Source organism: Balaenoptera physalus (genome assembly GCF_965194825.1).
Source record: "Balaenoptera physalus genome assembly, chromosome: 1".
Taxonomy (NCBI): Eukaryota; Metazoa; Chordata; class Mammalia; order Artiodactyla; family Balaenopteridae; genus Balaenoptera; species Balaenoptera physalus.
Window position 1 is genome coordinate 195248777 of NC_138882.1, and position 246234 is coordinate 195495010.

Below are 246234 nucleotides of genomic sequence, written 5' to 3' on the forward strand. Positions count from 1 at the left end.
GCCTGGGTGGATACCTACCGGCCACCTGGCCTGCTTCCAGCCACGTCCTGCTTGGCCCCAGCTTGGCTTTAGCCCGCCCCGTATGGACACAGAGGCTCGGTCAGGGCTCAGCAGATGGTTGTCTGACCTCCCTGCAAGAACGGGTAGGGGTCTGTTGGGGCAGGGGTGGTGGGCACAGGCAGGAAGCTGGGCTACAGACGGGAGTAAGGCCAGTTCAGAGAAGTGATTACACGGGGCCAGAGGCCCCACTGGCCGGACAGTCCCCTGCAGGCCTCAAAGGGGACACTCAGGACCCGGGCTGCCCTCTAGCCTGGGGGGTTGCCAGGCCCCTGAGAACCCTGCGACAGCCAAGGCAGAAACAGCTCAGCACCCAGGGCAACGGGAGTGGGTGGGGCCTGGGGGGGGGTCCCTGCTGCTCCTGCCTCTTGGATGGTGAAGCCAAGGGGTCTCGCGTCAGAGAGGTGGCCCGGCCCCCTCCTGCCCCCCTGGGCCAGACAACAGACAGCTGTGCCCTGACCAGCTGCTGCCCCAAACGTGGCAGTGGAAAGGAGACACAGGCCCTCTGCCAGGGGCTGGCGTCCCTCGAGCAGTCTCAGGCTGACGCCCCGTGACCTGTGGTTGCTGCTGGGACCTCTGGTGGCCAAAGTTCTGGGTCCCAGGAAGACTCAGGTAAAATAACTCCAGGTGCATGGCCCCTGGGGGCGGGGGTGGGAGGGAGGAAGCAGCTTCCTGCCTGTGCCCACCACCCCTGCCCCAACAGACCCCTACTCGTTCTTGCAGGGAGGTCAGACAACCGTCTGCTAAGCCCTGACTGAGCCTGTGTCCATACGAGGAGGGGCTAAAGCCTTTGTGCCCTTGTGAAGAGAGGAGGGGGCTGAAGGGGGAGGGAAAGGGAGGAGGAGGACAACGAGGGGGAGGGGGGGAGCAGGGGGAGGGGGAGCAGGGGGAGGACCCAGCTGAGGCCCAGCAGCACCTCTGATGGGGATGCCTGCCCCGTGAGCCACACCGGGACACCCAGGCCAGCCTGAGGACAGCCCCTGCCCGAGGAGGTCCCCAGGGAGGGGGTCAGAGCTTTCTGTGTCAGGTCCCTCACAGCAGGTGGTCAGAAATGGCTCACACAGAAATGGGGGTGACACGGTGGGGGCCTAGAAGGCCAGGCTCCAGCCAGCAGATCTGCTGTAAGCAGGCAAGAGGCCACTGGAGCGAGGAGCTGGAGCAAGGAGCTGGCCCGAGTGGGACAACAAGCAGCGCTGGCCCACCCTCTCCACCCAGAGAGGGAGGGGAGAGGAGGGAGGGGGAGGGAGGGGGGAGGGAGGGGGAGGGAGAGGAGGGAGGGGGAGGGGAAGGGAAGGGGAGGGGAAGGGAAGGGGAGGGGAGGGGAGAGGAGGGAGGGGGAGGAGGGGAGAGGAGGGAGGGGGAGGAGGGGAGAGGAGGGAGGGGGAGGGGAGGAGAGGAGAGGAGAGGAGAGGGGAGGAGAGGGGAGGGGAGGGAGGGGAGGGGAGAGGGGGAGGGGAGGGAGGGGAGGGAGGGGAGGGGAGAGGGGGAGGGGAGGGGAGAGGGGGAGGGGAGAGGAGGGAGGGGGAGGGAGGGGGAGAGGAGGGAGGGGGAGGGGGAGGGGAGAGGAGGGAGGGGAGGGGGAGGGGAGGGGGGAGGGGAGGGGAGAGGAGGGAAGGGAGAGGGGGAGGGGGAGAGGGAGGGGAGAGGAGGGAGGGGAGGGGAGGGGAGGGGAGGGGGGAGGGGAGGGGAGGGGAGGGGGGAGGAGGGAGAGGGAGGGAGGGGGAGGGAGGGGAGGGAGGGGAGGGGGGAGGAGGGAGAGGGAGGGGAGGGGGGGCAGCCCTCCCAGTGCCGCCCATCCTGGGTTCTCTCCAGGACACATGTGGAGCTGGCTCTCCTTGGGGCCATGGTCTCAGCTACGGTGGCAGGAGCTTCCCCTGCTCTGGGGATGGTGACGGGACCCAGAGGTGAGAAGAGGATGCCCAGCTGCCCCCAACCAAACCGTGCTTGGGGTCTTCCAGCTGCACGTGGTGCCGACAGCTTGGAGAGGCCCGAGTCTCTGTGTCAGTGTCCTGTGGCTACTGCACAAACGACCCACCTGGGGGCTTCAAACAACAGGATCCACTCTCTCACAGTCTGGAGGCCAGGAGTCCACACTCAAGGTGTCGTAGGGCCCCACACCCTCTGGAGGTGCCGGGGTAGACTCCTTCCCGCCTCTTCTGGCCTCCTGGGGTTCCAGGTGCTCCGGGGCTCGTGGCCACATCCCTCCAATCGCTGCCTCTGCCGTCATGTGGCTTGTCCCTGTGTGGCTGTGTCCAAACACCCCACTTCTTGTGAGAACACCAGTCATGCTGGATTCAGGGCCCACCCTGACCCAGTATGGCATCATCTTAACTCGATTCTAGCTGCAAAGACCCTATTTCCAAACAAGGTCACACTCACAGGTTCCCAGGGGACACTGTTCAGCCGCCCAATATCCTCAAAGCTTGGTCTCTGCTGGACTTCCGTTCCCCACAGGAGAGCTGAGATGGCACCCCCTCGCCGGCCCCACTCATCCTCAGGGTCCGGCACCCCCGAGGCTCCAGGGACACCGTGGGGGCAGAGTGCAGGCTTGCCTACCCGGGAAGGCACACAGCACCCTAGCCCTACAAGTCCCACTGTTGGGGGGGGGGGTGGCAGGAAAACCCAGGCAGGCGACAGGGGCAGGGAGAGTCCAGAGGGCTTCTCTGTGGAGGGACCCCAGAGGAGAGCCCAGGGGTTGGCAGGAGTGGAGACATGGGGACAGAGGCAGAGCCGGTGCGGCTGCACGCAGGGCGGCAGCAGAGGAGGGGGTTGGGGGCGGGAACAGTGGGGACCTCAAGGGAGCGACAAGGTTCGCCATGCGTGCTGGGAGAGGGTGGCTGTCCAGGGGAGAGGTGGTGGCCAGGATGGGTGGTCGGCCACAGGCTGCCGTCTCTGCCACGCCGGGTCACCCCGGCTCTGTTCTCGGTGGAAGGGTCCCCGGCTGCCCCGTGGCTTTCAGGCTCTTGAAGTGGAGGCTGGAGGCCGAGCCGGCCCTTGGCTTTGGCCCGCTGACCGTGGCAGGTCCCGGCCATGGACGCCCACCCCTCTGCAGCCGTGACGAGGGGCCCTGAGGAGGCCGAGGGCGCCCTAACTCCCACCCCGGTGAGTGGGCCCTGCGCGCGCTCTGCTGCCCAACGGATCCTGCGATGTTTCCCAGGCAGCTGTTTCAATCCAGCCTGTCTGCCTGGCGCTCTGCGTGCCCACGAATGCACTGCCCGGCTCCAGGCAGGCTTGCCCGCTTGGCACCCACAGGCCAAGCAGGTGTGGCCGCGTCAGAAGGCCGGGCTCCAGGGAGTGGGCGGCCCAGCGCTTGAGGCCATCCTGGCTGGCATGGGCACCGACAGGGCACCCACACGGAGCACGTGCCCCCGGCGCCCTGTTCCACTTGGAAATTGGAGGCTGCGGTGCTCTCTGGGGCTGGTCGTGCCCGCCAGCCTCAGGCCCTGCTCTGCCTGCCTGTGCCGTCTTGGCTGCCCCGATGGCAGAGCTGGCCCCAAAGGAGGGTGTGGGGAAGCCAAGTGGGGCTCGGACCTCGCCAGCCGGCCCTGGGCCGGGGTCCAGCTGACAGGTCTTGCCCGGCCGGCCCACTGTGGAGTAGCGGCATCGGCACCAGTCGGTCAGCGGCAAACTCCGCTCCGTCGGTGGGGGAGGACAGAGCACAGTCACCCTGGCTCTAAGGACACCAGGAGCCCAGAGGTATCGGAAGGTGCTGGGGAGGGCTGGGCCCCCGACCAGCTGGCCGCAGACGTTACCCTGATTCTGGGAGGGGAGGGCGTACCTGGCTCGCCATCGTGGACAAAGCCAGAGAGCGTGGAGGGAGGTGGCCTCACGGCTGGTGGGGCCGCCACCCCTGCCCACTGGCGCCCTTTCTGCTTCGCTGGAGGGCTGCCTCCTCCAGAACGTGAAATATTCTCTGTAAACATAAACTTGGTTTGTAAAAATCTCGTCCGGCAGTGCCAGCCTCAGTCCTGATCAGAAATTATTCTCCAGTCAAGCCCGCGGCCTGTCACTGCAGCAGGTGGCTCAGAAAACGGGAGCCTTTTAATCAAGTTCAACTTTTAAACTTCCTCCAGCCACCCACCCCCACCACCACCACTGAGTCTTGCTGATAACGCCAGGACAGCTGGGACAAGGTGGGTCCCCTTCCACCTCCAGAAGGTCCCCATGCAGGCTGGGCAGGCGGCGGGCAGCTGTCGGGAAAGCGGCGGCCAAGGGGACGGGGCTCCTGCCGGGTGCCGGCACCTGCCGCGTGCTGGCACACGGGTCACCCCGGCTCTGTTCTCGGTGGAAGTATCCCCGGCTGTAGGTCTCAGCGGCAATGGGGGAGTTAATCCCCAGCAGCTGGATGAAACCAGAGAGGAGAAGCCCCCGGGAGACAGCATTGACACGTTGCTCTGGCTCTGCCATCCCCAGAGCACGGACCCCGAGGGCCTCTGTTCTGCCTGGCCTGGGGTCTAGATCCCATGCACCCCCCTGCAGCCCAGGGTAAATGAGGCCCATTGGCGTGGTTAAGGCCAAAGAAGCATGAGTGCCCCCCACCCCCTGTGCTGAAGGCCAGAGCCAGGCTCAGCCAGGTCCTGACAGCCACCGGGGCCTGCACCTCCTCGGGGCACCTGGGTCCACCTGAGACCCTCCCTGCTCCTGCCTCCAGCTGCCTGTCTTGGGTTGGGGAGTGGGCTGTGTGAGGTCTGTATAGGCAGAGGCCAGGACGCTGGAGACCCCAGGGCTCAGTTCCCAGAGCCCTGCTGTGGAGGAGCAGCTGCTCACACAGACGTCCCCACGCGGCTTCCCAGAACGGCCCGAGAGCCGGGCCCGCGCCGGCCGTCGAGGCCTGCTGGGGCCCCGTCTGCCTTAGGGAGCCCTGGCGTTCCTCCTGGAAGTGCCCACAGCTGGCGCTCAGAGGCGCGGTGACACTTCCAGGAGAGGCTCTGGAACAGCGGAGGCGGAAGCCAGAGCCAGTGGCGCCGTGTCTGGGAACCCCCCCCAACCCAGCACGCCCTGCACACCTCAGTCCCATCCTGGGGCCCCCAGGGCACAAACTCTGCACCAGCAGGAGTGGCCGAGGGTGCCTGGGCGTCTGCTGCCACCACGTGGCGGATTGCAAGGTCACTGGACGAGAGTGCCTGGCGCCCGGGGTGTCACAGAAGCCCCCTCAAAGGCCCTCCACCTCCAGGCTCCCGCCCCTGGCCCAGGACTCCAGGCCCTGCACTTGGTCGTCTCACATTTCTTTGTATTTATTTACTTATTTGGCTGCACTGGGTCTTAGTTGCAGCACGCAGGCTCTAGTTCCCTGACCAGGGATCGAACCCAGGCCCCGCCCCTCCCCCTCCCCCTCCCCCCTCCCCCCTGCCCCCCGCATTGGGAGCGCGGAGTCTTAACCACTGGACCACCAGAGAAGTCTCTCTATTTCTTAATTAAGGAAAATAAGCTTCTCCCTTTTGTAAGGAAACGGGGAAGGATCGCCGGAGTCGCCAGAGCTGGACACCCAGGCTCAGGGCTGCCGATGCAGAGGGAGATGGCAGAGCCAGATCAGGCCTGGAGGCGGCGGGTGGGGACGCCAGGACCCCCAGCTGTCTTCCCGCGCAGTTCCTCCTCCTAGAAGCCGCTGCAGACCCCAGGCCTAAGGGGTGAGGGCGGCATCCCTCGGCTCAGCTAGAAAATGACTCCCTCAGGGCAAGGCAGCCTCCCGACTTCAGTGCCGCCTCCGCGGTGGAGTGAGGAACCCTGGCCTCCGTCTCCCCAAAGGTTGGGGTCAGGACATCTCCCTCTGATAGTGCCACAAAGGGGAGGTCACCTCATGGCCTGCGGAGCAGGTCGTGGGGTCCCCAGGATCCGGTCAAGCGCTCACGTGGGGGTGGGAGTTGAGGTCCACAGCTCACGTCTGGCCGCGCGGGGATTGAGGAGGGGGTCCTGGGTTGGGTTCCGTCCCGGCGCGCCGGGAGTGCCCGGGGCGGGGTCTGTGCCGGGGGCGGGGTCTGTGCTGGGGGCGGGGTCCGGCGCGCGGGCCGCTCATTTCCGCCGGACGCGCGGGCTCCGGGCGGATGGAGGCGGCGCGGAGGTCGCGGCTGAGCCTGAGCCGCCGGAGGCCGCACTCGGGGGTCGGGTGAGGCCGGGGGCTGGGGGCAGCGGGGGGAATGGGGAGCCTAGTGTCCCCGGCCGAGCAGTGGCCGGGTGTCACGTCCCCACGTGCTTCCCCGAGCCCGCCTCGGTCCTGCCCCGCCCCCCCAGCTCTTCCCGCTCGACCCCCCCCCCCGCGGAATTCTCACCTCCCCACGCCGAGCTGCACACCTGTCCCCCCACGCTGAGTCCTCCCTCCTGTGCCCTACCACCCGGCTGAGTTCTCACCGCCCCGCCGCCCCAGGTCCCCGAGCAACCCCCCCGGTTCCCCTCCGGACGGCGGCGAGTGTGCGCGGCCGTGGGCTGAGGTGCTGCGCGCCGCGAGTGCGGACCTGAACGTGGACGGCGAGCCGCCGCCGCTGCCCGCGTTCCCCGGCCAGGTGCGTGTGCAGTGGTCCCCGCGTGGCCCCGGGTCTCGGGCTGGAGCGGGGCGGGGCGGGCGCGGTCCGACGACCCCGTTTTGTAGGAGCCCAGGCGCAGCCCTGAGCGGGCGCCCCCGGAAAGCTTCACCGTGGGAACCGAGACCTTCTCCTGGACGCCCTTCCCGCCGGCCCCGCGGCGAGGCGGGGACCCGAGCCACTCCGACCGGGTGCTCCGCGAGGCCCTGGGGTGCACGGGGTCCTCCGCCTGGTCCCCCCAACGACACTCCGCGCCCGAGCCCCGCGGGACCTCCAGTGCCGAGGAGCAGCCGTCCGTGGAGGGGTCGCCGACACTGCAGAGCTGCCCCATGTGCCAGGCCGACTTCGCCCCCAGGTGAGTGGCCCCCCTGGGCCTTCCCTCCCCTCTGCTGCCACCCGGTGGCCCCTTCCTTGTTTGGAAACCACAGTTAGTTTCAGAAAGCTGGGGTAACTGAGCTCGACTTTGGCCTTCTAAAGTGATACTTCATGCAGAAAAAGTTGGCAAAGCCCAGAGACGGTGCTGATCAGCCAGAGGGCACAAGGGTGCAGGTCTGGGGGTCTACTTGCTGGTCCACCGGCCTGGGGCCCTGCTGACAGGCTGCAGTCTCCTGGACGGGGCCCCTGGGACTCTGCAGCACGAGGGCAGGGAGGCTCTGGCTCTAACCGGGTCCACCCTGACATCCGGGAACCGGGTGGCAACTGGCATCCCCGGGTGGACTGCCTCCAGAGCCAGTCCAGGCTGTGGGTCACTGAGCAGTTTTCTGTTACAGCCCCTCGGGCACCTTCCCCCGTGGGTGGATTGCCAGTTTTAAAAACAAGACTTCATTTCTGTGTCCAGAGATGCTTTTTTCTTTTTAAAAGTCCAACGTATATTTTTATACCTTTTTAAAAGTAAGGGTGATGGAATTGGACTTTGCTAAGAAGTCCCAGCTGCCCAGCTTGTGGACCACGTGTCACAAAGCCGAGGACACAGGTGTGGGGGTCATGGGGGTCAGGACGGCGGGAAGGAGCTTGGTCGGATGAAGGGGGTGGATGGCCGGTTTCGGTAGCTGGACGTGCTCTGCGTGTCCTGTGGCCTGGAGAGTGGGTTCAGTTATTTGCCTTGTCTCTGGTTTTCCAGAAGTAAAACCAGCCCTGGGGGGAGTGAAGGGAGTGGCTTGTAGAACTAGCAGCTGGTGACAGACAAAAGTCATCAAACCAGCGATCAAAATGTACGGCACAAAACCGCACAGGTCTGCAGTCAAATATCCAGGCTCCTTCAGTGGCGACACTTCACTGGAGCCAAGCCTTTGGGGGCCTGGACGGCTCGGGGTGGGGGGAGTGAGGGCGAGGAGGTGGCTGTCCCCAGGGGGGCCTGTGGGCGAGGCCCCCCAGCCGGCACAGGTCTGGCATGGCGGGGGGTGCAGCGGTTGTGGCAGCCGCGCTGAGATGCCCGTGCTCCTCGTAGCGCTGGAGAATTTTTCCCAGACCCAGTGTCTCACCAAACATGCCTCTTGCCTGTACTGATGCTTCAGGACAGTTGTGGGCTGCAGACACCAGCTCCCTCACCAGTTTGCTTTTTTTTTTTTTAAACATTTATTTATTTATATTTGGCCGCATCGGGTCTTAGTTGCGGCACATGGGATTTTTCTTTGCAGCGCATGGGCTTAGTTGCCCGGCGGCATGTGGGATCGTAGTTCCCCGACCAGGGCTCGAACCCGTGTCCCTAGCATTGGAAGGAGGATTCTTAACCACTGCGCCACCAGGGAAGTTCCCCCCCCACCCCGCCCCACCAGTCTTGATGAAGCCATGAACGCTTTTTAAAATATGAAGTCCTCTTGACTCCTACCCGTCGAAGGAAACCCAGGGACGGAAGTACCGTCGGAGCCCTGGAGAGAAATTCGTCTTCTTGGCAGCAGATGTGCAGCCCAGCACTTCCGGCCTGGTCTAGGGGTGGCTTTTGTTTTTGGATTACTTGTTTTTCTTCACAGTCTAAAAAAACGACTCCTAGATATGTTAGAAAGAAAGTTCCAGTCTGAGCTCTTTAAGCAGTTAGATTGAGGCTGGGCAGAGTGCTTTGGGTCCAGGTCTCCGCGTGTCTGGAATGCTTCTAGCGCGTTCTTCCCTTTGATTAAGAAGGAGAGAGCGGGCCCTTGCCGGGCCACACCCCGAGCCTGCAGGGTGACAGTGGAAAGCTCCCCCTGCCCCCCTGCCTCTCTGGCAAGGGGACAGGTCAGGCCGTTAGGGGGCAGAAACGGGACTATCCCTAGAAACAAGCCTGCTTTCAGTGATTCTGGGGACTGTTTTTGGGCAGAGCTGGAAGCCCTGCCACGCCTCCGAGCAGAGGGGTGGGCTGCTGGTCCGCAGGAGGTGCGGGCGGCCTGGGCGCATCGGGCAGCAGTGAGACGGTGCTCGTCTTTGTCGGAGCCTCGCGCTTTCCGGGTCACTCAGACCGTTTGTCCTCTGAGCTGCTTCTCTGACCTGAGGGCCGTCGTGTACCGTGTGTGTGTGAAAGCCCCTCCGGGTCCGTGAGCTCGGGGCTGGTTCGGGAGATTGGCTCCCACCCGCCCCCTGACGTGAGGACGGGAAACCAGACAGGCACCGTGTCCGCGTGATGGGACCCAGGCCAGCCCGTGGGGTCTCACGCGCTCCGAGGCCCCTGGAGGGTCAGAGCAGAGTCCCCGCCTGTGCTGGGCCTCCCGTCCACGCACCGGGCACGAGTGGGAGACAGAGGCGGAAGCTCAGTGTGCAAGGTGGACCCGCCACGAGGCTCCTGTTGGGGGGTGTGAGGGAATCCCAGACTGTGCCCCCCCCCACGAGGCACAGTGCCGGGCAGCCCCCGGACGAGGTGACCTGGTCCAGATCTTGGGGTCTTTTGGTGGCCTCGGAGAAGGCACCTGGAGGGGCTGCTTCCCAGGACGGGCCGAGGGGCCTCTAGGCACTCGAGGAGGCACTGACGGGGGGCCTCAAATCCCCAGGAGGGGGCAGAAGGCCACCCGGATGGCAGGGGCTCCCATGAGCAGCAGAGGCCGCCGTGGGCGTGCATCGGGGGAGAGGCCGTGGCCCTCGGGCTCGCCGAGCCACGCGCTGGAAGGAGGTCGTTTTGGGCTCGGCGCCGGGACGTAGTGGTGCAGGGAAGGGCCTGTCCACTCTGGCCAGGTGACCAGCTTGGTCTGCTGAACGCCCGGCTCTGCCGCCCTCTGGGCACCGTGGCTGCGAGCTGACCGTCCACGGGCCACCAGCACGCGGGATAGGGTCACTCCCGGCCTTTCCTCCGTGATGGCATCAGACGAGATCAGGGATGGGAGGCGCCTGCTGTGACCCGCGTCCACTCTCCCCTCCCCCACCCAATACCGAGGGGCTGACCCGTGGGCCTCGGAGCCCCGCTAAGTCCTCTTCCCCAGAGGGGCCGAGTCCCTGAGTGAAGAAGACACATTCTCAGGTCTGAGGCGCACACCCACCTTCGTAGTGACAGCCCTCCTGGGCACCAGCGCTCACGCCTTTTCTGGTTGCCAAGCGGGTGGTTTTCGAAGGAGGGAGGGGACGCATGGGGCATTTGTCGGTGTGGACACACCTGGTGGGTTTGTCTGACTGATGAGACAGAGCCCCCGCCATGGGGGGTGGGGACCCCTGGGGACCCCGCCCTCCACCTGGGGGGGCCCCGTGTCTTGCCCACGCCCTTTACTCGGGGCTTTCCGACACAGGGTGCCCCTCAGTCTCAGACGCAGGTGCCGGGTGAGCCTGGGAACGGGCATCCAACAAGCCTTCTGGGTGCCCTGAGGACCTTGGGCCCAGGAGCAGGATTTGGAAAGGCCCTTTCTGGTCGGGGGGGCCCTCCTTAGTTCTGCCAGCCGAGGGCACCGTCCCCGGTTTCTCTCCAGCTACGCTTTGGTGCACGGTGAGCACCCAGGAAGGGCGTGAAAGCGGGTGCTGCGTGCTCCGGCCGGGGCGCCCTCGCTGCCCGTCACCCTCTCCTGTCCTCGCAGGCTGACCCCGCTGGGCGTTGACAGCCACCTGGCCCGGTGCCTGGCGGAGAGCGCGGACGACGCGGTGTGGTGAGCAGAGCAGCGAGGCCCACGCCTCCCCTCCACCAGCTGGGCCGCCTCCCCTCTGCTCTGCACCCCCAAAGCTGTATATTAAAGCGCGTCAGTGGGAGGTGTTCACGTCCCATCTCTTTGTGTTGAGGCCAGAAGGTTGGGTCCTTTTTCCTTTTTGGCTGATGCCGAGCAGCGTGATGACTGAAGTGGACACGGCCGCTCGGCAGACAGCAGCCCCAGGCAGGTGACAGAGACAGTGCCACCGCTCGGCAGACAGCAGCCCCAGGCAGGTGACAGAGACAGTGCCACCGCTCGGCAGACAGCAGCCCCAGGCAGGTGACAGAGACAGTGCCACCGCTCGGCAGACAGCAGCCCCAGGCAGGTGACAGAGACAGTCACCAGCAGTTTGGCTATTTGTACCCGAGTTGGCACAAGAACGGACCTTTTGCTCACCCCTCGGACTCTGCTCACATTTCACGACCGTGTTTGAACCCCCAGGGGAACCTGCCCCTTCCGCAGCTGCAGGTTACTGCCAGCAGGGAAGACACTGTCGCTGGTGCCTGTCATCACCCGCAGGGGTTCAGAGCAGCTCCCCTGAAGTCGCGAGTTCACGGGGAGGGCCCAGGCCCGCCTGCCGACATCCTGTGTGAGCTGTGTCTTGCTCAGGCTCTCAGTGCCCGTGGGAAGCAGGGCCAGAGAGCGTGTGCAGGTAGTTTTCCTTCCGGTGCTGTTGGCCCACAGGTCCTGGAAGAGCCTCGTCTCCAGCACAGCCACGGCGGCGGCAGCACTGGCGGGGGGTAGGATGCGGAAGTCGAAGGTTAACTCCCAGAAGTTGGTATTTTCCTTTCAAAAATGGTTTCAGACGAGCCATGAAAAGACACAGAGGAAGGCTCAGTGCACATTTCTCAGTGAAAGACGCCAATGTGAAAAGGCTACACGTTGTGTGATTCCAACTCTAGGACATTCTGGGACAGGCAAAAGCCATGGAGACGGTAAAAAGATCGGTGGTCCCCAGGGGTTAGTGGGGAGGGGGCATAAATAGGCAGAGACAGAGGATTGTTAGGGCAGGAAAATACTCTGAACTACAGGGGTGGATATGCAATGCACGCATCAAGCCTGGGTCCAAACCCACAGAATGTACCGCTCCCAGGCGACGCTGCCAGCTGATGCAGCAGAGCAGGTTCTTCCTTTGTAGCAAATGCACCCTCTACAGGGATGCTGGGAGAGGGAGGCGGAGGAGGGGGGCACATGGGAACTCTCTGTACCTTACCCTCACTTTTGCTGCGAACCTAAAACTGCTCTGAAAAATGAAATGTTTTTAAAAGATGGCTTCAGAAGCCTTTGCTCTTGGAGACACCGACTTTTAATGAAAATGACAACAGCACGCATTGTCATTAGCATCTTTAATAATGTGCAAGACACGAGCGGGTGTGGCCTTGGTGGGCACCCCCTCTGCAGAAGGAAAGCCAAGGCCACGTGCTCCGCCATTCACTGTACAAAACCACAGGGACGCGTTTACCTCTTCACAGTTCTGATGGCACCAGTTTCCAAGAACCGTATCAAAAGGACACACCGTATTGTGACTGGAGCCGCGGGAAAATGTTAACGATTTGTTTCCAAACCCCACCTCAGCACATCCTTCACCTTCTTTAATTTATAAAAACAAGTGACTGTGCACAAAACCTCCCCTCACCAGGAGCACAGGTCATGCACAAGTCTGGTACACAAGCAGCCGCACTGGTGACCGGGAAGCTATTAGGCAACGCCGCAACCTCGATGTAAATGCCTTAAGTTTGAACAGATCCGTGGCCCCTGTGCTGTCTGAGCAAAGATGTCACCATACCCGATGCAGCACGCAACCCCTGTTGGGAGGAAGGGGGCTCCTGAGGCTGTCTGTGACCCTGTCCTGGGCACAGCGGGGTCTCCCTCCCCAGGCGACCTCGCAGCCCTCACATGCGGCTCCAGGACGACATCACCGCGGGGCTGCCATGCCCTCAGGCCCAGGCAGCTCTGACTCTGCTCCGTGGTCCCTCATTTCCGTCTCTGGAGGTGGGTCCTTCTGGTCACAACTTGGGGGCTGGTTGGAACAAGTCTCCACATTCCATGGACACTGCTCTGCCACCGGGGCCAAGGGGCCTGGGGAGGCTGGCGTGTCTGCGGAGGGTCATGGTGAGGCAGCGGCTTCTCTGTTATCCTTTTCTTACCATGATCTGCCCAAGGCCGCAGACACATGGAGAGAAGCAAGGCCTAGGGGTATGTGGCGATGTGGGACATCCAGGGACTCCTGTCCCCGAGGGTGGGCAAGGCCCCTGCCCCCCCCCACACACACACTCTGCCTGTCCCTGAGCCACACCTGACATGTCAGGGACTTACAAACCCACATGATTTACCTCTTTCTAGAAAACCTTGGGTTTGGCTTTTCACTTAAGAGGGTGGCCGAGTGACACGTGCCCCCTTTGCAGATTATGGGAAGTAGGGGGTGAGCCGTGCCCAGAGATGCATGTGTGAGGGTATTCTAGATTTACTGTTTCACTTTAAGGCTAGGACCCATCATACACATATGTTTTTAAAATTTCTAATTCTGAGCGTCATTATTCCTGATAAAAATATTTTCCAAAAATCTGATACATAACACGAGACATCATGTAGGCACTGCTTAGTGTTTCCAGAAATATATTTTGTGCGGATTTAGTTTTCAATTTTCTTTTTTTTGTTTTTTGGTCTACGGGTGCTTTGGTGAGCCGTGTTTTAGAACCTCTATGATCCAATTTTCCTGGTCAGTCTAATGCCTGGGTCGGGACCAGCGGTGCCCACCTGGTGAAGGGGGGACCTGGGCGTCAGACCACAGGGGCTACGGACATGCTCGGTATGAAAATACTTGTTAAATATTAACAACAGGAACTTACCAGGATTAGAAAATGTTCCGAATTTGTAAAGATGCTCCATTGCAGTGGATCCCCGCAGGCACCTACGCTCCCGTCCCCGGCCCGCACCTCCTCCGGGTGGGGCCGTGCCTGCGACACCGGGCGGGTGCCACCCGCGAAAAAAAAGCATCAGAGGGAAGCTTCAACATCATCGGGACACTTTATTCCTCAGGACGTTACAGGCTAACTCTCCCGGCGGAGCAGGTCAGTTCTGTTTCTGTGGAAAGTGTGCACCTTCGAAGTCGGGGACACTTTCTCCCTCGGACACGGGCACCGCGGCCTCCGCGGCGCAGGCACAAGAAGCAAGTTCCTCCCGTGCAGGCGGCCGCGGGCCGGATGGAGGGGCTGTTCTGCCCGGGCCCCGGCGCCCAGCCCGGCATGCATGCGCGGTGGTCGGGGACAGGCCCGCACCCTCTGCCCGCGTCCACGACGAGAACGCGGCGCCTCACGCGGACTCCTCGGCGGACAGCAGCAGCGGGTGGGTGTATTCAAACCCTTCAAACTCCGACTGGTCGATCCTCTTGAGGACGTCCCTGCGGGCACCGGACAGGGCAGGCTCGACGGGCCCGCGCGAGACCCCGCCCCCGTCCCGGCCCGCAGCTCGGAACGCCCCGCGGCCCACGCGAGACCCCCCCCCCACCGCACGTCCACGCCCCCGCAGCTCAGGACGCCCCGCCCGTCCGGCAGGTCTTACTCGTCGTCTGGGGTCAGCTGCACCGGCTCGCTGGTGAACTGCGTGTCGAAGTTGTCCAGGCCGTAGTCGTCCGTTATCTGCGGCTGGAAGGGCGGCAGGGCCTGCTTCTTCCCCAGCTGCAAGAAGACACGTGGTCAGACCCACGCGCGCCGGCTCAGTGCCCGCTCGGAGTTTGCACAAACACAAACCACGGAATTGAACAGAAAGAGACCGCCTTTAAATATGCCTCGTGTTTAAAGACCGATTATTTTTCTCTTAAAACAAAGTCCAGCAGGAAAATTTTCCAAAGTCATAAAAACCCTACTTGAGCTGAAAAATGCCAGCAGTGCAGGCCGCACAGGACGTACCTGGGATGCAGCGCAAGGTCCGACCACCCACGCGAGACCCCACGCCATCTGGGGTCTGCGCCCCCCCCCCGGCAGCCCCACCACTTAAACCAAAGGAGGCTGGTTTGGGAAGTTTCTTCCTTTCTTAATCTGGGAACCCAGGTCATAAAGGAGCTGGGACCTGGCAGGGACACCCCTGCCCACACTAGAATCCCTTCTCCCAAAAAAGCCTTAAGTGGCCATTTCTATGTTTTCTTTTTTATATATGTTTTTTTTTGGCTGCATTGGGTCTTCGTTGCCGTGCAAGGGCTTTCTCTAGTTGTGGCGAGTGGGGGCTACGCCTCGTTGGCAGTGTGCAGGCTTCTCATTGCGGTGACTTCTCTTGCTGCGGAGCACAGGCTTCAGTAGTTGTGGCACGTGGGCTCAGTAGTCATGGCTCGCGGACTCTAGAGCGCAGGCTCAGTAGTTGTGGCGCATGGGCTTAGTTGCTCCGCGGCACGTGGGATCTTTCTGGACCAGGGCTGAAACCCGTGTCCCCTGCATTGGCAGGTGGATTCTTAACCACTGCGCCACCAGGGAAGCCCTCTATGTATTTCTAATCCCAAAGGGATGCACAGCAGTAAAACGCTTGTCAGGCGGGAAATGGGGTGTCTCAGGACCCAGACTCTGCTTCCTACTCGACATTTAGGAGGATGAGACATGCTCGTGCCTGGAGAGGGCGAGTCGTGCGCTGGGGCGGAGCAAGTCAGCGCCGCACCGCTCACAGTGAGGACGGAGGACGGCGAGGATGGAGTGGCCCCCACGTTCACTCACTCGGTGACATAACCCACCCTCCCACCCCCCGCCCAGGTGTGTGCTGCGCACTTGTGCTGGGCCAGGCGTGCTCCTAAGAACTCAGATCGAGCCGTAAGTAAGAGATAAGGTCCCTGCCCCGTGGGGTCTGCTCGCGCCCACGCCAGCCACGTGTGAGCCGGCAGCCAGCCCTCCAGCCCGGACCCCTCAGCTCTCGAGGCCCGGAGCAGCTTGATTCAGGAAAAGGATGACCCAAGCCTTTCGGGACTGGCTGCCCCCTTCCCTTGGAGGGTCTGAGTGAGCGCTGAGCCTGGAAACCTCCACCTTAGTGGGGCCTCCACGGGACCCCGTCCAAGATGTGGAACTGTCCCAAGGCCCCATGTGGGGAGAGAGCGACAGCCGAGTCAAAAATAAGCCCCCAGCCCACCTCAGCTCACACCCCCTTTGCACTGTGAGGCCCAGAGCCATGAGGAACTCCAGTTACAACAAGAGAAACAAACTGGGCCTGGAATGTTGAAACACGTTCCGTAAGTTGTGGGGACGTGGGAGGGATGAACACAGGTTCTGCTGGCGAAGTTGGTGCATGAAATGAGGATGTCACAGAAATAGACGAATCCTTCCCAGTAACGCCCAAGTGTCAAGGCTGCGGCCAGCACACCTGCCAGGGCCCCAGCAGCATCCACGGCCAGGCCACTGGGCAGAGGAACGCCTGTCTCTGTCACCCAGGGGATGCAGGAGCAGAGGGAACGGGCCGACCCACAGGCAGAGCGGGGTCACCAGTGTTTGTGTGCGTGCATGTGTCTGCACACCCGTGTACACACTGCAATCACAAGGCCTGAAAGAGGTGAGGGAGGGGTGGAGGTCGGGGAGGGGCACAGCTGTGCAAAGACAGGAGCGGACCTGCTATGTCGGGGCGTCGAGGGCATCACGAAGCCCCAGTGGGGGAGGCCGCTGCTGCTAGGGGCCAGGCGGGAAGCAGGGGACCAGCCCGGATGAGGGTGGCTCAGACCCAGGTGGCCGCAGTGGGGGTGGGAGAAGGTCCAGACCCTGGAGGTTGAGTCCCCGAGGACTGGGTGGGTCAAGGTCCACTGCAGGGGGGAGGGGCCACGGTGCACCGGGATGTCCTATTGGAACTAGCTAGCCGGCCAAGTGGAAACGTCGGGGAGCTGAATCAACTCAGGCGGACGGCAGCGGTCACAGACCAGGCACCCCGCCACGGGACCCCCGGCATGGCATGGCCGCCCAGGCAAGGCTGCTCCCAGGCCCTTCAAGAAGCAGCCCCCCACCCCCCAGGGGCTTGTCAGGCCCCCTCCTTGTTCTTCACGTGAGTTTCCAGATGGCTCCCCGCCCGTTTCCATCCATCCCGCCCCCCTCCAGGGCCGCCCACCACACGGGGCGGGGGGCGGTATCAGATTCCGCGCTGCTTTACCAGGTCCCAGTCTATGCTACGGAAGAAAGCGTGAGACTTGATGTCGGAAAATCCAGTCTGCGGCCGGCAGCCGAGCCTCTCCTTAGGGTCCTGGGGGTCAGAGTTCAAATGAGGACAAGTCAGCACAGAGCCAGGCAGCCCCTGATCTCCCCCGTGCCCAGCAGGGGGCGGGCCTGCCCTCCCCGGGACTTAGAGACCTTTAGCAGACCACGCCCCGCCGGCCCAGCACCCAGGTGAAGGCCAGCCGTTCCCTTCATTAGAAACGCTTCCTCCCAACAGGTTAAGCTCCTCCGGGAAGTTCCTCTTTGGCGTCACTTCCGTCGTTACATTTTGTCAAGTGTGAACAAGCATCCACAGGACGTTCAAGGAAGGATGCAGAGAGTCACACCCACACCCGACACTAAAAATGCCAACCAGCTGGTGGAGCCGTGGCCCCAGTAACTGAGAAAGGGCCGCAGCCATGGCCGGCTCGGCCGCCACGGTGGCCACGAGCGTACCTTGTTTAAAAATCCTTTCAACACGTGGGAGGCCTTGACCGAGAGGAACCGGGGGATCCGGATGGGCTTCTCCAGGATGACTGCAACGGCCGGGACCGGGAGGTGAGAGCCAGTCCCTTCTCCGTGCCCGGCCCCCGCCCGCCACGTCAGCTCTGCCCAGCAGCCAGGGAGCCGGTGGCCTGCAGGGCGCTGGGAACCCTTTCTGAGCAGGAGGCTCGGGGCGCTCGTGGTGCCCTGGGCCCCGTCTTACACCCCAGCAGGGCCTCGAGGCCTCAAAGGGCCCTAGTGCCCATGGTCACGTGTGCTCACGATCACATAGGAACCAACGGCGGCTCAGCTGGCCCTGCGTCCCCACGTCCACGGGTGCCAGGGGGCACCGTGGGGACAGCCTCAGTCCTGAGCCCCAGCATCCCGGCCAGATGGCGAGGAGCCGTGGCTGGAAGGGGGCGGCACTGGGGCTGAGCACAGCCCCTGACCGGGAGTCTGATGTGCACATCTGGCATGGGCGGAAGGGAGTTTGGGCTAAATCAGGACAGACTCTCTTTCCCGTGGGCGTGACAGTGCCGTGTCCCCCCCCGTTCCACGGGGGCTGTGCTCCCTGAGAGCCGGTCGTGGACGGGCGGCCCCACCTAGTCTGTGGCAGCCGCGGGGACCAGCCTGGGGACCTGCACCTCTGAAAGGGGACAACCCACGGGGTGTGGAGGCAGCTGGACGCCCGGGCCGCGCACCTTGGAAAAGGTAGTCCTCGGTGTTCATGTCGGGGTTGTCGGTGATGATGTCGAAGGGGGAGCGGCCAGCCATCATCTCGAACATCAGCACGCCCAGGGCCCACCAGTCCACGCTGAACCCTGCGGGAGCGCGGGGCTGTCACGCCGGGCCTCTGCGGCTGTGCCGTCCCGTCACGGGGCGACAGTCGTGACAGTGGGCGTCTCCTGGCCCACAGCTGAGGATGTGTGTCCCCGGCGTCTCCCAGGCAGCCTGGCGTCCCCTCTGTCCACTGTCCCGGGACGCTCGGCTCCTCCTTACTAGCTGCAACGCTGTCTTCACATCAAGGCCGTCCACGGACGGCCAGCTGCTCCCAGGGTCTGGGGCCGTCCACCTCCATCGCACACGGGATCCCCGTCCCGGGCCAGGCTCTAGACTCCCTGCTCTGGTCCACAGCTGCCGTCTGTCCTTCTCTGGCTACTAAGTGACTTCAATCCTATCAGCCTCCTGGGTGCCCAGGTATCTGAGGGTGTGAGAACCTGCCCACCCTGCCTACCCCCCCCACTTTTAACAGCAAGGAAAATGTGTGGAAATATCTGACGGTATATTTGTGATGTGAAAACAGCAGAACCCCAGGAAGGGGTGGACAAGCTCCAGTGTCCACGGGGGCTATGCGTGGCTCTAGTGGCTCTGGGGAACCCCCTCCGGCGGGCGGCACCCACTGACTCGGGACACCCGCCTCGGCTCTGTCTTTGCTTTGTCTTCTCCTTCCCAAGCCCTTCGGGCTCCTTGACCAGAGGGATCCTGTCCAGTGACCTCACCAGGGGACACTCAGGTGGACACAGAGGACAACAGCTGGGGACTGAGGCCAGGTAGTGACCTGGGGCTGGGACGAGGTAAGGGTGTGCGTTTTAGTGTAGTTTGGTTAGGAAGACCCCTCTCCCCGGCTGCTGGGCCAGGGCCCTGGAGCCCCTGGTTGGGACCCCCGGCAGGGTTGGCCCTAGGCAGGCCCACCTCCCTCTCTGCTCCGTGGCTGAGTCCCCAGGGAGAGGAAATTCCCAGGGCTTCGGTCGTGCTCTCCCGCCTCCTCTGAGCCCAGCGCCCTAGTGCCCCGCCCGCGCTCACCGTACTCCTCTCCCCGCAGGATTTCCGGGGCGATGTAGTTCGGGGTTCCGCAGAAAGTGCTCGTTGTGTCACCGGGGCCCAGGCCTTCCTGTAGGGATAAAGCCAGTTACCAGGAGGGAGGGGCCCGCCAGACACACCCCCGCCAGCGAAAGAACCCACAGAGGACCGGCGATGTGGGGGCGGCCGGAGCCCGGCAGCCAGGACAAGACGGAGCGGACGCTGGGCTGCCCGGGACCCCCCAGAGGCAGGTGGGGGCAGCGGGCCGGGAGCGCACCTTGCACATGCCGTAGTCCGTCAGCTTGATGTGGCCGTCGGCGTCGAGGAGAACGTTGTCCAGCTTCAGGTCCCGATAAATAATCCCTCTCTCGTGTAGGAAGTTGAGCGCGATACAAATCTCAGCAGCGTAGAACCTGGGGAGGGGGTGACACCCGTCATCAGCAGAGAACCCAACCAGGAACCGGGACGGGGGCGCAAGCAGACAGACGTCCCGCATCCTCCGCTGAAGAGCGCGTGGGCCGACAGGACAGGGCAAGGCACGCAGCGTCCTAGTGGTCAGGGAGACGCAAACCAAACCCACCGTGAGACATCACCTCGCGCCCACCAGGACAGCCACTATCCAAACCGCCCAGACAGAAAAGAACAAGCGCTGGTGATGAAGTGGAGAAACTGGAACCCTTGTGCACTGCTGGTGAGAATGTAAAATGGTGCAGCTGCTGTGGAAAACAGTATGGAGGTTCCTCAAAAAAACTAAAAATTAGAATTACCACGTGACCCAGCAATACTACTTCTGCGTATATACCCAAAAGAATTGAAAACAGGGACTCGAATGGGTATTTGTACCCCCATGTTCACAGCAGCACTATTCACCGTAGCTAAAACACAGAAGCAACACAAGTGTCCATTGTCAGATGATGGATAAACAAAATGTGGTCCATTCACACAAGGCAGTAATATTCAGCCTTAAAAAGGGAGGAGATTCTGACACCTGCTCCAGCGTGGGTGGACCTTGAGGCCACTATGCTGAGTGAAATAAGCCAGGCATGAAAGGACACATCCTACATGATCCCGCTTCTACGAGGTCCCAGGAGGAGATTCATAGAGACAGAAAGTAGGAGGGTGGGGCCGGGGCTGGGGAGGGGTGGGGAGTGAGTGTCTCATGGGGCCAGAGTGTCGGTTTGGGAAGATGAGAAAGTTCTGGAGATGACGGTGGTGATGGCTGTACAACACCGTGAATGTGCTTAACGCCCCTGAGCTGTGCACTTACAAATGGCTGAGATAGTCATTTCATGTGTATTTTACCACAATTAGAAAAAGAGGACATGAGCGTGTGGGGCTCGCTGTTCTTGACTGATTACCCGCCTCCCCCCAAAAAGGATCTATGGTGACTCATAATGCCGCGTGGAATTATTTTCCAGTGAGGAAATGAGGAAAAGAGAAAAATATGAAAAACAGGAAAGAGCTACGTATGGGGTGGAAATAAACGCCCCACCCGTCCGTGAGGCCAAGGCTGCGTGGCGGTGATGGGGTCAGTGTCCCTGAGAGTCATTTAAAAAGAAACGGAGATTGTCTTCCTCTTCCAGGCAAGCCCCTGCTGTACATCGTGCAGACGGTGGGGAGCGGCCTTGCCGTCCAGGCGGCTAAGCTGATGGTCGGGACGTTCACCCCGTTTCAGAAACAGGGAAAAGCACCGCGCCATCGCACACGCAGTGCTCCGGGGGGTCGGCCACTCCCAGGACCCTCCCGGCTCTGGCCTGGCCCCTGGCAGGAGGCAGTGACCCCCTGTGCCCCTTCCCCAAATCCACTCCCCCCCCACCCCCCCAGGTTCCCCCCCCCCCGCCCCCAGCTGCACCCACCTGGCGTGCTCCTCGGGCAGCTTTCTCTGCCTCTGCATGTGGAACATGAGGTCACCCCCGTTGACGTACTCGATGACCAGGAACAACCTGCGGGACACATGGCGGGGAGGCCAGGGTCACAAGCACGGCCGGGACCCCCAGGGGTCCCCCTCTCTGGCCGGTCACCCTCCTGAGAGGCCCAGGGAAGGCGGTGACCGGGGCTGCCCGCCCCACTCTGGGGTCAGGGGGAAGCCACTCAGCTCTGACCCCGATGCAATAAAACTCAGGAGAGAAACTCTTGTTCACCACTCGCTGCATCCAACACAGTTATTTGTTCTCCCAGGGGTGCCAGGCCTGCCTTTGGTTAAAAAAGGTAAAAATAAGGCAGGGCTGGTGGCCGGAGGCCCACTGGGGCAGGGAGGGCACTACGTGGCTGGGTGGCCGCAGAAGGCCTCCCCAGGGAGCAGAAGCCCGGAGGGTGGGGGGACGGGGAGGGGCCATGGGGGAGGGCAGAGAGCTGAGGGACCACCCTGTAGGCCACGGGGCCCGGCTCGGCAGGAGAAGCCAGAAGGGCAGGTGCACAAGCCAGGTGATGCGAATGACCCTCTGGCTGCTGTCTGGATGGATGCCAGGGAGGGGGGAAGGGCAGGAGGAGGGGGAGGAGGTGCCCAGGTGAGAGCACAGGTGCGCTGGCCAGGAGAGCCTGAGGCAGAGGCCACAAGATCGCCAGTGGGCTGGGCAGCCAGGAGGGGAAGGAGTGGGTGGGACCCTCTGACCCTCCCGGGTGGGACCCTCCCTGAACAGCAGGTCCCAAGGGGGAGGGTCAGGCTCGCTGACCTGGCCACAGGGAGTCGGCGATGCCAGCTGCCCTCCAGGAGGGGGGCTGGGGGCAGCGGGGTCGGGGCCTCCGGCGGGAGAATCCCTGTGATTGACAGATCCGTCCTCTGGATGCAGGCAGGGCCCTTCAAGTCTCCAAACAATTTACCATTTACCATGTGGTTTCTTTTCTGATAAGATCCTTCTCGCATTTAATAAGGTTCCATTTTCAAAATTAAATTCACACACGATTTTCCAGAAATACCCTGCTGAGGGCAGCTCGTGGATTTTTAGGTCAACGGCTCCTCTGGGCGCTTTTGGAGAGTTGGGAGCACAGAGGGAGGGAAGCAAACCCGCCGGCCCCCCAGCCTGTCTGCATCCCTGATTCAGTGATGACGTCCTTTAACACGGAGCAAGTGAACGAGCTGCAAATCGCCTTCCAAGTCTCTGATTACATATTTAGACTAGAAACAACTCCTAAATACATAAATAGCAGAAATGGAGACAAAAGCCTGACCACTGGGTGGGTAGCCAGAGCCTTCCCTGTCATCCTGGAGAAAACCCAGCTCCTCTGTGGGGGTGGGGCGGCTCCCCTGCCTCCAAAGGATGCTCTCGGAAAGGGTCCAGGAACCCTGGCCCTGACACGGGTCCGCCCGTTTTGCAGGCAGATTGTACTCACGCACATTTTGCCTGTGGCTGCTTTCACACTACAACAGAGGTGAGAGACGGAAAAAGCTTGCCGACCCGCTACAGACAGCAAGGACAAACGACAGCTGTACAGCCCCCGCTGACCGTCGGGCACTATTCCAACACGTGTGCACGTCTAATCCTGGCAGCTACCCCGAGGGAAGTGCTGTGCAGGTCCTCGAGCCCTGCGGAGAGGCCTAAGACCGCACGGTTTTTAAGAAAAGCATTTACTAACAACTCCGTGACATCAAAGCACAGGACGGTATTTGCCCCCAGGACCCGGAATCATGCAGCCCCAGGAGGTGTGTTCACCCCAATGTGGGTGCTTCCCAGGAAACGGATGTGGCCGCCCACACAGGGACAGAAAGCAACGCCATTCCAGAGAAAAGGAAGAAACACGCCAATGCTAGAGACAGACACCGACACGATGGCTCAGGGAGCAGAAGAAATTTAAGGGGACATTTAAGAACCCAGACAAGGAGCAATGGTAGTTTCCTTTCTGTGTCCAGGGGAAAGCCCGTCAAGGGCGTTTCAAGAGAAGCCACATCTCTACGCGTGGACGCGGGGACACGTTCAGCTGGTCTGTGGCTGTCGCCTGGGGCCCCGGGTCTCAGGTAACTTGCTGATCAAGGAATTTATTTAATTTGTGAAACTGATCAGCTACAAGAACAGAGCAGGGAGTTCTTTTTTTTCTTAAAGCAACTGTATATCTAAAGATTTTTTTCATTCTACAAATAAATCTTACTACTACTCCCAACATTTCACTTTTTCTTTTTCCTTTTTAATTTTTACAGGAGTATACTGGATTTACAATGTTGTGTTACTTTCAGGTGTACTACTTTCAACATTTCTTTAGAGCAAAACCCCACCAGAGTCGTCAGGGGCTGATTCGCTCTGATGACAATGCTTTGTGTGACTCAGACGAGCTGGCTGCTGTGACAAAATGCCCCGATGTCCATGGCCAAGCGCAGCTGAAGGCCGTCTCTGGGCTTCACGCCCGGGGCTCTGCCATGTCGGGCCTCCCGCGTCCCTGCACGTGAGCCCCTGGGGCGCAGCCACAGTTGGCACGTGTGTGATGCCAGGATGGGAAAGAAGCCACCCCTGGGGCCGAGACAGCAGCTTACGTTTCCTCGGTACTCAACAAAATGTGCAAAATATAGTAAAACCTCGCAAAACAGGATTCATCAAGAGCTGGAGACAGAAAGGGGAGTAAACACCACAGTCAACTCACAGGCTGGGACCAGGGCAGGAGCAGAGGCCAGAGGCCGGTCCTACGTGCCTGTCCCCCATCACCTGAGGAAAACCTGGGATGTGGGGCCTGTCCGATGGCTGAGGGTGCCGGGGGCAGGGGAAGAGGGGACCGTGGCCCCGTCTGCATGGGAGATGCTCTCCTCAGCTCGGGGATAAGTCAGGCCAGGCCCCTACCTCCCCACAGCCCCCATGGGATAAAACACCAGCCCCGGGATTCCCTGGTGGTGCAGTGGTTAAGAATCCGCCTGCCAATTCAGGGGACATGGGTTCAAGCCCTGGTCCGGTAAGATCCCACATGCCACGTGTGCCACAATTATTGAGCCCACGTGCCACAACTACTGAGCCTGTGTGCCACAACTACTGAAGCCCGTGAACCTAGAGCCCGTGCTCCGCAAAAAGAGAAGCCACTGCAATGAGAAGCCCGTGCACCGCAATGAAGAGTAGCCCCCGCTCTCTGCAACTAGAGAAAGCCCGCGTGCAGCAACGAAGACCCAATGCAGCCAAAAATAAATAAAATAAACAAATTTATATATATATTAAAAAAAACCCACCAGCCCCATACCTCGCTCAGAGGGGACACCGATGGCATGGGACAGTGTGCTGAGATCAAGAGGTAATGCCACATGGATACCAACAGCTGGCTGCATCTGGCCCCCCACCCATGTCTGTCAATAAAGCTTTATTAGAACACTGTCTTTGTCCGAACCGCAGTGAGTAGCTGTCACAGAGACCGTGTGGCCCTCAAAGGTGAAAATACTTACTATCCGGTCTTTTGAAAAAAAGTGTCGACCCCTGGTGTAAAAAATAACAAGAACAGCAGCTTTTACAGCCCTCACAAAACGTCAGGCACTGTTCCAAGCACATCTGTGTATAAAACTTAACCTGAGAACCATGCGGTAGGTTCTAGGAGTTTCCCTATTTTACAGACAGGGACACTGAGGCACTGGGAGGTGAAATAACTTTCCCAGGATCACACAGTTACTGTCTAATAAGATCTGATACCAGGTGATTTGGATGAATCCAGAACCCACGCCTGGAGCCCCACCTCCAGTTACCGACCCCCCATCGCAGGGGTGGCCGCCCCCCAGAGGAGCTCAGGGACAGAAGAAAGGAAAAGAGGAAGCAGACAAGCACCTGGGCTCCCGACAATGAACGACAGACAGGAAAGGAGGCTGAGGGCCAAAGGGAGCATCTCAGGAGAGACCACCCTCATTCCCGAATGAAAACACAAATCAGAAACGCAAGGCGAGCCCCAGGGCAGACATGGTCAGAACCCAAACCCTGACTCGGAAGGATGCTCACAGCGATCACGGTGCGCGTGCAAAGCAGAGCCCACGGCTCTGGGACGGCTGCCAACAGAAAAGGGAAGCTGGCGACTCCAGGCCCAGGCTCCTCCTGGAGCAGGGGGATGCACAGCTTGTCTCCATCTCCCCATGGACGACGAGTGCTGGACGGACACACCACCAAGCACCCGTCTGTGTTCGAGGGCAAGGGGACCTGGCTGAGCCTGGCTCACGCGCCTGTGCTCTCACACGTGCAGGACGCACGGAACGTGAACCCCAGCGCTTCCCAGACTCGGGAGTCATGCCTCATGATGAAATCGAGCAAAGTAGGAGAGACCAAGACAGCGAAGCAGCTACAGAAGGACCAGCAATGAGGATGGCACACCTAAAAAATATAAAAATTACAGCAAACACAATTGGGTGGTGGAGAGAGGGAAGCTGCCCTCTGAAACACCCTAGGCCCCAGCAGATTCAGGGAATCCTGCCAAGAGATCATTTCAATGAGATTTAGAATGTTCCAGAGAGTAAAAAAATAAGGAAAATGCAAAAATCTAATAAAGACTGTGTAAGGGGAACTAACTATAGATGGATCAGACATCAATATCAACATCAATGAAAAACTCCTAAATAAGATCAGAAAACTGAATTCAAAAGCACATTAACAGAATTGTACACTAAGACCAGGCATGCGTTTCCCCAGGAATTCAAGGAGAGTTCAACCCTGGGAAATATGTTATAATGATACAATTCATCATTTTAGGAGGCCCCGAGGAGTAAAAATCATAACAATCACCTCCATAAATGGTGAGAAGACCTTTGGAAAAATTCCATATTCTTCCTTGACAATAAAATAAAAAGAGGTGTAAACTTCCTTCAGACAAACTGTAACTCCATGCCGGTTATTGGCATGTCTGTAACCTCCCCACTGCTGGGTCTGGGAGTCTTTGAGCTGCGTTTCTGAGGCTCTGGGGGAGATGGGGTGATGGGGTCCAGGAGTCCGTAGGGGGTGATCCTGTTAGCAAAAGCCAGACAGGGGCAGCACCTCCTTAGCCTCCAGCCTTGTCAGACGGGGCCCCTGTGGACCCAGAACCCAGGGCGATGGCCGCAGGTGGAGACCCTGGTTCCTGCTGCTCCCTCCCTCCCCCAATGCCCCCGAGCCCCTTGCTGTAGCAAACGCCAACACATTTGACTGGAATGCCAGCGCGGTCTGGTTCTGCGTTCCTGACACCCCACTGGCTCACAGCAGCTGGCACTGGGCTCTCAGTGCCAACACCAGATGCGTTCCCTTGGAGTCAGGAAGGGGACAGGTTTGCCCACCACCACCAGTCCCCAAATGCGGTAGGTACTGGCTGATGTCATTAGAGACAGAAATGAACAGGGGCACGAATTGGGAAGGAGGGGGTAACAGCATCGTCTGCAGATGTTATCACTGCACATCCGAAAATCCAAGAAAACCACCTGAAATTTACTGGAGAAAGAGAATCATGAGGCAAAGGGCCCAAAATCAACGTGCAGAAACCACATTACCTTGCTTGTTGCTTCAATGGAAGAAAAGACCTCACTTATAGTAGAAACAGAAGAGAGAAACACTCAGGACAAAAATTAAGCGAGGAACTGAAAACTCTACATGAAGAAAAATTTTAAGATCTCCTGAAAGAGCAGACGAAAAGGGAAACCACGTGACTGAGTAGGAAGCGCCTGCATCCTAAGGATGCCCTGTCTTCCTTTCCGGAGCTGGACAGGTTGATTCCAAAGTCCACATGGAGAAATAAACAGCAAAAAGGAAAAACAAGCAGCAAAACGTGTCAATGATAAGACCAGGGAGCGTGCACAGAAGTTACTTCCTCCTTTCACTTTCCAGCATTTTAAAATTGCGACAAGTTTTTTTTAAAAAAAAGGAGCTACCCTTTTACATGGTTTCTGATGTCATCTAATAGTCGGCAAAAGCACAACTTCAGGTCTGGTCCTGACAGTTACTTCGACAGAAGGAGCCCCCATGCCCGGCTCTAGCGAGGCCCTGTCCAGGGAAGGCATGCAGCTGCACAGGGCGTCATATCAGTCAGGCAGTGGCTGCATGGGGCACCGGGGTCACCGCATCCTAACGGGATGGTCCAAGGACGCCAGCTCATGGAGAGCATGCCCCCCGCCCGTGCACGTCCGTCCCCAAGCACACGGCAATGACACGTCCCCGCCACCCACTTGCCCTGGTCTGAAAGCAGCCAGTCGCCTCCAGATTAGGAAGAAAGAAGGAACCACGCTCAGTGAAGGCTGTGTGTGGGCACAGCGGCAGGAGGACTCAGGCCCCTGGGCTAGGCGGACAGAGGCCACGCCCCAAGGGTCCCTCACTGTCCGGGGCCGTGGGGTGATCCACAACGGCTGCCACAGTGTTCCCAGAGAGAGTGCGGTCCACCCACACGATGGAAAAATACAGCGAGGTCCTGAAACCTCCGGAGTGTTCCGGTGAGTCTCGACTCACTTCCAACGGGGGGTCCCTTCTCCCCACGTGCGCCCTCGTGCCGGGCAGTCTAGCCCGAGGGGTCCTGCTTGGTAGCCTGAGGGGTCAGGGCTGCATTTGGACCATTTTAGGGGATGCAGGGGATCCAGGTGGAGAACAGAGGCTGACGTGGCTCCGCCCACGCCCACTGTCACTCAGCGCCGCGCTTTCTATTCTGGGTTTAAATTATGACTGGAACAAATTTACTGCCTTTGGAAAGTACAGTGACTCACGTTCCCAAGGAGGGAGCACCTGCCCCTCAAGGTCGCGGATGATTCCTGCTGCGTGCACGGCCCCGTGGGCGCGTCCTCGTGCAGCGGTCACAGGTGTCCCGTGACCATCAGCAGGGCCCCCGGGAACCGGATCTCCCTGACCCTCCATCAGGAGCGGGCGGAGGTCAGACTGGGCCCTGGGTCTGCTCACTGCAGGCCTACCTGCTTCTCACCATGGCGACAACTCACGTGGCCCCGGCTCCCCCTCGGCTCCCGCTTCCCAGCCCCATGTCCGCACCGCCCACTGGACATGTGCTCGCCCCGCGCCCCCAGCTCTCCACGTCGGACCCCGCCTGCCGCCCCAGCAGCGCCCAGCGCTCGTCAGTCCTGCCACGCTCTCCCTGGCATTGGGCGAACTCACCGTCCTCGTCTCCCTCTAGGCCTCCCTCAGGCCTCCTCGCCCAGAAGGTCCTGCGTCCCCGGCTGAGGATCGTGGTGCTTTCGGAAGCCGTCCCATCGGCAAGCCCTTCCTCATCCTTCCCCGGCACAGCCGCCTCCCCTGGGACACACCTGTGCGACCTTCCCTCGTGGGCTCTGCCCCCACCCCACCTTGACGGCGTTCCCAGGGTGCACGTGCATGCTGTGGCCCCCCTGTATGGGGCCCCGGGACCCCATCCAGGCTGAGGTCTCTCCAGAGCTGCAGGTAAGTCCTCAGGTGTGATTTACAAAGCCTAACACACAAGGCGTTTCACATCTCGAAGCCACCAGGAACCAGGAAGAACTGAGTTTAGCGTCTAAGTGGGCACTGCAAACAAGGCACAACCGCTTTGTTCTTCTTTAAAGGGGAAGAAGCATCTGTGTCCGTAGATGAACATAGATAACCAATTGGGCCAACGGTTAAAAGGTTTTATTTTAGAACAGCAGGTTGACTGTAAATATTTTACTGGTGGCTTGCTCATCTGTGATCTGAGATCACGCAGAAGCGAGAAAAAGGTCCCCAAACTACAATCTAAAGTGGGGGGTTGGGGGGAGGGAGAAACAGATTTTCAGCTACCATCTCTCGATCACCCGTTTTCCCCACAATAGCTTAAACTGAAGCAGTTTCCCCTGTTTTGGCCATTTTGTAGTTAATTTTGGCTGTTGTTTAGAAAAGATGGGCTGTGTGGATATGAATGATGGTTTTTCCGTAATACAGATGTTTATTTTATACTAAAACCCCACTGTGGGACTTCCCTGGTGGTGCAGTGGTTAGGAATCCACCTGCCAATGCAGGGGTCATGGGTTCGAGCCCTGGTCCGGGAAGATCCCACATGCCGCAGAGCAACTAAGCCCGTGCGCCACAACTACTGAGCCTGTGCTCTAGAGCCTGCGAGCCACAACTACTGAGCCCATGCGCCACAACTACTGAAGCCCACATGCCTAGAGCCCGTGCTCCATAACAAGAGAAGCCACCGCAATGAGAAGCCCGTGCACAGCAATGAAGAGTAGCCCCCGCTCGCCGCAACTAGAGAAAGCCCGGGCGCAGCAACGAAGACCCAAAGCAGCCAAAAATAAATAAACACATACATAAATAAATACATTTATAAAAAAATTAAAAATAAAAATAAAACCCCACTGTACCATCTGCATACATTTGTACACACGTGGTGCTCTGTACCCTGTGTATACACACGTGGCGACATTAGTGACGACTGTAACGTTCCGGATTCCACGTCCACGAGTGAACACGGAACACGGCACAGCCAGATGGCACTACTGGATTTGGGGAGAAAAAAGAAATGCTTATTTTCTTCCCATCCAGAGACCCCCTTCTGATAACTGCTTGTGAGAAACTGCGTCTTATTTACCAGATTTTTGCTGGTGGCGGCCCGCGGGCACAGCTCCGGAGTGGAGCGGGTGTCCGCTGTGTTTGGTGGCGCTGCAAGGGCTGCGCCGGCTCCTGGCACCACGGCAGGCCCTCGGGGCGGCGGCGCGGCGAGGAGCCCACAGGAAGGGTCGAGGTGGCCCGCACGCCCGTCCCAGCCACGTCCCCGCCGCCACCCTGCCCACCCAGCCTCCCAGTTCCCGGCTCCGGTCCGCCCGGGGGTGCTAGTGGCCACGCTCCTCACTCACCGGCAGCAGTGGGTGCGGTGCTGACAGCCGCCCCACGTGGGGCAGGGCAGCTGCCGGTTCCTGTGTCCTCGGGGGCTCAGACACGAGGTTGCGTCTGTTTGTTCCAAGGCCCAGCGCCCCCAGGAAGAAAGGCCCTTTCAGCCGAAGCTCACATTATTCACAGTTCCCCGGCAGCGGGGCCTTCCTGGCTGTAAACGTTTAACTGACCGACCCACAGCCAGCCCCTGAGGTGGGCATCCCTGCCATTCCCTGTCCCAGGGCTGAGATGGGGCCCAGAGAGGGTGCCCTGTGCAAGGTCGCCCGGACAGTAAGCGGGGGCTGGCACTTGAAGCCCAGCTGTCGGCTCCAAGCCTCTGCTGGTACCGCTGTCAGGAGAACCACAAAAGGCTTTGAAAGACTGAAATGAGGACGGGGTCTCCGGAGGAACCAGGTTCTGCTGGCACCACCCTCCCAGGGCACGGCTTCCGGGGTCTCCCTCCGTCTCTGAGCCACTTTCCAACCAGGTGGGTTCTGTACCAACAATGCCATCCACAGACTCGCAAAGGAAGTCTGCCTGGTGGGGCCCCTCCCGGCCTCCCAGCCGGCTCGGCACCAGGCATCGGCCAGTCCCAGGGTCCCCGTCACCCGACGTGTGCGGGATCTTGAATTCTCCTGTGAGCAGGCTGTAACCTCTGACGAGTCCCTCATTAATCAGTGAGTCACATAAACGCTGACACATGCTCACTTTATATCTGTACCAAGGACATGACGGTACCTTAAAAAAATTATCCTTTAGCACAACTGCCTACGAGGTGCCAGGTATGAACCAACTGCTGGGAGCACAAAAACACCCCCCCCACCGGCCCTGCTCTTAGGGAGTTCACACCATGGGTGGTGGGGGACAGGCATATATCGTAACCCGGCGTCAAAGCAGGCACGTGGAAACAGCCCGGAAAGACACCCTCTCCTGACTAACCAGGTCTCAGGTGCTTCTAGACGTCACTGACGGATTCCATAAAAGGGGGAGGCAAAGGAACGAGACACGGGTGCTGCTGATGCCTGGGATGCCTCCCGGCCGTGAACGTGAAGGCTGGAACACAGCTCCTCACGTCCGTTTGGAAAGGCGCTACGGTGCGCGCCTGCGTCGTGGGGCTCACACAGAAACACCTATGGGATGATTTTTTTTTCCAGTTCTAACCTTAACGCACCTGGGAACACGTGAGCCGGCGGGCAACAGAGCTGGAAGTGAGGCTGAAATATCTGACCCTTGTACATCCACACCCTACAAGTTCATACAGTAAAGTTAACTGAAAAACACAGCAAGCCTCGTTTCACAATACGTTTAGGAAGCGTGGGTTTGGGGGGACACCCTCCCTCGGGCGTGCCCCATAATCCCAAGAGACTGGTCAGAGCCAAAGAGAGGTGAGGAAAGTGCACTGGACACTACTGCTGGGCCCTCCCGGAGCCCCGGGCGGGGGAAGAGGAGGCGAGGAAAGGCGCCTGGCAGACAGGGCGGCAAAGATGGACAGAGGGACCCAGGGGCAGCCTGGTTGCAGGGGCCTCGTCCACACGCCTAGGAGCCTGGACTGTCTCCCAGAAGCAACTGGGAAAGTGTCCGGGGGGCTCTGAAGCAGGTGATGGGTACTTTAGATCTGTGTTCTCGAAACATGGCTCAGTTCCAACGTGGGGGAACTGACAGCCTGGCGCCCCAGGGACCAGACGCCCCGAGGAGGCTGCAGCCGGGGCTCAGGGGGAAAGGGAGGGTCTGAGACCCACTCAGGAGGCAGAATCACTGAGATCTGGGGAGGGGGCAACGCCAGTTCCGGTGGGAACAGGGGACTGAAGATGGGGAGAGGTGGGGGTGGATGCGGGGGGTGTCGGGGGGCGAGTCACTGCTGTGATCACAACAAAGCCCCGAGCAGAGCAGGACCGAGACCGTCGTGCAGAGAGGCTTGTCTGCACGCTGGGCCCTAGCAGAGTCAGGCCCTCGCTCGGCCACTGGCCCCCTGCGCTGACATAAAACTTCCCCAAGCGATAAGTGTGCCTCACCGTGATCACACTGCACAAACAACACGGTTTACACTGAACACCTGCTGCTCGCCGGGAGTCTGGGACTTTGGCACGTGTTAGGTAGAGGTGCCTACGTGACCCGCCCACAATAAACCCCGAGTTTCACAAATCCCTGTGGAGGAATTCAGGGTGTCCTGTGGGACTCCACAGGGAGGGACTCCGGGCGGCTCATGTCTGGTTTCCTCCCGACTTTACCCCGTGCGTCGTTTCCCTTTACATCCTTTCACAGCAGCAAGCCTTAGCCTTGAGTTTGACGATGTGCCGTGTCCTGCAAGTTCTCCTAAGTCACCGAACCTGGGGGTGGGCCCTGAGCACCCCGACCCAGAACATAGTAACTTCTCAAGTAAACAAACTGTGTGAGTTCAAGTCATCTGGCCAAAAAAATTCCAAACTGAGTATATGTTGAATATCCTAGACCAGTAGTTCCAAACCTTTTAAAAGCAGAATTCTAATATGTACAAAGCTTCTAAGTGAGGCTGTTTAGCATTTATTAATTTATTCCACTCATCAGTGAGATCCATAAGCACAAAGACAGGCCTCCCATTCACACTGGCATCCCAATACCTGATCCCATGCTTGTATCAGTGGGATGCGTTCAATAAATAATTTGTAAACAGAATTAAAGAATTTAGCTTCTTCTGTATGAAATTTACTTAATATGACACCAGCCAATGAGAACAACAAAGCTAGTTTGAGGAACCAAAAAGCCCCCATACTTGCAAACAGGAGGACCCTACAGACGCCAGCAGAAACCTCATGACAGCAGCACAGCCTCCGCACGGTTCAGATCAGAAAGCAGCAGAATCCCAGAAGCACCCCCTTTCTCTTACCGACTTGTTGTCTGGAAGCAGGAGTGTAAGCCGACCAGGAAAGGGTTGCTGGATGCCTGCTCAAACACGTGCTTCTCTGTCTGTACCCAGTCAATATCCTGAAATAGAAGCCAGGGAGTGTGAACACTTCACAGGCATCCTGGAGAAGGAGAGGCAAGAGAGGAATGTCAACTCTGCTTGAGGGAAGACAACGCAGAGAGGACAAGAAAACGCCCGCTGAGAAATTCTGCCCACCACCATCACCATCCCCACCACTGTAACCCATTACCATCTGCCACCTTCACCTTCATCATCTCCACCATCACCACCATCTCCACCACCACCACCATCATCACCATCTCCACCATCACCACCACCACCATCATCAACATCACCATCATCATCATCATCACCATCACCACCATCACCATCTCCACCACCATTAGCATCGTTAGCTGTCACCTATCACCATGAACATTTCTCACCGTTTCTACCACCATCACCAAAGCCACCATCACCCGCTGTGCACTGGCCTCTGGGCTACAGGCTCTCCCGCACTGCCCCATGTGCTGCCCGTGGCAGCCTTGGAAAGTCTGTATTATCATCTCCACTTAAGACAGGAGGAAACAGAGAGTGGAGGTTTCTCCAACACCCCACACCCATCTCCCAAGCACCAGCTCCCACGGCAGGGCTATCTCCCTCCCAATCCACACTGGAACTTGCGGAAAACTCGGCTTGAGAGTCTCAGCTGTGGTTCCATGACAACCCCAGAAAGCAGAGTGGGACGAGATTCCCCGAATTCCCCGGGTTAAACCTCTTGTCTCAGGGGTTGGGAAGTGAGTGGGAACGGGATGTGTCCAAAGCAGCCTGCCTTCCCCTGAAGGTTTCTGGAAGAATGAGCCGACTCTCAGTGAGCAGCCCTTTGGTGGCCAAAGACCGTCTGGGTTCCTCATCCTGGGGCTGGGTCCTGACCCCTCTGCCCCTCGCTCCCGGGGATGCCCTGGGTGGCATGGCTCCGTCTGACCAGCCCCACCTCCCCCAGCTCCACTCGCTCGTGCAGTGGCCACCTGGTGTCCCCACTCAGCGTCTCATGCGCAGAGCCGGCCTCAAACAGAGCCCTTGACTGTCCCTGCGTCTGTTCTCCCAGGCACCTGGCCACCCGGGTGCTCAGGAAGGAAACGCCGGTGGGTGCACGATGCCTCCTCCCCCATGCCCCCGGGTCCACCTGCCTCACGCCTGCTGGACTCCCCATGCTATTTTAACAAAGCGCCACAGACCTCGGGACTTAAATCCTCCAAACTGTGTCCTCTCGCTGCTCTGAGGCAGAAGCCTCGGGCTCAGGGTGTGGGCAGGGCTACGTGCCTGCCCAGGGCCCCGCGGAGGGTCCTTCCTGCACCTCCAGGGGACTCTGGCCCTTCTCCGCCTCTGTCTTCACAGTGACTTCTCTGTGTGTGTTTTTCCTCCTCCCTGTCTCAAATCTTTCCCTGCCTTTCTCTAAAAGGACACTCGTCACTGGACTTAGGGCCCCCCAGCTGATCCAGCATGACCGCCGCAGGATCTGTAATTACATCTCCCCAAATAAGGTCCCGTTCCCAGGCTCCTGGGATTGGGACGGGGGCCACGGGACGGCAGGGCCTCTCACAAACGCACAGTTGGCCTGCGCGCCAGATCCTGGGGTCTCGCTCCCCTGAGACCACCTCTGAGTCCGAGCTCCAGTCACGGCCACGTGCGAAGACGCCGAGAGCGACCACAGCAGTAACGCTCTCTGGAGGCCTCTCCTCTCAGCGTTCTAGAAACCAGCCCTCACACACCATCAACCCTCCAGCCGGCCGCAGGCTGGGAAGGGGCTTGGAATCCTCTTGCGGGGCTGCAACCGGCAGTGAAGACGCCAGCCGGACCCCGCACTTCCCGGGGCCTCCGCTTCCTCAGCTGTGAGGCACGGACGCCCCAACTCACTTGTAAGCTCAGCACCCAGGGCTGAGGGGCCAGCTGGGCGGTGTGAGCACTGCACAAACGCGCTTGCTGGGAGGACAGGCGGGGACTCGGTGCAGCCCCGCTCTGCCCTCTGAACTGCGAGCCTGGGCCGGGGAGCCCTCCCGTGGCCCCCGCTCCACGGGCGCCAAGTGGCCTCAGGGGTCAGCGGCGGCTGCACCGTAACAGAGTGACCGCTCCCTGTGAAGTCAGTTCTCTGCTTCTTAGGGACGTCACCCCCGTTCAGGGGTCAAAGATACAGGTCAAAAGTACGTCAAGCCAAGATGCCCATGAAAAGGAGCTCAATACATTGTCACTACGGGAATGCCAATCAAAGCCACTTCATACCCACTAGGACAGCGATGGTCAAAAAACAGAAGATGGCAAGCATCGGCAAGAATGCGCAGAAGTTGGGAACCTCACGCGTTGCTGTTGGGAATGTAAAATGGCACAGCTGCCGTGAAAACAGTTTAGCTGTTCCTCAAAAAGGTAAACATAGAATTACCCTATGACCCAGCAGTTCCCCTCCTGGGTAAACACCCAGGAGGAGTGGAAACAGGGACTCAAGCAAATAACCGCACGGAGCCGTTCACGGCAGCGCGACTCAAGCAGCGGAAACAGAGACAAGCCCAGTGCCCGTCAGCAGGTGAACAGAGAAGCCCGACGGGGTTGATCCGTAAAACGCAACATGGCCGAGGCCTAAAAAGGAAGGAAGGACGCGCAGACACCCGCTACCACGTGGATGGACCTTGAGAACACGACGCTCCGTGAGAGAAGCCGGACACAGAAGGTCCCATAACGCACGGTTCCACTTACACAGAGTGTCCACAACAGGCAAATCCATGGAGACAGTGGGCGGCCGTAGGGGCCGGGGAGGGGGCCCGGGGGACTGCTCACGGGGACGGGGCGGCCTTTGGGGGATGAGCGGGTGTGGAGCGGGGTGGTGGCGAGGGTGGCCCGACACCGTGAATGTGCTAAACGCCACTGAACTGTGCACTTGAAAGCGGTCAAGTGGCAAACTCGGTTACGTGCGCTGACTTCCATCCGAAGGAGCGAGTAGGCGGGCCCTCACCTCGTCGTCGTGGACCAGCTCCTTCTTCACCACCTTCATGGCGTAGACCTGATCGTTCTTCTTCAGCCGTACCAGCAGGACCTTGGCATAGCTCCCGCGCCCGATGACCCTGAGCAGGTCGAAGTCCTGCAGCCCGAGCCCCTGAGATATTTTGATCCCGTCCATCCCATCGATAACCGGCTTGAGGTCCTGAGGGAGGGACGACAAAACGGGAGGAAGCGGGAGGGGGACTCGTGCGCGATGGGGGAAGACGTGGTGTCCGCGGCCCGGAGCCCAGAGCCCCGTCCTGCTCACAAGTCCTGACTCTCCGTCCCAAAGGCCGCCACCCCCGCGCCACCCAGGAGCAAACGCCAAGAGCTTCTGGTGGACGGGGCCGGAAATCCGAGAGCCGTCACCAGCCACCGGTGGGCCCTCGGCAAGCGAGGAGGCATGCTCAGGGCCAGCCCCGCCTGGACAGGCCGAGGAGGTGGCCGCAGGCTCACACGCCCCAGGGCCATCGGTGCAGCGGCCGGAAGGCCACCTGGCCCTCCCTGGGGGGTTGCAAAGCATAACTCGCTAATGTCTGGAAAGACCTGCCAAAGCAAGTACCACTAGAAACAATATACGATGACAGAGAAAGGCAACGTGGTTAAGAGCACAAGCTCCCCTCCTGAGAATTACCTCTGGTGGAGGGAGGGTAACGAAGTGCTCCTGACTCACTCCAGACACAGAGTGACCAGGTAGAAAGATCTAGACGTCCAGGCGGGGACACTGACCCTGGGAAAGGTGCAGCCTCTCAAGGTGCTGCTGTTCCCTGAGGTCCTGTGCACAGAGGTTGAGCCCCAGCTGGAACTGTCCTTGCTCAGAACCACAACTTCCTGAGCCTCATTTATCACCCAGAGTCCAGTTGTGATGCTGTGATTTGTAACACCAAGTTCCTATCTGTTTTAGGGCCCCATTCCGGGCACACAGCTCCTAAAACCTGGGGGGGGTTTCCTAAGTGCTGAGAGCCAGCAAGATGTGTTTTGTTACGTTAACGAGGCAACTACAGGGAAGCCCCTAGGTCACCTAAGGATGCAGCTGGTTGCCAGGGGAACCAACCCTGGGATTAGGGGGTCAGTCCCATCCCCTGACCTCCCAGGAGGGGGGAGGGGCTACAGGTTGACTCCATCGCCAATGGCCAATGACTTAATCATCACGCCTGTGTAATGAAGCCTCCGTAAAACCCCCAAAAGGACAGGTTTGGAGAGCTTCTGGGTTGGTGAATACGTGGAGATTTGGGAGTGGTGCTCGCTCAGAGAGACCATGGAAGCCCTCGCCCCTTCCCCACACTTTACCCTGTGAGCCTCCTACAGCTGGCTGTTCCCGAGTTACAACCCTTTAAAATAACCCAGTGATCTGGTGAGTAAAACGTTTCTCTGAGTCCTGTGGGCCGTTCGCACAAATTAATTGAACTTGACGAGGGGGTCGTGGGACCCTCCAATCTGTAGCCAGTCGCTCAGAAGCACAGGTGACAACCTGGACTTGCAACTGGCATCTAAAGTGGGAGGAGGGGTCCGTCTTGTGGGACTGAACCCCCGACCTGGGGGATCTGTCCCCCAGTTGATGGTGTCAGAGCTGGGTTACACTGTAGAACACTCAGTGTCTGCTGAGAATTGCAGAGCTGCTTGGTAGTGTGGAAAGCACACACGGAAAATAAAGGCAGGCTTTTATGCAAATAAAATTTGACAAAAACTGCAGCTCAGGAGTCAGCCCTGGACCCGCTGTGCGGTCTGGGTGGAGAGGATGTGGGAAGGCCTCACCCGCAGCAGAAGACGGTGCCAGGATTGGGCCCCCATGAACCTTTGGGGCAGCAGCCTCTGGGGCTTCGTAAAGGATGTGCCCCTGGTGAGACCCAGCTGTGAAGGCGGCAGGGCCTGTTCCCGGAGCTGTCATCTCCTCACTGTCATCTCCCCGCTCCTTGCCACCCCGCTTCACTGCCGCCCGACAGGCCGACTCTCCCACCCGGACACCCCATCCCCCCAAACCAGAGGGCCCGTGAGAGCTGCCTGTGGGCGCCAACGTCCCTGCCACACAAGGCACTGAGTCCCAGAGACGGGGACACCTGCCACGGGGGAGGGTGGCGGCCGCGGAAAATGTAAGAACCTGGGTGCTGGGGTGGGCGTGACAGCCAGGTCAGAGTGAGCCCACCTCCCAGGGGCCAGCCTTCCCACTTTCTCTCAAAGCACAAGAGCACAGGGTTTCCTTTGTGGAGGTCATGTGTGCCCCTTGTGGTCCACCGTGATGGCCTGAGCCACCTGTACTGATGTGGAAATGGCCACGCCGGCAGTCAGTGCCATGGAAAGCGTCCGTGTGCCGGGCATGGTGCTAAGTGTTTATACAAATGCTCTCAGTTTACCCTCACGGAAAGGTGCAATCATCATCCACCCTTGACAGAAGAGGATCCTGAGGTCAGAGGGGTCCCCTGACCCAGGCTCAGACCAGGCCTGAAGCTTGGGCTCACAGAGACTCAGCCAATGACCCCTCACGCCCAGCTCTGCATCGGTGAAAGAGTACGTACAATGAGCACCATATCCTCACCTCTGAGATTCAGCAACAGCTCACGTGCTGCCACGTTCACTCGCTCTCTGCCCATTCGGCTGTACAGAGAGCACCTCTGTGCTAAACGTCTGGAAGACCTCACAGACCTCTGCCCTGGAAGCCTCAGTGTGCACGATCCCCGATGTCCGCAAGGCCGTGCTCCCCCCAACCCTCCTCGTTCACATTCGAGTTTCCACGACTGCCCCAGAAATGAGCTAATGCACCTCTCAACAGGACGCTGAAAATACTGATGAGCCGTCTGCTATACTCACCTCAGGTTCATCTTCAATGTTATCATGTTTCCGGGTTGAAGAAATATAAGCAACTAGTGAAGAGAGGAAGAAAAAGGGGTGTTACAGGCGTTGTCAGGGACGTGCCCTGAGACCCCCACGGCCCTTGCCCCTCTGTGGAGACACAGTGGCCCAGGCCAGGCCGCCAGGCCAGCCTGTGCTCAGGGTGAAGGCCTGGAGCAGCCACTTCTGACTCAACTAGAGACTTAAGAAAATGCAGCTTCCTGGGCCCCACCCAGACCTGCTGACTCTGAACTTCTGGGGCTGGGAACCTGCCTTTGTGACAAGCTTCCCTAGTGATTCTTCTGGAAGCGACGGATCATAGGATTTTGGTGTCTAGCCTTCCAGTCTCTGTTCTTACGGTATGCAGACGGAGGGGCTGGGTGGACGGGTACTTGTTAAGGGTCTCCTTTACATGAGGTGCTGTGCTAAGGGTTTTATGCTCCGTGGCCTCCTGTCATCCCAGGGGATGGAGCTCATATTTATCAAACGAGGGCTAGGGCCCTTGCACACCCTTGTAACAGCCCACAGAACTGCAGAAGCTCAGAGCTGGGCCATCAGTCCAACTGGTACTCAAAATCACTCTCTGAATGCTTCTTAGCATTAAAAAAAGTCTCTCCCCAACCAAAAAAAAAAAAGAAAGAAAGAAGAAAGAAAAAAGAAAAAAAATCCACTAAAACTCAAGAACTACACAGCAGCCTGCCGTGCGCACAGCAGGCCTTTCCACAGAGATGGGTATCCATGGTGGCCGCTGCACTACGTGCCTCTTAGAACGTCCGAAGTCGGCACAGAGGGCAACCCCGCCCCGGGCTCCCCAGGCGGCAGCACACAGAGACGTGGGCGCCCAGGGAAGGCCACCCGCCCACCTCTGACCCGGATGAGGGGGGCCCTGAGAGCCCTCCCCGGTCCCGCGGCGAGCACGGGGCATGCTCCCAGGTACTGGCCCCTGGCGAGAGGAGAGGATCTAAAAGGATGCCTGGGGGGAAGGGGAGGTGGGCGGGTGTTCCCGGGGGGCGGGGCGAGCAGCCCCTACTTCCGTCCGTCTCCTCGGAAGGAAGGTCCACGTCGTCACTCTTGTCGTCCACTGCAGGCTCCTGGGAAGGCATGACAGAATCCTGCAGAGAGACGGCAACACAGTGACCCGGCGGGCGCCACGACGGAGCTTCTGGAGACTTGTAAGTCACCTGTTGTGTAACACACACTGTAACACACGTCATGACACGTATCATTCAACTGTTACATCATCGCACTGAACACGGGAAGAGGAGCGCTGAGGTCACCTGTGAGTCCACAGGCCGAGGTGACCGCTCAGCCCCTCGGGCCGCAACCTTCCCGGCAGGTGCTTTAGAAAGCGCGTGTATTTACACGCTGACACTGACTCCTCTCTCCCGCCCCCAGCCCCCATCTCGCGTCGCTTGCAGTCAGGCCCCAGCTCCGGGGTCCACGGCTGACGTCACAATCCAGGAGGCTCCCTACTGGTGGACCCTGCAACCCCCAAGAGTGCCGGGGGCTCCCGGGGCTCAGGAAGAGGGCCCGACCCGGACCGCGGGCCTGGGCCGCCACTCTGCAGCCCACGGGAGCCCCCTCCTCTCTCTCGCGGGTGGCAGGGATGGTGTCAGGGCCCCCCCACCTGGACAGAAGGAGGCCGAGGGTCCCTGGGGCAGTGTGGACACCCCCCCAGGCTGTACCCGGCCCCCACTCACCATATGCCTATTGCAGGTCAGCGGGACAAGGACGTGGCAGCGCTTATGGACCAGCAGTTTGCAGTTGATGCACCTGTAGCCCTGCCTGGCAAGGCCCCATATCCTTTCACTGCACTGGCCGCAGTACGCTCTCTGCGCGGGACGAGAACAGCCGCTGTCAGCCGGGCCCGGTGCGCCCGGGGGCCCCGCCACGCCGCGCGGACATGCTGCACCGTCACGACGCGCAGCTGGGGTGGGAGGTGGCCCTGTCGCCTCGTCACCCCCGGCACCAGGCCCCCGCCCAGGCTCGGCAGCTCCGTCCCAAGGTTGGGGGAACCGAGGCCCCAAGGAGGGCGCTGGGGCTCTGCTCCTTGTGAGGGAAAAGGGGAGGCCCCGGCGGGCAGGGGTGATGAGACCCCTCCACAGGCAGCGCCCCCTCCTGCTTGCAGGGACTGGATTGCAGGGCCTGGAGTGGGAGTCGTAGCTCCTACCAGGCTGCGCTCAGAACAGCCGAGGGGCCCCTTGTGGGTGGAGTGACCCAGGTGAGAAGCGGTGGGAGAGCCGGCTGCCTGACCCTCGTCCAAACACCCACCTACACAACGACCACAGAAGCGACCCTGCCTGGCGTCTGGACGTGTCAGGATTCTGAGCTGCTCTGGGGCTCCATGCAATTATCTTGGTATTTTTCTCAGCGTTTTAAAAGATTTTAAATGGTCAATCTTTATTCTTCTTGGTTCTAAACACTTGAAATTCATGATCATTTCTGGCTTGTTTGGAGAAGTTTTTGTAATTTTGGAATGTCACAAAATGCGTGGAGGTGAGTGTGTCCAGAAGTCTGGTCACCCGCCCACCACTCGGCGTCCAAAGTCATCTTCGCAGTTACGTGGTGTCCGCACGTCAACAGGTTACCCATTTAGTTTTTTTCCAGCCGTAACTCGTTTTCGTGTTTTACCCTCTTTTGCCTTTTTTTTTTAACAAATTTCTTTCTTTTGAGAGAGTCTCAAATTACTCCTGGAGAACAGAAAGGATACACAGTACCAGCCGCGCAATGGAGCTCATTTAGGAAACAAGAGCGAACCCTCACGAGGTGTGGGCCTGAGGTGCAGGACGGGCTGCTGGCGGCCAGCGGGCACCAAGAAGCCAATTTCCCACCAGGAAGGAGCCCCCTCCCCATACACAGAGCGTGTATGTCTCAGTCACGGCCATGTGGTCAGCACCTGGCACAGTGCCCAGCACACAGTGGGTGCCCAATAAAGGTTTGCTGAAGACAAATCCACACGCGTGCGCCCGCGTGCCCCACTGCTTTCAACTTCGGTAAAAGGAGAGAGAAGGATGTACCCAAGTCCCCCACGTTGCCGGAACCATCCCTCCCACAAGGAGGCCAACACGGGCTGTGGGACTCCCTCTGGGAACGGCCTGAGATGCAGTGGACGGCAGCAAGGGCCAGACAGAGGGCTGGACAGAGGGCCACCCCCCCAGACCTCTGACTCGGGCCAATCCAGTTTAACGCCGGCCTTGGCATCTCCGCCCGAGGAGGGTGAGTGCTGGTGAGTAAACTCGGGGTTCAGGGAAGGGGCGTCATCTCTGAGGACCGCTCAGCATTCATGGAACCATTACAAAAATTCACGTCTTTTTATACAATGTGCTAAATGTGTTTAGCTTTCTCCAGAACACCATTTAACAATGCTTGGATCATATTTAGGGGCAAACCCACAGCCACCTGGTATCTTCACGAATTAACGAAGATCCCTTTTCCTACAGAGCCACCCTCACCAGGGCCCAGGCCAGGACAACGGGTGATCAAGGGCAGCGTGAGTGTGCCGGGTTCCAGCACCCGTCAGTCGTGTCAAGGCCACGTGCAGACATCTCCCCAGAAGAGGCAGCCACGAGGCTCTTTTTTTTTTTTTTTTTTTTTAATAATTATTTGTTGTTAATAGGCAAGCCCTGCTTTGGCCTGCTTGTGAGGCTTGGAATTCTTTTTTTTTTTTTTTTTTTAAGAGAGCGTTGCTTGAGGATAAACAGCTAGTTTTTTTTTTTTAATTAATTAATTAATTAATTAATTTATGGCTGTGTTGGGTCTTCGTTTCTGTGCAAGGGCTTTCTCTAGTTGTGGCAAGCGGGGGCCACTCTTCATCGCGGTGCGCGGGCCTCTCACTGTCGCGGCCTCTCTTTTTGCGGAGCACAGGCTCCAGACGCGCAGGCTCAGTAACTGTGGCTCACGGGCCCAGCTGTTCCGCGGCATGTGGGATCTGCCCAGACCAGGGCTCGAACCCGTGTCCCCTGCATTGGCAAGCAGATTCTCAACCACTGCGCCACCAGGGAAGCCCCACAAGGCTCTTTATTTCAAAACTAGATTTGAATTATCAACATTTCAAGAAATGTGCCACTAAATAATAAAACTTAGGGAATTCCCTGGCGGTCCAGTGGTTAGGACTTGGCGCTTTCACTGCCGTGGCCTGGGTTCAATACCTGGTTGGGGAACGAAGATCCCGCAAGCTGTGGCCAAAAAATAATAATAATAAATAAAACTTAAAACCCAAGCTTCGGGCTTCCCTGGTGGCACAGTGGTTGAGAATCTGCCTGTCAATGCAGGGGACACGGGTTCGAGCCCTGGTCTGGGAAGATCCCACATGCCGCGGAACAGCTGGGCCCGTGAGCCACAACTACTGAGCCTGCGCGTCTGGAGCCTGTGCTCCGCAACAAGAGAGGCCACGACAGTGAGAGGCCCGCGCACCGCGATGAAGAGTGGCCCCCGCTTGCCACAACTAGAGAAAGCCCTCGCCCAGAAATGAAGACCCAACACAGCCATAAATAAATAAATAAATACTTTTAAAAAAACCCAAGCTTCATTTCTCAGAAAAATCACATGACTTAATAGATTAATGGGTGCAAATATTTTTAAGTCTCTTACGTGCTGCCAAAGTGGTTCGTTGCTCATGTTTTCAGTCACTGACGTCTGGGGCTGCTTTCACACGGCAACAGTAAAGGCAGAGTCAGGGTCCGGCAGTTGTGACAGAGACCGCATGGGCCACAAAGCCTGAAACACCTACTCTCTGCCCCTGGGAGGGGATGCTTGCTCAGCCCCGTTCCAGCTGCTCAGACCACAGCCCTGGGGCTGAGGACCTCAGCGCTCCCGCTGTGGGCTGGACGCCGCCCCCGCCCCCCCGTGAGTCCCCAGCTGAGCCTTCCTCTCTGCTCGAGAAGCTCAGTTGTGTCCAGTGCAGAGAAAGCTCCAGGCAGGGAGCTTGGGCCAGTGAGGCCGACAGCCCTCGCTTCCATCCTTGGGTCAACAGCAAAGAAGGAGAGCAGTGACCTCCTTTGTGGGCTTGTCCCTGTGAGTCTGGCTGATCCCGCAGAGCCAGGCGTGTAGCTCCCGAGACACGTGGGGTGACCTCGCAGCCCCGCAGTTAACACTGGTGGATGGTGCGGCCTCAGACGTGGAGCCCAAGGACCCTGGTGGGAACTGTGCCTGGTGACAAACGGCGACACGCCCGCCTCCCCATGTGTGAATGGCGGGGCTGGTTAAGAGTTGTCGGGGGTCTCGGGGTCGGCTCCCTCCTTGGTCTCCTGGTGTTTGTGAAAAGCCGCTTGGCGCTTGAGGAGAGCGGGTGGGGACGGGGCTGGAGTGGGTACCCCCCCACCGCCGAGTTCCCCTCCTCCTTGAGGAGGAGAAGCCTTTGCCCACAGACTTTGGGGAGGGGGCGGCAGGAGGAGTGCCAGGCTCTGCCCCCTGCCATCAGAGAAATGGGTTTTCCTCCGAGAACCTGCAGGGAGGGAGAGGCCAGGCCCCTCCGGGCGGCCTTGCCAGGTGGGTGGGCCTGTGAGTCAATCTGTCATGAAGGGAACGAGCAGTTCTCTGATGTCCTGAAGGGTGGCCCATGCCGTCTGCCTGAGACCCCCTCTGGCAGAGCCAAGCCGGTGCCCAGAGGCGCAGGAAGAGAAGCCACCGGCCGCAAGCTGGCTGGCCGTCCGCTTTTTAAATAAACACGGGAGGGTGGGCAGTGGGGGCCTCGCGTCATGGGGGCTGGACGTTTCCATTTCTCCAGGCTTCACCCGGTCCGTCTGGGTGGTTCACCGGAAAGTCTCACGTCCACACCCGTCGGCCAGGCCCATCACTCCTGCACCCCAGGCCCTCTGCCCCCACTCGGCGACGCCCGACCTCCCCACGGCATCCGATGTCCCAAGGACCCCGTGCCCTCCCAACGTCGCCAAGGCTCCCAAAGCCCTTCTCATTCCCAACAGACATGCCGCATCCCTTCTTTACACCCAACATAGCACTCAGGGCTCCCCCGCTGACTCTCCCCCAATCACCCATTACAGTAAACAATAAACCACTGTGTCGTGTGCGCCTCCTGTGTGCCAGGTGCGGGCACAACCTTCAGGGCAGAGTGCTGTGCCCGGCGGGAGGTGGCACACACGGGGCTGTGAGGGGCACGGAGAAGGTGCATCACGTGGGGGGGGGGGCGGGTGGGCAGAGCGCTCAGCGCATGCGGGGGTCCCCAGGTCAGCAGGCGCTTGGCTGCTGTACTGGACTCCCTGGTGTCCCCCCAGACTCAGGTCCACCCAGAACCTTAAGTGGAAGAAGTATCTTTGTAGGTGTAGTTAGTTAAGTTAAAATGAGGTCAGACTGGGTCCTAACACCATGACGGGTGTCCTTGGGGAGCAGAGACAGAGAGCAGGCGGCAGAGGCTGGAGGGCGGTGCTCCCAGCCCAGGAGCTCCGAGGACCGCCAGCAACCCCAGAAGCTACAGGGAGGCAAGCAGGACCCTCCTAGGGCAGCGGGAGGGGGAGCGGCCCCGCCCCACCTTGGTTTGGACTCCAGACTGTGAGAGAACGAACGGCGAAGCACCCAGTTTGTGGTGCTTTGTGCCGGCAGCCCCGGGGCACGTGGTCGCTGGCCGTGGGGGCACCTGCAGATGCCCGCCAGCAACGGGACGGCTACACAGCCACGTGAACCCCGTGGTTTCTACAGGACACAGGGCAGCACGAGGAGAAACACCAGATGCTCAGCTAAAGCGCCTTCGGAGCGGGCCGGGCAGCGGGGCCAGCGGGCCGGGGGCTGGAGGGCCGTCTCGGGCTCTGGGCTTCGCAGGACACCCTTGGGACCAACAGGGACACTATGGGGTAACACACGCATCCTGGTTATGGGACAAATCTGCGTCCCTTCTGAATGCGCGCAGGCAGGTGGGACCATGGAGCCACAGCGCCTGGACAGGGGATCCCGTAGCAGGGACACACAGGCCGAGTTCATCAGAAAAGACCCGAGCTGGCACCTTCCCGGGCTCAGGGAGCCTCGTAAAGGGCTCGTTGTCACCCAGGGACAGCGGCTGTGAAAGTGGCTCACAGGCCTCGCCTGTGCGCAGAGCAGAGCCCGGCACCACCTCTGGGGGGCGGGGGGGCATCTCGGCGGCCTCGACAGCAACTCACCCTGTTAAAGCGCTTGGCTTGGAAGAGGTGGCCGTTGGCGCGGTACAGCTTCCGCCATCTTCTGGCTCCGCGGCGGTAGATGGATTCTGGAAAGAACAGCAGAAAGGGGTAAAGAAACGGCCTAGTGGCCCACGAGCCCAGCTCCGCCACGTGCGGTGCGGTGGGGACAGGCCGCCCGCCGAGCTGACACGCCTGCGTCCCCACAGCCACTCCTCACGCGATCCCGGGGTCGACCACCCCTCGATGCCCCTGGATGTGCCGCGAGAGCTGCCCTCCGCAGAGGGTCAGGCTGTGACGACATCGGGGCCTGTGTGTCCTCCCACGTGTTTCCTTTCCACCCCCTTCCCTCCGGGCATGAAAACCGGGCCCCTCTCCACACAGGGACAGGCTCCAACAGGCCGAGGGCCCCCTGGACGTGCACGCCCGACCGTCCTCAGAGGGACCCTGGCCGCCGGGGAGTCCACGGTCAGCCCGAGACGGGCGTCTGTCCAGCCAGCACGATCCCGTCTCCTCCATCCCGGGCTCCCATTTGAAGAGCAAATCTAGGGACAGAAGTAAAGCCAAACCAACCGGACACTTATGTTGAATTGAAAGTTACCAAAACCGTTGCTTTCACAACCTGCATTCAGTAATTCAAACTCCTGAGGAAGGAGGCCGCTCGTTAAAAACGCGGAGCTAAATGTATAAGCAGAACTGTTGGCTTTATTCTTCCTCAAAAACGTTTCCAACTTTGCTCCTTCAAAACACTTTGAAAGTATGTGAAAACAAAATACTCAGGATACAACGGGAAGCTTTGTGCTTTTACAAAGCTCTGTAGTGAAGGCGACTTTCATGAGAGTCAGGGAAGTGCCAGGAATATACTGACGTGGAAACTCCAACAGAATGTTTTTAAAACAAGCAAATTACCAGCTCTGGCTGGAACCTGCCGAAACCAGGTCACGGTGACTGCAAAACCGGCTTCTCTCCCGTTAAATGGGAGACGAAGTGGGAAACCGAGACGCCGACACCCAGACAGAACAGGGCCGGCCAGAGGTAGCCCTCCTCACCCCCCAGCCCATCCGCCCTGGGCTCCAAGGGGTCCCTGGTGATGCCCCAGGACCCCTGCCCGGATGACAGGGTGCGGCCCTCCTGGCCTGATTTGGGGGAAGCCTGGCCCCCCGGCAGGTTCCCGCTAACGTCCACAGGCCTGACTGCCCCGCGTGTGGCGTACACACCCCCCGGCTGTCCCAGTGGATGGAGGAATAAGGCACCGAGTGACACAGGGACACAGAGGGAGCTGGGCTCTCAGCCGGGGACGCGGTGGCACGAGACTCTGGCTCTTTCCTGTGCTCACACACGTGCCGTGTGAAAGCCTGAAAATGCAGCCCACCGGATACCCTTCAAATCTGAGCAAAGCCCCCTGAAATAAGAGACTCAAAGATGTTCTAGCAGAGGCCAAGGGGTATTAGGGAGCCCCCAGCAGGCCGGAAAGCTCAGCGAGGTGACATACTGACGTCCATAAAGTGGGCTCTGTGAAATGATGCCCTTGTTATCACACTAAAAAATAAGCCAAACGGACAATGTGTTGTTTCAGGATGCGCAGTTATGAGATGAAATCCTTCTAGTAAGTGGAAGACCAGGGGCAGTGGGTCAGCGCTGGGCGGGTCGGCTGCTAAGGGCACGCGTGTCCACTCCATTGTATGTTGTGTAACACACGTGAGTCCCATGCTCTTGAAGTGCCTCGACTGCTGCAGTAAACAATATACAATCAGAATTGTAAAAACACAGAGGGAGGGGCCAGAGGCAGCAACAACGACATGGTTATAAACTAGTTTCAGATTTCAATAGAAACACAAAGCTCTGAGTCTGCACAGAAAGGCCCCGGCCGCTGCACGCGATCCCGCCGCAGGGGCCCACATCCACTCCCCCACTGGCTCGCACCCTGACCAGCGGGGAGCAGCGCCTGTGGACACGCGCTTCACACCCAAGGCAGGACACGGACCAGCAGGGCTGCCTCAGGGAGCCACGGCACTGATGTGACCCTGCTCCCAGGTGACAGAAGCTGCAGATGTGCAAGTTAAGGGAGGGGAACCAGGGAGTAAAGTGGTGAGCAGGCAGGAGGGGGCCACATCCTCCAGGCGCCTCCCGACCACCAGCCCTCCTGGGGAAGGGGTCAGTGTGTGTCCTGCGCACACAGGACCGCCGTGCAATGTCGGACAGAGGTGTGACCGTGCTGTTGTCTTTAACTAGAGACTGAGCACAGTTTCAGGAGGTGCCTCTTGGCAAGGAGGGGAATGTGGTGGTTAATTTCATGTGTCAGCTGCGCTGGGCCACGGTGCCCAGATCTGTGGTCAAACATTATTCTGGATGTTTCTGTGAGAGTGTTTCCGGATGAAATGAACGTTTAAACCAATGGCCTCTGAGTGAAGCAGATTGCCCTCCATAATGAGGATGGGCCTCGTCCGATCAGGCGAAGGCCTGAAGAGACCCCAAGGCTGACATCCCCCAGCGAGAGGAAGTCCTGCAGCAGATGGACTTCGGACCTGAACTTCGGCAGTGGCTCTTCCTGCTTCCAGCCTGCAGCCTCCGTGACCATGTGAACGAATCCCTTACGGTGAATACTCTCTCTACACACACGTCCTGTTTATCCTGCTTCTCTGGAGAACTGACTCACGTGGACTCTCGGGTGGTACTTTCCATTACTCCCCACCCCAGGCAGAGACAGGAAGGTGCTGCCAGAGACCCTGGCAGGGCAGACCCCGGCTCCACACCCTGGCATCACTTCCGGCAGAGGCAGGGGAGCCCCTGTGGTGTCCAGTCCACACCCATGTTGCCACCTGGAAAGCAGTGCCCAGGTGACTTACAAGGAACCACAAGAGACAGCAGGGCATCCTACATTTTAAAAAAAATATACACTTTTTGTTTTGAAGTAATTTCAGATGTACAGAAAGTTGCAAAGACAGTTCAGAGAGCTCCTGTATGACCTGCCTGCAGTTTCCCCTCAGTTAGCATTGCTCCAACACGGTGTGAAAAAGAAAAGGACACGTGTTCTCAGAGAACACGCGTGTGCAGAGTGCTTCCCGGGGCGGGCGCTCTGGGGATGACCCGCCCCACCGCCCGCTGCACCCACCGCGGGCCCTGCGTCTCCACCTTCCCATTCGGCTGATCTCAGTGGTAAAAGGTCCTGAAGCCCAGCTGGGTGGGCCGGCAAGGCCTCCATGGGAAGCGGGCCCTGGTGGGCGGCTCCGGCTGACCCCACAGCTACTCTACCCGGTATCCTGGTGGGTCAGGAGGCTCCATCTCGGTCACCATGTCAAGGCCGACTTCGGAGTCAGAGCTGCTCGAAGTCAGAGCCTGCTGGGCACCTGGAGGTGTCCGGTCGCCTCCATGGTGCCCGTGCTCTGGACACAGAGCGGGAACGACAGTGGGTCCTCGTGGCCCCGTCTGCTCAGCCGCTCCTGCACCTTCTCTCAGCCTGAACGACACCCTCAAAGAAGCTCTCTGCTTGTCTTTGGAATTCTATAATTAGGACGGCTACAGGGAACTTTAATGAGCTCAGTTTCTATGGCAATGGAGCATTTTGAGGGCTCTGACAAGGCGAAGAAAATACACTTTAAAAAGGGAGCTTAGAGCAACAGACCTTGAAACAAACCAGGCAGCCCCCAGATTTGGGGGGAGCATGGGGTGCTCCGAATTTTCAGGGCAGATCATGATGCTATTGGAAGCCTCTCTGACTGTTTGCCGGACACGGACCCACCGCCCAGGTGACCAGCCCAGCACAACCCCCGGACAGCCCTGGAGCACCTCGAAACTGTGGCGGGAGCGCTCCGGCGATGGGGCATGTGGGTCAGCTGAACGCCTTCCTGGTGGTTCCGGGTTGGTGACCAGCCCGAGGCAAGGCCAGGGAGCTGGTGAGGGGCCCTCGTCCCTCGGGCCGGGGGTGGGGTCCTCAGCAGAGCGCGTGCTGCTGCCCCCAGGCCCAGCCCCCTCCGGGCGAGTGGCGTCCCCTGGGGTCCACGTCCAGGAGGGCGGGGCCCGTGTCCAGGGTGCAGCGCACTCGCTCAGGCCGCCCTGCCCTCACCGACCACACATTCCACCAAAAGGCTCCTACTGCAGGCTGCACGTGACCACCTAGAAACAGGAGTCTGGGGTTTACGTGGGACGCTGGCCTGGCCATGGGCCACGTAGCTGGTGCTGCTGAGAAGCCTGGTGGCCGCACAGGCTGGGGGTCCCAAGGGACGGTGGCCAGTGTGGACAAACAGTCCCAGGAAGACCACGGAGCCACACAGCTCGCCTGCATTTCCCAGCGGCTGGTGTCACCTGACCGTGGATCCAGCGGCCCACTGCTACGTACAACAGGTGGTCGCTGTGTCTCAGGAGGGACCGGGTGCTGCCCCCAGAGCCGTGTGACCCAGACCCATGTCCTCCTGCACTCTGCGGGCCACGCTGGGGGCGGGGCAGCGGCGAGCAGGGCGCAGCTGGGCTGGGGGGGTCGCGCCCTCCAGGGCCCTCTCCCTCGAGGCTTCCTGCTCCTCGCTGATCTGTGTCCCAGCAGAAGACGGGACTTAGAACCCGCTGCTCTGAGAGGCGGGTGAAGGGGCCTGAGGCTACAGACGCAGACCTGGGACGGGTCTCAGAGCCACCCTGGCAGGAAGCCAGCCACGCGGGGACGGCGGCAGTTTGGTCCTGTCGGCGGGCCCGGCTCCCACAGAAGCCTGTCTTCCTCACGTGGTCCCGACGTGGCCCCCAAGCCTTGGCATCGCTGGCGCGGTGCTGACCTCATCTGGGTCTAAAGCAATCCAAGAAGGGCAACCCCAGGGATGTCATGGGTCCAGGGCCGTCACGTGATGAAACCATCCAGTCAGGCTGCAGAGAGGGGCTTCCCTCCGAGGCCAGGTCGCCCCTCCCTGGGCAGTGGAGCAGGGACACGGGGCCCGGGCGTGGTTGGCTGCGTGGACGAGGTGGGGCCAGCCCCAGGGTATGGCCACGCTAAGACAGAGTGACCAGGGCCAGGCTCGGCTGGACCCACCCCACACTGCCGCCTCTGGACACGTGCTGCGGGGATGTCCCTTGGGGGGACTGCCCATCAGCTGTGGCCACAGCTGTCTGGAGCACCTGCCAGCACCGTGGGCCGGCAGCACCGGCGGGGCCTCCCGCGGAGAGGAAGCTGGGGACCGGGGCCAGCATGCGGTTCGCTTCCCTGAGTCTCATGCGCGGCAGGGAGAAGAGGCGCGAGGGTCCCCCCAATGCGACGCGCTGTGTGCAAAGCGACGGGGCAGACACCTGTCCTCTGGGGCTCGGCGACGCCTGCAGGAGTCCACCTGCCAGACACCCTCCCTGGTGGCCAAGAGGGACATCTGAGTCGTGCCCGTGAGGACACAGCGGCTGAAGGGCAGGACGCTGGGCTCCGTGGACAGGAGAGCGGCCACGGGAGCCACGGAGCAGCCGCGGGGGGTGGGGAGGGGAAAGGCACCCTGACCCAGCGCTGGAGCCCCGAGTGGCGGATTCACTCTCACAAAGGCTCCGAGGGACGGGGGCAGGCCCGTGCAAGAGATCCAGCAAAGGACCAGGTTCCTGATTTTTGTAAAGAGAAATGCTTAAGTAAAGAAAGGTCTTCTGCTTCCCCGGACAGGAGCTGTGAGGACCGGACGGCGTCCTCTGTGTACAGCAGGGGCCCGGCCGGCACCCAACACCGGGGTTCAGGGCGACCAAGCCATCCAGACCCGAGGGCCCATCCCTGTTGGCTCGGGCTGCTGTCACAGGGCCCCAGACGCCCCATTAAGGAACAGACCTCGACGAGGCACAGGGGGTGCAAGGCCAGGGCCACACCCTAGGGGTTCCCAGCAAGGGCAGGCCAACCCAGAGCTGTCCCTTTGTCACCAAACACCATCAGTCAAGAAACCCAACCCTAAGAGGTGTTTTGAGAGGGACGGGGGTTATTATAACAGTTCAACTTTCTCACAGTTTTTATCACAAAGATACAAATTTGTCATGAAATGAGTTGAGTTTTGATGAAATGTCTGACCAACGTTTTCAGAAAGATTCTCTGGAAAAACGTACACCAACTTGCAAGCGATCTGTTGCAAGTGGGTTCCGCCGAGCCACCTCCCCTCCATGCAGACGTCTTCCTTTATGGACTCACTTCTTATAAACAGCACGAGTCCTGGGGCCGCTCAGAGCCCACCTGTGCCGCAGGGGCCCGCGTTCCCCCCAGGCCCGCTGCACCTGCGGCCCGGAGCCCAGGGCCAGGCCCACGGGAGAAGACCTCGGGCCGGGAACACGGGCACCCCGAGTGTGCCGGGGGAAACGATGGGAGGGGACTGAGGACGCAGCCCCTCCGAAGACAGCCAGTGGCGGCTGGACCACAACAAGGACGGGCCGGCATCACGGCCAGACGTGCAGGTCAGAATGGGAGACAAGGCTGGTTCCCGGGAGGCCAAGCGGAGAGCGAGGTCCGGCGCTCGTGAGATCCAACTGCAGGTGAAAACTGGGGTTCAGGGCAGCCGAGACAAGCCAGCCCCAGGGGCTGCCTGGGTCCTCCCGGGACTCCACGACAGGCCCACAGACGGGCTGCAGCAGAGTCTGGGGGCTGGAGGCCCGGGTTCTGGCGACGGCCTCTCCCAGCTCACTCGGCAGAGGGGCTCCCGGGGTCTCTTCTCCTGTGGCACAAGCACCCCTCCCCAAGACCCCATCTATTACCTCCCAAAGGGCCTCATCGCCACATACACCTGGGGTCGGGGCCTCCACACAGGAATTTGGGGGGCACGTTTGGTCCAAAACAATCTGCTCCTGGTCCCCCCAGATTCATGCCCCTCTCACAGGCAAAACACACCCACTCCATCAACAGCCCCGAAGCCTTCACTCCTGCAGCAACACTGACGTCCAAAGTCTCATTGAAACATCATCTAAACCAGGGGGGTGACACTCAAGGGGCAATTTGTCCTCAAGAAAACCGCCCCCGGCCTGGGCCTGGGAAAGTTGTGTGTTTCCAAAATGCAATGTTGGGGGGCTTCCCTGGCGGTCCAGTGGTTAGGACTCGGCGCTCTCACTGCCGAGGGTGCAGGTTCAATCCCTGGTCGGGGAACTAAGATCCCGCAAGCCACATGGAGCAGCCAAAGACAAAAACAAAAACAAAAACGAAAACAAAATTCAATGTTGGGATAGGCATAGGATGGTCAGTCCCACTCCAAAAGGAGAAACAGAAAAGGAGCGAAAGCAACAGGTCCCCAGCAAGCCCCAAACGTGGCCAGACAAATCTGCCAGATCTTTAAGGCTCAAGAATAACCTCTTTGGTTTCATGTTCTGCCCTCCAGCCTCACTGGAGTGGTGGGGTGACCCCGCTACGAGGCTCTCTCAAAGTCCCAGAGGAAAGGGGAATGTGGAGAAATGAACCAAAAATCCAGGCTGCCCTTCCAGGCATTTGCTGAGTCCTACGCTGCACAAGTCCGGGGCAAAAGGCCAAGAAATCAAGCAGAAAGCAGCTGCTAAAAGGTTAAAAAAAAAAAAAAAAAAGCTCGGTGGAGATTTTTGGCTGACTCACAGTGCTGGGGAGACAAAAGCTGGAGATTGGGGTCCTGGTGACCGCCCCCCCGACTTTTCCAGCTGCAATTACTAAAAGATATTAAAGGAAAATGAGAAACAGACCAGCCTCAATGGAATCAAGGTGACTCACCCACACTCCATCTGCTGGGATAAAGTCAAATCCTTTCACGAGGAAAATAACATCACTCAGAGCTCCTACAGTTTTTCAAACACAGTATCTGATATTCAGTAAAAAGTTACCAGGAAGGCCAAGAAATAGGAGCATTTGACCAGTCAATAAAAATGGACTCCCAGGAGATTCAGATATTCAGCATATATTGAAAAAGACAGGTAAAATGAGAGAATTTCACCTGTGAACTGGATCTATTAAAAAAGGAATCAAATTCTAAAAACCCAAGCATTTTAGAAATTCTCAAAGTGAGAATACAGTAATTGAAGTGAATAATTCAGGAGACAGATTTAAGAGCAGGGTAGACAAAATAAGAGATAGTAACAGAAAAGGTCCAGATTGCAACACAGTGGGCGGAAAACCAGGACGGAAGGAAGTGCAGAAAAGAGCAAGAGGGCATATGGGACATGGTGAAAAGACATGGATGTGGAGCCTGGGGGACGAAGGGACAGGGGACGGGCACCACCTGAAAGGACACGGCTGATATATTACAGCGGAGACAAAAGACACTGTGCCCCAGATCCGAAAAACTCTACAAACCTCAGGATAAATGCGATATTCCCCCTCTTTTTCAAGGCTGCTAAAACAGAAGAACAAAGACCATTTTTAAGGCAGCCAGAGAAGAAAGAGAAGCATCCAAGGGAATAACGGGGGGACAGGCGAGTCTCCAAGAGAAACGGCTGAGGCCAGATGACGCAGCAGACGTGCTGGGAGAGCATCACTGCCCACCTGGGCTCCACACCCAGAGAAAATGGCCTCAGAAACGAAGGCAACAGAAAGATGTGTGCGCAGAAACAAAAACCGATTAGTTGTCAGCAAACCTCTGCTAGAAGAAATACTAAAGGGAGTTTTTCGGGAAGGAAGATGGTCTCGGACGTAAGCACAATGCTGCAGGAAGAAATGTGTGCATCGGAAGGGGAATCTGAATGAACACTATTTAAAACAACACTAACAACGATTGTGGAGTTTAAAATAGAAGTAAAATGTACACACATGACAACAATAGCATAAACATTGATAAGGGGATAAATAAGACTAAAGCGTAGTAAGGGTCTTGCCTTACCCGGAAACAGTAAAAGTAGAAACTTAAGGTGCATTCCAACAATGTTTCTTAAAATCCCTAAGGTAGCCAGAATATTTTTTATTTTATTTATTATTATTTTTAAAAAATAATTTATTTATTATTTATTTTTGGCTGTGTTGGGTCTTCGTTGCTGCGCGGGCTTTCTCTAGTTGCGGGGAGCAGGGGCTACTCTTCATTGCGGTGCGCGGGCTTCTTGCTGCGGTGGCTTCTCTTGTTGCAGAGCACGGGCTCTAGGCACACGGGCTTCAGTAGTTGTGGCACATGGGCTCAGTAGTTGTGGTGCACGGGCTTAGTTGCTCCGCGGCATGTGGGATCTTCCCAGACCAGGGCTCGAACCCGTGTCGCCTGCATTGGCAGGCGGATTCTTAACCACTGCGCCACCAGGGAAGCCCCTATTATTTTTTAAAATATTTATTTATTTATTTTATTTTTGGCTGTGTCGGGTCTTAGTTGCGCACGCAGGATCCTCCACTGCGGCGTGCAGGCTCCTTGCTGCAGCGTGCAGGCTTCTCTCTAGTTGTGGCACGCAGGCTCCAAAGCGTGTGGGCTCTGTAGCTGTGGCACATGGCCGCTCTAGTTGTGGCCTGCATGCTCAGTAGTTGCGGCACATAGGCTTAGTTGCCCCATGGCATGTGGGATCTTAGTTCCCCAACCAGGGCTCGAACCCGTGTCCCCGGCATTGGAAGGCGGAGTCTCAACCACTGGACCACCAGGGAAGTCCCGCTAGAATTTTTTTTTTTTGGTTGCATTGGGTCTTCATTGCTGCACGCAGGCTTTCTCTAGTTTTGGCGAGCAGGGGCTTCCCTTTGTTGTGGTGTGTGGGCTTCTCATTGTCGTGGCTTCTCTTGTTGCAGAGCACGGGCTCTAGGTGCACGGGCTTCAGTAGCTGCAGCACATGGGCTCAGTAGTTGTGGCTCACAGGCTCTTGAGCGCAGGCTCAGTAGTTGTGACACACGGGCTTAGTTACTCTGCAGCATGTGGGATCTTCCCGGACCAGGGCTCGAACCCGTGTCCCCTGTATTGGCAGGCAGATTCTTAACCACTGTGCCACGAGGGAAGTCCCTAGAATATTTTTTTAAATATATTTTTTAAAAGTATTACTTAACAAAGCTAATAAAAGGCGGAGTGGGGTGATAGAAAAGTAACACTTGATTAAACCAAAAGAAGGCAGGAAAGGCCAAAAGAAAGAACACATAGGTCAATTACAAAATAAATAGTAAGATGATTGATTTAAACTGTAACTTATCAGTATGACATTAAATGTAAATGAACTAAATGCTTCAGTAAAAGACATGGATTTCACACTAGGTCAAAAACAACAACTAACTTCTGCTTATAAGAGCTGTTTCCAAAATATGATACAGAAAAGTTGAGAGTATAAAGATGGAAAAAATATACCACATAAACAGTAAGATCCCCCTGTTCCCCCCCAACACACAGAGTCATAGTTATACTAATGTCAGACAAAGGAGACATAAATGCCAATAATATTTTTCATCTAAAAGAGCAACACTTCATGATGATAAAAGTGTCAATTCAAAAGGAAGATATAATGATCCTAAATCTGTATGCACCTAATATAGCACAAAATACATGAAGGAAAACTAAAGGAAGAAGTCAAATTTCCAATAATTTAACACCTATAAATATTAAAGATATTTTAAAGGATAACAAAGATATGTACTATGTCAATAAGTATGATTTAGACTTTAAAATATCCTTAAAAACACAACTTACTAAAGGTGACAAAAGAAGAAATACAAAATCTGAATAGTTAATTTGTATTTTAAAAATTAAACCTAGAATTTAAAATGTTCCCACAAGGAAAACTCCAGGCTCGTGGAGCTTTGCTATAAATTCTTCCAAATAATTAATTTAGAATTAACATCAATTTTAATGTAAATCTTCCCAAGAATTAAAAAAAAGCTCAGGGACTTCCCTGGTGGTTCAGTGGTTAAGAATCTGCCTTCCAATGCAGGGGGCCCAGGTTTGATCGTGGTCGGGGAACTAGATCCACATGCATGGCGCAACTAAGAGTTCGCACGCCGCAACGAAGAGCCCGTGAGCTGCAACTAAGACCTGGCACAGCCAAAATAAATAAAATAGATACATAAATATTTTTTTAAAAAGCTCAATTAATTTTTTAAGGGCAATATACCTCCATGTTTAACTCTGACATTACAAAAAAAGAAAATTATAGGTCAATTTCTCTCATAAACATAGTTGCAAAAATACCAAACAAATATTTGCAAACTGAATCCTGCAAAATATAGAAAGGATAACACATTATAGCCAAACAGGGTGAACTAAGTGAATGCAAGGTTGGTTTAACATTCAAAGCCAAATAATGTAATTCACTTTATTAACAGAATAAAAAAGTATGTCAACAGATGAAAAAAAAATCCATCTGGTAAAACTCTATGTCATTCAGGATAAAAACCCTCAACTAGGAATAAAATAGAACCTCCTTAATTTGATGATGGGAATTTACAAAAGAAAGAAAAGTCATTCAGCAAACAACATCCTTAATGGTAAAATTCTGAAAATTTTCCACTGAAATCTAGAACGAGAGGATGCCGGTTGTCAGCATTTCTGTTCCACAATGTTTTGGACACAGGCTCAATGTTTTGGAAAGATAAACAGTGCCAGTGCCACAAGGCAACAGCTGAAGGTTTGGAAACAGAAATAAAACTCGCCGAAATGGCAGCGTATATAGGAAACCCAAAGGGACCTGCAGATAAAATACTAGAATTTTTAAAAATAAATTGATTGATTGATTGATTGATTGATTGATTGCTGCGTTGGGTTCCTTGAGTCGCCACTGTCACAAAATACACCGTGGAGATAAATTTTAAAAGCTGGTTTTCATATTTAAAATGATTATTTTTTTAATTTACTTCATTTTATTTATTTTTGGCTGTGTTGGGTCTTCATTGCCGTGCACGGGCTTTCTCTAGTTGCGGCGAGCGGGGGCTACTCTTCATTGCAGTGCGCGGGAGCTTCTCATTGTGGTGGCTTCTCTTGTTGCGGAGCACGGGCTCTAGGCACGCAGGCTTCAGTAGTTGTGGCATGCGGGCTCAGTAGTTGTGGCTCGCGGGCTCTAAAGCACAGGCTCAGTAGTTGTGGCGCAAGGGCTTAGTTGCTCCACGGCATGTGGGATCTTCCTGGACCAGGAATCAAACCCGTGTCCCCTGCATTGGCAGGTGGATTCTTAACCACTGTGCCACCAGGGAAGTCCCAAAATACTAGGATTAATATGTGAATTAACAAGGTTGCTGGACAAGAGTTCAATATCAACAATCAACTGCACTTCTCCATACATTTTTATAAGCAAACAAATAGAAAACAAAATTATAAAAGGAACACCACTTAAAGCAGCATTAAAAAGTAAATGGCAGAGACTTCCCTGGTGGTCCAGTGGTTAAGAATCTGCCTTCCAATGCAGGGGACGCAGGGTCGATCCCTGTTTGGGGAACTAAGATCCCACATGCCCCAGGGCAACTAAGACCCGATGTAGCCAAAAATAAAATAAAATAGATAAATAATAATAATTTTAAAAATCACCCAGAAGCAAACAAACACTAATAAATTCTTTAAAAAATAAAAAAGTAAACGGCAGTGAAGTGATCTAACAAAAATTGTGCAGGACTGCTACACAGAAGACTACAAATGTTACTGAAAGAATTTAAAGAAAAGTTAAATCTATTTTCATGGATTGGAAACCTCAATGCTGTAAAGATGTCAATTCTCCCATGTTGATCTATGAACTCAAATGTAATCCAAATAAAAAATCTCACTGGGTTTTGGGAAACTTATAACCAACTGTAAAATTCATATAGAAATGGAAAAAGCAAAAAACAACGAAGATACTCTTGAAGAAAAACAAAATTGCAGGACTTAAAACACAATGATATTAAGAGTTATTATAACGCTAAGTTAGGGGACTTCCCTGGTGGCACAGCGGTTAAGAATCACCTGCTAATGCAGGGAACATGGGTTCAAGCCCTGGTCCGGGAAGATCCCACATGCCACGGAGCAACTGAGCCCGTGCGCCACAACTACCGAGCCTGTGCTCTAGAGCCCGCGAGCCACAACTACTGAGCCCATGTGCTGCAACTACTGACGCCTGCGTGCCTAGAGCCTGTGCTCCGCCACAAGAGAAGCCACTGCATGAGAAGCCCATGCACTGCAATGACGAGTAGCCCCTGCTCGCCGCAACTAGTGAAAGCCTGCACACAGCAATGAAGACCCAACATAGCCAAAAAAAATTAAAATAAGTACACAAATTAATTAAAAAAAAAAAAAAAGCTGAGTTAAAACTGTGTGATACTGGTGTAAAAGGCCAACAGGACAGAACAAGTCAAGAAACAGCCCACCCCCACCCCCGACAATGTATGATAAGGATGTCACTGAATCGTGGTGAGAAAAGGATGGGTTTTGCTATAAGTGGTCCTGGATCAACTGGTTATCACCATGGCAGGGGGCGGGAGGCGGCGGATAACCTCAGCCCCGACCTCACGCCATACACAAAACTCACTCCCAGGTGATGTAGGACTAATGAAAAGTTGCAATTTGGGCAGGAGAGAAAATACTCAGGACCTGGGGTTAAGGGGATATTTCTTTAACAGGATACAAAAAGCACTAATTGTGGAGTGAGCGTCCACTTTTTGGTCATCAAGAGTGGAAAGGCAAGCCGCTGAGTGCGGGCAGATGTTGGCAGTGTCACACCCACAACACACAAAGAGCTCCTGCAAAGCAGGAAAACAGATGCACAGCTGATTAAGTTGTTTTTAAACAACCTGATTTTGAAACTAAGCAAAAGACTTGGACGGGCACCCGACAGCAGCGGGTCCTAAACAGCCCGTTAGTGAGAAGATGCTTACTTAGCCTCAGGGGTAAAGAGGAGATCAGACCAAGGCCACGATGTGGGACCATTCACACGTGCTCTGCTTGCAAAGAGCTTCTGACAAGGCCGTGTGCTGGAGGACGTGTGAGCGGAACCCCTACAGACCGAGAAGAGGGTGGAAACGCAGTTACCACAACTGTGCTCCTGGCACACGCCTCCTAAAACCCTAGGAGTCCTGAGTGTCTTCCGTAAGCTGATGAGATTGGCTTCCGGTTGGGGGCTGTCGCCACGGTCCAAGGCATAATTAGAGGGCTGGAACTTTCGGCCCTACACCCGCCCTCTGGGGAGGGGAGAGGGACGGGAAGTGGGCTGCACCCCCAGCCATTTCCCTCCCCTCTCTCCACACTTCAACACCATCTCCCCCGCCCTCAAAGATTTGAGCCACAGGTCCCCATCTCTTTAGCTCAACACCAGTGACCTTAACCTTCCCTGTCCTCATCAACACCGCAGACCTACATCCCTCAGGATCGCCCACCTGCAGGCCTGCGTCCGTGCCCGCACCCAACCTTCCCTCTGCCTGATGCCAGCCCACCTCCGTGACATTCCTCATCCAACCTAAGAGGCCATCAACTGACAGAAACACCGTGATCTTATGCACCAGAAAGAAAGAAAATGTTGCCGGCTACACGGGGACACCCAGACCTGCCCCATGCACCCCGATTTCAGCCACGTTAGGAAGCGGGAGGCTCGTCCTAGAACTGACGGAACGCGGTGTGTGTGGGGAGGCTCCCGGCCTTCCTGAAAGGAAGCCAGCCTGCCCTCCACCCTGCGCTGATCTCTTCCACTCGGGTGGAAATCTGGGAGCCTCGATGGACAGATGGTTGGACAGGAGGCTGGACACACACACGTGCCAAATTCTTGTAAATCCTGAGTTTGACGATCAGATCATAAGGAACGAGGACTGGGGAAAGGATCTGGACCCCCCGAAGCAGGAGCTCAGAGAGGCTCTGGCAGGGGTGGGACTCGTCCCAGGCAGGGCTGAGGTCCAAGTGGTGAGCTGGCGGGCGCCGGGGGGCAGCGCTCAAGAGTGAGTGTCCCCAAATGCAGGCTGGTGGCCACCCACAGTGGCAGCAGCAAGGGGCGGGGAGGGTGGCTCTCTTGGATAAACCAGCCCTTAGGAGCAGATCGGAAACCAGATGAAAGAGGCTGGGGCGGGGGTGGGGGTGGGGTCCCTCTCCTTACACCTCCCCCCGCAGGGCTCCACGCCCACCAGCCCAGGCCAGGCCCCGTGCAGGGCTTTCCACCAGTGATGATTTGAAGGTGGGCGAGTGACCCAGGGCACGAGGCGGCGGTGTGACCCAGCAGCCGGGGACCCTGACGAGGCGCCTGACGGAGGGTAAGCCCCTCTGAGGAAACAAGCACTGCAGAGAGAGAAGCCGGTCGGGCCGCCCGAGGATGAGCCGGGGTCAGTCCTGGCTGTTGGGTCTCCTGCCTCAGTTTTAGAGAATCTGTTTTCAGTTCTTGGTCACTCACGGAAGCCCTTAGGAAACGCCCCCTCCTGTCCAGCTCTTCCCCCTCCCGGGGCCCCCCCTGGCAGAAACCTGCGCTCCCTCAATGCCCAGCCAGCGACCAAGTCCACCAATTCTGCCTCTAGCTGAGGCTGGACTCTCCCCACGCCTCCTGCCTGCGCCTGGCCACAGCCTCGCTGCCCCGTCCCCAGCCCAGGCCCTGGGAAGCCATCACCTTTCCTGTGTGGCTCTCAACACCGACACGATCAAATCTCAGGGACACACACGACCCGCAGGCCGTGATCTGGGCTCCCCCTGCCTCCTCGGGCGAGTCTGTACGAAGGTCTGTGAACAGGGCTGCCGAGAGGCCGAGCCCAGGTGCGGCTCCGAGGGTGAGCCGCTATCAGCCCCTGCGTCACAGCTGCTGCCAGCACCCTCTCCCTGCCCCACGCCCGGCCCGCTCCACGGGCACCCTGATGAAGCTCAGTTCAGCGGTTGTGATTAGGGTGTTTTAATACCCATTACAACCTCTGATCATCAGAGGAGAAAGGGGCAGCTACCGTGGACTCCACTTCACAGATGAGCAAACTGAGGCCATCCAAGGCCAGGGGTCCCGGAGAGAGCTGGAGGGGGCGCCCAGGCTGCCCCCGCCCCACCCCCAGTGTGCCCGCCAGCGCCTTCCGTCTGGGTCTCGCTCTCACTCCAGGAATCCCTCTGGAGGGGGCCAGGGAGCCCCTGTGGTCGGCTGAGTATCCACCCCCAGAGATGACCTGTGCTAATCCCCGAGCCTGTGCCTGTGTCACCTTACACGGCAACAGGGACTCCGCTGGCGCGATTAAGGTAAGGACCCTGGGAGGAGATGATCCTGGATTATCTGGGGGCCAGTGTCATCACGAGGTCCTCGTGAAGGGGACGCAGGAGGGTCAGAGTCAGAGGGAAGATGTGACGACGGAAGCCCTCAGGTGCGCCTCTCACTCAGCCCGGCCCCCAGCGGCTCGCCTGCCCCAACCGTGTTTGGTCCAACAAGGAACGAGAGGGAGGCCTCTCAGAGAGACAGAGACAGAGAGACACAGACAGAGGGAGACAGAGAGATGACTAAGGCGGGGCCCCCCTTCCCTCATCCTGCTGTTGTCCTGGGACCACGCTGGGGACCAGGCAGGGCCCTCCCCCTGCCCTGGACTCATCCCAGTCCTCGTGGACAGCCCTGCCCACCCTGGAGGAAGGATTCCTGTCCCCACACCACGTCTCAAAGCAGCCGCCAGCTCTTCCTCGCGGCTCTCAGCCACGTGATCACCTCGTCCCAAATCCATCCGGCTCGGACGGCCGTTGAGCGAGACCCGCACACACCAGCACAATCCCCGTCCTATCGACCACAAGCCCCGGGCACGCCCACGGCTCCCCCCCACCGCCCCTCAGCTCCTTCCGGGTCTACATCTGCAAGCAGCCCGCGGGCCGCTTCTCCTGGCCAGGGACAAGCCAGCTCCTGGTCGTCTGCGAGCACAAGGCCAGAGCGCCGCCTCCTTTCTGGGATCGAAGCGCCAGACCACGACACACAACTGCACGTCCTCTGCAGCCACGCGACAGGACGTGGCCTCAGTGCCTGAGAGGCTGGCACCGTGATGCGCCCACCTTCCCATGAGCGCTGTGTCCTCCGTGCCCTCAGCATCCCGGTCGAAATAGCACCATGATGCCCGAATGCCCACCGCGGCCGTGTGGATGAACAGCAGTAAACCCGGGGTCGGCCGAGCAGCTGTCGGCCTCCTTGGCCGATTAAGTACCTGGACGTGTCTGACCACGAGCGGAGACTCAGTGGAGAGTAAACACTTCGGATCCTGAAGGCTGCTCCCCTCACTTGGAAGATGGTGTCCGTGCACCTACCCGCATCCGCCTGCCCACAACCGTGTTAACCTGCCTGTGTCCCCCTGTCCACACTCATCTCTCTGCACTCACCTGCCCACATGCGTCACGTGGGACCCACCCTCCAGTTCCCCCTTTCCTGGTCCTCCCAGGTCCTCCCAATCTTCTCCCAGCGCTGGACCCCTGCCCCCTTTCCCTGACCCCCTGCTGCCATGTCTTTGGCCCTGTGGGCAGCAGCGGGCTGCAAAGGCCTGCTGGCCCTGACCCACCCCACTCAGCATGGAGCGCCTGCCTGGTCCGCTCTGACCCCGCAGCTCCCACCTCACAACGGCTCCAGGACGGGCCCCAGCCTCCCTCTCCTCCCCCCACCTCCAGCCATGCCAGGTCCCTCAGCGTCCGAGCTCCGTCCACACCAGGGCCCAGTCCGGTCCCACCCCCGCGCCCTCCCGCCTGGGCAGAGCCAGCTCCCCTACCCCTTACCTCGGCTGAAACAGCGTCTCCTCGTGGAAGCAGCCCTCCCAGGGCCCGTCCCGCCACGTGCCTGTGCCTTCCCTCCCTCTAGAGCACGAACTCCACGCGGACAGGTGGCGCCATCCCAGTCCCTGAACCAGACACGGTCACCAGGGGCCTTGCACACAGAAGGCCATATTCACATCTCTTCACGGTGGGTCTCACGGAGCAACGGCTAAACGGACAAAGCGGCTGATGTTCAAGTACCCATACTCCCCCCCCCGCCCCATTCTAAGAGGGACTAAGAAGCAAACTGCAGCCCCACCCGATGGGGAAGGCTTCCCAGAGAAAACGACTTATTCGACTTTTTCATGATATTAAAGATTTGTCACGCTGATATGAATCGATTAGATATGGTTAGAAAGAGTGCAGGGGCCACGTGTTCGTAACGGCCTCGCGCATGGGGGGAGGGGCAGAAAAGCGAGGCTGGGGCCGAGGGGGGGGCCTCCCCCAGCGGGTCTGAGAGCATCTCCAAGGCCCCGCAGATACACCTGCTTCTCCTCCACATCTCAGCAGTGTATCCCACTCTCCCTCAAGAGAAGCACTGCCCCTTCCCCAGAGAGAGAGGCCTAATTATGAGAAAAACAGGAAAAGAAAAAGTGAGGGTGGGGTCGTGCCTCGCAGTTGACTGCACGCCTTTGCTTTGGGACCCTTTAGTGAGGCGGTGGGGGGGGGCATCTTTAGACTTCTGCAACGTTGTCATAAAGAAGAGAACAAAATACAAGAAATTTCTAGGAGTCTAGAAACAAACCAACAAAAACAGAACAAAAACTTGTAAGCAGACCTCGAAAAGCCCACACCGGACTCTGAGGAAAAAATATAAATTCAAAAGATTCCTGGGGCAGAGCAAGGGGTGGGGGGGACTGGCTCCAGGACCACCCTCCCACCCCCTCCCCCAGCCCATCGCCCTCCTCAGGGCCCAACCCAGAAGGACACTCCTCCACCCACCAGACAGGAAACACTGCTCTGCTGTGTCTGGTAAAAAAGGAAAAGGGGGAGAGAGGGAAAGAAAATTGGACTGTTTTTCCAAACCCCCATAACAGTCCTCCCTTGTGAAAAGGATCCCACAGACAGCGAAGTGAACCCCAGGCAGGACACTCTTGATACACCATTAGCAAGTGTTGATGCTATGGTGTACCCATTACTTGTCTGTCACATGTGAATTTCTGCTGTGTATCTGTTCTGTATCTATTATGTATCTATTACGCACCTATGATGTATCTGCTCCGTATCTATTATGTGTCTATGGTGTAACCTGTTGTCTCTGCTACACATAATATGGGACATGTCCACCACATATCCACCCCGTGTCCACTCTGTATCAGATGCTGGTCCAGGCCGAGGACACGCTGAATCCTGTCCCCTCACAGGCCTCCTAGAGGCAGGCATTGACCTCTCCGTTTCACCGGCAGGTGTACAAGGCAGCATCCGGACTGCAGGTCGCTTCAGTATTTCCAAAGCTTTTGATCCTAAACCCCCAAGTAACACAGCAACAGACATGAGGGCCACAAAGTGGATAGGAGAACACACGCTCATGGCAGAAGTCCCACGAACCTGGCCGAGGCCTGCATCCCCGTGCACAGCTCTCGTCCCAGCGCCCCGTTCTAGTGGGTGAGGGATAAACAGTCGGGGAGTTGTGACCACGGCTGGGGAAGAACGGCAAAGAGCAGGGAAAGGAGCTTTCAAGCACGGCAGCAGGTGCTGGACCCGCATACCAGCCCTGCAAGGCAGCCACGCCTGCCCCCCATTTTACAAGAAGGGAAACTGAGGATGGGGAGCCTTGTCCTGGGTCCCGCAGCCAGTGGTGACACGGGCCAAGCTCAGCCCAGGGTGCCTGGCTTGTGGTCGTGACAGCTGAGCTGGGATGAATGAATGAATGAAAGAAACACACAAGCTGAAGAGAGAACAAGGAGATCAGCCTCAGACCCCCACTGGAGGTTGTCCCTGGGGTTTCACGACCAGGGCCACCCCGAGAAGTGGGGGAGGGGGATGCCCACCGGCCTCCTGGCAGGTGGAGGACTCAGCTGGTGCAGTTTCTTAGGTCTCTTCAATCACGTTTGAGATTCAAAACTGCTTTGGTAATTAAACACACAAAAGGGCCTGATTCTCCTTGAGATTAAGCTTTTGAAAGGCTTTAAGAATTTACTGGGGGGAAAGCCCACGTTGTCACAACTGAATTCTGATGCGGGATTTACATATGGAGAGGAGGACTCGAAGGTCGAGAAAGAGGGGGGCAGGGCCAGCACCAGAGGAGCCTCCTCGGGGTCCCTCCACAAGGGAGACTCTTTCAATGTCTTTTTACTAGTTACGAAAAGTAACTATCTCCTCATTGTCCCTTTCATCTTAGAAAGTTGGGCACAAGGAAGTCAGGAGCCCTAGGCCTCCAGGGGGTGGGACGGCATCGCAGGAGAGCCCCCCAGGAAAGCACGGAGTGAAGATTACATACCAGTACAGGCACACCTCAGAGATACTGGGGGTTTGGTTCCAGCAAATATAAAGCAAATATCGCAATAAAGCGAGTCACACGAATTTTTTGGTTTCTCAGTGCATATAATGTTTACACTAGACTGTAGTGTATTAAGCGTGCAATAGCCTATGTCTTAAAAAATGTACATACCTTAAGTAAAAACTACTTTATTGCTAAAAAATGCTAACCATCATCTGAGCCTTCAGCAAGTCTTTTTATTTTATTATTTGTTTATTTATTGCTGGTGGAGGGTCTTGCCTTGATGTCGACAGCTGCTGACCGATCAGGGTGGTAGTTGCTGAAGGCTGGGGTGGCTGCAGCAATTTCTTTCTTTCTTTTTTAAAATTTATTTATTTTTGGCTGCGTTGGGTCTTCATTGCTGCGCGCGGGCTTTCTCTGGTTGCGGCAAGCGGGGGCTGCTCTTTGTTGCAGTGAGTGGGCTCTAGGTGTGTGGGCTTCAGTACTTGTGGCTTGTGGGCTCTAGAGTGCAGTCTCAGTAGTTGTGGCACACGGGCTCAGTAGTTGTGGCTCGTGGGCTCTAGAGCACAGTCTCAGTAGTTGTGGCGTACGGGCTCAGCAGTTGTGGCTCATGGGCTCTAGAGCACAGGCTCAGTAGTTGTAGCGCACGGGCTTAGCTGCTCCGCCTCATGTGGAATCTTCCCAGACCAGGGCTCAAACCCATGTCCCCTGCATTGGCAGGCGGATTCTCAACCCCTGTGCCACCAGGGAAGCCCCACAAAATGTGTTTCTTGTTTGTTTTTTTTAATTTTTTTTAAAATTGAAGTTTAGTTGATTTTTGTAAAAATTACTTTTATTGAAGTATAGTTGATCAAAAATGTATTTCTTAAATAGTAACACTTGAAAGTTGAAATTCTTCCTTGATCCACAGGCTGCAGAATGGAAGTTGTGTTAGCAGGCATGGAAACAACATTAATCTCGTTGTACATCTCCATCAGAGCTCTGAGGTGACCAGGTACATTGTCAATGAGCAGTAATATTTTGAAAGGAATTTTTTTTTTTTTTTGAGCAATAGGTCTCAACAGTGGACTTAAAATATTCAGTAAACCATGTTGTAAACAGTCGTGCTGTCATCCAGGCTTTGTGGTTCCATTTACAGAGCACAGGCAGAGTAGACTTAGCCAAATTCTTAAGCACTCTAGGATTTTCAGAGCATTGGCTTCGACTTTAAGTCACCAGCTGCATTAGTCCCTAAGAAGAAAGTCAGCCTGTCCTTTGAAGCCAGGCATTGGCTTCTCCTCTCTAGCTATGAAAGCCCTAGATGGCATTTTCTCCCAATATAAGGCCATTTCATCTATATTGAAAATCTGTTGTGTAGTGTAGCCACCTCAGTGAACTATCTGAGCTAGATCTCTTGAATAACTTGCGCAGCTTCTACATCAGCACTTGTTGCTTCTTCCCCTTGCACTTTTATGTTGTTATGGAGACACAGCTTCTTTCCTTAAACCTCATGAACCAACCTCTGTCAGCTTCAAACTTTTCTCCTGCAGCTTCCTCACCTCTCGCAGCCTTCACAGAATTGAAGAGGGTTAGGACCTTGCTCTGGATTAGACTTTGGCCTAAAAGAATATTGTGGCTGGTTTGATCTTATATCCAGACCACTCAAACATTTTCCATATCAGGAACTTCCCTAGCTGTCCAGTGGTTAAGACTCCGCGCTCCCAATGCAGGGGGCATGGGTTCCATCCCTGGTTGGGGAACTAAGATCCCGCATGCCGCACGGCACAGGCAAAAAAAAAAACCCCAAAACAAAGAAAAAAAAACTTTTTCCATATCAGCAATAAGGCTGTTTTGCTTTCTTATCATTCATGTGTTCACTGGAGCGGCACTTTTAATTTCCTTCAAGAACTTTTCCTTTGCATTCACAACTCGGCTGTTTGGTGCAAGAGGCCTAGCTTTCGGCCTAGCTCAACTTCTGACATGCTTTCCTCATTAGGCTTAATCATTTCTAGCTTTCGATTTAAAGTGAGAGACGTGCAACTCTTCCTTTTACTTGAATATTTAGAGGCCACTGCAGGGTTATTAACTGGCCTAATTTCAATATTGCCAGGGAATACGGGGACCCGAGGAGCGGGAGGGAGAGGGGGAACGGCTGGTTCCGGTTCTTACTGGAGCAGTAAGAACACACACAACATTCATGGATTAAGTTCACCATCTTCTAAGGGTGTGGTTCGTGGTGCCCCCAAAACAATTACACAGATCACTGATCACAGATCACCGTGACTAATGCAGGAATAATGAAGTTTGAAATATTGTGAGAATTGCCAAAACGTGACACAAAGATATCCTCGTCCACGGGAGCTGACCCTCGCGACAGAGACCACACGAGGTTGTCCACGGAGAGGACGGGACACAGCCTTTGGATCCAGGGGCAGAGGCCTGGGAGCAAACCTCAGAGCTCGGAAACCAGGGAGGCAACCAGCAGGAAAGGGCAGCTCAGGGCCACGGGGGTGGGGACAGAGGAGAGGTCCTGGTGGCAGCTGGTGACCTTCGGGCGAACAGGATGACAAAGCTAGATGCCAGCACAAAAGTTGCAGCCTCTGTGGAATCCTGGGTCCTGCAGATGGTCCCCCTGATGGACGTGTTTTTCCAGGTGGCAGATTTTGAAATAATTGTAGCAAAACAGCCTCTACCACTGCAAAATAAAATTAAACCACAGAAAAGACTGCAGCCTGCAGTTGGGCCGAGACCGGCTCCTGCTTTGCCCTTGGGCCATGATCACGGGCTCAGGAAGACCCTGGGGGTACCTACGCACTTCGCGAAGACAAGAAAGAACTCGGGGTCTGAACCAGCTGGTGCAGAGCACGCAGAGCACGCAGCTCGCTGCCACCAGGGTGCGGAATCCGAGGGCTCTCCTCCCACGGCGAGCGTCCTCATCTCACTTTCATTACTTCGAAAATGCAATTCAAGGTCTTTCTGCTCCTTGCAAGTCATCTGATCTAGCTGGATGTGGACAAGTGACGTCCAGCTTAACTGGAACAGCAAACTGGTCACACCCAGGATGCAGTTTTGTTGAACAAACGCCTTACAGGCTCACAAAATGCACAACTAAGGGGTGACCGGAGACTCCTGTGTGGCCCCCACCTTCACCCTCGCCTCTCTGGGCGGTTCCGCCAGCAGGTCCTCCCGGTTCCTCTGACCAGCCATGGTCCCCGCCCACCCACCCCCCCACCAGGAACCCCCGCCCCACGGCCATGTCGGCGGTCCTCTGCGCTTTGCCTCAGGGGTCACACCACGCCCCGCCCCGGCACCTCCTTTGCCCCCCAGGCCTTCCTGAGCCCCCGGCACCAGCCCCACTACCCAGTGTTTCCGTCTTGGTGCCACTTACATTAATTACAACCTGGAACTTTAAATTATCTGGTTTTGCACATCTGCTCATTAACCAGGAGAGACTGGGAGTGTATCCTCCAGGTCACTGGTTTTCCCAGCATCTGCCCGACCTGGCAACCGGGGGCCGCCGCTCAGGTACGTGGAAGGAAGGAAGCCCGTCTGTGTGAGGACCCTGGTGCGTGCGTGCGTGTGTGTGCGTGCGTGTGTGCACGCGCGCGCTGACACTCCGGCTGAGGATTCAGCAGAGACTGAGGTCAGAGTGGACCCCTGGGTGTCTGCGAGAAGCCATGAGTCAGGAGCAAACCTGACGTCCGCAGTGGATGCTGCCCCACGTTCCCTGACTCGCGACTTACAGCCCAGGACCGTTCTGATTCCCGTGGAACCACCACGGCAGCAGCGCACCGAAGCCGCTTCCTCCAGAACTGTCACCTACCACTCAGAAATACATCAACATTAGCACACTGGCTCCAGCACCTACTGAAGACAAGCTTGGTGCCAAGTATGTTTACACACTGTTGCATTTAATCCCCACAAAATCCACGTGATTCAGTTCCTTGTGTCAGCATCTGCCACCTGGAGATGAAACGGAGGCCCAGAGAAGAGGTGACTCGCCCAAGACCAGAGTGGGAAGTAGGGGCTGCTAGATGCCAAGGCCCGCGCTCTGGGCCTCCTGGCGGTTGGGCCTCTGGCGCTGCCCTGACCCTGAGGGACCTATGATCTTGGCGTGAGCGTCCCGGGCGCACGGAAACCCTGCCCCATCAGAGGGATGAAGTCCCAGGCTCGAAGGAACAAAGGGAGCCGCTTCTCCACGGCCACCATCAGGGAGTCAGATGCTGACGGCCGGGGTCCCTGGCCCTGCTCAGTGGTGGCCTGGGGAGACCATGCAAACGGGTGGGGGGCCCGGGGGGATCCGGGCAGAGCTTGTTATAGACAGGAGGGTGAAAGAGCTCAAAACCGAGCTTTCAGAAAAATGACTGGAAAGCAAGAAATTAATTCAAGGCCAAGAACAGCCGAGACGGGAGACAGGGGCCGAAGGTGGGAAAGGAGGCCGCGGCAGGAGCCTCAGAAAAGACCCGATACCCCGCGGTGACTGCTGTCCACGCCGTGGGCCTGCACCTTCACACACAAGGACGAGGCCACGGTCCTGGGACGCGCAGCTCAGATTGGAACCAGGTTTCTTCCGTCTCTTGCCAAAGACGGGGTCCAGAGACAGAGACAGAGACAGAGACAGGTGCTGCCCCTGGGGGTGGGGGAGGTGACGGCAAAGGAGAACCCCAACACCGCGCATCGGAGGGAACATTCTGGAGGACGCGTGGGCTCCCAGGGAACATGGCTGCACCGATGTGACAAGCTGGGAGGTCACCCGAGGGGGTGGGGACAAAGAGGTGTCCAGCAGGAGATGTGGCCCCCAAAGTCAGACTGGGAGAGGGACACGTGGACCTGGACCCAGCACCGAGGCCTCTCTACCTCGTGCCCACAGCCCTGCCTGCAGGTGAGCATGTGTCCACACCTGCGGTTACCTGGCACCCCCCACCCCCGCCAAGGCTGCCGTGCCCAGTGCAGTTCCGAGTGCGGGGAGGTCTCCGGAACAGGGGGCCCCAAGTGCCACAGGTCCCTCTGTCCACGGTGTCCACATCTGTCTATCCACATCCACAGTGTGTCCACACCCACCCACACCTGTCTACACAGCATCCAGGCCCGACCACGCCATGTCCGCACGTGTCCACACCCGCCCGTGCCTGTCCATAACCAGGAGGAGACACTTTTCAAGGGAACAGCTGCTGCCAGCTCAGCCCATGGGCCGTCCGTCTCCTCCCCACCGGCCGGGGGTCCCGGGCCTCGAGCTGCAGCCTCCCTCAGAGCAGGAGACCCGTCGCAGGCGCTGCAACTTCTCTGTGCGTCTGTCTCCGACGATCCGTCGCACGGCATCCCTGTGTATCCTGGGCCGGGTCTGTACGGGAGCAGCAGGGCAGCGCCTGGTTCTCACGCTCGGAAATGAGAGCAGCGGGTGTTTCCCCCACCCACGTGGGAAGCACGTGCATCTGAGGCCCGCTAGGTTTATGATACTGGAGCTGAGTTTCAAAGTCTCGGCTGGGACTGACACTCAGAGCCACCGCCCGACTCCGCCAGCCCGCCCGGCCCCTCCTTCCTGAGCACAGAGGCCTGGACCCCAGGCCCGCGACCCACCCACCCCCACCCCACCCCACCCCCGCCCTCGCCCTCCGCTCACCTTGAAAACCGGGCCTCCAGCTAAACCATCCTTTAGTGCTTAAAAATAATTAAACTTAAAAGCTCCCTTTGTACAAAAACAGATCAGCTAAAACCCGTGAATAATTTATGCTTGTTCTGTTCACTTCCAAGAACATCATCGTGGAGCTCAGGGAAGTTTCCGTCCTAAAGGAGCCCGTGGCCTTCAGGTGCACGGGACCCCAGTGCTTCCTAAGGCCCCAAAGCGGAGAAGGTGGTTTGCACTTACCAGCAGGCGCTCCCAGGGAGGCCGGGAGCAGAGAGAGGTGCCGGCCGCCCCGTGCTCCGCTCCCCCGGGCCGGCCCCGAAGTGGGACCCCGCTGCCTGCCTTCCTTCCTCGCAGCTGAGCAACGCCCCCAGGCTCCCCCATCACCCCACAGACGGCCCAGAGCCCCAGGCTTGCTCCATCCCGTTCTGTTCTCCCAGGAGTCGCCGCATGTAGGAAAACAAGCTGGGGGCGCGGGAGTGCTGAATGACACAGCATCCGGGGAGGTGCAGCCGCCACCGGGCGGACCCCGCGGGAGGACGAGGGTCTGGGGCAGCGGGAAAACGTCTCACTGCAGATGTGCTGCCCCAGACCCACGTCCTCGTGGGGATGGAGTGACTCACAGCCCCTCCAGTGCCTTCTGATTCAAGAGTTCCTCCTCCACACAAAAGTCTTTTTCCTTCTTAATGAATTTGTATACTATAAAAATAAGCTGATGAAAGACTTGGAAAATATCAGAAGACGTAAAAGAAGGAAAGCAACAGTCCACCTTCGCACTGACATCGCAGACGCACATCTGCTCTCCACCCGGAAGCCAACGCCTTGGATCGCCCCTGCTCTGCTCTGGTGACATGGTGACCATCGGGTTAAACTGGAGAAGGCTGAGCTCAATGTGCACGCATGTGGTCTGTCATTACACACTGACCAGGACAACCCAACGCCACACAGGCAAACAACCCAATTCTAAAATGGGCAAAGGACTTGCACAGACGTGTCTCCGAAGAGGATACAGTAGACCGATGGCCGATGAACCCGAGGAAAGATGCTCAACGTCACTGATCACCAGGGAAACACAAGTCAAAACCACAGCGAGACACCACCTCACACCCAATAGGGTGGCTCCTATCAAACAAAACCAGAAAATAGCAAGTGTTGGTGGGGATGTGAAAAAGCTGGAACCCTGTGCGTGCTGGTGGGAATGTAAAATGGTGCAGCTCCTGCGGAAAATGGTCTGGTGGTTCCTCAAAAACTTAAAAACAGAATTACCATACAATCCAGCAATTCCACGTGTGCATATATTCCCAAAAGAATTGAAAACGGGGACTCAAAAAGGTATCTGTACACCCATTTCCAGAGCAGCATTATTCACAGCAGTCAAAAGATGGCCGCAACCCAAGCGTCCATCAGTGGATGATGGCTAAGTGAAATGTGGTCCATCCACAGGATGGACTATTATTCAGCCTTAAAAAGGAGGAAATTCCGACACCTGCTGCAATGTGGATGAGCCTTGAGGGCATGATGCTGAAACAAGCCAGACACGGAAGGACATGTACTGTACGATCTCACTTCTCGAGGACCCAGAGGACTCAGATTCACACGGTGGCTGCCAGAAGGGTGGGGGCCAGGGGCTGGGAGAGGGGCTGAAGAGTGTTTAATGGGGGCAGAGTGTCCGTTTGGGAAGATGAAAAAGTTCTGGAGACAGATGGTGGTGATGGTTACACAACAGTGTGAATGCGCTACTGAACCGTACACTTAGAAATGGTTAAAACGGTAAGTTTCACATTAAGTGTACTTTGCCACAATTTTTAAAAAACAACAAAAAACAGCGGTGGGCTGGATTTGGTGTGTGGCCCATAGTTCTCCGACCCTTTTATTAAAGTGTATCCATGTGATGGTACGTTGGGTGGTCTTTAAAAGCGGTATTTACAAGGTATATTCAATAATCTGCTTAGATCATAACGTCAAGAAAAACGACGTTCTGTAACTCGTACGGAAAGTTAAATTAATATCGTGGAAATATTTGGGCGGGTTCTATCTTGGACATTTAAGCTGCGTGAGGTCCAGAGAGCAAACCACACACTGGGCACAGGAAACGGGGCTGGAAGCTTCTTCATTCCTACATGTGCAAGGGCCTCCTTGGAGAAGCACTGGGTGTTTCTTCAAGACCATGTGAGCTCAGGACTGCCCAGTGACCAGGGCCTCCTGTCCGGGAAGGGGTGGCCGCAGGGGAGGATGTCACAGCCAAGCCGTGTCCTCCGGGTGGTGTGATGGACCCTGTGGGGACACTGCGCTTGGGGCCCTGGTCAGCGGGGTCCTATGGTTGGTCACGAACCGTCCACTATAAATCCTCAGGCGGTCTTCTGGTTCCCAACCAGGAGAGGACGCTAAAAGCAGCTGGCCATGAAGACGGCAGACCTGCCAGGCTGTGAGCCTACGGGGACCCCAGGATTCAACCTCTGCGGGGACTGTTCAGGCCGAATTGTGTCCCCCCAAATCCAAGTGCTAAGTCCTGACCCCCAGCACCTCAGCATGTGCCCTTATTTGGAAATAGGGTCATTGCAGATGTCTGAAGTTAGAATGAGGTCACAGGGTGCCCTCTGACTCAAAACGACTGGTGGTTTTATAAAAAGGGCAAATTCAGACACAGGCGCAGGGGGAGCTCACCGTGTGAGCGTGACGATGTCTCCAAGCCCAGGAGGGGCCGATGGGCCCTCCCTCAGCCTCAGAGGGAGCCAGCCTGCCCACACCGGGCTCTAGACTGAGAGAGAATAAACTCGGGTGGCTTAAGTCGCCCTGCCCCAGCAGCGGGGGAACAGGAAGCACACCCTGACGGGGGAGGGGCTGCAGGACGGGAGGCAACCCCCGGAGCCTGGAGTCTCCACGGCTGACCTCAGCCCCTGGGCATCCGCACACTCACATCCTCATTCCAACACCGCGCAAAACGCAGCCCCTCTGAGCGCGTGTCCTGGTGACCGCTCTGCTCTCCAAGGCCCCTCCCTCCCATCCCTGCTCCTTGGAGACATGCCGCCTGGACCCCCCACACCCTCCCGGTGCCTTTGGGTTGGACGCCTGCCATGAGCAGAATGTCCGTGTCCCCCAAATCCATCTGTAGGGCCCCGACCCCAGTGCAGTGGTATTTGGAGGTGCGGCCTTTGGGAGGCGATTAGGGTGAGATGAGGTCATGAGGGTGGGGCCCATGATGAGATCAGCGCCCTTAAAACTCAAGGAAGATTCACCAGTTAGCCCTCTCGGCCCGTGAGGACACAGCGGGAGCCCGGGAAGCAGGACCTTGCCGGGAACTGACCCAGGTCTCCGACGCCCAGCCTCCGGAAACGTGAGGAATTCCTGTTGCTTGAGCCGCCCAGCCTGGGGTATGTTTGTTACAGCAGCTGAGCTGACGGAGACAGGCCCCAAATCCCTAGACTCGCCCTCAGCCTCCCCGGCCCCTCTCCCCACAGGGCGAAACAGGGTCTCACATAATGAACTCGGCGATGAGGGTCCTCTTCCCACCACCCGCCCCTCGCCCCCTCCCACACACACCCGTGCGTCCCAGGGTCCACACGCAGTTTACATGTAGAAGCCACGTCTCAGAAGGGTCGGGACCAAGTGGCTAAACTCCTCCCCTGGCCGGGGCAGGCGCGGGACGAAAGGGGAGCACTGGCCTCCCCCGGCCAGGCTGCGGCTCGAAGGCCCCTGCAACAGGACAGTCCCTGGGGATCGGTCAGATGATGGACAGCAGCACAGAGGCGCAGACCCGCCCAGCCCCTCACCCACATGAGGACGCCGACGCGTGATGGACTCTCCAACTGTCCGGCTGGAGAGTCAACTCCTCGACACGCAGAAAGTTCAGGAAGGGAATAAAAACTGAAAAGGTAATGTGGGGGGTGGCACCCGGGGACCACCGTCGCTGCGTCCCACCTCCCAAGCCGAGAGGCGGATGCCAGTGCTCAGGTGACAGCGCACCCAAACGCACCGCGACAGGCGCCAGCGGCTCACGAGGTTTTTATTTACTTATGTCTGAAGATTTTTTTTTTGGTGTGGACCATTTTTAAAGTCTATATTGAATCTGTTACCGTATTGCTCCTGTGTGATGTGTTGGTTCTCTGGCCCCGAGGCACGTGGGACCCCAGCTCCCCGACCAGGGATCCAACCCGCACCCCTGCATTGCAAGGCGAAGCCTTAACCACCGGACCGCGAGGGAAGTCGCCGGTTCACCAGACTTTAAATGATAAAAACGTGTTTACAGCCTTTGACGGCGTGATTGCTCATCTGGGATTCTGCACCAAGGAAACCAAGGGTGGACCAGAGGGGCTGGTGCAGCACAGCGGCCAAGAGGAACCCGCCGCCCCCGGGGCCACCGCATGCACAGCCCGAACCCCAGCGCCTGCCCACCCACGGCCAAGTCCCGAACCGTGAGCTGAAGACAGGGAGGAATTTTAACTAACCTGACGCCTCTGTATTTCTTTAATATTAGTAAGCACGCGAGGCTAGAATAGAATCTAAAATGGTACGCTCGCCAGGGAGCGACATAAGGGGCAATTCAAATTTTTCCCCTTCCATTTCATTGCGTGTCTCAAATTTTCTGTACTCAACATGTGCTGCTTTTCAACCAGAAATGCTGTTTCAAATACAAAGTGGACAGTCCTGTCTTTCCGGTGCTGCCTTCCCGTCCACTCACGGTCACCAGCGACCCTCCCGAGACGCCGAGCGGCACACGTGACCCGGCCCCGGGCTGGCTCGAGGCTCCGGCGGCCTGACCCACGTAGCGGGGCTGACAGTCCTCCCGGGCAGCGGGCAGCGCTGTGCAGCCCATCGCTGACCGGTCCCAGGGTCTGGGGACCTCTGGTGTAAGGAGGGGACATCTTCGTGGGAGTCCGTTCAGTGAATGCCCAGGGAGGACACACCTGAGGTGGAAGTAGGCGGACCCCACCCTCACAGAGGCCAAACCCTGGTGGTTGGGTGGGGGGCAGCAGAAAAGCCTGGGTGCTGGGGGAGAGGACAAACCGGGGGGGGTGCCGGTGTGAGTCTTCATGGAGGGTGGAGGGAAGGATGGTGTGCAATGGGATGGGGAGGGAGACGGGGGTGGGAGGGCGGAGGCCTGCAGCCCTCCTGACGTGAGCTGCCTTTGCAGAGGGAGGTGGGGCTCCCGCAGCGAGGGCCCCCTCAGCCCGGCTAGATGGGGTGGGGTGGTGACAGGGGTTACGGCCCAGTGAGACCCCATTTACAGGCCCCTTCCGCCTGCAGGGGCCAGGGTCAGCCAGGTGAGGGAGGCGGAGCCTGGGCCAGGTCGATAAGGAAAGGCTGCGACCTTCCTAAGGCCACACAGGAGGGAAGCAGCAGAACTGGAATTGGAAGCGGGTGGCAGAGTCCCCACTGCGCCCGCCGCAGAGAAAGCCGCTATTCAGCACTGGCTCCGCCCCATCAGAACAAAGGGCGCCTTCAAGCCACGTGTCCAGGCGGCCAGCACGTGCCAGCCACCAAGCAGCCCGCCCCTCACCGCTGTCCCTGCAGCCCCATCTCGAGGCCGGACCACCCGCTGCTGCGGCCGCCCAGACGCTGCCCTCACCGCCTCCCCACCAGTGCCAGCTCCTCGGCGGCCGGACGGGACGGGTGCCCAGCCCGTTAGGTCAGACGCTCTTCCGTGGCAGGTCACTTCCAGCAGCCACGCCCTCCCCACACACAGGAGCAGAAAGATGGTACCCTCGACCCCACAAAATGCCAGCTTCAGAGGAAAAACCACCTCTGAGTTACTCACTCTGCCCACAGTAAATCTGTTTGATGACATAATACACGTATTGCTCGGATATCTTTTCATAGTCCTTTGGTAACGACACCAACGTTTTCTGGATGATGAGACCAAAACAGAACAAAATGAACAAACAACAACTATGCAAAAATAAGGGAATCATTCACATCCTTCCGAGCAAAGGTCTTATCAGTGGCATGTAAGCTGCAAGGACCACCTGGCATTTCAGGCCACTGTCCAAAGGTGCTAACGTCACTGCTCTCTTGGTCGTGGGGCCCTTCCCAGCTGTGGACACGGTTAGCCCACGACAAAGCCTTAACCCTATAAGCCATCATGCTCCAAACCTATCTTTTATTTCCTGTTTCTCACAGAATTCTTCGTTTAAAAGCAGAAGAGAAGATGAGAGAGTTCTCAAGATCCGTTGTAGAACACAAGAATACGGTTAACACTTCTGAACCACACGCTAAAAACGGTTAAGACGCCCCTATTAGGATGACCAAAATCCAGAACACGACATCACCAAACCTGGTGAGAATGTGGAGCAACAGGGACTCTCATTCGTTGCTGGTGGGAGTTCAAAACGGACCAGCCACCCTGGAAGACAGCTTGGTGATTTCTTACAAAATTAAACATAGTCTTACCGGACAATCCAGCAATCATGCTCCTTGGTATTTACCCAAAGGAGCTGAAAACTATGTTCACACAAAAACCTGCACACAGACGTTTATGGCAGCTTTATTCATAACTGTCAAAACCTGAAAGCAACCAAGATGTTCTTCAGCAGGTGATGGATAAATAAACTGTGGTCCTTCCAGACAATGGAATTTTATTCAGCACTAAAAAGAAATGAACTATCAAGTCATGAAAATACATGGAGGAATCTTTTTTTAAAATTAATTATTTACTTTGGCCATGCCACGTGGCATGTGGGATCCTAGTCCCCCAACCAAGGATCGAACCCGTGCCCCCTGCATTGGAAGCATGCTGTCTTAACCACCGGACCAGCAGGGAAGCCCCAAGACATGGAGGAATCTTAAATGCATACTACTCAAGAAGAGAAGCCAATATGAAAGGGCTACATGTTACATGATTCCCACAATAAGATATTCTGGAAAAGGCAAAACTATGGAGACAGTAAAAGGATCAGTGGTTGCCAGAGGTTGGGGGGAGGGAGAGGTGAACGGGGGGAGCACAGAGGATTTTTAGGGTAGTGAAACTACTCTGTATGATACTGTAATGGTGGGTACACGTCATCATACATTTGTCCAGACACACAGGACGCACACCACCACGAGTGACCCCCAGTGTAAATCACGGGCTCCGGGTGACGACGTAGGTTCGTGGGTTGTAACAAGTGTACCCTCTGGTGGGTGCTTGGGGGCGGGGCGGGTATGGCAACTCTCTGTGTCTTCCTCTCAATTTTGCTGTGAACCTACAACTGCTCTAGAACATAAAATCTTAATAAAGAGAATCAGAGAGAGGGTTGAGATGGTAATCTTTATACCATGTGTTATCTGGCCACGGCTAACTGAAGATGTATCAGGGATGTGGGTGGACGCGGGGTGTCTGACGCTCGGGAGTCTGACCGGTCCCAGATGCTCCGCAGGGCGATGACCAGCGCCCCCGTCAGAGCTTTAAAGCATCATCACGGTTGTGGGTACAAACCTGCAGCAGGACTAGGGGCTGCTGGCAGTTCTGGGTGACGCGCTGCGCTTCACGCATTTACAGAAATACTGAGTCAAGTCATACGTTTCAAGCATCTCTAAAAACTACAACATGAATGAAGATTACACAAAATTCATACAACGTGTGTCTACAGCGAGGACCTGGACAGCAAAATGGTAAATGCGTGATTATCATCTAGAAGAATCCGTAAGATGAGTCACTGTACAAGAAAATTCGAACTGTTCTGAAGTCTTACAGATCTTAAATGAAAGAAGCTGAGGTTTTTCCCAAATTTGAAAACAATCCTAAAAATTGACGTGATGTTTCCAATAATAATTTGTGAGGCCAAAAAGAAGATTTTCTAAATGGCCAAAAAGTTAAAATTTTGTCAACTATATGACAGGAAAGACGAAGGTAATTATCTTTGAGGTTTCTCTATAGGAAATATTGCAAAATTGTCATTTGAGAAGGCAATCAAAATGTTTGCAGCTAGAACATATTGGGAGAAACGTATTATAGAACCATGCCAAGCAGATATTTAATGGTGAGTCTAATTAGTGATTTTTCTAGATTTTGGGATGCTGTCAGTATTTTAGAAGTTATCATTTATTTATATTTCTATTCTCATTCTAAATACATATACACGTGTATGTATAAAAGCAGACAAGAGTAAGAAAGTACGAGCAGAGAAGAATACGTGTACTAGGTTACTCTTTATGCAACAAAAAAGGGTAAATAACACACATACACACCTATTTTTACAAAACGAAACACAGGAAGAATAAGCCAAAAAAATTAATGAAATTGGGTGCACATGGGTCGAAGGTACATGAACAGGAATCTTTGCGCACAGTTTTTATTTTTGAATCATGTTCATGTGTTACACAACCCTTCAATAAAATAAACAAATAAGGATGAGGAACACACCCTAAAACTGAGTGCAGACAGAAATAAATAAACCCGACTGACTACTACATCGGCACAGCTGTGGGGACGATGACAACGGAACCTAGGTGAACCCCTGGGAGCCGCGCTCGAACTGAACCAGCGTCAGGGGAGCAGAGGCCAAGGACCAAGGCTGCCAGGGAACCGGGCCGGTGCGTGGGCAGCGAGCCCGAGAGGCATGGAGGCGGGCGGAGCCGCCGCAGCTCCAGCCCCGGTGGGAGCGCGAGGGTCAGAGCGCGAGCTCGGGTCCCACTCCCGGGAGTGAGGGGCGCACGGAGCCCAGCCCTGCTTCTAAAGGCCCTCCCCCACCCCGGGGAGGCCAGGTCCTCAGGACAACAGCAGCTCCGGGCTAGAAGCGGGACCGTGCTTGCTGACCCCAGAGGTGACCGTGCCAGAAAGCGGGGATGCCCTCAAACGCTGGTGGGAACGTGCCCCAAGCCGGCGGGAGCCGCTTCCCCAGGCTCTGCCGGCCAAATGGAGCCTCAAAACGAATGACAGAAATGAATTTTAGGGCTTCCCTGGTGGCGCAGTGGTTGAGAATCTGCCTGCCAATGCAGGGGACACGGGTTCGAGCCCTGGTCTGGGAAGATCCCACGTGCCGCGGAGCAACTGGGCCCGTGAGCCACAACTACTGAGCCTGCGCGTCTGGAGCCTGTGCTCCGCAACAAGAGAGGCCGCGATAGTGAGAGGCCCGCGCACCGCGATGAAGAGTGGCCCCCACTTGCCACAACTAGAAAAAGCCCTCGCACAGAAACGAAGACCCAACACAGCCATAAATAAATAAATAAATAATTTTTTAAAAAAAAGAAATGAATTTTAATAAACTCACTATCTAGAAAACCCCTCAATGTCATACCCCATGTGGGTAGGACGCTGTTTTTAAACAGGAAGGGGAGCAGGACGGCTCCTTCTTACAGCATAAAATGCCAACTGATATCGGTAGAGGGAGTGATGGAAAGAGAAAACAGCCACGGGAGCTCCACGACAGCAACAACCCTCCCACGGACGCTGACACCACGTGGGGGGACACGGGCCACAGGCTCCACCGCGGACCTCCCCTCGTTCCGTGGACCTGAGAGGCGCCCGTGCTGGAAGCAGGACCGCTGGTGGGCGGCACTGGCTCGGAGAGGCAGCTCCGATGACAAAGGATTTGGAAAAAATGTGATCTACGAGAGCACAGTTTGGCGAGAGGCGAGGGTATGTGTGGTCCGGGGGTCCGTTCTGAGACCCAAATGCTTTCAGGCGAGACGTGAAACGCTAACCCGGGAAGGAGGTGCTTAAGACCAGTGTCCATAGTGTGCCAACCCTCACCGCGGCTTCACATTCGGTCCTGTCACCATGGTCGGCGTGCTGCCCCTGCCCGCTGTCCGTGGGGCCGCTCCCGGGAGCCGCTCGCTACTTGGCTCCCCCGCCGACCATCAAAGGCCACGGGTGCCACTCTGAAGGAGGCCGGCCCGGAGCCCGGGGACAGGTGGCACTTTCTGAGCTGCGGTCATCAACCAGCTGGGACCCGGTGTCCGTGTCACCCCGCTGACCTTCTCCGATGACCGCGTGTCTCCCCCAGCTCTGCCTGCGGTCGGGTCACTGGGCGGCTGGGGGTCGGCCGCGGTGGGAGCATTGACACCAGGGAGACTGGCAGAAGGGACACCAGCGTGAACGTGGCCTTTCCCAGCGCTCGGCTGCTGACATCACAAAACAGTCACTGGACGCTCAACCAGCGAACCTCACACTCACGGGTCGGTTAGTTACAGTCTCCACATGAAGCCACCTTCCGCAGCGGCCAAGGTACACACGGCGCCGGCGGACCTGCTCCTGGAGAGGTGCCATCTGCCGGGTCCGTCCTGAACGGCCGCTCGGCAGCCCCAGCACCCCCGCATGGTCACCCGCACGGGGGCCCCTCCCCAAATAGCGCCAGAGCGGGGGGCGCGGCCACCAAGGTTGACTGGAGCCACTTCCAGCTGCTCCGGGTCAGGCCCGACGGGTCAGCAGCCAGAAACACGCCTGGGCTTTCCCAGGGCAGCACTGCCGCGGCGTCCGTCCTGGGGCCTCACCTGGAGCCACAATGGCTGGGGCTGGGCCTGTGTCACCATCACTGCTTTACGGAAGGACAGGACAGAAGAGAACCGACTATGCTCGCCGGGAAGATCCCGCGTCCGACGGCGGGAGCTGAGCCGCCATAAGAGGCCGACCATCGTGCTGCCCTTCGTGCCCTCCTGCCCTCACCGTCTCTCCTGGGTGAAGGGACGGAGGGAAAGCCTGTGTGCCCACCTGTGGGGGTCAGAGATCCCCCTGCCTCACCGCCCACGGGGGCTCCAGGTCCACCTCACACCTCTGAGCCCCCAGCACCACCCTCTTGGGGGGCGGTCTGGCCCTCACGCTCCCCAGACCCACCTGAGGAGCTCCCAGTGGCCGAAGCTGGAACAATGTGGGCAACAAAAGAAGAAAGTCATGTTGGATGAGAATCCCGGGTACAAAACTACCATCTGTGAGTCCAGACGGATATAAAGAAAGAAACGGAAGGGACATCAAACACCCCAGGCGGAGGAGTCCAGATAATCCAGGCGGACGCCCCTCCCCCTCCTGACGGGCTGTGCTGACAGCCTTCCTCAGAGGAGAGGATGCAGAGGGAGAAAGGGGGATTCTGCAGGGGGACACCTGGCAGACACACCTCAGCCAGGTGAGCGAGGCCCTGTCGCCTGGTGATGTGAGAGCAGGTGCCCCGACGTGACGTGACGAGAAGGGCGGCGCCTCCGCGGGTCCTCCCCAAGCCCCTGACCCCAGTCTAAGCGTGAGAAAAACATCAGACAAACCCCAACAGAGGGGCCGTGGACCAACACCTGGCCAGCACTCCTGCACACGGCCAAGGTCACAAAAACAAAGGGCCTCTGAGGGCTGTCGCAGCCAGAGGAGCCCGAGGACACATGACGACTGAATGTCCTGTGGGTCCCGGGTGGGAAGAGGACACGAGGGGAAACTGAGGAAACCCGAGTGAGGTGGGGCTCGAGCTCGTGGACACGTGCCTACGTGGGATCATTAGCTGTGACTGACGTGCACACTGGTGCTACCGGATCCCGTGCCGCCGTCCCAATTCTCCCTAAACCCAAGCCTGTTCTAAAACATAAAGTCTATCAACTCACACGCACAGACCACTGCTGGGAAGCACCCGCGACGTGCCACCCCTGCCACCTCCAGCGGCCCCTCGCCGGGGGCCACCCCACCCCACCCCGTCGTCAGCCCCGCATCCTCCGTCCCACGGTCACTCGGGCCCTCGGACAGGCTGATTCCAGATGCCCACGCTCGCCCACATCCACCCGCGAAGGCCCGTCCCAGTGCTGGTTCTCCTGCATAATTTAGCCTCGGGAAAGAATCACCTACATGGTATCCAGGTAAACACAGCAGCAGGAACACAATCATTTTCCTACGTTCCCTCCCAAGACCACAGTCGAAGGAAGAAAAGCACTGATAAACCCATCACAGCAAAGAGGAGCAGGGGTGGGGGCGTGGGAGGAGGGGCACCACGTGGCACCCTGGGAGACGGGAGGCCGGCCGGGGGTCACAGGAGATGGGGCAGGGCGGAGCCCCCCCCAAGGCCGCAAGTCAGAGGCTCCTGGTCTCTGAGGAGGAGACCCCTGGCCTCACCCTGGCGGCGGGCAGAATGAGGGCCCGGCCTGGGGGGGATGACGGCAGCCTGGTCACCCAGCTTGAGGCCCCCGGCCTCCCGGGGGCAGCCCAGCCAGGACGCCGCACCAGTCATCCCCACGGGCAGGTGACCATGGGTCACGGGGGCCAGGGGAAACCTCCTAGCAAAACAAGCCAAGAAAAAGCACCTGGGTGGACACGCAGTGGGAAGGGCAGAAGAACACGTTTAGAAGGAAGACACCAGCTCCTCCTGCACCTGCCCTGCTCTGCTCGGACCTGGCCGCGGGCGCCAGCGCCTCATTCACGCACCTGATTCTCGAAGTGGCGGGGACTCTCACCCACAGTCACACTCCGTTACGAGGGTCTGAGCGGGGCCTGACCCTTGGCAGAGAAGCTGGCCTCGGGCCCAGCCTGCGGGGGACGGACCCCAGCTCCACCAGGCACAGCTGTGTGCTCTGGGAAAATGACCTGACCTCTCTGCGCCGTGGGTGGCGTTCTCTCCACGGAACACAAACAATAATAGCAGGTACCCACAGGGCAGCGTGAGGATCAAAGGATTCATGCCTGCGAGGCCTTAAAGCCAGAGGCGTGCTCGGTGACTCACGTAGTCACTGTACATGATGGGGCCTCTTGCCACGATTAATAACCTCAAAGAAACACTGCGATCGTCCAGCTCTGAAACAAGAGCAGGACAGTCTATTCTAGAAAGGAACCTTCAGAGGACAAAACAGAGCTCTTGGAAGTTAAAAAACAGGGACAAGACAACACACTCAGTAGATGGTTTGGACAAGAAAAATTAAAGATATCGCCTAGAAAATAAAATAGAAGAAGTGGAAAATAAAAATCAGAGGACCAGTCCAGGAGTCCCAACAAACCATCAGTGGGAAGAGAAGGTATCAGAACCATCAAAAGTGAACCATCAAAGAAATAACTGAACAGAACCTTCCCATCAGGAATGCCTTGAGTTTCCACGTTGAAAGTTCCAGCACAAGAGACAAAAAGGTCCACATCCAGGCACATTATCGTGAAACCTGAGAATATGGAAGACAAAAGTTCCCAGAAACTTTCAGCAGAAAAAAAAAAAAAACCCACAACAATCAAAATGGCCTCTGACTTTGCGATCAGACCAGAAACTAGTGGACCACAGTCGGTTCCTTCAAGGTGCCGAGGGGGGCGATTCTAACAGGCTTCCATACCCAGCTAAACTATCACCCATGTTCCGCTCAAGTAAAAGCACTTCCACTCCAGGTCTCAAAAGACTTACCTCCCACCCCCAACCCTGGGGCCCCTCTTTCAGAACGTCTCTGGAGGACATCTTAACCAGAGATGAAGCCAAGAAAGGGAACGGGGGAGCCAGGGATGGAGGCGGCGGGCAGAGCAGAATGGCAGGAGATCGTGGGATGAAGGCAAAGGGAGGTCCTGGGCATGCTGCTCAGGGCCTGGGGGGCCCCGGGAGGGCTGTCCCTGCGCTGGGAAGATAATGGGCAAATATGAGGCAGGACTTCTAGAAAACTCCAAGGATGAAAATCAAGACAAGTATTAACAGCAAGAAAAACTACAAGTTGTACAAGACAGGAAATCTAATGCTGGTGGCTCATGACCACGAGATATAAACAGTCAATGACAAAACAACCCTACTGGGGGCAGAGGGAGGGAGGGAGGGAGAGCTGAGCTGACGTGTCCAGAGGCAGAGCGGAACAAGTAACGCCCCCAACGGAAAAGTGTGATCCGGAAATCTGGAAATACATGCCAAGGGTGGCGGAGGGGTGGCGACACCTGTTCTCTCTCTTTAAACCACATGGACTATTCAACACCTTAAAATAGAAACACATAAAACTCAAAATTAAATCCAAGGTATGAAAACAATATACAACGCAAACTGTACACATGTGCATCTCCTGACCAGGACGGGATGCCCAGCCCCTCCATGTTTGACACAACCTTGTTCCATCCTCCCAACAAGCCCACATCACAGATAAGGAAACAGACGCAGGGCAGTGGGCCACAGGGCCACTTGACCAGGGCAGCCCTGAGATGCTGACCCAATCTCTCCCTCCCAGGCGCTCTTCGCCGCAGCCACACACTGAGATGCTCCCCACTGCCACAAATCAACTTCTCTTAAACTTCCCACAGAAGAGACAGGCAAAAAAGCAAACTTTGAAAAGACCAGGGAGGGCTTCCCTGGTGGTGCAGTGGTTAAGAATCCGCCTGCCAATGCCGGGCACACGGGTTCGAGCCCTGGTCCGGAAAGACCCCACATGCCGCGGAGCAACTAAGCCCACGCGCCACAACTACTGAGCCTGCGCTCTAGAGCCCGCGAGCTACAGCTACTGAGCCCGCACGCCTAGAGTCCGTGCTCCGCAACAAGAGAAGCCACCGCGATGAGAAGCCCGCGCACCGCAACAAAAAAGACCCAACTCAGCCAAAAATAAATAAATAAATAAACTTATCAAAAAAAAAGACCAGGGACTTCCCTGGTGGCACAGTGGTTAAGAATCCGCCTGCCAATGCAGGGGACACGGGTTCGAGCCCTGGTCCGGGAAGATCCCACATGCTGCAGAGCAACTAATCCCGTGCACCACAACTACTGAGCCTGTGCTCTAGAGCTCACAAGCCACAACTACTGAGCCCACGCGCCACAACTACTGAAGCCCGCGCACCTAGAGGCCGTGTTCTACAACAAGAGAAGCCACTGCAATGAAAAGCCCACGCACCCCCATTAAGAGTAGCCCCCATTCGCCGCAACTAGAGAGAGCCCACGTACAGCAATGAAGACTCGATGCAGCCAAAAATAAATAAATTAATTAATTAATTAATTAACTTAAAAAAAAAAAAAAGACCAGACACATGAAAACTACCGAATTAAACAATCAAATGCAAATTCAGGGTCCCCTCCACCCCACCCCTCCCCAGCGTCGCATGTACGATCTCCTGTTCACCCAATAAATGATCATGGACTGAAATGAAGCTGAAACAGCCTCCACAGCTGTCAGACCACGGTTCGGCACCTTTGAAATAACTACCGAGAAAGGCTCGTTAGTTGTCAACTTGGCATCCTTGCCTCTCCTGATCTGGAACCTCTCTTGGAGGAAACGGGGACCCACCAGCTCATGGTTCGGCTACGTGGGGGGGATCAGAATCTGGCTGGGCCTGGGTGGAGGCCTCAGAGACACGGAGGAAAAGCAGCCAGGCATGAACGAGGTGGCCTACTCTACATTTTAGGATGATCCTAAAAATAAACCGCCACGTCCAGATACACGGCAGGGATTTTGCGGTGCCACCTCCCGAACGGATGATGTCAGCCATGATTTCGTGACCAAAACAACTCAAACATTGGGCAAGTAGCTGGTTCAGACGGCTGATTTTGGACAAAGCTTTTCCTGCCCCTCCCACAAAGCGACGAGCTTTCATGGACAGAGAGCCTGCTTGGTGCCCACCCCCGGGCTGGGAGCCAGGGACCCCACGAGAGCATGAAACGCCCATCCGACCCTCGTGGAGCCGTAGCCCCAAGTGCCACTTGCCCTGCAAGAGTGGAGGGAAAAGACGAGCAAAGGTCCAGCGGCAGCAGGGATCCACCAAGGGGGGGGCCAGACCCGCCGGCCCCCAAACGCGTCTTTCCCAGAGAGCGAGGCAGGGAAACATGGAAAAGAATCGTTCTCTGTTCTTTGATGTAAACAGACACGACACCCGGAAAGAGGGCTGGTCCTCCGCGGGGCTGGGCGTCGCTGGGCCCTGGCTCTGGCGGGCAGCGCTCAGGGCGTCCTCCTCCCCCCACGGCAGCCCCGTGACAGCCCCACGACGGCAGGAAACAACTGCTCCCCAGGCCTTCGGATGCTCAGTGGGGTCTGGAGCCTGAGCCAGGCGCTCGCCGACCGGAGCTCCAAGGAGGATGGGCCTCCCGAGGGTTGGACTGCCATGGGATCTGCTCCGTCCTGGGGGGTAAACACAGCCCCCCCCCCACAACTGCTCAAATGTTAAAGGGAACAAGACGGGAACACGGGGAGCTTCTGAAGCAGGACGTCTCCGCAGGGACCACAGACGACCCTGACAGGGCCCCCAGGTCGGTGCCCAGCGAGGGGGGCGGAGGGTGACATCCGCCCGGAGGGGCTCCCGGCCACTCCGTGTGACCGACTGATGAATAGGCAGCCCTGGCAGTAAAGTCTGGAAGGTTACGGAGCTCACACTCCTTACGTAACTGCCAGCAGCTCTGAACTTTGTGAAGGCGGCCCGTCGTGGCTGACGCAGCAGAGACAGGAGAGTGGTGAAGCCACACGGATACAGGTGGGCCCTGCCACTGCCCCACCTGGCAGCACCAACACAGGATGGCTGTGGCTTCGGGGGCGTTCACTCCTCCCACCGGTCCCCCATTCACGGCTTTGACTAAACCCAGCCGAGACCCCGAGGCCCGGAAGCCACGTCCTGGGTCTTCGGGCAGCGTGTCTGCCCTGAGGGTCCCACCAGCCCTGCACGGGCAGCGTGTGATCGCGTGAAAGGGAAGAGGCCAAGACATCCCGAAGAAACTATGACACAGCTAATTTCTGCTCCTTGGCCGGTACACGTGTGCGCCAACACCCGCTCCGTCTCCCTTTCCCATGCACCCCTCCAATGCACCCTACGTTCTGTGATTCTAGGATCCAGAACAAACGAGTCACCCCCGCGTCCGGGCTGGCTGCAGGGTGGCCGGTATTTCAACAGTCCTGCTCCTGGGGGAGGGGCGGCTCTGCCAGAGCAGCCTCCCCGTCACCCCAGCCCCGGCCACACGGTGGGGAACCCACCCCCAGCAGCCCACCCGCCCTGCTCCCCACCAGCCTGGGTGGGCGGGGGTTGCCTGCTGGTGTTTCTGGTTTTTACAAAAACACCTTTTGCAAAATGGACGTCAGAAAAGCACCCACATCCCCACCTCCCCGCGAGCTACGTGCAGCCCCGGGGCGTCCGAGTCTACCTCCAGCCATGTCAGAACAGGGACCCGGCCGCCGACCTCCCAGGCCCGGGCGGAGAAGCCAGACGCCGACACGACCTGCCTGCCCTCAACGCGGAGCCGGAGCCGGAGCCAGGACCGCCGGGGCTGCGGGAGCACAGCCGCTCTGCGCATGGGGCTCAGGGCTGGGAAACAGGTGCCGGCCGCGGGCAGCCTGGGCAGCCGGGGGCCCCGGGCGGCCCCATCGTGGCGCTGCCCACACGCAGGCGGCAGCAACGCGGAGCGGAGAGCAGGCAACACACATGCACGCTCGCTCCAGACCCTCCGCCGCTCAGCCCCGGCAGCAAAACTCCCAGCGAGAGAGCAGGGCCCCGGGCCAGGCTGCCACATGAAAACGAGGCTGCTCCCAGAGCCAACCAGCCGCGCGGCCGGGCCTCGGTCACATACCGTCCGATTTCAGGGGCAGGTTTCCTCCCCACCCACCCCTCCCCCCGCGTCAGCCGCATCCCTCGCTGGGCACGCTCCCCTGGGGCTTGTTTTTCTAAAACCTGTCACCCCTCGGCGCTGCTCCCCCTGCGCGCTCGGAGCTGCTGCGGCCACGTCCCTGCCCGGGGCCGGTGGCACCGGCGCGCCTGTGTTTGGAGCATCTGTGCGGCAGGGAGGCTGCAGGCCGGGCGCCACACGGCCGAGACGCGGACCATCGCGGCTGCCCCGCCGGGAGATGCGCATCACTTACCGGGCTTTCTTCCCCTGCCTCCTCGGCCGGATCCTTTATGCTCTACGGAGCAGTGGGCATGAAAGGAGGCATCCTCCTTCCCTGAACGCGCCGACGCTGCCCCCTGCTCCCCTTGGACCCGACAACAGGCAAGGGGGGCTCACACACCAGGGCAGATATTTAAAGGAAGGCTGGCCGGCCTGTCCCCCGCCTCTCACATCCCTGCCTCCTCATGTCTCCAGGCCCGGGTGGTACCCGGCTCCCCTGGGAAGCTGGAGCCGGCAGCTGAGGCACCAGCTAAAACACGGCCTGGATGTCGAGGAGCTGACGTCACAGGACCACAAGCATCTCTGCACTGAAATGGACCTGAAGGGAGCCCGGGGCAGCGGCTCGGCCTCCCAGAGCTGCTCAAACGCAGCATCCGTGGGGAACAGAGCCCGGCGGGGCCTGGGGCCGCCACATCAGGCTCACCGGCCGGGATGCGGGGATGCAGCGGCCACCAGAGTGCGGGTGACCTCCGACCTGCATCGCTGAGGCCAAGAATGGGTCCAGCGTAGATGCTCACGGGTCCCAAGCCCTGGGCACCGTGGCCCGGCGGGAGGGGAAGGAGAGAAGGCCTGGCTCTGGTCAATGAGGCAGCGAACCCAGGTCAGGAGGTGTGTCTTGGTGCTGCTGCTACTCTGGGGGGGTTGGGGGGGGCCCGCGGGAAGGGCAAAAATGGGGGAACCGAGCTCCCAAGGAGGCGAGTATCGGGGTGACCAGCCTGGAACCGCACCTGCTCCAGCCTGAGGCGGGAGGTGGCCCCCCCCACGCGGCCTGTGTCATGCCGGCCACGGTCAGAGTGGACCCTGGACCTCCGACACCAGCCCCAGGCCCCACCACACCCGGCATCCAGCCCTGGCCGGCTTCTCCCTCCAATTCCAAAATCACAAGGGGACTCGGCCCACCTCCCTGGAGCCCCCAGTGCTTGTGCTGAGCCTGCGTGGCCAGGCTTCACGCCGGGGGCACGGAAGATGCTGGAAACTTCTCTCCCCCACCCTCAGGCCAGCACGTGTGCTGGGGAGGCAAGCGGCCCCGGCCCCGGCTTCCCTCCTCTGATCGGTTCTAGGCAGGCAGCCGGCTCAGGAGTCTGCGCTTACCCGTGTTCCCGACACAGAGTCCGCGCCGAAGCTCTGGGTCTGGACTCCACCTCCTTCCCTTGCTCCGGCCTGAAGTCACCTCGGAGCTTCTCCGACCCAGCGTCGAGTGGCCGTGCGAGGGTGTTTGAAACTCAGTACAACTCCAGAAGCGCCACTGGCGTAGAAGGTCCCCAGAAACCGTGAAAGTATCCATCGATAACACCTCGTGGTAGCACCGCCCTGCTCCCCCGTTACCGCACTGGGGCTGCTTTCACACCACACAGCAGCTGAGAGCCCAAGACAAAGGCTAAATGGCCCAAAGAGCCCAAAATATTTATCGTTTGGCTTTTACGGGAAAAGTTGGCATAACCCTAAGACTATAAAATCATAAAATCGTGGAACCATCACATCTACAGTGGGCTTCGATGGGAAATGCAAATTTATCCTGAGTCCAAGGGGAAAACCTGCATAAGATGAGCTTGGTGTCACAGCTGCTGCCCTCCAGCCATCTCTCCTCCAGTCATTCCAAACATCCAGCTTTGCAGAACTCTAGAAACCCCAAGCTGAACCGGGAGACTGCTCATTTTACTGGAAGTCCATTTTAGGTGGAAAAGTAGCTGTTCCAGGTTATTGCAAATAATTTGAGACAAAGCTGAACGAAACTGGATTTTTTTTTTCTTTTTTTTTTTTTTTTTGGTCACTCTGCGGGGCTTGCTGGATCCTAGTTCCCCGACCAGGGATCAAATCCGGGCCCCAGCAGAGTCCTAACCACTGGACCGCCACGGAATTTCCTGAAACTGGATTTTTAATAAAACAGTACACACACCTATAAACACCAGGGGATAACAGGCGTCCGTTCTCCTGGAAGGATTCGGTGGTCACCGGGCCACCCACGCCTGCTCGACCACCCGGCCCACCCCCAGCCCCCCACCCACGCTGGGCCTCGTTCTCGTCCTCTCACTCTGAGGACGCTGGGTGGCCCTGAGCACACGACGGGGGCAACTTCCCCGCCCTTGATCCACCAGCGGGGGCAGGGGAGGCGGCGAGCTGGGTACTCAGCCTGTTCCCGGAGCCCTTCTAGCTCTGCTAGTGCCCACACAGCACCCAAGGGGGCGGTCACTCCAGACCCCTTTCACAGCAGGGGAAACCGAGGCACAGGAAGCTGCCCCACCTGCCCGGAGCCGGGGTTTGGACCCGACAGCACGGCGGCACCGCCCTCTGGGCTCTCACAAACACACGCGTGTTCAGGAGCCGCCACCGCCGCACGGAGCGACCCCTGGTTTCCCTGGGTGGGTCGTGGCTGTGGGAGACGTGCCCCAGCCAAGGCCGCTCCAGGACCAGCTCTGCTTCTGGGCGGTCGCCCAGCGTGTGTCCGGGAAGCACGCGAAGCTTCAGAGCCAGAGAACAGGCGGGACAGCAGCTCCGGGCACACTGGGTGGGAGCGTGAACAAGAGGCGGGTGGGCAGGGGGCCCAGCCTGAGCCCCCTCCCCTCCCACAGCCCCTGGCGGGGATGCCCCTTCCTCGGCAACCCACCGTGGCCCCTGCAGCCCGTGGCTGTCCCCACCAGCCCCAACCCGGCCCCACTCCGTGGTCACCACTCCTCTGGGCTTCTGGACTTACGTGCCCAGGTGAGAGCCCAGGTGAGTCTCCCTTCCGCTCACTCTCGCATAGGCTGACTCGCATGTATCCAGGTACTTGCCTTTAACACCTCAGGCTGTGAAAGCTTTCTTGCCCCAGAACAGAAGAGGAAATGGCCTGGGGCCCAGCTTCAGGGAGAGCAGGGCCAGGCAGTCATCCCCACCCCGCTGCCACTGATTGGGAGTAAGAGGGCTTCGAAAGCCCCCAAAGGCCCGGGGCTCCCGACAGGTGAGGAAGCCTGGCCCAGCCCACAGGGGCCGGCAGGGGGCATAGCTGCAGACAAAGCCAGCAGTCAAGCACCCTCCTAGACCTGAGGGGTGAGGCTGGACAGGCTCCTGGCCCAGATACAATCTCCCCGACCCTGGCGGTCCTGCCCTGGGTGCCAGGCTTGGCCCCAGAGCCACACAAGGGCCACCCAGGTGACAAGCAGGGTCCTCTGCGGCACCGCCTGCCCCCCAGAACGTGGGGCGCCTCTCCCTGGGAGCGGGCTGGAGGGGGGTTCCTACACCAGCTGGCCCACCCAACAGTCCAGGGACACCCCTGTCGCTTGAGCGTGTGGACAGGCCAGGACCAACGACACGGAGAACACAGGCTGCCAGCGTCAGGTCCCCAGGACCTCGCAGGACACCGCTGGCTTTTAAGACGGGATCCAACACCAAACCCCCAGATTTGCATTTTCTCCGAGGCCTTTAAGGACTGAGAAGCCCGGCTGAGTCCAGACCCGCCAGCCCTGCCCCGGCCGGATCCTGGTGTTGACGCTGCAGCCCTCCTTCCCACACCCCTTCCCGGGGGTCACCCGAGCGCCCGCAGTGTCCACGGCTAACTCTGTGTGACAGGGCCTCCAACGAGACTCCTCCCCCAGGAAGCCCTCCTGGGGCCAACTCACCACCCACAGGGACACTCCCGAGTGACAGACAGCGCTTCGTTTATTGCGTTTATTCTGCCCTGTAAGTGCCCCCAACTGTCCTTTAAAACACGCTGAACAACCACTCGCTCCATGATGGTCTCAGCGCTTTACAAACAGTGTCTGATTCACAGTCCCATTACCGCGTTTTCCAGGTAAGGAAAGGCAGGAGCTAAACGGGTCTGTCGTCTGCTCCACTGGCAGAGCCGCGGCTGCTGCCTGTACACCTGCCTGATTCCCAGTCAGGCACACACAGTCACTACCCGCACCTTCCCAGGGAGGCCACTCCACCCTCGGCCGCCCTGCTGGGGGCTCGCTCCAGCTGACAATCACCCCCAGCCCCCCAGGCCGGAGTCAGGTCCCTAGGAAGAGCCCCTGCGGAGGAGGGGCCGGCAGGAGTGGCCGACAGGGGTCCGGTCACATTGAGGGGAGTGCGGCCAGATGTTAAGGACAGTGGCCGTCAGAGGGGGCCGACGGGGCAGTGGGCAACAGGACCCCACTGTCCTTGGGAGAAGGGCTGAAGGTCTTGGCCACGCTTAGCCCCTGCTGGGCCTGCTCCCTGCGGGAAGACCCACGGACATGCCACCCAGACCCACGATCTGCGCGCAAGAAGCCGGCCCAGGCGATGCACCTGACCGCCAGCCTGGCCGCAGCACAAACTTCAGCCCACAGGTCCCCGTCCCCCACACTTCTTGCAGTGACCCCGTGTCAGGAGGGGGGCTGGTGTGAATCCACCTCCCACCGCCCGACCCAGGGTCCCACCCCTCAGAGCTCCGCACAGGACCTCGACCCGAACACTGCGAGGGCGCTGGGCTCCCTGCAAACCTGCACAGTGTCTGCCGCAAAGCTCCACGCCAGAGGCCCGCAGGGACCCTGTGCAGAGCTCACCTCCCGGGGGCAGACCACGCCCACAGGGAGCGGGGGGATCGGACCACCCACCGCCCCACGAGGAGACTGGGCAATCGGACCTGGGTGTAGTGGACTGCAGGGGGCTGGGGGCTGGCCCCTGAGACACGTCCACATCCTAGACCCTGGAATCTGCAGATGGGACCTTACCCGGAAAAGGGTCTTCACAGACGTGAGGAAGTAAGGGGCTCGAGATTATCCTGGGTTACCTGGGTGGCCCTAAATACAATGACATGTCCTTGTAAGAAGAGGAGGAAAGACAGGCGGACACAGAGGGGAGGTGCCCATGAAGCCGGAGGGAGGAGTGGGCGGCCAGAAGAGCCAGACCTTTCTCCCCCGTAGCTCCCACTGCAGACTCCGTCTCCTGCTGTTCTGAGCTCGGGGTACCAGGTCACGCAGCCCCAGGCCCTAACACGCCCAGCAGCACCGCACACCCCCAAGTCCCCGCTGCCCTGCGCCAGGCCTCTCCCTCCCGTCGGGCCTCGGGGCTGCGAGGACAAGTGGCCCAGCAGAGCCTAGAGCAGGCCGTCCAGTGGGCACTCAGGGACCCTGCCCGGAAGGGGCCGGCCGCCTGCTGGCCCTGCGCCCGCCCTTCCTGATGGGGGTGGGACGGCAAAGGGGAGGCGAGGAGGGTCCCTGACGGGATCCCCGCACAGCGCCCGGGTGTGACCCTGATGCCCACTGCGGCAATCCCGGCGGGGACCAGCCTGCTGTCTGTCACCGTGACTGTCTGCTCTGGAGGAGCCGCGGCCCAGGCCCGTGTGCGGCGCATTCTCCGCGTCCCCGCCGCCCCCAGGTACGACATCTGCTGCATCTCACAGGCTCCCCGAGTCCCGCTGCCCAAGGGGCAGAGCAGAGACCTGGGTTTGCTGCATCTCGGGCCCGAGAGCTTTGGCCACTCACGTCTGAGGAGAGGCGTCCAGCCAGACACCCAGGCCGACACCACCTGGGACAAAGCCGTACGTTCTAGACGGATCAATGCAGAATGCAAGAAACGAAATATTTCTTCCATTGGGGGAGCCAGAAAGGAAAATGTGAAACAGGTTTGAACGCACAAAAATCAAACATGAACGCTTCCGTGTGAGCAGAGGCAGGACAGTGACAGAGGAGGACCCCCAGCAGGATGGACAAGGCACAGAGGGAGTCCCATGAGGTCACAGAGCCCCTCTGTGCTGCCACCGCCCCGTGCTTGGCCCTGGGCTGCCCAGCGCCCTTGCCCAGAGCCAGCAGGTGGGCCTCCCTCAAGCCCCAGTGCTGCCACATCATTCCTGGACTCCAGTAAGCCACCCAGAGCCACCACCGGCCACCACCTGCAGGTCCCGCCTGCCCCGGGGACGTCACCAGCCAGCTCAGCTCTCCCCACAGCGCCCCGGAAGGCCCTGGAAGGGTGCTTCCGTTTGGTGGGAGGGAGCCTCCCGGGTCTCCCAGCTGCCATCAGGCCCCTGTTACCGACAGCAGGGAGCGCGGCCTCCCAGCTGAGCCAACGGCACATTCACCTCCGTCGCCTGCACCTCGCGGGCAATGCAGGGCAACCAAGCTCTGCTTGCGCAGGACGCGGAACCGGACAGAAGCCAGAACCCTTTAAGGTGGGGCGTCTCCCAGGCCCTGCTGACAGTTTATTCTGATGATGCTTCAACATACACAGACTCGAAAAATTCTTTGTGCTGTGGCCAGAACAAAATGACCAATTCAGTATCTTAAAAACCTATAATCTGTGCATGAATGTCCACAATAGCCAAGATGCAGAAACAACCCGATGTCCAACAACAGGTGAATGGATACATAAGATGTGACAAAACACCCAAGAGGGGGACTTCCCTGGTGGCACAGTGGTTAAGACTCTGCCCTCCCAACCGTCAGGCCACATGGTAAGTCTCAATCGATTTTAAAGGACAGATATCATACAAAATATCTTCTCCGACCACAGCAGGATCAAGTTAGAAATTAACAAGAGGAGGAAAACTGGAAAATTCACAAATGTGTGGAAATTAAACGACACACTCTTAAACAATGGATCAAAGAAGAAATCACACTGTAAATTAGAAAATACTTAAAGACAAATGAAAACAAAAACACAACATACCAAGACCTATGGGATGCAGAGAAAGCGAAGCTAAGGGAGAAATTTACAGCTATAAATGCTTTCCTTAAAAAGTAAGAAAGATTTTGGGGCTCCCCTGGTGGCGCAGTGGTTAAGAATCTGCCTGCCAACGCAGGGGACACGGGTTCTAGCTCTTGTCCGGCAAGATTCCACATGCTGTGGAGCAGCTAAGCCCGTGCGCCACAACTACTGAGCCCACGTGTCTCAACTACTGAAGCCCGCGCACCTAGAGCCCGTGCTCCACAACAAGAGAAGCCACCGCAATGAGAAGCCCGCATACCACAACGAAGAGTAGCCCCCGCTCGCCGCAACTAGAGAAAGCCCGCGCTCAACAACAAAGACCCAACGCAGCCAAAAATAAATATATTAATTAAATAAACTTTTTAAAAAAAGTAAGAAAGATCTCAAATCAACAGCCTAACTATACAACTTAAGAAACTAGAAAAACAAATTAAACCCAAAGCTAGAAGGAAATAATAAAGATTAAAGCAGAGATAAACAAAACAGAGAATAATCAGTGAAACCATTTTTGTTGACAAGATCAACAAAATTGACAAACTTTTAGCTAGATGGACTAAGAAAAAAAAAGAAAGGCTCAAATTACTAAAATCAGAAATGAAAGTAGGAACATTACTACTGATTTCACAGAAGTCAGTAAGAGAGTACTATAAACAACTGTACACCAACAAACTGGATAACCTAGATGAAATGCACAAATTCCTAGAAACACAGAATCTACCAAGACTAAATCACTAAGAAACAGAGAATCTGAATAGACCTATAACTGGTAAGGAGAGTAAATCAGTAATAAAAAAAAAAAAAAAAAAGCTCCCCGACAAAAGAACAGTCCTGGACCTGACAGCTTCACTGGTGAATTCTACCAAATATATAAAGAACTAACACCAATTCTTCTCCAACTTTTCCAAAAAACTGAAGAGGAGGGAACATTTCCTAACTCATTCTAGGAGGTCAACTTACCCTAACACCAAAGCAAGGCAAAGAGACTACAAGAAAAGACGACGAAGGACCAATGTCCCCTAAGAATACTGACACGAAAATCCCCAACAAAACACCAGCAAACCAAATTCAGCAGCACATTAAAAGGGTTATGCACCGTGACCAAGTGGGGTTTATTCTTGGAATAAAAAGATGAACAATCAATGTGATGAACCACATTAACAGAACAAAAGAAAAACATGGGATCATATCAATGGATGCAGAAAAGGCACTTGACAAAGTAGAAAATCCTTTTACCATAAATACATTCAACAAACTAGGAATAGGAGGTACCTGGTATGTTTTTTCCCATACTACCAAGCTATTAACTCAATTCTGACACCATCTCCCTGCAGGTAGCGTCAGATCCCACAGGTTAAGGGCTCAGTCCTGCAAGACTGCCCACCGCCCCACTTCAGATGCCAATTGCCAGTCCAGGTTGACACCTGTGCTTCTGACCCACGGCTATAGGTGGGAGGCTCACCACCCCCTCCTCAATTCGATTAATTTGCTAGAGCAGCTCACAGAACTCACAGAAACATTTAACTTCCCAGATTAATTCAGGAACAGCCAGAAGGAAGATGCACGGGGCGAGACACGGGGAAGAGGCGCAGAGCTTCCACGCTCTCCAGGAGCCACTCCCCCCAAATCTGACCTGAGAGCTCTCTGAACCCCATCCTTTTGGGGTTTTATGGAGGCTTCACTGCGTAGGCACAATTGATTAAATCATTGGCCGTTGGAGATTAGTTCAACCTCCTGCCCCTCACCCATCCCTGGAGGTCAGGGGGTGGGACTGAAAGTTCCAAGCCTCTAATCTCTTAGTCTTTCCAGTGACCAGCCCCATCCTGAGGCTATCAGGGCCCCCACCCTAAATCACCTCCTAATGAATGACAAGACACTCCTATCACTCAGGAAATTCCAAGGGTTTTAGGAGCTCCTTGCTGTAAACTAGGGACAAGGACCACATACATTTCTCATACGCTAGAAGGAAACCAGGAAACCACCTCAATACAAGAAAAACCATACACGAAAAACCCACAGCAAACATCACACTCAATGGTGAAAGACTGAAAGCTTTTCCTTCAAGATCAAGAACAGACAAGGATGCCCACTATCACCATTTCTATTCAACAGAGTACTAGAGGTTCTAACCAGAGCATTTAGGCAAGAAAAAGAAATAAAAAGCATATAAATTGAAAAGGAATAAATAAATTATCTCTGTTCACAGATGACATAGAAAACTGATTCCACAAAAACGCTGTTAGAACAAACAAATTCAGCAAGATAGCAGGGTACCAAGTCAACACATAAAAATCAGTTGTATTTCTATATCCTCACAATGAACAACCCAAAAAGGAAATTAAAAACACAGTTCCATTTACATTAACATCAAGAATAAAATACTTAAGAATATATCTAACAAGGAAGTGATAGACTGTACACTGAAAACTATAAAACAGTGCTGAAAGAAATTAAACAAGACATAAATAAGTAGAATGACATCTCATGTCTAAGGATTAGGAGAGTTAATATTGTTAAGATATCAATACTACCCAAAGTGATCTGAAGAGTCAGTGCAATCACTACCAAAATCCCAATGATGTTTTTTGCAGAAAAACATCCTAAAGTTCTTATGGAATCTCAAGGGACCCAGAATAGCCAAAACAATCTTGAAAAAGAACAAAGCTGGAGGACTCACACTCCCTGATTTCAAAACTTACTGCAAAGCTACAGTAATCAAAACTGTGGTACTGGCATAAAGACAGACATATAGACCAATGGGATAGAATAGAGAGCCCAGAAATAAACCCTCACACATATGGTCAAATGATTTCCAGCAAGGGTGCCAAGACCATTCAATGGGGAAACGACAGTCGTTTCAACAAATGGTGTTGGGAAAACTGGATATTCACATGCAAAAGAACAGAGTTGGACCCTCATCTAACATCATATGCAAAAGTTAACTCAAAATGCAGCAAAGACCCTAAACGTAAGATCTAAAACTACACAACTCTTAGAAGAAAACAAAGGACAAAAGCTTCCCAACATGGGATTTGGCAATGATTTCTTGGATATGACACCAAGGCACAGGCAACAAAAGAATAAATAGACAAATTGCACTTCATGAAAATTTTATAATTTTGTGCACCAAAAGACACCATAAACAAAGTTAAACAAACAAAAAAAACCTCACAGAATGGGGGAAAATGTTTGCAAATCATATATCTGATATGGGGTTAATATCAGAATATGTAGAGAATTCCTAAAACTCAACAGCAACAAAACAAACAACCCAATTCAAAATGGGCAAAGAACTTGAGTAGACATTTCTCCGAAGAAGACATACACGTGGCCAACAAGCACATGAAAAGAGGCTCAACATCACTAATCATTAGGGAAACGAAAATCAAAACCACAGTGAGATGTCACCTCACACCCACCAGGATGGCTACTATCAAAAAACCAGAAAACAACAAGCATTGGTAAAAATATGGGGAAATTAAAACCACTGTGCACTGCTGGTGAGAATGTAAAATGGTGCTGCCGCTGTAGAAAACAGTATGGCAGTTGCTCAAAAAATTAAAAACAGAACTACCATATGACCCAGCAATTCCATTATTGCATGTATACCCAAAAGAATTGAAAGTAGGGTCTCAGAGATATTCCTACACCCATGTTCATAGCTGCATTATTCAGAGTAGCTAAAACACAGAAGTGACCCAAGTGTCCATCGTCAGATGATGGATAAACAAAACGTGGTCCATCCATACAACGGAATATTATTCAAACTTAGAAAGGAAGGAAATTCTGACACCTGCTCCAACGTGGATGGACCCTGAGGACACGATGCCGAGTGAAATAAGCCAGACACAAAAGGACACCTTCTGTGCGATCCCGCTTCTGTGAGGTCCCTGGAGGAGCCACACTCACAGAGACAGAAAGTAGGAGGCTGGGGCCGGGGCTGGGGGAGGGGTGGGGAGTGAGTGTCTCAGGCGGGCAGAGCATCGGTTTGGGAAGATGAGAAAGTTCTGGAGACGGATGGTGATGATGGCTGCACAACAATATGAATTCAGTTTATATCAATGAACTATACACTTAAAAATGGTTACGATGATAAATTTATTTTATGTGTATTTCACCGTGATAAAAAAATTGGGGGGAAAAAAAAAAAAGGATTGAAGTTCTGATACACGTTACAACACGGATGAAGTTCACAAACATCACGCTAAGAAGCCAGTTACAGAAGACCACACATCATATATTCCATTTACATGAAATGTCTACACCGGGTAACTCCGTAGAGATGGCGCAGTTTGGTGGCCATCGGGCGCCGAGCGGAGGACCTGTGACGGCTTGTGGGCACGAGGTTTTCTTCCTGAACGTGTTTCAGAAACGGCAGAGGTGGTGAACCTACTAAATGCCACTGAATTGTTCAGTTTAAAGTGGTTAAAATAGCACATCTTATGTTAGGTGTACTTTACACCACTTTTTAAAAACCCTATAGAACCGATTAAATTCAGGGTGACAACCTGCACAGAAGGTGCTGGAAGGGGCTTTGCTGCCACGAACACAGGCCCGGCTGGACATGCCCAGGCATGACCTCGAGGCTGCATCTCTGCCGCGTGTCCCTGTCTGGCTACCGCCTGTCAGACCCGCCAGCATCTGCATGCGGTCCTGACCTGGGTCAAGGGTGCCATTTGTCCCACCAGCCTGACCCTTCTCACTCGCCCGGCCTTGGCAGTGAACACCAGCGCCCACGCAGGTGCCAGGATCACGCCTGCACCCGGGCCCTCGGGGGACCAGCGCAGGGCCGTCCTAACTGCCCAAGGTCAGCGGCACGATCGAGCCGGACGAGCAGAGCCGGGGAGGGGACGACACCCCCACCCTCCGTCCACCCCACCCTCCACCGGCCGCGGAGAGGCTGCTGGAATGTTCCAACAAAAGCGAGTGGCCCGGAGCTTGGAGCCGCCCCTGGTGAGCATCTCAAGGACCTGCTTGCCAGTGGGGATGGCCCCACATTCTCCGCATTCCCCCGCGGTGATGCAGCCCCTGCCCACGCGTCAGCCCACGTCACCCTCCGGCAGAGACCCCATGACCCCCACGACCCCAGGAGGACACCGCATCGGCTGTGCCGACCCCCATCACCATCCCCTACATGAGGCCCCAGACAGGGCGGCATCCACGCGGGGATGAAGCCAGGAGGGCACTGAGTCGGGGACAGAATGGACAGGCCCGAGGCCCTCGGGGCGGCGCTGCCGGGGCCCTGGCCTGAGCTGATGGCTGGGCAGCCGGAGACCAAGATGCAGAGATGCTTGGGCGACCCCCGCGCCGCGGGCCAGCACGGGCTGCTGGCGACGGCTCTGGGCAGACAGACAGACAGCCTGTCACTGTGGTTGAGAGCCATCAAGGGGGCAAAGAAACGAGCTGGGGGACCCCTCGTCAGAGCACAGTGGAGGGGACCCCCCTTCCAGCAGGAAGGTCTACCTTATTTTATCCTTTTATGCCTGAAAAGACAACGTGAACTATCAAAAGTGTGCCCCTTCCGTGAGACGTGGGTACCCCGGGGTGGGGAGTCACGGGGAGGGGCACCCCGTGGGGGATGAGGACCCCTGGGAGGCCCACCCGCCTCCGAGCCCCCCACCGACGAGCTCCTCTCTGGCCACCTGGGGCTCCTGCGGGTGGGCTTCTGCGCATGGGGTCTGCTCCCAGCTGGCCGCACTCCCCACCCCCTCAGTGTCCTGCCTTGACCCACGTCCTGGCAGGTCCAAGGGCCGCTCGCAGTGAAACCGCACATGCGCACAGGAGCCTGCTGTCCTGGACGGGGTGGGCAGCGGCCAGAAAGTCTTACCCGTGGGACTGAGTCCCCCCCACCCGCCTTCTCAGGGCGGCTTCCAGGTCTCAGAAGCTCCAGGCTCGCCCCCCACCTCTGGCTTTATCTAACCCCGGCGGACATCTGCCTCCCAGCCAGGACGCGCTGGGACTCCTCACTCTCCCCCCAGCCTTCCCACACCTGCCCCTCACATCCGCCCCCCGGGGCAGCACCTCCCGCCGGCCCCTGGGCTGCTGCGGCCTCTTCAGGCTGCCTGCTCCACTCCCGCCAGGACTCCGCGATCGGGATGTCTCCATGGCCTTGCTGACTGCTCCTCCAGGGTCCCCTGTTCTCTTTGGGAGACCCCAGGGCCCGGCCCTCATCACTGGCCACACCCTCCGTGGCCGCAACAGCCTTCTCTATGCTAAGGGTTCCCAGATCTCTCTTCAGCCCCGACTGCTCCCCGAAATGCAAGACTCACGCACCCAAGTGCCCACTGAACAGCTTCACTGGGTCTGACAGACCACAGACAGTCCGGCCTCTGCTCAAATCCGCTCCCACCCCACACAGGACGCTGCTGGCACCCAGAGGCCGGGCCCAAGGACCTGATCCGGAGCCCGCCCTGGGACCCCGCCTGGCAGGAGGCTGAGCCAAGTCCCCCTAACTGGACAAGCGGCCACCGTGGTCCAGAGCCCCTCAGCACCAGGCCAGGGCCCGAGGAGGGTCTGTGATGGGTGTCAAGTTTCTCTATGCCCCACCCAGTGGGGGCCCTGCACTGAAAGACGAGGCAGGCACACTGTTCAGGGTCGGGGGCCTCCGGGGCGTGGTCAGAAGCTCTCCTCTGACCCACAGCTCCTGGGACTCCATCTCCAACCAACAGACCTGCCGTGGAGGAGGAACGGGTGCCTCCCTGGGGGACCCAGGAAGGACTGGGAGGGGCCGATGACCAGGTCTGGGGGTGGCCGCAGCGGGGACAGACACACGGGAGCAGTGTCCAGCCATCCCAGCCAGGGCCCTTCCCGCCGGGGACATCAGGGCTTCTCCTGGGCTTTACCTCATGGCACCCCTGACCGAGCCGGTGCCCTGTCGGATGGTAGATACACCCCTAGCCAAGGGCGAGTGAAAACCCCACACGAGGCCACGCCAGCTGCCCACTCTGCTTTCAGACTCTTCGCGAGGAGCACCTGAGCCTCGGGCCGCCAAGCTCCATCCTCCCCGCCTTGCAGAGCAGACACGTCAACCCATCACCGTGACACACGTCATGCGAGAGGCGGTACTCACTGTCTTCTCCCGGACAGGGCATGCCTGGCTCCTCGGGGATGCTGGGGAAAACTGCACAGAAAGAGAGAGAGAGAGAGAGAGCGCGCGTCAGTGCCCACTGTGGCCTCGTCACCAGTCCTGCTTGGAGTCAGGCTGCCCGCAAAGCCCCCGCTGCGATAAGGGCCTGCTCTTGGGAGATGCTCATTAAGGCAAAACCTTGGAAACCCAGCACATCGATGTGTGCCAAACTCCCTGTGATGAGACACGGAGCTGCACGGAAAAATCCAGGGGAAAAAGCAACCAGAGGGGTCCCGAGAGCAGAGCCGTCCCAGAAGGACTCCTGATGTGTACTAAGTCCATATGGAAATGGGAAAGAACCGAAATTCCCTTGAAAACTGACTTTTGAAAGCACATTTCGTTCCACTTCTTTACACTCAAAATGGAGTTCAAAATTAGGCATGTTAAAATATACCCTGGGTTTCCACAATAAGTTACTAGAAAAAAAAGTTAAACGTATTAAAACCTAGCTAAAATGACCTCTTTCTTAATCTAGAAAATAGAGTGAATTTTTTTTTTTTAATTTATTATTATTATTTTAAATTAATTTATTTAATTATTTTTGGCTGTGCTGGGTCTTCGTTTCTGTGTGAGGGCTTTCTCCAGTTGCGGCAAGCGGGGGCCACTCTTCATCGCAGTGCGCGGGCCTCTCATTATCGCGGCCTCTCTTGTTGCGGAGCACAGGCTCCAGACGCGCAGGCTCAGTAGTTGTGGCTCACGGGCCTAGTTGCTCCGCGGCATGTGGGATCTTCCCAGACCAGGGCTCGAACCCGTGTCCCCTGCATTAGCAGACAGATTCTCAACCACTGCGCCACCAGGGAAGCCCTAGAGTGAATTTTGAAAGTACCAAACCTTTCACTGTCGAGTCAACACAGACGTGCTAATGACCACCATGCAGTGGACGAGCGAGCGAAGGTTTGACATTTAATCCACATTCATACAAAGGGCTACAAAAACTAGGTATTTTAACCAACCACTAGTCCAGCGTCAGAGAGAACGATGGTCCAACAGAAAACCATGGACGGGGTCTTCCCTGGTGGCACAGTGGTTAAGAATCCGCCTGCCAATGCAGGGGACATGGGTTCGAGCCCTAGTCCAGGAAGGTCCCACATGCCACGGAGCAGCTAAGCCCGTGCGCCACAACTACTGAGTCTGCACTCTAGAACCCACAAGCCACAACTACTGAAGCCCACATGCCTAGAGCCCATGCTCCACAGCAAGAGAAGCCACTGCAACGAGAAGTCTGTGCACCGCAATGAAGAGTAGCCCCCGTTCGCCGCAACTAGAGAAAGCCCGCACGCAGCAACAAAGACCCAACGCAGCCAAAAATAAATTAATTAAATTTTTTAAAAAAAGAACACTGTAGATGGTTTCACGCGCTGGTCCTGGCTCTTGGGCTCAGCCGTCCGCGGCCCCCACCAGAGTATAACCTGCACCAGAAGCGGATGCAGATGTGGCAGGGCGGCCACAGCTGCCAGAACTATGCTCTCTCTGCAGACACCCTGCAGAACCCCAAAGTGCTGGGGGGCACAGTCTGAAAACCTGCGATTTAAAGACGATACTGACACGGTAGCAAGGAACACTTCCCGCTACTCAATTTCTACCCCGCGCTGAGCTTAACCAGCGGAGGAAGGCTGTGAGCCTGCAGAAAGCCACGGGGAGGGTCTCGTCCACCCTGAGGCAGGGCTGCGGCACTGTCCCTGCTCCGCCCGCAGGCGCGTGGGCCCCAGGCCCTCGGAGCTCCCGAAAAGGTGGGGGCAGGTGAGCCATGCCGCCCCCAGGAAACGAGGGCAGTGAGGGCTAACCACCTCCAGGACCCGGGCTTCTCCTTACAAGTAAGAGCAATTTTATCTGGATAATAAAATGTAAGAGAAAAAACCCCCATTGCATCCTATTCCACATCCTTACATTCTCGGGCATCCTAAGATCTTAAACCGCGATCCTGCACATGGCTCCTGGTCCGACAAAGCGCCCACGCCCCCCCGCCCCCCCTGCCCCCCCCAACACCTCCCCAGACGGCCCTCTGGCCGGCACTGACCATGAAGGATGAGCCCTTCGTCCTTGCGCTGACAGGACAGGCGGAAGGCCTCCTCCAGCTCCATCTGGGAGGACACAGTGCAGGGGTCACCTGGTGGACAAGAGACATGGATGAGGCCACCGCAGGCCCAAGGCAGAGGGGTTCACGGTGGCGGGAACCCGAGTTTGGGAGGGTAGTCCCACTGCTTGTGACCAGCTGCCCAGAGCAGAGCTGACCGGTCCCAGAGCGGCCAGCCTGACCAGCAGGTCACCCCAGCCAGGGCCCAACATCAGAACCAGTCAAGCCCAGAAGGGCAATGAGTTCACCCGCAGCCCGAGAAGGCCACGCGGGGAGCTAAGGCGCCCTAGGTTTCCCAGCCAGGGTGAGAGTAAGCACACTCTTAGCCAGTCCTAGAGCAGAGGGAAGGGCTCCTTGCCCGCTGCGGCTGGACAGGGGCACAGATCCACAGACAGCCAGCGCCCCATGCGGCCAGGTTCCAGCGGGAAGGGGCGCGGCTAGAGGTCTACCTGCCCCTTGTCCAGGCTGAGAGCTGCCAGGCAGTCTCTCCTGGACGGTCTCCCAAACCCTCCGCTTTCTCCGAAGTGTGTCCGGCAGCAGGAAAGAAGGAAGGAGGGAGGGAGAGAGAGGAGGGAGGGAGAGGGAAGGAGAGATGGACCCTGGGGCCCCGGCCACCCTTACCCTCCCCACTTCCCCGAGAAAATGAAGAGCTCAGCTTCCAAATCACCCACCAGAAATACCCAGGATATGAGGAAGGAAGGTCATGTAAGGAGGGTAAGGAGCCGTGCAAGGTGTGGAGGAGACCCTGCAGCCTCTCCCTGGCGCCCAGACCAGAGCTGGCCTTGCGGGGGTGGCTGGCCCCCCCAGAGGGGCAGCTCACCCCCCACCCCCCACCCACGCACCTGTCGCAGCCTCTTCCCAGGAAACAGCTTCCAACGACCCCAGGGGGAAGCTTGTTAAATTTAACCAGTTTAATTCCAGGGTTGTCCATCTCCCCCCAGAAGGGGCTGCGCACAGACTCAGAGGTGCACAACCCGACCGACCGACACGCGCCCAGGCGCTACCTTCACTGTCCACCCACTTGAGGGTGAGCGGGTGGCCCTGGTGCAGGTGGCACATCTCCCGCACCTCCTCACAGAGCTCGTCAAAGGTGGTGGCGGAGTCCAGGCTGGTGATCAGGATGTCCCTGGGGCAGAAAGGATGCACAGGTCTCACCATGGAGCATATCTAAGCCACATGAAGTACTGATGATTGATTAACCAAGTTACTGGTCAAATAAATGAAGCGATGTTGTCCCCAAAGAGAATATTACAGCCTCTCCCAGAACCACTGCCCGCAGTCTACGAAGTTACCACCATGAGTGCCCTTGTGCAGAAAGATCTATCTGGGTGCCTGGGTGTGCCTCAGTGGGGCGGAAGGACCAGGGTGGGCACGGCAGAAAGCACCGCCCACCCCCCCGTGGAGGCCGGGCAGACCTGCTTGGACACCAGGAGTGAGGCTGTCAGAACGGTCACCCAAGAAGGGTGGGGCGGCTGGACACAGCCCGTTCATCTCAAGCCCATCGGCCTCATTACACCGTCCCCCAACCTCCATGGCGCCAACAGGGCCACGTCATATACCTTCAGAAGACAGGAACTGGGGGGGTGGGGGCAGAAGGCAGTAACTTATTAATCCAAGGCCGCAGCTTCTTGAAACCCTGGAGGGACCATTCGACTGCCTTTGGTGCGGCCACAACACAATTCCAGGTTCGGTTTTTTGGAAAAGCCAGTCCCAGAATGTCACTACCTTTTATCTTTTCATCCAAAATAGGGAAGTGGAAGCTGGATCATTGGCGACAGCTCAGGGATTCACGGTCAGCCTTTTAGGGCTGGCCCTTCGGGGGTGAGGCAAGTCAGCACGAGGGAAACGCTCGACCCCCCCAGGATAGGGAGGGAGGGGTATCCCCCCCATGCACTGTCCCCTCCCATCACCCACCACCCAAAGCAGGGATGGCACTGACTCGGGTATGCTTATTGAGACTCTGAGCAAGAACCACTTTAGAATACGCTCAAGTTTTGGGGAAATTTTGCCAACAACTGACACAAGGGTGTGGAGCGTATGAAGAAAGATCTGAAACATCCCGTACAAGAGAAATGCAGGATCTGCTTGGCGTTAACACTGCTGGCTGCTGAATTCTGTCAAACGCGTGTTTATAAAGAGTCTCTGTCCACCAGGTAACATCCAGGGCCACCAAGACCTGTCTGCTGGGCGCCCACCACAGCTGGGGCCCGGCCCACGGGTCACTCACCCTAGTGGGTGGGCGGATATGGCCCCCAGCCACCCACCCCTTCTCGTTGGAACTGGCCCCATCTGCTCACAGACCCACAGCACCTGCCCCGGGGCCCCGAGCTCACCACAGCCTGCGACGTCTTGGCAAACCAAGGCACAGAGGGCTCACGTGGCTCATCAGTGGGGGCCCCAGAGACCAAGCCCCCATCGCACCCACCCCATCATCCTGGGGTCACCCAGACTTGGTACCCACGCTGCCCACACTCGCCAATGACCCAGCATCCACCAGTCCCCCTGCCGCAGGGAACTCTGGAAGTCAGTCTGCCATCCCTTCACCTTTGACCTCTCCCTGCCCCATGACCCTCCCCTGCAGTTCTGCCCCAGGTGGCAGCTAGTCCCCACCCCCCTGCATTTCAGGGCCTGGAGTTCAGGTGGGCAGCTCCTCAGTGGTTTGGAGGCGCCCCTGGGCCCCAAGCTCATCACCCAGTGACAGCACTGCAGCTCTTCCCTCCAACGCATGACCTTGGCACCAGTAGGGAGGGACTGTCCCAACGCCTGGCCAGACCCCTGACCACCACCCTTAATGTCATCCCAAACCCGAATCAAGCAGCATCTCTGAGCAAACGGGATCCTGAGGCTGCCAGCTCAGGGCGCCAAGACAGAGCCCCAGGCTGGGGCAACAGCCTGCTGGACGGCCCCTCCCGGGACTCCTGGGTCTGCCCAAGCCATGCACCCAGGCCCGGGCTTTGCACACAGCAGGCCCTCAGTAAGAGTTCTGGAAGACAAGCTTGAGCTGCAGAGAAGGAAGATCCAGCCAAGTTGTTCCTGTGATCTCAGAAAAGCGCGCAGAGCAGGGTCTCCAAACCCAGCATGCATCACCTGGAAACCCCCTGAAAACACAGAAGCTGCTGGACCCCCGGACCCACCCTCAGAGTCCGGTGACTGCACACCCTCCAAAAGCCCAGCTGGCGAGGGGGAGACCGTGATCTCAAGCCTCTGGTGGGCCTGGGGCGGGGAGGGGAGGGGATGGGAAAGGGCAACGGGGAGAAGGCATCCCCAGTGGGGGCGGCTGACGACCCCCTATTTTTAAGAATAGTGTCTCCAATGTATCTGACCCTCAGCTCCCGGCCCTGCTGCTTAAAAATAACCTGCAGTGGCAGCACAGGGACAGAATTTCACTTGGACCCACGGGGTTTGGATAAGTGAGCGCGCGGAGCTCAGCGGACACTTTCTGGAGCCAGCATCAGGTCAACACCCGCTGAGGACTGTCTCCCAACTCAGACGCCAGACTCTCTCATCCCAGGAAGAGGCGCCAGTGCGGAGCACTTTCGGGAAAGCATCGGGAGGCGTGAGGAGCTGGGATCGAGGAGGAACGGTCAGCCTGGGGCAGAAATGAGGAGGGTGGGAGGGAGAGAAGAAAGAGTGGGAGAAGGAGGGGAGGAAGCCGCAGCAGGGAGAGGAAGGGAGGAGGGGGAGGGGACGGAGAAGGGGCAGAGGAAAGGGGAGGAGAGAGGGAGGGGAGGAGAGAGGAAGGAGGGGAGGTTGGGAAGGGAAAGTAGAGGGAAGGGTATAGGGTGTGGCCTCATCGGCCGGGAAACCAGACTCAACAGGTCACATTTCCCCCGGTAACCAAAGCGCTCTCCAGGGGCCCAAGCCCGGGGAGGGGACGGACAGGCAGCTCAGCCAGAACTCCCTGGGGCTCCTGAACTCTGCCCACGACAACTGCCTGGTCTGCCTTCCAGCCCTGGCGCAGTGCCTACTTGAACTCGTCCTAGGGGAAGGCTGGGGGTCTGGTTCCCACCTGCCCCCTGGCCTCTCCGGGTGTGGACTTCCTCTCACTAAGGATCAACTCTGATTTTCAGTCACTTGTTGCTCAATTCCATGGTTCCAGGCAGGGAAAAGGACTGTCTCTGATGTATGACAGCCATTCCTTAACCTCAGCGAGCCAAGACCCTCGGACCAGCCGAGGCCCAGGACCTGGCTGACACCTCACCAGCTTCAGTCTGCAGCCCACCCTGCCAGCCAAAAGACAAGACCCCGTCAGCCTCTTCAGGTGGGCTGGCCAGTCATTCCCCCCCCCAGAAATCCTTCTTCTGGGGCACTGCCACCAATTCCCCTCGCTGCCCCCTCCACTGCGTTCCCAAGGGGTCAGCTTGAGGACAGCACAGAGGGCAGGAGAGGCCTGACAGACACCCCAACAAGGTGCGCTCACCAGCTCAAGAGCCCGAAGCCCCTCCTCCGGCGCCACTGCAGCCGAGACCACCAAGTTCATCTGCGGGGCCAAGGTCCGCTCCCCTCCCCACTCCCCGGCAGAGGCGACCCTGGGAGCAGCCAAGTCCAATCTGGGGGCTCCCGGAGACCAACACCAGTGGAAAGAAGCAGCAGCAAAGGCTCCTAGTTCTCCTCCGACCTCAGCCCGCACTGAGCGCGCAGCGCGGTCCCGGTCTCTGGGCGCAGCCCCTCCCCCCCACCAGGGCTGCCCCGACGCGGCCGAGAATCCACCGAGCGCTCTCTGGGCCAGGCCAGGCGCTCCGGTCACTGACCCCTGTGGGCGCCGGCTCGCCCCATTTCACAGGGAGGCAGGTCGAATCCAGGGCGCCGAGCGCGGACGCAGGGCCCCAGCCCTTCCAGGCGCCCTCCATTCGCGCGACCAGCCGGCTCACCGCACCTGCCCTTCACCCGGTCATGAAACGGTTCTGAAACTGAGACCTGGTCGGGTACATTGGAAAAAGTTTAGGAAAACCTCGGTTTTTAAAACCTGCCGGCAGTCTTCACAATTTGACAAAAACTTTTGTCCTTACAGGTTGTGGCCTGAATGTTTCGGCCAACTTTCCAGGGAGAGTGTCAACACAGGGCCCGGGGCTGCGGGGCGTGCCAGACGCCCGCCTCCCCTCCGGACAAGTCCCAGCCCAGGAAAATCTCGTCGGGGCGGGGAGAGACCCGCGTGGCCGCGCGCTCCGAACTGGGCCCGGCGACCCCGAGCTAGGGCGCTGGGGGGCCAGGCCGACCCCACCCTGCCCGCGAGCTTTCCCGCCGATGACGTTCAAGTGCGCCCGGAGCGCCCGCCTCGCCCAGGGCCGCCTCTAGGCGCTGGCGCCTCCGGACCTCCCGGGACGCTCCTGGGCCCGGAGGGGCCTCGCTGTCCCCTCCCTCCCGCGCCACGGCCGGCTGCTCCCAGCCCTCGGCCTCCCGAAGCTGCGACGACACGGTCGCCGACGGCCGGCGCTGTCGGGGGCCGCTCCCCGCGCCCGGCTCTGCCCTCGGCCCCGCCGCCTCGGCGCACACGCCCCCCGCCCCGGCCGGGCCCTGCCGTCGGGCGCTCGCGCTCACCCGCTGTAGTGCGCCTTCAGGCGGACGCGGCCGCCGCTCCCGTCCATCTTGCGGCCGGTCCTGCTGGGCATGGCGCGCTCCGCCGGCCGCCGTCAGCGCCGCGCCCCGGACGCTCGGGCCATGGCGCGGGGCCCCAGCGGCCGGGCCGGGGAGCAGGTGAGGCAGACGGGGGAACGCGGAAGGGAGCGCGCGGCGCAGGGACCGAGGAGCGCCGGTTCGGCTAACTCCGCGGAACTTGGCTGCAGGCGGGGCGGGGCGGGGCGGGGGCGCGGCCGGCGCGCGCGCGCCAGTGGGGGCGCGCACGGAGTCCGGCGTCAGGCCTCGCGGGGGGCGGGGGGTGTCCGAACATGGCCGACCCGAGGCCCAGCCGGCGGCCAATCGGCGGGGCGGGCGGTCCCGGGGCGGAGGCGGTGGCACCTGCGGCCAATGAGGTCGAGGCGGGGCCGCCACCTGGGCCAATCCTCGGGGGACCCCACGGCCGCAGCCCAATGGCGCGGCGCGGGGCGGACTACCTGTCGGGCGGGGCACGGCCCCACCTGGGGCCAATGGGGGCGCGCGCGGCCCGGCTCTGCCCGGCAACCGAAGACCCCTGTCTGCCCCGCGCGCTGATCCCTCGGTGAAGTGGGCTCCCGGGGCCGCGGTTCCCAGGTGGGGCCCGTGCGCTGCGCGCCCCGGGAACTTGTTGGAAATTCAAGCCTTCGGCCCAGCCCAGACTCGCTGAATCGAAACTCCAGCAGTCTGTGCTGACAAGCCCGGGTAAATCGGATGAGCGCAAGTGTGCGAGCCGCTGGGCTAGGGGACAGCGGGGACGGGTCGCCCGTGACGAGTGCGGCCCGCCGCTCAGACCCTGGATTCCGAACCGCGCTCGGACCGCGTGACCCGCGTCCGGCCAGCTTACAACTGCGGAGACAGACTGCGAGGAGCAGAGAACCCAGCGAAGGTCACGGCCGGCAGGTCCGGGCTCAGTGGGTTCTCCCGGCCGCAGCCGCCCTCCTCCTTCTGCGGGTTTGTCTACACTCGCTAGCCTGCTCCCTCTGCTCCAGTTCACTCCTCGGTTCGGGACTAGGAGGCCGCGTTTGTCCAGCTCGCCCGTGACCTTCACTTCTGAATCCACATCCTCTCTGGGTCTTATTAACACCGTGCGTTTGTTCCGGACTGTCGCCTTGGAATAGTATCCACGCCCCCACCCACCAGGTGCCTGCGTCCTGGGCCCGTCCCTTACTGGTTGCATCCACAGGGGCCCAAATCTGCAGTCTGTGGGACCTCAGCTGGGCACCAGGTGCGCACCCCGGGCTCAGAGATCTACAGACCCCTCATCCCTGCCGCCCCTGCCAAAGCCTGTCCTACTCTGGGCCACACCCCTGTTGCCTCCCTCCCCTTCCCCACCCCACCCCAGCCCGTTGGCAACCTCTGACCACCCCCACCCCCACCCCGCCGACTCCAGTCCCGGCTAAGCCTTCACCACTCTTCACCTGGACAATTGTAAGGATTTCTCATTCACTCTCTCATTCCACAGAGCTTCCCGGCGCCTCCTAGTACAGGGTGCTGGGTGTCCCTGGAGAACCATATTCTCCCTAGAGATGGGCACAGAGAAACCTGTTGACAGCCCACCTCTCGCCTACTTAGGGTGCTGTGAACTCTCCGTCCTAATAAAAAACAAAGTCCTCTGCACCCTACAGCCGTCCGGCCACCTGCCCATTTCTCTGCTCTTCTCTACAACAAACTCCTGCCCAGAGCTTTCTGCCGCCCTTATCTCCCCTTTATCTTCCCTGCCACTTTCCCTGAGGCCACTGTCACTACCCTCTCCTGTGTTTTAAGTACAGTGGCCAGTTGTCAGCTTTTTCTGAATTGACCCTTGGCAGCGTCCTCACCCTAGGACGCTGCTGTCTCTTCCTTGTGCCTCTGCCGCTTCCTCGTCAGCCTCTAAATGCGTCCCCACCGCCCCCGCCTCAGTCATGGGTGCTTCTCAAGCCCTTGAGCTGCTCGTGTCCACTTAGGGCTCGAAGTACCATCCCAAGCTCAGATGGCCCCGCTGGGCTGATTCCCCCACCATCGCACCTCTCATCCCGCCAGAGCTCCCTGACATGCCATCCTCCACCTCAGGGCGCCCACCCCTTCTTTCCTCATTCTCACCTCAAAACTCCTGGGCTTTCCTTTGCTTCCTCTCCCTCTTACACCCAGCCCACCACCATCTGCAGATCCTGGCAGCTCCAGATTCCTGCCGTGTCGACCACCTCCACTGCTGCCACCTGGTCCAAGCCTCCAATTTCCCTAAAACCTAAGTCCATCTGTGTCCATCTCTCTGGTGTTCAAGACCTGCAGTGGTCTGCATCGTCCTCAGGGACCCCAGGCCTTTCTGCCCGGTCTCCCGCCAGCCTCACTGTGGCTCTATCCACACCGGCCCCCTGGCTCCCTCCTGGCTCAGGGCCTTCGCCTGTGCTGTGGCACCTTTGCCCAGACCCTCGCTTCCCTTGAGTCTCAACATCCCTGACGCCCGTGTTAGTCTGCTCCCGACCCCACCCCGTGGGCACTCCTCCGCGCGCCGGCATGGGCACCGAGCTCCCTGGCTGTCAGGTGCATGAGAAAGGGGAGGGGTCCGAGGGTTTGTCACGTGAGGGGAGCAGCATGGCGCTCACAGGAGGGAGCAGGAGCCTGCAGCCCAGAGGGGAGCGTGTGGGATGCAGCGCCCTGTGCCAGCCCCTCACCTGGCCCCATGGCCAGCACTGTGGCTGTGTCCCCTGGGCCACCGGGAGCCCAGCCTGGCACACGGCCTTGGGCACATCCTGACGGGCGGAGAAGAGCAAGACATCCCACAGCACCACCCCCGCCCCCCGTCCCCCTACCCATTCTGACTTCCTGCCTCAGAGTGTGGTGAGGGCAGAGGAGGAGGGGCCAGGGGGTCCAGTCCTTGATGCCCTCTTCCCCCTGCTGGTAGCACAGGCTAGCGAGGGTCCCTTCTCTGGGCACCATCTCCTGGACATGCCCCATCCAAGGCCCCACCAGACACAAGAGCCCTTTCTAACCAGGGAAGCCCTGGTCAGGGTAGGAGCTCTGGGCATCCCAGGTGGCCCCGTGGGTACTGGCCTCCGCCTGCAGACCTGAGTGCCACATGGGACCCTCTGTCCTGGAAGCTGGGTCACCCAGTACTGGTGAGGAAGTCCAAGGGGGCACCGGTAGCTGCCTGCTCAGGGTCAGGTGGGTTTGGAGGGTGGGGCCTCTGTTCCCCATGGGGGTTGGGGGAGGAGAAAGGCGTATTCCAGGAGGGGAGGGTGTCCCTGACCATGTCTAGCCCCAGGCCCGGTTGAGGGCACATGGGTTGCCTGTGGTGCCCAGAACACTTCCCTGAGGCCGCTGGAGGGGGGAGGGTGAAGGACCCTCCCCCCACCAACAAGTTCTGCAAAACGACGACCTGCTGCCCAGGCCAGCAGACCCCCTCCAGAGGGCAGGGCCACTGAGCCATCCCTCTCAGGGCCTCGAGGACAGAGGGCTTGGTCCCGACTGAGCGACAGGCAGCTGTGCCTGCCTGGCATCCACTTCTTGCCCTGCATCCGGGCCACGGGCATGGGGTGTTTGGGTAGTTGACGGGGTTGGGACCCCATCAGCCTGGGTCACTGCTGTATCCCCACTGCGTCAGGCATCTGGCACACCTGGAATGAATGAATTAATGAACGAATGGGTGAAGACCCCTCAGAAATGCTGGGACCAGTCGTCCTCCAAGGACCCCGGACCTGTTCTGGGGCCCACCCGTCGGCAGGCTGCAGCATGATGTCACCTGGGGCGGAGCGGCAGTGACCCTTGGACGGAGGCGCAGGTGGGACAGACCCGCAAGGGGCCTGGCAGCTGCGGGCTGGTCCTTTTCACTCTGGGCAGTTTCTGTATTTCCCAGTTTTCCACAAAGATCTCATATACGTTCATGATCACAAACACCTATTATTTCCAAAGTGAAAAGTACAAATGTGTGTTGTTATTAGCTGATTAGAAAAGTGACAATGGCTCACTGTAGAGCTCCGACAGCACGGCAGGTGCAGGGAGAGGAGACCTTCCCCCTGCCCGGCCCCCCCAAACCCAGCCGGGCCTTCTGCCCCTCCTGTCACCTGTCACCTGGGACCCAGGGTGGGGCTGCAACCTGTGCATCCCACCCGCTGTGGGACTGTGGGGAGGAGGTGGGCAGGGCCTGCAGAGGGCAGAGTGGGGCCCCAGCGTGTGGCTAGCCCCCTGATTTTCTTTGTTAAATGTTCTTTATGAGTACTTTCAACAACTTTGAGCTCTTCTAGGTGAAAGGTGAAAGGCAGGTGGAGTTTATGCTCGGTGAGCCTCATCAGACAGAAGCAGAGGTCTCCCGTGGGGGTCGGTGGTCCCTCCTGAGGGGTCCTTCTCAGAACCCTGCCTGGGGACCTTCCTCATCAAAGCTCACAGGCGGCACCTGTGCCGACTCAACACTTGGGGCTGCCCAGGAAGAGGTGACTGCCGGAGCCAGCATCTGCTTGGGCCCGTGGGGTGGGGGTGGGTGTTTGGTCATCCCGCCAGGTGTGACACTGACCCGGGCGGGGCCTGGCGAGGAGCACGCAGGTCACGGGAGGGCCCGGAACGCCCGCGGACAGGCGCCTGGCACGCGCAGCTGTGGGAAGGATGGGCCGCAGATGTTTCCTTTCTTCGTCTCGGATCTCGGGATTTGGAGAAACTGGCTTGATGTCAACATTCGTTTCACCTGCTCCTTCATTTATTCAAGGGAGGTCGACTGCGGGCCGACTGGGCGCTGCACCCTGGCGGGGGACAGGTCACAGACCTGGCAGCTTGGTCGGAGAGAGCGAGGTCTGCCTAGGGCCCCGGAAGGGAGGCTGGCTGTGGGGCCTGAGGGCGGGAGGGGTGGGGCAGGAGCAGAGGGGTCCGGGAGGCCTGAGAAAGGCCCTGGGGGCCCCGGGAGCAGGACGGCCTGCGGCGTGGGGCAGACCCCGGGGGTGGGGGGGGCCTGTGTGTACCCGAAGGGCTTCCTTCAGGAGAGGGTGACGGTTTCTCCCCCGGCACTGCCGGCATTTGGAGCAGGTGCGTCGCGGCGGCGGGGCCGCTGCCTTGCGGGGTGTGGAGCGCATCGGACCCCCCACCCCCACCCCGCAGGCGCCTTCCCGCGGGCGCAGTGCTGCGCGGTCCCGGCAGAGGGCGCGGCGGGGACACGGCCGGAGGCGCGGAGCCGCTCGCGGGGTCCTGGGCGGGGCCGGAGTCCAGCCCGGGAGGGGCCGCTCCAAGGTCACCCCTCCGAGGGCCTCAGCCCTGTCTTCCCCCTGCAGTGGCGCGTTCTCAGCTTAACCGTCAGTTACACTGATGGTCCCTGTTTCAAAGCACGGCGAGGCTTGTCTGCGGGTTAGACCCAGACAGACAGTCTCCGTGTGCGTGTGCCAGAGGAGGTGCTGGGAGAGGCCGCGTCCGCAGAGGCAGGAAACAGGGACGGGGGGTTGCTGTGTCCAGGGCTGGAGAGGGGCTGGCGGGACCCTGACTGCTTGGCTGGGAGAGGCTGGAGGCTGCAGAGCCAGGCACTTCCCACACGTTCATGGCTGAGCCTCACACTGAACGGGTGAGGATCGCGAGGCAAGGCACCCCCAGGGTCAGACCCTGCGCCAGGCATCACCCCCTAGGACGTGCCCCATTCTCTGGAGGAGGACACTGAGGGTGCGGGTGGCCCAGTGCTTCGTCCAGGGTCTCAGGGCTGGGACCAGACCTGCCCAGGCCAATGGGGACAGGCGCACATCTCTCCTTTCAGGCCAGGCATGCCCAGAGAGCAGGGCCTAGGACAAGCAGGTCGGAGCACCGTGGAGGGAGGGGCGCTTCCTGTCCTGTGGCCGCTGGGAAATGGAGTCTGTCCCGCTTTCCTGTCCCCAAGTCCGCCTGGGATAGTGTTTACAACCCAAAGCGAGCCTGCCGTGCCGGCAGCACCCGAAGAATGGTCACCATGGCAATACGGAGCAAGCGCGATTTTAGCCGCACGAGGCATCACAGGGAGACGCGGTGGCAGAGCCGAGAAAGGTCTCCCACTCTCCGCCCGAGCTCCTCGCCCATCCTCGCCTGTCCACACCAGGCCACCTGCGTCAGGACCCACCGGGCTGAGGTGCCACCGCCTCGCTGAGCCCGCCCATCAGAGCGTGAGGCTGCGGCCCCAGGTGGGCGTGGCCTGAAGCCCAGCATTGCTTCTAAACTGCTTGTCCTTAACCCCAGCCTGGGGCGGGGAGGGGCGCGCAGAAGGCCCCCGTCCAGCAGGGGAGGTGCAGCTGGGGCCACCTTGCAGAGACAAGCGCACAAAACACGTCTGCATCATTGGGTCCAATCATTCCACTTCTGGGAATCTGCTTTAAGGAAAGGACTGGAAATGCAAACGTTTGCAAATCAGCTGTCCCCGTGGCAGCTGCAGGCTCAAACGTGGGAGGTGACCTGCCTGGCCACCGGCTCTGCATGACCTTTAGATGGAAAGTTGCACACTCACAGGCACATACACATGCAACACAACACACATGTCCATGCGTGTGCAGACACGTGCACACACCTGGGCTTGTGCTCACCCAGGCCAGGCAGGAGCAGCTCTGCCAGGACCCCGGCCGGGTGGCCCCAGAAACCAGCAGATGGACGAGCAGGGCCCCGTCCAGCGGGAGGCTGTGTCCAGGCGCCTCTACCTGAGGAAAACGTCCCTGCTTCCCCACGCAGGGAGAAGATCACCGGGACCTTGTCACCCAGGGTCAGGAGCCTCCTGTGGACAGGGCCCTGGCTGCCGCCCCCAAGGGACAGCAAGCTGCACCCAGAGGCAGCCCTCAGCCCTCTCTGACCCCCGATGACCCTCGCCGTGGAAAAGCAGGTGGGGTGGACACCTGCTTTCAGGATGGGACTTCATCTCATCTCTGCATCTCCCACCCGGGCGGGTAGGTGGCTGAGGCTCTGCGGCCCTGGGAGATGCAGCACCTTCCAGGGTCCAGCGCAGGCCCCTCCGTGCCCCATCTGCCCCCCTCCGCACGGTGCCTCGGGGGAGTCCCGAGAGCTGTGCCTTCAAGGTCACCCTGAGGGGAAGCCACCCAGCCTGGCCAGACGGTTCCCAGGACTGCTCGAAGGCCGGGCCTGGGGCGTGGGGCCCTTGGTACCTGGGAGGGGGGGCTGCGGGCACCCCAGGCCAGGGACACGAAACCCACAGCTACCCCATCCAGGTGCTCGGGCACCTGGGCCCACCCAGGGAGGGGCCACATTAAGGGAGGCAGCCCAGGTGGATGCCGCATGCACAGAGGGTTCCGTTATAGGAGACGAACTTGAGGTCCAGTCACCAAGTATTTTATACCAGGCAGAAAACCCTGCCCCTTCCCCTGCGGGGACAAGTCCAAGCTGTGTGTGCAACAGACCTCCTTGGAGAGACAGTGCAGGACAAAAGGCAGGTAGCATCTTGCTCATAAGATGTGCAGAGACCCAGAGTCCCGTGGAGAGCAGTCTCCCAGCGGGAAATCGGGACGTCACTTCCTGACTTGGCGGGACCCAGCAGGCCTCCCAAGAGGGGTGTCCTGCCCTCGGTGTCCTGGCTGGCGACCCTTCCAAGCCTCTGCCTTGTTGTCCTTCAGCTCCTTGGCCTCAGTGGAGCCCCAGCCTCTCTCGAGGGTCCCCTCACTCAGACTCAGTGGACCAGGGCAGGCAGCCCAGAGGCTCGGGGGGGTGGGCTGGACCACCCGCCTGGTCTGATCGCACTGTCTGGCCTTGCCATTCCACCTCTAAATTGTGTTGAGTCCGGAATGGGGACAGGGGTGTCCCTTCTCCCGTGTGTCACACGCCACTTGCCGTGCTGGTACACCAGCTCCCCGAAAATCAAAGCCCCGGGTGTAGTGTTTGCCGAGTTCCACGGCATGAATTCACTGAACTTGGAGTCAGGGAGACGTGTACACATCAGCTCCCGTGAGCCTGGGGGAGCCCCCTCCTCCTCCTCCAACCGCTTCTCCTTCCTGCAGCCCCCTGTGCTGGGAGAGGGGGGGCTCTCCCATTTCTCAGGACCGACCCTCCTCTGCAGGGCAGCATGCCCTTCCCCACCCCCGGAGGAATAAGTCAGCATCTCCTAGAAGTGCCCTTGCTGTGCTCAATGGGACCTAAGAGACTGCAGGGAATTTTCAAGACACAGCCCGGATTGCAAGTGTACTGTCTTCGCTGCAAATCCTATTTCAAGTATCTAAACCCAAACACTAACCTTTTGTGTGTCTCCTGTACCAGGCTAATCGCCTCGAAGCCCAGGCAGACGTGTGCCTTGGGCCAACCAGTAACCATAAGTAGCACCTACTGAGTGGGACAAGGTACAGACACCGCTGTAGGTGCCTTTTATTAATTATAGCAGTTAATGCTCACGACAACCATATACCATCGTTTCCCCATTTAACAGGTGACGGTCCCCAGGGCGGGTGGGTCACTTGCCCAAGGTTACATGACAGGCATTCAAGTCCGGAGCCCACACTCTCAGCCGCCGTGTGTACAGGACTTCTCAACCAAGGGGCCATACCTGGGGAGGCAAAACGTGCTCATTTTCCCCAAAACGGTCACCCTGTTACCCTGGGAATCCAGAACCTCCTGGTCGTAGCAGCTCTTGATGCCTGGGCCAGGTCCCCTCAGCTCACCTCCAACCTCAGAGCAGCAGGGGGACAGTCCCCGAGCTCACGACCAGCGTTCCAGCTCCACCGCTGTCCCGCCTGGGACTTTCTCTGACCTGCTCAGCCTGGGGTGGGGCAGCCTGAAAGGGTGGAGGCTTAATGTCCCGGGGGGCAGCCCTCGGCCAGGGGCGGGTGGGTGGGTCCATCCTCAGAGGACCGCGGTGAGGGGCCCCTCAGAGGGGCTCCGGGGATGGAGACCCCACCCTGCAGTGACAGCTCAGTAACCACACTCCACTGGCTTTTCCTCCTCCATCTCCCCACCTTGCTTGCTCCTGCGTCCTGGGGTCACTTCCCAAGGTCACCCCAGGCACTGAAGTCCTTGCACAGATGCTGCTTTTGGGTCTTGGAAGAGTCGTGGGGTTGCCACTCAGTGCTGTCATGACAACAGCCTGGCTTCGCTGGTGGAACATGAGAGGTGAGAAGCGGCCTGCACACCTCCCACTGCTGCGTCTGGAGCCGACTGTGGCCTCAGGGCAGGCGGGGAGAGTTGGAAAGTTCTCCAGGCCACCCTGTCTCCTGCAGCAAGATGGCAGGGGGTGCTGACCATCAGGCCCCAGGTCCAATCCTAGGTGAGGGGACAGACCCCCCGAGGACTGCCCGTGCGCCTTGCCAGGCCTCTCGAGTTGAGATCAGGACCCTGATGGGGAGGGATAGTGCCTGGGGTTCGGGGTCCTTGTGAGTGAGTTCACCCGAGGGTCTCGTACCCCCGAGTCATATCCCGCTTGTTTGTGGGAAAGGGGCTTCCCTTGTCAGGGGTCCCTAAAAATACATCTGAGATGGATGCCTTTGCCAAAGGGTGCTTGTTGTATGAGTTTCCTGTGGATGCTGTAACAAAGACCACAAACCGGAGCGGGGGCTTAAGGCAGCAGACATCTATTCCCAGAGTCCGGAGGCCAGAAGCCCACGGTGAGGGTGTGGGCAGGGCTGGTTCCTTCTCCAGGCAGCAGGGAGGATCCGTGCCAGCCTCTGCCCTAGATTCCGGCGCTTTCCTGGCCATCCTTGGGCTCCTTGGCTTGTGGACGCCTCTCTGCCTCTGTCTCCACAAGGTGTCTCCCTGTCCCACTGTGTCCTCTTTGTAAATAAGGACACTAGGGGTTGGATCTAGGGCCCACCCTGATCCCATAGGACTTCATCTAAACCCGCATCTTAACTGCATCTTCAAGGAGCCTATATCCAATATCACACTCACAGGTACCAGAGAGGAGGACTTAACACATCTCCTGGGGGACACGATCCACCCCACCACTCATGCCTTCCCTCGCTGCATCCAGACCGACAGCCGGGACCGAGTCGCAACAGCCCGAGCGGGCATATATATGGAGAACCTGCGGCTCCCAGCTCACACGTGCTTGGCCGTGTGGGAGCAGCTCTGGAGGGTGTTGGATTGGGGGGAGGGGGTGGACGTAAGGCTGGACAGGGGACAGTTTATTGATGTGGGAGCTCACCTGTGACTAGGGGGGGACCGTCTGAGCGAGGTGGCACCAGCCCTCATACAGCTTGGGTCACTGCGCCAAGAGGTGACCTTAGCGAGCAGAAGTGCTGGCCAGGGACGGTGGGGGGAGGGGGAGGATGGCTCTGATCATGGCCCCAGGCTGGCCACAGCTGTGGCACCGACTGTGGCTCGTTCCACTAGACCTCCTTGTCTTTTGTTGCTGTTGCCGTGACAGCTGCCACCTTGAAGGACCAGTGCTGTCCTGAGCAGGCATGAGTGCCACGGGGGTGACTGCCGGCAGCTGCCCCCAATGTAAGTGGCAGCCTCTCCAGCGCCCTCCAGAGCGTCAGGGGTGCCCTTCAGCCCTGCGGGTGGGAGTTGGTGGTAAAGCCCCAGACCCTCCTTCTTCAAAAGGACAATTTGGGGGACTTCCCTGGTGGTCCAGTGTCTAAGACTCCACACTCTCAATGCAGGGCGCCCGAATTCGATCCCTGGTCGGGGAACTAGATCCCATATGCCGCAACTAAGAGTCCGCACGCAGCAACTAAAGATCCCGCATGCCACAACTAAGAGCCGGCTCAGCCAAATAAATAAATAATTTTTTTTAAAAAAAGGACTATTCGGGACCCACTCCCCAGGGCTCTGCAGGGGTCCCCAGTGGAATGGGACCTGGTGGCCCATTGTAGACTTTCCCTCCCTCCTTGTAGACTTTCCCTCCCTCCTCCATGCTCCCCACACCCTGCTCCTGCGTCTGGGGTGTCACCCTCTGTACTGGCTTAAACAGTGTCCCCCCAAATTCATGTCCACCCAGAACCTCAGAATGTGACCTTATTTGGAAATAGGGTCTTCGCAGCTATAATTAGTTAAGATGAAGTCACACTGGATTACGGAGCCCCAAATCCGATGACAGGCGCCTTTACAAGAAGAGGAGGGACACACAGAGAGAAGCCACGTGATGACAGAGGCAGAGATGGGGTGATGCGTCCATCAAGCCGAGGGGCGCCAGGAATTGCCAGCAGTGCCAGGAACTGGGGAGAGGCCTGGGACAGGCTTGCTGTCGGAGCCTCCAGGAGCCCAGCCTGCCCACACCTGCATCTTGGACTCCTGGCCTCCAGAACTGTAAGAGCATGAGTTTTTCTTTTTTCTTTTTCTTTTTTTTTTTTTGGCCGTGCTGTGTGGCTTGTGGGATCTTAGTTCCCCAACCAGGGATCAAACCCGGGCCACAGCAGTGAAAGTGCAGAGTCCTAACCACTGGGCCGCCAGGGAATTCCCTGAATTTCTGTTGTTTTAAGCCTCCCAGGGTCTGTGGCGCTTTGTTACAGTCACCCCAGGAAACTAATTTCCCCCCAAATAAACTTCCTCCACCAGGTCCTTGTCTCAAGCTCTGCTTTTGAGGGAACCCAAACGATGCCCCCAGGTGTGGGCTGCACACGGTGAGGCTTCTGCCTCGCTGGGAAGGGGGAGGGGAGGGTCAGTGCTGGTCCGGCCCCTGCTGCAGGGGACGGAAGGTAGCTGGGGCCCTGTCCCCTCCAGCCTTGGGGAAGAAGCTGTCCCAGGCTCAGGGAAGCATTTAGGAGTCTACGTGGCAGCACACGCATCCCGGCCTCCACAGGAGACCACAGACAAGGAAGCTGCCAGCCCCCAAAGACCGTCCCTGCTGGAACGAGGCTCATCCAGAGCCCAGGCCACCTCCCCACCCGGCCACCTGGCCCAGGTGCCCAGGCTCAGGAAACGCTGCCACCCCTGCCCAAGCCAGCTCCTCTCAGCTGCAAACCTTGATCCGCCCTGGCCTTCAATCTGCTCGTGTCATCAGCACCGGAATAGAGCTCGCGTTTAAAGAGCATCGGCCCTTCCCGTCCCTCTTCCTGGCCCTGTAAACACGTGGGCAGAAATAGCAGCCTGCAGGCTAGAGGGAGTGACTGCCCGTTGCAGAATCAAGCGAACGCTCCTGCCCGGGCGGGCCTCGCTGCGTGGGTGCCCAAGGCAGTCACAAAGCCCAGCTTTAAATAGCTCCCTGTGGGTACGTGCAGCAGAAGGAGGGCAGCCTGGGAGCCGTGAAGAAGGCGGGGCGAGGCGGGCGCCGGGGTGGGCAGGGTCCTGGCAGCAGAGGAGGGTCGGCTCGCTGGCTTCTGGACCCAGGTGAGCACAGCAGTTCCGGGAACCTTGAACCCACCCGCGCATCCGCCAGAGGCCCCGGCGGAAGGCAGGCCTTAGGGCAGGACCCTGGGTGCCAGGGGCGGGGGTGCTGTGGGCAGTCTCGGGCCCAGCCCGGTAGCTTCAGGACGCCACCGGGGCCTGGACGTCCCATCCCCGGGCCACTCTCCATGTTCCAGGAGGAGGGAGCAGTGACGCTGCTGGAGACACACAGGCCAGAGGGCGCCCATCTGGGAAGGGGAGAAAGAGGCGTCACTGTCCTCGTTGTCAGAGCTGGCCAGGCATGGCCTGGGGCCCTGGCCGACCCAGATCCAGGCTCTGCTGCATCTCGGCCACCCGCTTTCTGCTGCTCCCACGTCAGTCACTCCGGGGCCCGGAGGCCCCGCTCCCTGCTCGGTCCTGCAGCCAAGTCCTTTAGAGCAGCGGCCCAAGGGGCAGCCGGATGCAAGGAGGCGTCCTCAGGAGGTAAGCGGCCTTCAAGCTCGAGGTGTGCGCCCTGGGCGGGATGCAGGCCTCGGACACAGCTGCTCCCGTGGGGGGGCCGCTGGGCCCTGCAGCCCTGGCTGGACCACCTGGCCTCAGGGGTCACTCTGCCAGCTAAGCCCTGCAGTGGGTGAGCGTCCCCAGCGCCTGCTGCCGTGGCCTGGGGACAGGGCGCACCCTGGGCAGGGGGCCCAGCAGGGCACACTCTCTGATTCCCACAAAGTCACCGTCACGCGCCCCTCGAGGTGGTTTGCGGGGGCACCTCAGGGCCAGCAGGGTCGTGGCCTGGCTGCCACCTGATCACAGCAGGGCACTGGGCCTGGCATTCCCGACCCTGCGGCCGACAGCTCGGCTGCACAGTTGCCCCTCTAGTCGCCTCTGTCCCCTCTGACTGTGAGGACCTGCCCTGCTCTGGTGCAGGGGTGACCCGGGCCCCTTGCTGAGAGCTGCGACCCTGTCACCCTGAGTCCGTGGTGGCAGCAGATGTGGGAGGGGGCTGGGGTGTTCATGGGGACTTGGTGGTCTCTGTTCTCCCATCACCACGTACAGAAGGCACTGTGATGGCACCTCCAGCCGTGCACCCAAGGGACTGGGGGGTTGGTGAGTGACTCTTCCAGCCCCCGTGCCTCCCCCCAGCCCCTCTGTCCTCAAGTCTCGGTCCCCAGGTCCCTCTGTCCTGAGCCCGTCGAGCTAGTGGGAGGAGAGCCTTCCAGGCTCCAGCAGAGGAGGTCACAGTGAATTTAAGCAGCGGCCAAAGGCTCCGTTTTATTTCATGCTGGGACCAAAGGCCTTCCCACTTTCTCACCGAGAAGATGAGCACCTCCCACGCCCGGCCTCCTCCCCATCCCTGGTCCAAACCCACAGAGCGAAGTCCCAGAATCAGGATCCTTTTCCGAGTCAGACGCAAAGCTCCCCGGGCCCGGTGCCTGCCTGGCTCCCGGGTCAGGAGGCTGGGCTGCAGGAGAGGAGATGCTGGGCCGTCTTCTGCAGACCAGGGGTCCGGGTGAGGGTGGGGACAGAGCTTGGGGGTGCTGAGCGAGGCTGAAGCCTTCCTCTCCTTTTATGGGGCCCGTGGTCCTCCCCCCTGTGAAACACGCAGAGCCCCTGGGGGTCCTTCCCCCAGGAGGTCCCGGGCATGGGACCTGCGAAGCCAGCCTCACATGGTGTACGCGGCCCAGTAGATTACGTTGACAGCAGCGAAGGCCGCCGGGAACACGGCACGGGCGTAGATGTCAATGGTGTCCGCGTCGATGGGCTTGAAAAGCGCACGGAGGCCCCCCTGGGCCCCCTGCTTCTTCGTCTCCTCTGTCTCCACCTCCACCGACCTGTAGGAACCCATGAGGTTCCTGGGCACGCGGCACTGCCGGCGGGACACGGCCAGCTCCTGGGTGACGCCCGCGGCCGAAAGGGAGAAGAGCACGATGGCATTCTTCACGTCCATCTGCATGGGGGGGGGGGGTGGGCTGAGTGGCTGGAGAGCGAGGGGCAGGACCCCCAGCCCAGGCCAGCGGCTCTATCCTCAGAGCAGGTGGCAGAGGGTCCCAGGTTGAGCACAGGAAAAAGTGCCCCCTGCCCCGCCGGCAATGCTGACCCTTCCTGGTGCTGGGCGGGGGCGCTGTCCTTCGTCCTGACCATGAGAGGCCCCCCGCCCCGCCCCACCCACTCCCAGCCTCACCTCGGCCCTCTGCTCCTTGACCTTGACCTTGGCCTTTTGCTTCTTCCGGTAGTCAGCGTTGAAGTGGGCGAAGGCGTACTCCACCAGGGCGGCAAACACAAAGACGTAGCAGATCCAGAAGTACACGTCCAGCGCCTTGATGGCCGAGGCCCGCGGGAGGGAGGAGCGGGCACTGACCATCAGTGTGGTCATGGTCAGCACGGTGGTGATGCCTGGTGGGAACAGGTGGTGCCATCGCTGGAACCCCACCCCAACCTGGGTGCAGGTCCGGCTCCTCTCACCAGGCCCGGCCTGGCTGGCCACTGCCCCGGGACAGTGGCCCGAGGGACTGCAAGGCAAGGCCTGTGCTCAGGACAAACGGGGTTAGGGCCCTGCTCCCAGGCTCCCTCCTTCCACCAGCTCCCTCGCGGGAGAGGCCAGGGCCCCGTACCTAGAGACACCCTGGCGGGCACTGCTGCCTGGCTAATCCAGAAGGAGACCCAGGACATGGCGACCAGGAGGATGGAGGGCATGTAGGACTGGATGATGTAGACGCCCCGGTTCCTCCGGAGGTGGACGTGCAGGCTGAGCCGGGGGAACTGGCCGGCTGCCGGAGACCCCCGTTAGCACCAGGCCCACCACCCAGGGCAGTGCTCGGGGAGAGGGGCGCTAAGCGGGAACTGGGGCCACTGCCAGCCTCCAAAGAGAGGAAGACCCTTGTCCCCACCTCCCCCCACAGCCTGATGGGTCAGGAGAGGGGCCGGCCCTGCGGCAGGGCCACCAGAGGAGGGAGAGGAGAAAGATGCCGGCCTTGCTGCTGGCCCAGTGGGCCCCTCCCAGAGCGCGGTGCACCCCTCTCCTGCCCTGCTTGTGCACCGCCAAGCTCGAGGAAAGAGCCGGCCGGGGCTCGCTGGCTCCGACGACCGGGCAGCAGGGGCGGGAGGGGCCAGGAGATGACACAGGCTTGGCCCTGGAGCCCCCTGGCACCCCTCAAACCCCGGGAAGCAATGAAGAAGCGAGGAGTAAGGCGGAGGAAACCTGATCCGGGCCCGCACTAGGGCTCGTCCCGAGCGGCTCGGCCAGGCACAGCCTGCGCCGACCAGCGGTTTTCCAGTTGTATCCTCCGGGGGCCCTCAGGGCCGGCTAGTGGCTCTGCGGAAAGCACTAGAAAACCACCAGCGGGGCTCACAAGGAAGAGGCCACGAGAGGCCGCGTTACCCGATTTGAAGTTCATCAGCTCCGTGGTGAAGCGGTAGCTGGTGATGGTGAACTGGGCCAGCTGCAGCCTGTCCAGCCCGTGGATCTGCCCCTGGTTTTCGGACCAGTAGTAGACGATGTCCTCGGACGAGTAGCCGTCTGCAGGAGAGCCCACATGGGCCGCAGAGCCTGGCGCCCCCTCCCCAGCCCCTGACATCCCCCGCAGGACTGCCCTGCCTGTGCTGGGAGCCCGATACACAGAGGCAGGGAGCAAGGAGGCCTGGGACCACGCCTGGCACCTCGGAAAGGTGGGCAAGGCCAGATGAGCTGGCCAAAGGGCAGGTCACCCTTGGCAGGGTGACCCGCAGGGGCCGCCATGCTGGCCCAGTGACACAGGCACATGTCTTGTCTGGGCTCCAGGGCCGGCTGTCCTGGGCAGGGTGCTGACCCGCAGCAGGAGGGCCAGGCTGCTCGGGCCTTCCGGCCCCTTCTCTTCCTTCTGTTTCTGCCCCCCCCCATGCCTCCCTGCCCCCGCGCCAGCCCGCACTCACAGCTCTCCAGGTGCAGCATGCACTCCTGCTCGTCCATGGGGTACTTGGCCAGGTCCATGTCGCAGGCCACCGTGGAGGTGATTCTGCCCAGACAACACACTGGTGGGTCCCCAGGATGAGGCCAGCCCCCGGCAGCCGGTGTCTCTCTGGCCCAACATGGCAGAGACGCCCCTGCACCCAGCCAGTACGGCCCCCTCACGGGGCGGCGGCAGGCTGCCTCTGGTCTTGCCGGCAAGCTGCTGGCATTTGGGTGGAAACTGGAAACTACGGCCACTTTACAGATATCTGTGAGTCTTTCCTCAGGGATCAAGAGCCGGATTTCATTCACTTTCCTCGTCCTTCTGAACAGCTGGCTGGCTAAGCCGGGGGCCAAGAAGGCAGGTCCAGCCTGAGCCCCCTGGTCTGCCCCTGGGGACGGCCTCTAGGCGTCCGCACTGACCATGCAGCCTGGGAAAAGGCTGGTTTTCCAAGAGAATTTAGATTCTTATGTAAATCTCCTGATCTTTAAAATGTCGGCAATGAAGCCCACTTTTAAAAGGCATGTGTCAGAAAACACACATTCAAACAAATACACGTACACGTGTGTTCACAGCGGCACAGCTCACAACAGTCAAATGCGGAACCAGCACAGCTGTCCGTTGACGGAGGAGCAGATACACAAAACTGGTGTATCCATGCAATGGGACGTCACCCAGCCATAAAAAGGCAGGAAATTCTGATAAGTGTCACAACACAGATGAATCTCAAAAACACTACACTAAGTGAAAAAAAGCAGACTCAAAAGGTCACGTAGCGTATGATTAATTTTGTGTGAAATGTGCTGAATAGGCAAATCCATGAAGATAGAAAGCAGATTGGCAGTTTGCAGAGCTGGAGAGGGGAGACGGGGAGTGACTGCTAATGGGCACAGGGTCTCCTTTCGGGCGAAATGTATTGCAAGTGGGTAGAGGTGATGTTTGCACAACATAGGGAGTGTGCTAAGTATCACGGAATTGTTCACTTTTAAATGCTTGATTTGATGTTATGTGAACTTCACCTCAATTTAAAAAGACAAGGGCACGTGTTAGCCAAATAGCGGCCTCTGCTGGCTTCCGGCCAGCAACCTCTGCTTCCTGCGCAGCTGCTGGTTGCCGGGGGATATAAATACTGCCACCCCCCACCCCCCATCCCCCCAGCTCCCAGCAGTGCGCTCCGTGGGGGGTGGGCGGGCAGGCAGCCGGCTGCGCTCACCGGATGCTGTAGAGAATCACCCCGTCGGGCTGCAGCCGGATAAGCTTGTTCTCCACCGTCACGTCGTGGAACCAGGCCGACTTGGCGTTCACGATGAAGGTGTCTGGGAGCCACAGCTTGTCCACGAAGCGGCTGTCCAGGCCCAGAGTCTCGTTGGTGTGGTTGTAGGACAGCCTGCTGTCGCGCCAGCTCTGATGCAGAAACACCGTCATGGTGTACTCCTGTGGGGGGACGCGGAGGCCCAGCCGTCAGCCCCTCCACTCCTGGGGGCACGCGGCCGGGGGCGGGGCGGAGGCCGGTGGGACCTACCATGTTGGCCTCCGAGATGTGGTCGATGCTGGCCACCTCGATGGCGAGTGCCACGTTCACGGGGGGGCCTGCGAGGAAGGAGCCAGGCCCGAGGCAGGTGGGGCTGAGGCCAGGCCCCAGCACCCCCGGCCGCTCAGACAGGCCAGCGAATGCCCCAGAAGGCGGGACAGGGAACAGCCAGGGGCTTTGCAGGGGAGGCCGTCTTGGTGCAGACCAGCCTGAGGCCTGAGCAGATCCACCTTCCTAGCAGTTTCCCTGGGGGCTGGCGCAGGAGCTCGGGCACGCCCCTCAGGGGAGCCGGCCTCTGCACCAGCCCAGAGCCAAGCAGGGCTCACACCCACACTGGACCCAGGGTCTGCCCGAGCCCGACAGCCACTCTCACCTCCGATGCCAGGCCGGAAGTTGCGGGCGTAGCCCTGTATCAAACCGTCCAGGTTGGGGAGCCAGGATATTTCCAGGTTGGAGCCGACATAGTCGCCAATGTCATTCATTGCCCTGGAAACGCAAGGCCCACTGGTCACAGGCAGGGTGCCAGGGACAGAGCCTGTCCCGGGCACCTAGGCCAGGGGTGGATAGGGAGGAGGCCCTGCGGGCTGGACCTGACCAGTCACGCCGGACACACGGAGCCCCCGGGAGGTGCAGAGCCCGGGACTCCTGGACCTCTTCCACTGGCCTCTATGCTCAGCTTACACCCCACCCACTCGGCCCTGAGGGAGGCCACCCAGGTCAGGCAGAGGCCCCCGGCTCCCTCCATAACCACCCAGCATCCCCACCCCTGGGGTCCCCCAACAAGAGCACATGGCCTCCCTTTCAGCTTCTGAGGGCAATGTGTCCTGTAGGAGGTGACTTGGGAGAAAAGACATGTGACCAGGAGGCTGAAGGCTGGGGAGAGGGAGAGAGAGGGTGAGGTCCCAGACCCGCGACCCAGTCCCGGCCGAGGGCCCGTGGGGAGGCCGCAGGCCGGCCTCCTGCTCTCTGTCCCTTCCCAGGCAGTCTCCAGAGCTCCCCAAATTGCCACGTGCCTCCGGGGCTTAGCCTGACCCCAGAGCAGCTGGGGGCCATGCCCCCTGGTTTCAGATTAACCTCACTGACAGCCTGTGCTGGTCGTGTTTGTCCCTGGTGGGGCCGCAGGGGGACCCAAAGACACAGGCGTCTCACGGCCCGCACACGCCGACTGCCGGAAGCCCCCCAGTGGCTCTGCCTGCCCCCCTCCTTCTGCCCACCCTCTGGGAAACAGAGCCCCCAAATTCATGTCCACCCAGAACCCCAGTATGGAACCTTATTGGGAAGCAGGGGCTTTGCAGATGTAATTAGTTAAGATGAAGTCATGCTAGACTAGGGTGGGCCCTAAATCCATGACTGGTGTCCTTAGAAGAAAAGGAAATGGACACACAGGGAGAAGCCACGTGACCACAGAGGCACGGATTGGAGTGATGCGGCCACAAGCCGAGGGACACCAGGGACTCCGGCAGCATCAGGCTGGAGAGAGCCATGGACCCTGCCGACACCTTGGCTTCAGACTTCTGGCCTCCAGAATTACGAGAGAATAAATTCCCCCTGTTTTAAGTCCCCCAGCTTGTGGTCGCTTGTTACAGCAGCCCCGGGAACCTCACACAGCCTTGCTCCTGCAACCCACAGCGGCGGTGGGGGGGGGGGGGACATTTCTCCTAAACCTGACAGCAGGGAACGAGGAGGGACATTCAGGAGGAACCCTCTTGTTTTTCTCTGAATCACTCCTGTCCCCAGTGGGCAGAGAAGGCCTCCAGGTCACCTGGGGCCCGAGCCCATCCAGAGCCCGCAGGGGAGACGATGCGCCAGGGTCTGGATGCAGAGAAGCTGGGACCGTGACGAGACCGCTGACCCCTCTGGGCTCCCGCGGTGCTGCTGCTGGCCGCCCCTCCCCTCCCCTCCGGAAGTGGGACCGGCTACCGCTGAGACTGTCGGCGCAGCCTCTGTGTCCCGCCCCCCCACCAGCCCCCAGTTGGGCCACTGCAGACCACGGCCCCCTCCGCCCGTGGCCCCAGCCCCCTGCCTGCTTCCAGCTGCTATGCTCCCTGACTCCTGCCCTCCAGCCTCTCCCCTCTTAGACGCCTGCTTGACCCTCCAGACCCTCTGCCATCTGTCCCCACCTCTTTCTCCAGCGCTAACTATGACCCCCCCATGTCCCCACGCTGATTCCCCCCACCTCCACTGAACCCCCATCCCTCTCCTGGCCCTGCCCCGGGCCCCTGAAGGAATCTGTCCTGATCACGCATTTGTTCATCCACCCGTCCATCTGGCTAGTGTGACCCTTGGTGCCGCCCTGTTCCAGAGATGTGACTGAGCCGGGCAAGGACAGTCGCGGCCCAGGCCCTTGCAGAGGTCAGCGTCTGCAAGGGGTGGCAAAGCAAGGGGCTTTGAGCATGAAGAGGGTCACAGGAAGGGGAGGTCAGGAGCCCTCTGGCTGGGGAGAAAGAGACAGCCTCCCCGAGAAAGTGACATCACAGCCCAAAGAGAGAGAAAGTGAGTCTGGGGCAAGGCAAGAGGCAGGAGGCGGGCGAGGGCTCCACGCGGTGGGGTCTGGGAGGGGCCTGCAGGGCAGTGGCAGGCATGGGGCAGAGAGTGTGGAGGGGGGGACCGTGGGGCTCATCCAGGGTCAGGGGGAAACCGGCACTCCGAACAAGGAGCTGCTCGATTAATTAGATTAAACCTGGATGCCTGTGAGGGAGGGGCATGGGAAGTGTCCTGAGGGAAGAGGGGGGATAAACTGGGGACCATCGTGGAGGTTGGGGGGATGATGGGCTGGATGGGCCATGGAGACAGAAAGGGGCCTGGTCCAGACCAAGGGAGGGTCAGTGGAGGGAGGGGCCGGGAGCAAGTTCTGCCGCTGAGTTGGTGGGGCTCGCCATCCAGCTGGACTGGCCCCAGACGCTGTCCTCTCAGGCGGGTTCAAGAAGCCCTCGGGGCCACCGGGGCTTGGGAAGCACCAGCAAGGGCACCTGGGCCCCTCGTCTGCTCCACATACTGGCCCATGAGGAAGGTTGAACGTGACCCAGGAGGTCCTCAGCTAGTGAGACCTGCAAAGCCCGCTCTCCCCGCAGGCCCACAGGGTAGCTCCAGGTGAAGGCTGGGTGCAGCGTGTGGACAGGGCAGGTGCTTTGGTAACAAAGTAAAAGAAGGAATTAAATGAAGCCCTGGCCCCAAGTAAAGCACAATTAAAAATGCAAATGGAGTTCACCCTGAAGGTCGGACGCAAAGGGATTGGAATGCGGCTTTATTTTTGGACCGGTCCAGCAGCTGGCCCACTTGGAGCCAGGCCGTCAGGGGACACCACCCTTCCCGGCCTTGGGCTGGTGGCACAGGTGAGCACACCTGTCCTGGGCCAGGGCCTCACACCCGCTTAGGGGCACAGAGGCAAGGCCAAGGGCAGCGCCCACCATGAAGCTCGCCTGAAAGTGTCAGGACACTGCTGGGTTCCCAGATCTGCCGTCTCCAGGGGTGAGAAGGGAACAGGCTCCCGCGGTGCCACATCTCACCTGGGACAAGGTGGCCGTTTCTGCAGCTGTGAAGGGATGCGGGGGCCGGAGTGCCCTGGAGGCGGGGCTACATGGTGCTCTGGGTCCCGGAGGGCCCTACGCTCCTCCACTGGTTCAGGTAGAGTCAGTGGGGCAGGCGGGGTACCTGGTCCATGGGGGGCTCTGCATGGGGTCAGAATGTGGGGACTCTCACCCACGTCCCGGGAGGGAGCGTCTGACTCCTCTGATGGCCCTGGCAGCCGGCGATGGCCTATAGGGTCGGGGTTTCATTAGAGGAACAGAAGCTCAGAGACACGCCAGGCTCAAGCTCGTGGGACAAAGCAGGTGCTGTGAAATCACAGGCAGCTTCCGCCCTCCCGGGGTTGCTCCTGGGTACCGTCAGGCCCCCCACCCTCTCCTGGCCCCCCTGAGAGAAGCCCCACGCCTGTCACTTGCCTGTGCCCCTGGGGATGGAAAGGGAAGGTGGGTGTAGCTGAGCGAGGCAGCAGGCCCACCCCCAGGATCCTCCCACCCCCCCCCGACCCTGCGCACACGAAGCCCACGGATCCCTGACAGCTCTGCTTTTAGAGCAGCCGCCGCAGCGCTGGCACCTCAGTTACCAAGGCGAACACCACGACGATCGCACTCACGGGAGGTGAGGGCGAGGCAAGCGCCGCAAGCACAGCTTCTCCAGGGAGACGGAGGTGCCAGCAGCCCCGGAAGGCCACCCACTCGGGTAGGCAGCCGGCGAGCTTGGGTGGCCGCTGCGTGAGCGGATCTTCAGACTCAGGGAAGCGTGGCCTTGACCCGACCCACAAATGCCGCACGGCTCACTCCCTTCTTATCCCACCAGGAGCCCCGGGATCTGGGCTGAGGGGCGGCAACAAAGAGGCCCTTCCATTAGCCCGATGTCCCCTCACACCGCCGCGGGGGGGGGATGAGGGAAGGGAAGGCACTGTTCCCCTGGTTTCTGAGTGGAGGGATGCAGAGCAGATGGGAAAGGAGGCCCCAAAGGCCCCCAAAGCCCAGAGGCTCTCGTCCCACCCGGGGCCTCAGCCTTCCTACCCCGGCAGACAGGTTCACCCCTCGCCCAACAACCCAGGAGCCAGATGGGGTAGGAGTTCAAAACACTGCAGATTTTAGAAAGGCAATATAATGCACTCATGCACTTGGGGAGGTGTGTGTCTGGAGAATTTTCCAGCAGGAAATGTATAAATATGCCCCATGAGTAGCGTGAATACAGACAAAACAAGCAAGGCAGGCTTTGCCACCAACTGAGTGTTGGTGTCAAACTTGGACTAAGACTTGGGGTTCAGAGCAACGTGGATTTCAGAACTGCGGCTATGCAGCTATGGGCCTGAGCCAGCAGCTGACCCCCGGCCCCCAGCACATCCCTCCACAGCCACACCTCAACGCTTTGCCCTTTCTGGGACCGCGAAGCAGGAAAAGGAGAGAGGAGAACAGCCCATTGGGCTTGATAAAGAACAAGGCCCCGGGACAGGGGCCACATCGGCACTGCCTGTGACTTTGACATGACAGCCACGTCTACAACCAAAGCCAGGCTTTCCTGGCTCTGCCCTCCACCCACCAACAAGTAAGCTCTGACCACACACACACAGAGCCGTGTTACATATTGTCCGAGTGACTACAGCCAAAACACAGGCCAGTGTTCAACGATTTCTGGCTTTTAAAGTCCTCGACATCAGTTGGTTGACCACGAAGTCTGGAATGCTGGGGGGAAGGGGCAGGGAGAGATGATCTTGCTCTGTTTTTTTCTGCAGCCCTGGCACCAAGACGATTTTCAAAAAGGCCCCTCACAACTCCTCTGGCAGGTAGCCAGACTCAGTGCTCAGGATGCTGGGCAACCCGGGGCCACATCAAGTCTGGTCTGCAGAGACACGAAAAGCGAGCTGGGGCCATGCTGGCCCCTGGGAGCCAGAGGGAGGGGCCTCAGCACAGGGACCTTTCTTCTTAGCCGCTGCCTTCTCTGGGGAAGACAGGGCGCCTCATCCCCTCTCCTGACAGTTAAAAAGAAATCCGGAGTCTGTCCCCTGCCAGGGGCACCTGGCTCCCCGACTCGCATACCCTGGCGTCGGATGGCATTAGAAGTGGTCCCAGAAGGGAGGTCCACAACCACACCTGCCATGAGGACGCGCCTTCGTGTCCACCCCAGACCGCTAAGGGCAACGGAAGCTGGCGCCCGAGGCTCTGCTCTTAGAGCAAGGGGAGCAACCTCCCCTCCTGTGTTCCCCAGACCCCTCCTTTCTTCCTGCCTGCAGCTGGGGCCCTGCTGAGAGCTCAGACCGCGCCTGGAAGGGCACCAGCCAGGCAGGGATCGGCCAAGTGCCGGCTGGGGCGAGGAACCCGAGCTCAGCAGGCGAGCCCGGGCACCGGGGGAACTGCGGGCGGCTCCGACGCCCTCGACCGGCCCTGCGGCGCGGGTTCAGCACCGGGACGGCGGACAGCACCGGGGCGGCGGGGCTGCCAGAACCTAGAACATCGCCGCTGCTCGCGCCCAAGGGCATCTCCGCGGCGAGTTTGGAGAGGAGGGCCCGCGGGGGAGACGGGTGGGGGAGTCATGGGGGGGATGGGGGACCGACACGGTGGGAGCCTGTGGGTGCGGGCAGACGCGGGGGCCTGAAGAGCAGGGGTTCGCACGGGGCTCCAGCCCGGCAGCCGGGGCTTGGCCGGCGCGGGACTCCTCACCGAGGGCGGCCCCCGCGCAGCGCGGACCCGGCGCTCGCTCACCTGGTGCCGCGGTGCTGCTGCGCGCAGAGAAGCAGGAGCGGGGGCAGCAGCCAGGCCAGCGCGTCCATGGCCTCGGCCGGCTGGGCGCTGGGCCGGGGGCGGCGCCGGGGTCCGGCCGGTCGCGGGAGCTCGAGAAGTTGCTTAGCCGGCGGCGGCGGCGGCGGCGGCACAAGCGGGCGGGAGCGGGAGGGCGCGCGGCGCGGGCGCGAGGGCGGACTGAGCGCGGAGCCCGGAGCCGCCCCGCCCCGCGCCGCGCGGCACGGCCCCCTCCAGCTCCGGCCGCCCCGCCTGCAGCTCCCCTCCCGCCTCCGCCAGACCCCCGCGCCCCCGGCCGGGGGTCCGGCACTCACCGTCCCAGCGCCGCTGCCCTTGCCGGCCGGAAAGGGTCCCTCCGCGCGTCTATCCGGGAGACGATTCAGGCGCACGACCCGCGTGGACGCGGCCTCTCGCTGCCGGCCAGGCGCCTGCGGACCGACGGGCGCGGCAGAACCTGGTCCCTGGGGCGGAGTCTGCCATGGGCCGTTTGTGGGGGTCACGGGTCCCCGGGAGCTGGTTCGGGGGGAGGAGGTGCCAGCGCCCCAGAAGCCTTCACCTTCTACCGGGCGAGACGCGCCCCCAGCACCGGCAACTCCTTCCAAAACCCTCGCGCTTGCGCCTCGCCCACCCTCCGCTGGGTGCGCGGTGAGAGGGGCAGGGGAGGCCGCTCCCGGAGCGCCGCTGCCCGCAGGTCTGTGGTCGGAACCCCGCTCTGGTCGCGGGACGCAGTGACTTCTCTGCCTGGCGGGTCAGGCACCATCACACCTGCCCACAGGCCGTCGGCTGGGCTCTGACGAGACGACACCTCCACCTCACCCCACCGCCACCCCCAGCGAACCGCCAAGAAAAGCCAAGGCCTCCGCATTCTCTATTGTGACTCTTCTGAACGTAAAACTCTACACAGTTTCCCCAAAAAAGCTGACCACAAACTTCTCGTTTGGTCTCATTCATCCACTTCTGGACTCGGTATCAGTTGACGACCGAAAGCGAACGTCTCATGAAAACACTTAAAAATGGGCAAACTGGTCCCGGAGTGGGTTGAGTCCTGTGCGTGGCTGTTGACACTGGCCAGAGCAGGTGCGGGGCGGGGGGGAGTGTAGAAAGGGCTTTGCTGGGGCTTCCCAGGTGGCGCAGTGGTTAAGAATCCAGCTGCCAATGCGAGGGACACGGGTTCGAGCCCTGGTCCGGGAAGATCCCACATGCCGCGGAGCAGCTAAGCCCGTGCACCACAACTACTGAGCCTGCGCTCTAGAGCCCGCGAGCCACTACTACTGAAGCCCGCACACCTAGAGCCCGTGCTCCGCAACAAGAGAAGCCACCGCAATGAGAAGCCTGCGCACCGCAACGAAGAGTAGCCCCCCCTCGCCACAACTGGAGAAAGCCCGCACACAGCAATGAAGACCCAACACAGTCATAAATAAATAAATAATTAATTAAATTTACTTAAAAAAGAAAAGAAAGAAAGGGCTTTGCTGCTGGGAATTTCTAGCCCAATCCTGAGGGCCACGGATCAAGGGGCCTGGGTCTCAGCCTTCTTTCCTAAAGCCAGCAACGAGCTCTAAGACAGTCAGGCAGGTCCCAGCAAAAATGCCCGCCTGGAGGGTCCCCTGGCCCCTCGGGTGGGTCCTCTGGGTACTTGGAAGCACTGCCCTGCTGTGTGTGTGAGCATGTGCTCTGGGCGTGTCTCTGGACACATTCCCATTTGTCCTCCTGCGCAGGCTTGATCGGAGGTTGAGGAGTTAACCCACAAGAAAGTGCGGAGAGCGGGGCCTGGCACGGAGTGAGGGCCCCGAGCCTCACGAGGGTCGTTTTCATTATTCTTCTGCTAGATTGGGATCCAGTCTGTCTGCTTCTTTATAGCAGCCCTCGTGTCTAACAGCCTCTGGTGTACGATAGATGCTTTAAAAATGCAGGAAAATTTAGGCTCAGAGTCACCAAAAGCCAGCACAGCTGGTGTGGTCAGACCCCGCAGTGTTCAGGAACACGCACAGCGCTCGCTCTCCTGTCTTTCGGGCCCAAGCTTTGGTCTCTGTGCTGGTCCAGGCTCCAGTGCTTTCTCTGGGTTCACTGTCACACTCTTTTCTTGGATCTGAGAAGATCCAGGTGCTGATAGCCCCTGAGAAATATTGCTGACCTTGAATCACTTGATTCAGTTAGTTCAGGGTGAACCAGATTATTGCTATTTTCTACACTCTCGTCTATTATCTGAGGCACAACATTAATACTGAGCTTTCACTGGAGAACTCCCATACAAGCATCTCAGCCGTAGCCCTGGGTGCTGGGTGCCATCGAATCACCTTTTCTTCCTCGAGCCCTGGAGAGAAGCACATTTCAAAGCCAGGACAGAGAAAGAGGTAAAGCAGCGACCTGCACACCCGTGGGACCCGTGACACTGGCCATCCGTCACGGCTCCCTCTAGGATGCCCGGCTGTTCACCGACCTTAAATCAAAATGCTTAATTTCTTCCCCGGAGTCTGCAAGCTTTATTTTAGTTCTGTTTTGTTGCTAATTGGCTTCAGTTTGGATCTCAAGAATGGGCATTTTCATTATTCCTTCCTCGAGTTTTTTGAGAATTAGCTTGTCGCACTCCTGAACCTTGGTCGCATTCCACTGATGTGTCACTAGTCGGTCTCCTTGTTCTCATCTTCCCCTCCACCCAGACAAGCTCCAGCCGTCCCAGGATGGGGAAAGCCTATGCGGGGCAGCCCCACCAAAGGTCAGGAAACCAGGACCTTGGTTCTCTGTGGTCAGCCTGCGGCCGAGGCGAGCCCCGTGACGCGGCAGTGTCCACACCTGGGAAGTGCCAAAGGTCCACTTCTCCCCTCCCTTTGATAATTCAGGAAATGTCCCCAGAGTCAGAGCTCTGGGTACTAGCCCCAATCCTGCTCCTAACTGGCTGTGTGGCCTCAGGGAAGTAATTTCTCCCGACTTTGTTTTATTCATTTGCCAAAGGAGGGGCTGAGTAGTGACGGGTCTCCTGGGTACCAGAAGTCCACAAGGCTGAACCCCATTACAGAGAATCTCAATGGGTTGTCTTCATTGAAAACAACAGTCTAACTTGTAGGTGCCCAGGCTCCCCCCTTCTGTGGAAAATAGTGTAGGTTATTCCCCATCTTTATTCCACTCCTGTGATTTTTTGGGGGGGAAGGCAGAAGCCCACCCTCCAAGTGTGACTTTGCTGAAACTTTCCAAATCAGTCAGATGAAGGGCCTCTGCCCATTTCAGGTGAGGTCTGTGCTCTTCACCCAGATACCTGCCAGCCCCACCCCCTCGGCCTGGCACTGAGAGCACGGGACAGGGGACCTGGTGCCAGAGCCTGCGGACAGGGATGAACAGGAAGCCCGAATTTCCACGCTGCGGCGTTCGGTCCCCGTAGGTCTACTTAACTCATCCACTCGCTCCCCTTCCTCTTATTTCACAGGTAGCACGGCTTCTCCGGCAGACCATCCATGCAGAGTCCTCTGGTTACGGGCTCAGGGCAGCGGCTGCTGTACCTTCATCCTGTTTAGTGCAGGAAGGCATCATGCTCTCCCCGTGTGGCACTGAGCAGGGCCATCGCACAGTTGGCTCTGGAAGGTATGGACACTCTACTTCTGTGGTTGCCCCCTGGAGTCACCAACTCAACACTTCCCTGGGTGACAATGCCCCAGGTAGCACCTAGGGAGCTGCAAGGTGTGGTCGGTGAGTGTACTCGACTCTTGAGATCATCAGCCTGCTGCCTTTTTTGCCTGTTTCTTTTGGGTAATGCTTTGCCGCATGCTCACGGCATAGGGGAAGGGATGGCACCGAATCCAAAGCTTGGGCGGAGAGCTGGCCTGAATCCACTGCAGCAGCAGGATGGGCCCCAGGAGGTACAGGTGAGTCACAGGGACCCAGGAGGGGAAACTGCACCAGCTAATTTTAAAATCCCTGCTTGATATATTTGTGAGGTTGTTTTATTATTTTCCTGGGAAAATGCACCAAACAGAGAAAATGGCAGTGACACAGAAAAATTTTCTTGAGCTTATTAGAGTGTAATTATTAATCCCATGATTTCCAGATGGAATCCATTCATTTGGAGAAGCAGAGGCAACTTAGCAGAAAGGATCACATGCAAAATCCCTGCAGCGGGCCGAGATCAACTGTCTACTCAAACAAAGGATGCGCTGGAAACGGGGGCTGCGTTTCGAGGCTGATTTTGGTAGTCAAGGCCCTGAGAACCAATAAACACCCGAACTTGGCCACTTAGAGAATTTTTTCTCCATGAGGTAAATAGACGTCCAAGTACAATTGCTCACGTGTAATGAGGAGAAGACAGAATTCTATTCTCGTATTTTATGTTTTTTAAAGTGGCAATTTGAATTCTTTCATGTGATGGAAAATGCTAAACACAGATTAACATACCTAACAAAGGGCTGCCTATCAAGTGAAAAAGACTCTCCTTTAGGTGCCAGCGTGACTGAATTGACTGATGTGAAAGTCCTGAAGGGGCTGCTGGCAGAGGGTCCCCATGGTGGCCGGGCGGCCCTGCTCCCCGGACTCTGAGGAAGGTGACCGTGGCTCCCCAAGACGCTCTCTGGTCTGACGAGCTGATCTTCTGGGCAGGATGCTGGAGAAATAAAAGCAGGAGATATGCTGTAATCTTTTTCACGTTCGATATTTGGATACTTTGATTAAACTTCCTTAAGAAAGGCCCCGACACAGGTCGATATTCATTTAACCAATATTTATGGACTTATTCATCCTACTCTGTGCCAAGTACTGGTCTAGACGTTGGGCGTGAATAAGATATAAAAGGTTCCCATCCCCAGTGGCCTCAACTTCTAGGAGGAAAAACCTGGACAATCAGTGGGTAAACAAACAAAAGAGACCATTTCAAGTGTAATCTCAGCAAGATAAAAGTCATGGGGAATACCTGTGGGGACAGGCACTGTACACAGGGTGGGTGGGAAGACCTTTTTGAGGGGCAACATCAGAGCTCAGGTTTGGATTCTATTCTATCCCTTCTGGAGAAAAAGCCAGCCCCACCAAGAGCCAGGTAAGTGTTCAGGGCAGAGAACGGAATGTGCAAAGGCCCTGAGGCAGGAGTGAACTGGCCAGTCCAGACGGGAGCAAGGCCAGGCCAGAGTGGCCGTGAGGGAGGGAGGGAGGGCAGCAGAGTGAGGCAGGCAGAAGCCAGGTCACGTGTGGTCCAGTAGGTGCGGACTGATGTCTATGTTCAGCTTATTTTTAATTAATTAATTAATTGGCTGTGTGGGTCTTTGTTGCTGCACGCAGGCTTTCTCTAGTTGCGGCGAGTGGGGCTACTCTTCTTCGCAGTGCATAGGCTTCTCATTGCGGTGGCTTCTCTTGTTGTGGAGCACAGGCTCTAGGTGCACGGGCTTCAGTAGTTGCAGCATGTGGGCTCAGTAGTTGTGGCACACGGGTTTAGTTGCTCCACGGCATGTGGGATCTTCCCGGACCAGGGCTCGAACCCGTGTCCCCTGCTTTGGCAGGCGTATTCTTAACCACTGCGCCACCAGGGAAGCCCAGGTTCAGCTTATTTTTAATGAGCTTTATTGAAATACAGTTTACATACAATAAAATTCACTAATTTAACTATACAATTTGATGGCTTTGATATACATGGAGCGTTGTATAACCACCACTGAAATCACGACATTGCCCGTTTGCTCCACCTTAAAAGTTCCCTCCTGCCCCTTTGCAGTCGCCCGAGGAGGTGACCGCACCCCAGCCCTGGGCCCAGATGACCACAGGTGCCTGCTTCCTGTCCCTACAGTTTTGCCTTTTCTGGAGTCTCACAGGGTGATGCTGGTGCAGACGCCTTCTCACTTCGCACCCAGTGACCCCTGACCCCTGCCCCCTGCTGCGGCCCCCCAGCCGCACGTGCTCTGCCCCTCGAGACTTGCTCCAACACGTTCAGGTCGACAAGATTTGGGTTAGTTTTCTCCTTTTTCCTTCCTTTATTTTCAAGTTCCTTTGTCTTTGGTTTGCATGGTTTGTCACAAGAAGCTGGTTGACATTTCTTCATTGCTCTGTAGGGAAAGTGTGTCTTTTCTCTGGAAGTTTTGAAGAGCTTTTGTTTCTCATTTTCATTAGTTTGATTAGTATGAGTCTTGGTGTAATTGTCTTGTATTTATTCTGCTTGAGGTTTGTTGAGCATCTAGGGTCTGCAGGCTTAGAGTTTTCATCATATTTAGAAGATTTGCAGCCGCTTTTGCATGTGTTTCAGCCTCCTCTGGCTCCTTAAGGCGTTAAACCCCACATCCCAAGAGAAAGCCCTTCGTAACCTCTCCCTTTCACAGGCTCGGGTTTGGCCCCGTTGCTCAGGAACCCCTCCCCATGGCCGGGTCGAGCTGCTCACTCTTGCAAGTCCTTGGCGTTTAGCCCCTTCCTCTCCTCCCAGGCTCACGTGTACCTGATGAGGCTGCAACTTACCCCTAGTCACCAGCCTGGCAGCCAGGGGAGGCGTGGGGCAGATGCTGAGCAGGGTCCTGTCGCCTTGCTGGGGAGACCTCCGCGGTGTCCTTCCAGATGGGGGGAGTGCTGGCTCTCCTTAGGGAGACGCGAGCCACCTTTGCCGCCTCTGAAGTTTCAGAGCAGCCTGGGGAGCCAAAAACCCTGGGGCCTCCACCCAGATATCCTGCCCTATGTGTCAAGATTTCCCACCTGCCCTTGAACCCAGAACCTGCCCTTGGCCCCTGGGCCCTGCCCTTGAACCCAGGACCCTGCCCTTGGCCCCCGGACCTGCCCTTGGTCCCAGGACCTGATCTTGGCACAGCAAAGCCACCTTGGCTTGGACTCCATCACCTCTGAATCTCAGCATCTCTAGTCTGTCCTCGTCCTGCTTCCATCACCTCCTTTTCTCCACAGAAGGAGGTAAGAGCCTCTTTATAAACTACCAAGCAGCTCCGGCCTTCACTCTTAGTTTTTTGGGGGGTTTTTTCTTTTTCATTATTTTTAATTTGAGAAGTTCTTTTCTGTCAAATAATACAATTATGTGTTATAATCATTATGATTTAGATACTGTTTTGCTTTCACTTTGAAATTTTTTGTTGAGGTATGATTGACACACGTACATATTTCAGGTGTACGACATGATGATTCCATGTTTGCATATACAGTAGACCCTTGAACAACGTGGGGCTCGGAAATCCCGGGTTAACTTACAGTTGCCCCACCTCAGCCACGGCTCCGCGGATCCTGTAGTACTGGAGTGCAGGTATTTATTGAAAAAAATCCATGCATAAGTGGGCCAAGCACTTCAAACCCACGTTGTTCAAGAGTCGCCTGTATTGCAGAATGATCACCACAATAACCTAGGTAACCGCCATCACAACATAGTTATGGGAATTTTTTTCTTCTGATGAGAACGTCAAAGACCTACTTACTCTCTTAGCGGCTTTCAGATACGCAACACGGTGTTATTAACTGTAGTCACCGTGCTGTGCATCATGTCCCCACGACTTAGTTCTTTTAAATTTTTACTTATTTATTTATTTATGGCTGCATTGGGTCTTCGTTTCTGTGCAAGGGCTTTCTCTTGTTGCGGCGAGTGGGGGCCACTCTTCATCGCGGTGCGCGGGCCTCTCACTGTCGCGGCCTCTCTTGTTGCGGAGCACAGGCTCCAGACGCGCAGGCTCAGTAGTTGTGGCTCACGGGCCTAGTTGCTCCACGGCATGTGGGATCCTCCCAGACCAGGGCTCGAACCCGTGTCCCCTGCATTGGCAGGCAGACTCCCAACCACTGTGCCACCAGGGAAGCCCGACTTATTTCTTTTATAACTAGAAGTCTGTACCTCTTTTGATTCTTTTTATGCATTTCACCCATACCCCACCCTCCTGCCTCTGGAAACCACCAATCTGTTCTCTGTATCTATGAGTTTGGATTTTTTGTTTGCTTGCTTGTTTGTCTTTTGGGTTTTGTTGTTGTTGTTTGTTTGCTTTTTGTTCTGTTTTTTGTTTTTTTTTATTGTTGTTGGTGGTGGGTTTTTTTGGTTTTTTGTTTTTTTTGGGTTTTTTTTCTTTAGCTTCCACACGTGAGATTATATACTATTTGTCTTTCTCTGTCTGACTTATTTCACTTAGCATAATGCCCTCAAGCCTCATCCATGTTGTCGCAGATGGCAAGATTTCACTTTTTAAAAAATTTTTAAATTATTTTTTAATTTATTTTTATTTTTACTTATTTATTTTTATTTATTTATTTTTGGCTGAGTTGGGTCTTCACTGCTGTGTGCGGGCTTTCTCTAGTTGCAGCGAGTGGGAGATACTCTCCATTGTGGTGCGCGGGCTTCTCATTGCAGTGGCTTCTCTTGTTGCGGAGCACAGGCTCTAGGCATGCGGGCTTCAGTAGTTGTGGCTTGTGGGCTCTAGAGCGCAGGCTCAGTAGTTGTGGCGCATGGGCTTAGTTGCTCTGCAGCATGTGGGATCTTCCTGGACCAGGGCCCGAACCCGTGTCCCCTGCATTGGCAGGCGGATTCTTAACCACTGCGCCACCAGGGAAGCCCCCCATCACATCTTCTTTATCCATTCATCCACTGATGGACACTTAGGTTGGTTCCATGTCTTGGCTCTTGTGAATAATGCTGCAGTGAACATGGGGGTGCAGATATCTTTTTGGGTTAGTGTTTTCATTTTCTTTGGATAAATATCCAGAAGTGGAATTGCTGGATCACATGGTAGTTCTATTTTTAATCTTTTGAGGAAACTCCACATTGTTTTCCACAGCGGCTGTTTCAATTTACATTCCCACCAACAGTGCACTAGGGTTCCCTATTCTCCACAACTTCGGCAACGCTTGTTATTTCTTGTCTTTTTAATAATAATCATTCTAACAGGTGTGAGGTGATATCTCATTGTGGTTTTGATTTGCATTTCCGTGATTATTAGTGATGTTGAACATCTTTTCATGTGCCTATTGTGTGTCTTCTTTGGAAAAACATCTATTCAGATCCTCTGCCCATTTTTTAATTGGATTGTTTGGGGGTTTTTTTACTACTGAGTTGTATGAGTTCTTTATATATTTTGGGTTATTAATCCCTTATCAAATGTATGATTCACAAATATTTTTTCCTGTTCCATAGGTTGCCTTTTCATTTTGTTGACAGTTTCCTTTGTTGTGCAGAAGCTTTTTAGTTTGATGTAGCCCCATTTGTTTAACTTTGCTTTTGGTGTCAACACACTTAGTTTCAATTGTTGGTTAAGTGTCTCCAGCTTTTCCTACCCCCTCAATGCAACTCAGTAACAGCCAGATCATTGTACTGTCGCCCCCCACAAACACACACTCTCCTCAATCATTGTACCAGCCACCTTCTCCCGATTTGTTATTGGTGGAAGTTTACCAGCAGACTGCCACCTTGTTCCGGGCATCCACATATTACCCAGGATGGGCTCCTCCTTGCCAGCTGGACAGTGGGCGATCAGGTTACAAATCCCCATCATGCCATCTGCTTTCTGAGACCATTCCTGGTACCAGCTGTGTCCGTCTGGGTCCTCCTGTAAGCAGACCGTGAGAGGGAATCAGGAATGCAAAAGATTTATTGGAGGCTCATGCCTATGAAAGATCAAGGGGAGGAAGTGGGACTGGGCCGAGAAGGCCTTCATTCCGCAATCCTGATCTGCCACCTGTGGATGGAAAGAGGCGGAAAGCAAAACTGAGCAGGAGAACTTAACTCTAATGTAAACCTGACAAGGTTTTGGCCAACGCAGAGCGGGTATGGAAGGGCTCTGGAGCAGAGGCTGTGCATGAGAGAGTCCCACGCCGGGGGAGGTGGTCGGGCCCAGAGGCCAGCCAGAGAGAGAGTGGGATCAGCTCACTGTCCAACTACAGCACTGCAACTGGAGGTGGGTGGCCAGCTGCCACTCTTCACAGCTACATGCAACTCCTTTCTGGAAGGGCGATCAGAGGGCTGCTCCCCCACGGCTGCTACGAAGTTCTCACAATAGTAACTTAGTATCCTAGCATCCTCCAAAGATGACCAACGAGGATTCTATGTTTAGAATGAACTCATGGATATTAACATATTTGATGTGCTTCAATCCTTTGTAAATAGTTACTTTTCTTTTCTTTTTTGCCCTTGGCTTGCAGTGGGATCTCCCCTACACTTGGATACTCAAAATTGTCCCTACTTTGACCGCAAGTTGGCTAATGAATCCTCTGACGCAGCACTAGAATCTTTGATAATTTCCTTGCTTTCTGTTGGTAAGATGCTCCAGGATCATCTTGCACATTTTCTGCCTCAGATCTGGAATCAGCCATTTTCTTCTAGGAAGCTCTGTTTTCTTTCTTAGTGGGAAACGGCGTGTAGGGACAACAGCCCGGGTGCTAATGGTGTTCATCACTGCTGGACTGGTGATTGTGTTTAGACCAGTGCTGTCCAAGACGGTGATGGGCACTTTCTACATCTGTGGCACCTAATACAGCAGCTATGAGCCGCACAGGGCTTCTGCCACTGAGGAATGGAATTTTTAATTTTATCTAATTAAAATGTTGTTATTGTGGTAAAATATATAGAACTTAAATTTTACCATTGTAAGCACTTTTAAGTGTACAGTTCAGCAACATTAAACACATTCACATTGCTGTGCAACGGTCACCACCATCCATCTCCAGAACTTTTTCATCTTCCCAGACTGAAGCTCTGTCCCCACTAAACACTCACCTCAAATTTCACCACACCAACCCCAGCTCCTGGCAACCACCAGTCTACTTTCTGTCTCTATAAATTTGACTATGTACCTCATATGAGTGAAATCAAATAATATTTGTTCTTTTGTGACTGCCTTATTTCACTCAGTATCATGTCTTCAAGGTTCATGCATTTTGTAGCAGGTGTCAGAATTTCATTCCTTTCAAAGGCACAATAATACTCTACTATATGTATCTATCACATTTTGTTTATCCATTCATCCACTGATGAACATTTTGGTTGTTTCCACCTGGCTATTGTGAATAATGCTGCTGTGAACATAGATGTATGAATATTTGTTCAGGTATTTAATTTTAATTAATTTAAATTTAAATAGCCACATGTGTCCAGTGGCTACCATATTGATAGTTCTAGACCTTCTCAGTGAACAGAGCTAAGAAATATATTTTAAAAGAAAAAATTATATTAATTCATACTAATATTTCACATCCAAATCCAATATTACAGGTTTTTCCACTTATATTTCTATCTCTTCGCCCAAATGAAAAATATTGGTTCCTAACATTACTATACTACTTATTTGTTTTACCCCACTTTGTATAATTCCAGAATAACAATATCAATGTTATAACAAAGACCAGGATTACTGCAAACAATTGTATAGTTTCTGGTCTACTAGGTATGTACAAACTGTTGGGTTTTAAAGTCACTTGAAATTATCCTTTTCTGTTGGTTAAGCCACCAAACTGACATAGAGTTAGGTTCTTTTTTTATTATTATTTTGTTTTCAACTCTTTTCTTTGTTTTTTGTCTTCTGTCTTATTTTGGGTTTTATTATTACACAGTTCCATAGCCAAATGTACAAGCACATTTAGAGAAATCTAGTTTCTACTGCTGACCCTCCTGCCCCTGGTCAGTAACCATTTTTATGTTACTTTATAATGTAAGAAAATAAGCAAGTATATTCTTATTGCACCTGCCCCTTCTTAGATAAAATACTATACCCACTGTTCTGCATCTTGATGTTTTTCCCTTAACGGTATGTTCTGGCAATCACTCCAGGGCAGAACATAGAAACAGTCCTTTCCCAGCCCTTCCGCTGTGCGGCTGCACCTCACCCAGCTCTTACTGGTGGACACGGGGCCCTTTTCAGTCTTTCGCTGTCCTTTTCTTAGTAGAAAGTGCCTTAATCACTAATATGGACAGGCTCAGAGAAGCAAAGCTGACAAGGGAGAAGCTCCATAATTTGGGTGGGGTGGGGACGAGAAGAATAATTTCTCTTAGAAAAACTGTCCTGGGCGGATATGCTGACTCAGTTCTGTTCCTCAGTCCAGAAGGGAAGAGGCCTGGGCACCGTTGCAGGCGGATGAAGGCAGAGGTAACTGCTGTCACCTGGGTGAAGTCCACAGCTCTCAGAGATGCTGCGATTTTCACGAGGCTTGATGGCTCTCACCATCCCAGGATGAAACTAAGGGACTTCCTGGGCTCCACTGTGGCATCAGGAAACACTGGTCAAAGCCAGCCAGTGGCCAGCAGGGCCAGCGGCCTTGCAAGTCACATGCAGGCGGGGTGCTGGAAGGCGCGGGGCCCTGCAAGCACGGGGGATACGCGGACTCACTCGGGGGCCCAGGGCCCGGCACTGAGTGCACCGGCGAGAGGGACCCTTCTTCACATCCCTGCATCTCGGCCGCAAACACACACCCCTCTGGGCCCGGGCAGGGCTGGGGGCTGGAGAATGCGCGGGGAAAGCTCGGTTCAGCTCCAGCCCAGTGTGCCATATTGTGCCAAGTCTCTCATCTCGAAAAGGAAAGTGAGGAACCCCGATTTTATGTGAACTCTCCTGTTTTTAAAATTGACAACTAATCCGAACTTCAACCGGCTTGGCCCAAACCAGGGGAGGCAGCCTGGCGCGCCGTCCGGGCCACCGAGCAGCGCTGGTCTCCTCCGCCACTGCCCGGGTGCCCCAGCGACCCTCCGCTCGCGGCCTCGGCCTCGGCCAGCGCGCGAATCCCGGCGGCGACCACCGGACTAGCGAGGCCCCACCTCCCTCCCGCGCTCGGGGCGCAAGTGGCCGCCTCGGCCGCACTGCGCCTGCGCGGGGGCGCGCCGCCGGACCGAGCCATCGCGCGAGCGGGGAAGGGGGGCGCGGGCACCCCCACACCGCGATGGAGCCGTCCGTTGCCATGGAGCTGCCCGCGCCAAACGGCGCAGCCAGCCGCAGCCGCAGCCGCAGCCGCAGTCGAGCAGCTTCTCCGCCCGGAGCCCGCGCCGTTCGGACCCCGGCGGGTCTGCTGAGAGGTGGGTCCGTTGGCCCCGGAGCCTGGGGCTGGGTCGGGGGCTTTGGCCGCCCCCCCAGGCACAAATCAGCGCCTTCATCGTGGAAGTTCTGCCCGAGAAATAAGTGCTAGTGCGGGGGGTGGGGGTCGCCCCTGGCCAGTCTCAGGGACCCCAGGGTGCCGTGCAGCTTGGGTTCTGAGCTCTGCTCCAGCTCCGCGCGGACGTTGCGATGTTGTCCTTGCACATCTAGGACACCGTTGAGCAAAACTCGAGGGTTCAGCCCGGCTGGTAAGAAGAGGGGACTCTGAGGGTGCGGGCAGAGGAAAGGAATTCCGAGGTCATCTCAGTTTGGTTTTTAATGGTTACCTGTTTCTGGAAACCTCTATTATTTGTTTCCCGTAAACGCATACTCGTTTTACGTGCTCACATTATGTATCTGGCAAACACTCCTTGACCATCTGCCGTGAGCCAAGTACTGAAGTAGGTGATGGGCGGACTGGCTCTGGTACCCACAGTCCAAAGAATTCCCTGATAGGTTATCCCTGTAGACGGATGGCGAGTACACTCACAGGTACAGCTGAAGGACTGGTTATAAAGCCAGCATCACTAGTCACTACCCAAGTCCAGAAATAGAACCTGGTCAGCACCCCAAGTCAACCTACCCCTCCCTTGCCCAACTCAGACCCTTCCCCGGTGACCATAGCCTGACTTTCTGATTCTAATTTCCTTGATTTTCTTTAGTTTTACCGTTTGTAAACAATATAATTGTTTCACCTGTTTTTAAACCTTATATAAATGGGAAAATGCTGTATATATTCTTTTTAAATTTTTGAAACAATCCCAAATATATGTAAAAGTTGCAAGTTCAGCATAAAAAACTTGTTTCCTGGAGCAGTTGAGGATAAGTTGCCTGCGTGGTGCTCTGTCACCTCCAAATACTTTCGTGTGCATTTCCTACACATAAGGACAATCTCCAGCATAACCACACACGACCATCAAAGATCCCATAAAGTCACAAACCCAAAAGGGTCCAGTCTGGGACCCCCCACTGCACTGAGCAGTCATCGTGGTTCTTTAGTCTCCTTCAGTCCAGAACATTCATCAGGCTTTCCTTGGCTTCGTGACCCTGACACTTTTGAAGGTTTAGGCCAGTGACTTTGTAGAAAGCCCCTCTGTTTGGGTTTGTCTGATGTTTCCTTGTGATCAGATTCCCATTATGTGTCTTTGGCAGGAAAGTCACAGAAGTGGCGCCACGTGTCACTCTCGGCTCGTTCCATCCTGTCAGGTGGCTCACAGTGGTCCATTTGTCACATTAGTGACGAGTTTGCTTTGATCACTTGATGAAGGTGGTGTCTGCCAGCATCTCGCCTGGGAAGTTACCTTGCCCTTTGTAATTGACGAGTATTTTGCTGGGCAGTACTTTGAGGCTCTGAAGATATGTCATCCCTCCCAGGCTTGAGCCAGTGGCGCACACAGTGGACACCTACCCCCTCTCCCCGCCCCCCGCTTGGGCTCTCATACCCGACACTGGACTGGCTGCCTTCCTCCACTCAGGCTCTGTCACCCAGTCTGGGCCACTGTGGACCCTGTTTCACAGGCCCACCTGGGGCGGAAGGGGAAGAAGAAAAGCAGCCTGTGCTTGTGTCTTCCTCCCTCTCAGTTGTGTGTAAGGGACTCATCCACACTGCTGCACGAGCTGTGGGTCACTCACCTCCATCACCACCTAGCTCGCCACAGTGTGGATCTCACAGTTGTTCTGATGCCGATGCCTGTGGGTTGTTTCCGTAGTTACTGCTCTTACGAACACTGCTCTCTGGGGTCTCGTTATGGCTCCTGGTATTTATGTGTGTTAGGAGTGGAATTGTGTCTCCTCAAAAAAAAAAAGATATGTTGACATCCTAACCCCCAGTATCTCAGAATATGACCTCATTTGGAAATTGGGTCATTGGGGATGTAATTGGTTAAGACGATGTCATACTGGAGGAAGGTGGGCCCCTCCTCCAATATGACAGACGTCTTTATAAACGGGAATTTGGACGTAGACACGCACACAGGGAGACTGTCACATGGATTGGAATTACGCTGCCACAAGCCCGGGAACCAGAAGCTAGCAGAGAAGTCTGGAATAGATCCTTCCCTAGCACTTCAGTGGGAGTTGGCACCTTGATTTCAGATTTCTGGCCTCCAAAACTATGAGAAAATACTTTTGTGTTCTAAGACAGCCAGTTTGTGATACTTTGTTATGGCATCCCCAGGAAACTAATACAGCATCTAAGTTTCTGTAGGGTAAATGCCTAGGAGAGGAATTGCTGAGTCAGAGGGCGTGGTAGACAGAATAATGGCCCCCAGAGACCGCCATGTCCTGCCCCTTGGAACCCGTGAATGTGTTAGGTTACAGGCACCGGGAATGTAGGTTGTTAGTCAGCTGACTCTGAGATGGGAGATTGTGCTGGATTATCCCGGTGAGCCCAGTGCAACTAGGAGGGCCCTCCTAGTGGAAGAGGGAGGCGGAGGAGAGCCAGAAAGAAAGCAGCCCGAGAAAGACCACCTGACATTAGTGGCTTTGAATTTGCTAAGACGGGGCCTTGGCCGAGGCACGTGGGTGACCTCTAGAAACTGGAAAAGGCAAGGAAATGGACCCTCCCCCAGAGCCTCCGGAAAGGAAGGCAGCCCTGCCGACACCTTGATTTTAGCCCAGTGGGGCTCATTTCAGACTTATGACCTCCGGAACTGTAACATAATACATCTGTGTTAAGTCCCTGAGTGTGTGGCAATTCTTACAGCAGCAATAGGATAGCAGTGCAGAGGGCGTGTATATATTTAACTTTACGACACAATGCTGAACTCTTTTCAAAGCGCCTGTCCCAGTTTTCACTCCCACCGTTAGGGTGTGCGCCTTCCCACTGGTTCGTGTCCTTGGTGGCACCTGGTGTACTCAGGCTCGTAATGTGTTGCCGAGTCTGATGGCTGTGTAATAATAGTATGTGGCTTTACTCTGCATTTCCCTGATTACAAATGAGGTTGAGCAACTTTTTTTGGTTTATCACCAAGAAACAGTTCATCATCTAGCCAGGACTCTGTTAAGAGTTACAGGGAGCACTGTTAATAACGCCAGGAAAACAGGCATGAATCAGGCCATTTGAACGTCCTTTATTGTAACCTGCCTGTCACAGTCTCGCCATTTTGCTGTTGGGCTGCCCGTCTTCTCTGTTGAGCCGTGGATGTCCCTTACATGTCTTGATGGTAAACCTTTTGGGAAATGTGTTGCATTTATCTTCTAATCTGTAGTTTTTCTGAAACTCTCCTTAGGGGGTCATCTGAACCAAAGTTTTTGTTTTTGTTTTTTTTTAAAGACATTTTCTCTATACTTTTTAAAATATTTATTTATTTATTTATTTATTTATTATTTTTGGCTGTGTTGGGTCTTCGTTTCTGTGCGAGGGCTTTCTCTAGTTGCGGCGAGCGGGGGTCACTCTTCATCGCGGTGCGCGGGCCTCTCACTGTCGCGGCCTCTCTTGTTGCGGAGCACAGGCTCCAGACGTGCAGGCTCAGTAGTTGTGGCTCACGGGCCTAGTTGCTCCGCGGCATGTGGGATCTTCCCAGACCAGGGCTCGAACCCGTGTCCCCTGCATTGGCAGGCAGATTCTCAACCACTGCGCCACCAGGGAAGCCCTGAACCAAAGCTTTTAAGTGTACGAGACTCTACCAGCTTTTCCTCTTGTGACTTAATGTTTTTGACGTTTGTTTAAGAAAACCTGAAGGCCTGAAGGCCCCTCCGCCTCCACCGTAGCAGTTTTGCTCTTCACTTGATTTCCGGGGTGGACGCCCAGCTGCTTAGCACGTGGACTGAGATGTCCATTCCCTGCCCGCCGCTTGCACACGCGTGAGCACACTGCCCTGTCGGAGTTTGGGGGGGTTTTAATGCCTCTGTGGAGCAATTTGGAGAGAACTGGCATCCTGGCAACACTGAGTGTCCGTTACGTGACCGTGCATCTCTCCACTGATTTATTTATATTGCTTTTATCTTTTTAGGTTTCTGTTATGGACAATTTCACACTCACCAAGCGGTGGTCCTATGAACCGTCGGGTGCCCAGCCCCCTTCACTGGTCACCAGAATCGAGTCACCCCTGCTGCTTCTACTGCTTGTCACTTGTAGCGCTTGGCTGATGTATTTTAGAGAAAACCCCAGGTGTCAAAGTTCACCCGTAAACGCTTTAGTACACAATTCTAACGGATAAAGAACTTATTTTTAGCATAGCCACAAATTCATTATCAACCCCAGCCAAGTTAACATTGATTTCTTAATAAAATCTAATACCACTTGGTGTCCATTTTCCCGCATTACCTCAGAAATGTCTTTTACAGTTTCTCGCTTGACTCAGGTTCCAAACAAGAACCCCACCTTGCATGTGGTTGACCTGCCTCTCACGGCTTTTGCATTCAAAACAGCCCCCCTTCCCTTTCCCCCCCCCGTGGCATCCATTTGCTGAAGAAACTGGGTCATTGACTCCACTTATTCTTTATTTAGGTCTCATTTCACGTCACCCGACGGGGCTTCATCATTTTCTCATCGGGCGTCTTGCTCCTTTTTTGTTGTATTTATTCCCAAGTACTTCATATTTATTGGTGTAATTGTAAATGATAAGTTTTCCAAATCTTATTTTCTCATTATTTGTTCTGATTAAATAGGAATATCATTGATTTTTATTACCGAATTTATATCTAGCAACATTACTAAATTGTCTCAGTAATATTAACAATTTATCTCTATACTCATTTGGATTTTCTACATGCACAATCGTGTTACCTGAAAACAACTGTCTCCCCTTCCACTCCTCATGCCCTGTATCTCTTTCTTCTCTGCTTGTTCCAGTCGGGAGACCCAGTGGCTTCAGAGAGCAACCTTGTTTTGTTCTCAGTCTTAAAGGAAATGCTTTTAATGTTTATGATGTTTTTTCTTTTGGCCACGCCGAACGGCTTGCGGGGAGCTTAGCTCCCGGACCAGGGATCCAACCCGTGCCCCCTGCAGTGGAAGCACGGAGTCTTGACCGCTGGACCGCCAGGGAAGTCCTAATAATATTTATGATTAAGTATGACGTCGCCTGTGGAATATTGTTGGCAGACGTTCTTTATCACATTAAAGAAGTCTAATGCCAGTTTGCTACATTTTTAAAAAGTGTAAGTGGGATGTTGAATTTCATCAATGTTTTTTTCTGCATTGAGTCAATTGTATATTTCTCTTCTCTGGTCTGTTCGTGTGGTGAGTTGACTTGATTTCTAACGCTAAGCAAATCCGTCTTTGTCGTGATGTGCCATCCTGTCTACGTGCGGCTGGCTTTAGCCTGGTGGCACTTCACCTCAAGACTGAGGCTGGTCTGTGATTTTCCTTTCCCTGTTTTCACTGCCAGGCTCTCGTAGCAAAAGTTAAGCGGCTCCACGAAACAAACCAGGGAGTGGACCTTCTGGTTCTCTTTCCTGGAAGAAAGTGTGTGAAACTGGAACATTTTGAACCTCAAATGTTTCATGGAACTTGATAGGGAAGCCTCAGAGCCTAGAGTTTTCTTGGTGGGAACATATTTGACTTTTTTTTTTTTTAATGTTTATTTATTTATTTTTCTTATTAGTCATCCATTTTATACACATCAGTGTATACATGTCAATCCCAATCTTCCAATTTATCCCAACACCACCCCCGCCGCTTTCCCGCCTTGGTGTCCATACGTTTCTTCTGTGTTTCAATTTCTGCTCTGCAAACTGCTTCATCTGTACCATTTTCTAGGTTCCACATATATGCATTAATATATAATATTTGTTTTTCTCTTTCTGACTTACTTCACTCTGTATGACAGTCTCTAGATGCATCCACGTCTCTACAAATGACCCAATTTCATTCGTTTTTATGGTTGAGTAATATTCCATTGTATATATGTACCACATCTTCTTTATCCATTCATCTGTCGATGGGCATTTAGGTTGCTTCCATGACCTGGCTATTGTAAATAGTGCTGCAGTGAACATTGGGGTGCATGTGTCTTTTTGAATTATGGTTTTCTCTGGGTATATGCCCAGTAGTGGGATTGCTGGGTCATATGGTAATTCTATTTTTAGTTCTTTAAGGAACCTCCATACTGTTCTCCATAGTGGCTGTATCAATTTACATTCCCACCAACAGTGCAAGAGGGTTCCCTTTTCTCCACACCCTCTCCAGCATTTGTTGTTTGTAGATTTTCTGATGATGCCCATTCTAACTGGTGTGAGGTGATACCTCATTGTAGTTTTGATTGGCATTTCTCTAATAATTAGTGATGTTGGGCTTCCCTGGTGGCGCAGTCGTTAAGGATCTGCCTGCCAATGCAAGGGACACAGGTTCGAGCCCTGGCCTGGGAAGATCCCACATGCCGCAGAGCAACTAAGCCCGTGCACCACAACTACTGAGCCTGAGCTCTAGGGCCCGCGAGCCACAACTACTGAGCCCACGTGCCACAACTACTGAAGCCTGCGTGCCTAGAGCCCGTGCTCTGCAACAAGAGAAGCCACGACAATGAGAAGCCCGTGCACCACAACGAAGAGTAGCCCCCGCTCACCGCAACTAGAGAAAGCCCGTGCGCAGCAACGAAGACCCAACACAGCCAAAAATAAATAAATAAATAAATAAATAAATATATTAAAAAAAAAACTAGTGATGTTGAGCAGCTTTTCATGTGCTTCTTGGCCATCTGTATGTCTTCTATGGAGAAATGTCTCTTTAGGTCTTCTGCCCATTTTTGGATAGGGTTCTTTGTTTTTTTGATATTGAGTTGCATGAGCTGTTTATATATTTTGGAGATTAATCCTTTGTCCGATGATTCATTTGCAAATATTTTCTCCCATTCTGAGGTTGTCTTTTCGTCTTGTTTATGGTTTCCTTTGCTGTGCAAAAGCTTTTAAGTTTCATTAGATCCCATTTGTTTATTTTTGTTTTTATTTCCATTACTCTAGGAGGTGGATCAAAAAAGATCTTGCAAAAAAAAAAAAAAAGATCTTGCTGTGATTTATGTCAAAGAGTGTTCTTCCTATGTTTTCCTCTAAGAGTTTTATAGTGCTCAGTCTTACATTTAGGTCTCTAATCCATTTTGAGTTTATTTTTGTGTATGGTGTTAGGGAGTGTTCTAATTTCATTCTTTTACATGTAGCTGTCCAGTTTTCCCAGCACCACTTATTGAAGAGACTGTCTTTTCTCCATTGTATATCCTTGCCTCCTTTGTCATAGATTAGTTGACCATAGGTGCATGGGTTTATCTCTGGGCTTTCTATCCTGTTCCATTGATCTATATTTCTGTTTTTGTGCCAGTACCGTATTGTCTTGATTACTGTAGCTTTGTAGTATAGTCTGAAGTCAGGGAGTCTGATTCCACCAGCTCCGTTTTCTTCCCCCAAGACTGCTTTGGCTATTCAGGGTCTTTTGTGACTCCATACAAATTTTAAGATTCTTTTGTTCTAGTTCTGTAAAAAATGCCATTGGTAATTTGATAGGCATTGCATTGAATCTGTAGATTGCTTTGGGTAGTATAGTCATTTTCACAATATTGATTCTTCCAATCCAAGAACATGGTATATCTCTCCATCTGTTGATATCATCTTTAATTTCTTTCATCAGTGTCTTATAGTCTTCTGCATACAGGTCTTTTGTCTCCCTAGGTAGGTTTATTCCTAGGTATTTTATTCTTTTTGTTGCAATGGTAAATGGGAGTGTTTCCTTAATTTCTCTTTCAGATTTTTCATCATTAATGTATAGGAATGCAAGAGATTTCTGTGCATTAATTTTGTATCCTGCAACTTTACCAAATTCATTGATTAGCTCTAGTAGTTTTCTGGTGGCATGTTTAGGATTCTCTGTGTATAGTATCATGTCATCTGCGAACAGTGACAGTTTTACTTCTTCTTTTCCAATTTGTATTCCTTTTATTTCTTTTTCTTCTCTGACTGCCATGGCTAGGACTTCCAAAACTATGTTGAATAATAATGGTGAGAGTGGACATCCTTGTCTTCTTCCTGATCTTAGTGGAAATGGTTTCAGTTTTTCACCATTGAGAATGATGTTTGCTGTGGGTTTATTGTATATGGCCTTTATTATGTTGAAGTAGGTTCCCTCTATGCCCACCTTCTGGAGAGTTTTTATCATAAATGGGTGTTGAATTTTGTCAAAAGCTTTTTCTGCATCTATTGAGATGATCATATGGTTTTTATTCTTCAATTTGTTAATATGGTGTATCACATTGATTGATTTGCGTATATTGAAGAATCCTTGCATCTCTGGGATAAATCCCACTTGATCATGGTGTATGATCCTTTTAATATGTTGTTGGATTCTGTTTGCTAGTATTTTGTTGAGGATTTTTGCATCTAAATTCATCAGTGATATTGGTCTGCAATTTTCTTTTTTTGTAGTATCTTTGTCTGGTTTTGGTTATCAGGGTGATGGTGGCCTCATAGAATGAGTTTGGGAGTGTTCCTTCCTCTGCAATTTTTTGGAAGAGTTTGAGAAGGATGGGTGTTAGCTCCTCTCTAAATGTTTGATAGAATTCACCTGTGAAGCCATCTGGTCCTGGACTTTTGTTTGTTGGGAGATTTTTAATCACAGTTTCAATTTCATTATTTGTGATTGGGCTGTTCATATTTTCTATTTCTTCCTGGTTCAGTCTTGGAAGGTTATACCTTTCTAAGAATTTGTCCGTTTCTTCCAGGTTGTCCATTTTATTGGCATAGAGTTGCTTGTAGTAGTCTCTTAGGATGCTTTGTATTTCTGCGGTGTCTGTTGTAACTTCTCCTTTTTCATTTCTGATTTTATTGATTTGAGTCCTCTCCCTCTTTTTCTTGATGAGTCTGGCTAATGGCTCATCAATTTTGTTTATCTTCTCAAAGAACCAGCTTTTAGTTTTATTGATCTTTGCTATTGTTTTCTTTGTTTCTATTTCATTTATTTCTGCTGTGATCTTTATGATTTCTTTCCTTCTGCTAACTTTGGGTTTTCTTTGTTCTTCTTTCTCTAGTTCCTTTAGTTGTAACGTTAGACTGTTTATTTGAGATTTTTCTTATTTCTTGAGGTAGGCTTGTATAGCTATAAACTTCCCTCTTAGAACTACTTTTGCTGCATCCCATAGGTTTTGGATTGTCGTGTTTTCATTGTCATTTGTCTCTAGGTATTTTTTTATTTCCTCTTTGATTTCTTCAGTGATCTCTTGGTTATTTAGTAACGTATTGTTTAGCCTCCATGTGTTTGTGTTTTTTACGTTATTTTCCCTGTAATTGATTTCTAATGTCATAGCGTTGTGGTCAGAAAAGATGCTTGATGTGATTTCAATTTTCTTAAATTTACTGAGGCTTGATTTGTGACCCAAGATGTGATCTATCCTGGAGAATGTTCCGTGCACACCTGAGAAAAATGTGTAATCTTCTGTTTTTGGATGGAATGTCCTATAAATATCAATTAAATCTTTCTGGTCTATTGTGTCATTTAAAGCTTGTGTTTCCTTATTAATTTTCTGTTTGGATGACCTGTCCATTGGTGTAAGTGAGGTGTTAAAGTCCCCCACTATTATTGTGTTACTGTCGATTTCCTCTTTTATAGCTGTTAGCAGTTGCCTTATGTATTGAGGTGCTCCTATGTTGGGTGCATATATATTTATAATTGTTATATCTTCTTAGATTGATCCCTTAATCATTATGTAGTGTCCTTCCTTGTCTCTTGTAACATTCTTTGTTTTAAAGTCTATTTTATCTGATATGAGTATTGCTACTCCAGCTTTCTTTTGATTTCCATTTGCATGGGATATCTTTTTCCATCCCCTCACTTTCAGTCTGTATGTGTCCCTAGGTCTGAAGTGGGTCTCTTGTAGACAGCATGTATATGGGTCTTGTTTTTGTATCCATTCAGCAAGCCTGTGTCTTTTGGTTGGAGCATTTAATCCATTCACGTTGAAGGTAATTATCGATATGTATGTTCCTATTACCATTTTCTTAATTTTGGGGGCTTTGTTTTTGTAGGTCCTTTTCTTCTCTTGTGTTTCCCTCAGAGAAGTTCCTTTAGCATTTGTTGTAGAGCTGGTTTGGTGGTGCTGAATTCTCTTAGCTTTTGCTTGTCTGTAAAGCTTTTGATTTCTCCATCGAATCTGAATGAGATCCTTGCTGGGTAGAGTAATCTTGGTTGTAGGTTCTTCCCTTTCATCACTTTAAGTATATCATGCCACTCCCTTCTGGTTTGTAGAGTTTCTGCTGAGAAATCAACTGTTAACCTTATGGGAGTTCCCTTGTTTGTTATTTGTCATTCTTCCCTTGCTGCTTTCAATAATTTTTCTTTGTCTTTAATTTTTGCCAATTTGATTACTATGTGTCTCAGCGTGTTTCCCCTTGGGTTTATCCTGTATGGGACTTTCTGTGCTTCCTGGACTTGGGTGGCTATTTCCTTTCCCATGTTAGGGAAGTTTTCGACTATAATCTCTTCAAATATTTTCTCGGGTCCTTTCTCTCTCTCTTCTCCTTCTGGGACCCCTATAATGCGAATGTTGTTGTGTTTAATATTGTCCCAGAGGTCTCTTAGGCTGTCTTCATTTCTTTTCATTCTTTTTTCTTTATTCTGTTCCGCAGCAGTGAATTCCACCATTCTGTCTTCCAGGTTACTTATCCTTTCTTCTGCCTCAGTTATTCTGCTATTGAATCCTTCTAGTGTATTTTTCATTTCAGTTATTGTATTGTTCATCTCTGTTTGTTTGTTCTTTAATTCTTCTAGATCTTTGTTAAACATTTCTTGCATCTTCTTGATCTTTGCCTCCATTCTTTTTCCGAGGTTCTGGATGATCTTCACTATCATTATTCTGAATTCTTTTTCTGCAAGGTTGCCTATCTCCACTTCATTTAGTTGTTTTTCTGGGGTTTCTTCTTGTTCCTTCATCTGGTACATAGCCCTCTGCCTTTTCATCTTGTCTATCTTTCTGTGAATGTGGTTTTTGTTCCACAGGCTGCAGGATTGTAGTTCTTCTTGCTTCTGCTGTCTGCCCTCACTGTAGATCCTGGTTTCCTCAGCCAGGAAAGGACACAGCGTCTGATAAGATGGAATTAGCACTTGGGTGAAGAAAGCAGTGTATGAGGGGTGATCAACACTCCATCAGAATCATGGCATCATTACATTTGAGCAGTGAAAGTACTCCATTGCTTAATCTCCTTGAGTGTCAATATTCTCATCTCCCAGGCAAATGAAGAGACACTGTGGAATAATGAAGTTTATACTGAAGATAAATTCTTCTCACTCCTGCTGGGCCAGTCACCTGAAACTGCTTATATCACAATCGTTGGTCAGTCAAATCCACAGGGCAATTCTCCTCAAGCAGCAATCAGGGGTCCATGGAAGCTGCTAGTGTTGGAGGGTCTCCTGCAGAGGCGGGGGGTGGCTGTGCCTCACCGTGAGGACAAGGACACTGGCAGCAGCACTTCCGGGAAGTTCTCCTTGGCGTGAGCCCTCCCAGGGTCCCCATATTTGACTCTTGATTGAATTTCTTTTACGCCTGTGGGAATTTTCAAGTTTTCTATTTTTTGTTCTCAAAACAATTTTGGTTAGTAATATTTTTCTAATAATTTGTCCATTGTCTAAATTTGCAAATTTATTGATGTAAAGTGTTTCATGACATTTTTACATTTTTTCATGTCTGTAGTATCTATAGTTAGAGACCCTTTTCTTCTTATATGGATGATTTGTTCTTTCTCTTTTTATTTATCAGTTTTATTAGAGATTTGTCAGTTTTATAAATCTTCTAAAAGTACAAACTTTTGGCTTTGAGGAACATCTCTATCACATGTTTGTCTTGCAGCATTAATTTCTAATCTTTTTTGTTTTCTTCCTTCTACTTTCTTTGGGTTTATATCGCAGCTCTTTTTATAACCCCTTGAGTTGGATGTTTAGCACATTAATATTTAGCCTGTCTCGTTCCTGATATGAGCATTTAGGATTACAAATTCACTCTGTTCTACCTTGGCTACACTCAGTTTGATATATGATATTTTCATTATAACTTAGTTAAAAACATTTTATAATTGTCAGTATGATTTTTCCTTTGGCCCATGGGTTATTTAGAAGTATGTTTCTTATTTTCAAAAAATGAGGTGAATTCATAGTTTTTGATTTGATTTTTTTCTTCCAGTTTTATTGGAATATAATTGACATAGAGCACTGTATAAGTTTAAGGTGCACAGCATAATGACTTGACATACAAACATCATGAACTGATCGCCACAATAAGTTTAGTGAACATCCATCATCACATATAGGTACAAAATTAAAGAAATAGAAAAAAATTCTTCCTCGTGATGAGAACTCTTAGGATTTACCCTCTTAACAGCTTTCATATATAACATACAGAGTGTTAATTACATTTATCATGTTGTACATTACATCATTAGAACTTATTTATCTTGTAACTGGAAGTTTGTACGTTTTTAGGCCCTCATCCAATTCCCCCTTCCCCAATCCCCCGCCTCTGGTAACTACAAATCTGACCTCTTTTTCTATGATTTTGTTTGTTTTTGAAATATAATTAGCCTACAACACTATGTTAGTTCCTGTTACACAACATAATAATTCGATATTTCTGTACATTTCAAAGTGATCACAGGGTATGTCTCGTTACGATAGGTCACCATACAAAGATACTATATAGTTATTGTTATATTCCCCGCACTGTACATTTCATCCCTGTGACTTGTTTATTTTTCAGCAGGAAGTTTGTACCTTCCAATCTCTCTTACCTATTTCTCTCCCCCCTCTCATCCCCACCCCCTCTGGCAACCACCTGTTTGTTCTCCGTATCTATGACTCTGTTTCTGTTTTATGATGTTTGTTCATTTGTTTTGTTTTTTTATATTCTAAATATAAGTGAAATCATACATTATTTGCCTTTCTCTACCTCACTTATTTCACTTAGCATAATACCCTCGAGGTCCATCCTTATTTTTGCAGATGACAAGATTTCATTCTTTTTATGGCTGAGTAGTACTCCATTGTGTATATATACCACATCTTCTTTATCCATTCACCTGTTGATGGGCACTTACGTTGCTTACATATCTTGGCTATTGTAAATAGTACTGTAATGAATATAAGGGTGCATATATCTTTTCTAATTAGTGTTTTGGGGGTTTTTTCCTTGATAAATACCCAGGAGTAAAATTGATGGATCATATGTTAGTTCTATTTTTAATTTTTTGAGTAATTTCCATACTGTTTTCCACAGTGGCTGCACCAATTTACATTCCCACCAGCAGTGCAGGAAGGTTCCCTTTCCTCCGTATTCGGCCAGCGTTTGTATATCTTCTTTGGAAAAATATCTATTCAGATCCTCTGCCCATTTTTTAATCAGGTTGTTCAGTTTGTCAATGTTGAGTTGTATGAGTTCGTATATATTTTGGATATTAACCACTTATTGGATATATTTTCAAATATCATCTGCCATTTAGTAGAAGGCCTTTTAAAAAATTAATTAGTTTATTTATTTATTTATTTTTGGCTGCATTGGGTCTTCGATGCTGCGCACAGGCTTTCTCTAGTTGCGGCGAGCAGGGGCTACTCTTCGTTGCGGTGTGCGGGCTTCTCATTGTTGTGGAGCACGGGCTCTAGGTGCTCAGGCTTCAGTAGTTGTGGCACACAGGCTCAGTACTTGTGGCTCATGGGCTCTAGAGCGCAGGCTCAGTAGTTGTGGTGCACAGGCTTAGTTGCTCCGTGGCATGTGGGATCTTCCTGGACCAGGGCTCGAAACCGTGTCCCCTGCATTGGCAGGCGGATTCTTAACCACTGTACCACCAGGGAAGTCCCTGGCCTTTTTGTTTTGATAATAGTTTTCTTCGCTGCACAAAAGCTTTTTAGTTTGATATAGTCCCATCTGTGTATTTTTGCTTTTGTTTCCCTTGCCTGAAGAGACAAATCCTAAAATTATTACTAAGTTCCGTGTCAAAGATCTTACTGCCTATATTTTCTTCTAGAATTTTTACGGTTTCTGGTCTTACATTTAAGCCTTCAATCCATTTTTTTAAAATTAATTAATTTATTTATTTTGGGGCTGTGTTGGGTCTTTATTGCTGCATGCGGGCTTTCTAGTTGCAGCGAGCGGGGGCTACTCTTCGTTTTGGTGCATGGGCTTCTCATTGCGGTGGCTTCTCTTGTTGCAGAGCACAGGCTCTAGGCACGTGGGCTTCAGTAGTTGTGGCATGCAGGCTCTAGAGTGCAGGCTCAGTAGTTGTGGCACATGGGCTTAGTTGCTCTGAGGCATGTGGGATCTTCCCGGACCAGGGCTCGAACCCGTGTCCCCTGCATTGGCAGGTGGATTCTTAACCACTGCACCACCAGGGAAGTCCCAATCATATGATTTTTATTCCTCAATTTGTTAATGTCAGGTATCACATTGATTGATTTGTGGATATTGAAACATCCTTGCATCCCTGGTATAAATCCCACTTTATCATAGTGTATGATCCTCTTAATGTATTGTTGGATTCAGTTTGCTGATATTTTATTGAGGATTTTTGTGTCTATGTTCATCAGTGATATTGGCCTATAATTTTCTTTTTTTGTGATATTGTTGTCTGGTTTTAGTATCAGGGTGATGCTGGCCTTGTAGAATGAGTTCAGAAGCATTCCTTTCTCTGCAAATTTCTGGAATAGTTTGAGAAGGCTAGGTGTTCACTCTTCTCTAAATGTTTGGGAGTATTCACCTGTGAAGCCATCTGGTCCTGGACTTCTGTGTTTTGGGAGTTTTTTTTTAAATAATTTTTTGTGGTAATCTCTTATGATCCTTTGTATATCTGTGGTATCAGTTGTAACTTCTTTTTTTAATTTAATTTTTATTTTATATTGGAGTATAGTTGATTTACAATATTGTGTTAGTTTCAGGTGTACAACAAAGTGATTCAGATATACGTATACATATATGCATTCTTTTTCAGACTCTTTTCCCATATAGATTACTACAGAATATTGAGTAGAGTTCCCTGTACTATACAGTAGGTCCTTGTTGATTGTCTATTGTATACATAGTAGTGCATATATGTTAATCCCAAACTCCTCATTTATCCCTCCCCCCACCTTTCCCCTTTGGTAGCCTTGAGTTTGTTTTCGAAGTCTGTGAGTCTGCTTCTATTTTGTAAATAAGTTCATTTGTACCATTTTATTTTAGATTCCACATGTAAGTGATATCATATTACATTTGTCTTTGTCTGACTTACTTCACTTAGTATGATAATCTCTAGGTCCTTCCATGTTGCTGCAAATGGCATTGTTTCATTCCTTTTTATGGCTGAGTAATATTCCATTGTATATATGTACCACATCTTTTTTTCCCATTTGTATGTTGATGGACATTTAGGTTGCTTCCATGTCTTGGCTATTTTAAACAGTGCTGCAATGAACATTGGAAGTGCATGTATCTTTTCATATTATGGTTTTCTCCAGATATATGCCCAGGAGTGGGATTGCTGGGCCGTATGATAGTTGTATTTTTAGTTTTTTATGGAACCTCCATACTGTTCTCCATAGTGGTTGTACCAATTTACCTTGCCACCTACAGTGCAAGAGGGTTCCCTTTTCTCCACACCCTCTCCAGCATTTATTGTTTGTAGACTTTTTGATGATGGCCATTCTGACTGGTGTGAGGTGATAACCTCATTGTAGTTTTGATTTGCATTTCTCTAATAAATAGCGATGTCAAGCGTCTTTTCATGTGCTTTTTGGCCATCTATATGTCTTCTTTGGAGAGATGTCTATTTAGATCTTCTGTGCATTTTTTGATTAGTTTGTTTGTTTTTTTGATATTGAGCTGCATGAGCTGTTTGTATATTTTAGAGATTAATCCCTTGTCGGTCACTTCATTTGCAATATTTTCTCCCATTCTCTGGCTTGTCTTTTAATTTTGTTTGTGATTTCCTTTGTTGTGCAAAAGCTTTGAAGTTTAACTAGGTCCCATTTGTTTATTTTGTTTTTATTTTCATTACTCTAGGAGGTGGAAGCAAAAAGATATTGCTACAATTTATGTCAAAGGGTGTCCTGCCTATGTTTTCCTCTAAGAGTTTTATAGTATCTGGTCTTACATTTAGGTCTTTAATCCATTTTGAGTGTATTTTTATGTATGGTATTAGAGAATGTTCTAATTTCATTATTTTACATGTAGCTGTTCAGTTTTCCCAGCACCACTTAATAAAGAGACTGTCTTTTCTGCATGGTATATTTTTGCCTCCTTTGTTGTAGATTCATTGACTGTAAGCGTGTGGACTTATTTCTGGGCTTTCTGTCCTGTTCCATTGATCTATATTTCTGGTTGTGACTTCTTTTTCACTTCTGATTTTCTAGATTTGGGCCCTCTCTCTTCTTCTCTTCATGAGTTGGGCTAAAGGTTTATCAATTTTGTTTATCTTTTCAAAGAACCAGCTCTTAGTTTCATTGATCTTTCTGATTGTTTTTTAAAGTCTCTATTTAATTTATTTCTGCTCTGATCTTTATGATTTCTTTCCTTCTACTAACTTTGAGTTTTGTTTGTTCTGCTTTCTCTACTTAGGGTTAGGCTTTAGGTGTGCGGTTAGGTTGTTTATTTGAGATTTTTCTTGTTTCCTAAGGTGAGCTTGTATTGCTATAAACTTCCTTCTTAGAACTGCTTTTGCTGCATCCCAGATTTTGGATTCTTTGCTTTTCATTTTCATTTGTGTCAGGTATTCTTTTAATTTCTTCTTTGATTTCTTCAGTGATCCATTGGTTGCTTGGTAGCATATTGTTTAGCCTCCACATGTTTGTGTTTCTTGCAGTTTTTTTCTTGTAGTTGATTTTTAGTCTCATAGCATTGTGATCATAAAAGATGCCTAATATGATTTCAGTTTTCTTAAATTTACTGAGACTTATTTTGTGGCCTAGCATGTGATCTGTCCTGGAGAATGTTTCATGTATACTTGAAAAGAATGTGTATTTGCTGTTTTGGGATGGAATGTTCTAGATAGATCAATTAATGTGGTCTAATGTGTCATTTAAGGCCAGTGTTTCCTTATTGATTTTCTGTCTAGATAATCTGTCCATTGATGTAAATGGCCTGGGAGTCCTGAAGTCAGCCCACTGGTGGGTAGGGCCAGGGTCCAGGGGGTCCTGTGGCTGGTACTGCCCGCTAGTGGGTGATGCTGGTCCTGGGGCTGGCGCTGGGCAGTGGTGAGCGGGACTGGGTCCTGGGCCCTCAGGTGGACAGCGCGAGGTCCTGGGGCGGCTGTGGGCTCAGGGAGTCTTAAGGCAGCCAGCCTGCTGGCAGGTGGGGCTATGCCCCTGCCCAGCTAGCTGCTTGGCCTGAGGCATCCCCGTACTGGTGCCTACAGGCTGGTATGCAGGGCAGGTCCCGGCACTAATAAGCCAGAGAGAGGATTCTGAAATGGCGCTTGCAGCACCAGTGTCCTTGTGTTAGAACGAGCTGCCCCCAAAATAGCTGCCACCAGTGACTGTGTCCCCAGGACGAGCTGCCCTTGCCCGCAGCCTCTCCAGGAGGCTCCCCGAGATCAGCAGGTGGGTCTGACCCAGGCTCCTCTCAATTTCCTGCTTTTGTCCTGGGCCCTGAGCACGTGAGATTTTGTGTCCTTTAAGAGCGGCGTCTCTATTTCGCACAGCCCTCTGGCTCCCCTGGAAGGAAGCCCCGCTCGCCTTCAGAGCCAGATGTTCTTTGGGCTCGACTTCCTGGTGCAGGGCCCCCAGGCTGGGGAGCCTGACATGGGGCTCAGAGCCCTGACTCCTTGGGGTGAACCTCTGCGGTTGTGATTATCGTCCCGTGCGCAGCTTACCCACCTGGGAGTTTGGGTCTTGACTACACTGCGGCTCCGCCCCTCCTGCCCAGCCCATTGTGAGTCCTCCTGTACATCTTCAGTTGTAGACAGTCTTTTCTTTTAAGCTTCTGGTCTTTCTCGTCACTAGTTGCTCTGTGAATAGGGTGATTCTCTTTGTGTCCATGGGAGAATGTGAGCTCAGGGGTCTTCCTACTCCCCCATCTTGGCTGCTTTTCTCTATTTGTTATTGATTTGGGCTGATTAATTTGTTCAGAGAATAAGCTTTGTATGATTTTAGTTATCTGAAATTTGTTGAGTCCTGCTTTGGGGCCAGTAGATAGTTTTTGTAAATATTCTGTGTAATGGTTTAAGGGAGCACTTAAATTTCCATAGTTGCTTTTGTTCTATGTATGTCTGTGGGGTTCAGTTTGTTAATGATGTTGTTTAAATGTGTGTCATTAATGACTTATTTTATCTGGTTTTGTTGTCAGTTCCTGAGAGAGGTGTGTTAAAATCTCCCACTAGGGTTTGTACTTTTGACTCTTTCTCCTTGTTCTGCCAATCTTTGCTTTGTTTATTTAGTGGCTATGCATTTGAATACAAGTGGATTTACCACTGTTGTATCTTCCTGGTGAGCTGAGCATCTGGTGATGACCTGACCCTCTTACTGCTGTTACTGCTTTTTGCCTAAAGTATTTTTGTCTGTTTCTAGACAACGTCAGCAGCTTCCTGTTACAGTTTCTATACAGGGCGTCTTTGTCTGACTTTGAAAATGCAGTGCTTCTGTACGTTATTGCTTTAGAATTCTCTTTTAAATAGTAAAAAGTGGGCTTCCCTGGTGGCACAGTGGTTAAGAATCCGCCTGCCAATGCAGGGGACACGGGTTTGAGCCCTGGTCCGGGAAGATCCCACATGCTGCAGAGCAACTAACCCCGTGCACCACAACTACTGAGCCTGCGCTCTAGAGTCCGTGAGCCACAACTACTGAGCCCACGTGCCACAACTACTGAAGCCCGCGCGCCTAGAGCCCGTGCTCCACAACAAGAGAAGCCACCGCAATGAGAAGCCTGCGCACCTCAATGAAGAGTAGCCCCTGCTCTCCGTGACTAGAGAAAGCCCGCGCGCAGCAACGAAGACCCAATGCAGCCAAAAATAAATAAATTTTTAAAAAATAAAAAATAAATAGTAAAAAGTTAGATTTTTGTTGTTTTTGTTGTTGGTGGTTTTTTTTAATCTAATTTGATAAGACACTTTTCTTTAGCTTGGTCACTTCATCTATTTGTATTCTTGTCTTCACTTAGATTTTGACCTGATAATTTCATAATGTCAATTCTTCAAGACCCTTAAGACAATTAAAATACAATTTTTCCAGCATTTTTGGTTATTTGCACGCTGGCCAGCCAATTCTCAAACAGAAGGTCCACGTGCTTCTTAAGCACATTTTAGCAAATCTCTGTGTTTGATCCCACTTCACCCGCACGTCAGAGGCGCCCGGCTCCTGACCCCCAGGTTGTGCGATGCCCGCAGGGCCTTGGAGCCCCTCACTGCACGTCCTTCCACACGCTGGCTCCTGTTGTGTTCCCACTGTTCTTCTCGCGTCTGCCTCATCCTTGTAGACTCGTGTCCTGAAAACACTGAATCCTGCCATGGTTGTTCTAGTGAGGATTTGAAGGGGATCAGGGAACCCCTGTCTGGAACCACCGTCTTCAGCTGGACATTCAGAGCGTGTGTGGTTTGATGTTGTCGCTGCAGGTGGAGCTGTGTGAGACGTCCCTCCTCTTAGCAGAGTGTGACCCACGGGGGGGCGTCGGTTACACTGTGTTTTATACACGACGTGATGAGCGCATGGAACTCACGAGCCCAGGGCAGGACAGGCTGGACCACTTTGTAAGCATCTTCTGAAAGCCCCGCATCCACCATCCGCAGGCTGGTAGACTAATAGGTGTCTTCAATTGGGAGGAATATTGTTGGTATTTTACAAGATGCCTCAAAATTCTGCCTCTCAGGGCTTTAATGCACAAAGGGGTTTTTTGTAGCATTTAAAAAATAAATGACTGGCATTGATTTATTAATGATTTATCAAGGAAACATTATTAGGCTTTGAAAATATTTTTCAGTGACTTATTCTGGAGCAGTTGCTAAATTCAGCAATGAAAACAAACTGGTCTACAATTTCAGCACCTCGTCCATAATATCAACATTTAATATCAACATTGGTACCAAGTTCTACACAGGCAGCTCCCAATGTTCCCGAAATGATTATCAAACTGTAATGAATATTCTGAAACCCCTTAGGAGTTGTCTCTGGACTCTGTGCCCGCGTTTTATTGAGATAACGTGTACACGCTGTAACATGCACACAGATTAAATGTCCACTAGTGTGAGTTTGACACTTGTGTACACCTGTGTAGCCACCACCCAAAACCAGATGCAGACCGTTTCCGTCCTCCCCCCAGTTCCTCATAGCACCCCCCCCGTCCCCATCCCCCGCCTCTAGCCCAGAATCTGCGTCTCATTCCTGTCGTCGCCCTTTAGTCCTGCCTGTTCTGGGGCTTCACACGTGCTCTTCTGTGTCTGGCTTCCTGCACTTAACACGGTGTTTCTGAGGTTCATGGTGGTGCTCTGTGCATCAGACTTCGCTCTCTTTATCACTATTATTCCTTTGTATGAATGTGCCAGAATCTGTTTCTCAGAATCAGTTCTCATCATGATGGACATTTGGATTGTTTCCAGTTTGGGGCTGTTGTGAATAAGGTTGCTGTGATCATTCCTGTACAAGTTTTTTTGTGGACATACTTCTGTTTCTCTTGGGTAGATACCTCACGGTAGGATTTCTGGGTCCTATGGTTAGTATATGTTGATAGCATCTAGTGTTATGGTTTAGCATTTGGTGTTTTTGATTTGGGGTGTTCTAACAGGTGTGTAGTAGTGTCTGGTTATGGTTTTGATTTGATTCCCTGGTGACTAATGATGTTTACAAAGTTCCATGAGCCTATGGTCATTCGTGCATCTTCTTTTGTCGTGTCTGTTCTAAAATTTTTGTCCCTTTTCAATTGGGGTTTGGACTTTCTATTGCTGTTATTTAGGAGTTCTTTATATATAATCTGAGTACAAGACCTTTGTTACATATATGTACTGCAAATATTTTTTCAGATTCTGTGGCCTCTCTTCATTTTCTTAATGTCTTTTTACAAGAGAAATTGTTAACTCTTATGAAATCCGGTTTTTTAGGGTTTTTTTTAATGTGTCATCTATGTTTTGTAAAAATTTTTGTAGCTAATTTCTGCCTCCCAAGATGGAAGAAGGTGCCAGCCTGTTCCCTAAGAAGCTTTTGGACGACGCCCCCCTTGTGGAGGATGGTAATTAAGAAAGGTCTTTTCACAGATAAGACACGTTTCAACCCACAGAAGACAAACGATGTGCTTAATAGTTGCCCTTTAATTTCCTTTTTTCAGAGAGACTACATCTTTTAAACTCAGATTTTTTTTCTCAAAAAGGTAGCTTATATTATTCCGTGTTTAATCAGAAGAAAGAGCCACGTGGCTGCGACTTTGAAGTTCAGTGGCTGACTGTAGTTCCCCAGTTTTTTGTTATTGCTTAAAATGGCGATAATGACCCTGTTGTATGTAGCATGAAGGGCCTGGTTTACGAGCAGGCAGCTGGATTTCACGTCTGCCTCTGACGAGTCTGCCGTGATATCTCGTCATGTGGCCTTTAGAAAACTCCACTCTACGCTCATGAAACAAGGGTGGGAAAGACAATAGCGTTTTGCTATTATTATGAAAATAGTTTTGACTTTGCAGACCCCTTGGAAGGGTTCCCTGGGCCACACTTTGAGAACCACTGCTCTGAGCCGCCATCGCATCATTGCCCAGTTTGCGTGTGTCAGGATTTACCCTGGAACTTCAGGCTTGAAGGTCTCCATCTGCTTTCTGTTGTTTTAACTCTCACTCTATTTCTAGAAACAGATGAACTGGAGGATCCGGAGTTTGTGCTGGGCTCTGTCCCTGGGGAGGCTGAGAACAAGGCGGACCCAGGAAGCTCCTGGTAATTAACCCGGGAGAGGGGGAGGGGCAGGACGCGCTCCCCACGCGATGGCAGCGGGGGTCCTTTCTGCGTTAAGTCCAGGGAAAGAGCAGAACGCAGACAAGAGGAAGCAGAGACCAGCCGTCCAGGACAGAACGCAGGCCTCACTCCTGCGGAGGGACTTGAGCCACCTGGACCAGCTGCATGAAGAGAAAGACCTTTTCATTCAGAAAACGAGGTGAGTGGGGCGGGCCGGGCTCTGGCCGGGGCCCATCTGTGCGGGGTTCCCCGCCCTCCACTCCTGTCCGATTGGCGGCGACACTGCAGTGTGTTCTCTAATGTCTGCGAAGAAAAGTTTCAAACACAGAAAAGTTGAAACTTGAAAGCAAATTGATGACATCACGAAACTTTACTCAGAAACGCTTGAGATGCCCACAGGAGAGCCTGTGCCGGCTGCCGGCCCCGCCCCGATCGGAGGGCCTGGGGTGCAGGGAGCCCTTTACCGATGCCGGCGCCAACTTTCAGGGCAGAGCTGCGTGCTTGCCGCCGGAGGACGGGGCTCCTCGCCAGGCAGCAGGAGAGCGTGGCGGCCGACCTGGCCGCGGAGAGAGCCGCCGGCAACACGTAGGTCGGAGGTGGGGCCCTGGGGCCGGCGGGCGCGGGGGGTGGACCCACTTCCCGGCCGTGTGGGAATCGGGCAACCCAAGTGGACATCAGGGACCAGGTGGCCACGAGTCAGGAGGGGCGGTCACTTCGAGGCAGGTGGCCAGGGGAGGCCTCCCTGAGGAGGGGATCTGCAGGCTGGGACGTGAGTGGTAGGAACAGCGGCACAATGGCTGGGGTGGGGCGGTGAGCGCAGGGCCCGGGGCAGCAGGCGAGGACGCCAGGCCACGTGCCTGCAGAGCAGAGCCCTCTGGTCAGTGTCCCCCGAGGCCGTTCTCCGAGAGATGCCCCGCCCGCTCCTGCCCTTAGAGGGGTGTCTTGGGGGGCGGTGCACCTCTCTGTTCATCTGAGCGCCCCCACGAAGTGGCTACACCTCAGAGTGTAACTGGCTTGGGTGACCAGGAGGGCAGGGGGAGAGGAAGTAGGAGATCTCAGAGTGGGCTCAGCCAGGAGGGTCTCTCAGTGGCTTTTTGGCCCCCGAGATGCTTCTAGTCGTTAGGTGAGTGTGCTGGGTCCTTCCTGAGGGGCTGGCAACCAGGGGGCCGGCTCCCCATCCTTGTAAGAATGAGAGGCCAGTGGAGAGGGGGCGGGAGGGGGCGGGAGCGGGGTCAGATCAACGAAGTGGGCCCAGGAGAAGCCTTCCTTCGGCCACAACCCTGCCCTCCCAGTCGGCCAGTTTAGAGGAAAAGTCAGGCGAAGGCGTCGCTGAGCCTGAAGGCCGGCAGCCCCTGAGACCCTGACCCACTTGCCCTCTGCAGGGCAGCCGTGGGTCGCCTCGAGGCAGCGTCCCAGCGCCTGTGCTCAGAGCTGGGGAACGAGAGGGACCTGCAGGCGAAGATGACGGCCGTGCTGCAGGAGAGCGTGTAAGTCCAGGCCGTCGAGCAGGGACGGGTTTGAAGATGAAGAGTGACATTTTGTGCTTGACTTTCAAGCTGCCTAAAAATTGAAAGGTAGCTGAGACTTTCCATTGTTTAAGTGTTTTGCGCGTTCTCCATGTTTGTCTGAGTTCTCAGGAACTGTGAAATCAGCTTCTTTTTCCTTTTTTCCTGCTCTTTGAGCCTCCATAGAACGACCAGCACGATTTTTAAAAGAGCTTTACACCTTTTCTGCGAGCATTCCCCCCACCCCGGCAAGGAGACGGCTGCGCTGTGTCGAATCCTGTACGCGGAGCTTGTCTTGGCAGCTTCCTCTCTGCACCAGCCGGCACCGGGCTGGTCCGCACCAGCGCCGCGAAGCCCCCGGGGCCCTGCCTGTGTCGGATCACTGTATGGTCCATTTAGGTTTTTTTAAAACTTGTAAATTTTGAAACAATTTCAAGTTCACAGAAGAGTTGCAGAAATAGCACCAAGAACCCCCGGTGTCCCCTTGCTCTCCCCACCATCCCGGTGACACTTCACACCTGGGGGGGTTGCATGGGGTCGCCCCACCTCCAGTAGGAAAGACCCTCAGTCTTCCCGTGACGCTCATGACCTTGACGGTTTTGAAGCATCCGGGACAGGAAAGGTCCCCCAAGTTGCCTTTGTGTGATGTTTCCTCGGGGCGGTGGTCTAGAATCCCCCACGTGCTGCCCGCCCACGAGGCTCACGATGGCCACCGGTCCCATTTCCAGTGGGGGAACTTTGGTCACTTGATCGAGATGGGGTGTGCAGGGTTTCTTTTTTGGTTTTAAAGTTTACACATTTTTTAAAATTATTTATTTATTTATTTGGCTGCGCTGGGTCTTAGTTGCGGCATGTGGGATCTAGTTCCCCGACCAGGGATCGAACCCAGGCCCCCTGCATTGGGAGCGCAGAGTCTTAACCACTGGACCACCAGGGAAGTCCCTAAAGTTTACACTTTTTAAAAAAAATATTTATTTTATTTATTTATTTAGGCTGCACCAGGTCTAAGTTGCAGCATGTGAGATCTTTAGTTGCAGCATGCATGTGGGATCTAGTTCCCTGACCAGGGATCGAACCCGGGCCCCCTGCATTGGGAGCACAGAGTCTTACCCACTGGACCACCAGGGAAGTCCCATGCAGGGTTTCTTCAATGCAGAGTCACGCTTTTGCTTTGGAAACTAACATGGAATTTGTGGTACATACTGTGAGACTGGAAGACCCCATCCTCATCCCTTTCACGCTCTGGTGTTTGCATTTATTGATGCTTCTCGCTTGAATCAGTTATGCTGATGGTCGCCAAAGGGCGATTTTCTAACTCCGTAATTCCTTCTAAATGTACGAGTTAGCGTCCCGCTGTAAAGAACAGCGCGCTCTTCCCCGTGTTTCTCCATGTGTCAGTGTAGACTCTTCGACTTCTGCTCTACGCAGTGGGTTATAACCTGCTCCATCATTTTTTAAAAATTTATTTATTTATTTATTTTCGGCTGCGTTGGGTCTCCGTTGCTGTGCACGGGCTTTCTCTAGTTTCTGCGAGCGGGGGCTACTCTTCGTTGCGGTGCCGTGGGCTGCTCATTGCAGTGGCTTCTCTTGTTGCGGAGCACGGGCTCTAGGTGCGTGGGCTCAGTAGTGTGGCACGCGGGCTCAGTAGTTGTGGCTTGCGGGCTCCAGAGCGCAGGCTCAGTAGTTGTGGCACACGAGCTTAGTTGCTCCACAGCATGTGGGATCTTCCCGGAGCAGGGCTCGAACCCGTGTCCCCTGCATTGGCAGGCGGATTCTTAACCACTGCGCCACCAGGGAAGCCCCATCATCATTATTTATTTTGATGCTCCAGTCACCCCCAGTTGGGCCAGTAGCACCTCTTTCAAGCAGGCTCCCTGTGGTTCTTCGAGTGCTTTCTGGGGTAACAACGTGTTCCTAGCCCACTTGTTTCCTGTCCGCCCCAGTCCCGGACCTAGCCGGTTGTCCACGGAGCCTTGGTTTCTCACAGGGGAGAGTGGTGTTTAGGGACCTAGGGCTGGGCGCCAGGTGGACCCACTGGGAAGCATGTGCACGTCTCTGTGTGTCTGCGTTAGAACCAGGAGTTGACACCCGTGATTCCAGCTCCAGCAGAACCAGAGGTGCGCCCTCATCTCCCCTGTCTGATGGGACACCTCTTCTCCGACAGTTGGAACCTGTCTCTCATTACCTTCAGTGTTTTCGCTCGCTTCTCCTCCCGCCAAGTACCAGTCTGCTGACCCTGCCCCGCTGCGGCCGGCCCTGACCCCCCCTAGCCCACCTGCCTGCCCTTCCTCATGTGGGCGTGGCTGCTGCCCATTTACTTTCTTTTTAATCAGCTTTATTTAGGTCTAATTTACATGCAGGAAAATGCATGTCAAACGTCCCTTGTGCGTCCTGTCCATCAGCAGTGCTGGCCCCAGGCGACCGCGGGTGTCCTCTGCCCCTTAGTGTTAAGTGTGCAGACCCTGCAGTGTTTACTCCCCGTGCCCGTCTCCTCCATGCCACACAGCAGCCATGAGAGGCATTCATGTCCTCGTGCGTGGCCGGTATCTCCCTTCATGGCCGTAGAGTCCACTGCTGTCCGCTTCACCCCTGAGCAGGGCAGCCCGGGGGTCTCACTGGCTCCCGTTGGAAGCCCACCCGGTTCCCATTCCTAGTCAACATCCCCTTGGACAGCGTAGTGACCCCTTGAACCTATTCTCGGGGGGACGTGCCTTCAGGGCCCTCCTATGTTACTGCCAGAGTCTGTGTGCCCAGGCTCAAGGGCACCCCAGGCCGCAGGGACGTCGATGAGTCCCCCCAAGTGTGGGCTGAGGGCAGGCGGGCCACGCAGCAGGCATCTGCTGTCCCCAAGGGCTTCCTTCAGGGGCACGTGTGAACTTGGGGCTCGGTGGCTTAGACGGCGTCACTCACGGTCACTGAGCACCTGCTGAGTGCCAGACCCCGACGTAACCATGTAGGGTCAGCAGTGAGTAAAACACTTGGAGTCCCTGCCTCGGGGAGCCTGTTTTCACGGGAATGAGAGGCACGTAAGCAAAGCATGAAGCTCGTGGCGGGTGCCATGTGGCACGGTCACTGCGTCCCTGGGCCCAGAGAGCAGGGCTGCAGGGGCAGAGCACGGCGGTGTTGCGGGAGACAAGGGGCCTGGGTGTTGGTCAGACTCGGTGGCGGATCCCTGGAGTGGACGCTGCGCGGGGGGCGTGGCCCGGCTCTCCAGCCCCTGTGCCAGCGTAAACAGAAGCGCCTCCCGTTTGCAAGGAGCGCCATGTGGCACAACGAGATCCAGGAGAGGCAGCTGGAGGACGCCCGCAAGTCGGCCCGAGCGGAGGCCCCGGCTGCCAGGAGGTGCCTCCCGGAGAGGGGGGCCTCGGCGAGGGCAGAGCGGAACCGGCTGCTGAGGGTGCGGTAGGTCCAGGCCTGGGGCCCCCGGGCCCACGCCTGCGCCCCACCCGGCCCACGCCTGCGACCACCCCCAGGCCCATGCCTGCGACCCCCCACCGGCCCACGCCTGCCGCCCCCCCACCGCCCACGCCTGCGACACCCCCCCGGCCCACGCCTGCGACCCCCACCCGGCCCATGCCTGCGACCCCCCCGGCCCACGCCTGCGACCCCCCTCCCAGCCCACGCCTGCGCCCCTGCCCACCCAGCCCCAGCCTGGGCAGAGTGGCTTGGGCCACGCTCGCTCCCTGACCTGATGGCCGCTTCCCTCCTGGACGCCCCGCCCTCTTCCCAGCTCTGGCCGCTCCTTATGGCCTGTCCTCCTGAGGCCCCGACACCGCCCGTTCGCCGCGGGCAGCTGCTTCTGAGGGCGGGGCAGGTGGACCAGGTGTGCTGCAGGCCTCCCCACCCCCCCAGGGGCCCTCCCGCCCTCGCCCCCCGCACGGGGTCCTCACAGGCCCTCCTGCTCCCACTCCCCACCTCGTCCAACCCGTTGCCAGATCTTCCTGCTGCTTCCGTGGGATCCGAGCCTGTGGACACGCACAGGGTCCCCACGGCCCCGCCCCCTACCAGGCACAGCGCAGGGCCCTCCCTCCTCATGCACTTGGCCCTGGTCCCGGGCCCTCTGCGGCCGAGCCTGCACAGGACGTGTCCCTGTTCCCGCTGCCCCGTGTCCCTGCAGGAGATCCGTGTGCCTGCAGAAGGAGCGCGGGCTCAGGCACCAGAAGCTGGTGGAAGCCGCCCAGAAGAACCATCGGAAGGCCGTGCAGTTCCTGAAGGCCTCCCTGGGGAGGTACAGCTGCTCTCTTCTCTCCGCGGCTCTCCTCCTGCCCCTCCCCTCACCCCCACCCCCACCCCCGCCCACACGGGGAAGACCTGAGAAAGTGGATCAGTTGCCTTCGCTTTGAAATTCTCCGATTTTATCATGGAGCCCGTCACCTCATCACCCAGAAGGAATAAGTGTGTGTCTTCAGTTTTGAGCTGATGGCCGTTGTTTTCAGACGAGGACTCCAGTCTAGAGAACCGGGTTTCACGTTTCCTCGCGGTTCACGCGCAGCCCCGCTCTCTCCCACTTGCCTTTAACGTCACCGCGCTTGGCTGCTTCCTTGCGGCTCCTCCCACCCGGTGCCCGCGGGGCATGACCAGGTCCTCCCGCCAGGGTCCGCCAGCAGCAGCGGGAAGAGGCGCGGGAGGCCCGCGAGCGCATGCGCAGGCGCAGGGACGCCGTGCTGGCCCTGAAGAACAGCATCTCCGCCAGCCGGGTAGGACTGGCCCCACCTGCCGACCCCCTCAGGACGCGCCCACCTGCCCTTGGACAGGCTCCCGCGCTGCAGGGGGACCCGGGCTCGGCTCGGCGAGTGCTGGAGCCCTGGGCCTTCCCCGGGGAAGTGATACCCCCCCGGGGCCTGGGGCGCAGTTAGACCAGGGAAGCGGGAGGGATGCGCAGGGAGCCGCCAGTCCAGTGGAGACGGCGGGGCTCTGGCCTCGGGAAACCCCTGAGGATTTGGGGAGGGGGCAGCTGCAGGAGGCGGGTGCAGGTGGGAGCCGTGGTGATTTCCACAAACGTTGACCTCCGGCGTCTCTGGTACGATTTGAGGGCACCCAGCCCACAGAAAGCTCCATTGTGCACGCGCACACCTGCGGAGGCTGGCACCTCCGTGTTCTCTATTCCCAAGGAGACACTCCGGAAATTTCAAGCATGGGGCCAAGCCAAGGCAGAGCTGGCGGAACAGAAGGCCCAGGCCGAGAAGGAGGTGATTCTGGCCCAAGGTGGGGACGCTTTCAAGCACTTTTGCCATCAACGCCGGCGCCAGGAGCTGGAGGCCCAGAACCGGTGAGGGCCCGGCGGGGCGGCATCCCAGAGCGGTGGGCGGGTGTGTCTGTCACAACCTGCGGCGAGGCTGCCTCTCTCCCTGGGCCTCCCCCTCCCCCCCCACCCCATCCTGCAAGCCCCGCCCTCCACACCCTGCTCTCCAACACCCAGCAGGTGGGACCTCTCCTGGGTCTCAGGCACAGCCCCCACTGCCTCTGCTGCCCCGGGCATCCCCCACCCGTCGCCTCCTCCCTCCCAGAGGCTGCTGGCAGCCGGGGCTCACTTTCTGGGCTCCCCCAAACCGGGGCTCAGTGCTGCCTCAGTCTGCGCTGCACCCCGTCATCCCCTAAGATCCCCTTGGCCTGCAAGTTCCCCGTTCTCAGCTCCCCAGGCTGCAGCCGACCTGAGAGACAGGGGTCACCCCGGGGGCTTCTCAAGATGCAAGAGTGAGGTGGCCGCCTCTCCCGCCTCAGCCCAGCCTTGCACACAAGGTTCTGTCACTTCCTCTTCATCCTGGAGGGCCTGTCCCTTCCCCCACGAGCAGCCCCGCCCATCATGGTCACTGTCAGCACCTGCCCAGGTGTGGCCGCCCGGTCCTGTCACTGGGGAGTCGCGGTGCCCTAAGTGCCAGCCCCGACGTTGGGTCATCGCCTGCCCGCAGGGGTCCCGGGGGCACCTCCTCCTGCCTCGGAGCCCTTAGTCCTGGCAGGTGGGAGGCGCCAGCAAGGAGCAGCGGGCATGACTGACTGAGTGACCGGCCTCCAGCCCTGAGGCTGCCCTGGTCTGAGCCTCAGGGCGCCCAGCGGCGCCTGGGAACCCGGAGCGGGGGACGCGGCAGCTCACGGGGTCGAGGCTTGTGGCGGGGACGGCGCTGGGCCGGAGGTTCGCGTCCCGGCTCTCTGGCCCGGCCGCCCTCCTGGGCTCCCTCCGTCGGCTCCTGCGGGCCGAGCCTCTCGGGGTCCGGGCGCCGCTGGCTGTCAGCCCAGACGGCGTTTTCCCGCAGCGCCTTCGCGGAGGAGCAGAAGCTCAGGAAGCACGAGATTGTGCGTCGGATCTTGAAGGAGGAGGCGGAGGAGGGCAGGAGGAAGCAGCGGCCCTCGCCCCCCAGACCCGCGGGCCGGCCGATCCTGAGGGCCCGGACCTGGAGCTACGTGGCCGCCTTCCATGCCGGGAAGAGCACGGCGGGCCCGCCCTGCTGCCCCCCGGTGAGCGGACGCCCCTGCTACGCTGGACCGCACCGGCCAGCGCAGATCAGGACCACGGACAGCGCTCCGGCCCCTCCGCCCCTTCACCCGGGCGCAGGCACAGCCTGCGGTCGCCGGGCGGCCCCAGCCCCGGTGCACGTGTTCGATGTCCCTCGCGTCTCCCCCCTGGTCTCTGGAGCCTTGCCTGCCTGGGGACGCAGCCCCCCACCGCCACATGTCCCCTGAACAGGATTGTCTTGGGCCACCTTACCTGTCCTCAGATGCCAGAGCCAGGCTGGTGACCAAAGGCCCATCACGGCCCAGGGGAGACGTGTGCCCCCGTCCACCCCCAACGCATGTTCGCCCCGGAGCCGGGCTGCCTCCCTCCATTCCCGCACTCAGTCCTCACATAGAGGGCCGGCCCTGTGCCGGTCGTCCCGTAGGTGACCTGCTTACCTGTCCCTGAGGGCGTGGGGTAGGGACGTCGGGACCCCATCCTGAGCCCGGCAGCCCTTCTACTTCTGCCCTGTGCGCCCCCAGCCTGAAGGCCCAGGTCGCTGGCTCCAGCAATGCGCCGCCAGCCGCGACCCCCAGGCTGCTTCGTGGGTGGCCCCCGAAGCCGCGCCTCTCTGTCCCCTCACCCCCAGCCGTGCTCCTGCCCTTCTCCGCGTGGGGCCTTTCTCACGCCTGCAGCAACATCGCCCTCCGTCCTTGTCCCTGTGCCAGCCTGATGTCCCCAGAAGGAGGCCCCGTCTGGCCCTAGAGCAGCTGAGGGTCCATGAAGGGGATTCCGGCGTATCCATAAGTCAGTGTTTTGTGGCTCTTGTGGGCATTGGAGACCAGGCTTTCACGATGTGTAGAGACACTCATGCTGTAAATAGAAGTTGCAAACCCGTGTGTGCTCTGGTCTCTGAGTGCAGGTGGGGCTGTGTTGTCTGCCAAGGCCCTGGAGTCCCGAGGGTTCGTACTTTCTTCCTCCCGGTCAGTACAATCTCTGTTTTCTAGAATAAGCTGTTGCGTTCCTCTCCCCACCTCCAGGAGGGCAGGTCTGCGTTACCCCAAGCCTCTCTGCTGGTGAAGGCCGTGTCCAGCGAGTCTGTCCAGGCGGACGGGGGGAGCCTTGGCCGGGCGGAGGAGACACTAGCTCGGCCGGAGATCCCCGGGCTCTGGAAGGAGGACTACACGCCGTACCAGGTAGCCCCTCGGACACGCGGCCACATCTTTCCATCCGTCTCCCGCGTCTCCTCCCTGTCCTGGCGACCGTGGCGGCCCCCCTCGCGGGGGCTGCTCTGCGGTTCCTCCCAGCCACCTCCCTCCCAAACAACCACAGGGCCAGTGGTGGCCACACACAGAGGGATGCAGGCAGGGGGCTTGAGGGGTGGGGGCCGAGGCCTAATTCTCCAGCTTACTACTGGGAAGTGTGTTGCTAGAAAAAGGCATGAGTTCCAGAGCACTGGTCGTCCTGGTTCTAAAAGGGCAGGCACAGCTCTGGGAGCCGAGAAGTTAGCGAGTGTCCACTGCACGTGGCAGGACACAGGCTCTGGCTCTGTCCCTGCACTGGTCAGCCAAGGCCCGCAGCCACCTGGGAGGACATCGCCCGCCCTTGGTCTGTGTACAAGTTGGTTCCCATTGCTCTGAGGGCAAAGCCATTTTGGTTCCGCTGGTTCTGAGGAGGCCTGCCGCTGCTCTGCTCAGGCCTGGCCACTCCCTGGGGACCACCGGTCAGCAGGCCGGCTCCCACCCAGGAGAGCGAGGCAGGAGGATGCCAGCCCCTGGGCCAGCAGGGGCACCGGGAGCCAGGGCCCCAGGGGGTCCCTCTTCAAGTCACTAAGCCAGTCAGGGAGGCATCTTTATTTTTGCCACTGAAAAAATGTTGCTTCCTGTAGAGCTTTTCAAGAACTTTCTCTTGGCCTGATTTTAAAATCTGGAAAATGCCCCTTTGCCATTATTTCCTGGAAATCCGCCGGATCTTGGATGGTCCTGCTCGGCCCCTTGTTTCTCCCCTGACCCTGCCATACCCACTCCCCCGCCTTGCTGGTGTGCCCACCCCGCCTCGGGCATCGCACGTTCACCCCACCCCACCCCGGCCCCGTGTGGCCGTGGTGGCCCCCAGCTCCGGGCTGTCCATTTCCTTTACTCCCCAGCTGACCTCAGAGAGGCCTGGGGGGGCTCCCGAGCCGGCCACTGTCCCCGCAAAACCGCAGGTGCCCAAGGAGGACATGGACCAGAAGCCCGCGGGCGGAACGAAGATGGACAAGGACGTCCTGGCGCGCACCGTGCAGCGGCTGCGCAGCGGGGTGATCCACAAGCAGGTGGCGTCCAGGCGCGAGTTCAGAGGGTGTCCCTTCAACAGCAAGCCCAAGCTCATCCACTTCAAGGTGAGCCCAGGGTCCTCGCCTGGGGCTGAGGGGACGGGGCCCGGTCTCGCACGAGGGGTCAGACACCAGCCCCAGGAGGGCGATCGTCCTGGGGGGCTGGGATGTCACACCTTCTTGGTCCCTCTGGAGGAACCAGGCGCCACCCGACCCTTTGCTGGGGGACCCCCACCCGCTGGTCCCCAGGAAGCCGCTTCCTGCCCGAGGCGGGGGTCCTACGAGACCATGGAGGGTGTCCCCATCTCCCAGGCGGGGATGTCAGGTGCCGAGAAGCATCCGCCAGAAAACTTGGAGCAGTAACTTTTTATCTGCTTTTCCTAGGACTTTGATATCGGCAAAGTGTACAAGAAAAAGATCACGCTGATTAACGCCACCTACACGATTAACTACTGCAAGCTGGTGGGCGTGGAGGAGAACCTCGGGGACTTCATCCACATCGAGTACTAGGGGGTCGGGGGGGGAGGCGGGCGGCACATCGGGGCGGGTGCTTCAGTCCCTGCAACTGTTATCAGAGCCTTTTTATTTGACCCACATTTTGGGCACAAAACCTTCAGCTTGGGTCCCCGTGGGCATTTTGTAAAGTGGCTCCTCAGCCTTCCTGAGACCAGCCCAGGTTTCCCTGATAAATGGCTTGATGTTTTCCCCTTCATTGTGTTTTGAGGTTGACCACTCTGGGTAAGATTTCCCTGGAGGGCCGTGTGCCTTTTCAAGGTGAAGAAAAAAGCCATCTTTTATTTCGGGACTGTGTACTTGAACTCTGTATTTAAATTTTTTTTTCTTTTTTTTTAATTGTATCCAATAATTCTTTTCTTTTTTTTTAATTTTTATTTATTTATTTATTTATGGCTGTGTTGGGTCTTCGTTTCTGTGCGAGGGCTTTCTCTAGGTGCGGCAAGTGGGGGCCGCTCTTCATCGCGGTGCGCGGGCCTCTCATTATCGCGGCCTTTCTTGTTGCGGAGCACAGGCTCCAGACGCGCAGGCTCAGTAATTGTGGCTCACGGGCCCAGTTGCTCCGCGGCATGTGGGATTTTCCCAGACCAGGGCTCGAACCCGTGTCCCCTGCATTGGCAGGCAGATTCTCAACCACTGCACCACCAGGGAAGCCCCTCTTTTTTTTTTTTAATTGGAGTAAAATTGCTTTACAATGTTGTGTTAGTTTCCACTATACAATGAGGCGAATCAGCTGTATGTCTATATACATCCCCTCCCTCTTGGACCTCCCTCCCACCCCCCCACCATCCCACCCATCTAGGTCGTCACAGAGCACCGAGCTGAGCTCCCTGTGCTGTACATCAGGTTCCCACTAGCCATCTATTTTACACATGGTAGTGTATTTATGTCAAACCTAATATCCCAATTCGTCCCACCCTCCCCTTCCCCCCACTGTGTCCACATGTCTGTTCTCTACATCTGCGTCTCTATTCCTGCCCTGTAAATAGGTTCACCTGTACCATTTTTCTAGATTCCATATATATGCATTAATATACGGTATTTGTTTTTCTCTTTCTGACTTCACCCTGTATGACAGACTCTAGGTCCATCCACATCTCTACAAATGACCCAGTTTCGTTCCTTTTTGTGGCTAAGTAATATTCCATTGTATATATGTACCACATCTTCTTTATCCATTCATCTGTCTATGGACATTTAGGTTGGTTCCATGACCTGGCTATTGTAAATAGTGCTGCAATGAACATTGGGGTACATGTGTCCTTTAGAATTATGGTTTTCTCAGGGTATATGCCCAGTAGTGGGATTGCTAGGTCATATGGTAATTCTATTTTTAGTTTTTTAAGAAACCTCCATACTGTTCTCCATAGTGGCTGTATCAATTTACATTCCCACCAACAGTGCAAGAGGATTCCCTTTTCTCCACATCCTCTTCAGTATTTGTTGTTTGTAGATTTTCTGATGATGCCCATTCTGACCAGTGTGAGGTGATACCTCATTGTAGTTTTGATTTGCATTTCTCTAATAATTAGCGATGTTGAGAATCTTTTCATGTACCTCTTGGCCATCTGTTGTGTCTTCTTTGGTGAAATGTCTATTTAGGTCTTCCAGATGCCCATTCTGACCAGTGTGAGGTGATACCTCATTGTAGTTTTGATTTGCATTTCTCTAATAATTAGTGATGTTGAGAATCTTTTCATGTACCTCTTGGCCATCTGTTATGTCTTCTTTGGTGAAATGTCTATTTAGGTCTTCCACCCATTTTTTATTTGGGTTGTTTGTATTTTTTGGTATTGAGCTCCACAAGCTGTTTGTATATTTTGGAGATTAATCCTTTGTCCGTTGCTTCATTTGCAAATATTTTCTCCCATTCTGAGGGTTGTCTTTTCATCTTGTTTATGGTTTCCTTTGCTGTGCAAAAGCTTTTAAGTTTAATTAGTTCCCATTTGTTTATTTCTGTTATTTTCATTACTCTAGGAGGTGGGTCAAATGTATTTAAATTTTTACTCTGTTCCAGTGTTTCAGTTTTCTTCCTTTGAGACCCCACTGATATCTGACTTGGGCCCTCTTTTGTGTCTGATTTTCTTTCTGGTCCCTGTAATCCTTCCTTCTTTCCTATTTTGTTTTTCCCTCATTATTCTTGTAACAACCGTTGCTGTGTCTTCTGCGGGACCCTCTTCTCTTCTGCTCCTTGAGCATTTTGCCCTTCCCGTTAAGAGTTTTTTCTCCTCCCCGTCCTGCTTTCTCCAGCTTCTGTCGTCAGTTTGGAGGTCCTGGGGGCTCTTGAGTTTCCAGTTCTGCACGGCTCCTGCTCTGAGCGCTGCAGCCTCCAAGGCCCTGCCCTCTGCCCCCAGGGGCCTTCCCGGGGCTGCTCCCTGAGTCCACGTCACTGACCACAGCTCTGGTCAGCCTCCCCGAGTAGGACACGCTGTCCCGTTCCGTGCCGACTGTGGCCCGGACGCAGGATCTGCAGAGGCTCACGTGTTTATCGCCCGCCCACGTGTTCTCCGCCTTCCAGGCATGCTGACAGCGGGGGGGGGGGGGGGGGGGGGGGGGCGGCTTTCCTGTGTTGCTAGTTCTTCCTGTTGAGCTGCGGGTTTCTGGAGGAGTCGGCAGAGGCCCAGAGTCGGGTGGTCACTGTCACCTAGGCCACCCTGAGGCGCCCCTCCCCAAGCCTGGAGCAAGAATTTTTTATCGGCAGCATTTCCTCTGACACTTTGAGGACCTTACTCCCCTGTCTCCCGTTTTCTGCTGTGGCTGTTCCGTCCGATCCCCTGTCTTTGTGGGTTATCGAGCTGTTTCCTCAGGTTGCCGTGAGCTTGCCCTCCCCTTGGGGTCCTGCGTGTCTACCACAGTGTGTCTGGTGTGGACTGATCTTTCCTAGGGCTGCTTAGAACTCCCTGTGCTTCCCAATTGGAGGGTTCAGCTCTTTGAACAGCTGTGGACACTTCTCTGCCCTGTCCCTTCAGGTGTCGCCTACCTCCCACCCTCACAGACCTCCCCTGTGCTCCGATTCAAACCCTGTCTATTCTGTGCCCCCACACCTCCTGACGCCTGTCTCACATCCCCCCCGCCCCATCATCTCCCTGAGCAGGTTTCTCAGTGTTTCCTGGGGTCTGTCCCTCTGTTGACTACTTCTCTCCTTGGTCGTACCTAATCGGCTGTTGAAATTGCTTATTATGTGTCTAATTTCAGTTGCCGTATTTCTCATTTCTGAAAATTCTAAGTTCTTTTTCAGATCAGCTGGTATTTCTTGTTCTTTTCTCACGCCTGTAATTCTCTGCGTCTTTCTACTGCCTGACGTCCTTGGAGTCTGGCCCTGCTCCTCGCCGTGTTTCGTGCTGGTCTGTGTGCGGACTTTGAAATCTGGGTTCTGATCTTCCCACGGCTGAGACTCCATCCTCGGGACTCTGTTAGTCTGACATCAAAATGCTTCCCTCCCAATCCGAGGAGTTTTGGATTTGCTTCTGCCTGGTGCCACGGGGACGCTGCCAGCCAGGGACAGATTTTTGTATTAAATTTTTAGCTTGTGTATTTCTATACAAAGTACAATAGGTAAAATCCAACCTTGTGAAAATGGACTTTGTGTTAGAAATTTTGTGGGGGCTTCTTTTTCTCACCCAAATCCAGACCAAGTCCCTCCAAGTGTCCCTGGGAAAGTGGGGCTGTTTCCTGGGTCTTTCACTGAAAGTGGGGCTCAGAGGGCTCCAGCTGAATGCAGGGCCCACAGTCCCAGCTCCCTGCCTGTCTCACACACCTGACCTTGATCCTAAAACCCTAGATCCTTGGTTCAGGCCTGGCACGTGTCCTCGGGGGAACTGTGACCACTGCTCACCCCAGAGCATCTGTCCCTCTGGAGTTGGCCCCTGGGAACTTGCCTCCTTCCTCCCTCCCTCCCTTCCTCCTCCCTCCCCCTCTCCCCCTTCCTTCCTTCCCTCAGCCCTTCACTCACACAACCGGCACTCAGATGTTCCTTGAGCATCTCCTGTGAATTGAGTCCCGGCGAGGCAGCAGGGGCTCGGCACCCAGGACAGGCGAGACGGAGGGTCCCAAAGCCACGCCGGGGCGCCGGCTCTTTGGACAGTGGCTTCCAGCTGGGCTGGCTCCACAAAGGCAGGACGCTCACCTCCTGCCTTCATCCTTGTGCCTGCAGCTTTGACCCCCCTGGTCCCATGTCAGCCGGCATGTCCTGTGAAGTGTTTGTCACCTTCAAGCCCATGGTGAGTGTTGAGCCCAACACCAAGCCGTGGAAAAGGGGATTTTCTCACCCTGTCGCAAGAGGGTGGTGGGTGGAATCGGGGTCTCTGCTGCCCGCCAGGCTCCGCAGAGTGATGTGATGGAGGAGGGACACACCTCAGAAGGGGTCACGCAGGCCCCCGTTTGGCTGTTTTATGCCCAAAACATATTGGAATGTTCCTCAATGCTAGCAGGATGACAAGGCGGCTCCTCTGCGTCGCTGGCTGGCAGGTGTGACCGCTCGCGCTAGCGGGTCGAGTGCGGCGCGCTCCGTGGACCCCTCCCTCAGGCGGGGGGGTCGTGGCTGTGACCACGGACAGCACATGTCACTGCGGAAAGCTGCAAACGTGGGTGGTTGGGTGGTTTTATTTTTTAGGTAAACAAAGATCTGGAAGGAAATGTCTCGTTTCTGGCTCAGACGGGCAGGTTTTCTGTTCCACTGAAATGTTCAGCGAAGAAATGCTCCGTGAGTTCTCGCCAAGCCTCCGGGTTTGGAGGGTGGGCGGCTGGAGACTGAGGCGTCCAGTCTGGGGAGGTGGGCACCCGCGGCAATGCTGGAAATGTCCAGGCGAGTCCTGCGCTGGGTGGAGCCCAGATTGCAGACACCCCGGGTCAGAGGAGACCCTGCTCCTCCTGAAAGCTCTGTGGGGTCCCTTTGATTCCTTTCTTTTTTTGAGCTATAGTCGCCATGCTGCATCTTACATCCCCAGACCTTATAACTGAAGTTTGTGCCTTTGGACCCCCTTCACCCATTTTGCCCACCCCCACCCCTGCCTCTGGGAACCACCATCTGTTTTTGTATCTGTGAGTTCCATGTTTTTTAGATTCCACATGTAAGTGCGATCATACAGTATCTGTCTTTGCTGCCTGACTTATTTCACTTAGCTCAGTGCCATCCAGGTTGTCGCAAATAGCAAGGTTTCCTTTTTAATGGCTGAATAACGTTCCATTTTATATGTACCACATTTTCTTTATCCATCCATCCATCAATGGCCACTTAGGTTGCTTGCATGTCTTGGCTTTTGTAAATAGTGCTTCAGTGAACATGGGCATGCAGACAACTCTTCTTTTTTTTTTTTTTTAAAGAAATTCACATTCTTTTATTTATTTATTTATGACTGTGTTGAGTCTTCGTTTCTGTGCGAGGGCTTTCTCTAGTTGCGGCAAGTGAGGACCACTCTTCATCACGGTGCGCGGGCCTCTCACCATCACGGCCTCTCTTGTTGGCAGAGCACAGGCTCCAGACGCGCAGGCTCAGTAATTGTGGCTCACGGGCCCAGTTGCTCCGTGGCATGTGGGATCTTCCCAGACCAGGGCTCGAACCCATGTCCCCCGCATTGGCAGGCAGACTCTCAACCACTGTGCCACCAGGGAAGCCCTGGGACAACTCTTCTGGTGATACCAATTTCATGCCTTTGGATAAATACCCAGAAGTGGAATTGCTGGATCATATGGTAATTCTACTTTTAATTTTTTGAGGAACCTCCATACTGTTTTCCGTAGTAGTTGCACTAACTACATTCCCACCAACAGTGCACGAGGGTTCCCTTTTCTCCACGTCCTCGCCAACACTTGTTATTTTTTTCTTTTTGATAACAGCTATTCCAACGGTATAAGGTGATATCCCGTTGTGGTTTTGATTTGCATTTCCCTGATGATTAGTGATATTGAGCACCTTTCATGTACCTGTTGGCCATTTGGATGTCTTCTTTGGAAAAATATCTATTCAGTTCCTCTGCCCATTTGTAAATCAGATTGTTTGGTTTTTTTTTTTTTTTTTGGTTTTTTTTTTGCTATTCAGTTGTGTGAGTCCTTCGTATATTTTGGATATTAACCCTTTATCAGGTGTGTGATTTGTAAATATTTTCTCCCGTTCCATAGGTTTCCTTTTCATTTCGTTGGTGATTTCCTTTGCTGTGCAGAGTTGATTTTTCCTTTTAATTAAGAAAAATTTCAAAGTAATGAAGAGTAGAAAGAATAGTACAATGTATATCCATATACCCACTTCCAGAGTCCAATCATTGTCAACATTTGCCGCACTTGCTTCAGCTGTCTACCTGTCTGTTTTTGCTGGCCCATTTCAAAGTGAATTAGCAATATCACAACGCTCAACACCCATCCTTATAAAATGTCAGCATGCATCCAGAATAAAATTAACCACATTCCTAGCTATCACCTATCACCCAGTGCACATTCAAATGTACTGAAATGTCCCCAAACCAGCTTTTATAACTGTGAGTTTTTAAGCTGGAATACAGTCAAGCTCACACATTGCATTTGATTATTAGGTTCTTAAGTCTCTTTTTTTCAGGCTTTAGTTGTGGTAAAATACACATAGCATAGAATATACCATCTTAACCATTTTTAAGTGCACAGTTCAGGGGTAGTAAATACTTTCACACTGTTGTGCAGCCCTCACCAGAACTCTTCGTTTTGCAAAACCGAAGCTCTGTCCCCATTAAACACTCCCTCCAGCCCCTGGCGACCTCCATTCTGCTTTCTGTCTCTACAAATTTCATGACTCTAAGTACCTTACATAAGTGGAATCACATGGTATTTTCCCTTTTGTGACCAGCTTACTTCACTGAGCACAGTGCCCTCAAGGTCCATCCGTGGTGTAGTCTGTGTCAGAATTTCCTTCCTTTTTCAGGCTGATTGCTATGGAGGGCTTTGCTTCTGTCATTTTGCTATTTGTTTTCATTGTCGTATAGCTCTTTTGTCCCTCATTTCCTGCTCTACTGTCTTCTTTATGTTTAGTTGATTTTATGCAGTGAAGTGTTTAAATTCCTTTCTCATCTCCTTTTATGTATTTTCTTTGTGGTTCCCATGAGGATTGCATTTAACGTCCTAGAGTTGTAACGGTCTGATTTGGGTTTGTATTAGCTGACCTCGATAGCTTACGAAAACTCTTCTCCTTTACAGCTTTGCTCCCACTCTGCACAGTCGTTAATGTCACAAAATTACATTTGTATAACTTGTGTGTCCAGTAACACGAACTAAAATTTTTAAATGCATTAGTTTCTTAAGTTATATAGAAAACAAAATGTGGAGTTACAAACCAAAGTTACAGTAACACTAGCTTTTAGACTAATAATTGCTTTTTTAAAAAATGTATTAGTGTTTTAAACCATGTAGGAACTAAAAGTGCAGTTACAAACCATTGTGACAGTGACACCAGCTTCCATAATTGCCCATGTGTTTCCCTCTGCTGAGCTTGGAGTTACTGTCTGGGGCCCTTTCCTCTCACCTGCAGGGCTCGCTGGGGCATTTCCTGCAGGCGAGTCTTTGGTGAGGAACTCCCGCAGCTTTTGTCTATCTGGGACTGTCTTGATTTCTTCCTCACTTTTAAAGGTTGTAGGATTCTCAACTGACATTTTTCTTCCTTGAGCACTTGGAATAAATGGGCTCACGGCCCTCTCGCCTCCAAAGAGTCTGATGAGAAACCTGCCCATTATGTTACTGAGGCTCCTTGTGTGTGACAGGTCATTTCTCTCTTGCTGCTGTCAAGATTCTCTCTTTTTCTCTGGCCTTTAACAGTCCAATTATAAGGTGTCTCAACACGAGTCTCTTTGAGTTCATCCTACTTGGGGTTTGTTGAACTTCTTTCAACCAACATAAACAAAGGTATGTTTATATCATACCTTTCATCGAATGTGGGAAGCTTTCGGCCATTATTTTTTGAAATATTCTCTCTGCCCTTTTCTCTCCTCCTCCTAGGACCCCACAATGCAAATATTGGCCCCTTGATGGTGTCCCACAGACCCCTCAGGCTCTGTTCAGTTTTCTTCAGCCTTTCTTCTTCCTGTTCCTCAGCCTCGATGACCCCACTGTCCCATCTTTAGGTTCCCGGATTCTGTCTTCTCCCTGATCAGATCCACCTCTGAATCCTGCTACTGAGTTTTCAATTCAGTTGTGGTACTTTTCAGCTCCAGATTTTTGTTGTTGTTGTTTCTTTTTAGGTTTTCTGTCTCTTTATTGGTAGCTCCATTTTGTTCACACATCATTTTCTTGACTCCCTTCACATCTTCTTTTACCTCTTTGAGCATCTTTAAGACAGTTGTGTTAAAGTCCTAGTCAAGTAGACCTGCCATCAGGTCCTTTTCAGGGACAGTTTCTGTTGATTTATTTTTCCTTTGAATGAATCATACTTTCTGTTTCTTTGTATGATTGTGGAGCACTGGACATTTGAATCTAATAATGTGGTAACTCTGGAAATCAGATTTTCCCTTTTCCCAGGGTTTGCTGTGTTTTGTTATTGTTTCTGTTTGTTTGCTTTTTGATTGCTGTCAGCTCTCTCTGTGCTGAGGGTCAGCCTGAGATGTAACCTTACTGTCTTCCCAGGTCTTTTCTGAGCCTTTCCCTAGGCATGCCTGGTCACTTCCTGGTTTTCCCTGTATATGTCCTAACCTTTAATGTCTGACTCACAAATGAGGAAAAAGAGAAAAATGAAGGAGGGGATGAAAAAAAGTGTGCTGGCCCTTTAAGTCCCCTCGAGTCACTTCAGGAGAGGGGGAGGGGCATGTGACAATGGGGCAGGAGCAGCAACTACGGTAGTTCTATTTTTAATCTTTTGAGGAACCTCCACACTGTTTTCCACAGTAGCTGCACCATCTTACATTCCCACGAACAGTGCACAAGAGTTCCAATTTCTCCACATCTTCACCAGCACTTGTTGTTTTCTGGGTTTTTTTGACAGGAGCCATCCTGATTGGTGTGAGGTGGTATCTCATTGTAGCTTTGACTTGCATTTCCCTGATGATTAGTGATGTTGAGCATCTTTTCATGTGCTTGTTGGCCATGGGTATGTCTTCTTTGGAAAAATGTCTATTCAAGTCCTTTACCCATTTTGAATTTGGTTGTTATTTGTTTTGTTGTTGTTGAGTTTTAGGAGTTCTCTGTGCATTCTGGGTATTAACCCCTTATCAGATATATGAGTTGCAAATATTTTCTCCCATTCTCTGGGTTGTCATTTTACTCTATAGAAAATGTCTTTTGATATAAAAATTTTTTCAATTTTCATGAAGTCCAATTTGTCAATTTTTTCTTTTGTTGCCTGCACCTTTGGTGTCATGTCTAAGAAATTATTGCCAAATTCAGTGTTGTGAAGATTTTACCCTTTGTTTTCTTCTAAGGGTTTTATTGTTTTAGGTCTTATATTTAGGTCCTTGATACATTTTAAGTAATTTTTGTGTATGGAATTAGGTAATTATTTTGCATGTGGACATTCACTTTCCCCAGGACCATTTGTTGAAAAGACTGTCTTTTCCCCCATTGAATGGTCTTGGCACCCTTGTCATAAGTTATTTGACCATATATGTGAGGGTTTATTTCTGGGCTCTCTGTTCTACTCCATTGGTCTATATGTCTGTCTTTATGCCAGTGCCACACTGTTTTGATCACTGTAGCTTTGCAGTAAGTTTTGAAATGAGGAAGAGTGACTCCTCCAGTTTTGTTCTTCCTTTTCAAGATTGTTTGGGCTATTCTGGGTCCCTTGCGATTCCATATGAATATTAGAATGTATTTTCCTGTTGCTGTAAAAAATGTCGTTTGAATTTTGATAGAGATTGCATTGAATCTGTAGATTGCTTTGGGTAATATTGATTTCTTAACAATAGTAAGTCTTACAGTCCATGAATATGGGATGTGTTTCCATTTATTTATGTCTTCTTTCAACAATGTTTTGTAGTTTTATTTTACAAGTCCTTCACCTCCTTGGCTAAGATAACTCCTAAAAATTTTATTCTTTTTTTATGTCATTGTAAATGGATTTGTTTTTGTAATTTCCTTTTCAGATTGTTCATTGTTCATGTACAGAAATGCAACTGATTTTTTTGTGTTGACTTTGTATCTGGCAACTTTGCTGAATTTGTTTATTAGATCTAACAGCTTTCTTGTGGAGTCTTTAGGATTTTCTGCATATAAGATCATGTAATCTGCAGAGATAATTTTACTTCTTCCTTTCCAATTTGGATACCGTTTTTTTCTTGACTAATTGCTGTGGCTAGAATTTCTAGTACTATGTCGAATAGAAGTGGGGAAAGCAGGCATCCTTCCCTCATTCCTCATCTTAAAGTAAAAGCTTTCAGTCTTTCACCATTGAATATTATGTTTGCTGTGGGTCTTTCATACTTGGCTTTTATTATATAAAGGTAATTTCTTTCTATTTCTATTTTGTTGAGTGCTTTTATTATAAAAGGGTGTTGAATTTTGTCAGATGCTTTTTCTGCATCAATTGAGATAATCGTGTGGGGTTTTCCCCTTCATTTTGCTGATGTCACATACTTCATTGATTGATATTTTTACATTCAACCATCCTTACATTCCAGGAATAAATTCCACTTGGTCATTGTGTATATTCTGTTTGCTAATATTTTGTTGAGGGTTTTTGCATTAATATTCATGAGGGATTTTGGTCTGTAGTTTTCTTTTGTTGTGGTATCTTTGTCTGGCTTTGGTATCAGGGTTATTGCCAGCCTCCTAGAATGAGTTATGAAGTGTTTCTACCTCTTCAGTTTATTTGGAAAGTTTGAGAAGCGTTGGTACTCTTTAACTGTTTGGTAGAATTCATCAGTGACGCCATCAGCTCCAGGGCTCTTCTTTGTCAGGAGATTTTTTATTATACATTCAGTCTTCTTACTAGTCATAGGTCTATTCAAATTGTCTTATTTCTTTGTGGTTCAGTGTTGGTAGGTTTTGTGTTTCTAGGAATTTGTACATTTCATCTGGGTTTGTTGCAGTTTGTTGGTACGGTTGTTTATAGTACTCACTTACAATCCTTTTTACTTCTGTAGAATCAGTATTAATGTCCCCACTTCCATTTCTGATTTTAGTAATTTGAGTCTTTCTTTTCTTAGTCCATCTAGCAGAAGTTCGTCAATTTTGTTGATCTTTTTGAAGAACCAACTTTTGATTTCATTAATTTTCTTTATTTTTCTATTCTCTCTTTTGTTTATCTCTGCTCTGATCTTTATTATTTTCTTCTGTCTGCTAGTTTTGGATTTACTTTGTTCTTTTCCTAATTTCTTGAGTAGCAAACATAAGTTGTTGATTTGAGATCTGTCTTGTTTTATGTTTTGTTTTGGTTTTGGTTTTGGTTTTTTGGCTGCACCATGCGGCTTGTGGAATCCTAGTTCCCTGACCAGGAATTAACCCCTGGCCCTCCACAGTGAAAGTTCAGAGTCCCAACCACTGGACCACCAGGAAACTCCCTGTCTTGTTTTTTAACGTGAGCTATGTAATGTAATGTAATGTAAGTTTTTTCTTTAATAAATTTATTTATTTTTGGCTGCTTTGGGTCTTCGTTGCTCTGCACAGGCTTTCTCTAGTTGAGGCGAGCGGGGGCTACTCTTTGTTGCAGTGCAGGGGCTTCTCATTGCGGTGGCTTCTCTTGTTGTGGAGCATGGGCTCTAGGAGCACGGGCTTCAGTAGTTGTGGCACGTGGGCTCAGTAGTTCTGGCTCGCGGGCTTTAGAGCGCAGGCTCAGTAGTTGTGGCGGACAGGCTTAGTTGCTCCGTGGCATGTGGGATCTTCCCGGATCAGGGCTTGAACCCATGTCCCCTGCCCTGGCAGGTGGATTCTTAACCACTGCGCCACCAGGGAAGCCCCTGTAATGTAAGTTTTTTAATGTAAGCTATAAATTTCCCCTTTAGCACCCCTTCCACTGCATCCCATAAGTTTTGGTATGTTGTGTTTTTGTTTTCACTCATTTTTATTATTTTATAACTTCTCTTGTGATTTCTTCTTTGATCCATTTGATGCTTAAAAATGTGTTGTTTAATTTCCACAATTTTGTGAATTTTTCCGTTTTCTTTATGTTATTGATTTCTAACTTCATCCTGTTGTGGTCAGAGAAGATACTTTGTACGATATCTATCTTTTTAAGTCTATTGAAACTTAGTTTGTGGCCTAACGTATGGTCAATCCTGGAAAATGTCCTGTGTGCACCTGAGAATAACATGTGTGCTGTTGTTGGGTGGAGTGTCCCGTATACGTCTGTTAGATCTCATTGGTTTATTATGTTCCTAAGTCCTGTATTTCCTTACTTATCTTCTGTCTGGTTGTTCTGTTTGTTATCATGAGAGGAGGAGTATTGTAAAACTTTCTATTTCTCCTTCAATTCCATCAGTTTTTGCTTCATATATTTTGATAGTCTTCCATTGGGTGTGTAACTGACTGTACTTGTTATATCTTTTTGCTGTATTGAGTTTTTTATTAATATATAACCATTGATCTTTTTATTATCTCCATAGTTTTGCCTTTTCCCAAAAGTCATAGAATTGGGATCATACAGTTTGGAGCCTTTTTAGATCAGCTTCTTTCACTTAGTTTAAGGTTTCTCCATGTCTGTTTATGGCTTGATAGCTCATTTCTTTTTAGCTGGCTTGACTTTTTTTTTTAATAAATTTATTTATTTAGGTATTTATTTTTGGCTGCGTTGGGTCTTCGTTGCTGCACGCGGGCTTTCTCTAGTTGTGGTGAGTGGGGGCTACTCTTCGTTGCGGTGCGCGGGCTTCTCATTGCGGTGGCTTCTCTTGCTGCAGAGCACAGGCTTCAGTAGTTTTGGCTTGTGGGCTCTAGAGCGCAGGCTCAGTAGTTGTGGCGCACGGGCTTAGTTGCTCCGCAGATGCGGGATCTTCCCGGACCAGGGCTCAAACCCGTGTCCCCTGCATTGGCAGACAGATTCTTAACCACTGCGCCACCAGGGAAGCCCCTGACTTTTTAAAACTTGGACTCAGGTGCTCCCAAACTGTCGTGATCAGTACACAGGTCTATGATTTCTGGGATGTGGGTTGTGTCCTGGGTTGTGCAGAGGCCCTGCCTCCCCCCATGAGCCAGAGGCAGGCCTCACCTCGGAGCATGAAGACAGGGCCAGAGCTCCTGTGTCCCCTCAGGGGTGCAGGGTGACAGGTGGGAGAGGAGACCTTGCTGTGAGCCTGGTGTGGTCACCCTGGCTCACTCGGGGTCTTTTGGCAGCTGTCCCTCGACAAGGAGCTCATCGACTTTGGCAGCTACGTGGTGGGTGAGACTGCATCCCGGACCGTCACGCTGACCAACCTCGGGGGCTTGGGCACCAGGTTCAGGTTTCTCCTGGCATCAGAGTGCTGTGAGACGGACACGTCCCCATCGGCCCTCAACACAGTGAGTGTGCTGCTGTTCCTGGCCGACGCCGTGACTGCTCAGCCAAGGGCAGCATGTGGCGTCTCCTGCCCCGAGACACAGTCCCACGAGTGTACAGGGGGCCACGTCGATGTGGGCGGGAGAAGGCCCAGCAGCGGGACGGCCTCCGGTCAGTCTAGGTGGAAGAGATCTGTCTCCGTAAGGAGTGCACCTAGGGCAGCAGGATGCTGTCCCGTCACACGTGTTGGCAAGGTGGTGGCCAAGTGCTCCAGGCCCTAAAGTCCCTGCCTGTGGGGGCGGGCGGTCCAGCCCAGACATCCCAGGCTAAAAAGCACAGCAAACCCTGCCCCGCACCTGCACCTCTCCCAAAGGTGCGAGGGGGGCCCTGGTCCTCTCACGGGAAGGCTGTGCACGTGTGCTGCTGAGGAAGCAGAAACAGGTGGGACCCCATCAGTGGAGACAACTTGCAGCACAGCCAGTGGACCCTGGGGGGGATTATTTGGGGGTGAGGACAAGCGCCTGGGCCCTCAGGGCTCCCCGCGGGCACCAGCCCTCTCCTGGTGGGTGTCTGTCCGGCTGGACAGCAGCTCCAGCCAAGCAGTGCCCCGTGTGTCCCCCCATGGCCCCTGAGTTGCACGCGGCAGGCACTCGGTCTGTTATGAGCCCAGGGAAGAAGACTGGGGGTCAGTGACCTCTGGGAAAGGAGCAGAGGTGGGGTTGGGCCGCTCTCAGCCTGCTGGGATCTGAGCTGAAGCCAGGAGAGCTCGGGGCTGGAGCCTGGGGGGCCCAAGCCCACGTGGGGGAAGAGCAGGCGTCCTGGAGGAATTGGCTGTGTGCCCACATGCAGCAGGCTCCGGGACAGGGCCGAGGAGGAGCCCGCCCGGGCTAGAGGGGGCCTGAGCCCCGGACGAGCCCGGCACGGGTCGCCAGAGAGCTGTTGAGGGGTGGTGTGGGAGCCCACGGCCCCCAGCCCGGATCACGGCCTGGCTCTCAACGTGGCCCTCCCCAGATGGCGGGTCTGGACGGTTGATGGGAAAGGCAAGTGGAAAGTGCCAGTAAAGGTGTCACATTCTCTTTTTCAGAGCAGTAGCTTTACATATGAAGACAAAGGTTTTTACGATAAAATCGCCACCAGTTTTTCTGAGCAGCTGATGGAGGGCAATGAGCCCTCGCCCACAGACGTGCCGAGCCAGAAGGAGTCCGGAAAGCTGGACGTGAAGGAACAGGAGGAGGGGCGCCCCGTAGGTGAGCCGGGCCCACAGCCTGCGCTCAGCACGCGGCTCCGGGGCACCTTGGCGGCAGGGCCCCGGGTCCCAGACGTTTGACGGGCAGAGGGCCTGGCAGGCTGGGTCGGAGGGCCCCAGAGGCACAGATTCCGGGAGCCACTCCGAGCACGGTTGCGTCGGCGAAGCCCGGTTGTGCCAGTGTGGTGCCAGTGTGGTGCCAGGGGTCTGGGCGGTGCAGAATTTTTCCAGGGCTCCAGTTTTAAGTAAGTAAGAGAATATTCATACGTATTTATATATTCAACTACATACTGGTTATGGAGTGGATTAAAATTTGCATCCATGTTTAAGCTAACAGAAGACTTAAAGGAAATCCCCAGCTTTGGACCACCAGGCTGGCCACAGGGGGAATTTGCCCTCCTCCCGGCCCTTGGTGGTCCTTGTTGGGACTTCTGAGGAGCGCTGCCTGATGGAGGGAGGGAGGGAGGGGATGGGGAGGAGGTCTGGGGGCTCTGCTGATGGGGTCGCTGAAGGCCCCAGGCTGGCTGGGGCCGCCCTGAACTCTGTCCGGAAGTCAAGTGCGTGTAACACGTGAGGACAGATTAAAGAAGAGCAGGAAGTAGGCAGCCCGAGCCCAGGCGGAGCCTGAGGAGGACGAGGTTCCGTGCGCCGCCCTCGCCGGCCACACCGCCTCCCCCCGGGACATCCCTCTGGCGTTGTCTTCAGCATTTCCTTGCCTCCCTTTACTTTTTCCATCCACGTTCACCGTCAGAAACAGCTGGATTTCTCCTGCGTCGGAGCCGCGGCGAGTGCATCCTGAGTTGTTTGGCTGCTGAGCTGTGTGGGGCGTCCACGTGGACTGGGCGGGGGTCCTCCGCTGCGTGGCGGCTCGTCTCACGAACATGCCTCGGTCACAGGCCACTCCCACCGGCTCCCATCGGGGGCATTTCACGGCGTGGGTCGTGCGCGCAGGGGCTCAGGCGGCGTCTCCATGTGTGTGAGTCTCCCTGGGGCGCGTCTTTGCCGCATCGCGGGGGACGCGCGGCTTCACTGTTACTACTACGTCTGTTCTTGTCCCGCGTGGCTGCAGCTGGGACTGCGCTACCCAATGCAGCTGCCACTAGTCACATCTGGCTATTCAGATTTAAATTAAGCAAAATTAAGTAATAGGAGAATTTCGTTCCTCCTTCCCAAGAGCCACATTTCAAGAGCTCACAGCCACCCGCGGCCCGTGGCTGGGTCCCACTGGGCAGCTCCGTGGGGCCGGTCTGGAGGCCTGGGAAGGGAGGCTCCCGTTTGTACTCCTCACACCACCAGCGAGGTTGCCTGTCTTTCCAGGTGCCTGTTTACCATTTGTATTTTCTTTTGTATGAAATACCTGTTAAAGCTTTTCACCCACTTTTCTATGGGGTTGTTTGTCTTTTCTTATTTATTCATAGGAGTTCTTTCCAGATCCTGTATACTTAGCCTTTCAGTTAGGAGGCTGCAAATATTGCCTCCAAGTCGAAGTCGTGACTTGTCCTTTTACTCCCTTTATGATCTCTTTTCTTAAATCGGAGTTCTTAATTTAATTTAATTTTATTTTATTTTTTATTTTTTTGGCCGTGCCACGTGGCATGTGGGATCTTAGTTCCCCAACCAGGGATCAAACCATCACCCCTTGCATTGGAAGTGCACTGTTGATAAACGTTGGTGTGAACATGGGATGCAGGGGTGCATGGGACCCCTGCCTCGGTATTTTTCTAATACTCCAGGAAAGCATCTTTCAAAAGACCATGTTTGTAATCTCACACGTGGCTTCAAGACCTACTTTAAATCTACAGTAATCAAGACAGTGTGGTCCAGATAAGGACACATGGATCAGCGGATCAGAACAGAGGTTACAAAACGTGGAGAGAGGAGAGACGCTGGTGTGCACACAGGTGGTTCTGTTCCCAGGGGGACAGAGGGTGAGTGGGTGGGGCTCCCTCCTCACCTCCTCTGCCTCCTGTGCTGGCTCAGGGGGTCAGCTGGCCTTGACCCCCAGCACCACACGTCGGGAGGGGCCGCCTTCCGAGTGGAGTTTGGGCCACCCCCCACGGGAGGTTCGTGGGGGTCCTCACATCAGCTGTGCAGCTCCCAGCGTGGGCCTCTGAGACCTGCTGACCCAGAACCTTCCCCACGGCTGCAACATCGGACACGGCAAGAGTGGTCAGAGCAAAGGGTCTGCCTCAGAAGGCTGCACATGTGGCAGACAAGTGCATCACGAGTATGAACTGCCACAGAGCAGAGCAGCAAGGAAGCAGCAGCATGGACCCCTTGCCCTTTAAAGGTGGCGAGGGGGTCGCCTTGATAATTGAAAACCATCAGCCAGGGCTTCCCTGGTGGTGCAGTGGTTAAGAATCCACCTGCCAATGCAGGGGACCCGGGTTCGAGCCCTGGTCCGGGAAAAATCCTACATGCCGTGGAGCAACTAAGCCTGTGGGCCACAACTACTGAGCCTGCGTGCCACAACTACTGAAGCCCGCACGCCTAGAGCCCGTTCTCGGCAACAAGAGAAGCCACTGCAATGAGAAGCCTGTGCACCACAACCAAGAGTAGCTCCCGCTCGCCATAACTAGAGAAAGCCCACATGCAGCAACAAAGACCCAGCACAGCCAAAAATAAATAAATAAATAAATTTATTTAAGAAAAAAAAGAAAAGAAAACCATCAGCCAGTCCCGTGTGGGTCTGCAGCCTGGACCTGTGACCCCCTCCTGTCTCCAGCCGAGACTTTAGGGTAAAGTGGTCCCAGGTTGGAAGAGCTTCGGGGCCCAGCCACACAAAGGCCAACCCTCTCCAGAAAAGTGCAGCTTCAGCTCAGAACTCAAGGAACTCCACAGATAAAGTGCCAGGAAGCACGTGCTCACAGTCAAAAACTGGTCTGCGTCTTCATTACGATACTAGCAGATGGATCCAGCAGGATGTGAGAAAGGATAATACATCATGAGCAAGTGGGGTCTGTCCTCCGAACACAAGGCTGGTTCAACATTCAAAAATCGTCCAATATTATTCACGATATCAACAGAAGAAAGAAGAAAAAACTTTATGATTGTCTTAACAGATGCAGAAAAAGCTTTTGACAAAATTCCATATCCATTTGTGACGGAAGATCTCAGTGAACTAGGAGTAGAAGAAAATTTCCTCAACCTGATGATGGGCACCTTTGAAAAATAAGAAACAAAAACTAACCCTAACAGTTAACATCATACTTGATGAAAGATTGGCTGCTTCTCCTGAAGGTTGGGAGTACAGCAGATGTTCATTCACTCATAGCTATTCAGTGCAATAAGGCAAGAAAAGGAAATAAAAGAAATAAAGTCGGAAAAGAAGAAAATAAAATCAGCTTTATTCACAGACAACATGACTGTCTATCTAGAATATCTCAAAGAATCCCGCAAAAGTTACAGAACTAGTGCGTTTAGCAAGGTCACAGGATACAATATACAAAAATCAAGCATATTTCTAGATAGAAATTAACAATTGGAAATTAAATTTTTATAAGTATCATTTATAATAGCACCAAAAACATGAACTACTAAGTTATAAAGCTAAGAAAAAATGTTCAGGGTCTGTATGCTGAAAACTACAAAACTCTGTTGAAAGAAATCAAAGGCCTCAATAAATGGGGAGATCCATGGAGCTTGTGGATGGAAAAGACTCAATATTGTTAAGAGGTCAGTTCTCCCAAAACTGACTGTAGATGAATGCAATTCTAATCAAAATCTAGCAGGGCTTTTTATGGGAATTGATAAGCTGATTCTAAAATTTATATGGAGGGACTTCCCTGGTGGTCCAGTGGGTAAGACTCCAAGCTCCCAATGCAGGGGACCTGGGTTCGATCCCTGGTCGGGGAACTAGATCCCGCATACATGCCGCAGCTAAAGATCCTGTGTGCTGCAACTAAGACCCAGTGCAGCCAAAATAAATAATAAATAAAATTTTTTAAATAAATAAAATTTATATAGAAATCTAAAGGACTTAAAATAACTAAAACAATTTTGAAAAAGAACAAAGTTAGAAGACTCAGACTACCTGATTTCAAGACTTCCTCTAAAGCTGGAGTAACACATAGCGTGATATTGGCAGAGGGAGAGACACACGGATTCAATGGGACAGGATAAAGGGTCCAACAATAGACCCACACAAGTATGCAAAGGTAATTCCTTGGAGAAAGAAAGTCTTGTCCTCAAATGAGACCTTAACAATTAGATAAACATATGCCCCCAAATTAACCTCCATCCATTCCTCTCACTGTAAACAAAAACTACTCAAAATCATAGAACTAAATGTAAAACCTAAAACTATAAAACTTCTAAAAGAAACATAGGAGAAAATCTGTGTAACCTTGGTTTGGGCAAAGATTTCTTAGCTATGACATCAAAAGCATGATCCATTCTTTAAACTTATAAACTGTACTTCCAAAAAAAAACACCAAAACCTCTGGACTTCATCAAAACTAAAACTATCTGCTCTTCTAAACAGACTGTTAAGAGAATGAAAGATAAGCCACTGACTGGCAGAAAATATTAGCAAATCACGGACATGATAAAGAACAGATCCAAAATGTATAAAGAACTTTGAAACCTCAATTAGAAAACAAATAACCCAGTCTTCGAATGGGCAAATGACCTGAACAGACACTTGACCAAAGAAGATGTGTGGATGGCAAGTAAACACATGAAAAGACACTTGACAACAGTAGACAGAAGGAAAAACAAATTAAAACCGCGATGGGCCGTCACTACACGCCTGTTAGAAGGGCGAGATTAAACCCCAACACCCGACAGAAGCAAGTGCTGATGAGGCGCTGCCGTGACTCTCGTCCATTGCTACTGGGTGTGCACAGTGGTGCAGCCACTGTGGAGAGCAGTTCAGCAATTTCTTATAAAGTCGAACAAACACCATACAACCCAGAAACCCCACTCCTAGGTACTTACCCAAAGAAATGAAAACTAACTTCAAACAGAAACCTGCACATGAATGCATGTAGAGGGTTTCTCTGTGATTGCCAGCGTCTGCTGAGTGGTGAGTGGATAAACAACCTGGCACCTCTCTTCTCTGGAGCGCTACTCAGCAATGAAAAGGAATGAACTGGGGACCCACACACAACACGGATGCACCTCATGACATCACACTAATGAAAAACGTCAGACGCAGAAAACTGCAAACCATGTGATTCCATTTATGTGTCATTCTGGAAAAGGCAAAACTGTAGGGACAGAAAACAGATCGGTGGTTTCCAGGAGCAGGGGAGGGATTGACTACTAAGGGGCACAGGGAGAATTCGGGTGGGGAGGTGATGGAAATATTCTGTATCTTGATTGTGGTGGGGGATACACCCTGTATGCATTTGTCAAAACTTGCAGAAGTTTACACTAAAAAAAAGAAATGGGAGAGAAATCCCTCAGCACAAACAAATGATAGCATTACGATCTTGCATCCTTCAGATATTATATTATCAGACATTGAAAATAAAATAAGCACACTTAATACATTGAAAAAATCACAAAGGAATAAGATCAAGTAGAATTGAAAATGAGGGACTTCCCTTGTGGCGCAGTGGTTAAGAATCCACCTGCCAATTCAGGGGACATGGGTTCGAGACCTGGTCCAGGAAGATCCCACATGCCGTGGAGCAACTAAGCCCGTGTGCTCTAGAACCTGTGCTCTGCAACAAGAGAAGCCACCACAATGAGAAGCCCGCGCACTGCAACAAAGAGTAGCCCCACTCGCCACGACTAAAGAAAGCCCGTACGCAGCAACAAAGACCCAACACAGCCAAAAATAAATAAATTTATTTTTTTAAAACAATAAAGAAAATGAACCAAATAAAACATCTTGCAGTAAGAATATGATCACTGAAAACAAACAAAACCCCAATCACTGGGTTAAACTGTGGATTAGACACTGCTGAAGAGACAATTAGGGAACTAGAAGATAGAGATGGAAACATGAAGGAAGCAGTACAACACATGTACTGTTGAGTGACTTGTCAGGAGCGACTTGTCCACTGGGATCAGGAAAAGACACTATTCAAAGAGCTACTAGCTGAGAATGTTCTAAAATGCTGAAATGCCTCTAACTCCAGGAAGTGAGTAAATATCCACCCTGTGACTGACAGAACAGAATGGACGCATGGAGCAGATACACTGCACACACAATTAATGAAAGTCTTCCTAATCATTCACAAGCCTGATTCTAGAATTAGTGGACGCTCACCGTATTCCCAGGACACTGACCTACCCGATCCCGCCCTGGGTCACCGAGCGACCGCAGCCAGCACCCATGCAAGATGAAGCAGCTGACCCCAGGGTCTGGCCTGGACTCCGGGCGCAGGGCAGGACCCCGCGGGCCCAGGTCTGGGCTCTCACCGAGGTAACTCCTGAAGCAGACAAGGACGTAAACATTGGGGTGGTGGGAGCCAACTGGCCCACTCTCCCCCACCCAACTTGGTGGCAGTCGTAGCTGCTGGCTGCGTGAGAAGTCTGCCAAATCGGAGGAGCCAGAACTGGGGGCCTCTGCCTTTACAACCCCAGGCCCCAGAAATGGCGCATACCGCCCTGTGGTAGCCTGGGGCAGGCCGCAGCCGTGCACCTGGGCTCTCCACGGGGCCGGCCTGGCAGCCCAGCTGGGGAAGGACTCAGAAGGGACGCTGACCTTCGCCTCTCCTATCAAACTGGGTCTGTTCACGTGCAAAGTCAACAGGAAGACCTTCTCGGATGAGAGGAAACGGGGTCTGCCCTTCCTGACGGATGGCCTGCCATTCTTGGGGTGCCCCCCCAAATCCCGAGGGCCGGGGCGGGCTCCATGGCCCACCCGTGGGGAAGGGATGTGATGTCGTGAGGGATTAGTGTGATGTCATGAGGTGCATCCGTGTTGTGTGTGGGTCCCCAGTTCGTTCCTTTTCATTGCTGAGTAGCACTCCAGAGCAGAGAGGTGCCAGATTGTTTATCCGCTCGCCAGTCAGCAGGCAACGTGCACACAGACAAGGCTAAATAAGTGTGAAAATTAGGCTGCGAACATTTTATTATCGCCTGAAAGTGGATGTTGTGTTGCATTTCCAGGACTCAGCAGCCCCTCCGGCTCCGGTGGGTCCCTGGGAAATGGCTGACCCCCTCCCCACACCCGACTCTGGCCCAGCCCTGACACGGCACCCTGCTGTTTCCGCATCTTAATACAAACCCCCTTGAGCCCACTTTCCACTCCTCCTGCTTCGAAGTGAAGCCCCAGATGGTCCACTTCTCGGCCGTCCCCTCTCCGATGCGCTGCTCTCAGGCCGCTGCACCCGCCGGGCCGCCCTGGGGCCAGCGTCCTTCACCCACCCCCTTCCCTGCACTGGGACTTTGGGCAACTAGGGACCCTCTCCCCCACCAGCCTCCTGCTCCAGAGGCCGCGGTGCCCACTGTCCAAATCCACCTGAGAAGCCCCAGGCCTGGGGCTTGAGCTGGGGGTCCCCGAGTTCCCGAGGTCCCTGACCAGGAGGTGGCCACGGGAGGAGGGGGTCTGCGGGGGCACATCCACGCGAACCTGGGGCCACAGTGATAGCCTCCTGTGGCCCCTAGCCCTGGGGAAGGGTGGGGTAGCAGGAGATGGCATTGTCAGGACGAGCTGTCTGTGCAGGAGGGCTGGGGTGGCCCCCACGAGCCCCAGAACAGCGCCTGGTCTGGCAGAGGGAGGGGGCCGGATGGTGCCCTAGCGCCCCGGGAGGACAGGTGGGGGGTGGCCACGCCTCAGGTGGGTGTGGCAGAGCTGCCCAGCCATGCCCGGCCAGCCTCACACCTGGACCCTTCTCTTCCAGAATCAGAGGGAGTGGCCTTGACCACCATCGTGACTGTACCTCCCAACGAGGGACAGACGGAGTTCTCACTGGGAGAGGTCAGGCCCACCTTCTTCCAGCCCGCAGGGTGGTCCGTCCAACTGACCAGAGCCGGACTAGACTAGTCTGGCTGCTGGACTCGCCTCCTCTGGGCAGTTAGCTGTCTCAGCCGGTGTCCGGCTGCCCCGTCTCAGGCTGGGGCCGGGCGGGTCCAGAGCCGCAGAGGCAGGGCCCTGGGTGCCCTTAGTCCAGCTCAGAGGAGACGCCGATGCAGGGCCTCCCCAGCCAGAGCGTGGGGGCTGTGCGTGTGTGTGCAAGGACCGGGCCATCAGGAGAGCGAGTGCACACACGGGGGCTGCCACCACTCGCCCCCGCAGTGACCCGGCCGTGGTGAGGCCACGGGAGACGCCGCGACGGGAACGTGAAGGCTGAGCGGCCCTGACCACCTCTCTTGCCGTGCAGATAACAGAGGGGGAGATTGGCCCCTTCAGCTCCATCAAAGTGCCCGTCATCTTCACCCCGATCGTCCCGGGAGCGGTCTCCACCAGGTTCAAGGTCGTGTTTAAGAATCAGCAGTGCCCGACCGTGAGTACCCTGCTGCTCCCTGGGCACGGGGTCCCCGCCCTCCGCGTCCCCTCCACCACGACCACGTGAGGCTGCTGCCCGCACTGCCCACGCTTGCGTGGCTAGTCAGTGGCACACATGGCTGGCAACATAGCCAACACTCGCACACCTGTGAACACACATGCACACACACACACACCTTGCACTTAATCACTAGGGATGTCTTTCTTAATTTCCCAGTAGTTAAAATTTGTCATCATTACTTTTTAGATTTATTTATTTATAAGTTTATTAAATTGAATTATGCTCAGGCAATATAATCAGCAAAGTCTTTTTTTTAATTTGTTAAAGTTTTCTTTGTGACCAAAGGCAAGATTGATTTTATAAATATTATATGTGCATATGAAGAAAGTGTATTTAATGGCTGTAAACAGATTTATTAGCTGGATTATTCACATTATTCATGCCCCTCCGTGGGTTTTTTTTTTTCAAGTCATTTGCCAATTTTTCTATTGTGTTTTCTTTCTTACTGGGACTCTGAGTTTGTGGAGGTATTTTTTTTAGTTACAGGTGTACAGCATAGTGATTCAAAAATTCTATAGGTTATATTCCATTTAAAGCCATTATAGGGAATTCCCCGGTGGTCCAGTGGTTACGACTCGGCACTTTCACTGCTGTGGGCCCGGGTTCAATCCCTGGTCGGGGAACTAAGATCCCCCAAGCCGTGCAGTGCAGCCAAAAAAAAAAAGTTATAAAATATCAGTTATAGCCCCTGTGCTGTCCTGTATATCCTTGCAGCTTATCTATTTTTTAAAATATTTATTTATTTATTTATTTGACTGCGCCGGGTCTTAGTTGTGCCATGCAGGATCTTTTAGTTTCGGCATGCGGGATCTAGTTCTCTGACCAGGGATCGAATCTGGGCCCCCTGCATTGCGAGTGCAGAGACTTAGCCACTGGACCACCAGGGAAGTCCCTGTAGCTTATCTATTTTATACATAGTAGTTTGTGTCCCTTAATCCTCTACCCCTATCTTGCCCCTTCCCTGACCCTTCTCCTCACTGGTACCCACTAATTTGTTCTCTATATCTGTGTGTCTGTTTCTGTTTTGTTATATTCATTCAGTTGTTTTATTTTCTAGATTCCACATATAAGTGATAACATAGACAGTGTTTGTCTTTCTCTGTCTGACTTACTTCACTAAGCATGATACCCTCTAGGTCCATCCATGTTGCTGCAAACATCAGGATTTCATTCTTTTCATGGCTGAGTAGTATTCTGTTGTATATATGCACCACGTCTTCTTTATCCATTCCTCTGTTGATGGACACTTAGGTTGCTTCCATATCTTAGCTATTGTAAATAATGCTGCCATGAACATTGGGGTGCGTATATCTTTTCAAATTAGTGTTTTTGTTTCTTGCAGATGTATACCCAAGAGTGGAATTGGTGGGTCATATGGTAGTTCTATTTTTAGTTTTTTGAGGAATTTCCATACTGTTTTCCACAGTGGTTGCACCAGTTTACATTCCCACCAACAGTGCATGAGGGCTCCCTTTTCTCCACATCCTCTCCAATACTTGTTATTTGTAGACTTTTTTTTTTTCACACACACACACTGTATTTTATTTTTACAAGAGATAAATAGACTGACACCAAGCATTGTACATGGATGACCACAACAAAAGCAACAATGATTGCAATTACCAAACATGAAACACACTCATACTATGTCATAATATTGACATTCAGTCCAGTAATCCTCCACTGTAACAGCTCCTTTACTTTGCAGTGAAAATTGATTTGTATATTCTTTGCCTCTGAGTCCTTGTGGGATTTTTTTTTTTTAATTCAGACAGAAAGTCACAAAAATTATACTCATCCTCATCAGTTCACTCAGTCCCATGTAATTAATTTTTTTTTTTCATCTTGATCTTTTGTTAGCACTTTTATGAGTTCATCAGTTTTTCATTAGAGTTCTGAAAATGCTTATTCATTCAGTTCAGCAGTACAGTCAGTTACCAGAAACCTGTACTTGTCAGAGTCTTTTCCATGAATTTCTTGAAGATGAAACCCTTTTATAGGAACATATTTGCAAAATCATCAGAGTACACCCAGAACTGTCTGTAAATGACAAAAGACTTAAAAATGACCACGGTTAAAGATTTGATGAAAGTTCATAATAATGCAGTTGACAAGAAAATTAGTTATTTCTGAGATATACATTTTAAAGTAATAACTAGGATTATTACTTATAACATTATACCAGAACATATAAGATTTTTAGAAATTTCATGTAATGTCCGAAACATTTATATGAACATGTTTCCATACATATTTCCATACAAATACAAATATAAGATTTTTAGAAATTTCATGTAATGTCTGAAACATTTATATTAACATATTTCCATACAAATAACCCAATGAAAGTTTAGTATTAGTTGTTTTGTTTGTTTTTTTATACTGCAGGTTCTTATTAGGCATCAATTTTATACACATCAGTGTATACATGTCAATCCCAATCGCCCAATTCAGCACACCACCATCCCCACCCCACCGCAGTTTTCCCCCCTTGGTGTCCATATGTCCATTCTCTACATCTGTGTCTCAACTTCTGCCCTGCAAACTGGCTCATCTGTACCATTTTTCTAGGTTCCAAATACATGCATTAATATACGATATTTGTTTTTGACTTTTTGATGAAAGCCATTCTGACAGGTGTGAGGTGATATCTCATTGTGGCTTTGATTTGGATTTCCCTGATGGTGTCAATGCTGAGAATCTTTTTATGTGCCTGTTAACCATGTGCATGTCCTCTTTGGAAACATGTCTATTCAGGTCTTCTACTCATTTTTTTTTAACTTGTTTATTTTTTTACTATTATTATTTTTTTTAATATTTCAGCTTACTTTTTTTTTTTTTTAAACTTTGGGTTTATTTTATTTATTTATTTATGGCTGTGTTGGATCTTCATTTCTGTGCGAGGGCTTTCTCTAGTTGCGGCAAGTGGGGGCTACTCTTCATCGCGGTGCGCGGGCCTCTCATTATCGCGGCCTCTCTTGTTGCGGAGCACAGGCTCCAATCGCACAGGCTCAGTAATTGTGGCTCACGGGCCTAGTTGCTCCGCGGCATGTGGGGTCCTCCCAGACCAGGGCTCAAACCCATGTCCCCCGCACTGGCAGGCAGATTCCCAACCACTGCGCCACCAGGGAAGCCCCTTGTTTATTTTTTATTTTTTATTTTTTTGGCCATGCCACACAGCATGCGGGATCTTAGTTCCCTGACCAGGGATCAAACCCGGGCCCCCTGCAGTGGAAGCGTGGATTCCTAACTACTGGACCACCAGGGAATTCCCTTCTGCTCATTTTTTAATTAGATTGTTTGTTTTTTGATATTGGGTTTTATGAGCTGTTATATATATTTTGGATGTTAATCCCTTATCGTTCATATCATTTGCAAATACTTTCTCCCATTCAGTAGGTTGTCTTTTCAGTTTTGTCAGTGGTTTCTTTCGCTGCACAAAAGCTTTTATGTTTAATTAGGTCCCATTTGTTTATTTTTGCTTTTGTTTCCTTTGCCTTGGGAGACAGATCCAAAAAAATACTGCTACAATTTATGTCAAAGAGTGTTCTGCCTACATTTTCTTCTAAAAGTTTTATAGCTTCTGGTCTTACATTTAGGTCTTTAATACATTTTGAGTGTATTTTTGTGTATGGTGTTAGAGAATGTTCTAATTTCATTCTTTTACATGTAACTGTCCGGTTTTCCCAGCACCACTTGTTGAAGAGACTGTCTTTTCTCCATTGTATGTTCTTTCCTCCTTTGTCATAGATTAGGTGACCATAAGTGCATGGGTTTATTTCTGGGCTCTCTTTCCTGTTTCATTGATCTATGTGTCTGTTTTTGTGCCAGTACGATGCAGTTTTGATGCTTGTAGCTTTGCAGTATAGTCTGGAGTCAGGGAGGGTGATTCCCCCAGCTCTGTTCTTCTTTGTCAAGATGCTTTGGCTTCCCTCCATGTTCCTTCCACACGTCCATCTTCCCTTATGACCCGATCTTTGAGAAGTTCTGCTTACACTTTTTTTTTTTAACATCTTTATTGGAGTATAACTGCTTTACAATGGTGTGTTAGTTTCTGCTTTATAACAAAGTGAATCAGCTATACGTACACATATATCCCCATATCTCCTCCCTATTGCGTCTCCCTCCCACCCTCCCTATCCCACCCCTCTAGGTGGTCACAAAGCACCGAGCTGATCTCCCTGTGCTATGCGGCTGCTTCCCACTAGCTATCTATTTTACATTTGGTAGTGTATATATGTCCATGCCACTCTCTCACTTCGTCCCAGCTTACCCTTCCCCCTCCCCGTGTCCTCAAGTCCATTCTCTAAGTCTGCGTCTTTATTCCTGTCCTGCCCCTAGGTTCTTCAGATCCATTTTTTTTTCTTTCTTTTTTTTTTTAGATTCCATAAATATGTGTTAGCATATGGTATTTGTTCTTCTCTTTCTGACTTACTTCACTCTGTATGACAGTCTCTAGGTCCATCCACCTCACTACAAATAACTCAGTTGTGTTCCTTTTTATGGCTGAGTAATATTCCATTGTATATATGTGCCACATCTTCTTTATCCATTCATCTGTTGATGGACACTTAGGTTACTTCCATGTCCTGGCTATTGTAAATAGAGCTGCAATGAACATTTTGGTACATGACTCTTTTTGAATTATGGTTTTCTCAGGGTATATGCCCAGTAGTGGGATTGCTGGGTCGTATGGTAGTTCTATTTTTATTTTTTTATGGAACCTCCATACTGTTCTCCATAGTGGCTGTATCAATTTACATTCCCACCAACAGTGCAAGAGGTCTCCTTACGCTTCTAACAGAGGGCTCTGTTCAGCTGCTTTATTGTTTCATGCATGAGGGTTTATAGTTGTTTTCTTATCGTGAATTGTGCCTTTCACCAGAACCAAACATCCCCCTTCATCCTGCTGCTCATGGCACCTCTATATCCAGCTGATCCCACAGTAACAACAGGGCCACTCCTGCTTTCCTCTGCTTCACCTTCACCTCATATCCCTTTGTCCTCCCCGCCCCCCGATACTTATCCTTTTTTAATGACTTCGTGTGTGTTTTAAGGAGCCAGGTTTTGTCTGTGGACCCAGACTAATGTTGTCTGCCTTTAGGGGGAGAATCCAGTGCATTTGCAGCATAATATTGACACACTTTGTTTTACTACTTCCATTAGTTTTGTCTACTATTCATTTTATCATATTGTTTCCTCACTTTCAGTTTTCTTGTTTTCATTGGTTTGATCAAGTTGCTACTTATTCCTTTTTTCCCTGTTATTTGGAAATTCTATTTTCCATTCAATGAACAGTCCCCTCCCCTTTCCCAGTCCTTAAATCCCACATGACTTTCTATTTCTTTTTTTTTTTTAATAAATTTATTTATTTTATTTATTTATTTTTGGCTGCATCGGGTCTTTGTTGCTGTGTGCGGGCTTTCTCTAGTTGCGGCGAGTGGAGACTACTCTTCGTTGTGGTGCGCGGGCTTCTCATTGCATTGGCTTCTCTTGTTGCAGAGCACAGGCTCTAGGCATGCAGGCTTCAGCAGTTGTGGCACACAGGCTCAGTAGCTGTGGCTCGCGGGCTCTAGAGCACAGGCTCAGTAGTTGTGGCGCACGGGCTTAGTTGATCCGTGGCATGTGGGATCTTCCCAGACCAGGGCTCGAACCCATGTCCCCTGCAGGCAGGCGAATTCTTAACCCCTGTGCCACCAGGGAAGCCCTGACTTTCTATTTCTTAAGTGCAAGAGAACAATCCTCCAAGACGGACGGTACCCCAGCAGTTCACTCCACCAACACTTCCTTATGACTAAAATAAAACGTGATTTTGGGTCCCTTTTATTTACCCTCTTTCTTGGCCCTCAATGTCTCAGTTTCACTCAACTGTCATTAGAATTATTAGAATCTCCTCCGACTCTGCTCCCACTGCTTCAGGAGTTCTGACCCAACGCCGTGGTCCACGATTCCAGGCAGGTGGCCATCTCTGTCCAGGTGTGACCATTTGATGATTCTGTGCTCACCACACTCTCCTCTCCTCTCGCCATCAGGAGTCTCTGCTCTGGTGTGTTTCCCATATACAAATGAGTCTGTCAGGGGCCAGGGATTTGAGACACAATATTCATTTATTTGTAACAGAAACCCCAAGGAATAGGCCATACCCTACAATACCCCACAGTGTACCATAATACTCACACTGTTCCCACATGTCCACAGTACCCATGGAGTCCCACAGTTCCCCATGGTACCCCCAGAGGTCCCCACAGAGCCCTTGCTGTGGTGTCAGGAAGGAACAAGGACCAGACCTGGGTAACTGAGCGCTTGGAGAGGATGGCCTGGCCGGGGCTGTGACCTCGGGTCAAGGACCTGCCAGCCCACGGGGGCCCTGCCAGGCGAGCCGGGGCAGTGAACACCCTGACCACTCTCCTACCCCACCTCCTCACCCGGGGGTGGTGCACACGCAGCCCCTGGGGCGGCTCTCGGCCTCCGGGGGTGAACGGGGGTCTGGATGCCCATCCTGCCGCCTGTTTTCCTGAGACGCGTCCCTCGTGACACGTTCTGGGTTCTGCCGGCCTGCAGACCCCTCCCCTCAGGGCTGTGAGGACGCTGCCCACTGTCTCCGCGTGGGGATGGCCCCAGCGCAGGCTGGCCCTTCCTTTCCGTGTCTGTGCCTTTCTTACCCTCTCTGGCTGGCTCCTCCATAGACGGGGGCTTCCTGTGCCGACCAGCCCGTCTGCTTCACGGACGCCTGTCCCCCAGCCTCGTATGTCACGTGTCACCGCATGTGTCCGCCTGCTCGCCTGGTGCTGACTCAGGTGCCGGCGGGAACAGCCTCTTTCTGACCTGCCTGGCCGTGCGGTCAGGACGCTGCCCCGGGCCTCAGTGCCTCTCGGCAGCAGCCCCCCGCCCCCCTCGGTGGATCACCGTTCACCTGCTGTCACCACTGCCTTTGAGTGAAGTGGCCGTGCTTCTCCTCAAATCCCCTCCTGACTCTCCCAGCTGCTCCGTTTCTCTGGACATGCTTTCTTTTTATTCTGTCCATCTTGTCTCTGGCCCTGGAAATGGGCTGTATGTTTCAGTGACCCTGTGGCCTCGGATCCGGCGCTGGTGTGTTCTAAGGTCACGGTCCTGCAGGTGGTAGGAAGGGAAGCCCTCCACCCAGTTGTGTAGGCTGCTGGTCACTGTTCCTGCCTGAGGGGGGCTGCTGTGCACAGGCTGTCTCTGCAGGACACCCACAAATCCCAAGCTCCCGAGACCGAGAAGCTTGGTCTGACTGCAGGAAGCCGACGCCAGGGTCCGAGGTGGGGAGAAGCACCTGTCTCCTGGGCCCTTTGAGAACCCTGAGCTTCCATTTGTTTCAGCTGCGTGTACTGCCTGTGTGATGCATGAGTCTGCAATAAAACGGCTGTTGTTTTTTTTCGATAAATTTATTTATTTGTTTTTTTATTTTTGGCCGTATTGGGTCTTCGTTGCTGCACGCGGGCTTCCACTAGTTGTGGAGAGCGGGGGCTACTCTTCGTTGCGGTGCGCGGGCTTCTCATTGTGGTGGCTTCTCCTGTTGCAGAGCACGGGCTCTAGGCACGAGAGCTTCAGTAGTTGTGGCTCGCAGACCCTAGAGCACAGGCTCAGTAGTTGTGGCGCACGGGCTTAGTTGCTCCGCGGCATGTGGGATCTTCCCGGACCAGGGCTCGAACCCGTGTCCCCTGCATCGGCAGGTGGATTCTTAACCACTGCACCACCAGGCAAGCCCAGGTTTGTTTTTTTTTGTTTTGTTTTTTTTTAATTTTATTTTATTTATTTTTGGCTGTGTTGGGTCTTGTTTCTGTGCGAGGGCTTTCTCTAGTTGTGGCAAGCGGGGGCCACTCTTCATCGCGGTGCGTGGGCCTCTCACTATCACGGCCTCTCTCGTTGTGGAGCACAGGCTCCAGACGCGCAGGCTCGGTAGTTGTGGCTCACGGGCCCAATTGCTCCGCGGCATGTGGGATCTTCCCAGACCAGGGCTGGAACCCGTGTCCCCTGCATTGACAGGCGGATTCTTAACCACTGCACCACCGGGCAAGCCCGGGTTTTTTTAAACAGCTGAAACTGTTGATATTTATGAAGCTGCGTGGTGGGTACATGGCAATCCATCGTACCATTCTATCTTTTTATGTTTAAACATTTTGAAAATAAAAAGGATTGTTTAAATTATATGATGTAAAAAGTGCCATAGATCTCCAAAACATGACCAGTTTAATTATTAACCTTCCAGTTTTTGTAAGGGTCACAAAACACCGCTGCTGAGCTCTGCGTTAGCGCTCACGGGCACGCCTGCTCTGCTGACGGAAATACGTGTTGTCGGATTTTCATGTTCAAATTCAGTTACATTTCAAAGTCGTCGGCGTTGCTATCGACGTGCCAGTCTGGGTGCCAAAGCCCAACGTAGACCTGAAGATCTGCATGTACGACCGGCTGTATCAGGACTCCATCCTCGTCCACACACGGTGAGCCCTCGGCAGGGGTGAGGTCACGGACCTCGGGGCGGGGGTCACCTGGGGTTACCCCGAGGGCCCACTGGAATCCCAGGGCCGTCACAGGAGGGAGGCTAGAGGACCAGAGTCAGACAGAGGTTGGCAGATGCTAGGCTGCTGGCCTTGAAGATGGGAGAGGGGCCATGAGCCGAGGGACACGGTGCCTCCAGAAGCTGGAAAAGCCAGGAAACGATTCCCCACGGAGCCTCCCAGGGGACCAGCCCTGCCCGCAGCTGGGCTTCCACCTCGGGAGACTGTGTCTGGTTCTGACCTCCAGAACCACGAGAATAAGTCAGTGTTGTCACCCCTGTGTCTCTGGGGAGCTCGCCCCCCCACATGGCCAGGCCAGGCCCCTCTCGGACACAGACAGGGAAGGAAGTGTGTCCTCTGAAGAAAAGTGGACGGAGCCCCGAGACAAGAAGCATGTTTCATTCGCAGTGTTTTGCAAGGGCGTCCGGACACCACAGTTGTCATTTCTTTTTTACGCTCCTTTTAATTTTTAGTGAAGTTCAATTACATGGAGAAAAGCAGGCAAATCCTACAGTTAGAGCTTAATGGATTTTCATTAACCAAACACACCTGCGCACCTGGCAGGCTGCTGCCACCCGGGGCCCCGCTTCCAGCCTGGAGGGCGGCGCGACGGGCGGCCTGGGTGGAAACAGACTGGCACGTGCGCCAGCCGCTGGGTCCCTGGGCCTCAGCACTGCCAACGTCCGGGGCCTGTTCTCCCCGGGGAGCTGGGAACTCGGGACAGGACTCAGGTGGGTCTGGTCAGGAAACGAGGTTTTGCAGGGCTCTGGTCGGTTTACCTCGGGACGCAGAGTGTGTCCACTCCTGGGGCAGGGTGGAGACAGGGAGCAGCGGGGGTTGTGCTTTCTCAGCCCCTCCCCAAGGCACAGGCTCGACATCATACATTTGTGGAGTGATTTTATTATATTTTTTTTAAAGTTTTTTTTAACGTGGACCATTTTTAAAGTCTTTATTGAATTTGTTACAGTATTGCTTCTGTTTAACGTTTTGGCTTTTTGGCCGTGAGGATGTGGGATCCTAGCTCCCGGACCAGGGATCACACCCACACCCCCCGCAGTGGAAGGTGACGTCTTAACCACTGGACCGCCAGGGAGGTCCCTGTTGAGCGATTTTAGAATTCAGCCTTCCTCACTTGTTTAATTTACCAGGTTTACGGACGCAGGTGTAGCAAAGGAGCTCGTTCGCAATGACCCTGGTCACATTAACAGCTGCTTGAGGAGGAGCCCAGCCAGCGGGGAACTGGGGCGGGGCTGCTGCCTGCTGAGGGCGGGAGGGCCAGTCTGGGCACATTCCGTGGCAGGGGACGCCCAGTGCTGGGTGACACTAGGGCCAGAGGTCACTGAGGGGAGGGGCTTAGTGACACTGGGGGTCAGAGGTCAAAGGTGCCCCCTTTTACTCCTCGGCCAGGACCACCCAGGAGCCCATGGATCTCCCAGGGGTCCCTGTCGGGCTGTGGGCTCTCCTTGCAGAGGGGCTCAGCCCTCAGGGTGAGGCCCCAGCAGCCACGAGGCAGGCCACGATCATCCCAGGTGGTTAAGGAGGTGCTGGAAGGCCTGGGAGGCTCTGGACCACGGCCCAGGGTTCCCGGGGAGCCCAGGAAGGGGCTCCCCCGCAGGCCTGGGGCAGCTTGCCCACCACCTTTCTTCCTGGCGACTGGAAGGCAGGAGGGGAGGGGGAGCGCACCGATGGGGGCTGTGGCCTGGGGTGGCTAGGATGGGGCGCCGCACGTGGCTGGTTGGGGGCACATCTGGCTTCTCTGGCTGGCCCTGAGCTGAAAACGGGCAAAAATTGGGGAAACTGCGGTCACTGGCCAAGGCCTGGCCGTCTGGGGACCTCCCGAGCGTCCTGCAAGGATCGTGCTGGCGCGTGCCCACACCTGGGCGGGGAGGGCAAAACTCTGTGAGGGCCGGCGCCCACCCCCCAGGCCCCTGCACCCAGCACCTGCCCGGCGAGGGTCTTCCCAGAAAACACTAGGTTTCTGAGAACAGACTGGGTGCCTTTCAGTTGCGACGTTTTTATTTGTAAGGATTCCTCAGCAGATGTCACTTCAGGAAAACCTGCCCTTGGCGAGCAGGGCTCTGAAGACGCTCCGACAGTAGGGGGTGGGGGGCATCTGGGAGGGTGTGCCCTGGGTCCTGCGGGGTGGGTACAGGCCGACCCGCAGGCACCAAACGCGGCGTCGCCGGCCCGGCCCTCGGGCGCTGCAGGTCGAAGGCCGCTCTGCGCCTGAACTTCGAGGTGTGCAAGGAGCTGCAGGGCCACCTAGAGCTCCTGCCCAAGACCGGCTACATCCAGGCCCTGTCGTCCTACTCGGTGCAGCTCAAGTTCCTGCCCAGGTGCGTGGCGCGGCAGGGTCCCTCCGCCCAGTGGGGGGGATTCTAGGTGAGAGTAGGAAGCTGGCTCGACGCCCACGTCGTGGCTCCTGTGTTTCTTACCTTTTATGTAATTTCTGGCTCTCGTCTGACTTCAAAGCACCCTCATAGTTCAGCATTTTGTCGTTTCGCAAATATAAAGAAGAAAAGAACATTCAAGTGCCTCCTGTCTCTTTCAGACGCTCCCTCCCGGAAGATGCCGGGAAGTATTTTGACAAGGAAAGCAGAGTCCTGGAGGCCCCGATGACTATCCGGGTGGCTGACCAGGTCTGTGTGGGGCACTTCTGGGAGCGCGGGCGCCCTTGGGGAGCAGAGGGCACAGGGGAGACGGAGGGAGGGTGTCTGTGGATCGGAGAGAGGCCCCGAGTGCTGTCCGGGGCCGGCAGGGCTGTCCCCAGGGCCCCCAAACACACACTCAGATCCAGGTGCCCAGGAGTGTGCACGTCCTCCGTACACACGCCACACGTGAGCACACGATGCACCGCACACATAGACGCACAGGTGCACACGTGTGTGCACACGCGCACTCCTGCACCCGCCCCCCCCCCATGCTGCCGGTCCCAAGCCAGGGGCCAGCAGGGAAGAGGGTGTGTCCCTGCAAGGTGCACCGTCGGGCATCAGCTCACAGCCAGGATGGTGCTGTTCTCATTTTTGGAAACACTTGCATAAACTGACCTCAGCGACCGGATGCGCTTGCCCTCCGCACTTCAGATCAAACCCGTGGGGTTTACTGTCCACGCCATAGTCACCACCTCGGACCTGGAGCTCAGCCCCTCGGGGGTGGACTTCGGCTACTGCACCATCTACGAGGCCATCAGGACCCAAGTCAGCCTCTGCAACCATTCCCTCCTGCCCCAGGAGTTTGGGTTCATCGGGCTCCCCAAGGTGCCTCGTGTGGTCAGAGCGGGAGGTTTGGGGCCTGGGCTGCTGCCCAGGGTCTAGGCGCCTGAGCCACTCCCGGACTCCACACTCACCTCCAGGCACCTTGGCCGGGGCCTCTCTCTGGCCGTCCCTCTCCTCATCCCCGCTGCCCCATCCCCACCTCACCCTGCCGCTCTTGCCCTCTGTCCGCCCGCTGCACCCTCAGGATCCAGAGTCCTCTCCCCGCCCTTCCTTCCGGGACTCTTGCCTGCCTCGCCCTGCAGGGCGGCCAAGACGAGGCCCAGGCCTGGCTGTCCTCACTCCTCCGGGGCCACGCCACCGAGGACCCCGCTGCCCACTCACATATATGCGGACACAGTCACACACACAGACACACTCACACACATATGTGTACATATGCATGCAGACACATACACACTCATATCCACACGTGCTCGCATGCATGCAGACGCACACTCACACATATACACACTCACATACACACAAGTGCTCACGTGCATGCAGACACACACACAGACATGCACGCACACCACCCTCTCACACACACTCACCTGCACACATGATCACATACACAGGGGCTCACACCCACGTAACACACATACATGTAGCCACACACACATTCACACTGGCTCACACACTGCCACACCCCGGCCACACGCACGTCCACGCCGGCTCCCTGTGGCCCTGCCCAGCGGGTCACTGGGTTTTCGCTGTGGCATCCATGGTCTTCCGTCTGCCAGTTTGTGGACATCCAGCCCAGTGACGGGTTCGGGACCATCCTGCCGCTGGAAACTCTGCAACTCGATGTAATCTTTCAGCCCACCAAGGCCAAGGAGTACAACTTCGAGCTCGTCTGCAAGTCAGAGATTAACCGGTGAGCTTGGCAGGAGGGGGCGCATGGAGAGCCCTGGCAGCCAGCCTGGGAGGAGCCGCCCCTGGCCGTCCAGGCTGACCACAGGGCTGGGCAACAGTGCCGGCCTCAGGAAGCTTAGACCCAGGTCCGTACGCCTGGGATCCAGGCTGCCTTGCAGGCGTGTGTGCCGTGCACGTGTGTGAGTGCACCGGTGGGCGTGTGTGAGCGTGCAGAGCATCCCCTGGGCGCGAGCCCCACTTGCCCTCACGCGCCGTGTGATGGGCCAGCCTCTGGGCCTCCCTGGCCTCCGTGTCTACCCTGAGGACTGGGGCTGAGAGGGTGCTGGGGAGAGAAATGGGCTGGACGTGGAGGGGCCCAAGGGCCGGCTCTGGCTGCTACTTGGGATCATCAGCCTCTGGTGGGGAATGTGCTGGGCGTCCCGCCCCCGTGGAGCCAGCCCCGCTGCCCCTCTCCTTCCCTTCCTCTCCAGTCCCCACCCACATTCCAGCCGAGCTGCTGCTTGGTCCTGGCGGGGGGCCTGGGCAGCCCTGCGTAGGGTCGGGCTGGCGCCCTCCTCCAGCCTGGCACGGCGCGACAGGCGAGCCCAGGATGTGACGCACCTGAGGGAAAGCAGGAAGGGGTTCACGGCGGTGATCTTTGGGAGCAAAGTGCAGAGTTAGAACCCGTGGAGGAAACCCAGGCACCAGACTCTGCCACCCTGCTGCGTCCCACTGCCCGCCCCTCCCCTCGGACTTAGTGACCCGCCCGTGGGCTGGGACCCTTCTGGGCTTGTTCACAACTCTCTCAGCCTCTGGAAAACAAGCCCCAGGAAAAGAGGGGATTGTGAGATAACCTCAGTACTCAGGACGGGCTCTGACCTATGGCAGAAGCTCCATAGATGTTTGCTGATTGAATGTGCCTTTAGTGTTTCTTCAAGAACTATCTACGTATAAATTGAAACTGCCAAAAACTCAGCCAGGAGCCGTCTTGGGGAGGCTAGAAAAGCTCGAACTGTGAGGCCTCAGGAATTAAAGCAGTGCGTGCGGAGCCCAGAGGAGATAGATAGATAAATAAATATTTAGGCAAAAGAATTGTTTTAAACATGACAGAAAAGGAAACAAAAATGGGCAATAAATAAATAAATAAATAAATGAATATATATATATATATATATATATATATATATTTTTTTCCCCCTAGGAAGAGATGGCTTTATTTTTCTGCCAGGCAGAAGGGAAGACACAGCAGGCTAGTGCCTCAAGAACAGTGCCCCCACTCCTTCACAAAACAGTCACAGCTGCCATCAGGCAGCCCCGCAATTGGGTCTTTTTGTCTCTGGGTTACTGGCCTGCAACTTTTTTTCTGAAATGCAAATGCTACAAGGGGTGCTTTGCTACAAGGGAGTGCAGGATGTAATTCACATAGTGTTAAAGAGTAATAGGTTAGCTTTGTGAAGTACAAATCTAGTTACAGACACTACAGATTAGTAACAGTTAAAAAAAAAACAAAAAACTAGGAGTGATTAACTCTTTCAGGCCAGTTTAGGTTTCTTCTCTAGCCTGTTCACTGCTCCCTTTATTTTCCTTGTTCTCAGGAGAGGGAAAACTTCATTTCTATTTTTGCTGCAAACTAATTCCCCACTGCTAGTTCATTCCCTCCATATCAATAGAGGAAGGGAAACGGGCGTCGTTCTCGTCTAGCTGAGGACAAAACTTCAGTTTTGCTCCACTTGACAAACACCAGCTGTCCGGCCCAGGGGCCCATCTATCTCCTATTTCAAATTCCCACCCCCCCGCGAGAGACGTGAACCCCAAGAAATCTTTATTGGGAGGATGAGGGATGACGGCCTGTCTTCTGTAGCTTCTTCAGGGTGGCAAGGGGCTCGTAGACCCTACTTAGTTGGGGTCATGGAGCTCTCGCTCTGTCTAATTAAGGGCCCCAGGGTGACTTCTGTTGTTGTTTTGGCAGGATCTGTTCTGAGAAATGGCTGGAATCTTTGCATCATCATTATCTTGATGTAAACCTATTGTAATCTGATAAGGGTCCTTCCATCCAGTTTGGAGACAGTCCTTTAAATTATGTCTTTTCCAGTATGTATAATGCCCTGGTTGTAGGTCGTGGGGCATCTGATCAGATCTAGGTGAATTCCTCCCTTTTCAAGTTCCCGAAAATACCTTGAGATTTCTGTACATGTTAGTGAGGTAGCCTTCCTAATTTATCTGCTAAAGCTGCTGGGGATCCAAGAGTTTCCAGTCTCGTAGGTGCTGACAGGTGCGTCGCGACTTCCGTATGCACTCTTTCTGAACCTCCAATATTTAGTGTTTTCTCGGAGTGGAAGTCCAGGCCAGCGCGGGCAAGAGAAGAGAAGGTGTCCTCAAGGCAAAAGAAGCCTCGGCAGCTGCTAGGTCAGCCTCTCCCCCGTTCTCCACCACAGCCTCGGAGTTCCGCAGCCGAGTCGGCGGGCTGGGTGTGGTCAGGCACAGCCCTGTGGCAGGGAGTCCGTGGCGATCTGGACTCAGAGATACCCTCCAACCCTCCGCTCTCCTGAAGGAGGCTGGCGTGGAGAGAGATTCCCGAGCTTCCGATCAAGCCAAGGGGCCCTGTGGGGCCCAATAAATATATTTTTAAATGCAAAAAAATTTTTTTTAAAGTTTAAAAGCCTCCCAAAATGAAAGATGCAGATGGCTTCACTGATGAGTTCTTCCAAACATTTAAAGAAAAAATGATGCCAATTTTACACAAATCTTCCAGAGAACAGGAGAAGATGGGAAATCTTGCTGCCCTCAGCCCAGTGCTGCTGCTGCTGCTGATGATGTTAATGATGATGTTAATGATGATGATGATGATGATGATGATGATGATGATGATGGGGATGAAGGTGATGATGATGATGGTGATGATGATGATGGTGGTGGTGGTGATGATGATGGTGATGATGGTGATGATGATGATGGTGATGGTGATGATGGTGATGATGGTGATGATGATGATGGTGATGATGATGATGGTGAGGGTGATGATGATGATGGTGATGATGGTGATGATGATGATGGTGAGGGTGATGATGATGATGGTGATGATGATGATGATGGTGATGATGGTGATGATGGTGATGATGATGATGGTGATGGTGATGATGGTGATGATGATGATGGTGAGGGTGATGATGATGATGGTGATGATGGTGATGATGATGATGATGGTGATGATGGTGATGATGGTGATGATGATGATGGTGAGGGTGATGATGATGATGGTGATGATGGTGATGATGATGATGATGGTGATGATGGTGATGGTGATGACATTCTGGAGGTCAGGCACACCCCCAGAGCAGGGCTGATTGTCCCCTGGGCCTGGCCCCTATGACGGGCACCAGCTGCCTGTGTGACCAGATAAAAGAAGCTGGAGGCTCGCACACAGCTAGGCAGGGAGACCAGGCACGTTGCATGTGTGCCTCTGGGGTCAGGAGAACATTCCCCACACGCTGATGGGCTCATCTCACCTCGGTGGTTTTTGAGGGGGAGAGAAACATGTATAGCGTGAACGGAGATAAAAGCATTTTCTCAGCAAACGTGGCACTGGGTGTCCTGGGTGAACCCGCTGCCTGCAGGTCACAGCATCTGCTTGGGCCTGGGTGACGGGACCTGACGGTCTTTCCCTGCAGCGAAGTGGAGCAGGACCTGAGAGAGCCACGGGGGGCTCCTCAGAGGGACATCGGATGACGCATGGTCACAAGAATGGAAAGGAAGGGGCTGGAGGGGACTTGGGTGGGCCCCCCACCCCCGGTTCCCAGGTCAACGGAGCAAGGCCACAGGCCGCGTCCCTCACAGGCCCTTGAACCAGCCGGGAAGCAGCTCCATCACCTTCCTGAAGTGACTCCAGGCAGCTCTTACTTTTTATATGTAATGATTATCACATTCCATACATTTGTGCTTTTTCAATTAATTAATTTCTAACAATAACCTCAATGACATCTCCACCCAGAAGGAATTTTTTTAACATTTAGAGCCTGTGGTCACAGGACACAAAAATATACATTGAAATATTTCAACCTATGAACACATTTTTGTTACGGACAAGTATGACAGGGCCATTGACATCACCTCATAAAGCATTAAAACATACGTAATTAGGATAAAATCCAATGGCACGAGTGCAATGGAAGTAGGAGTTCAAAGAAACATGGAATGTAAATTTTCCACTGGTTAAAATACCAAATATCTGTTTTTTTAAAACCGAATGGTGGCAAGAATCAATTCACTATGGTATATAGATTCCCATGTTTATATTTAAAGAGTAATTTATCAGGTTTTTAAAAATATTTATTTATTTGGCTGTGCCGGGTCTTAGTTGCGGCATGCAGGATCTTTAGTTGCAACATGTGGGATCTAGTTCCCTGACCAGGGATCAAACCCAGGCCCCCTGCATTGGGAGTGCAGAGTCTTAACCACTGGACCACCAGGGAAGTCCCCTATCAGTTTTATTTTTTTTATTTTTTTTTGGCTGTGTTGGGTCTTCGTTTCTGTGCTAGGGCTTTCTCTAGTTGTGGCGAACGGGGGCCACTCTTCATCGCGGTGTGCGGGCCTCCCACTGTTGCGGCCTCTCTTGTTGCAGAGCACAGGCTCCAGACGCGCAGGCTCAGTAGTTGTGGCTCACGGGCCTAGTTGCTCCGCGGCATGTGGGATCTTCCCAGACCAGGGCTCGAACCCGTATCCCCCGCATTGGCAGGCAGATTCTCAACCACTGCGCCACCAGGGAAGCCCCAGTTTTAGTTTTTAAATGTCAGTGAATATTTAAGGAAATAAGCCAGAAATTACCTCCTTTGCAACTGTTTAAACTTGTGATTAAAATTTTAACTATCTAATTAAAATGTGCACAGGGGCACAAAGTATTTTCAAAATTTACTAAAATTTTGAGCTGAGCTGCCCACGCTGTCACTTCCAGGTGCTTCAAGCTGACGTGCCGGGCCGTGGGTGTCCACCCGCCCCTGGAGCTGTCCCACTACCAGGTCAAGTTTGCGGCCACCTCCTTGTATGACACGTCGGTGGCCACCCTGTACGTCATCAACTCCCGCCTGAGCAAGAACTCGCCGACGCCCTCGGTGCCCCGCATCAGCTTGGAGGACGCATCCCAGGGACCCACGTCTTTCGAGTTCCTGCTGCCCCCAGACTCCCCCATCACCATCTCACCCTCGGTGGGCACCGTGTGGCCAGGAAAGGTGGGTGTGGGCCCCACGGGTGGGCCGGGGCGGGACCAGCCCAGGGGCCCGGTCTCTACTCACCCTGGACCACAGCCATTCAACCAGACAGCAGACGTGGAGATCAACCTGGATGCTTATCAGACCCAAGCAGGCCACGGTGCCCTCCGCCCAGCCCAACTTGGCCCCAGAGGTGGGGCACCCATGGGCAGCTGACCCCACAGGCCCCTGGCTGGAGGCTCCAGCAGCTCAGGCTGAGGGAGGGTGTGCAGCCCTTGGGTCTCACAGCAGATGGGCACAGAGGCCACACAGCACCTGGTCACCAGGAGCACAGGTGCCTGTCCACTGGTTGATGGGTGAAAGGTTTCCCCACCACTGCTTTTGCTGATAAAGCAGAAAGAGCCCGGGCCTGGAGGCAGAGACTCCCCGGGGCCATCACAGCCTCTCTGAGCTGAATTCCTTACCTTCAATAGTCAGGGGTGACAGCCACTGTGAGGGGACTCAGTGGGGAGGGGCACGTGCAGGTCCTGGACCCTGGCAGTGTTTCAGTAAGTGATTACTGAAATGCATTTTATTAAACTGAGCAAATTCAGCTTAAGTCATGGGTCTCCTCTCCAAGGGGGTTACTGCAGCCGTTACCCACCCCTGCTCCCTTGCTGCACTGAGCACGGGGCAGGCCGTGGTGAGTGAACCCCCTTGGGGACCCGGGGCCGTCCCGGGGGTGGACTTCAAGGTGGACGTGCTTCAGGAAGGGGGGCAGGTGAGGGTGCAGGGACTCACCCCCAAGTCTCAGTGGCTGAACACAAACGTCCCCTGCTCACTCGTGCCCCATGGGCAGTGGGCTGGTCCGTCACGGGGACCCCCCCCCCCGCATGGTGAGAGGGGCTGGGTGATCATGTCTGCAGCCACTCCAACCTCTGGGGGCAGAGGTCAGGAAGGACCTTCCAGAAGGGCTCGTCTAAGCTGAGACCCCAAAGAAGAGATGGGGTATCACCCCGGGATGTCCAAGAGCGTGACCAGGGGATCCCAGCGGCGGCGGCAGCAGGGTGCTGGGGGGCACCCACAGGGGCCCCTCTGCCCTCCAGCCTCTCTCCTCACAGAGGTGCCTGGTCCGGGTGGCCTTCCGGCCCGTCCTGCCCAGCGAGCTGATCCACCAGGAAGCCTTACAGGCCCTGACCAAAGAAGCTGAGGCCAAATCGGTACATGGCGGGGGGCTAGGGGAGCCTGAGGGGGGACGGGGGTACTGCCCGCTGTGCACCAGGCCGCTGCACAAAGGCTTGGGAACAAACCCCACCGGCCTTGAGGCTGGGGGGCCAGGGGGTCAGGAGCCCTGGGCAGACTTTTCTGGAGCCTTGTGTGTGTGGAACTGTTTCAAGAGGTTAACACTTTTTCTTGGCAAGGCTCCTCCCTCCCCTCTTGAAAGCATCGGTAGGCGGGGTGGATCCCCAGACGGTGGTCCCGGGAGGGTGGGCCGGGCCCCTCTGCACTGGTTAGCAGGGGGCTTGCCCTTACAATGGAGGGGGAACAGGTAAACCTCAAAGGGGCCTGTGGATCCTAGCAAGCTCAGGCCTGGAGAGAGCCACCGCCGGGCTCCTGCCGGGAAAGGGCGTCCAACAGAGCGGGGCAGTGACAGCCCAGGGCCTGCCTGCTGCCGCCCTGGGGACGCAGAGAGCCCCGCGACTTCCCCCGGCCTCTGGGTCCTGACCTTGAGCACCCGTGCTGTCATAGCAAGCGCAGGGGGAGGGGCAGGGCCTGCAGCCTGCGGGCAGGGCAGTGAGGCTGGGGGCAGGGCACAGGGACCAGGACCCCCAGTTCGGCCAGCCCTCCGCCCTGCCCTGCCCCGGGCCTCGGTCTCCCGGATGGTAAAGACAGACACTGGGGTCTCCGCACCTGCCGGCGGTCTCCCCCAGGGCGCCGCTTGGAGTTTGGGCCCCTGGGGTCCTGCCCTGGGCGGTCTGCCGGGAGCAGAGTCCCCGGGGAAGCCCCACTGTTGGCCTCCCACCTCGCAGTCCCAACAGGACACGGCCACCCAGAGGAAGGACCAGCGGAGACAGTCCTTCTCCACACTGCGGCTGCAGAACCGAGACCGGCTGTTCCAGGCCTCTGCCTCCCAGCCCCCGGAGCTGCAGAAAGAGGACCTCACGTCCAGGTGGGTCCGAGAGAAGGCTGCCCCCCACAGAGACTTCCCCCACCTGGAGTAGAGCTGTTTTGAGCCTTGTGACTGGAAGTCCAGGGTGGGGCTGGCTTCAGGTACAGCTGGAACCAGGAGCTGCCTTCCTGGGCACCTGCTCACCTCCTTCCCCTGGGGCCCTAGGGCCCAGGGTCCCTGTGAGCAACCTCAGTCCAGGGGCTGGGGAGATGCTGAGCCCCTGACTCCCATGTTCCCAGCTCAGCAACCCCAGCCTCCCCAGCTGCCAAACGAGCTCCAGAGAACTCCAGTGGGCTTGAGCCACTTGCCAGCCCTGGACCCTTGCCTGCGGCTCCAGGAACATGGCTCTCTGGTTGGGTGCCTGACTGGACCCTGGGAGAGGGGAGAGGCCACCACAGCAACCAGGGAAGGGGTGAGAAAACCAGCTGGTCAGACAAAACTGGGACAGCCACAGCCTGGGCCACAGCGTGGCCCCCCAAGGCTGCCACCCCATACCCTCTGGCCCAGGGCCCAGGGCCCTGGGGAGCAGGCATGGCCTTACGGACCCCTCCATGGAGGGCAGCGTGGGGCGTCTTGGGCCGCTGGGGGCAGCCTAGGGATAGGGGTGTGAGAGTACCTTGCCGGTTCCACTGCAGCTCCCAGGAGTACCAGGCTGCGCAGGCCACGCTGACCAGATCTTTCCAGGGGAAGTTTGACAAGTTTGTGGTCCCCTGTGTTGTTGCCAGTGGTGACACCAAAGGAAGGAAGGGGACGGAACCCCTGAGCTTCAGGTGCGGTGCTCTGGGCAGGGTGGGGCGTGGTTGGCCAAGAAGGCACTGTCCCCGCTCTGCAACCCCCCAGATCTGGGCGGGGCCAGCATGGGGTCAGACTGAGAGGGCGGGGCATGCGGCGCCCACTCCACCCTCAGCAGCTACCCGCCGCCCCCAGTCCCCACAACACCGTGTACCTGGAGCTGTGGTGTCCAGCAGTAGCACCATCCATTGTGGTGACGTCCGACAGAGGCAAGACCATCGCTGACTTCGGCGACATCGCTGTAGGTGTGTCCTGATCAGGCCCAGCCCCTCACGACCATCCCCCACCCATAGGGACCCAGGCACCCCGTCACCGCCTGGGCTCCCACGCCCCACCCCCAGGCCTGGGGCAGCGACCTGACTCCCCCGTTTCAGGACACCGCGGCATAAAGAAGGTCTCCATCCAGAACATCTCCCCCGAGGGTCTCGACGTATCCTTGTCCATACCCGGCCCAGGCAGCCTGCTGCAGGGGTACAGGGGTGTCTGGTGAAGGGCTGCGGCCCCGTACTTGCCACCCATCCTTGACGCTGGGCCATCAGCTTGAGTACTCCGTGCTGAACCCCAACGGCCCCTTTGTCCTGCTGAACCCCATCAGCAAGCTGGCGTCTGGAGAGACCCGGATCCTGAAGCTGTCCTTCTCCCCCCATGAGAGCGTCCTGGTGAGTCCTAGGCCCACCCTGAGCCGGGCTGCAGCCTTGGGGCTCCACGGCCCCATTCTCCACTCTGCACACCTGCCAAGTGCCCAGGCCCTTAGGCATCCAGCCAGGCCCCGGGAGCCACTGGTCCTCCTGGGCCCTGGCCTCTTGCTGGAAGGAGGAGGAGAAGGCCAGGGAGCTCCAAGCCGTCTTAGGTCCCGCACGCCCTGACCCGGCTGCTCCGAGACAGAGCTCCCACACCTGCCTCTGACACGTGTCTGCTCCACGCTAAGGGACGTGGTCTCCACAGGCCCAGGAAATGCTGGATGTCATCACCAAGAGAGGCACGCTCTCCCTGGCCCTCGTGGGCACAGGCGTGGCGTCCGTGACCACGTGCTCCATTGAAGGAGGCGTCCTCAACATGGGCTACGCGATCGCCGGAGAATCCACCTCCGCGGGCTTCAAGGTAAAGTGCGTGGTGGGGACCCGGTGCCTGCCCTGCCTCCTGGGAGGGGTCGTGCCCCAGGAGGGGGTCAGCCCTGCCTTGGTCAGGGAGCCAGTGCGGGTGGAGGCCGCTCCCACCCCACCCCCCAGCAGCGGTCACCTCCACGGCCCTCTGTAGCCGGAGAAGCTGAGGTTGCACGCCCTCCTCCCCCACCTCCCCGGTCCCTCTGCTGCCCGGCCTCCTCGCTGCTCCCGTCCTCCTGCCTCAGGGCCTTTGCGTGGGCTGCCCCGCCTGGGATCGGGGGAGCTCAGCTCAGGCACAGCTCAGGGGAGGGGCCGTGTGGGCTCCCCAATCCAGGCAGGAAGAGGCACACCTGGCTCTCGCTGCTTCCCCAGGGTCTGAGGGACATGCCAACCTCAGGATGAAGCCACCCACAGGGCACCTGCCTCCTTGCCCGGTTTAGTCCAGGTCCTGATAGCAGAGCCCAGGCCAGGGACTCCCGGAAATGTTTTATGGGGGGATGGGGTGCTCTCAGGGGAAGAGGGTGAGGGCAGAGAAGAACCTGGGCAGGGATGCTGGTTCGGCTGAAGGCCAGCCTGAGCCTGACTGCCCAGGGTGTGGCCCGCGGGCAGCAGAGGGAGCTGAGACCTGGTGGCAGCAGCCTGGCCATCGGTTGGCCAGTGACTGAGCCCTGCTCCTTGCAGCTGCAAAACAATTCCCCGCTGCCCATCAAGTTCTCCGTGCAGTTGGACAGCCTCTCCACCAGGAGCGGAGACCAGCACCGGCTGCCGCAGTTCCTGGCCTCCCCAGCCCAGAGGACGGAAGTCGTGGGTGAGCTTGGCCGGCTGGGGGGGTGACCGCTGCTGGGGAGGAGCCAGTCGAAGCGGGGGACTGTGCGGGGCGTGGGGGTGCGGGGCTGGGGGGCGCTGGGCGCTGCAGGGGGAGCCGGACCTGCCAGGCCGCCCTGCCCCCAGGCACGCAGAACTACAGCGGCCAGAGCGTGTTCAGCGTGGTCCCGGTGGAGGGCGTCATGGAGCCGGGCAGGGCGCAGGACTTCACCGTGACCTTCAGCCCGGACCACGAGAGCCTGTACTTCTCTGACCGGCTTCAGGTCATGCTCTTCGAAAAGGTGCGGCTCCAGGAGCCCAGCCTGGACCCCTGCTCCCGGCCCCACCCGCCGCGTCCGCGTGTCTGAGGCCCTCGCCCTCCCCCGAACGGCCCCACACTGGAGGCCTGCTGCCTGGGGGCTCTGCGTCAGGTTGGGGGTCATGAGGTGGAGAGACCGGAGTCTTGGGTCCCACAGGCCTGCACCCCAGCACTGCCCACTCCCGGAGCCCCATTCGCAGGCTCGCGGACCGAGGCTGCTGTGCTCCTGCCCCCAGAAAATCTCCCACCAGATCCTCCTGAAGGGCGCGGCCCGCAAGCACACGATGTTTGTGGAGGGCGGAGACCCCCTGGATGTGCCTGTGGAGTCCCTGACCGTGATGCCTGCCTTCGACCCCCAGCGCGGAGAGGGTGAGACCCCTGAAGTGCTGGGAGCCCCAGTGGGGGCGGGGGCGACAGTAGGAGGACCAGTCCTGCCCTGACGGCACCCTTGGCCCTGGGGGCCTGCGAGTAGGGCCGGCGTTCCTGGCCCATCCCCCAAAGCGGGCTGTCCTCCCCCAGCCCTGCCCACTATCCTTGCCTGACCCGGCAGCTCCCGCACTCCCTTGGTGGTACTCCGCCCCTGCCCTGAGCCCCCAGCCAGGCCCTCCCTCTCCAGAAGCTGAGGAGCTGAAGCCCATCCTGGTAACCCTGGACTACGTCCAGCTGGGCACGGACACGCCGGTCCCGCCTGCCACCCGAGAACTGCAGGTGGGCTGCATCCGGACCACCCAGCTGTCCCCGAAGAAGGTGACCCCAGCACTTCCCTGGCCTGCCTGGCACCTCTGCATCCACCACTGCCTGGGCAACCCGGGCCCCTCCTGGCCTTGCCCCCCAGTAGGTGTGGGGTGGGCAGCCTGCTGGTCAGGGCTGAGAGGGCAGGTGCTGGGCTCCCTCATCCCCAGCCCCGCTGCCTCCCGGGAGCTGTGCCCGCCCACCTGCTGACAGCACCAATGCCTGCAGACTGTCGAGTTCAGCCTGGACGGCATCGCGTCCCTGCAGCACAAGGGCTTCACCATCGAGCCCTCCAAGGGCTTTGTGGAGCGCGGCCAGACCAAGACCATCAGCATCTCCTGGGTGCCACCCATCGACTTTGATGTAGGTGCCTTGGACGGCGGCCAGGGAGCCTGCGAAAGCCACAGGCTGGGCAGGATGACAGCCCTGCCCCCACCCAGGGAGGGGACTGCGGGGGGGCCCTGGGCGGGTGAGGTGGGCAGCGCCGCGGCCAGAAAACATCTGTCCGCTATGCCAGCTGACTGACGGTCCCCCTCCTTCCCCGCCTCTCCCCTTCCAGCCGGACCACCCACTCATGGTGTCAGCCCTGCTGCAGCTCAGGGGGGACGTGAAGGAGACCTACAAAGTCCTCTTTGTAGCGCAGGTGGTGACCGGCCCCTGAGGCCACAGGAGTCTCTCCACGGAGCCCCCTTGGATCTTCCTGCCACATTCAAAGCCCTCCCCCGGTCTGTGGACCCAGCAGAGCCACCCAGGGGCCTGGGACCTGGACATCCCCTGCTGGGCAGCTTCAAAAGGGTGGCCCCCCACATGGCCCCATGGCCGGGGCACCCCAGCTCCACAGGCACGGCCGCCTCCTCCTGCCCTGTGTCCAGTGAGTCCGGGGCCAAGGGCTCCTGTCCCAGCCCCACACTCAGAACTGGCAATGAGGCCTGTCCTGACCACAACCTGCTCCCAGCCTGAGCCCCTCGGAGCCCCCAGCCCCACCAGCACCCGCCCAGCCTTTCAAGGTCCCGGTGGGGGGAAGAGCTGCGCCCGCCGACCTGTCAATAAACCCTGTGTGAACCTGTGCATCCAGGCCTGCAGTGTGGGCCGCGGTGAGCCCTGGGGTGAGCCGTGAAGGAGAGATGGGGACAGAGTCCCCGGGGGGGCAGCCCCTGCTTCTCACCCCCACTCGCAAGTCAGTCCATAAAACAGTGAACTAGGCCTGGAAGACAGGGGAGCATCCTGAGCCCTGGGGGAACAGCTGGGCGTGGCAGGGGGGAGGGGGGCGGCTTGCGGGGCTGGAGTTGAGACCAGCCCACACCCAGAGAGGCCGGCGGGGAGGGAGGGGGGCGGCAGGCTCCAAAGCCCAGGCGGCCCCTTAGGCCTCCCTGCTCCTCCCAAGTTCCAGGGTCCCTGATGCCCCCAAGCAAGGAGCGAGCAAACGTCGGGGACACGCCCTCACTGTGTCCTCCCTCACAGCCCAGCCAGGGCCCGGGGGACACCCAGCCCATGAGTTTGGTTTTCCACTTTTCTGAAGTGAGTCTGGGCTCAGCCTTCTGGGTCCTGACCAGCTCTTCAAGGGAGAAGCCCCCAACTCCCAGCCCATGAGACCCTGTTGGGAGCTCAGAATAGTGCCTGCACCCAGCCCCTGCCTTCTGGAGAGTGGCAGGTTAGACACTGTCCCCACAAAGCCCACCCATCCGGGCCCCCTGCGTACAGCTCAGCACACCCAGCCGGCCCAAGCCACCCCCGTGCCTGCCGCCAGGCGAGCACACACAGCCTTCCCGGGCAGGAGTGGAGGGCAAGGTGCATCTGGGGAATTTCCTGGGCACAGGCTTCAGGACACCAGCCTGGAGCCCTCACCCCACTTCCTCGGTGCCCTTGGTGCCTGGAAGTCTGCCATCTCCCTAACCTTGAGCCAGTGACAGGTGGCCACAGAGCAGGATTTTGCAGGACTTCAGTCTGGTGGGCAGACCCAGGTCCTTTCCTAGCCCTCACAGGGGCTGCTTTCTCACCAGGTGAGAAGAGAAGCCAGGGTCCTGCAGCCCAGGCCAGGCCCCAGAAGGAGGTCCTCCCTGCAGGGCACTACCCCTGCCTCCCCCCAGGCAGGCCCGCGGGAGGGGCAGGCCACTCTCCTCTAAACCCTGGCCTGGCTCTCAGGGCTTAGAACCAGCGGGCCCTGGTACTCACTGCCCAAGGCCCTGCCTGCACTCCTGCCTGCTGGCTGGACCAGTGCCCATTCCCCTCCCTCCCACTCCTGAGCCGGGCCTCCAGAGCAGAATGGAGGAAGAGGGCGGCCAGGAGCCAAGCTCAGCCAGCCTGGCTGGAGCAGGGTGGGCAGGAGGGGCCCTGGGGGCCATGGTACAGCCTGGAAGTGCTGGACAGCTGCAGGACAGAGGCAGGACAGAGATCATGTACCTGGCAGATCCAGGCATGAGAGAGCCTAGCCGAGGAGGCCCTGCCCTCAAGGAGCTGCAGTCACTTCCCCTCCAGTGGGGAGATGCTTGTGGAGTACGTCCTGAGTGCAATGAAGAAAAACACGACAGGGTAGCTTCTCCTCCCACTCTCCGCAGACAAGGCACACCACCCTGCACCTTGCCGTGCTGACCACCTCCCTTAGCCTGAGCGCCGGATGGCGGAGCGGAAGGCAGAGGGCAGCGAGCGCCCGCAGCGAGAGTGCACACTAAATGTAGCTGAACAGCGCGCTAGGAACGCCCCAGCGTCTTGACTGCTGCAACCCTTACCTTGAGCACCGGGGTGTGTGCGAGGCGTGGCCATGTGTGTCCTGGCCGCCACCCTCCGAGGCCACACCCTGTGCAGACCGGGCCACAACTGTTCAGGGTGCGCCCCGGTCCACCCCAAGCCCGACTGCAAGAAGCCAGCGGGGCGAGACCGTCCCCCACCCCGCGACCCTAGGCTGAGGAAACACAGAGAAGACGGACCTGCGGGGAGGGCCAAGAGGTGGGGCTTGTGGGCGTGGCTTGTGTGGGCGGGGCCCTGTAGCGGGGGAATCTAGGGCCGGCCCAGAGCCTGCGGGGGCGGGGCCGCTAAAGGGCGCGGCTAACCTTGGGCGGAGGGTTGGGGCGAGGCACATGGGCGTGGCTACAGGGCGAGCCCTCCAATGGACGCGGTCTCGGGGGGCGGGGTTTGCTCTGGGAGGGGCCTGGGGGCGGGGCCTCCATAAAGCCTCGAGGCTAGTTGGCTCGCGCTTCCCGTCGGCGCTGAGCATGTTCGCTGGCGCCCTAGGTGACCGCGGGCTCTTGCTGCTGCCGCCGCTCCTGCCGCTGCCGCAGGTGGGTCGCGGGGTGCTCGTGCACCGCGGGGCGGGGCGGCGCTCGGCGCGCCCTGGCCCGGGCTCACCCCTGTTCCCACAGGTGGCGCTGGGCTTCGCGGAAGGCAGCTGCGACCCCTCGGATCAGTAAGTGGTGGCGGGGAGGGAGGGAGCGGGGGCCTGGCCCCACCTTGGGGGAGGCTCGGGTGGGCGGTCGGCCGGGCCCTGCCTCGCCTGCTCCAGGTGCCGCCGTCCCCGCAGGTGCCCGCCCCAGGCCCGCTGGAGCAGCCTGTGGCACGTGGGGTAAGTGGAGGCCGCGGCGCGCAGCCGGGTGCGACGGTTCTCCCCCGGGCCAGGCCCACCAGACCCCCACCCCGCCTGGTTCCACGGCCGAGGAGTCGCCAGCATTGTCCCCCTCCGGGGCCGCTGGCGGGAAGGCGCTGGGGCCCGCAGAGCCTGGCATGCCGACCCCAGCCTCCTCCCCCAGCACCAGGGGCGACCTCCTGCATGGGTCCTGCCTGAGTTCCCCATGGCTAGGGACACCCCCGGGGCCCTTGGCAGGACTTGCCCTATAGCCTGCTTGCCCACCTCCCACTCCCTCGCTCCCCGCCCCTGTGGGAGGCCCCTGTGAACTTGGTCATTGGTCTGGGCACAGGACTGTGCAGCCGGTCTGGGACAGTGTGTCCTGGGAGTAAGCCCAAGGCCACTTGTGGCCAGCCCTGGAGAGACGGCCAGCGCAGGCCAGCAGCAGGAGGCCAGGCCGGGCCAGCTCCTCAGGCCCAGCCCTGGCCAGCAGGAGGTCTCCGGCCTGGAGAGAGAGTCCCTGGTTGTCTTTTATCCTATCCATTGCCTTGTCTTGGGCAGCTGAGCTGTGACTGCCCCCAGGGAGCGGACGCCCAGTGGCCAGGGGTCAGTCCAGCGGCGGGTCTGGCTCCTCCCCGCCCAGGCTTATCCTGCTCACTGTCGTCCTGCTCCTGCTGTGTGGGGTCACGGCCAGCTGTGTCCGGTTCTGCTGTCTCCGGAAGCGGGCGCACGCCCAGCCACACCTGCCATCAGCACCTGAGCCTTGCGACCCGACAGCCATCCCTGCGGACAGTGACAGCCCCATGCACAGCACTGTGTCATGTGAGTGCCGGCAGACCTCACCCGGCGGCCCACCTGCCTGAAGGGGCGGCGGGGGACTGGTGGGGGCCAGACCCACCCATCCCCACAAACCCATTCTGGTTCCCTGCAGCCTACAGCTCCGTGCAGTACCCGCTGGGCATGCGGCTGCCCCTGCCCTTTGGGGAGCTGGACCTCGACCCTATGACCCCTCCCGCCTACAGCCTGTATGCCCCTGAGCTGCCGCCCTCCTACGAAGAGGCCGTCAAGATGACTAAAACCAGACAGGAAGAGCCACCCCACTCCTAGGAGACCAGCCCCCTTCCTGAGGCCTCATGCCTAGAGCCCCCTCCAGGGCCCCAGGAGTGGGGCCGCAATGCCCAACACCCCTGGCTGTAGCCCTGGTGCCCCCGGAAGGGGCAGGAAAGCTCCCCCGAGCCTCCCGATGCCATCAGCCACTCTGTGCTCACAGGGGACTGTGCAAGGGCACCCCAGCCCACCCTCACCATCCTTCCCCCCCCCCCCAAGGAAGGCCAGCCATCCGGCACATTGCTGCAGCCCTGGCCTCGTTGCTATGTAACGCTGGGCATCTGAGCCAGCCGGCCCTGTGTTGGCCACACACACACACACACACACACACACACACACACACACACTGCTACGTTCAGCCCTGGCCCCTGGCCCAGGCCCAGCAGGCCCTCAGCCCAGATGAGGCCCCACGGACCTAAGCCTCAGGGCTCAGGGCCTGCTGTGATGTCTACAGCTTTTTGGAGAGAGAATAAAGTTTCTATCTAAGTGATCTCCGTATGGAGGAAAGAGCTCCGGGAGGGGCCCTCGGGCAGCCGCCTCCCAGGGCAGGCAGGCAGTGTGAGTAGGTGGTCCTCAACCTATGCCCAGCCTGGCCTTCCGGCTGGTGTCCGGAGCCCAGAGCTGGGCTGTAGGCAGTGTCAGGTGTCCCACAGAAGTGATGGCCCAAGTGTGATGGGCAGCTCAGGAGAACCCTCTCCCTTCTCCAGACCCACAGCTTTGCATCCCCTTTTTCCAGCCTTGTGACAGTGAGGCACACACGAGTCTGGCTGGAGCGTTTATTGGCCACGGAGCTGGCATGGGGTGGATGGCAGGGTGGGCAGCAGGGTGATGGCAGCAGGCAGCGGGCTTCCCATGGCCGCAGTGGCTGCTCCTACTGGACCAGCTTGAAGGACTCCCCAGTCATCATGGCCACGAACTCTGAGAGCAGAGGGACAAGTCAGCAGCCTGGCCCGACCCGGCCACCGGGCTCCCAGGCCCATCCCCCACTCACCCTCGTAGTCGATGGTCCCGTCCCCGTCCTTGTCGGCTTCCTTCATCATCTGCTCGGCCTCCTTGTCGGCTTCCTTCATCATCTGCTCGGCCTCCACCTCGCGGAGGGGCTCGCCCGCACGCGTGAGCACGTACCTGCGGAGTCGGCACTGAGCTGCAGCAAGCGGGGGGCCCGCCACCCCCGCGCCCGGGCCAGGCCCTACTTGAGCGTGCCCCAGTCGATGTAGCTCTTGCCCTCCTTGTCGAAGATGCGGAAGGCCGCCCTGAGCTCACTCTCCTGGTTCTGGGCCTTCTCCCAGTACACGCCCATCAGCGCCAGGAAGCCCTCGCAGTTGAAGAACGCTTTCTCTGCAGGGAGCAAGCGGCAGGTGCCCGAGTGAGGGCGGCGAGCCCCTCCCCACTCACACCCAGCTGACACCGCCCCCCGGCTGCCCCTGGCCGGCCTCTCTCTCTCTGTCCACGTCCTTGGCCATGGAGGCCAGCTCGCTCTTGGTGGGGTTGATGCCCAGCAGACTCGTGAGCCGCTCCAGCTCGTCCGTCTTCACCGCCCTGTTGCCCTCCTCGTCAAACATCTCAAAGACCCCCTCGTACTCCTTGATCTGCTCCGCCGTCAGGCGCTCCGTCTGTGGGGACACGGGCCCAGGCTCGCCAGGGGCCCCTCCACCCCTCAGTCCGGGGGAGGCTGGAGGCCCCAGGACACGAGGCCCAAGGCCCCCGGCCCCAGCCCAGAGCAGGCTTGAGGCCAGGCGGCACAGGGGTGGGTCGTGAGGGGGGAGCAGGGCTCCGCGAGGCCACTCAAAGGGGACGGCGCTCGAGGCAGGGGCAGGCCAGCCATGTGAGAGGGCAGAAGGGGCAGCACTGGACAGCCAGTGAGGCCAGGGGAGGGACGCCATGGACCAGCGTGGGGAGGAGCCTGACCTGGGGGCCAGGGTGAAGGCCCTAGCCTGTTCTGGAATCCCAGAGGGATAGTCCAGGGCCGGGCCACCCCGCCTGCCACCGTTCCCGGCCGCTTTCCGAAAGGGCTGCTCCGGCCTGGCCCCCAGAGCAAGGGCGGCGCCAGTGGCTGGCAGGGCCCGGCCTCGGGCCCCCCACTCCGCGCTCTCCGCCCAGCCTCATTGGACGTCTTCCTCAGGTGCGCAGAGACCCTCCCACCTTTGGTCACGGCCCCAGCCTGATCCCCGTGTGCATAGAGGCCTGCCCGTCCTCTCTCCCCCAGGCACTGCGCCCAGCTCCCGCGGGACCGCCCAGCCCAGCCCACCGGGGGCTCTGCCGGGCGCCGGGAGCAGCCTTACCATGTCTGTGGCCGGCTGAGGGGACACTGCACGGTGGCGCTGGAGCTGCTGTGGGCAGAGTACAAGGGGCAGAGGGGGCGGCTGAGTTTTAGCGGGCCCAGCTGCCCGGGGTCCCTGGGGTCCAGATTCCAAGAGCCTTTTATGGCCAGGAGATCCTGTCAGCCCTATTTTGGGACAGTTTGGCCCTTCCCCACGTGGCCCTTCCTGGCCTGAGCAGCCCCTCACCCCAGAGCTCCCTCTCTGACCCTGGGTCCCAGCCAAGGCCCCCTGGGCCACGGCAAGGATGGACATCGTGGGCCGGGGCAGGAGAGGGGCTGTTCCCTTCTCCCCAGTGAGCCCCTTTCCCCCACTGTGCAGCGGGAGGCCCCACGGGCTGTCATCACTGCTTGGTGAGGGCTCTTGTTGACGGCCCTCCCTGGCCAGGTGTCACCCTCACATCCCCAAGGACCCAGGGCCCAGCATGGTGCCAGCACTTTGCAGACACCCTCTAAAGACAGGTTCAATAAACAAATGCACTGGGATCCCCCTCTGGCCACCCTGCACAGAAGGGGCTGGGAGTCCACAGTCCCAGGAGAAGACAGCTGGCCACGAGCTAGGGGCGAGAGGAGGCGGAGCAGACAGGACCAGGGGGCCGGACTGGCCATGGGGAGGCCAAGCCAGGTGTCCTCTGGGCGGTCAGGGGCTATTCTCAGGGAAACCTGACCCCCTTCCGCTCAGAAGAGCAAAGCTGGCCCCCGAGGGAGCCCCGTGGCCTGGCTGTTTAGTAACAAGACGCCACCGCAGCACACACACCCCTGCCCTCGGACACACACACAGCCCTCGGACACACACAGCCGCTGCCACCCCGACCTGGGGCAGCGGCTCCGGCTCCCGACACCAGGCCCAGGTCCCGGTGCTCCCGTCGGGGCAGTGACCTGCTGGCCTGGCCACGGCACTCGGAGGTCTGTGATTACAAGCTGGGGCGGAGGGGGCTCCTTCCATCCCCCCTCCAGCTCCTGCCCCCAGCGATAGTCACAGACAGGCCCCCACTAGTTCCCTTCACCCCCGTGCATGGCCCCCAGAGTCACGCACGCCGACACACATCTGCCTCGGCCCCATGACCACCTGACGAATCTGAGCAGGCGAGGTATGCCCTGTACCCCACCGGCCTGGCTGGCCCTCAGCCTGCCAGAATATGGAAGCCACAGGGACATTTCCTGCTGAGGCCCAGGACAGCTGCTGAGGCCGCAAGATTTGTGCTGACGGGGACAAAATGGCTCCAGCGGGCACCGGGCCAGCGGCCCCGGGCCGGGATGGAAGAAGAAGCCGGCTCTGGGCGCCCTACCTTTGTCCTGGCTGCTCCGGGCCGTGGCTTCAGACGGTGAGAAAAGACTTTCCCACCCCTTCCCTCAAAAATCCCCAGACCATTTCAAGGAAACTAGTCGCATCTATACGCCCAGACCACAGCTGGAGAAGAAGAAGGCTGGTGCGGGCTGCCGCACGACGGCAGTGGGGCAGGGGGTGCGGGGAGGGCAAGGGCCTGCGGAGAAGGAGGGTGTGAGGGTCAGTTTTGCATCCCGTTGGCCAGGCTACAAGCCCAGGTGTTTGCCCAAACACTAGTCTAGGTGTTGCTGTGAAGGTGTGTTTTTTCATATATGTATTGATTACAGTGGTGAAATTAGCGTAAAATATTACTCAGAAAAGGGAACTAACATGTACTGAACATCTGTTATGAACCACAATCTTTTCTTTTGTTCTTTTTTGTATTGTTTGTGGTACAAAGCACATAACATAAAGTTAACCATCTTAACCATTTTTAAGTGTTCAGTAGCAGTTCAGTAGCGTAAACTACACGGGCCTTGTTAGGCAGTAGATCTCCAGAACTTTCCACCTTCCCAAACCGAAACTCTGTCCCCATTAAACACTCACTCCCCAGCCCGACACCCACCCTCCTGCTTTTCTGTACGGATTTGACTCCCCTAGGGACCTCGTATGAGTGGCATCAGACGGTATTTGTCCTTTTGTGTCTGGCTTATTTCACTCAGCATCATGTCCTCTAGGTGCATCCGTGTTTTAGCAGGTGTCAGAATTTCTTTCTTAAGGTTGAATAATATTTCATTGGATGAACAGACCACGTTTTGTTTATCCATCAATCTATGGACATTTAGGTTGCTTCCACCTCTTGGCTACTGTGAATAATGCTGCAGTGAAGGTGGGGCTCATGAAGGGATTTTTCCATGTGATTAACATGGAAATGTGTAGATCTGAGTAAAGCAGATGACCCTGATAATGTGGGTGGGTCTCATCCGAAGAGCGGAAGGCCTTAAGAGAAAAGCCTGAGGTCGCCAGGAAGAAGGAGTCCTGCTGTACACCACCTCTGGCCCTGAGCTGCAGCCTCGGCACCTCCCTGGGTCTCTAGCTGCTGGACAAGCCACAACCACATGAGCCAGTTCCTTAAAATAAGTCAGTCTCCCTCCCTCCCGCTCTCTCCCATTGGTCGTTTCTCTGCAGAGCCTTAATCAGGTCAGAGGGTGACCAAGGGCGGGACCCAGGAAGGCCAGAGCAGTGGGCTGCCAGCACCCGGGCATCCGTGCGCGGGCCCCCAGGGCCGCCCTACCCCACGGCAGGGCACGCAGTGTGTTCTCCGGACGGGTCTGGACGGAACCATGGGCTCTCCTAAGAGAACGGCTGAACTCGCAGACTGAAACCCCAGGCCAGGGGGAGGGGAAAGTTCGTGTGCGCAGCAGGGAGCCCCCAGCCCCTCCCTCAGTGCCCCATTCCCCTCACACGGGGCAGACCAGTCATCCCCTCCCGGAGAAGAGAAGACACCCACAGACACTGCCACTGGGGTCCCCAGTAAGAAGATACTGCAAGCCCCACACCTCCGGGGGGCCTCAGGTGCAGACGCAGCTCACCGACCACTGTGGCCCCATGTGGGACATTCTGAAGGGTGCTTGTTCCAGAGCCTGCTGGCTGGCCCGAGGCTTCTTACAGGACAGCTGGACTTTACCCCTAGCCCACGGCCTGTACCCCAGACCCCACCTCGGGGGCTGCTTCCGGACAACCCAGGCTGCAACCAGATGGGCTTTGGAGATGGGTCCCTCGCTGCCCAGATGCCACAAGGCGCCAGGCGTGGGGATTGTCCCTGCGGTGGGTCACACTGGAAGGGGATGAGAGGCCCAGTGGCTGCTGCCCACACACGATGCTCCACACAAAGTCACCAAGGTGGAGGGTGGGTCAGGAGTGGGGACTTGAAAGCCGGGGTGAGCGTGTGAGTGTGAGTGTGAGCGTGGGAGTGGGTGTGAGTGCGGGTGTGAGCGTGAGTGTGGGTGGGGGTGTTAGCGTGGGTGTGGGCATTGGTGTGAGTGTGAACGTGGGTGTGAGCGTGGGTGTGGGTGTGAACATGGGTGTGAACGTGGGTTGGGTGTGACAGTGGGAGTGGGTGTGAGTGTGGGTGTGAACGCCGGGTGTTACTGTGCTGAGCGCTGGGTCTCTGGTTGCCTACAGGTCTCTGCTCCCCGACAGTGGAGGGCAGAGAACCGCAGTCCCAAGCCCAGGACTTGAGTGTCAGAGTGGCTGACCTTCAATGACACCTGTTGCCCATCAAAGTCAAGCCCTGGCGGGACAGCAGGGGCCTTGACATGTGGGCGGGACGTCCGGGTGGGTGACGCCAACTCCTCGGGAATTCTGGCCTTCAGGTCCTGCTCGGCTCTCCCTGTGAAGGGCTGGGCCCAGAACTGCCACCCCAGGGGAGCACAGTGCACAGACCTCGCCCCAACTGGAGCCAACATTTGTCCCCCTCAGGCCCCCCTCCCGCCGTGGCCACTAGGCCGACAACCCAGGTAAGCTGCAGCCGACCCTGCTGAGAACAAGCTGGGCCTGACATGGGTGGACAGAGGGACCTGGTGGCAGTGCTGGCAGGAATCAGGCGAGCACGGCTGGGCTGGGGGCTCCCTCGAGGGGCTGGAGCATGGCGGGGCGGGGGGTGGGTAGGCACGGAGCTTCTCAGACCCCTCCCTTCTTCCCGCAGCCTCCGCCTGAGGTTCACTTGGCCAGCTGGGGCGGCCACGTGGGGGCTGACACCTGGGTTCTGCCGCAGCCCCCCAGCCTCCTCGCTCGCGGGTGACACGGCTGCACCGTGACACAGTCTTCCCAGGTCCCGGTGGACTGAGCCCCCTGCCCAAAGCCCCTGCCCAGCTCTGGGACTGCCCCCTTCTGTCCCGTCTTACTTCCTGCGCCCACGGAAAGGCTGCGTGGCCCCATCTTGAGCCGTTGTCACAGGGCCTGCTTGGGGGCAGCTCAGCCTGGATAAGGAGTGTCAAAGAAACCCAAACCCTGGACCACCAGCCATGGAAGAGGGGAGGGATGCAAGTGTAAGATCCGGTAGTGTTCAGGAAATGGCCAGGGCTAGTGACTGAGATTAAAATGTAATGTGGGGGGCTTCCCTGGTGGCGCAGTGGTTGAGAATCTGCCTGCCGATGCAGGGGACACAGGTTCGAGCCCTGGTCTGGGAGGATCCCACATGCCGTGGAGCAACTGGGCCCGTGAACCACAACTGCTGAGCCTGCGCGTCTGGAGCCTGTGCTCCACAACAAGAGAGGCCGCGATAGTGAGAGGCCCACGCACCGCGATGAAGAGTGGCCCCCGCTTGCTGCAGCTAGAGAAAGCCCTAGCACAGAAACGAAGACCCAACATAGCAAGCAATCAATCAATCAATCAATCAATAAATCTTTAAAAAAAAAAATGTAATGTGGGGACTTCCCTGGTGGCGCAGTGGTTAAGAATCCGCCTGCCAATGCAGGGGACACGGGTTCGAGCCCTGGTCTGGGGAAGACCCCACGTGCCGCAGAGCAACTAAGCCCATGCGCCACAGCTACTGAGCCTGCGCTCTAGAGCCTGTGAGCCACAACTACTGAGCCCACGTGCTGCAACTACTGAAGCCCGAGTGCCTAGAGCTCGAGCTCCTCAATAAGAGAAGCCACCGCAATGAGAAGCCTGTGCACCGCAACGAAGAGTAGCCCCCACTCGCTGCCTCTAGAGAAAGCCCATGCGCAGCAACGAAGACCCAACGCAGCCAAAAATAAACAAATAAATAAATTTATTTTTTAAAAAAAGTAATGTGAAACTCTTAAGATAACCACTAAAAGACTAGAAATAGGTTTTATAACTTCCACATCTGTGGAAGGAAAAAAGACTAAAGAAAATGTAATGAACCTAATAGAATATAGGAAGCGAGAAGGAAGCATAAGAAAGGCAGCATAGGGGGGCATTCCCTGGCGGTCCAGTGGTTAAGACTCTGTTCTCTCACTACCAAGGGCATAGGTTCAATCCCTGGTCAGGGAACTAAGGTCCGGCAAGCTGCACAGTGCAGCCAAAAATTAAAAATAAAAATAAAAAATAAAAGAAAGGCAGCATAGCTAGGAAGCAGAAAGTAACATAATAAAGGTAAACCCGGGACTTCCCTGGTGGTGCAGTGGCTAAGACCCCATGCTCCCAATGCCGGGGCCCGGACTGGATCCCTGGTCAGGGAACTAGATCCCACGTGCATGCTGCAACTAAGAAGTCCGCATGCCGCAACTAAGGAGCCCACGTGCCGCAACTAAGGAGCAGGCGAGCTGCAACTAAGGAGCTTACCTGCCACAACTGAGACCCAGCGCAACCAAATAAATAAATAATTTTTTTTAATTAAAAAAAAATAAAGGTAAACCCAGGTAGGGGGAAGAGGAGTTGGAGGAAGGCAGTCAAAGGGTAGAAACTTCCAGTTATAAGAAAAATAAGTACTATGGATGTAATGTACAACGTGATTAATGTAATTAACACTGTATGTTATATATGAAAGTCGTTAAGAGGGTAAATCCTGAGTTCCCATCACAAGGAAAAAATTTTTTTCTATTTCTTTAATTTTGTACCTATACGAGATGACAGATGTTCACCAAACTTATTGTGGTGATCAGTTCATGACGCATGTACATCAAGTCATTATGCTGTGCACCTTAAATTTATACAGTGCTGTACGTGAGTTATACCTCAATACAATTAGAAGAATAAAGAAAGTAAACCCAGCCACCTGACAGAGTTTCCAGGGGCCCAAGCTGGAACAATGTGAGAAAGAAAATAAGTCAAGTCGTATTGGGTTATAACCAAAGTATAAGGTAAATATCATTGTGCGTTAAAGCACACCATCAACAGAGAGAAAAGGCAACCCACAGGATGGGAGAAGATATTTGCAAATCTTATATCTGATAAGGGATTAATATCCAGAAAATGTAAAGAACTCCTACAATTCAACACCAAAATTAAACAACCTAATTCAAAAAATGGGCAAAGAACTTGATAGACCTTTCTCCAAAGAAGAAACACACACGGCCAACAAGCACCTGACAAGATGCTCAGCATCACTGATCATCAGGGAATGCAAATCAACAGCACAGCGAGACACCACCTCACACCCATCAGGATGGCCACTATCAGAAAACAGAAAACAAGAAGTGCTGGTGAGTGCTCACTTCGGCAGCACAGATACTAAAATTGGAACAATACAGAGAAAATTAGCATGGCCCCTGCGCAAGGATGACACACAAATTTGTGAAGCATTCCATATTTTTAAAAAAGAAGTGTTGGTGAGGATGTGGAGAAATTGGAACCCTTGTGCACTGTTGGTGGGAATGTAGACTGGTGGAAGGCAGTACAGAGGTTCCTAGAAAAAGTAGGCATAGAATTACCATGTGACCCAGCAATTGCAGTTCTGGGCCTATTCCCCAAAGAATCAAAAGCAGGGCCTCGAACACGTATTTGCATACCCGTGTTCATAGCAGTGTTATTCACAGGAGTTAAAAAGTAGAAAAAAACCCAAATGTCCGTCAGTGGATAGTTGGATAAACAAAATGTGGTGCGTGTGTGTATATATATATACATGATGGTTAATATTATGTGTCCACTTGGCTAGGCTAAGGGCACCCAGATAGCTGGGTGTGACTGGGATAGTGTGTCTGGAGGAGACTGGTGTTGAATCTGAACACAAGTAAGAAAGATTGCCCTCCCCAGTGCAGGTGGGCATCATCCAATCTGTTGAGGGCCCAGGTAGAACAAAAAGGCAGAGGACAAGCTAATTGTCTCTTTGCCTGATCTGGGACATTCATCCTTTCCTACCCTCGGACATCAGCGCTCCTGGTTCTCAGCCTTCAGACTCAGACTGAATTACACCACTGGCTTCCTGGGCCTGCAGCTTGCAGACAGCAGATCTTCTCCGCCTTCATAATCACATGTCAATTTCTATAATAAATCTCCCCATCTTATACCTCAATTAATAAATAAATAAATAATTAAAATCTCATCTCTATATATTTTACATATATATTTTTTAAAATTTATTAATTTATTTATTTTTGGCTGAGTTGGGTCTTTGTTGCTGAGCGCGGGCTTTCTCTAGTTGCAGCGAGCGGGGGCTACTCTTCGTTGCGGTGCACGGGCTTCTCATTGCGGTGGCTTCTCTTGTTGCAGAGCACAGGCTCTAGGCGTGCGGGCTTCAGTAGTTGTGGCTTCCGGGCTCTAGAGAGCAGGCTCAGTAGTTGTGGTGCACAGGCTTAGTTGCTCTGTGGCATGTGGGATCTTCCCAGACCAGGGGTCAAACCTGTGTCCCCTGCAATTGGCAGGCGGATTCTTAACCACTGTGCCACCAGGGAAGCCCTACATATATTTGTTATATTATATATATAATTGATTTCTCTGGAGAACCCTAATACAATATACAATGGAATTATTATTAGCCAGCCTTAAAAAGGAAGGAAATTCTAACACCTAATACAACATGGATGAACCTTGAGGACATCGTGCTTAGTGAAATAAGCCAGTTATAAAAAGACAAATACCGAATGATTCCATTTATATACCATCCCTAAAGTAGTCAAATTAATAGAGACAGAAAGTAGAATGGCTGTTGCCAGGGGCTGGGGTAGGGGGTGGGGAGTTAGTGTTTAATGGGGACAGAGTTTCAGTTTTACAAGATGAGAAAGTTCTGGAGACAGATAGTAGTGATAGTTGCACAACAATGTGAATGTGCTAATGTCACTGAGCTGTGCACTTAAAACAATTAAAATGGTAAATTTTATGTTATGTGTATAACCACAATAAAAATAAATATGTATCCATGAGTCCATATTGATACAAATGACAGAATAAATAAATAAATGGAAGAGTCAAATATTCCATACAGAAGAATTCCAAATAATTTATGTAGATGTTCTACCTTCAACGAAGGGAGCACAACCCCCCACTGCTTAATCATGGATGGCCAATACTGACTTCCTTCCAATGAGCAGAGAATGGAAAGGCTCACCGCCCAGTGACCAGGGCCAGGGTCACAGTGGTGAGCCATGTTGAGGGCATTCACCCTTGACATTTGCAACGAGAAGGGCACTGTACCTCTCTGAAACCCACAACCCCACCAGACAAATCCCAACAGAGGAACAGGCTACAGGATGTCCTGACCAGCACTCAAAACCATCAAGGTCACCGAAGACAAGGAAAGTCTGAGAAACTGCCACAGCCAGTAGGCGCCCAGGGAGAACAACTAAATTTACTGTGGGATCCTGGAACAGAAAGAGGATGTTAGGTAAAAACTAAGTAGACCTGGGGCTTCCCTGGTGGCGCAGTGGTTAAGAGTCCGCCTGACAGTGTGGGGGACACGGGTTTGAGCCCTGGTCAGGGAGGATCCCACATGCTGCGGAGCAACTGAGCCCATGTGCCATAACTGCTGAGCCTGCGCTCTGGAGTCCGCGAGCCACAACACTGAGCCCGCGTGCCGAGAGCCCGTGCTCCTCAACAAGAGAGGCCACTGCAATGAGAGGCCCGCACGTCGCAGCGAACAGCAGCCCCCACTCGCCGCAACTAGAGAAAGCCCACGCGCAGCAACGAAGACCCAATGCAGCCAAAAATAATAAATAAAATTATTTTTAAAAAAAAACTAAGTAGATCTGAATAAAGTGTAGACTATAGTTAATAATGTGTCAATATCGGGTTATTAATTGTAGCAAGTGTACTGTACTAATGTAGTTCCTCATAATAGAGGAAATCGACCGTGAAGTGAAGTGCATGGAAACTCTCCGGAAGTCTCAGCAATTTCTCTGAAAATCTACAGCGATTCGAAAAATAAAGTTTATTTTAAAAAAGAAATCCAGGGACTTCCCTGGCTGTCCATTGGTTAAGACTCCGCGCCTCCATTTAAGGGGGACTGGGTTCCCTGGTCAAGGAACTAGATCCCACATGCCGCAACTAAGACCCAGAGCAGCCTAAATAAATAATTTTTTTTTTTTTTTTTTTTTTGGCTGTGTTGGGTCTTCGTTTCTGTGCAAGGGCTTTCTCTAGTTGTGGCAAGCGGGGGCCACTCTTCATCACGGTGCGCGGGCCTCTCATTATCGCGGCCTCTCTTGTTGCGGAGCACAGGCTCCAGACGCGCAGACTCAGTAGTTGTGGCTCACGGGCCTAGTTGCTCCGCGGCATGTGGGATCTTCCCAGGCCAGGGCTCGAACCCGTGTCCCCTGCATTAGCAGGCAGATTCTCAACCACTGCGCCACCAGGGAAGCCCAATATTTTTTAAAAAAGAATAAATCCAAATACACCAGTAATCGAAATAATGCCATTTAAAACAATGGCCACTTTAAAAGCGATTGAATTGCCTAGATGGATAAAAACAAAGTCCGGATGCTCCCTGTCCACAGACACAGCCTACAGAAAGCCTGGCCCTCCCGGCCCCCAGAGCCCCGCCGCCGGGCGTGTCCCGGGAGCCCCGCCCCCCTGCGCCCAGCGCCCCACGCGCTCGCTGGGTCTGGGGTAGCAGCCTCAGAACATCCTTTTCTAGCAACCCTGCATTGCTCTAAAAATAGATCATTTATTGATCCACAAAGAAATAGCAACACTAAAGATGAGCCTCAAACTGATCACCTTCTCCAACTACCGAGATTTCGATTAATTTCGAAATCAAGATCAGAGGAAACAACTAAGAACTGAAAAGGGTTGTTTCCGCGAAGAGCGGGAGGGAGGCGCTGCGAGTTACTAGCCCTGAAAACTATGGACTGTTTTAGCAAAATCACAAGCCTGTCTGGGAACAGGTCGCCGTGGCCCTCCGGGGTCTTCGTGGGGAGTGCCAGCCCGCCAGCCCACCCGGGTGGGCGGAGTCCAAGGCTGAGCCTCTCAAGCCCCGGCCCAGTTCCCGACGCTCGGCCCCGCCCCCGCCCTGTCCCCCGGCTCTGCCCTCGGTCCCGCCCCCGGCCAGTCACTAGGCCCCGCCCCTGCATTTCTCCAGGCCCCGCCCCCGACCCTTGCCCTCGCCCCTTCACCGTCACCTAGTTCTGCCCTCGGCCCCGCCCCATCCCCGGCCCGGAAGCACCGCTTCGGGCGGCCACTCCGCGCGTGTGCACCAGGCGGCGCTCGCGGGCCGCGCGGCGCTCAGACGGGCAGCGCTGCTGGGCGGGCACCAGCGTTTGAGGGCGGCCCTCCTGGGCTTGGAACTGGGCAGGGTCGTCTTCCCAAGCTTCCTGCCCGGCCACTCTCCATCCCTCCTTTCAAAATCCTGCCCTCGAAGCCTCACTCTTGGGTTCCCTCAATTGTTAGCACAAAAATAGGCATAAGTATTCATTTCATTCACCTGTAAGTCGGTGAAGGGCCAGCCTGCCGCGGGGTAGGGGGCAGGGGAGCGGGGGGCAGGGTGCCGACCGGGAAAAGTGGAGCCACCGCTCGCCTTGGGCTGACCCCTGACCGAGGGTTCAGACCCCCGGAGAAGCACCCCCGTCCCCAGGCAGCCCTTTGCACCAGGCAGACCCCCACCCCGCCTTTACACAAGGGCAGGTGGTGGGCCCTGAACCTCGTCGTCCTGAGACCCTGGCCAGCCGTGCTCAGGAGCTCGGGCCCACTGCTCTGCTCTGCTGCCGTGTGACCCAGTGTGGCCCCTGCTCTGCCAGGCCCCAGGCTGACCCTGGCATCCCTGAACCCCCTGCTCCCCTGCAGGGCTCAGGGGCTCCTCCTTCCGTGTCCTCTTCAGTCTTGTTTGAATGTGACACCAGCAAGGTCAGTTTGTCCAAAAGCTAAAAGAGGTTTTGAAAATGCAGCAAGAGCCTCAGACCTCTCTGGTTCCAGTGGGCCCAGCGGCCAGAGGGCGGCAGGAGCCTGCAGGTCTGTCCTGCACCAAGGGGACAGGTTGGAGAAGGTGAGCCCGCCCCTGGCTGGCCTCTCCGCAGAGCCTGGCCTTGGGGGCAGCACCCATGGGCCTCGCACAGGGTGGTTTGGGGGCGGGGCAGGGGCGGGGCAAGTATGGCCCTGGCCTCAGCAGTGCCCCCAGTGGTGCCCAGTGAGGTTGACCCACGGCCCCTCATACTCGCAGACTCTGTGGGGGCTTCCTCCCCATGATCTGTTTCAAAGGTCTGGGCACCTCAGTGCCCAGGGGCTGCTGGAGGGACAATAAGACAGGACAGACAGGCCCTTAGAAGTCTGATTCGCAGGCTGAGCCATCCCCCGGGAACCCCAGAGCAGGCCTGGGCATTAGCATGGGGCATCTGCCCAGGGGAATGTATCGGGGCCCAGCGGGGCCCAGATGGACGTCACAGCGAGAGCTCCAGGGCCCCAGCTCCAGGCAGCACCCCTCCACGTGCCCAGCCAGGCCTGCTGGTTTCCAAAACACCCAGTGCCTGTTGGCCTGGCCGCCCCAGGAGGGACAGCTGGGGGCCAGCACATGCTCCGTGCTTGGCCTGCACCCCTGCTGCCTGGGGTCCCAGCGCACCACTTCCTCTTCCCCCTCGAGCCCCAAGCCTGCGGGTCTCCAACACCACCCCCTGGGACTCCACCGGCTCCAGGCCCGCTGGCCTCATACCTTCCTCTCATTACCCCTTTCAGGCACCACTTGCATCACCTCCCAGGTGGCTGGTGGGCTGGGCCTTCAGGGACAGGATTCTTCACAAACAGCCCTCAGGCCCCAGGGCCCCTCCCAAGGGGAGGAGAGCTGCATCCTCAGGATCAAGGTCCCATGGCTGAGGACTGCAGGACTGAGACGCCGGGGGCCTGGAGGTGGGGTGCTGCAGGGGGCGTGGGGGCCTGGGTGGCCCTGCAGAGGGTGCATGCCGTCCCCCCACCCCGTGCCTGCCCCTGGGCACGGGCAGTGGTGCCCAGCCTGAGTGTAAGCACAGGACCCAGTGACCCCCCTTGCCGTCCCTGCTGGTCCAGCCCACACCGAACTGCCCCCACAGACACCCGGGGACCCACCACCGCTTCAGAAGTCAGCTTGGGGGCTCTGGGTGCCGGGGATGCCCCTGGGTCCTAGCAAGCTCTTCCCTGGCAGTTCCGTCGGCCTGATGGGCTGGACATCCTCAGCTACCCATGCTCCCCCATGGCCCCTCACTGGCCCATGGCTCTCCACGCCCATTGCAGGTCTGCTTCTCGGCCAACATCTACAAGCATCTTGGGTTAGAAAGGTCCAGGACACAGCACATTCTCCCCCTACCCCACCGGAACTGCCCTCCCCAGCTGCCCCTCCCATCCTCCCAGCTTGCTCACAGTTTAGCTGTGTGGACAGACACCCTGATGTCACCCCTGACTCCTCCGTGCCTTCTCCCCTGAACCACCACAAGCCCCAGCACTCCAGATACCTGGCCCCGTCCAGCCTGCCAGCACTGCGCTGCCCTCCACAGGCTCACCCGCCCTCAGGCAACCAGGGGGTCTCACCCCTGCTCAGACCCCCCAGTGGTCCCCATCACCTCCCAACAGGACCTGCCCTCCTCACTGCCACAGGACCTGAGCAAGCTGACCACTGCCCAGGGCAGAAGGACTGAGCCACCAC

The 246234-nt window shown here is 55.6% G+C and overlaps 6 protein-coding genes across 22 annotated transcripts; 3 read left to right on the forward strand and 3 right to left on the reverse strand.

Moving 5' to 3' along the window:
• The first annotated feature begins 6067 nt into the window (after positions 1-6067).
• Positions 6068-10706, forward strand: FAAP20 (FA core complex associated protein 20). Its single transcript, XM_082418462.1, has 4 exons — positions 6068-6160; positions 6419-6554; positions 6641-6927; positions 10538-10706. Exons 1-4 carry the CDS (start codon positions 6099-6101, stop codon positions 10608-10610), a joined length of 558 nt encoding a protein of 185 aa, XP_082274588.1. The 5' UTR covers positions 6068-6098; the 3' UTR covers positions 10611-10706.
• Positions 10707-13653: 2947 nt separating this feature from the next.
• PRKCZ (protein kinase C zeta) lies at positions 13654-178112 on the reverse strand. 4 transcript variants are annotated; one of them, XM_082417921.1, is made up of 18 exons: positions 110222-110488; positions 105688-105809; positions 104627-104716; positions 102553-102603; positions 45627-45712; positions 40221-40352; positions 39551-39632; positions 38500-38552; positions 35669-35857; positions 32647-32744; positions 20934-21020; positions 19355-19490; positions 19081-19168; positions 17979-18098; positions 17251-17330; positions 16754-16843; positions 14207-14322; positions 13654-14045 (listed from the first exon to the last, which is right to left on the reverse strand). In XM_082417921.1, the coding sequence occupies exons 1-18, from the start codon at positions 110290-110292 to the stop codon at positions 13958-13960; spliced, it is 1779 nt and encodes a 592-aa protein (XP_082274047.1). In that variant the 5' UTR covers positions 110293-110488; the 3' UTR covers positions 13654-13957. The 4 variants fall into 4 exon arrangements, with proteins under 4 accessions (XP_082274047.1, XP_082274048.1, XP_082274049.1 ...); XM_082417922.1 differs by lacking the exons at positions 16754-16843; positions 17251-17330 and having other exon boundaries at positions 110222-110491; XM_082417923.1 differs by lacking the exons at positions 102553-102603; positions 104627-104716; positions 105688-105809; positions 110222-110488 and adding an exon at positions 88107-88410.
• On the reverse strand, positions 123681-134339 carry GABRD (gamma-aminobutyric acid type A receptor subunit delta). 6 transcript variants are annotated; one of them, XM_082424249.1, is made up of 11 exons: positions 131543-131557; positions 131398-131452; positions 130939-131017; positions 128265-128377; positions 127883-127950; positions 127574-127794; positions 126344-126426; positions 125814-125951; positions 125047-125202; positions 124617-124828; positions 123681-124382 (listed from the first exon to the last, which is right to left on the reverse strand). In XM_082424249.1, the coding sequence occupies exons 1-11, from the start codon at positions 131549-131551 to the stop codon at positions 124098-124100; spliced, it is 1419 nt and encodes a 472-aa protein (XP_082280375.1). In that variant the 5' UTR covers positions 131552-131557; the 3' UTR covers positions 123681-124097. The 6 variants fall into 6 exon arrangements, with proteins under 6 accessions (XP_082280375.1, XP_082280374.1, XP_082280373.1 ...); XM_082424248.1 differs by lacking the exon at positions 130939-131017 and adding an exon at positions 134125-134339 and having other exon boundaries at positions 123681-124325; positions 131398-131559; XM_082424247.1 differs by lacking the exon at positions 130939-131017 and adding an exon at positions 134125-134339 and having other exon boundaries at positions 131398-131559.
• Positions 147009-227557, forward strand: CFAP74 (cilia and flagella associated protein 74). Of its 9 annotated transcripts, none has more exons than XM_082417615.1 (39): positions 147009-147088; positions 168147-168229; positions 168833-168917; positions 168994-169134; positions 169422-169520; positions 170318-170422; positions 173696-173842; positions 174558-174668; positions 175035-175137; positions 175552-175709; positions 176692-176893; positions 177911-178066; positions 179017-179250; positions 179569-179687; positions 183851-183917; positions 184310-184399; positions 192907-193071; positions 194133-194295; positions 202094-202170; positions 202574-202696; positions 211103-211224; positions 213489-213617; positions 213833-213920; positions 214334-214519; positions 215276-215409; positions 220336-220609; positions 221689-221787; positions 222598-222737; positions 223373-223507; positions 223665-223774; positions 223904-223959; positions 224069-224188; positions 224475-224630; positions 225314-225440; positions 225584-225738; positions 225992-226124; positions 226372-226502; positions 226716-226850; positions 227047-227557. In XM_082417615.1, exons 2-39 carry the CDS (start codon positions 168166-168168, stop codon positions 227146-227148), a joined length of 4941 nt encoding a protein of 1646 aa, XP_082273741.1. In that variant the 5' UTR covers positions 147009-147088; positions 168147-168165; the 3' UTR covers positions 227149-227557. The 9 variants fall into 9 exon arrangements, with proteins under 9 accessions (XP_082273741.1, XP_082273747.1, XP_082273743.1 ...); XM_082417621.1 differs by having other exon boundaries at positions 227131-227557; XM_082417617.1 differs by having other exon boundaries at positions 224075-224188.
• Positions 227558-229666: 2109 nt separating this feature from the next.
• On the forward strand, positions 229667-231640 carry TMEM52 (transmembrane protein 52). Its single transcript, XM_082418349.1, is given in 7 exon segments — positions 229667-229762; positions 229844-229887; positions 230002-230043; positions 230687-230865; positions 230975-231147; positions 231151-231225; positions 231227-231640. Coding segments are annotated over 7 exon segments (774 nt in total). The 5' UTR covers positions 229667-229696; the 3' UTR covers positions 231422-231640.
• A 272-nt stretch (positions 231641-231912) lies between these two features.
• On the reverse strand, positions 231913-235671 carry CALML6 (calmodulin like 6). The gene is made up of 6 exons (XM_082418508.1): positions 233816-235671; positions 233433-233480; positions 232559-232763; positions 232344-232488; positions 232142-232275; positions 231913-232068 (listed from the first exon to the last, which is right to left on the reverse strand). The coding sequence occupies exons 1-6, from the start codon at positions 234074-234076 to the stop codon at positions 232022-232024; spliced, it is 840 nt and encodes a 279-aa protein (XP_082274634.1). The 5' UTR covers positions 234077-235671; the 3' UTR covers positions 231913-232021.
• Positions 235672-246234: the final 10563 nt, after the last annotated feature.

Bases quoted from the DNA above. Each gene is read 5' to 3' on its own strand.
- PRKCZ (XM_082417921.1), bottom strand. From the start codon at position 110,292: ATGCCCAGCAGGACCGGCCGCAAGATGGACGGGAGCGGCGGCCGCGTC. The intron at 38,553-39,550 runs GTAGGGGCTGCT...TCTCTTCACTAG, and splicing joins TTCCGAGGAGACGGACGGAA to TTGCTTATATTTCTTCAACC. The intron at 19,491-20,933 runs GTGGGTGCAGCT...CCCCCTCCCCAG, and splicing joins CTGCCCGAGGAGCACGCCAG to GTTCTACGCTGCTGAGATTT.
- CFAP74 (XM_082417615.1), top strand. From the start codon at position 168,166: ATGGAAGAAGGTGCCAGCCTGTTCCCTAAGAAGCTTTTGGACGACGCC. The intron at 169,135-169,421 runs GTGAGTGGGGCG...GCCAACTTTCAG, and splicing joins CTTTTCATTCAGAAAACGAG to GGCAGAGCTGCGTGCTTGCC. The intron at 170,423-173,695 runs GTAAGTCCAGGC...CCCGTTTGCAAG, and splicing joins GCCGTGCTGCAGGAGAGCGT to GAGCGCCATGTGGCACAACG.
- FAAP20 (XM_082418462.1), top strand. From the start codon at position 6,099: ATGGAGGCGGCGCGGAGGTCGCGGCTGAGCCTGAGCCGCCGGAGGCCG. The intron at 6,161-6,418 runs GTGAGGCCGGGG...CCGCCGCCCCAG, and splicing joins AGGCCGCACTCGGGGGTCGG to GTCCCCGAGCAACCCCCCCG. The intron at 6,928-10,537 runs GTGAGTGGCCCC...CTGTCCTCGCAG, and splicing joins CAGGCCGACTTCGCCCCCAG to GCTGACCCCGCTGGGCGTTG.
- GABRD (XM_082424247.1), bottom strand. From the start codon at position 134,192: ATGGACGCGCTGGCCTGGCTGCTGCCCCCGCTCCTGCTTCTCTGCGCG. The intron at 131,560-134,124 runs GTGAGCGAGCGC...GACCCCATGCAG, and splicing joins CAGCAGCACCGCGGCACCAG to AGCCCCCCATGGACCAGGTA. The intron at 125,952-126,343 runs GTGAGTGCGGGC...GCTCTCCTGCAG, and splicing joins CATGCTGCACCTGGAGAGCT to ACGGCTACTCGTCCGAGGAC.
- CALML6 (XM_082418508.1), bottom strand. From the start codon at position 234,076: ATGGCCAGTCCGGCCCCCTGGTCCTGTCTGCTCCGCCTCCTCTCGCCC. The intron at 233,481-233,815 runs GTGATGACAGCC...CTCTGCCCACAG, and splicing joins ACAAGAGCCCTCACCAAGCA to CAGCTCCAGCGCCACCGTGC. The intron at 232,069-232,141 runs GTGAGTGGGGGA...CTCTGCTCTCAG, and splicing joins CGGGACCATCGACTACGAGG to AGTTCGTGGCCATGATGACT.